The sequence below is a fragment of the Bos taurus genome, chromosome 10 (assembly GCF_002263795.3).
Source record: "Bos taurus isolate L1 Dominette 01449 registration number 42190680 breed Hereford chromosome 10, ARS-UCD2.0, whole genome shotgun sequence".
Classification (NCBI taxonomy): domain Eukaryota; kingdom Metazoa; phylum Chordata; class Mammalia; order Artiodactyla; family Bovidae; genus Bos; species Bos taurus.
The window spans coordinates 11,798,813-12,086,397 of record NC_037337.1 but is presented as its reverse complement, the minus strand read 5'-3'; the positions used below and the strand labels follow the sequence as shown (position 1 = coordinate 12,086,397).

The following is a 287,585-nucleotide window of genomic DNA, read 5'->3' as shown; positions in this document are numbered from 1 at the left end:
TTCTGAGTTTTAAAAGACCACTCTGGCTGTGGTATAAGAGACCAGACTGTACAGCAGTGGTCTCCAACCTTTTTTTGCACCAAGGACCAGTTTCCTCAATATTTTCACAGACCAGGGAAAGGGGGATGGTTTGGGGATGATTCAAGTGCATTAAATTTATTATGCCACTGCTGATCTGACAGGAGGCAGCACTCAGGCGGTAATGTGAACAATGGGGAGTGGCTCTAAATGCAGATGAAGCTTTGCTGGCTAGCCTGCCACTCACATGCTGTGTGGCCAGTTCCTAACAGGCCATAGACCAGTACTGGTCCATGGCCCAGGGGTCCCAAACCCTTGATCCCAAAAGGATCAGTGGTTAAATCAGGGTCACTCAGGGCTATTACTAGTTCATGATGGATTGGATTCAGATGATAGCAATGTAAGTGGAAGAGTGGATGGGTAGGTATTTTTGCAAATCTAATGAAAAGCGGAGAAGGAAATGGTAACCCACTCCAGTACTCTTGCCTGGAAAATCCCATGGAGAGGAGCCTGGTGGGCTATAGTCCATGGGGTCACAAGAGTTGGACATGATTTGGTGACTAAACCACCACCAATGAAAAGTGGGATCCCCTGTTCTTCAATGGGAAAACTCAACATGAAAAGGGTGTCTGTCATCCCTATGCTAATTTATAAATTTAATATTCCAATAAAATGCCAATAAAATTTTAAATGCAATTAGGCAAATGGATTCTAAAGTTCATATGGAAAAATAAGCAAGAATGGTAAACAAGTAAAATGATAATGCACATAGTGCTTACTCTGTGTCACTCTGTGCATTTAATGCAACAACCCTGTGAAGTACGACTCTTATCAGCCCTTCTAGATGAAGAAACTTGAGCCCAGAGTAGTTAGATAGCTTTACCAAGGTCACACAACTACTAAGTAACAGCCAGGATTAACCCCAGGCAGACTGATTCTGAAGCCTCTGGACCTAACCAACAAATGAAAGAAGAATGAGGAGGGATTGCACCTTCTATTTTAAAAATACTATAAACCTTTAAATATCTAAGTCTACCAGTGCATGAATGGACAGACCAGTGGAAAAGAAGGTAAAAGTACAGAAATAAGTCCTAAACATATATGGGAATTTAGTGTTGAAAAGGGCTTCCCTTGTAGCTCATTTGGTAAAGAATCTGCCTACAGTACAGGAGACCCGGGTTCAATTCCTAGTTGGGAAGATCCCCTGGAGAAGGAAATGGCAACCCACTCTAGTATCCTTGCCTGGAAAAACTCATGAACAGAGGAGCCTGGTGGGCTGCAGTCCATGGGGTCCCAAAGAGTCGGGCATGACTGAGCGACTAACTCTTACTTACTTAGTGTTGAAAAAGGTGATATTTCAAATTAGAAAAAGAAGATTCAATAAATGGTATTGACAACTGAGTTACCATTGGTGGCGAAGGATGAGTTAGTTAGCATCACAGACTCAAGGGCATGAATTTGAGCAAACTCTGGTAGTGGAGGAAAGAGGAGCCTGGCCTGCTACACTCTGTGGGATTGTACAGTCAGACACGACTTAGCGACTGAACAACATCCATCTAGAAAATATAAAGGTATATCCATACTTTACCTAATAAATTTTAAGATGAAAAGTGAAGACTTCAAATATCATGTACAGTATTACATATTACTGAATACATAAGATACAAGTAAATATGTAGAATGTTACATTACAAAGTTTCTGAGAAATATTAGAGGTCCCTTGGGAAGTGAAGTCAGGTTCACATTGGTTCTTCTCATGGTACAGAGCTGGAGTCTTACCCAAGGGATCATCCATCACTTTACAACTGTGAAGTTCTAATCATGTGACACTGGAGCAATTGGATACCCAAAGGGGTGAGGTGAGGGGCCTCAAACTAAGTTTTGATATCTGACACAAAAATCAACCCCAAATGGATCACAGACTTAAATGTAAACCTAGAGAACTTTCAGAAAAAGCACAAGAGAGAAGATTTCAGGATCTAGGGCTATGAGTTCTTAGACTTGACTCCAAAAGCCTAAGAGGAAAAATGGGTAAGTTGGACTTCATCAAAATTAAGAATGTTTGCTCTGAAAAAACAAAACAAACATGTTAGGATGAAAGGGCAAGCTACAAACTGGGGAAAAAAATATTTGCAAGCCACATATAAAGGAATAGTATCTAGAATATATAAAGAATTCTCAAATTTCACCAGTAAAAAATCCAATTAGGAATTGGGCAAAAGACACGACCAGACATTTCAATGAAGGTATACAGATGGCAAATGAGCATATGAAAAGATACTTGACATAAAGTAGCCATTAAAGGAGTGGAAATTAAAACCACAATGAAATATCTACCTATCAGGTTGTCTAAAATAAAAAAAATAGTAACTACACAAAATGCTGATGAGAGTGCAGAGAAACTGGATGATTCATGTATTGCTAGTGGGAATGTAAAATGGTGCAGCTACTCTGGAAAACAATGTGGCAATTTCTTTAAAAACAAAACATGTAACTGGCTTATGACCCTGCAATTACACTTCTAGACATTTTTTCCAGAGATATGATAGTTTGTGTTCACACAAAAACGTGTATAGATATGTGTATAGTAACTTTATTCATGGTAGTCCCCAAATGGAAACAACTCAAATATCCTTTAGTAGGTAACTGACTACACAAAGTATGGTCTCATTTTATCCACAACTTTTTATTTTGCACAACTTTATTGAAATAAAAAGGAACATGGATACAAGAACTTGGATGTATCTCTAAAGGATTATGCTAAGCGAAAACAGTAAAAAGGTTAGGTACTGTATGATTCCATTTATACAACATTCTCAAAAGGAAAAAAAGTTACAGAAATGGAGGATTAGTAGTTGCCAAGGGAAGTGGGTGTAGCTATAAAAGGGCAAATGAGGGCTCCTGGAAGCATGGAAATGTTCTGTATCTTGACCATCAAGATCAACATTCCGGTTGTGATATTGTAATACAGTTCTACAAGATGTTACCACTGGAAGAAACTGGGTAAAGAGTACATAGGATTTTGCTGTACTATGTATTACAACGTACGAATCTACAGTTCATATGGGCTTCCCTGCCCCTCCTGCTTAACACCCTCCAGTGGTTTTCCACTGTTCTTAAAATATCAGATCCTGGATCCTATGATCTAGTCCGCCTCCCAGGATCACTAGGTTTCCTTCAGGCTTTCTGTGGTCCATCAACACTGGCATTCTTTCAGTTCCCACACCAGACCTACTCCTGTAATCCACTAGAGGGCTTTTGTAAACACTGTTCCCATCCGTACCGGGCGTCCCTCTCATTTTCTCTCCGATTTCCACTATTTAACTCATAATTACCCTTCAGACCTCAGATGAAGTCTCAGATCCTTAGGACGACCTTCCCCAACCTCTTTAAATCAAATTTTCCTGTAAGTTCTTGCCTTCTTTTCCTTCACATCCACGGCCGCACTTTTGCATTTGATTGAATGATTACTTGATTAAATAGTTCCTACAAGGAGAGGAACTGTATCTGTTCTCACTGCAAAGCTGCGAACTCCGCACCTAGAATGCTTAGTAAGGACAGTGGTTTTGAAGGATTGAATGAAAACGCCCAGCCTTGCGCGGAGGTCCCTGGGCCGCAGCGTCACTCTAGTGCCGCGCGTGGTATGCGTCACTTCCTCCCGGAAGACACTTTCTCCGGGAACCACTCAGATTCCTGTCACTTCTCAGAATCCCTCTGTGGTGGCCATGGCTCTGCCACCCTTCTTCACCCCGGGTCGCCCCGGCCCGCCGCCCCCGCAGCCGCCGCCTCCCGCTCCCTTCGGCTGTCCGCCACCGCCACTACCCTCCCCGGCCTTCCCGCCGCCTCTTCCCCAGCGGCCTGGCTCCTTTCCGGGGGCCTCCGCCCCCTTCCTCCAGCCTCCGCTGGCTCTGCAGCCCCGGGCCCCTGGGGAAGTCTCCCGCGGGGGCGGTGGAGGTGGCGGCGGCGGCTCCTTCTACCCGGTGCCGCCACCGCCGCTGCCTCCGCCGCCGCCCCAGTGCCGGCCCTTCCTAGGGAACGACGCCGGTGAGCGCCCGCGGCCGCCGCCTCCAGGCCCGGGGCCGCCCTGGAGCCCGCGCTGGCCTGAGGCACCGCCGCCGTCCGACGCGCTCGGGGACGCGGCCCTGCAGCGCCTGCGCGACCGGCAGTGGCTAGAGGCGGTGTTCGGAACCCCGCGGCGGGCCGGCGGCTCGGTGCCCTCGCGCGCGCCCGCCGGGCCCAGCCTGGGAGAGGTGCGCGCCCGGTTACGGGGGGCACTGCGCCTGTTGCGGCGGCTGCGCGACTTGGGCCAGGCCCTGCGCGAGGCCGAGGCCGACGGCGCGGCCTGGGCGCAGCTGCATGCGCAGGCACAGCCGCTGCGCGCCGAGCTGGCCGAGCGACTAGAGCTGTTGACCCAGGCCGCCTACGTGGGCGAGGCGCGGCGCAGGCTGGAGAGGGTCCGGCGCCGCCGGCTGCGGCTTCGCGAGAGGGTCCGGGAACGCGAGGCCGAGCGGGAGGCGGAGGCCGCGCGGGCAGCAGAGCGCGAGCAGGAGATTGACCGCTGGAGGGTCCAGTGCGTGCAGGAGGTGGAGGAGAAGAAGCGGGTAAGAGCAGCGGACGCTCGCGGGGGCCGGGATAGTGGTGGTTGACACCTGAAGGAGCGTGAGGCTTTGCACTGTCATTTCCCAGCTTTAAGCCTCTTTTTCCTAATCCGTAAAATAAAAAGATAGTTTGCCTTTCCTACCACATATCTCCATTCTGGTTGCGTGTTAATGGTGTATAGTGTACACAGTACAAATGCTTTAGGTGCGCTGCAAAGTCTCATGAATACCAAGTATAGGATTACGCAATGATCGTACGGGGATGACAGATCTGTTTCTTGCTCCATCCTTCTGTCCACTTAGTAACATTCAAGACGAACAAGCGTCTGGGCCTTGCGTCTTGTATTGCTCTAGGTGATTTCAAAAATAACAAAATAAAAAGAACTTTGGGCCGTTTCTCCAGGAACATATATACCCTAATTGGCTGATGGGCCAATAGTGATGATTGCCCCAGATTCCTTTGTTTACAAGTTCAACTGTATTCTCAAGTTCAACAATGGTATTTTTGAGCACTTACTATATACTAGACACTATGCTGCCTACAGTCCTTACTTGCAAATGCCAGATCTTGTAACAACCCTGAGAGGTAGGCAGTATTACCATAATTTTGCAGATTGGGTAATTGAGGCATAGAGAGATTAACTTGCCAGCGATCACACAACTGATTTGGGGGCAGTTTCACTCCAAAGCCTACTGACCTCAAGTTCTTAAGTAGAGGGCAAGGGTGAAACTGGAAATTGGTCAGATATTATAACTAAGGCATCCTCATTACTTTTGAGTCTTCAAGGGACTTCCCCTTTCCCTCCGCTCTCCACAACCAGCTAGTATTTCCTGCCTCCTCCTAGCTGCCACAGCCCTGAGTCTGATCCACCTCCCCTGTGAAGTGTACTGATGGCAAGCTTTGTCTTCACACCTCCAGGAACATATCAGTGCTTTAAAGGAGAGGCAGTGCCTTAATCTAAGGGAATTTGAGCCAGTTCAACAGACATTTAATGAGGACCTACTGGGGCTGCCCCACTACTCGGTACTGGAGATAGAGATGAATAGGACACAGAGCTTATCCTTGAGGGGCTTAGAAGACTATGGGGGATCGTGTCTGTATAGCATGGTGTGTGTTAGGATTTCAGCTGGAGGTTGGGGGAAAGTATCAAGGAAGGCGTCCCAGATGATCCAGTGACATCTCAGCTGAGTCTTGTAGGAAATGTTTAAGCTAAGTCAAAGCAACATGTACAGTTCCAGGAACACAAGAGTGAAACAGCATGGTGTGTCTGTAATGGTGAAATTATAGTGCTCATGTGACAGATGGGAAAGAGAGCGTTAGTCAAAAGGATCCTCCCTACCACCCACTGCAAGGGTACTAGAGAGGGAGTCCTGTGAGTAGTGACTTGAGGAACCAGGGTTATTTAGTCTACATGTGAACCAGTTTAAGAAGAGTAAGAGTGGATTTTCAGATATTGGAAAGGCTGTCCTATCAAAGACTTTAGGGCAGTAGGGCACAGGCTGTGCTTAGATGAGAACACCATGGAGTCTGGGCCTTTCCAACCCCGTTCCTTATCCTCCTGCTAGTCTGAATCTTTGCATCTAGGAGTCTGCATTTTTAACCATCGAGCCTCAGCTTGACAAGGTAAGTTGGATGCACATGTTCCTTGAACCACACTTGAGAAACTCTGAGGAAGAAACAAAGACAAGGGCCCATGTGGACGCTGCGGAGAAGATAATCCCTGGGCAGGAGCAGTGTAGAGGGGAGTTGTGCTCGGCCCAGGAAACTGGGATGTCGATCCAGTGGAGTCTTTCTTAACCCTGGGACCGCCCGATCCTCTGAGATCTCAAGCCCAGGCAGCTTTCCTCTGTTGTAAGGTTGTTCCTCTTTAGGTTCCATACTAGGTCTCATGGCTTCTCTTTTTCTTTCTCCTTCAGGAGCAGGAACTTAAAGCTGCTGCTGATGGTGTCTTATCTGAAGTGAGGAAAAAACAAGCAGACACCAAAAGAATGGTGGATATTCTTCGGGCCTTGGAGAAACTGAGGAAGCTTAGGAAAGAGGCTGCGGCGAGGAAAGGTAAGCATGAAGTTGCATTTCTTCTTTTTCTTTACCTTGGCACCTCCCCCTCCCCAAAGCGTTTGATGGAAAAAAATGCTTGATACTTCATTATTTTCACCCACTAGGCTAACTTAAGCTTATCAACAGTACCTCAGAACTTTTGAAGCAGGAAGCCTCAGATGTTTAGCCCTGCTGCTGCTACTGCTAAGTCACTTCAGTCGTGTCCGACTCCGTGTGACCCCATAGACGGCAGCCCACCAGGCTCCCCTGTCCGTGGGATTCTCCAGGCAAGAACACTGGAGTGGGTTGCCATTTCCTTCTCCAATGCATGAAAGTGAAAAGTGAAAGTGAAGTCGCTCAGTCGTGTCCGACTCTTAGAGACCCCATGGACTGCAGCCCACCAGGCTTCTCCATCCATGGGTTTCTCCAGGCAAGAGCACTGGAGTGGGGTGCCAGTGCCTGGGTATCCAAAATTGAAAAGGATGTGGAAACCCACTGCCGTATGTTCCTCTTGACTCATCATTCCCAGCCCAGGCATTCCTGGCCACACTTTTCTGACTGAGGTTGTCATGGCTGGTCAACTTTGCCCATATACCAAGGCGAAAGCTACTCTGTCTTTACTTGGTGTTTCAGAAGGTGTCAGAACTTATCATGCTCCTTCAAATACATTTCAAACCTGAAACATTGCTGTTTGAAAACATATGAATGGTTAGACGGGGCAGGGAGTGCATTGCAGATTGCATGGGTGTCCCTGACTCACCTGCAAGCCACTTTTGGACTTAGAAAACCTTAGTAGTCTCCTCTGGACTCTAGAGGGAGCATTGGTTTTCTAGAAGTTCTCCAGTTTGTTTTCCGTTTGCTTGCCTATATCTTTGCTCTTGCCAGTCTGCTTGTCTGGAGGGCCCTCAATTCCATCTTTCCCATTTAAGCTCTCACTGTCCTTCAGAAGTAAATACAGATGCAGCATCATCCATCCTTCCCTGATCTTTGCTGAGGCGATCTGCTGCTCCTTTTCATTTGCACCTGGCTGGGACAACACACTGCCTTATTTAGTAGGCCATTGTCATTCACCAGGGATATTTGCACAAATTAGCAAGTACCACAGTAGCAAAAGATTTGTCCTGTGTGGTTTAAAAATATGATTGAAAACTACAACTCAGACCCTTAATAAAATTTCTCCGGGACATGTGCATTCTGCCCACACATTCATTAGTTAAGTGATAAGCTTCTGCATGCTGGCCTCCAGACTGGCTGATTCAGATTCAGGTCTCAGAATCAGATGACCCCATTCAAGAGTCAGAGTGGAGTTTGCATCTTCTGTGTCTTCCTCTTTCTTTTCCTGACAAAAATGTCTTCCATGAGGTATGTTCAGTAAACTTTGATCAAGTGAATTCACCAGCATAATTTCTCACTGTTAGCCTTCCTCACTTTCCAAAAGAAGAGAGAAATTTTAGGAGAAATTATGATCTAAAATAAGCAGACTCTTTGGAATTAATTGCCTTGAGTATACGGAGAAGGCAATGGCACCCCACTCCAGTTACTTTTGCCTGGAAAATCCCATGGACCGAGGGAGCCTGGTAGGCTACAGTCCATGAGGTCGATAGCAGTCGGACACGACTGAGCGACTTCACTTTCACTTTTCACTTTCATGCATTGGAGAAGGAAATGGCAACCCACTCCAGTGTTCTTGCCTGGAGGATCCCAGGGACGGGGGAGCCTGGTGGGCTGCCATCTATAGGGTCGCACAGAGTCTGACACGACTGAAGCGACTTAGCAGCAGCAGCAGCCTTGAGTATAAAACAAGTTCAGTTCAGTTCAGTCGCTCAGTCGTGTCTGACTCTGCGACCCCGTGAATTGCAGCACGCCAGGCCTGCCATAAAACAAGTTAGTGTCTAGTAACTGGTTTTGTTGGATACTTTGAAAGAAGAAGTGCAACTTTCTAACTCCTCTCTTTAAGGCATGTGCTTCTCCAATTATGTACTGAGAAAACAAAGCTGGTTATGTAAGCAGGGGCAAGTTGTAAAGAGTCTTATGGACTAGGACTAGATATCGCACCTATGCTTAAAACTGAGTGGAACCACTGAAAGACTTTTACTAGAGAGTGAAATGATGACAAAGATTAGTGCTGGCAAAGTAGAGGGAGGTTTGGGGCTTCTAGGAGGGAGGAGAAAAGAGAGACTGATAGGCTACTGTTGTCTGGGCATGGATAATATGGGAGTGTGAAATAAGGGTCAGATGGTGAGTTGGAGAAAAATATATGGATTTAAGCGATGTGAGTAGTGTGCGTGAAGTACGTATATACACGTAAGTAAATAACTTGAGGAGCTCATGTGGGAGCTGAAGGAAAAAATGACTTTCAGGTTCTAGCTTGATCTCTTAAATGAATGATGGTACCATTCTAAATGACCAGGAAAATAGGAGCAGGAACAGGCTCAGGGCTGATGAGTTTGGTTTAAGACCTGTTGAGTTTGAGGTGCCCTTGGGGCATTCTGGATAAGAGTTTATCAGCATGTAGCCATAAATTGGAATGACCTTAAGCAGATTGTGTGGTATGAGATGAGAGACAAACACAAAATCCTAGGAAATGTCAAAATCAAGCTGGGTAAGGAGGAGACTACAAGAGAGATCAAGAGAGATAGGAGGAAAGTGTAGACCTCCTGGGGCTTCCCAGGTGGTACTAGTGGTAAAGAATCTGCCTGCCAAGGCAGGAGATGTAAGAGACACAGGTTCGATCCCTGGGTCAGGAAGACTCTCTGGAGGAGGGCATTCACTCCAGTATCCTTGCCTGGAGAATCCCTTGGACAGAGGAGCCTGGCTACAGTCCATAGGGTCGCAAAGAGTCAGACACAACTGAAGCGACTTGGCATGCGCCCATGTAGACTCCCTACTTTCTTCTGAAAAGCTGCAAATGCTGAAAGAGATTGTGTGATAATGGGTAGGTTACTTGAAATTCTCTGTGCCTTGATTTTTCCTCACCTGTACCAAGGAAATAGTGATAGTACCTATCCTTGGAGTGTTGCAATGATTAAATTAGTAAACATGCATAAAGTGTTTAAAACCATCCTGGCAAATGTTTAAGTGTTTCTTCCTATTGTTATTACCATCACCATCAAGTAATATGAAGATTAAGGACCATCCCTAACAGATCATTAGTGACCTGTGTGCGGTGCATTTCAGTGGGGTGGTATGAGTAGAAGACAGACTAGCCAAGATCAGAGAGGAAATAGGAAATCAAAAAAGCAAACAGTGACTCCAGCTCACTAAAAGTTTGCCTGTGAAGGGAAGCAGGAGGGATAGTTGATGGCTTGAGGTCCTATAGGAAGTAGGGAGATTCAGATCCCGGATGGAGGCATTCACATCAGTGGAGAAGGAGCCATTTTCCACTGGAATGAAAATGAAGAGGGCAAGGATGAGTAGTAAGGCAAATGAGCAAAGTCAGGGGAAAAAATGTTAAGGAATTTCCTTCCTGATGGCCTCTTTTTCTCTAGGGAAAAGGCTAGATGGGTTGCTTAGAGTAGAGAAGGAAGGCTTTAGGAAAGCAGTTGCAGGTTTGAAATACTTGCTATGAGGAACGAATGGGAGCCAACCAGAGATGCATGGGAATCTGGCTGCAGAGAGGTGCTGTTGTGGGCAGAGCTGACGAGCATGCACACTGGCACCAGGTCACACAGTCATGGGAGTGCATTTGGCAGGTGAGCACAGAGCACAGGGCTGTTGGCGCTTTGCTTTGTGGGTGACCACACATTTTGGAGAAATCTGATAGACTGGAGGGGTGTTTTTGTTTGTTTGGGTTTTGTTTTGTCTGTTTTTAATTTTTTTTGGCTGCACTGCATGGCATGCAGGATCTTAGTTCCCCAACCAGGGATTAAACCCATGTCCCCTGCAGTGGAAATGGAGAGTCTTAACCACTGGACCACCAAGGAATTCCCAGATCGGAGGTTTTAGTGAAACTGATGGAGTCTCAGGTAAAAAGCCAGAGAAGAGAATAATTGGATTTAAGACTTCAGGGGTGGAATCTTTTTTCTAATTATGCCAAGGTCCAAAAAGAGTGAGTGAGGCCCTGAGGCATGGGTGGCCTCAAGGGAAATAAAGGGGAATAAAGGAGAAGGCATTGGTATCTGGGAGCTGCCCGAACTAGAGAAGTAATGGTAGACAGTGGAAGGATCTCATCTAACCCAGATCATGTCAGTGCAGGGGGTCTGGAAGAGGGTTGGTGGGGAGTGCCGTTTCAGAGGGAACGTGTCTGGGTAGTGAGAAGTGATCCATGAAAGGCTGAGGAATGTGAGTGTGGGTGGTGTGGCCCAGCAAACTGAGATGGGAGCAGGCCACACCTTCTCATGGGTCTGGAGGCACTTTGGGGCTGATGGATTAGCTGTATATTTTTGCTGTACTGGCAGATTTTAGTTTTTGTAGCAGAGATTGTATGATCCACAAGCCTAAAATATTCAGTGTCTGGCCCTTTATAGAAAAAGTTTGTCAATCCTTGGTCTAGGTAAAGAAATGAGACAAAACCATAAACTCATTACAGAGCAACAAAATGACAGTTTAAATTTCTCAGTACATAAGAATTTTATGTGTATTTGGAAAATAATTATCAACTTAGTAGAAGATGGATTTGAGTTGTAGAGTTTCCGTAGGTGGGAGTGAGTGGATGAAAACTTGCTCAAGCAAAGAAATCCTAACAAAATGATCCGTTAGCCTTGGAGATGAAGATAGGAGAGCAAATTCCACAGCCATTTAGTTGCAGTAGTTGAGGGAGAAAAGAATCAGACCTCCAAATCAGGGTGACCAGCCATCCCCAGGACACTGGGTTTCCAGTGCTAAAACTGGGCAAATGGAATAGTTGGTCATGCTGCTCTCATTAACAACTTGTGAGGTTATTGCAGTTGGTTAAGTGTATTTCTTTCTCACTGCTCAAGTGTGTACTCTCAGAAGTTCAGACTCAATCAGAGGGAGAATTATTTATTAATTGGGTCTAGGTGTCTGTGCTGTTTTTACTGTGAAGAAATAAAAGTTCCTCCCTTTAGTAAAGGAACTGTCCAGCTGAAGGGTCAAAAATGTTATAAATAAACAAAATCAAAGGTTAAGTGGTGTGATACAGAAAGAGGAGTTAGTGAAACTCAGGGTAGGCTCAAATTAATTGAAGACTCAGAAAGGTCAAATTGAGCCTCGAAGATTGGTTGGATTTTGTAAACTCTAACCAAACTCATACTGGAAGTAGGACTTTGAGTCTGCTCCTTAGAACATGGATTTGGGGATAAGAAGAGGTTGTATCTAAACACCATTTGGATCTCGTTGCCCAGGGGTCTGTCCTCCAGCCTCAGCAGATGAGACTTTTGAGCATCACCTTCAGCGACTGAGAAAACTCATTAAAAAGCGCTCTGAACTCTATGAAGCTGAAGAGAGAGCCCTCCAAGTTATGTTAGAAGGAGAACAAGAGGAAGAGAGAAAAAGAGAATTAGAAAAGAAACAAAGGAAAGAAAAAGAGAAGTTTTTACTTCAGAAGCATGAAATCGAGTCCAAGTTATTTGGGGATCCAGGTAAGTTCCTCTGTAGCCAGTAGAGAAAAGACAAATACTAGATTGACAGCTCTTTTGCTCATGGATGATCTCCACCTAAGCTAAGAGGTGTCGAAGACAAGTGACACCTTTAGGATTTGAATTCTAAACTATATCCTGGAAATCAGGGCTGAAGAGGAGACACACTTGATCACATTGTATAATCATAGACTAAGTCGGTTTGCCTTGGGAAATACGCTCTGCACAGTAAGCATGACGTGGCATGGTGCCTTTTCTTTTTCAGACGAGTTCCCGCTGGCCCATCTCTTGCAGCCTTTCCGGCAGTATTACCTCCAAGCTGAGCACTCCCTGCCAGCACTCATCCAGATAAGGTCAGAGGGGCATTGTCCACGTCTTCTTTCCCTTAGGTAGCAACAGGCAGTGCTTATGTTGTTGGGGTCTATTACTATGTCTTTTTTTTTTTTTTAGTTCTTATGAATTTATGTAATGTTTCCAAGTTTGAAGGATGCCCCTTACATCTTGTTTAGTCCTCATCAACTCTTGAGAAGTACATGTCCCTATTTGAACAGGTGAAGACACTGAAACTCAGGTTGTGACTTGCCCTCTGTGTTATCCCATGCTATAGCTGTTATGTTGATTTAAAACATTGACTTCCTTTTCCTAATTCTCTTCTGCGGCTACATAGGCCAAGGAAAAGAAACCCTCCCTGTGTACTTACTTACCTGTGGAGACTGTTTAAGACCCAGACTGACTTGTGAGTTCAAAGCCAAGAGAGCTAGGAACAAGGAGTCTCACCTTAATCTGCAGTTACTAATGAGCTGGGTAAAGTTTTAGCTCTGAGCCTCACTTTCGTTACCTGCCAGATGCAAATGGAGGCTTAGACTGTGGCCTTCAAATGTGAACAGCAGTACCCTCCCAGATGCAGTCTTTTGAGAACTCAGTTTGTATAACAGAATGAATGGATGGATGGGTTCCACAGGCAGCTTAAATCTGTTAGTGACTAGAAGCGCCTCGTTCTTTCTAGACTCCTCAAAGCATCTCCTTGGATCTAAGGGTCTTCAAAGCCCACTTTGAAAAACTGCCGAATCAAGTGATCTTTGAGGATCCTTCCAAAGATCCAACAGTGCTGTTCAGCAGTGTGCTGGGAAAAGTGTATTTCTGGCTAATATACAAGTTTTAGCCTTTACATATATTACAGTTGATTCTCATTATTCATAGGAGCTGTATTCTATAAAGCTGCAAATGCAGAGTTAGAGAATGTTGAACTCCTGCTCCTAAAGGAAAAATAGAATTAGATTCCTGTGAGCCTCTGGCCATAACATTTCATCAACCAATCATTATATAAATTTTTTCTTTTTTAAAAGACACCTTATTTAATATACATTTTTGATCCATTAACACTGAACTCATTAACATATAACTCATGCCTGAAGGTAGCTTATCTAACATACATATATTCTCCATAAGGCATATCGCGGCCTTCTCATGCTAGCTTTAGCACTCCAGCACTATACTTGGGAGTGATTTTAAACAACAAAATGCCAATAAAAGGCACAAAAATGTGAAGAATGTTGCACTAAATAGACTACAAAAAGGACACTTGTTTACGGCAGGGGAGCTGAAAACAAGAAGGCAAAGTGTCACCGTGTCCCACTGCAGTTGGGAACATGCCCTTTGGTGACTCAGGCTTTTCACTGCTCTGTGCGTGTCAGCAGGTAACCATGGAAGCACCACAAGTAATGATTTGGGAGGTTACACATAAATTTTAGCAAGTAGGCAAATTTGGAAATACAGAATCTGTTAATAGTGAGGATCGACGCTATATTCACTATTTGGTTATCCATAAAATACAAGTTCTTTGGAGTTTTTTTCCCCTATTTGTATGTACATTAAGAAGTAGTCTTTTGCGTAATTTCTATAAATGAAGTTCTTTAGTAGATTCATCAGTCATTTGAGAGCAGAGTCCTGAAATAGAATACTTAGTTGCTAGCATCTTGCTTGGAATAAAACAGAAATAAACAGTTGTTCTACAATGTTCTTATTAAGGCATGATTGGGATCAGTACCTGGTGCCATCTGATCATCCCAAAGGCAGCTCCATTCCTCAAGGATGGGTCCTTCCCCCGCTCCCCAGCAACGACATCTGGGCAACCGCTGTTAAGCTGCATTAGTAAAAGACGTTGCAGGAGTGTCATCCAGCCAAGGCTCCTTCCAGCTCTGAGTATCAGCGATGCTGCCGTCTTGTACAGTAGACCAAACTCTGTGTGGCATTGCCCTGCCCAGAGGGTACACTTTCCTTCCGTCCTCTGTCTCAGCCAGAGGTGCCTCTTAAATCGGGAGATGAATACGATTCTTCAAGAAAAGACCCAGGTGGACTGAGGTTATCATGACAGGCACTGGCCTTGGTTCACCGAATTTGCCTCTGTGTTGAGGGGCTTCGTCCAGAGTGACTCGCAAGTTTACTCGTACCTTTCTTGCGTGCTAATGGGTAAGTACACTATACACGCATATCCTCGACACAGGTGTCTCTGGGTAGGTTAGCAGTCCTTCCCCCAGTACTGCTTGGTAAGGCAAGCCTGATGCAAAATCTCCTTACCTTTCTTACCCAAAGACCCCCCTAACTTCCAGGAAGAAAAGTCAGCAAGGCTTTATCTTCAGTTTTGTGAATTCTACTTTTGGTGCAGCTGGAGAGGCTAGGCTGCCAGAAAAGCTGGTGGCCTCACTGCTAGTCATGTAGAGAACTTGGAAAGCCTGCAGAGTACTTGTATCCAAACTGGACTGTGTTTTAATGGAAGCTGGCTGCATGTCCCCCGTGTTAGAAGGATCCTAATGAAAGCACCTGCTTTTTAAGTTCCTAAAGGTCTGGTTGTTCAGAATCCCCAACAATAAAAATTAATTTCCTTATGGGATTGGGACCCTGATCAACTTCACTCAGTCACCCACCCTGTGGGAACCAGGATAGTGGAAATTGTGGAATTTTCTTAGGAACTTAAGCTTCCAAAAATATACATGTAGTTGAAGTGGGGGGCAGGGGGGAAGTGTATTGAAATAATAAAATTTATTTTTTATATTCATTAATAAATGCTGTTGTGCCTGGAGATGATCAATCATATAACATTGTCCGGTTTTTTTCTTTGGTTTGGTTTTCCTTTTTTGTCATTGTGTTATTTCCAAAAAGCTAAATAAATAATATTTTTATTTTTTAGTTTGAGCCTTTGCCCTCAATTTGTTGCCTCCCAAATCACTGCACACTCTTTCTCACGGCTGTAACACACACACAGTATAAAGTTCACATTTAGTAACTAGGCATTTGCTCCAGGAAGGCAGACCTCAAGCACTAGACTTTGTATGTGGAATCCAGCCCTGGATAAGCAGGAAAGGACACCTCAGCTTTGGAAGTGATTTCATGTAATTGGAAGCACTTGGGTACAAGATACTAACTAACATATTGGTCCCTTTTTTGTTTCATTCGCACTGTTGAGTTTCTATATTATGCATTACAGAGTTAACAGATAGGGTGTGAGTGCCACCACTCCTCCAAAGTGTGTCTAAGCTCATAAGCCTCAGAATCTGACATGGTCAGGCTCACATAACCCCACAGGTCTGTGTGCCCTTTTCTTATAAATCTCCACCATTTTCTGGTGAGCTGCAGGACAAGTAGAAATAAAAGATGAATTGTACAATATATATTTGGTTCCAGAGAGCCTTGCTTTGAAGATACCTGCATTGATGGGCTTAGGGAGTGTGGAGCAGGGACTCAGGAAAACTCAGGCAGTGGAACCCAGGGAAAAGAAGACAGAGTCTCAGGTGGAAAAAACAATTCCCTCTTTCCTCTCATTCGGCTTCTGCGAAGTTTTAATAAAGTGAGCATTATTTTTGTTATTTGCTTGGTTTTTTGTTTTGTTAAGTTTTTCCTAGTTTATTGCCCTGTGTCGTGGTGGTGGCAGCAGCCACTGGTACGTCATGAGTTCAGAAGGAAGACTTACAGTAGTGTCTTTCACAAACTGTACTTCGGACAATATGGACAGTATCTCTGTAATCTTATCCCAGGTCTTCTTTTCTTTCTTTTTTTTTTCAATTGTGGAAAATTTAAAACATTGAAAGGTAGAATGGTATAATTTTTTTCATCATCTGGCTTCAAAAAATGGTCAACTCCTGGCCAATCTTGTTTTATCTGTACCCCTACCAATCACACTGGATTATTTTGAAGCAAATCTCAGGTGCCATATTACTTCATAAGTGTTTCAGTATATAGCTCTAAGACATTAACCATAGTGCTATTATTGCACCTAAAGAAATAAATAACTCCTTAGTATCATCAAATATCCAGTCAGTGTTCAAATGATCTCAGAAATGTGTGTTTTACATTTTGTTCCAAATCAAGATCTGCATGCAATCTATGCATCAGTGTTAGCTGATGTGTCTCTTAAGTTTCTCACACCCTGTAGGTCTTCTTCCTATGTACTGTTACACTTTCACTCTTTCGCTCCCTTGCAACTTATTACTTGAGGGAAATCAGATCATCTTTTTTTCTAAAGAGTTCCCAGTCTGGATTTAGCTAACTGCATCATTGTGATTACATATTCCTCTGTTCCTGTATTTCTTATAATTTAATGATTAGACAGAACTGTACCATAGCCATCTATGGCTGTTGGGCACTTGAAATTGAGTTTGAACTGAAACTGAGTTTGACTTGAGATGTACAATTACACATGTGGCTCATAAAGTTCTGTTGGACCACGCTAGAGGTTTGATCACAGTAAGATCAGGATTTTCTGGCGCAAGTATGTCGTAGACCTGGTACTAAATACAGGAGGACTAATCGGTTGTCTCCTTTTGTGATTTTAGCAGCCATTGTTATTCAAGACTCACTTATTTGGATTTGCAAAAGACTTGACAGTTTAATTGTGCCCTTCTTTACTTCAGCTGGGATATTAAAAGGAGAAGCATCACCTCATCAACTATTTGATTACACAGGACCAGGATTTGTATAGGAAAGGCAAAAAATAAACACATGATTTTATTTACTAGTATTCAAAATAATGAGTTGCATCCTCTAAAAGTTACTAGTAAATTTTGTTTTTAAGTGTCATTATGAATTCAGATCTAAATGGGTTTTTCTTTCAACCCATTGTTACTATTTTTTATTGATCGCTTCTTGTTTGGCCAGTGGGAGCCTCTTTAACTCCGATCCTGAGTTCCCACTCTATCCCAGTATCCTGTTCCAAGTTTACCTCATAGGTGTAGCCTATACTGGGCTTCCCAGGTGGTGATAGTGGTGAAGAAGCTGCCTGCCAATGAAAGAGACATAAGAGATGTGGGTTTGATCCCTTGATTGGGAAGATCTGGAGGAGGAGTGGCAGCCCACTCCAGTATTCTTGCCTGGAGAATCCCATGGACAGAGGAGCCTGGTGGGCTACAGTCCAGTCCATAGTGTTGCAGAGAGCCGGACACGACAAGCAACTTGCCACACAGCGCAATTTAGCATGCAGCATATAGCCTATATTCTCTATGTATTGAACATATATAAATGAAAATAGAGAATTAAAATCCTTCAAAGACTAACCAGAAATGTGTTAATTCATCATGTCCTATATACAAGAAATTTATCTCGACAAATTAACAGGAGACACTAGATTTGTGAGAAACTCTTAATAAGAGCATTTAAGAAATTAGATAAGTACAGGGAAGATTGGGAAATAAAAGAGATTAGTTGTATGTTAAATACTAAGAGTGTTCAGTGGGAGTGTCTGAGTTTATGACGTCAAAGAATTTGCTATAGCCAACCAATTTAATCACTCTAAAGCCATTCATGCTCCTATGTCCACGTGATTTTTGTGCAAGGATTATTGAGAAGCTTAGCTGGGATTATACCATCTGTTGTAGCAATTTACTTCCATAAATTTTGTCCTCAGAGACGCTATCTTGGGAATTACAAGGTAAGTGCAAAGTATGTCTTATTCCATTCAAATAAGAATAATATATAGAAAGAGTGTGAATGCTGTGAAGTATTAGCTGTGACATAATTTTGGGAGTAGAGATTACATGAAGCATTTCCAACTAAATTTTTTTTTAAAAATTACTTATAACCAGCTATTCCCACATAATTAACTGTTTACTTTTGGGTGTACCCATTAGTAGTTTCTGATTTGCCACACCTGACTGTCCATGAAGAATTTGTTTCCAATGAAGGTTCCATTTTCCTTTTGGAATAAGCTGGGTTTTTCTTAGTCTCTGAAGCAAAGATTGAAGTCTTGGAGGCAACTGGACTTAGAATGGATAACTATGAAGAGCAGCAGACACTTTTCAACTTCATTAACTTATTCTTTTCAGAAGCTGGTTACCAGGATTTGAATGGTGTTCTTGGGGAATTATTATTTACCATTTTCCAGGTACAGTGTTAAATGCTGGAGACATAAAAAGGGGGCAAACAGATAGGATTCCTGCCTTCCTGCAGTTAGTCTAGAGTAGTCAGTTTTAATTGTGATATGCACTACAAAGACACAGTATTAAGTCACAAATTTATATTTTTCATTGTTCAAATTTTTTTAAGTGCCTGTTGAGGCTCAGATAATTTGCTAAGTACAGGGGCTATAATGGTGAGCAAAATACCAAATACTCCCGAACGGGTACAGGCTTTAAAGGAGATAGATAATCATCCAACAATCAAAAAGTGGGCCGAGTGCTGTGAAGGAGAGCTATGGTTTCCCCCTCTTTCCACCCCCCCCCCCCCACCAAACTGAGTGTTCTGTATTGCTTTTAGGTGAAATAAGTCAAAATATCTATGCGTCACATAGTAAGTGTAAGAATTATCATTCAGTTTATATATGTATTTACCAGGTTACAAAGTCAAATGTATTTCATTCCATGGGTCACAGTAGGTAAAAAACCTGGAAAGCCACTGTACTAGTGGGACCAATTCAAGTTTGGGGGTTAGGGAAAGCTTTTTGGGGACATGATGTTCCAGTAGAGCTCTGAAGAATTAACTGGTGGGAAGAGACAAAGAGGAACACTGCAGGTATCTGGAATAGTGTATGTAAAGACCCTTTGTGGGGCTGAGAGGGCAATGCAGACGGCAAGTGAGGGAGTAGGGGCCAGACACCTGAAAAGGAATTCCTTGTCAGGAGTCTGATTTTATTCTGAGAGTAGGGGGGAACTATTGGAGGCTTTTAAACATCAGAATGGCTTGAAATGATCAATTTCATCCCAGTTGTATGTAACAGAATGATAAGGCATGAGAAGATACATGGACACCAGTTGTCCAAGTGAGAGACGAAGGGGGCTCGGATTCCAATGGCAGCAGTGGAGGTAGCATGAAATGGCTAGATTCCAGAGATTTAGGAGAGAAAATCTGGTGGGAATTTGAGATGGGTGGCAGTGAAGGGGAAGAAAGTGTTGGGGATGAGTCCCAAGCTTTTGTGTGTATCTTAGACATTCCTTGAGATAAGGAATCCTGGAGGAAGAGGAGCAGTTTGGGGGAGGGGAACGTCAGAGTTTACCTTGGTTATGTTGAGTTTGAGGCACCCTTGAGACATTATGGAGGAGAGGCCTTGTAGGCAGTTGCATTTATAAGTTTGATCTTGCTGCTGCTGCTGCTAAGTCGATTCAGTCGTGTCCAACTCTGTGTGACCCCATAGACGGCAGCCCACCAGGCCCCGCTGTCCCTGGGATTCTCCAGGCAAGAACACTGGAGTGGGGTGCCATTTCCTCCTCCAATGCATGAAAGTGAAAAGTGAAAGTGAAGTCGCTCAGTCATGTCCGACTCTTAGCGACTCCATGGACTGCAGCCTACCAGGCTCCTCCGTCCATGGGATTTTCCAGGCAAGAGTACTGGAGTGGGGTGCCATTGCCTTTTCCAAAGTTTGATCTTAGAAGGGCCTAATTGGAGAATTTCATGTGTGAGTACTGGCACATAGATTATTGAAGCTGTGTGCAAGGGTGAAGTCATTTTGAGAGTATAGTGGAGACCTATACTACTAATATCATTGCTGGGGCTCCATGTAGATCAATTATTACAATCCCTATCACCCAGCCCCTAGCCCCAGGCTCAGAAACAGCCACGTGGGCACAGACCCATGAACTGATGTTAGAAAGGTCCTGGGTTATGCAGTTTGTCAGAGCATGCATAGATTGGCTTTCCTATTATCCCCCTTTCCCCACCCTCACTCCACCTCTTCAGATCTCTTCAGGGCTTTCTCCACTGCTTACTGAATGGTGTTAGTACTCAGTTCAAGTTCAGCACCCTCCCCATCTCCACCTCAGTGCACCCCTTCAGTCTTACTGCAGACTGCTTCTCAACACAAACCATATACTTGACTCAAGCAGCTTGTCTCACTCTGCCCTGCCTCTGTTCCCTGGCTTAAGCTATTTACTCCCTGGAGTTATGTTCTCTCTCTACCTCACCTTCTCCCTGCTCCACAGGCTTTTCTCCCACCCTCCAGGGTCCAGATCAAGTCCTATCTTCCTGAAGTTTCCCCAATCCCCATAAGGACTGGAATACTCCCCTTCCTCTGAAGAATGTCATCACTTAATGATCTGTGCCTCTTATTTTGTATTTAGCAGAGTGACTGTCATTTTAGAATATGGTCTAACTAGATCATGTCTTACACTATAGTCCTGGCTGCTCTTAAAATGTGCTTCCAGAATCCTCAAACTCTTAAAGAACTTCAGAAGCAGGTATAATGCTGAGAATATCATTACTATACAGATGTTGGAGTGGAGGGAAGGAAGCAGGAGGGGGGCTCTATATTTGCTCATTGGGTGCGCAGTTCACACTTCTGTCTCAACGAACTGTGGCCCTTCCCCATAGCTAAAAATTCTAATGATGGCCAAAAATGTAAACAACAAACCTGAGACTGCCAAAGCTTCCTCACTTTCATGTGTTCCCTACAACTCCTTATATCTCAAAGGTCCCCTGTAGGAAGGGTTGATGGGGTAGATTACTTAGTGATCACACTGGAAGCTGTCTGATCCTATAGTATGAAGACTCACTCCCAATATGCTGGGAGACTGTTTCCCAACATGGGCTGGAGAAGCCTTTGAGCCTTCTGTACAGTAAGACAATGACAAGAGAGGGCAGACAGCAGAAACGAGGGAATTAAAGGATTTGCCCATCTGGCCTCCTTTGACCTCTATGCCCTCAGATTATCCACTCTTCCTCTTCACAGGATGTTCTCCTATGTGTGTGGGGGTGACCCCAGTGACCCGGAACAGCAGGACTTCGAAACCATCCTGATAGGGATGATGTATTGAGCCAGAGGTACTCCCTGGTAAACCCTGATTGTAAAATTCCTGTGGTCAGGAGTCTAGATTTAAGTGTATATTATAGGCAGTCATGAAATTGAATTCTGTATGAATGAATTTTGCTTTTTTTTTAATGCAACTGCATTTAATGTGGTCCATAATATGTAAAAAAGCAAGTCCCTGTCTGTTGTATTAGTAAACTGATACTGCACTTGATCTTAACCAAATGGCTCAGTGGCTATGTGTGAATTTTTAATTTTTAGATTTCAGCTTAGCAGATATTGTTGACTAATATTAATTGACTTTCTCATCAACAGTGCCTGAGAGTTCCAGATGTACCACAACATCATCAACACTTGATATTGTTAGGCTTTTTAAAATTTTAGCTCTTCCTCTGTGTGTGTGTGTAGTGATATCTCATTGTTTCATTTTGGAGTTCCCTGAGGGCTAATGAGGTTAAACAACATCATGTTTATTGGCTATTTTGATGTCCTCTTTTGTGATGTACCTGTTAAAAATCTTGCCCACTTTGGGATCTTTTTCTTATTGATTTGTAGAAACTTTTTGCATATTTTGGATATGAGTCCTTTGTCAGATATGTGTACTACAAATATCTTCTTCCTCTATGTGATTTGCTTTTTCACTCTCTTAACAGAATGCTGTGATGAGTGGAAGTTCTTAACTTTAATGTAACCCAATTTATCAGTATTTCCTTTGTGGTTAGTCTTTTTTGTAACATTTTACAAAATGTTTGCCTTTTCTAAGGTCATAAATGTATTCTCCTGTTTTATCTTCAAGTTTTTTTCTTAACCTTTCACATTTAGGTTTACAGCCTACCTGAAACTGATTTTTGTTTATGAGGTAGAGGTCAAGATTTTTTTTGGAGAATATCCAATTGATCCAGAACCATTTCTTAAAAAGACCTTCATTTTCCTACTGCTCTGCAGGGCCAATTTTGTCATAAATCACGGATCTGTATATGTGTGGATCTGCTTCTAAACTATCTTTTCTATTCTGTTGGTCTCTTTGTAAACTCTCAATATCACACTGTATTAATTGCTCTACAACATAACATACTCTTCCTTTGGATTTTCTACATATAAATATGTCATCTTTAAATAGTTTTCTATTTCTAGAAGTAGTTTTCTTTATTTCCAATCCTAATACTTCCCCCCCGCCCCCCTCTCTTTTTGCACAGGCTAGTACCTCCAGGGCAGTGTTGAGCAGAAGAGATGAAGGGGACATCTTTATTTCATTTCCAATATTGGGGAAATCTTTTACTATTTCACCGTTAAGTGGGATGTTTGTTTTAGATGTTTTACAGACACTCTTTGTTAAGTTAATGAAATTCCCTTCTATTCTTAAGTTGCCAAATAGAGTTTGTTTATTGTTTCTTAAAATCATGAATGGATATTGATTTTATCAAGTGCTTTTTCTGCATCATGATTATACACTTTAAAATTTTTATTCTATTGATATTTATTTTTATTTCCACTGAATAAGAGGTCTCTCATTCCTGAAATTAAACTCAACCTGGAAGTGTTGTATTTTTTCTATCCACAATTATTTTTGGTAAGATTATTGCATTTATGTTCATGAAATATCTGCCTCTCATTTTCTTGTCAGGTTTGGTTTTAAGGCAATGCTGAAATCAAAACAAGTTAGGACATATTCCTTTTTTTCCCCTTCTTTTTCAGAAGAGTTTGTGTAATTTGAGAGCTCTTTCTTCACCACTGGGGTGAATACTCTTGATGAAACTCTTTAGAATTAGTGTTGTAGACCACATTTTGGGAAACAGTGGTCTAGAGATCAAGACTTAAACATGAAAATATCAGTTGCTGTCAGTTTGAAGGCTCTTGGTTTTATTCATTTTTCCTCCCTTATGCAGCACAAGTCACTTCACCATTCCCTTCCTGGCTGTGTGGGACTCGGCCAAGTCACCACACAGGAGAGCAGTGAGCCATCTGAGGCCTGGGCCTGGTCCTCAGGGACTTGTTCTTTCCAACCCTGCTCAGCCATCTCCATACTCCTCTGACAGAATGAATGCCCTGGATGATGTTCCCTTCAAGGTGCCCAAGGGCTTTGTGATAGACACAGAGCCCCTTCCTGGGCCAGATCTCAGTATTCCAGACTGCAGGGAACTTTTGCTGGGTTCTATGGTAAGTGCCTCTCTCTGTCTGTCTTCTCATCCTTTGGTCTGTGGGTCTGATGCTGAGCCTCATGAGGCCCCCTGTTCCTTGATTTTAAATGGCAGCCACTCCTGTTCTCATATATTCTAGGAAGTGTGAAAATAACCCAAGAGGAAAAGATATTCCATGAAGAAGTCTAGAGACTTGGACATGGGGCTATTTAGTGCATCTTATGTTTAGAATAACCAGAAGGTTGCCTGTATGGAGTTACTGAGAGTCCTTGCAAGGATACTCCAATTCCAATTCCTCTCTTCTCTATCAGCCTACTGCCAAGTCTAAAATTCCACTGTTAGAATCCCTCCACTTGGCTAAGATGCTATCTTGAGATTACAATGCAGACAGTTACACAGGACACATCAGAATGGATTACTATTCCACAGACCCAGAGTACACCTATCCATGGGGCACCTATGAAGCACCCCTTGCCCCATGGCTCACACACTGGGGTATGCCCTCATGTATACGGTGAGATCACATACCCTCAGGATAAACATGATTATTTAACTTCCAAGTGAGTCAAATTTATTTGAAGATTTAGGAGGAAACCTATTGCATTTGTATTATAACACAGATATATAATGAGGTAGAAGGCAAAATCCACATGAATTTTAACAAATGAAAGAGAAGGATTGCAAACAGCTGTGGAGCTGCTGGTGGATCTCTTGGGACTGAGTCCTTGGGCTCTTGTGTGTTCATTCAGCACTGTCTGTGGGCCACTTGGTAGGAAAATTTGAGGATCTAGTTCAGCTCTCACTCACTTTGCACATGAGGAACCTGAGGCTCAGAAAAGGGAAATGATCTGTCCAAAGATAGTGGCAATGATGGGACTAATTCCCAGGTCCTGGGCTTCCCTGGGGTCCAGTGGTTAAGAATCTGCCTTGCAATGCAAGGGAAACTGGTTGGATCCCTGGTCCAGGAAGAGCCCATATGCCATGGGGCAACTAAGCCTGAGATCCACAATTACTGAGCGCATGTGCAGCAACTACTGAAGTGTGTGCACCTGAGAGCCTGTGCTCCACAGCAAGAGAAGCCACCGCAGTGAGCAGCCTGCACACCACAACTAGAGAGTAGCCCCACTTGCTGCCACTAGAGAAACCCTGCTCATAGCAACGGAGACCCAGCATGGCCAAAAATAAATGTATTAATTTTAAAAATTACATCTTGATTGCAGATCATTTCATGATAGCTCAGAGAAGGATTGGAAAGTGAGAGACATCAGACGCATAATGTTCAAGGGCAAAAAAATACAGGGTTATGGGAAGTTAGGTGCAGAGAAACCAGTCCAGGAAGGAGAGGCCTGGAGAGGGTCAGGTAGAGAGGCTTGAGTAGCTTGGAAGCATAGGAGCAGGAGACTTCATCTGCAGCCCCTGCAGGTGCACTTAAGTTCCTCAGGACCCAGAAGTGAAATAAGCTTTGTAAAGCCCCAAGTACAGTGTTCAGGGGCCCCCTCTTGGTGCGGCAGGAGCTCTTGCTTTCCCCAGAGAACCTGTGCTGTGGGCCCTCACTCTAGCTCCAGATCTGCTCAGAGGCCCGATACTGCAGAGTCACGGCCGAGATGCTTCTCTGCGCTGGGTGAGCCTCTCCAAGACATTCCTAGCTTCTAGCATTCCTGCCCAGGCGGGAGCAGGCTGCGGGAGTGTGGGAGACCTGCCTGGCTCCTGCCTGGTCTCGCTCTTGCCTTCCCTTGCGGCCTAAGCCTACTTGCAGAGGGCTTAGGGTCTGGTGGTGTGCAAACTGCCAAGGCCTCCAGCAACGAGAGCTCTGTCAGAGGGCAGGGAAGAGCCACTGGATGGATTCCCAAGCTGTGGCTTGGCCACCCAGCCTCAGCGCCGCATGGAGAGAATCAGGCTCCCAGGGCCCCTGGGTTGGGGATGCAGCTCCACACCCAGAGTGTTCCTCGTGCGGGCCAAGAAAGTGCCTGGCAGACTTAGGTTCCCTGGAGCTCTCCTCCAGAGCAGAGACGTGTGGACATGGTTCGGGCCTTCCCCTGTGTGTTTGGGCTTCCTCCCACAGCCTCAGTGCAGGGGAACCAGCCCCTGAGCAGAGAGCTCCAGGAAGCGCTTTTCGCCCAGGCCTGGAAGCCCAGTTCACAGCACACGGGCAAGCGAGCCTCCTTTGGGGAAGAAGAGGCAGCCCACCGGCGTGCGTTTGCAAGACTTTTTTTGGAAGGGCCAAGTGAGCTTCTCCAACTGGGAAAAGGAAATTGCTTAACTAAGCTCCAGTGGAGGTAGACAGACTAGCATAACTATTCCCTCTCTGCTAAGCTGGGAGGAGGCTATTCTGAAAGTTACTTCTCCTAGAAGCAGGAATAGGTACCCTTCTGCCGAGTCTATGTCTTGTGTCCCAGCCCACATGTTGGCCCTGGCCCTGCCTCCTGTTCTCAGGGTGGGCACTCCACACCCACTCATCTCCCTTGAGCCTATTTCCCATCCTGAGTCTCCATTTATTTTACTGCTGTGGCCAGCTATCAAATAGAGAAGCATGGGACTCCACGTATGATTTATAGCCTTTCCTGGTCAGTCTTCCAAGTTTACTGGGCTTTATTCCCAGTGTTTGGAACTTGAAACACATTTTCCCATAGCAACAATGTTATAGATAGTGGTTAGATTACCAGATGAATCTGTAGCGGCCTGAAAAAGAAAAAAAAATACCTTCCATTCATGGAGCACCTGCTATGTACCAGGGCCAGGCTACGTGCGCTTCATAGGTTCACTCTTCTCTCTCATTCTTATGACTCTTGTAGCAGGTGGGTGTTCCCTCTCCAAGGCACAGGAAATCAAAGTTCCCACCCATGTGACCAACAGGGCCGTGTGGCTGTGAGTGGCACAGCCAGGATTCCAACATGAGCATCAGTCCCTAAAGCCCACGTCCACATCCTGCACCTACTGCTTTCCTGAGGAGCCTCAGCAAGTCTGTGTTTTGTTGTTTCATCATAGTTTTCCTTTAATTAGAGTTGATTTCCTTTTTGTCAGTTAAATTTTTTAGAAAGAATATATATATGTGTGTGTGTGTGTGTGTGTGTGTGTGTGTGTGTGTGTGTGTGTGTATAGAGCAAGGGTCAACAAACATTTTCTGTAAAGGGCCAGATAGTAAAAAGTAGCAATCACTCCACACTATTATTGTAGGGAGAAAGGGCCATAGACATTACATAAAGGAGTGAGTGAGTACGGCTGTGTTCCAATAACACTTTATTTAAAAAACAAGGTTTGAGGTCAGTTTGACTCCCAGGCAGTTTGCCTGTCTTAAGAGAGTAAAAAGCCTTCCATTGACACTTCCTTATCTGTCCTGTCCCCACCTGCCCTGGTAACTTCTGTTACTTGTATTTTAAAATGTATTCTTCTATAGATTCTTATATGTGTACATACAAGCAAATACAGCTATTTCCTCCTTTTTCACACCAAAGGTAGCATTTTCTATACATTATTCTTCTGGATTTTTTTCACTTAACATATTTGAAGACTTTCCATATCAATACACAGAATGCTTCTTCAGTTTGTTTTTCACTGCATGGTATTGTATTATATGGATATATTGTACTTTACTGAATGAATCCCCTCTTGATGGACACTTAGGCTCTTCCCAGTCTTTTGCCATTACAAGCAATGCCGCAGGGAAAGACTATATGAATTAAATCATATTGCCAAATTGCTCTCCATAAGGGTTATACTGTTTAACATCCAACCAGCACCCTACAAGGGCTTCCCAGGTGGCACTGCTAGTGGTTAAGAACCCACCTGCCAATGCAGGAGACGTAAGAGATGCAGGTTCGATCCCTGGGTCAGGAAGATCCCCTGGAGATCTTGCATGGCAACCTACTCCAGTGTTCTTGCCTGGAGGATCCCATCGACAGAGGAGCCTGGTGGGCTGTGGCCCAGAGGGTCAGAAAGAGTTGGACACAACTGAAGTGACTTTAGCATGCACAGCACTCTACAAATGGGCTTATACCTTAGCTGCAATTCTCAACAAAGGAGTCATCAGATGTTGCATCTTTGCTGAGGGATAGGCAAATGGTATCTCAGTATAGTTTTATTTTCCTTTCTCTTATTGTGAGTGAGACTGAGCAGCTTTTCATGTGTTTAAGAGCCATCTGTAGTTCCTTTTCTGTGGACTGTTCATATCTTTTCGTTTGTTTCCCTGTTGGGCTGTCGGTCCTTTCTTACCTATTTCTAGGCACTCCTGTGTCTGTGCTATCAGTGCTGTTTTCCCGCTGGTTTGTTATTTGCCTTTGACCTTGCTTGTGGGGTGTATTTGCCATGCAGATTTTCACTTGTGCATGTGTGTACTTTCACAGCTTCTCAGTTTCAATTCAGAGTGAGCAATGTTTTCCCTACTTGAGATTATAAAGGATTTCTCTCCTCTTTTCTGCTAGTACTTTTATAAGTTTCATTTCGAATAACTGAATCTTTGATCCTTTTGGAATTTCCCCTTGTGTATGATGCGAGAATGGATCCAACTTTATTTTCTTTCCACTAACATCATTTATTGACCAGTCCCTCTTTTTTCCCATTGCTTGAGATGCCACCTTATTATCTACTAAAGTCCCACAGATAACGTCCATTTCTGGACCTTCTGTTCTCTACCTTTAGGCTCTCTGTGCAGTATCTTACTTCAATTATTGAGGTTTTATAATATATATTAGCAGCTGGTAGAGCCAGTCCCCTTTATTTCTCTTTTTGTCCCCAAAGGTTTTTAGGCTATTCTTTTTTTTTGGTGTGCATTGGCGGGGGGGGGGGGGGGGCGCTGTACTGGGTCTTCGTTGCTGTACAGGTTTTTCTCTAGTTGCCGTGGCAGGCTTCTCATTGCAGCGGTTTCTCTTGTTGCAGAGCACAGGCTCTAGGGTGTGTAAGCTTCAGTACTTGCGGCCTGTGGGCTCAGTAGTTGTGGTGCACAGGCTTCGTTGCTCCATGGCACGTGGGATCTTCCTGGACCAGGAATCGAACCTGTGTCTCCTGCATTGGCAGGTGGATTCTTTACCACTGAGTCACCATGGAAGCCCTTGGCTATTATTTGTTTATTTTTCATATGAACTTTAGAATCATCTTGCTTAGGTTCCACAAATCACAAGTGCTTGTATTTTTATTGGGTCTTTGGATCCTTTTATCCCCTAAGTTCCACTGTCTGTTTCATTATCTCTCAGTCTCTTTCCCTCCATGACGGTCTCCTCAGCTCTGAAGTGGTCCTTTTACCTCCTCTCTCCTTCCCAACCCACACATTTTGCTCCAGTCTCTTTTTCTAATCATTTATTCTGTACACTCTTACAAATATCCCCTTGGAACCAGAACTGCCCTGGGCCCCAAGAACAGAGAGAAATAAGATACACTCCCTGACCTCAGTCGGGGAACCACACTTAGAACAGCTAAGTTCTGTTCCTCTCCCCAACTTAGGGTCATGTCAGGAGTTGGGTGAGGGGAGAGGCAGTTCCTGTCTGCCTTTCTGCCTCCCACATCCGCCCCCCACCCCCACTCCCCCAGGCTTACCTGGCCATCACAGAGCACTGAAGTTGCCTTTTAAGAATATTTATATTTTTTAATGGAGTTTTATATTTCCAGTTCTTAATTTTAATAGTAGTTAACGGGAATATTTTATTTTTGCTTCACATAAACGCTTAATTTAAATTATTTATGTGGGCTCCACATTTAGTTTTTAGGTGGCTTGATCAGTCAGATGGACAGGAATCCCAGCTCATCTACTCACCACTGATCTGACCTTGAGCAAACTAAATTTCCTGAGCCTCCTTTTGAAAATATGGAATTGGGAATAACATTAGGACCAACTAAGTAGAGTTCAGGAAAAAAAAAAAAAAAAAGAAGATTTTTCCATTTCCTGGGCCCCCAAGTAAGCTGGAAGGCAGCACATGGGATGGGGCAAGTACTACTTCACGCAAAGGTTTGTGTGTCTGGGCCAGCCTCCAAGGTCAGCTGCTCAGTGGCAAATGGTGCTGAGCTCAAGTGAAAGCTTCTTGGTGAAGGAAAAGTTTTGCTGAAATTAAAAAAAAATTTTTTTTGGCAGCACTGGGTCTTTGTTGGGTCGTGTGTGGGCTCTCTGTTTGCTGCATGCATGGGCTCTCTAGTGGTGCAGGCTCTGCAGTCTGTGGGCTCAGTAGTTGTGGGTGCCCTGGCTTCTCGAGTTGTGGTGAAGAGGCTGAGTTGCCCCCACTGGCACGTGGGATCCTACTTCTCCCACCAGGGATCTAACCCTCATCCCCTGCACTGGAAGGCAGATTCTCAATCTCGACCGCCAGAGAAGTCCCCTGGAGAAATTGTTTAGGCCACTGTTGTTCAATTATATGCTGAGTGGCAAAGGGACTTAGACTTTCATTCTATTAACCTATTCCTCACGTTGTCCTGTCTACAGAGTTTGCTATTAAATTGTTATTGACAGCCATCCACTCCAATGCTAGCTAAAACCGAGGGTGAGGGCGGCCTGCGATGAATGGCTGGGGCTTAGAATCAGAAGCTGTCTAGGCCTGGAGAGTCTGGCTGAACAGGTTCCCTGGGGGGCAGGAGGTAGGAGTGTGCTCTCAGACCCTGGTTTGCCTGGTAGAGCCTCCCCTGGTCTTGTCTCCGCAGCACGACTTCAGCCTGGAGAGGAGGACACTCTTCTGGGTGGAGGCTGTCATACGGGGACCCTGCCCAGTCCAATGCGATGCTCCGGGGGCAGCTTCCGCCCCTCCTGCCTGGCTCTTGCTGGCCAGCCCCGAGCAAGGGCTGGAACCCGTGCCTGCCGCAGTTGAACATCCGGAGGCCGGATCCCAGGAGCAACCTGAGGAGGAGGAGGAGGAAGAGGAGGACCAGGATGAGGAAGCAGCCTCGTCTGCCGCGGAGGAAGAGCCGGAGCCAAGCCCCCAGCCCAGCTCCGCGGCGAGCCCCCGCCTGGGCCAACAGCGGTGCTCGCTGGACGTGCTGCGCGGCGTGAGGTCGGAGCTGGCTGGAGCCGGGCGGCGGCTCTCCGAGGGCAGGCTCGCCTCCCACCCCCGCAGCCTCCTTCACCGCCTCCGCCACCGAGCTCTGAGCCTCTGCCCCGGCCCCGCGCCGCCCCTGGGCCCGGCGCCTCCACCCCTCAGTGCTCCCACGCAGAACCCGCCGTCCCCTGTCTCCGAGGCCTCTCTCCCTAGCACCCGCACGCCACCCTTGGGCCCCAAGCCGTCGCCCCCAGCACCCTCAAGCTGCCCCCGCGGCCTTCCACGGCCGGCGCCATGCCCCCGCTGCGGAGCCACAAGCCCACAGTTGCGGTAAGGAAACTGTCCCCTTGGCCAAGGCCACAGCTTAGCAGCGAGACCCCCACATCTGGGTCCCCTGCCTGGTTGGACACTCCTCCCTACCAGCTCTCACCTGGCCCTGTACCATGCTGTCCTTCCTGCAGCCCTGTGCCTAGAGTATTCCCTGCTTCGAGGTCCCCTTCCTTGTTTCTTGCTGTGTCTCCTTCTTTGCTTCTATTAGGGCACCTGTTAGGATAATTGTAATTACCCAGTATGCGTCTCTTCCAATGGAATATGACTTCTCTTAGGGCAGTGATTGGATTGCATTTGTTTCCAGAGCACCCAGAGCACACTTGGCCCCCAGGGGGAGCTCAGTGAATGTCTGTTGAATCAATGAATGTGGCTCAGATCTAGGGCTTCCCACTGTTCAAGGATTGGGTGAGTTCAATCAAGGAATATTCACAGCGCAGTTACTTCTTGCAAGAGACTGGATTGGAAGAGACAAAGTCAAAAGCATGAGACGAGGAGATTGGCAAGGAAGAGTGAGATACGGCAACACTGCCCGGTGGGAGGGGTCAGGTCCTGAGGGGGAGGTGAAGGCTGCTGCAGGCTGGGGTGGCTTCAGGACAAAGGATGTGCACCAAGAACTGGGAGCAGATGTGAACGCACAGTGAAACCAGTAAAGCTGGAGCTTCTGGCTTAGCTCCTCCCAAGGCTTTGAGCAAGTGTGCTCAGTTGCTCAGTCGTCCTTCTTTGGGACCCCCCTGGACTGTAGCCCGGGGCCTCCCAGGTGGCGCTAGTGGTAAAGAAAACGCCTGAGATGTAAGAGACATGGGTTCTATCCCTGGTTCCGGATGATCCCCTGGAAGAAGGTATAGCAACCTGCTCCAGTATTCTTGCCTGGAGAATCCCATGGACAGAGGAGCCTGGCGGGCTACAGTTCATAGGGTTGCAAAGAGTTGGACACCTCTTAGCATGCATGCGTGCACGGACTGTAGCCTGCCAATCTCCTCTGTCCGTGGGTTTAATCCCGACAGGAATATTGGAGTGGGTTGCCATTTCCTCCTCCAGGGGCTCTTCCTGACCCAAGGATCAAACCTGAGTCTCCTGCGGCTCCTCAATTGGCAGGAGCATTCTTCACCACTGAGCCTGGAAGCCCTTCCAAGGATTTGTGCACAGTTTTACGCATATGTTTATGTTCCTGTGTCTTTTTCCTTTAAGTAGTCTACATTGTATAAGTGTCAGACTCCATACAATCTAGGTCTGGAACAGATGTGTTAGGTTAGATTAGTAGCAGGAAGTGACATTTAGGCACAGCTTTCTGCCCCTGAGCAACTCCACAGTCAGGCCAGGAGATGCAACAGAATAAGGCCAAGGTGAAAGTAAGTCCAAAAGACAGACTCAAAGTCTGGCTTTTCCCACTCAGTGCTGTGTGAACTTAGGCAAGTCACTGAACCTCTCTGAGCCATCCCTTCTCTACCTGTAAAGCAACCCTGCACACAGTTATTTACAGCAAACAGAGAAGAGGTTATATAAACAGTACAGGCCACAGCCACATCACGGGCTAGCTGCTGATGCTAGGAGGGCTCTTCCCTGATCCCAATTAAATTTAGCAACAACCCTGTAGCGGAGTGGGGGAGAGATGGGGGCAGATGGGACGCATATTCTGTAGAGGAGGAAACTGAGGCAGAGAGCACCTAAGAATCTTTTTCAAGGTCACAAGCATAGACTCAAATCCTAAGACTTGCATGGTTTTCACTCTAGGAGTAAAGAGTAGATCCTAAGGTGAGGCCATGGCAGGGAAACCGCTGAGAAGATGAGGACGTGTAGGGAATTCACATGTCACAGGCAGTCTGCTCCTGGAGCCAGGACAGCACCTAGGCTTTCCTGCTGGAGGAGGGGACAGGGTTAGCAGTTGGATGCTTCTTCATGGGGAACAGGCTAGGGATGATGCCAGCCAAACCTATTGAAATGCCTTCAAGCCACCCTCCTTAGTCCAGGGTCTCTGTGGGTTTCCCCAGCACCACAGCTGTACCCAGTTCCTATCCTGCGCCTTGCCTAACCAAGCCCTAGTCCAGCCAGACTCAAGAAGGAAGTTCTGGCTAGGAAGCTCAGTCCTGCTCCCGTGCTCCCTAAGCTATGGGGTCGAGAACCCTGCGTTGATTCTGAGTAGGGTACAGGTCCCAAAACTGTGTTGTTTGTCAGGTCATTTGCCAGCTTCTCTGAACCTTGACTTCAGTAGCTATAAAATATAGAATGAGCCTATTGTATTTCTCTCACAGGCTTGTTCTAAGCAATAAATATTATCATCTACTGGCAGTTTCTGTATGCCAAACCCTTTTGCTAGTCACTTTTCTCACCTCATCTTATTTAAGCCTTGTAACAACCCTGTGAGGTATCTGGTATGATTGCATCCATTTTACACATGAATAATCTGGCTTCCCTGGTGGCTTAGTGGTAAAGAATCCACTTGCAATGCAGGAGACTCAGGTTCAATCCCTGGGTTGGGAAGATCCCTTAGAGAAGTAAATGGCAACCCGCTCCAGTACTCTTGCCTGGGAAATCACATGGACAGAGGAGCCTGGTGGGCTACAGTCTATGGGGTCTCAAAGAGTTGGACACAACCAAGCGACTAAACAACAAACTGAGTAAACAGTAGAAAGCTGGGATTTGAACCCAGGTCTGCAGGGCTCCAAGATCCTCACAATATTAACCCCTGTGCTCTGTAGCGAAGGCACCTTTAAAAATGTCTTGCCCAGCCAGGTGTCACCTCCAGGGTAACTGACACTTGCAGCTTGCCTTTGTTTCAGTCCCTCAGCCCGTACACCTGCCTGCCACCTCCTGGACGGGTGCCCCAGCCTTGTGCTGCCCACAGATCGCACCCTGATTCTGCTGACTTGCTGTCTGCCCTGAGCCAGGAGGAGCAAGACCTCATTGGGCCGGTGGTTGCCCTGGGGTACCCTCTGCACAGGGCCATCGTGGCTCTGCAGAAGACGGGGCGGCAGAGCCTGAGCCAGGTGAGTGGGGGACCCAGAGCTGGGGGGCTGTGGAACTGGAGTCGGGTCAGTGGCCCCATTGTTTTTATCTTCAACTTGAAGTTATTTTGTGTTTTTCTTCGGAGGCAGAATTTCAGCTTTGATTTAATTATTGGGGGTTGTGATCAAGTTTCTAGATCCTAAGGCTACCATCTCCATGAGAGTTTAGCAAGACCCTCCATGCCTACTTGGGGAGTCTCAATATTCTACTCCTGTCCAAATCTCTGCCCCAAAAGTAGGACTGAAGCTTTGGGCAGTCACAAATCTTTCCAGAGGTGCCCAATAGCACTTTCTGCAACAGGAGAGATGTTTTATTCTTGTGTTGTCCAATATAGTAAACACTAGCTATATGTGGTTACTTGAATGTGGCTAGTATGACTGAAAATTGTTATTAATGATAATGAAATGAAATTAAAAATTAAATAGCCACATACAGCTACCATATTGGATGGCACAGCTCTGACCACTTCCCTCAACAGTTAATCCACACCATATCCATCGCTCTCTCTTTCCATCTACCCATCCATCAATCTAGTCCTAAGTATTTGCCGGACGCTTCCTTGGTGTTTGGATGCAGCTAGGAGCTATGGGGAAACCAGTGTTGTGGGTTGGGTTTCCAGGAAGCAGACTCCAGTGGGGTTTGGCATATGGAGATTTATTAAGGAGACCCTTGGGAACAACTTCTAGGGAAGGGAAAGGACAGAAGCAGGGATGAGTAGAGGGAGAGGTTGAACTTTATAGACCCAGTGACAGCCAACCCCATAGCTCTGAAGCATATATGGCCCTTTGGAATTGTCCTAATTGGGGATGAGATGGTCAGGCCTTCATACCTCTGCCTCAATGAGTCACCAGAGGTAGAAAGAGGGTGACTTGAGAGAAGTGATCTCTGCAGCTAAGGCAGCCCCTGAAGGGACAGATAGCTGATGGTTTCTACCACCGCTACCACCATCTGCAATAAGACCTTCAAGGACGGTGTATCTGGAAGGGGTATCTCAGAGTCTACCACACCAGGTTCCATTTTTAAGGACTCCACTCCTATTGGAAGAAGAGGGGACACCAGTAATAACAAGGGTAGGTAGCACCCCAAGCTGCTCTTGCTTTGGGAGCAAGTCTTGATGCCCCCCATTCAAGCTAAGAATATGAGAACACCTGCAGGAGAGTGAGAACCCTGAATTGCCAAAAGAGAGGTGTGGTGAGAAGATGCCTGGGAGCAGAAGGAACAGGAATGATTTGGGGGTGTTTCAGTTATCTATTGCCATGTGACAGTCACCCCAACAGTGGTTTAATACTGCAACCATGTGTTTGCTCATGAGTCTCTGGGTTGGCAGTGTGGGTGGAGTCAGCAAGGAAGTTCTTTTGCAGGTCTCACCTCCGGTCTCTCGTGTGGCTACAGTTTGGTGACCCAGCTAGAGCTGAATAGTCTAGGATGACCTTGATCACAATCCCGTGGTTGGTGAAACTTGTCAACTGGACCACAGGTCTCCAGCAAGCTAGCCCACTTGTTCCCAAGAGTACAGGAGTGGAAGATGCAAAGTCTCTTGAGGCTGAAATTATAGTCACTTCTGCCTTATACTGTTGGCCAAAGCATGTCATAGACCAGGTCAGATTAAAAGGGTAGAAAAATAGACTCTACCTCTTGATGGGAAAAGCTGCAAAGAGTATATGACTGTTCTTAATCTACCATGGGGAGGTTTCAGTAATTGAGAAAGGCTTCATGAAGGTATAAAGCCTTGAGCTGGACTTTAAGGATGGATAAGACCTGAATTTGAAGAAAAGAGAAGGATGATCTTCCAGGCAGGAGGAACAGTATCAGCTGAGAGGTAGTGGCAGGAAGGACTTGGGAGGCCCTGATCCAACAGTCTCACTGAATATATGACGTGGGCGGTGGGAGAAAGAGGGAAAGGGAATAGAGGGAAGATTAAAGGTGCCTTGAAGGCTGGCCTGAGAGTTTTCTCAAAGACCCCACAGCAGAAAGGAGGCATAAAAGGACTGTGAGCAGGGGCAAGAGGTGGGCATTGAATATCATCGTCTGAACCCCTTCCCCCAGCTGAATGTTGCATCCCATTTTGCATTGTTTTCTACACACCAGGGTTATTTGTGGTGGGAAAGCTGAGCCACAGGTATTGAATGGCACATATTTCTTTCTACTGTCTCTGTCCCACCATCATCAGAGGACTCGGAGACCCTCTCCCTAGACACTGATGGTGGCCATATGTTGAGTCCCTGAGGTCTGGAGCTGCCTGCTCCTGGGTGAGGGAGTGACAGAGGGAGAGTGGCTCAAATAGGAGCCAGATCAGGATGTGCTGCTGCAGGTTGAGGAGGTGGGAAGGCACTGGGTCCTCTTTCCCACCCACTCCTGCTTCCGCTCTACTCGGTTCATCAGTCCTAGAGGAAAGCTTTCAACGTGGTGAGCCCCACATATGGTGGCTAACATGATGGAGGAGATGGCAGGGGTGCTGCTGCTATTTACCGAGCAATTTTGTGCCAGTCCCTCAATCTGAGAGTATTCATTTAGGTCTTCTCATTTCTGCAAGGTTGCTTTTACTGTTCCCACTTTGCAGATGAGGAAACTGAGGTCAGGGAGGTTCACATAATTAGTCAGTGGTGGCAGCAGGGTGGATGCCAGGCTGGTGTGGTTCTGAATTTTGTTACACTGTGCTTTTCTCTCATTTTCTGTGTGAAAATCTTTCCGGGCAGCACCGTAGGTTGATCTGAGATTTAAGAGTAGATTTAAAGTTGCCTCCACATTCAGCTGCTGCTGAAAAGCCAGGACCTTGGCCAAGAAGCGTCCAGAAGCGCTGTGAGGGGCCAGGCCCATGGTGGGGACTCTGACATGCCTCCCCAACTCCTCCAGACCCTGTGACAAGGCTGAGATCTCAGGTCATCACTGTGGGGATCTGAAGATTAGCTGGGGGCAGCACAGCGCATTGGCCTCCCTTTGGGCTGGAAGAATCTCACTGCATCAGGAACGCTGTGTTTCCAGACACAGACGGACCACTTGCCTGGTGGGCCTTCTCCCAGTGAGCAGTCAGAGGCCAGGCTCTAAGGTGTGGGCCCGAGGGCCACTGGATGACTTTATCTTCATCTCCCCGACCACGTTAGTGTTCCTCTCTGTTCTGTGAAGTTCCACCATTAACTGAACATCTTTTTTGGGTTCACAGCCCTTCTCCCCATGAAAGACAAATACTACAGTAAATCATCTTTAGTCAGAGATGAACAGCAGATGGTCTAGGAGGGTGGACATCAGGTGATGGAGACAGGGCACTTGGAAAAACCAGGGAGAGAGGAAGAAATACAAACCCTAAGCTTTGTCCATCACTCCTTCCTTCCTGCCCCAGGATCAACGTGCCCACTGACTGCCTGCAGGACAGGCATGGGTGGCACTTTCAAGGGTCCGTTGGCCAGACCCAGGCTTACCCTTAGACTCTAGACACATCATGGCCCCTCTCTGAGCCTCATTTTCCCCGTTCACAGAATGGAGGAGAATATGTTTATGACCAGTGACTGCTGGGGGTCCCATCCTGGGGTCTGAAGATGACATCCTCACCCACCCTGAAGCCTGAGCTAGGCCTAGTTACTGACCAAGCAGCAGAATCCTTACAAATGCAGATTCTCAGAACCTACTCTGCAGGATCAGTAGATCTGGAGTGGGCCCAGGGGCCTATCATTTTAAAAGATCTGCAGATGGCTCTGATATGCAGCCTGGCTTGGGTCTACTGGGTTGGGCTGAGTCAGAGACCCTTAACCTTGGCTGCATGCAAGAATCACCTGGAGAGCTGTAAAAATGCCAGTGCCGGGCTTCCCCCTACCAGTCATGTCAGGGCCTTTGGACATGACCATCATCAGCTGGGTGTGGGCAGTGATACTGAGACACCAGTGTTTTGTGGCTATTGTTTTGTTAACTTTTTATTTTGTATTGGAGTATAGCTGATTATCAATGTTATGACAGTTTCAGGTGGATAGCAAAGGGACTCAGTCGTACATATACATGTATCCATTCTCCCACCTAATCCCCGCCCATCCAGGCTGCCACCTAACATTGAGCAGAATTCCATGTGCTATACAGTAGGTTTTTTTTTTTTTTTTTAGTGGTCTGTCTGTTTTATTGACAGCTGGATGCTCAAGCCTTGACTGCGTACTTCCGGAGGGGGTACAGCCGCTCCTTCCGCTGCTGCTTCTTGGTCTTCAGGTTCTCTTAATGCTTGTTGAGTCGGCGGCGCATGGCACGTGTTTTCTTGGGCCGCAGATCCAGGGGCTTGTACTTCTTGCCCTTATAGAATTTCCTGAGGTTCTCTTTCTGAGTCTGGTTAATGACAGTCAGTACACGGGCGATAGATTTACGAACCACTCGGATCTTGGAGAGTTTGGAAGCCGCGCCTCCTGTCACTTTAGCCACGCACAGCTGGGACAGCTCCACCTTCAGGTCCTCCAGCTGTTTCAGCAGCTCCTCCTTCTTCTTGCCGCGAAGTTCTTGAGCCTTAATCTTGGCCGTGGCTGTATAGTCTGCCTCCGCTGTCTTCTCGGAGGGAAAGAGTATACAGTAGGTTTTTGTTGGTTATCCATTTAAAATATATCAGTATGACCATCCCCAAACTCCCTAACTTCCTCCATGCTTCTGCCCCTTTAGAAATCAGAAGTTCATACTCTAAGACTGTGAGTCTGTTTTGTGAGTAAGTTCATTTGTTATCATCTTTTTTTTTAGATTTCACATATAAGGGATGTCATAGGATGTTTTTCCTTTTCTCTCTAACTCACTTCACTGTATGACAATCTCTAGTTCCATCCATGGTGGTGCAAATGGCATTATTTCATTCTTTTTAATGGCTGAGTAATATTCTAGTGTATATATGTACCACATCTTTTTTTATCCATTCCTCTGTCAATGGACATTTAGGTTGCTTTCATGTCGGCTATTGTAAACAGTGCTGCAATGAACATTGGAGGGCATGTATCCTTTTGGACCACTTTTTTCTCTGGATATATGCCCAAGAATGGGATTGCAGGATCATATGGTAGCTCTAATTTTAGTTTTTTAAGGAATCTCCATACTGTTCTCCATAGTGTCTCTACCAATTTACATTCCCACCAACAATGTAGGAGGGTTACCTCCTCCACACCCTCTCCAGAATTTATTGTTGAGGCACCGCAGTTTTAAAGCTCCCAGGTAGCTACAGTCGGCACTGAGGCTGAGAACTTTTGCTATAGATGAACAGACCTTCAGAAACTCTGTCTACTTGCAAGCCAGCTCAAAGTTCCTCCTCTAGCAGCGGGACCCATGGACAAGGCACTGGCCAAAAGACAGGTGATCTGGGCCCTAGTCCTGGGACCCCGGTCCACCCTGCCTGGACCTCAGTTCCCTCAACTATGCCAGGAGAGCTGAGTTGGTTGGTTTTCAGAATGTGCCCAGAGCAAGGTTCCTGGGGTGAGGGCCCCTGCTCTGGGCTCCCTCTACCTCTTGCCCCCAGTTCTCCCAGAGTAACAGCAACCTGCCCCTGTTACTGTTGAAGCCCCCTGGTGCTTGGGCAGTTCACAGGCTAGAACAGTCTGAAAGCCATTAGTCTATGTGGTCTGTTTTCTGCTCCGTTCCGAAGGTCTGCAGAAATCCGACTTGCTTCTCCTCCACTCATACCCGTCCTTTAATCGTCTGGAGCCTTCATTTGGCACCAATTCCCTGTAAATCCTGCTTTGATTTGCCTGGCACTCGTGTTTTCCTGTATCTGGTTTATCTCCCCCAAGGAGCTGTGAGCTCCCGGAAGGTAGTTCTTAATTTAGTTTATAAACACAGCTTACATTTATTGAGCTCCTTCTGCCTGCCTGCCATGCTGGAGGCTGGGACATAGTGATGTCCTCCTGTGGGACAGAAACTTGGTGGATGAGAAAGCTGAGGAAGATAGTAGGCAGTTACAGAGCTGTAGGTGCAGGAAGCCTTGGGTGCTGTGGAGACACCTGGTGGAGACGGAGGTGGGAATGGGGGTAGGGAGAGCCTGCCCAGGGCAGAGGAGTGAGGCTGGCCTTGGCCTTGGAGCTGGATGGGCAGGAGTCTGAGGGTGCTGAGGGAAGCAGCCAAGGCTGCTGACAGAGCGAGTAGGTCTTTGAACGTGGGGTTGGAAGGCAGAACTTTATCCTGAGGGCAAAAGCAGCCCCTGGTGAATAAGCAGGGAGTGGCTGGAAGAGGTGCACGGCCCTGTGGGCGCTTGGCTGTCCCCTCTCCTTCCAGCTTTGGTGCAACGTTGCTCTGGGGTGGGGCCCGTGGAGTCCTGGATCGCAAAGATATTATGTGTCTGGAGGCGGGGTGGGGGTGCATGAGGTGGGTGGAAAAGGAGGCACCCTCACACAGGTGGGTGCTCACCAAGGAGGGTGAGCAGGCTGGGTGGATGGTGGGTAGACACCGTGTTTGAAGCCTGGCCTGTTCCCCACTTAGGTTCTGGGAACACCTTGACCCACCCCGGCAGCTCTCTTCCTGGACTCCAGCCCCCACCTTGGACAGTTGGTGAGGCTTTGCTGTCCACCTGTCCCCAGGGAGGCCTCTGACCCTCTCTGCTGGCTCATGGATCTCTGGGGCCATGCTGTGTATGGTTGGTTGCCCAGTCAGCCTGGCCCTGAGCTCAGTCCTCCTGAGGCCCTTGGGTGCTTCCTCCACCACACCTGCTGTCCTGGGCATTGCTCTTACTGTCCTTCCCTCTGTGCCCCTTCCTGCCCAGTTTCTCAGCTACCTTAGCGCCTGTGACCGGCTGCTGCGACAGGGCTACGAGGAGGGGCTGGTGGATGAGGCCATGGAGATGTTCCAGTTCTCCGAGAGCCAGGTCAGTGGGGCTCCTGCCCGGGCACCAGCGAAGGGTGGGTGGGGTGCCCATGCAGGCCTGGTGTGCAGGGGCCGACCAGCACCAGAGACAGCCTGGGGGCCTCAGGAGATAGCCTGCTTGCTGAGCCCCAGGGAGAAGGAGACAGCCTAGGGAGCTGAGACATGGAGAAGGCAAGAGGACCCAAGGGGAAGCGGTGGGGAGGAAACAGGGAGTAGAGCTTTGGGCCAAGCCGCTTCAGTCATGTCTGACTCTGTGTGACCCCATGGACTGCAGCCCGCCAGGCTCCTGTGTGCATGGGATTCTCCAGGCAAGAACACTAGAGTAGATTGCCATGCACTCCTCCAGGGGATCTTCCCAACCCAGGGATTGAACCTGCATGTCTTACATCTCTTGCATTGGCAAGGCGGGTTCTTTACCACTAACACCACCTGGGCAGAGCTTTATAGCTTGAATCAACACAGCAAATATTTACTGGCTCCTCTTTGTCGGACACCCAGACAGGAGCCAGGCAGGTAGCATGATAATGCTTGAACTCTCTTCAGGGAGTTTGCCACTTACCTGGAAACCCAGAAGGCTTGAGGCTGTGGCCCCAGTTAGGGGGACATCCTGAGCGCCCAGTGAATGTGACCTGTCCAGAGCAGAGCAGACTTCCCGGAGGCTGTGGGAGGGATGGTGCGGTGGGAGGGAAGCCGAGGGGTCGGGGGAGAGGCAGGGGAGTTTTGAGCAGTGGGGTCAGAGGAGGCAGGCAGAGGCTGTGCTGTGTGAGGGTTTGGGCCCTGGACAGAGACCCTGTGCTGTGCATCCTCTGGGCACCAGTGTGCAGCCTTCTCTTCCTGCCCCAGTGTGGGGCACGAGCACAGGGAGTCAGGAGGGAGTGGGAGAGGGGAAGTAAAGCCAAGACAGAGAGGGCCAGCAGCCAGGCTGGGGTCTCCTTCCTTGGCACAGGAAGTGAGGTTTGAGCCCATGTCACCTCATGTCATTGAGATAAAGGAGAACCATAGGTGCTGGCCAGGACCAGGCTCACCTGGCCTGTGGGGTCACGGCTTCTGGGGGTATGTAGAATGGGTACTTGGGAGGGGACTGCCCAGCCTCCCAGAGCCCCCCATGCCCTCTCTGCCTCCTCTTCCTCAGGCAGGGGAGTTCCTGCGCCTCTCGGAGCAGTTCAGCGACATGGGCTTCCAGCAGGACCGCATCAAGGAAGTGCTACTGGTCCATGGCAACCGCCGCGAGCAAGCCCTGGAGGAGCTGGTGGCCTGTGCCCAGTGACCCCCAGGGCACCTAGCAGTGTCTGTGCATCCTGGTCCTGCCCCAGACCTGGCAATCCCTCTTGACTGTATCATGAAGACTACATGGAAATAACAAAGCAGTGCATGCTTATTGTAAAAATGCACACGATGCCAAGAGTGGGAGTAAATACTGTAGAGGAGGCAAAACTGTACCTCTGAGAACTTCATAGGGGCTCTTTAACAAAAAGACAGATTAACAAGAGAAAACCAAAATGTATTAATGCAGATGGCATGCATCGTGCCCAAGAAACTTCAATGAAAAGTAACTCAAGACAGCAGTTTAGAACTCTGGCTGGGGAAGATCCCCTGGAGAAGGGAAAGGCTACCCACTCTAGTATTCTGGCCTGGAGAATTCATGGACTGTATAGTCCATGGGGTTGCAAAGAGTTGGACATGATTAAGTGACTTTCACTTTATATAGCATTTTCAACAAATAATTTGTAGAGAATTGACAGGACAAAGGAAAACAGTTTCAGGCTTCCAAGGACTGCAAACTGTAGGGAGGTAAATATATGAAGGGAACGAATGGAGTAAGATTTCTTTGCAGGTTCCCTGGTGCACTGCTGGGCTGATAAGAATCTGCCTCCAGAAAAGAATGTATATCCTGCCTCAAGGCAGAAAAGCAGGGAAGGGAAGAGAGAACTTTTCTTGCATCTTCTGCTTAATTGCCTTCAGCTCAGTTATGTCAAGAGTTTCCCAGATGGCTCAGTGGTAAAGAATCCATCTGACAATGCAGGAGACGTAGGAGACACAGGTTCAACCCCTGGCTTGGGAAGACCCCCTGGAAAAGGAAATGGCAACCTGCTCCAGGATTCTTATCTGGGGAATTCCTGTGGACAGTGGAGACTGGTGGGCTACAGTCTGTGGGGCCACAAACAGTTGGATGCAACTGAGCAGAATTATGTCAAAGAGGCATATTTTGGGATGACATTCCAGTTTCCTTCAATATCAGAGGAAGCAGCTTGAAGAGGTGAAAGTGGTTCCTTGTGAGGACGGCCGGATGGGGTGCACAGGCAATGAACTGCGTGTTTTCATATAACCCTTGTAAAATGATCTACATTTGATTCTTTAAACTATGGGCATTAGTAACTTTAAGATAATTAAAACAAATAAATATTGTGTAGTTCTTTGGGTCCTGGTTTCTGGTCTTGGTGTGGAAAGGATATCTAACTGTGGGTGAGAGGACCTAATTCTGATTTTGGTTCTGCTGATGACTGGCTCAAGGCCTGTTTGGGCTTAAGTTTCCCCAGGGAAAGTGGAGTGACTGGACCTGACTGCTATCCATGAGAGTACCCTGGGAAATTTGTTAAAATGTCCAAAGCCCCACTCCTGGATAATCTGATTCAGAAAGTCCAGCTTGGCAGCCCGCAGAAATCTGTTTTGTTTTTCTAAGAAGCTCTCTGGAGATTCTTTCATTTTCCTTTCTATTTTTTAAATCGCTGTTTTGGTTATATTGTTGACCCTCTTCATTCATTTCCCCCTCTCCCATCCCCCACCTCTGGCAACCACTATCTGTCCCTTTTATCTGTGAGCTTGTTTTTGTTTAGTAGTCCACATATGAGAAAGATCATACAGTATTTGTCTTTCTGTGTCTGATTTATTCCACTTAGCATAATGCCCTCAAGGCCCATCCGTGTTGTCACAAACGGCAAGATCTCATTCTTCCTTTGGAGAAGGCGATGGCACCCCACTCTAGTACTCTTGCCTGGAAAATCCCATGGACAGAGGAGCCTGGTAGGCTGCAGTCCATGGGGTCGCTAAGAGTCGGACACGACTGAGCGACTTCACTTTCCCTTTTCACTTTCATGCATTGGAGAAGGAAATGGCACCCCACTCCAGTGTTCTTGCCTGGAGAATCCCAGGGACAGGGGAGCCTGGTGGGCTGCAGTCCATGGCGTTGCGAAGAGTCGGACATGACTGAGCGACTTCACTTTCCCTTTTCACTTTCATGCATTGGAGAAGGAAATGGCAACCCACTCTAGTGTTCTTGCCCGGAGAATCCCAGGGATGGGGGAGCCTGGTGGGCTGCCGTCTATGGGGTCACACAGAGTCAGACACGACTCAAGTGACTTAGCAGCAGCAGCAGCGTTCTTCCTCATGACTGAATAATATTCCATTGTATACACACCAGAGTCTCTCTATCCATGCACCCGTCAATAGGCATTTAGGCTGTTGCCATTGTCTTGGTGGTTTCTAATAATATGGCAGTGAACCTTTGGGGTGCAGATACCTTTTCAAGTCAGTGCTTTTGTTTTCCTCAGATAATATCCAGCAGTCGGATTGCTGGCTCATATGGTAGCTCTATTTTTAATTTTTGGAGGAGCCTCCACACCATCTTCCTGTTTTCCATCATGGCTGCACCAACTTCCATTCTCACAATGTGCGTGAGGGCTCCCTTTTCTCCATATGCTCACAAACACCTGTGATTTCTTGTCATTTTGATACTAGTCATTCTGATAGGTGTTTGATGGCATCTCATTGTGGTTTTGATTTACATTTCCCTAATAATTAATGATGTTTTCATGTGCATATTGGCCTTCTGTATGTCTTCTTTGGGAAAAACTCTATTTAGATCTTCCCATTTTAAAATCATATTGTGTGGGTATTTTTTTTTTTTTTTTTGCTGCTGACTTGTATGAGTTCTTTTTCTAAAAATTATTTTTAATTTTTTCTTATTTTTTGGCCATACCATGGAGCATGCAAGATCTTAAATCCCCTAGTCAGGGATCCAACCGTACCCTCTGTGGTGGAAGCTCAGAATCTTAACCACTGGACCACAAGGGAAGTCCCTGAATGAATTCTTTATCTATTTTGGATATTAGCTCCTTATCAGATATATGATTTGCAAATATTTTCTCTCATTATGTAGGTTGCCTTTTCACTCTGTTGATGGTTTCCTTTGCTGTACAGAGCTTTTTATAATAGTTTGATGTAGTCCCACTTGCTTATTTTTGCTTTTGTTGCATTTGCTTTGGGTGTTAGATTTAAAAAATCCTCACCCAGACCGACGTCAAGGAGCTTACTGCCTATGTTTTATTCTGGGAGTTTCATGGTTTCATATCCAACATTCAAGTCTTTAATTCCCTTGAGTTAATTTTTGTATGTGGTGTGAGGTAGTTGTGGGGTTTTATTCTTTTGCATACAGCTGCCCAGTTTTCACGGAGAAGGCGATGGCACCCCACTCCAGTACTCTTGCCTGGAAAATCCCATGGGCGGAGGAGCCTGGTGGGCTGCAGTCCATGGCGTCGAGAAGAGTTGGACATGACTGAGCGACTTCACTTTCACTTTTCACTTTCATGCATTGGAGAAGGAAATGGCAACCTACTCTAGTGTTCTTGCCTGGAGAATCCCAGGGATGGGGGAGCCTGTTGGGTTGCCGTCTAATGGGGTCACACTGAGTTGGACACGACTGAAGCAACTTAGCAGCAACAGCAGCAGCCCAGTTTTCACAGCACCATTCATTGAAGAGCTGTTGTTGTTCAGTCGCTCAGTCATGTCTGACTTTTTGCGACCCTATGGACTGAAGCACACCAGGCTTCCCTGTCTATCACCAACTCCTGGAACTTGCTCAAACTCATGTACATTGAGTAGGTGATGCCATCCAACCATCTTGTCCTCTGTTGTTCCCTTATCCTCCTGCCCTCAATCTTTCCCAGCATCAGGGAGTCAGTTCTTTGCATCAGGTGGCCAAAGTATTGGAGCTTCAGCTTCAGCATCAGTCCTTCCAATGAATATTCAGGACTGATTTCCTTTAGGATTGACTGGTTGGATCTCCTTGCAGTCCAAGGGACTTTCAAGAGTCTTCTCCAACACCACAGTTCAAAAGCATCAATTCTTCAGTGCTCAGCCTTCTTTATGGTCCAACTCTTACATCCTTACATGACTACTGGAAAAACCATAGCTTTGACTAGACGGACCTTTGTTGGCAAAGAAATGTCTCTGCTTTTTAATATGCTGTTTAGGTTTGTTATAGCTTTTCTTGCAAGGAGCAAGCATCTTTTAATTTCATGGCTGCAGTCACCATCTGTAGTGATTTTGAAGCCCAAGAAAGTAAAGTTTGTCACTGTTTCCATTGTTTCCCCATCTGTTTGCCATGAAGGGAGGGGACCAGATGCCATGATCTTCATTTTTTGAATGTTCAATTTTAAGCCAGCTTTCCACTCTTCTCTTTCACCTACATCAACAGGCTCTTAGTTCCTTTTCGCTTTCTGCTATAAGAGTGGTATCATACGGGTGTCATTGAAGAAACTGACTGTCTTTTCCTCATTGTATATTCTTGGTTCCTTGATTGTAAAGTAATTGACCACATATATGTGTGGGTTTATTTCCCGGCTCTCTAGTGTGTTCCACTGATCTGTGTGTCTGTTTTTATGCCAGTATCTTGGGGGATTTTTAGTCAATGTAATGGGCCCATGGCCAGTTCTGGCTTCTGCTTTCACAGTCTGTGACCCTATGTCAGTTTTCCCTGACTTGGGGATTGGGACCAGAGTTGTCTTCAGTCATCCCAGGCCTAGCTTCTGGAGGTCCCCAGGAACTGAGGGGACAAATTGCTGGGGCTGCCCATGACAGGCAAGTAGAGGTCAGAGGACAGGACGCTGATGCCTCTGTCCTTCCCAGTTGCCCTGAGCACTGACCTGGAGCAATTAGTGCAGAACTCTCTCAGCCCCCTCCACCCAACAAACAGGGCTGGACCTGGGGCTGAGGCCTGTGAAAAGACAAATAAAATCTTGTTTGAACATGCAATGAGGACCTTAGCAGGCCTACACAGGCCTAAACAGAACCCGGGTCTTCTGAGGTCCATCCAGTCCCTGAGTACTTTCCACTCAGCCTCAAGGACTGCCAACTTGAAATTACATTAAAAATATTCTTTGCCCTTAAAATTTTGCTTTAAATAACTTGCAGGCAATATAAAACTATTTGAGAAATCTGTGAGATGGCATAAGTTAGTAAAAAAAAAAAAGTATAACTGCACTTGGAAAAGACGGGAAAATTAAAATTCAATTCTAAGATGCAATGTTACATCCAAAGTTATTTCTGTTTTGATTAAGGTAATCTGGCCTTAGTCTGTTGCTTTATTCAGTCCCCTTGATTAGAGGCGACCAGTTGGCCAGCCCCTTCCCACATTGCAGTGCCTTCCCCTGTGTTACTCCCCCATCCTTCTCCCATCTGCCCCAAACCTTCCCATCCCTAGAAACTATGGTTTGATTACAAATGAAACGTCAATGGGCACATTGTTAGTTTACATTATGTTTTAGGAGGTAGAATAGTGTCATAGTTAAAGGCATGGGCTCTGAAGTCAAATTTGGGCTGAAACTGCAGCCCTGTTACTAACTAGCTGTGTGACCTTTTGAAAGTCTTAACTTCTCTGTGCCTCAGTTCCTTACCCATAAAATATGGATACTAAAACTTGCCAATTAGAACGATTAAACAGGAGAATGCACAGGAAGCTTGTGACATGGTATCTAGTAGCTATTTACTTATTTATTCATATTTATGCCCTACTTTGTTCTATAATCACTACTACCTTTATTCTGTCATCCTTCCCATTATTGTTATGGTTAAAAAATCTCCAGCATTTATAATCAAACTCAGAAAACCTGGGAGAACTTCTCCCCCAGTGACTTAGCCTCTTGGTCAGCAGGATTTAAGAAGGTGGCCAGAGCAGAGGATTGTGGGAGAGAAACAATCTCTACAACTAATAGAAAGGGTCGTTGGTGGCCCCTTGAAACAAAAGCAGATGGCACATTCAGCCATCTTAAGCCAGAGTCTAGACAACATGACCCTTGGAGAGGAAGCTAGGCGATGGTGGAGTCCCCCGAGGGGACCATTCTGACCCAAAGATGCAGAATGAAAGCTCTCCCTGCGGCTTTGTTTCTACTTCTGTCTCCACATACTCTGTCTCTTCTGTGTCCCCACCATGTTCCCTCAGAGACCCCGTGCCAGCAGTTTGAAGAACCTGACTGATGGGGAGGGTGTGGTGCGGGGTGGGGAGGCCCTCAGAAACTATTTCAGGCTGAAACCCCAAGTACTTTGTGTGTTCCCTTCCCCGGGAGACATGTGCCCTCTAACTAGCTGACCCTTCCACCTCCTTCTCATAAGGACCTTTGTAATTATGTCGGGCCTACCTAGAAATCCAGGCTAATCTCCCACCTCAGAATCCGTAATCACATCTGCAAAGTCTCTTGCACCATGTAAGGTGGTTAACTCCAAGGATTAGAACATGGACACCTTTGGGGGACCATTATTCAGTCCCACACAGGGGGCAGTGATTAACCCCAAATAATAAGTGACTACTGGTGGAATTTCAGGCAGTCACATAAGGGGGTTTTGTTATGGTTTGCATTACACTTTACACAAAGAGCATTTCTATTTTGGAACAGAATGACAGTGAGGCAGGCCCTACCCAGGGGTCAGGGTCTCAGGTGAGGCCAGGCCCTCAGCAGGCTCAGGCCCACACAGCTGGCTCTGCTGCCCTCTCGCCTCTAACAGGAGCGTCTGGGGCTCTAGCTTCAACTTGAGTCCGCCTTCTACAGCTGACAGTATTCTCCTGGTACCCAGAGCAGTGCCAGCTGAGAGGCTGCCAGAGGCTCCTCTTGGCCCTGACCCTTCCCCTCAGGGGCAGTGGAGGAGGACACGCCCTCTGGGCACAGGTGGCCTCTGGGGATCCCTGGAGGACTCAGGAGTGTCCTCTTCCCTGGGCCCTCCTCCCCTCTGGGCCCCTTCCTTCCCGCTTCCTCCCTGCCTCTGCCCCCATCTGACCCCTCACTGCCCTGTTCTCCTGTCTTATCTAGTGGTTAGACAGGTGATTGTCAGCCCCTGCAGAGAAATACTCTTTGCCTTTTATAAGAGGATTTAGAGCCAGAGCAATGCTTCCCTCGTGAATAGTGGCTCATAAATGATAAGCTTTAGGCCAAGTAAGAGCCGGCTGAGGGATGGGGTGGCTCTCCCAGTTTTCACCTTATTTGACCATCCATTCTGTCTCTTTTAAGACTCACTTAGAGGAGGATTTGGGTCTTCTGAGGGTGCTGGAAAGAGTCTTTCCTAATAAGAACTGGGGGAGGCTTCCAGAGCCCCTTCCTCAGGACAGGGTCGCCTGGCACACACCTCCCCCACCTTCCCACACCAAGGGTGAGGGCTTTGTTCTCAGACATGTTGAGTTCAGACGAACACTTAGACAATCGGGAATCTCCTAGAAAGGCCTCCCTACCTCCCCCACCCTCAACCCTCTCTCTTCCTCTCTACTTGTTTATTTTTAGTTGCACTGGGTCTTAGTTGTGGCATATGGAATCTAGTTCCCTAATGAGGGATCAAACCCAGGCCCTCTGCATTGAGAACACAGAGTCTTAACCACCAGGGAGTCTCTCTCTCTTATAGTTGCCCCACCTCACTGTCCTGGAGTTGGGGTGGGGGGCGGGGTGGGGGGTGGCGTTGGGAAATGAAGCCCCATCCTAGGCATTCTCTGGAACAGTTGTGGAGCATGCGTGCCTTCCTGCTTGGGACAAGGTAACCCTGAGTGAGGTAAGAACTGATGGCTCAGCTTGACTCAAAGGCAGGGGCCACCCAAACACTGAGTTCTTTCGTAAGCACCCACTTAGCTGTGTGCTGGTCTTCCTAGAGGGCCCTACCTGTATTCCAGGGGCCACAGCCTAGTTGATGAGCCCAAACTACCGTTAAACAACCATTCACTTAACAGTTCTACCCGACAAAGCTTTACTTCATGCCAGCTAGGAGCCAGGACCTGCTGGCTCACGAGTGTGGGGAGTTGGGAAGGAAAATGAGCCATGGCCCATCCTGGGGTGGGAGGGTTCTGGGTGCCAGGCTGGTGGTGTGGGTCAGTGTGGCAGCTGGCTGTGAGTGGTCAATGTCTGTGCTGCTGCTGGTGGCAGGGCAGGAGGAAGGACAGGCAGGCTTTGGCCCAAGCAGGGCCTCTGGAGATGGTACGTGTCCAGCTCTTCCTGCCCAGCTGGGTCCTCGCCAGCACCCCTGCTGGCCCCACGCCCGGCCCAGCGATGGGGCACCCACCCCCACCCCCACCTCCCTGCCTCCTGGCGGGTCGCTCTGCCTCCTGCCCATTCTCCTCCTGAACCTGCCCTTATAAGGCCACCCACTCAGGAGACGTGTGTTCTGTGTCCTCTGGGAAGTTGCCCACACAACGTCATCTGCTGTTTTATTGCTAGAGACTGTTAACCTATGATTTTATTTATTTATTTATTTTTTGTCTTTAAGAAAATGTTTCCAGGCTGAATGGAGACATTAACTGGGTGAGGGTGGAAGGAGGGAAGCCAGGAGACCCAGGACAGGCCAGCCCCAGGGCAAGGCTTAATCACAGACTCTGAGAGCCTCAGCAGCCAGGCAATTTCACGAATCTCAGCTGGCCCTCTCAGCTGGTACAGGGAGGACATGGGGGTGGTGGGGAGGGCGTCAGAGGCTGCCGAGGCTGGTGCAGCGAGGGCAGCCTCCGGGCAGAGGTGAGCCCCACCTGCAGGAGCTCCCGCCAGGCTGAGGGAGGAGCCTCAGGCTGGCAAGAGGCATCTTCCAGGAGGGGGCACAACTGAACTGGGTCTTGCAGGGTAGGTAGGAGTTCTTCATGTGGGGAAGGAGAGGAAGGGTGTTCCAGGCTGCTCTCACCCAAGCAGGAGACAACCTGGGGTGGGAAGGGAGAGGCGAGGGCCCCAGTGTGCCTGGAAGGTCGTGGCTGGGCCCTGAGGGGTTCCCACTTAACGCTGCAGCTAGGGAGCTGCGGAGTCGACACAGTGGTGCCAGCGAGTGGGGATAGAAGGGAGACTGGAGTGATCACTGCTGCTTTCAGGCCACCCAGCTGGCAGCCCTTCCCCCTTCTCCTTCTTCTTTTTTAAATAACGTACCTTTTAAAAATATTTATCTATTTGGCTGCAGCAGGTCTTCGTTGTAGCACAGAGGATCCTCGATCTTCATTGCAGCATTCAGGATCTTTAGTTGCAGCACGTGGGATCTAGTTCCCTGGCCAGGGATCGAACCTGGGCACCCCCACAATGGGAACGTAGAGTCTTAGCCACTGAAACAGCAGAGAGGTCCTCCCCTACCCAACCCCACTGCTGCTGCCGCCTTATTCTTAACTGACACCCAGTGATCTTGGAGGAATTACCTCCCCCAGCTGTGGGTCATCTTGTTGTCAAAGTGCCCTGTCCTTCCCTGACCAGGCAGATGGGCACATGTCACCCGCACTGGGCCTGGCGGACTCTGGCTGTGTCACCTTGGAACCTTGGGCGCCCTCATTCTGTCCTTTCTCAGCCAGTGCTCTGACCTTCCCTGGGAGCCTGGAGCTACTCAATGTCCTTCCACTAGAAGCCTGCTGTCCTTAATTTAGCTAAAGGTGGGTTCTCTGTCAGAACCCAAGGCATCCTGCTGATGCAATGAGAGAACGTGAGTAAAGGCAGCCCCAAATGGGGCGGAGAAAGGCCTAGGAGTGTAAAGCAGGCTGAGGGAAACATGGGCCAAGGTGTGGGCTGTCTCCATCAGGCATGCCCTGCGGTCTTGTAACTGTGGACAGGTGCCCCCATCATGCCTTGTGAAGCCCTGGAGGGGGGCGGGCATGGACCGAACCTGCTTTGTCTCTCTGCCCCCATGCCTGACACAGCTTGTGATTAGAGGAGGTGCTCCAAGTATTTGCTGAATGAAGAAGGAGGAAGGAAGGGAAGGAGGGAAATGATGAAAATTAGCCCTCTAGGGAGGGTCTATGCAGCTGGCTTCAAGGAAGTGTCACCGATTTGCCAGATGAACACCTCACCAGAAGGTGTTAGGGAAGCTCTGGGTACTTGGGATGACACTCTTAGCACAGTGGTCTCGGGGGACAAAGGCAGCCAGCCCCCATTCCCTCGTGCCCAGCCCCTCAGAGCCTGGAGGGACCATGTGGCTGGCACCAGAGTGAGTAAGCCATCCCGGTGGCTGCTAGGAGGGTCCCATGGAAGGGACAGAGGCTCAAGCTGGCTCACGACCCCTGTGATGGGCTCCCATGGGGACTGCATGGCCCCTTTTGGATGGCAGCAGGGCTGGATAGAAACAAGAGAGGGTCAGTGTCCCTGAGCAGGCCAGAAGAAGTGACCACACTGTGGTGGATCACGCTGAGCTCTGAGGAGAGGGGTGGGCGCTGCTGGTCAAGGAGGTGACCAGCCCTGACTCTGTGATGAGGAGCTTTCTTCTGTCTATCCCAGTGCCAGGTGATGTGGGGGCAGGTGGCCAAGGAGATGGCTGAGCAATACTTGTCTCAGGGTTCAAGGTAGGTCACTGCTGCTGAAGCTAAATGTTTTGAGCTCCCCAGGGGAGCAGAGCTTTCAGTACAGGGGCTGAGGCCCTAGGATCATAGGGATGACATCACCTCAGCATCTGGTGAGAGAACTCATATGCCTGCCTTACCACCCCACCAGCTCTACGACCCTAAGATGCTGTAGGGTCCAGGGGTTACACTCTGGAGATAATGGCCAGCTGGGAGGACTGGTGGGAGAGGCTTTCAGGGTTCCCAGCCACACCATGTAGTCATTGCCTTCTCCATCAGAAGCCAGTCTGACTGCTACTGACCAGATAACCCCCTGCCCTCGCCTGAGGGTGGAAAGTTTTCTGGGGTTTACTGACACTTGCTGTGGGCCTGGTACTGACTTTGGCTCCTTCTGTGTACTATTTTGCTCACGTCCCAACAGTCTTTATTGACTCATACCACCTGAGGCTCAGAGAGGCTAAGAGCTGCCCAGGGTCCCCTGGTCAGAAAGTGTTAAAATTGAGTTAGAATTCAGAAAGTCTGAGTTAGAAGCTGGAGCACCAGGCTCCCCTCATCATGGGCCTGCACACTCCTCCCCTCACCTGACCATACAGCAAACATGTGCTCCAGACTGGGGCTATGTCTTCAGTGACGGATGCAAAGTGGGGCTCAGAGAGGTGGTCATTGGGCCCAAACGTCACACAGCACATGGGTGGCAGGGCCGGGCCTGGAATGAAGGTCTCCGGCGCTCCTCTGGACCCCTTGGTTAAACCTGGTAAAAGTCAGATCTGACCAGGACAGTGGAGAGCTAGGCCCTACCTAGAGGCCAGGGTTGCAGACTTGCCTGGTCCCTCACTTGGGAAGGGGTGGCAAAAGCTGTGCTCCCTGGAGCTCATGCTCTTGGTTCTGTTTTCATTCCCAGCCACTCCACTGAGAGCTTCTAAAGGTCACTTTTTTCCCCTCAAATTCAAGTGGTTTGGGAAGCAAGTCCCTAGCTTCCGGTCACTGAGGCACCACCCATTCTGGTAAGATGTTTCTCTGGTTCCCATCACTGTAATCAGACCAAGATAGTGAGATGGGCACTTTCCAGTCCAGGTGTATCTTGGAGATATTGCAGGTTCTGTTCCAGGGCACTACAATAAAGCAAATATCACACTAAAGCGAGTTACATGAATTTTTTGGTTCCCAGTGTAAAAGTTATGTTTACGTTTATTCTATACTCTATAAAGGGCTTCCTGGGTGGCACTAACGGTAAAAAATCCCCTGCAACACAGGAGCCGCAGGTTCAATCCTTAGGTCAGGAAGATCCCCTGGAGGAAGGCATGGCAACCCACTCCAGTATTTTTTTTTTAAATTAGTTAATTTATTTTATTTATTTCTAAATTGAAGGATAATTGCTTTACAGAATTTTGTTTTCTGTCAAACCTCAACATGTATCAGCCATATGTTCCTTCCCTCTTGAACCTCCCTCCCATCTCCCTCCCCATCCCACCCCTCCAGGTTGATACAGAGCCCCTGTTTGAGTTCCTTGAGACACACAGCAAATTCCCATTGGCTATCTATTTTACATATGGTAGTGTAAGCTTCCATGTTACTCTCTCCACACATATCACCCTCCCTTCCCCTCTCCCTGTGTGCCTAAGTCCGTTCTCCATGTCTGTTTCTCCATTGCTGCCCTGCAAATAACTTCTTCAGTACCATATTTCTAGATTCCATATATATGCTTTAGTATATGATATTTATCGTTCTCTTTCTGACTTACTTCACTCTGTATAATAGGCTCTAGGTTCATCCACCTCATTAGAACTGACTCAAAGACATTCCATTTTATGGCTGAGTTAAATTCCATTGTGCACAGGTACCACAACTTCTCTATCCATTCATCTGTCAATGGACATCTAGGTTGCTTCCGTGTTCTAGCTATTGTAAATAGTGCTGCAATGAACATTGGGATACATGTGTCTTTTTCAATTTTGGTTTTCTCAGGGTATATGCCTAGGAGTGGGATTGCTGGGTCATATGGTGGTTTTATTCCTAGCTTTTTTTAAAGGAATCTCCATACCATCTTCCATAGTGGCTGTATCAATTTACATTCCCACCAACAGTGCAAGAGTATTCCCTTTTCTCCACACCCTCTCTAGCATTTATTATTTGTAGACTCTTTGATGATGGTCATTCTGATGGTGTGAGGTTTTGATTTGCATTTCTCTAACAATGAGCAATGTTGAGCATCTTTTCCTGTGTTTGTTAGCCATCTGTATGTCTTCTTTGGAGAAATGTCTGTTTAGATATTTTTCCCACTTTTTGATTGGGTGGTTTGTTTTTCTGGCATTGAGTTGTATGAGCTGCTTGTATGTTTTGGAAATTAATCCTTTGTCAGTTGTTTCATTTGCTATTATTTTCTCCCATTCTGAGGGTTGTCTTTTCATCTTGTTTATGGTTTTCTTTCCTGTGCAAAAGCTTTTAAGTTTAATTAGGTCCCGCTTGTTTACTTTTGTTTTTATTTCCATTACTCTAGGAGGTGGGTCATAGAGGATCTTGTTTTGATTTATGTCATTGAGCATTCTATGTTCTCCTCTTAGAACTTTTATAGTTTCTGGACTTACATTTAGGTCTTTAATCCATTTTGAGTTTATCTTTGTGTATAGTGTTAGGAAGTGTTCTAATTTCATTCTTTTACATGTAGCTGTCCAGTTTTCCCAACACCACGTATTGAAGAAGCTGTCTTTTCCCCATTGTATATTCTTGCCTCCTTTGTCAAAAATAAGATATGAATAGGTGTGTGGGTTTATCTGTGGACATTCTATCTTGTTCCATTGGTCTATATTTCTGTTTTTGTGCAGTACCATACTGTCTTGATGACTGTAGCTTTGTAGTATAATCTGAAGTCAGGAAGGTTGATTCCTTCAGCTCCATTCTTCTTTCTCAAGACTCCTTTAGCTATTTAGGGTCTTTTGTTTTTCCATATGAATTGTGAAATTTTTTGTTCTAGTTCTATGAAAAATGCCATTGGTAATTTGATAGGGATCACATTGAATCTGTAGATTGCATTTGGAAGTATAGTCATTTTCACAATATTGATTCTTCCTACCCAGGAACATGTAATATCTCTCCATCTGTTTATGTCATCTTTGAGTTCTTTCATCAGTGTCTTATAATTTTCTGTATATTTCTTTTGTCTCCTTAGGTAGGCTTATTCCTATATATTTTATTCTTTTTTTTGCAGTGGTGAATGGGATTTATTCCTTAATTATCTTTCCTTATTTTTCATTGTTAGTATATAGGAATGCAAGTGATTTCTGTGTATTGATTTTGTATCATGTAATTTTGCTAAATTCACCGATTAGCTCTAGTAATTTTCTGATGGTATCTTTAGGGTTTTCTATACATATTATCCGGAGAAGGCAATGGCACCCCACTCTGGTACTCTTGCCTGGAAAATCCCATAGATGGAGGAGCCCGGTAGGCTGTAGTCCATGGGGTCGCTAAGAGTTGGACACGACTGAGTGACTTCCCTTTCACTTTTCACTTTCATGCATTGGAGAAGGAAATGGCACCCCACTCCAGTGTTCTTGCCTGGAAAATCCCAGGGACAGGGGAGCCTGGTGGGCTTCTGTCTATGGGGTCGCACAGAGTCGGACACGACTGAAGCAACTTAGCAGCAGTAGCAACAGCATACATATTATCATGTCATCTGCAAACAGTGAGAGCTTTTCTTCTTCTTTTCTGATCTGGATTCCTTTTATTTCTTTTTCTTCTCTGATTGCTGTAGCTAGGACTTCCAAAACTATGTTGAATAATAGTGATGAGCCCACTCCAGTATTCTTGTCTGGAAAATCCCATAGACAGAGGAGGCTGGTGGGCTACTATTGATAGGGTCACAGAGTTGGACATGATTGAGCGACTAAGCAAGCACACATACACTATAAAGTGTGCATTAGTGTAATATCTTAAAAACAGTATCAGTTCAGTTCAGTCTCTCAATCATGTCTGACCCTTTGCAACCCCATGGACTGTAGCACACCAGGCCTCCCTGTCCATCACCAACTCCCAGAGCTTACTCAAACTCATATCTGTTGAGTCAGTGATGCCATCCAACCATCTCATCCTCTGTCGTCCCCTTCTCCTCCCACCTTCAATCTTTCCCAATATCAGGGTCTTTTCTAGTGAGTCAGTTCTTTGCATCAGGTGGCCAAAGTATTGGAGTTTCAGCTTCAGCATCAGTTCCTTCCAATGAATATTCAGGACTGATCTCCTTTAGAATGGACTGGTTGGATCTCCTTGCAGTCCAAGGGACTCTCAAGAATCTTTTCCAACACCACAGTTCAAAAGCATCAGTTCTTCAGTGCTCAGCTTTCTTTATAGTCCAACTCTCACATTCATACATGACTATTGGAAGAACCATAGCTTTGACTAGATGGACCTTTGTTGGCAAAGTAATGTCTCTCCTTTTTAATATGCTGTCTAGGTGATCATAGCTTTCCTTCCAAGGAGCAAGTGTCTTTTAATTTCATGGCTACACTGACCATCTACAGTGATTTTGGAGCCCAGAAAAATAAAGTCTCTCACTATTTCCATTGTTTCTCATCTATTTGCCATGAAGTAATGGTAGACCAGATGCCATGATCTTCGTTTTTTGAATGTTGAGTTTTAAGACAGCTTTTTCACTCTTCTCTTTCACTTTCATCAAGAGGCTCTTTAGTTCTTCTTCACTTTCTGCCATAAGGGTGGTGTCATTTGCATATCTGAGGTTATTAATATTTCTCTCGGCAATCTTGATTCCAGCTGTGCTTTATCCAGCCCAGCATTTTGCATGATGTACTCTGCATATAAGTTAAATAAGCAGGGTGACAATATACAGCCTTGATGTACTCCTTTTCCTATTTGGAACCAGTCTGTTGTTCCCTGTCCAGTTCTAACTGTTGCTTCTTGACCTGCATATAGATTTCTCAGGAGGCAGGTCAGGTGGTTTGGTATTCCCATCTCTTGAAGAATTTTCCACAGTTTGTTGTGACCCATACAGTCAAAGGCTTTGGTATATTCAATAAAGCAGGAATTTTAAATAAATAAATAAAGCAGAATAAAAGTAAAGGCAAAGGAGAAAAGGAAAGATATACCCATTTGAATGCAGAGTTCCAAAGAATAGCAAGGAGAAATAAGAAAGCCTTCCTCAGTGATCAATGCAAAGAAATAGAAGAAAACAATAGAATGGGAAAGACTAGAGATCTCTTCAAGAAAATTAGAGATACCAAGGGAACATTTCAGGCAAAGATGGGCACAATAAATGACAGAAATGGTATGGACCTAACAGAAGCAGAAGATATTAAGAAGAGGTGGCAAGACTATGCAGAAGATGTATACAAAACAGATCTTCACGACCCAGATAATCATGATGGTGTGATCACTCACCTAGAGCCAGACATTCTGAAATGTGAAGTCAAGTGGGCCTTAGGAAGCATCACTATGAGCAAAGCTAGTGGAGGTGATGGAATTCCACTTGAGCTTTTTCAAATCCTAAAAGATGATGCTGTGAAAGTGCTGCGCTCAATATGCCAGCAAATTTGGGAAGCTCAGCAGTGGCCACAGGACTGGAAAAGGTCAGTTTTCATCCCAATTCCAAAGAAAGGTAATGCCAAAGAATGTTCAAACTACTGCACAATTGCACTCATCTGACACGCTAGTAAAGAGTGCTCAAAATTCTCCAAGGCAGGCTTCAACAGTACATGAGACATAAACTTCCAGATGTTCAAGCTGAATTTAGAAAAGGCAGAGGAACCAGAGACCAAATTGCCAACATCTGTTGGATCACTGAAAAAAAAAATAAAGTATAGCGTCCTTAATTTTAAAAGATTTTGTTGCTGAAAAATGCTAACCATCTTCTAAGCCTTCGGCGAGTCATAATCTTTTTTTCTGGGGTGGTAGGGGCCTTGCCTCATGTTTATGGCTGCTGATTGATCAGGGTGGTGGTGGCTGAATGTTAGGGAGGCTGGGAAAATTTCTTAAAATAATGCAACAATGAAGTTTGCCACATTGGTTGACTTCCTTTTATGAATGATTTGCCTGCTGTATGCAGAGCTCTTTGACAGCATTTCACCCACAATAGAAGATCTTTCAAAACTGGAGTCAGTCTTCTCAAACCCTGCCATTGCTTTACCAACTAAGTTTATATAACAGTCTAAATATTTTCTTGTCATTTCAACAATTTATTAAGTTCACCGTCTTTTATGGGTGCAGCTCAAGGAGCCCCCAAATAATTACAACAGTAACATCTGATCACCATAACAAATAAAGTAACAATGAAAATGTTTGAAATACTCCAAGATTACCAAACAGACAAAGTGAGCAAGTGCTTGTTGGAAAAATTGTGCCAGGGCTTCCCTGGTGGTCCAGTGGTTGAGAATCTGCCTTGCAATGCAGGGGACACTGGCTCGATCCCTGGTCCAGGCCTGGTCCCACATGCCTCTAAGCCCACGTACCACAGCTCCTGAGCCATTGCTCTAGAGCCTACAAGCTGCAACTCCTGATTCTGAGTGCTGCGACTACTCATGCCTGTGCACCTAGAGCCTGTGCTCCGCAACAGAAGGAGCCACTGCAACTAGAAGCCGATGCACCGCAACTAGAGAGAGCCTGGGCGCAGCAACAAAGACCCATTGCAGCCAAAACAGAAGTCAATAAACTCAATTAAAAAAAATAAAAATGGCAGCAACACTTGCTCAGTGCAGGGTTGCCACAGACCTTCAATTTGTAAAAAAAAAAAAAAAAAAATGCAACATTGGCAAAGCACGATAAAGCAAAGCACAATAGCACGAGGTAAGCCTGTATCCTTTGCTGTTGCAAACCAAGGCGCTTGATGACCAACGCCCAGAGAGACGAGTGCCAGAGGGGACAGGGCATGTATCTTGGCAGGAAAGAGATGGCAAGTCAAATCAGGTCACTAGAGGAGACTTGAGTGAAGAGGCTGTTTACCAAGGACAGAGGTTACTGCTATGGGGCTGGTGCAGGGCTAGCGCCAGTGGGGCTCTCGCCATTCCCAGGCCTGCAGGGGGAGGGGAGAGGTGGCCACCACAGCCACGAGACTGACAGGGCTGCAAGGGACGGGCCAGCTGACAGGAGCTGTGACTCTGGTCAGTGGAGGAAAGAAGTAGGTGCAAGGCAGCTGGGCAGGGAGGGAGCCGGCAATGAAGTCCCCGGACTCCTGCTCCCCTCTGCCCCTCACCTTCTGCTGCTGTCCCCATTGGAGTCAGAGTCAAGGCAGCCAATAATACAACACAAAGGGCACCCTCCCAGGGCAAGAGACAGGAGAGGGGAGAGTGGCTCTGAAGGGCAGGTGGGGCAGCTGAGGGGCTTGCTCTTGGAATTGGAGAAGCATGGCATCCATTTTCCGTATTCATCACCCCAAACACCTGCTGTGGCTCCCTCTTCCTACAGAATGAGACCCACAATCTCAGCCTGGCGTTCAAGGCTCTTCGCACCCAGACTCCAACCTCCCTCCCTCCTGGGAGAGATACAGGTGCTTCACAGGATCTACTTGCGCAACAACTCTGGGTACAATGAGCCTCATTATCCTCGACATTTTATGGACAGATGGAGTTTGCACCGATGACACAGCTGGCAGCAGCGGAGCTGGAATGTGAAGCCAGGTCCACTGGTGCTGCAGCCGACGCGTACCCACGCTGCCACGCAGCCTCCTCACCGAGGGGCACATGCCTGGGCCACAGGACTGTGTTCATCCCACCCTGGCCTGCCTCACAGAAGGGGTCTCAGTGGAGAAGGGGAGGGAGGAGAAAGGAACACGGATGGTGAGCATAACCTGTGCTGGCTTCTAGGTCCTCATTCCACTCTCATAAGCACCCTTCAGGGAAGGAATTATCCTCCCTGTTTAGAGTTGAGACATCTTAATATCAGAAAGGTTAAGGAACTTTACCGTGGTCAGAAAGCGGAGCTGGGCCTTGACCTTGAAACCAGCTGCCTGCTCCGGGCAGAGCTGGCCCTCTGCAGAGCCTCAGCCTCTTGTCTCCACTCCAGGCCAATGCTCACTCCCTCTTTGAGCCCCTGAAGTTTCCTCTGCTAATCAGGACTATGGAGCTAGGACTATCCACAGAAGGCCCCAGTTAGAATGAAAATATGTTACTTGAGAGAAAAAGCATAGTGGGCCAGTGTCATAAGGCCACCCTTAGAGTTGTCAAAATCATGTGTGTGTGCGTGTAATGTGAAGGGCCCAGGTGCTCAGATACCACCAGTACAGACCAAGCCCTTCGTCTCTATCTGCTATAGAGCTATCTGCTATAATAAAGCAGAGTGCTAAAATAATGTGACACAAGAGGGTTATATTTCCTGGAAAAGTGAGGATGGAGGTCTGGAATCAGGGAGGGCAGACCGGATGGGTCATTTTGGAGACCTCCCTCATGGGTGTCCTGGCAGGCAACACAAGAGATGCAGCATGGTGTGACGGGAAGAAGATTCTAGAGATGTGGGTCAGAGTGGCCCACTGCATTGCTGTGTGTCTCCACACAAGCTATGTGCCCTGCCTTTGCCAACTTCCCTTTCATCTCTGTTCTAAGACCCTGCAACCTGACAGAAAGACCTCTTTACCTTTTGTTAATCGCTAAGATGCCAGAGAGAGAATCCCCATTCCAGCCGGGGCAGAATCTTGAAGTTTGCAGGGACATTGCTGGGAAGAGATCCAGGAGAACCCCTCCAAGGGGGTCCTGCATCCCACGCCCACAATGAGCCTGCTCAGACATAGCCTATCTGCCCGCAGCTGTGTCTCCCACCAGCACAGTTAACTTGCCACTGTTCCTGGGAAGTGACAGCAACTTGAAACAAAGCAATTAGGATGAAAAAGAGGTCCAGCTGCTTGGGGCCAAAGGAAAATAAACAGACCAGCCCTGTGTGTATTCCACCGCCAAGAGGAGCAATTTTTCACGGGATGATTAGCACTTTAATTCCCGTCACCTCCCCTCCACGAGCCTCTGGGCTGCTGCCGTTTTCAGATCCCACTCTTCCCACGGTGTACTGTGCACCCCACAGCACATCACCTCATCATGAAGGTCTCCCCTAGTCACCTGCCCACGCTACCCCCTGCCAGAAATGATACCCCTCTCCTCTGAAATCTGACAGCCTCTCTCTGTGGGGTTTCCTTTTGATTGATTGATCATGTGATGGATTCATTTATTCTTTTGATATCCATTGAGCACCATTCATTCATTCAATATCAATATTTATTAAGCCCTTACTGTGTTCTGTTCACTGTCCTGGTGATACAGCGGTGAACAAACAGACACGAATCTCTGTCCTCATGGAGCTCAGCTTCAGTAGATGAAGGATGAAATCGGGAGGAAATGGGACAGGGGATTAGGAACGGACTTGGCTTTCACTCAAGAGAGATGAGACACACCCAAGGGTCTAAGCAGAGAAGCAACAGTTTATGGCTGTTGCTCATCAGGACAGCATGCCTGGAGAATCCCAGAGACAGAGGAGCTTAGTGGGCTGCCGTCTATGGGGTCGCACAGAGTCGGACACGACTGAAGCGACTTAGCAGCAGCAGCAGCAGCAGCATCAGGACAGCTCTGCCCATGTGAGCACGCTGGAGTGGCCAGCAGGGAAGCAGGCCCTGGATGGAGTGTGGGAAGGGCTGGTGTTTCCTCCTGCCTCTGTCAGGCAGGCTATGTAAGCAAACCAGAAAAATTCCCAGGGAGAGGAACACTTAGGGTGCAGGGCATCCACCATCAGGGTCAAGGAGAAAGTTTACAAAAGACAGGAGAGAGCTCCAGGGAATGGGACTGCAGGACTCTCATGGAGGTTCAGGGAAATGTACCTTACTGCATTAAGCTCTCTCTGTGTGTGTGTGTGTGTGTGTGTGTGTGTGTGTGTATGTAGATCTCTCTTGAAGGACAAAACTTCTTAGAGTGTCCCTCTGGGCAGGCACAGAGAGATTTCAAACTCAGCCTTCTGGGCTCAGTAACTCCTAATATCTCTGTAACTTGCCTTCCTCCACCTGTCTGCTCCCCCAGGCACCTACATGCAGTTTGGATGCCAGGGCATGAGAGGTTGAGAATCCCAAATCCTGGTCACAGGTCCTTGCCCTTCCACTCTACTGACTTTGTGACTTTGTGTGAAAGCCAAAGTTCTTTCAGGATCCCCTACCCCATCTGCTCCCAGACTTCTGCTTTCTGCATACCACACGTGGTAACCATCTTTGCCAAGGGTGGCAGGCTGTAGGAAGAAATGATGGAGCCAGAAGAGGAGGTGGGCTGGATTATTAAAACCACCCCCACACTGCCGCAGTATCTGTCAATGTGTCGATGCCCGCCTCCGGGTCTTCATCAGTCATTAACATCCTTTCGTTAATTAATTAATTAACACCCTTTCGAAGGGGGCCATTCACCTCCCAGGTAGATCCTAAGGCAAGAGAACCCAGGACAGTTAATTTTCTTATCTCAGGAGTTAGAAAGGGCTGAGTCCAGGGGGGCAGATGAACCCCCAGAGAAGAGGTGCAGCAAGAAGGGTAACAGGCAGGGGAGTGTAATTGAGACTGGCAGAACCACTCTGTCCATCCCAGTATGTCCCCGGAACAGGGCGGGGGATGCAGCGACAGAAAACAGCACATGGCCCTGGGTTCAAAGCCAGGATCTGCTACTTCCTACTCAGGCCTCTTCTAGTCACTGTGACCTTTAGGTGTTTGGGTTTGTTTGGTTTGTTTTTTTCTAACTTTATCTTTAAGAAGGGAGTGCGGATGTTGCCCAGCTGCCTACCACTTAAAATTCTTGCAAAGCTTAAATAAGTCTACTGTGGGAAAACTCTCTGTGAATACTGTGTTATTATTACACACAAAAGGCATCTCAGTAAGGGCTGCTCTGGACCAACGGACAACTGAACCCTGGAGCCAGCAGGCCAGGCGGGTTCATGTGGTCAGCTGCAGAAGCTGATGAAGGTCTGTGGGCTGAGAGAGCCGAGGAGCTGGTGGGCCTGGAGACCGGAAGTGTGTTCAGCATCGATCAGAAGGAGTGAGCAAGGAGGAGAGTGTTCTGCGCTTTAAGAAAAATTATCCATAACTTGGAAATAGGCAAAAGGAGGACTGTGTGTCCTTGCAGTGTCGTTCTGGGGCAGGGTTGAAGCACTCAGAGTTATTTCATTCTCCTTGGGTTGGGAAGATCCTCTGGAGGAGGGCATGGCAATCCACTCCAGTATTCTTGCCCGGAGCATCCCAAGGACAGAGGAGCCTGGTAGGCGACGTATGGTCCATAGGGTCGCAGAGAGTCGGACATGACTGAAGTGACTTGGCAAGGGACTGTACCTTTGTTCTACAATTTACTGTTTTTAAAAACTTATTTGGCTGCATCAGGTCTTAGTTGTGTCACATGGGATTTTTTGTTGCGGTGCAAGTTTAGTTGCTCTGCAGCATGTGGGACCCTAGTTCCCTGACCAGGGATCAAACCTGTGTCCCTAGCATTGCAAGGCAGATTCTTAACCACTGGGCCACTGGAAAAGTCCCAACAATTTACTATTGATTAGGGTCCTGACTTTGTAGAGTTACATGCTAACTTGTAGCTGCATATACAAGTCTGTATGTGCATGTATGTGAATATGAAAAGGAATTTAGCCCAGTAGAGAACCACAAAATTTATGGTATTATTCCCTATAAGGTATTAACCAGCTTCACCTCTACCTTAGCAAACTTATTTCCGTGTATCTTTTCCAACAAAATATACAGACCTTTTGCCTCTCAAGTGGGCCACTGAACCAGCCTTACTATTTTTTGATTTCCTTATTAATGAGTTAGATACATCTTTGACATGTGAATACACTTTCATAGAACAAAAAAGTGAGGGGCTCTGTGGCATGGGCCAGCCACTTGGTCACTGAACCTCACATATCTCATCAGTGGGAGAAGGTATCCAACTCTCAGGCTGAGGCAGGGCTAGAATGGGAAGACAGATGAGAAAGTACTCTGCACATCATTCACAGGATATAAAAGTCAGGATTTATTATTGTGACTCATCAGATTAGACTAATGCAGGCCTGAAAGGTCCCACGCTTCTAGGTCCGCATTCTCCAGGGCTTGGAACATAGTTCAGGGGAAAGGCAGCAAGGGGCAACCCAGACACTAGGTTCCATGCCCAGGAGGTGTCCGGCTGATGCCATACTCGCCATTTGTGACAAGGCCAGGATTTCCCACAGGCCTTGCATCTTGGAGGATGGAGACCATTTAGGACCACTCAAAGAAGTCTGCCCAGGGGCATGGAGCAGCTGGATGAATGAGTTGGGCATCTGACCAGAGACCAGCATAGGGGTATGCTAAAGGAGAGATAAGAGTCCTAACACCAGAGGTCAGCACCAGATCCCTAACTAGTGGTTGATATAGCCTGGGGTCTTTTAGGACCTCGTGTTTTTCTTTTTTAAAAAAATTTTTATTGAAATATTTACAACATGGTGTTAATTTCTGGTGTACAGCAAAGTGACTCATATATATATGTCTCTCTCTCTCTATATATATTTTTTTTCTTATTCTTTTCCATTATGGTTTATCACAGGATATTGGATATAATTCTCTGTGCTATACATAAGTATGACCTTGTTGCTTATCCATTTTGTATGTAACAGTTTGTATCTACTAAACCCAGACTTTCAATCCTTCCCTCCCAAACCCTCCTCCTCCTTGGCAACCCCAAGCCTGTTCTCTATGTCTGTGAGCCTGCTTCTGTTTCATAGATATGTTCATTTGTAGGACCTCATCATTTGATTCTGCAGGTAGGAAAGTGCCCCAGCTCAGCTGACAGCACCATAAGATCTCTGTTCTTGCTATCTGCATATGTGCACAGCTGCACGAATGTGCACATACACACACAGACAATGATGTCAGCCAGGGGTCCAATGAGCAATGCAGGCAGTCAAGGTTGGGAACAGCCAACCCTGCACAGAGGAGGTAGGTACAGAGGCAACAGAGAGACAGAAAGGCATTCCAGGTTCAGTGAAGGCAGCAATGGAGGCTGTTTGTTTATTTACTAAGTCCTATCTGACTCTTTTGCAACCCTATGGACTGTAGCTCACCAGGCTCCTCTGTCCATGGGATTTCCCAAGCAAGAATACTGAAGTGGGTTGCCATTTCCTTCTCCAGGGAATCTTCCTGACCCAGGGATTGAACCCATGTCTTCTGCTTTGGCAGGCGGATTCTTTACCAGCAGAGCCGCCATCAGACCTGCTCTAAATTGGGCTCATACTTTGAGTAACCTGAAGTCATGAAAATTAACAGTCCACTGCCCCTGGGGTGATGACAGAAAAGGCAGTGGGTAAGAGACCTCCAACTGGGTTCTCTCCTGTGGGCCCACATCCCATTAAACGGTGCGGGGAATCCCGTTCTCCCTCACAGGTCTCACGCCATGTGCAGCTCAGTTTCTCTCTCCACAGGCCAGGCCAGCCTCGAAGCCTCCCCAGAGGCCTCCATCTACAGCTGCTCTGCCTCAAAGGCAGGGCTCACAGACTCTTCCCATCTGCCCAGCTTTCCCTGTCTCTCCTCTTCTGAATCTCCCCCTTCAGCAGCTAATTATCCTGTCCGTCTTAATACAGTTTATTTACTACCCTCCTGCCTGGAATAACATATTTTCCCTCTCCCTATTTTCCCTTTGTCCTGATTGCTTCAGTACTTTGATTATATTGCAGGGTTTGTTTCTTGTTATTTGTTTTTCTAAGTTGCCTTCAGCCCTCTGTGGATCAAGACAAGTGCATGTAAACCCTTTGTTGTTCTGGGCTAGACTCTAAGCTTTTGAAACCCTGTCTGGTAACTACAATCACATTAGGCCCAGTGCTGTGCTGAGTACACAGTAGGTGCCTAATTCTTACTTGACTGGCAGTTTCATTAACATCACTTAACCCACTCCCAGCCAGTCCTCAATTACTGGCCCTTTCACACACAAGCCTGGATTATTGAAATCCTATCCCTCATCCCTTCCACTGACATTGTGACCCACCAGCTCTCAAGAGAGCCCAAGTAATTTGAGGGTTGAGATCCCGAGTCGATGCTTCCTGAGATTCTTGGATACCTTCACACAACCAGAAGTCACAAGACCCTGGACATCTCAACCAGGGCCTGAAGTTCCCGCAGCTCCTAAGGTCACTCTCGTAGACTCAGCCATAGCTCACAGAAGACTCTGGGCATCTAGTCCGGAAGTCCAGCCTAAGGATCACAGTTCTGGTGTTGTCGAGGCCACAGGCCCCTGGGCACCGGGAGGCAGCCTCAGGAGAAAGGTCTGCAAGGAACCGGGCCGTGGGAAGCCGGCCTTCTCCCTAAGCAGCCGCCAGGAGCCGCCCTCGATGGCATAGAGCAGGGTGAACACGCGGTTGACTGTATAGACGGTGTCGCCGCGCACCACGGCAGTGAAGAGCGCGCCTTTGCTGTTGACGAACTGGCCGGGCAGCGCTGTCCACTGGCCCGTGGCTAGGTTGAGGCAGTCGATGGCACAGTGCAGGAAGTCATCCTTAGGTCCGTTACGCACCACGTAGAGGCTGTCGCGGTGGGCCACCATGCAGTGGCCATAGCTCTGCGGGCGCCGCAGCTCGGCCACGGGAAGCCACTCATCAGCCCGCACAGCGTACTCCACTACGGCCGTCGTGTCTGCCGGCTGCCACAGACACACGAAGAGGCGGCCGCGGGCGTGTGCGCAGGGTACGCCGGCAGCTGGCTGCGGCAAGTCGGCCATGAAGCTCCAGCAGCCCGAGGCCGGGTCGTAGCGCTCCACTGAGCTCATAGCTGTCCTCTGGAACTCCCCCCCGATGGCGTAGAGGTGGCCCTCGAAGCCGGCCAGCGCCGTGTCGTAGCGCGGCTGGTGGGGGCTGGGGAACTCGCGCCACGTTCCGCCGTCGGGGTCGTAGCAGAAGCCCAGGTCCACCACCTCCTTGTTGGGGCCCCGCACACCGCCCACAATGTAGAGCTTGTTGCCCAGCGTGGCCACGCCGGCCAGGAGCGTGCTGGCCTCCAGGGGCAGCGCGGCCAGCGTGCGCCAGGTGTCCTCCTCCTCATCCAGGTAGCACATGGTGCGCGAAGGGTCCTCCAGGAAGCCGGGCGCCGGCGCATGTGTGCTCACGGCCACGTAGCTGCTGGGCCGCAGCTCCGCCACGTAGGTGCGGGCCTCGGGCAGCGCCAGCTCGGCCGCCAGCTCGCGGGCGCCGTCGCGGATGAAGAGCGCGGCGCTGTGGAAGACGTCGTGCAGGCCGAAGGCTGCGGCCGCGTCGCACAGCAGCGCGCAGTTCTCCGACGTGAGGCTGTGCTCTAGGAAGCGCGCCAGCGCCGGCGCCTGCAGGAAGGCGGCGCACTCCACGGCCTGCAGCAGCTCGTCGGCAGCCGCCAGCGCTGGACGCTCTCCGCGCAGCACCCGCAGCGTGGTGTGGAAGCCGTCCGGGCTCAGCGCGCCCAGGTGCACCTCTGCAGCGCGCGCCTCCCGCATGCCCGAGCGAAAGAGGCCGCGGAAGAAGCCGCAGTGCTCCACTAGCAGGGCCCGGTCTGCCTGGAAGAGTTGGCTGCCCACCCACACCTGCACCAGGGTCTCTGGGCCCTGCGGCATGGCGGGCTCGAGGGGCAGAGGCCACCTCCGGGGGCCTGGACGCAGCGGCCACCCACAGTGGGGCTCCCCCGCAGCGACAGAAACTTCCCCCGGGGGATATAAATATCTCCCTGGCTAAAGATAGTAGGGCTCATGTGATGTGGTGGCCAGCGGGCTGGATGGCCGAGGGCCCGGAGGGCATCTGGACACCTGCCGGGTCACTCACTTCCGTGTGATAAATAATAATAATAATAGTGACCATATAGTGTGCACCTACGGGCCTTAGGGCACCGTGAGGACAGTTTACAAAGATATCCCATTTAACCTGCACTAAATCAGCTGTAACCCCTAGTGCAGATACCCTAACTCTGACCCTCTGCTTCCTCAAAATGGGGCCAATAATTAACAACTATTGCATGGTATTTGGACAATATCTAAAGTGTTCAGAATGAAGGTCAGAGAATTTATATGGCTTTTCAAGGTCATTCAGCTGGGAAAGTGCCAGGACGAGGTTAATACCTGGCCCACGGCTTGGTTGGTGGGGCAGGGGTATTTGGGCACCAGACAGACAGACAGAGGTAGAGTCTGTCCAGGACCAGGCTGGGGTCCAGGGCAGATTCTCCTTTGCCTTGGGCCTCTGCCCCTGAATCCAGCTAGTCCAGTCTCTTTTTGAGCCTTGATTTCCTACTCTGTAAAATGGATGGGTAACGGGTGAACGTTCAGTAAGTCCCTTGAGTGTGGAAGTAGTCTCTGGGGATGGGAATGGGAAGCTGATGTCTATTCCCTACTGGGTACTCCCTACTCATCCATTGCTGTATAGCTCAGATCTTGGGGAAAAAAAAGTGGCGCTGCTTAGGGGACTCTATGTCTGTGGATGGGAAGGGGACAGGCTTCTCCTGTTTAAGTGAAGCCTTAAACTGCACTGCAGGCCTTTTTGTGAGTACTTTAACTTCTATAATCCTTACAACAATCTGATGAGTAGATACTGTTATTTTCCCTCAGTTGATAGATGTTATCCATTTATTGCTTATAGCATGCATGAGTCAAATATTATTAAACTCATAGATGAGGAGATAGAGTCACCAAGAGGTTTGCTCACCTGGCCTAGGTGACGTGGCCAGAGAGCAGCACAGCTAGGACTGGAGTGCACCCAGTGTGACCCCAGAGCCTACACCCCTAACCGCTGTACTCTCTGTCCTCTCTGTGCTACAAATGCTGGGCAGTCACTTTGTGCCAGGAGGTCACAGTTGGAAGGAATTTCGGTCTCCTATGATTCAACCCCTTCATTTATAGTGTGAAAGTGAAAGTGTTAGTTGCTGAGTGGTGTCCGACCCTTTGCAACAACAGCCTGGACTATAGCCCATCAAACTCCTCTGTTCATGGAATTCTCCAGGCAAGAATACTGGAGTGGGTTGCCATTTCCTTCTGAAAGGGATTTTCCTGACCCAGGGATCTAACTCGGGTCTCCTGCATTGCAGGCAGATTCTTTACCACCTGAGCCACCAGGGAAACCTCAGAAAGGGAATTGCCCAGGGTTGCGTAGCTGGTAGCAGAGAGCCCCAGGCCTCCTGCTATCCATCTTACCTGGAACTTTCCTGGGTTACCAGCTAAGACTCTGGGTTCTAAAATGTCAGCCAAAGGGAGCTTAGTGGTTAACTTCTCTGCTACTTTGTGCTACAAGTGGGTTAACTGAGGCCCAGCCCTGTGTAGGATGTATATTCCCCTGATACATCTGATGTATTTTCAGCTGCAGGTCTTCAGGAAGATGGAGTGGCTCATAGTGATAAAGCTGTAGTTGGGAGGGGAGCTGGGGAGCTTCCCTCCCCCCAAGACACACGCATGCATAGATCCTCACGTATCAATCTGTAGATCCAACACGAGTGTGCCTTTCTTGCCAGGGAACTCTCAGCCAGTTCATCCCATCAAAGCAGGGCTGGGGTGTGGGGACCACTTGTGTGAGCCTGGGAAGCCTGAAGCCTGGAGGCAGCAGCCAGAAATAGCCAAGACTCTCTGCCCCAGAGACCTGACAGGAAGAGGAGGAGGAGATAGAAGGGGTGGGCCAGAGTCCCCATGGATACCATACCAGGCCCTTTGTCAGCTTTTCTCCTTCCCCGGGGCTAGATGTTGGCTATAGGCATGACAGTCCCCCTCTTAAAGGAAAGTGGGCTCTGCAGTGCCCAGGCCTGACTCTGACCTTGCTGGTGGCCTCAAGGACAGGGAGAATGTCTCTGTTCCCATTTCATGGATGAGGAAAGGGAGGCCTAGAGATGGAATGGGACTTTCCTTGGTTATGATTGAAGATGTGGGATGGATTGAAGCCTGTCCACTTGACTCCAGGCCCCGGCCCAACTGCCCCTCCTCACCTGCAGTAGCCTTGTCTTTGGGAAGGGTAACTGCTGCCTCCTGCCAGGCTCAAACAAAGGATCACAGTTCCCTCCCCAAATGGCTGATTCCTGGCACCTAGTAACTGGCAGACAGGCGGAACCCCACTTGTACCTCTCCGGAGAGCACAAGCCCCTCCAGGCTGAAGTTTGCCCACAAGCCCAGTTTTTCCACAAGTCCAGCCCCAGTCCAGTGAGTTGGCATTAGCACACACACCCAACCCCCACCCTTACAGCCAAGAGGGGAAGTGAGGAGGAGGTCACCCAAGGTGGGGGGTCTTGATTCTGAGACTAGATCCAGGATCTGCACTCTGGCTCTGTGCCCGAGGCCCCAGTGGGGTGTTTTCTGCAGCTGGTGGGAGTTTCCTCCACCCAGACAAATGTCCCTTTGGGACTTGGAGAGGACAAGGAACTGTCATGGCTGTGGACAGCCCACGGAATTCCCAGGCCCTGCACGACCCCACACCAACCTCCCTCTCTACTTTGTGAGGTTGGGGGTGGGAGCAAGGAATGGGGCTCCGTGTCAGACTCTGAGCTTTTCCAGAGCACACCCTGCCTTGTTTATCTCTTTCTCTGCAGTGACTGGGCCCTAACTTGAGGAGGAGTCCCCAGTCTGGTGGAAGAGACACAACCCCTGACCCAGGAGATCCTGCAGGCTGGTGGAGGACTGGGCTCAGCTCCTGTGCTGGGCAATTCCTTTTGATCCTCCACTATAAATGAAGGGGTTGAACCATATGAGACTGAAGTCGTTTCCAGTTGTATCCTCATGGCCTTCCTGCCTGATGAGTGACTCCTGGCCTTTCCCACCCATAGTGATGTTTCTGCACACAGGGTAGTGATGTGCTTGCCTGTACCTGAAGAAGAGCACTGTACTAGGAGTCAGGATTCCTACTGGGTTTTGCTGCTGGTATTATCTCTGACTTGCAAAAGCTACCCAAGTTGTCCAGGCCTCAGTTCTTTGTCTGTAAAGTGGAGCTTGTATCTGACTTATAAGGTTTTGTTCAGTTTTCACATTTGACTTTATAATTGAAAAATCACAGAAGAGGTTATCATATTGTGCCTCCAGGGACTGCAGTGACATCTCAAAGGGAGCCAAAAATGTTAGCTTTATATATGGAATGGCTTCTGGGGCAGGGGGGGCGGGGTGGTGAGTAGCAAGGGCAAGACTTAGTCCTACCTGTCCAGACCTGTCTAGATGGGACTCATGCACTCTGGAGACATCTACTGAGCATCTCTTGAGCCCATTGCTGGGCGAGGAGCCAAATCCTCTGCATTTTGAGTGCCCGAGGGCCCCTTATAAGAGCCTCAAAGGTGATAAGGAGGGGTTGGATACTAGTTCTAGTAGAATCACCTCTCTCTTGACCTAAAGTGCCCAAACTTCTGGTCATTATACAGTTTTGACTTCTTGGTAGTTGGGTAAGAAGTGTGAGCTATTTGTGTTCTGGGTCAGTTCAGGAAGCTATCATTTGCTGTTTGGGGCTATGGGCCAAGCTCTGGGTGGAACATTCTCATGTTATCTCATCTAATACTTAATATTATCCCTGTTTTAAAGATGAGGTGTTTCTGTAATTCTTCCAGTATGAAATGGGTGTGATAACCATCTCTTAGGATGATAATAAGGAACAGATGGATAAAAACAGAAAGTGTATTGTGAATAATTATAGGAGATTATTAACATATTGGCTTAGTCTAATAGATATTTAATTATATTGCAGCTCTGGGAATTCTAAATGAGTTTTGGGGTCTTTGAAAAATAGACCAAGAAGGCCATCTGAAAATCAATGGTGGTGTACGAGACAGCAAAAGAGACACTGATGTATAGAACAGTCTTATGGACTCTGTGGGAGAGGGAGAGGGTGGGAAGATTTGGGAGAATGGCAATGAAACATGTAAAATATCATGTAGGAAACGAGTTGCCAGTCCAGGTTCGATGCACGATGCTGGATGCTTGGGGCTGGTGCACTGGGACGGCCCAGAGGGATGGTATGGGGAGGGAGGAGGGAGGAGGGTTCGGGATGGGGAACACATGTATACCTGTGGTGGATTCATTTTGATATTTGGCAAAACTAATACAATTATGTAAAGTTTAAAAATAAAATAAAATTGGAAGAATAAAAAAAAAAAAAAAAAAGAAAATCAATGGTAATTTCTCATTGATTTCCAAACACGTGTATTTCAAATCCTTTAACTCAAAGAGTCCTTTTAGTTCAACACTGTTCATAGATTTTTACAAAATCCCCAAGATTGTGCTCGCTTCGGCAGCACATATACTAAAATTGGAACAAAATCCCCAAGATAATTACTTAATTGGTTAATAATTTGGTGATGGTATTTGCATATACAAATAGTGAATATTCCTATTCAATAAATTCTACCCTCCAGGGAATGACATACGTGGAAAATGTTGAAATTTTTATATTTCAACCTGATAGGTTGGATCCAGTACTTCGTATTTCCTGTGTCAAATTTCCATAATTACTTGACTGTATTTTTGGTTGTTTTGTTTTGTTTGGTTGTTTTGTTTTGGCCACGAGATGTCACACTCTAGTTCCTCAATCAGGGATCGAACATGTGCCTCCAGAAGTGGAAGTGCAGAGTCTTGGCCACTGGACCACCAGGGAAGTCCCTTGACTGTATTTTTGGATAGATTTTGGAACTGCTGGTAGTGTTTGAGAAAATACTGATGTGTGAGAAAAAACATGCAGAGAGTAATGTTCTTAAAAAAAAAAAAAAGATAATGAACTGAGGCCCAGCTTATTCCATGGTTTGACAGTAAATGATGATTCCAAGGGCCTTTCTGGTCCAAGTGGGCACTTCTGGGTACTGGACAAGCAGCCCACAGACGAAGAGGCTGAGGATGGAGAATGGGAGTGGTTGCAGCTGTGAGGTGGGCAACTGTTTTCCTCCTAAACCTCATAGGAGGGGCAGACTTAGCAGTCATAGCTGAGGGCCTGAGCAACCAGCTGGCAACCAGTTCAAATAATCTCTGAACTAGAAGGGGATTAAGGATCATCTCATCCCATCTTGCAAATCATTGTGGTATCTTCTTACAACAGCAGTCCCCAATATTTTTGGCATCAGGGACCAGTTTTGTGGAAGACAATTTTTTTCCACAGACCCGGGGGTGGGGATGGTTTTAGGATGATTCAAATGTACTACATTTATTGTGCAGTTTATTTCTATTATGATTACATCAGCTCCACGTCAGATCATCAGGCATTAGATCCCAGAGGTTGGGGACCCCTGCCTTATAACACCTTGAAATCTCACCCCCATTTGCCTTTAGTGTCAGGAGGTTCATTTCCTCCAAAGACAGTAGTCCCTTCTAACTATGGACAGCTCAGGTGGTTAGAGTTCACAAAATCACTGAGCTGGAACCTGCCACCTTGAAGCTCTCATTACTAGTTGGTCTGAGTCTTAAAGATAAGGAAAGTAATTCCTCCAAAATCCCATACATAGAGAAGTAGCAGAGCCAAAGTTTATTCCCTGTTGTGCCTCTGGGGGTCCACAGCTTGCCCTCTCTCCAGCAGTCCTCCCGTGAGACCGAGTCTCCCCATAGCCCCACCCAGAACAAGTCTGTCCTCCCTGGACTCGGGCCAGCCCAGGGATGTGGCCAGAACTTGCCTCCCACTTTTTCTCCTTCTACAACTCAAAGGCCACTAGCTGTGTGAGCGATTCTGGCCTGTGGGTGTAATCTAAACAAATTCCTCCCAACACCTTAGAGTCTTCATAACACAGCTGCTTTACCATGATCTCCCAGAAACAATTAGGCTGAGTTGTTTATGTCCTGTCCTGGAAAATAATTTTCTCTCTTGGTTGAGAAGTTATTACCATCAGGCTCTGACTCCAGTCCCTCCATCTGCTGACCTGGACTTTCCTGGTTTCTTTTGTGCGTAGGTGGGTAGATTAGCTGTGGGAGGATAGGGGGGTTAGGGTGGGGGTTGGAGGGGGACAGATTGCAGTGAGAAGTCTCTTGAGACGCCCACATCTTTCCCCACTCTGGTCTGGGGTGTATTTCAAAAGAGAGATCCCACAGGGTTCTAGAAAGTACTTAGACCTGGAACCCAGGGTGGATTTTTGTCACTCTCCCTTGGGCCTAAACCACTCATGGAATTTTGGATTCATTTCTGCCTTCCTTTAGCATTATAGATGGGAATGTGTGTGTGTGTGTGTGTGTGTGTGTGTGTGAGTGTGACTGTGAGTCACTTAGGTCGTGTCTGACTCTTTGCAACCCTATGGACTGTAGCCCATCAGGCTCCTCTGTCCTTGAGACTCTCCAGGCAAGACTACTGGAGTGGGTTGCCATGCACTCCTCCAGGGAATCTTCCCAACCCAGGGATCTAACTGCTGAGACTCCGGCATTGCGGGCGGATTCTTTACCACTAAGCTACCAGAGAAGCCCATAGATGGGGTCACCAAAGCCCAAAGAAGTGAGATGACTTGCCTAAGGTCACCCATTTAAGATCTAGCACTAGATCCTAAATGTCCAGATTCCTCATGTTGGTCCTTTGCCCTTTCTCCAGCAGGTCCAGATTTCCCCCTGGGTTTCAAGGGCAATGACAGGTGATCCCTGCCAGGTTCATTCATCAGTCCCAGAATCGTAAGCAAGAGGGAGTGCCAAGTTTTAGAACCAATAAATGCCCCTTTTGCATGCTAGGCCACTCATAAGCTCCCATCAGGAAGAAAACCGTAATCCCGGTTGGGTTAGGTCTCTTGAAGCTGGGCCCAGGTTGGCCATGAAATCTTAGTAAGGAGATCTTCCCTCGCCCCCTTCCCAGAAGCCAGGGTCCTTTATGGGTTCTGCAGGTCCCACATCGAAGGGGAGGGTAATGTGGTTGGGGAAGTTGAGCGCAAAGGCTGGGGGGGCTTGCGATCCAGAGAAAGCACATGGCTTGGAGTTGAACCCGGTAGGCTTCCTGGAGGAGGAGGCGGGGCCGATGGGTTAGACAAAGGGAGGGGTGGATCTTCTTGCTGATGGGAAAGGACTAACTGGAGATTCAGACCAGGCTGGAAACATCCTTCCCCCCAGTCCCTATACCCCGTTCTTCCCTCTCTCTGGTCCTTGCCCTTTCCCGTCGGGTCCTGGGGGGCGCTGCGGGCGGTGACGGCTCCTAACCTTCGAGGCCCAGCGCAGCCGTGGGGCGCGCGGCAGGCGGGGAGCTGGGTGAGCGCGCCCCGCAGGGGTCTCCTCGGCCCTTACAAGGAGTCGGCGGCGCTCGGGGCGGCCCCGCCCGCCGGCAGCCCCCGCCCTGGCCCCTCCTCCCCGCCGGGTCTGGCTGGGCCGCGGGAACGCCGCCCGCTGGGCGCCGGGCCCGGGAAGCGGACGCCGACGCCGCCGGGCCCGCGAGTGCCAGGGGGCCCGCCACTCGCTCCCGAGGCCCCGACGGGCTGGCACGCTGCTCGGGGCCCTGAGGCGGGACCCGCGTCTCTCTCCGCAGCGTCGCCATGGCCTCGGTGTTCGGGAAGCCCCGCGCGGGCGGCGGGCAGCAGAGTGCGCCCCTCGAGGTCAACTTGGCCATTCTGGGGCGCCGCGGGGCGGGCAAGTCCGGTGAGTGGGGTGCGGGCGGAAGGGAAGGGGTTCTGCGGGTACGGGAGACACGGGGAGCGGTGGAGAGAAGCGGGAGCTCGGGGTGTGCAGGCAGGCTCTCCCACTGTCTTTAGGGGCTTTCTGCGCCCAGGTGAGCTGGCTGAGACACCGTGATTTTCCTCTTTGCCTCAGTTTCTCTGTTGCTTGGTTCTCCCTCTTGTTTTGTTTCCAGCTCCTCCGTGTCTCAGCTGTCTTGGGTTCCTGGCCTGTCTGTCCCTCTGTGTCTCCCCACTGACTGTGTCCTCCTTGTCTGTGATCCCAGCTGTCTCCTCTCGTGTCTCCGGTCCCCTGCTGGTCTCCTCCGTGCCCTGTACCACCCTGTATCTCCTCCTCCCGGCCAGCAGACAGCCTCAAAGGGATCTGTGAGGCACTGATTCCCAGCCCCGTGCCCCTATTAGCTTAGTCGCAGGGGTGAAGGGGCCCCAGACTCCTGAAGGGAGGTGATACTGACTTTGGGGATTTCCCAGGGGGAGAGTGCCACTCCCCACTCCCCACCTCAGTGCCCTAGAATTCTGGAACAAAGTGTGAATTCTTTTCAAATGTATTTGTTTCAAGCCAGACCCTTCTCCTGACTTTCTGGAAACACGCTGGACTGTAATCTCAGGTGCCTTGGACTGAGCCTGCCGGGGTCCAGCCCTGGTTGGATCCAGGGATTCCCTCGGGAGGATGGCGTTGATGAACAAAGCTCTTGGATTTCTACTTAGGCCATTTCTAGCAACACTGAACAGCCTTCATCACTTCTGGTAGCTATCACCCAGCTGGAGCTCAGGTGGTAGGGGTGTCACCGTAGGCAAAGATCCAGAAAAAGGATCTTTGCCTTAGCCACTCTCAGTCCCAGGCAGCTGAAGGTGGGAGGGCAAGGGGGCTCTTCCACTGTCTGTTTTCCAGTTACAGTCATTAGTGAATGGCCATCATGGACTCCGCTATGAGTTTCCTTCTTTGAGAGTCACCGGGGGCCTCCTTTCCACTTTTAAAGCCAGTCCCCTGACTCAGAGTGGGGATTCTGAATCATGCTGTCCTACAGAAAAGACTTCCCCTCGTCCCTTAGAAAATCAAACTGTTATCTGCAGCTCAGTCACTGGTACATTAGCCAGTGACTACATGAATGAAGGAATTTAAATGTTAAAATATGTGTTCCCTGGATAATTAGTTTGCAAACTGACACTGTTAGGAATCCTGGGATAGAATTTTAAGGATTTTCTTTAAAATATTGTGCTTCTTTTTAAGAGTCCAGTATAGTAGTGGGCTGGTTCTTGGCTTTACGTGGCTAAAGTGAAATAGCTCAGTCGTGTCCGACTCTTTGCAACCCCATGGACTGTAGCCTACCAGGCTCCTCCCTCCATGGGATTTTCCAGGCAAGAATACTGAAGTGGGTTGCCATTTCCTTCTCCAGGAGATCTTCTCGACCCAGGGTTTGAACCCGGGTCTCCCGCATTGTAGGCAGACGCTTTACCATCTGAGCCACCAGGGAAGTCCAGGTGGCTAAAGTTCTGAACAAAATCAGTCTTGTGAATGCATTCCACCTGGAACCACTTCCCTGGGTTTTAAGTTCTGTGAGACTTGCATGATGAGTGTGGAGGCCTTAGAGGCGAGACTTGAGGACTAAGGACTAGAGTGTGTTTACTTGGGACTCAGAGGGTTCCTCCCAGAGATTACCCACTGATCAGTTCAACTTGTACTCTCTCTTTGGCTTATAGCCAAGACTGGGATAAATGCCCCCATACTTCAGAATCTCTGTGCCTCATCTCTGAAGGGGATGTCTCTCTTCAGTTTCAGTCTCACTAGGCTGACCCTATGGTAACTGGTTGCATGAGTCCAGACCCCTTAATTAGGGTCTTCATAAACACAAACACCCCTTAGACTTGCCTCTCATTTCTTTTCTTGCTGTCTCCCCCCCAAAAAATGCAACTGGGAAGGACATATTCCCCATATTTCTGGTTTCATCTGAGCCTCTCAAACCAGCTCCCCAGCCACATTCCCCAAGAGAGCAAAGGGGTTACAGCACCTAGAAAAGTCTTCTCTAAAATGAGAGGAGCAGCCTCCAGTGTCCAGCAGCCAGACACAATGGGGATACTAAGCCAACTTCTTTCTACTTCTTGCAGCCCTGACCGTGAAGTTTCTGACCAGGAGGTTTATCAGCGAATATGACCCCAACTTAGGTAAGGACCCACCCACTCCTCCCCGTTCCTCTGGCTGTGTCCCATTGGACTCTCCCCTGCACACCCACATACACTGTGGTAGGTCCAGGCCTGACCAGAACCACGCATCTGGGGGCCAAGGGGAGGAGCCATCAGCATAACCCAGGCCATGGGCAAAATATTTTAGGTTCCAGCAATGTACCCTTCTACAGCACACCCCAGATGGCTTAGGGGTTAACCCAATTAAGAGAACTGAGAGAAGTTGATTTGCCCTAAAATATTAGGTATGATGAGACTTGAAAAAAAAAAAAAATCAAACATTGCAGAACATCCACCTCCATGAAGTGTTATTCTTCCAGATCGTCATTCAGTGTACTTTTCCAGAAAAGCTGGACATTTGGAAAATTCCCTAGTGATACTGGGTTCTAAACCAGTTTTTTAACCACACAAGAAAACTAGTCTTGTTTGCTGGCTCTCTCATGGTATATTGGGAAAAGGGATGCCCTGGTGTCAATCAGAACCGAGTTTGAATCCTGGCTCTGTCACTTACTGGCTGTGCACCTTTGAAGCAGTCACCTAACCTCTCTGAACTTTTGTTTCCTTATCTGTAAAATGGGCATAAAAATAGCTATCTCAGAGAATTACTGTGAGGATTAAAGAAATAACATATGTAAAAGATCTAGCCTAAGGCTTGACCCACAGGAGACACTAAATGCATATTTTCTTCTCCTTCCTTCTTCCTTCTCAGATGGCTTCCCATCTGTGGTGGCTGAGATTCGCCCAAGTTAATCAAATCAGTGTTTCTGAAAATTAATTTTAGCAGCAGAATGCTTTCCTCAAGTAACTGCTTAATGGAGCCCCAATATCTAAATAAATACAGAATTTTATTAGTATAAACATAATTTAAAGCTCACATTTATAGCATTTCTTATGGTCAACTTTCCACGGAGAAAAATGGGATGTCTGGATGCTCTCTGCTTTTTGGAAATGGGGACTGCAGTCTTAGATTATTTTCCCCATTCATGAGAATTGAATAAGCTTTTGTGGAACCCCCAAAGGCCCTCTGAGGAAATCCAAGGCTCTGGGAGGACCCTTGGGGTCCCACAGTGAAGCAGCACCCACAGCAGGCCTTTGATGGAATGTCCCTGTGACACCAAAAGGAAAGAGCTCTTTAGCCCCTAGGTGTCCATCAGCCCCTCAGTCCAGGCTGGGATATTTAATCCCAGTGTCAGACCAGGAAGGGGACGTCATGGCTATTTGGTCCAATGGCTTTTAGAATTTATTCCTTAATCAGCAGAATCTCTTCTTCCAAGGAGGTCTTACACAAAGCCCTAGGGTGTCAAACAGAGAAAGCAAAACAGGTCCCTGGCTAAGTCAGGAGTGCAGGGCAGGCAACTCGCTGACAGTCCCTAAGGGGTGGCGGGGGGTGGTGTTGGGAGAGGCCAGACTTGAAGTTGGTCACTGAGGCGAGTGGGAGGGAGAAAAGTCACACAGCAGGGATGTCTGGGAAGGAAAAATGGAGATCCCCAAGGACAGTGCCTCAGAAGACAGATTCTGGCTGCCTCAATATAAGTATGGGGCATACTTATAACTATTAGCTGTTTATCTGAAATTCAAATTTAACTGGTCATCTTGTATTTTATTTGACAACCCACCTCCAGTGTCTCTCCTTCCTGTCCCCCAATTCATACACTTCAGGCAGGGTACCACCAGGGGCGCCTAGTACAGTGATAGTTTGAGCCTCCTGATTGAGCAATTTTGGAGTTCTGAGCGAGTGGAGGAATTTGAAGTCAGACGGCTGAGGGGGCGGCAGCTGCGCAGTGGTTAGTCACCTCAGCCTTTGGTCTCTTACCCCGCCCTCAGAGCTTCTGAGCTGGAGAGACAGCCGGACGCTCTCCTGTCAGCCATTGGGAGGCCAGCGCTGCTCTTTGGGGCGCCTGTCCACTGTCTAAACATTCCAACCACTATCCCATGGCTAGTTCCAGCAACAGCGGGGACTCTCTGACCAGATCCTCTTCTGTGCAGAAAGGTCTGAGCATCTAAGGGAGAGGTAACCATGTGGAGATGTAAAACCACCCTTTCATCCTCTGGAGAAGGAAATGGCAACCCACTCCAGTACTCTTGCCTGGAGAATCCCATGGAGGGAGGAGCGTGGTAGGGATCGAAAAGTCGGACACGACTGAGCAACGTCACTTCACGTTACTTCACTTCTAAGAGCTTGAGCCCAAAGAAGCCTTTTGGGGGTGGAGACCTCCAGCTTGGAGTGCAGTGTAGGCACAACATGCTGCTGCTGCTAAGTCGCTTCAGTCGTGTCCGACTCTGTGCGACCCCATAGACGGCAGCCCATCAGGCTCCCCCGTCCCTGGGATTCTCCAGGCAAGAACACTGGAGTGGGTTGCCATTTCCTTCTCCAATGCATGGAAGTGAAAAGTGAAAGTGAAGTCGCTCAGTCATGTCTGACTCTTAACAACCCTATGGACTGCAGCCTACCAGGCTCCTCTGTCCGTGGGATTCTTCAGGCAAGAATACTGGAGTGGGTTGTCATTCCCTTCTCCAGGGGATCTTCCTGACCCAGGAATCAAACTAGGTCTCCCGCTTTGCAGGCAGATTCTTTACCATTTGAGCCACCAGAGAAGTCCAGACCTCCTATTATTATCCCCATTTTACAGGTAAAGAAACTGAGGCAGAGAGGGCTCAGTGTTTTGCCTAAGATCATGGAGAATTTCAGGTGTGAAGGAAGATAAGACACCGCTCCAGTTGTCCTCCATTAAGGGTAGCCTTATGCTATTGAGGACTTCCCAGGTGGCTCAGTATGTAAAGAGATATGGGTTTGATTCCTGGGTTGGGAAGATCCCCTGGAGGAGGACATGGCAACCCACTCCAGTATCCTTGCCTAGAGAATCCCCATGGACAGAGAAACCTGGCAGGCTACAGTCCAGACTGAGCATGCATGAGTGGTATGCTACCGAGGGCCTGAAGTCAGAAGCCTGTGGGATCTCTGAGCCTCAGTTTTCCCATCTGGAAGATAGGACTAATAGACTGTGCTCTGTGTGTGAGCTGTGCCTTGTTATGGGTTGGGAGCTACTGGAACCAAGAGATTCAGTGCCTATGTGCCTGTGCTGAGTACTCCAGGAAGGGATCAGGGTCTCCAGAACACCCTCTTCTCACAGAGGGACTGGGGGAATCTTAGCTGGTTCGCCTAGGGCAGAATGACAGCTTCTTACCTCTCTCCCCCCACAACCTGCTCCAATAAGGACACAGGTACCATTTCGGAAGCATCATCCTATACTTACTCTGACAACAGCTCCTTTGGTGGTGCTTTAAAAATTATTAGTGTAAATGAGAGAAAAACACTTTGGGGAAAGAAACTTCTCTCAGCATTAAAGTCCTCAGAAATTCATTTAGAACTAGGAGTTGTGCTGTGTGCTCAGTCACTTCAGTCGTGTCGGACTCTGTGACCCCTTGGACTGTAGCTCACCAGGCTCCTCTATCCATGGGATTCTCCAGGCAAGAACACTGGAGTGGATTGCTATTTCCTTCTCCAGGGGAATCTTCCCGACTTGGGGATTGAAGCCGCATCGCTTATGTGGCTTATTTTTCCTGCAGTGGCAGGCAGGTTCTTTACCACTAGTGCCACCTGGGGAGCCCTAGGAGTTATGAAGCCCCTATTTATTAAGGGACTCCAGAATGTCCTGAGGGCAGGGAATTTGTGACAGGAAGGCAGGACGTGACTACATCTCGAAAAGGAGCCCCTACCGCCCCCCCAGCCCCTGGAGTCACCTCACTTGCAAGGGAGCGAGGGAGCTGGGTGAGATGATCTCATGACCTCTGGGCCTTCTGCACTCCCCCACGTATGTTCCACAGTTGCGGTTGGATGGGCAGCTTCTGCTCTGCCCAGTCAGAGCTGGAGGACTGGCGGGTCCACTGAACAGAGGGCGTGAGAGGGTCTCACCGTGGAGCCCTGAGTTCACGTTCTTTCTGGTAGGGTGCTGCGTGCCTGTGACCGAATTCTCTCCTCTGGGTCTCAGCTCCTTGTCATCTCTCTTCAGCAGAGCTAACAGGAATCTCAGAAGGCTATCATGTTGTACGGGGCTACAGTAGACCAAGCCTGGGCTAATATTTCCCCCCAGGCTGGGCACAGCAACGGTGCCTCCTTGGGCCCAGGACTTGGGAAGCACCTAAAAGGCATGCATCAGACAACTCTGGCAGGAAAATAAAGAAAATCTGAACGAGACGTAGGCATCCACTCTTCTTGCACCAAATATAGTTAAACATTTGGGGCATATTTTCCATTAGATTTTTTTTTTTTTTTTGTCTTTGAATAAGAGCGGCTATTTATCCAAGTCCCCACAGCAGGCTGGGGATGGGAGCTGTCTGCGATTTCTGCTGGCTGCTAGTGGGCCTGGCGTGTGTCCAGGCCTGGCTTGTCTGCCAGTGACCCTCAGAGAGAAGTGTTTGTGAATTCCGCCAGAGTTGGGGGGGACTATTCTCACAGTGGATTCTGCCAGCAAGGCAGAGAGGACCCCAGTTCTGCCCAGAGGGTTCTTCTTTGGGGTCATCTGGGGGCCCAGGGCCCCCCCAGGGAAAGGTGAGGGCCAAGTGCACCCCACATGTGGGCCAGTGGCACAGGGGAAATTTGGGGGTGGGGAGAGCAATTGTCTGTGACAGTGAGGTCCTCTTTGCAGGCTCGGCCACTTGACTCTTTCTCAGGTTTGAGGTCATGAGAACTTTGGGGAAAAAAAAAAAAACAAACGAATTTGAAATCCAAATAAGATCAGTGGTTCAGCTCATAGTATGGCACCAAAGTCAGTTTCCTAGTTTTGATCCTTGTACTATGGTTATGTAAGGGGCTAACACTGCGGGGAGAGGTGGGGGATAGGGTACATAGGAACTCTGTGTACTGTTTTGCAACTTCTACATGAGTCAAAAATTATTTCAAAATAAAAAGTAAAAAAAAACATCACCTAGGAATGTGAACCTGCCCTGGAAACTTTGGAGCATCATGTCCCCAGCATCCTTTCCCAGGCATTTGTGGAGGGCCAGGTATGTGCCTAGGGGCCCATCCAGTCCTCCCACAGCCCTTTGAGATGGCATAGGGACAAGCCTTTACCACAGTGCCTGACACAGAGTTAAAACTTGAAAACTGTTAGCCAGTGTTATCATGTTATCCCTGCTGCTGCTGCTGCTGCTAAGTCACTTCAGTCGTGTCCAACTCTGTGTGACCCCATAGATGGCAGCCCACCAGGCTCCCCCGTCCCTGGGATTCTCCAGGCAAGAATACTGGAGTGGGTTGCCATTTCCTTCTCCGATGCATGAAAGTGAAAAGCGAAAGGGAAGTCGCTCAGTCATGTCCGACTCTTCGAGACCCCATGAACTGCAGCCCACCAGGCTCCTCTGTCCATGGGATTCTCTAGGCAAGAGTACTGGAGTGGGGTGCCATCACCTTCTCCGTCATGTTATCCCTATTTACTTTTAAATTTTTTTATTTGGCAGAGCCAGGTGTTAGATGTGGCATGTGGGATCTAGTTTCCTGACCAAGGGTCAAACCCAGGCCCCCTAGCCACTGGACTACCAGGGAAGTCCCATGTTATCCTTATTTTAAAATTAGAAAACAGCCTCAAAATGTTGAAAAGACTTGGCCAAGCCACACAGCTTAAAAGTAGCTGACACTGGGTTTGATTTCCATATCTCCAACCTAAAACTTTCAACTCTGCTAGATTCCTCTGCATTTATTTTGACAAAGATTATGTGTAAAACTTCCTTGGAACTTCTAAACAAGATCTGACTCCCCAGCCTCAATCAGGTTGTGTGTTTCTCCTTTCATGTCCCTTCCCCTACTGAGTGCGAGAGGATTGTCCTGACCGTCCCTGAGGGGCTTCCTGTGGGCAAGATACTGTGCTAGGAGAAGAGGGTGGAGAAGCTTGGGGATCAGGAGGAAGGGGCTAGCAGTGTAGTTCCCGAGGCCTCTGCCGCTCACTGGGCCCAGGAGCGCACACCTCCTTCTGCAGGCGTGGTGGGTGGGCCCAGCACACAGTCCCGTCCTCTGTGGCATGTTCTGTGAGTGACCTCTGATGCTCTGAGCCCTGACAGGTGCAGCAGCATCTCCTTGGTGGGAGGTTCTGCCCGTGTCCTCTATGTGGGTGAGAGCCAAGGTCTTCTCCTGTGGTCCCAGCTCAGCCAGCCCCAGAGCCAGCCCCCCAGGGGTGCACAGGGTCTAGCAGAAAGGCAAGCTGGGAGTCAAACCTTGCTCCCCCTGGAGTGGCCAGCCTGCCTCTGACTGGGCTGACCGTCTGTTACAGAGGACACCTACAGCTCCGAGGAGACCGTGGACCACCAGCCTGTCCACCTGAGGGTCATGGACACTGCAGACCTGGTAACATTACCCCCCCGTTACCCCTGAGGAGCTGAGAACCCATGCAGCCTCTGGAGGAATCCTGCTTCCAGAGTGGGAGCCTCGGATGGGAATCTGTAAACCTTTTCAGCCCCAATCTGTTGTGTGTCCCTGAGGTGCTGACCTCTCTGGGCCTGAATCCATCGATTTGCCAAATGAGAAGGGATAGGACAGGGCCTGGGGAGAACTGATGATTGCCGGTGTCAGTTCTGAGATCCTGTGCTCCGGGGTTTGGTGCCTGTGTTCACAGGTGCACACATGTGTTTACAGATGCCCCTCTGACCCCAACTCCCACTCCCCACCCAGTACATACATCTTCCTATGTTCTCACCACCCCCTACCAAGGCCCGATGCCAGTTCTTCTCAGAATCTAAAGGGGCACCATGAACCTGACCCCAAATCAGCAGTGCCCAGGCACAGCCAGGTCTCAGTAAGGGCCATGCCAGAATCTTGGCTCTATGCCCCAGAGGCCAAGGTCTCCCAGTCTGTGGTTGGGTGGTGGGAGTGAGGCTCAGAGACAATGTCTCCTTTCACATCAAGCCAAATCCACACTCAAGTGCCCCTTTGAAAAGGGCCCTGCTGGGGAACAATGTACAAAGACCCGGGGAGCAGGGAGGCGGGGAGAGGCAGCTTCAGGTGAAGTCCTTTACCCACGTCTGTTCTGCCCCTGACTGAGGCTGCCTGCTTTGTCCCAGGACACCCCCAGGAACTGTGAGCGCTACCTGAACTGGGCCCACGCCTTTCTGGTGGTGTACAGCGTTGACAGCCGCCAGAGCTTTGAGGGCAGCAGCAGCTACCTGGAGCTGCTAGCTTTGCACGCAAAGGAGACGCAACGCAGCTTCCCGGCTCTGCTGCTGGGCAACAAGCTGGACATGGCCCAGTACAGGTGAGCACGCACTTTGTCCCACAGCCTGGAGCTCACTTTCTTCATCTAGGAGGTGTCATCTTCAGGGATTATTTGGCTGCTAGGAAGAGTGATCCCCTCCAACGTAGGTGGAAGGGAGGGGGCGTGTCGTAAGGGTACAGCGTGGGCAGGTCTTCCAGGCAGTGCCGGGCAGGAAGGGAAAGGCATCCAGGCTGCACAGGGGCTGGACCCTGAAGGTCGGAAGAGAGGCCACTCCTTCCATCTTCCCAGGCCTCTGAGGTTTCTCTTGGCTTCACCCTTTCTTGCCTGAGACTATATGACCTTCTGTTTCCACACCCTGCAGCTGGCTGGTCATCCAGGGCCCAATTCCAGTTCTGGAGAGAGAGGCTCTGATAGGCAGCCTGAGTCAGGCCAGTCTGCTCTGGTTCAGCCAGCTCTCACCTACCCCAAGTGAGGTCCCCAGGCTCACTCCCACCGTTGGCTGTGCCGAGGGCAGGAGTCTCTTAGAAAGGGCTGGACTTCAATCAAAGGCCACAGACTGGGCCAGGGGGCAGATGACCACTGAGTACTGCAGTCATATTTTGTTTGGCCAGCACAGTGTTTTAAAAGACCTGGAACTGGAATGCTTTAGGGCGGGGTGTGCTCCCTCCAGCTGACCACAGGCCTCACAGTCCCCATGGCTTACCCCTCCCCACACATCCAAGTTGCCTGCCTGGCCCCTGAGGTGTTTGAGACTATGATGCCTTCACCTGATAAGTGACCCCATTGGCCCTCTCCAGCACAGATGTCCATCCCTTGTGGCCGGTCTACCTGGGAGGTGGGGCAGCCTTCCTCCCCCCTCCCTCCTCAAGGCCAGTCACCCCTGCTTCCCAGATGCCAAAGGCCCATTGACTGGTGTTAGAAAGGCGGGGATGCTTAATATAGACCAGAGCTGATGGGCAGTGGGGAAAAGAGATGTGGTCTCACGAAAGAGATTCACAGGAGGAGCCTTCAAAGGCAGGCATGCCCTCACATCCAGACAGATTCCATCTCAGGGAATGAGGGAAGTTGTGTGAACTTAAAGCCAAAAGGTAGTCTTTGTGGAGTCAAAGAGCCCCCAGAACCTAGAGGAGGAATCAGAAGACTGTATTGAGAATAAACCAGTTTTAAATATGAAGGAAAAAACTAGGCCACTATTTTGGTCCCAATATTTGCCCAAGGGATTGTCTGAAAGTGGTTTGGGAGCAAAGAGCAAAGCAGCATCAGTTCCCTAAGAAGGAGTCATGATGATTTGTCCCCATTTCCTTCTTTGGTTGAGTCCCGAGGTTGGTAGGTCAGGATTTGACAGGCACAGTCAATCTAACTTTTGCTGAGCAGTGGCCAGTGTCTCCCATGATTGTCTTGCAGCTGAAGGGTAAAATGTGGGTTAGGGCAGTGGTTCCCAAACCACTGATACCATTTTTGCTAGGCTATGCCAAAATAAGCAAAAAGGGTAATAATGTTACATGCTGGGTCAGCCATTCACACACCTGCATGGGCACGTCCTTGTTTCTGAAAGCTCATTATTCAAGCCCCACAATGACAAAGTTTCAGATTCAAGTTCATCACAGATGCATGTAATACAAAGTATTCTTTCAAAAGGAGCTCCTCAGGAAACTGAACTGACAGGACACCAGCCTTGGGTGGGGAATGGATTCTGTGCTCTGCCCTGACCCTTTTTGTCCTAGATGCCCTCCCTGTCTGATGGGCTAACCTGCTTCTAGCCCTTGCTTCTGCTAGATTACCCTTGGCTCAGAAATCTTTTCCCTCCATACTTGCCCTGGGGTCTCCTCTAACCTCACAGGCTGTGTCCTCATGGATGGTGGGTGAGGCCACTCAGCAGTGGGATTTGGCCATTGAAACTTTAATCTCCAGCCTTTAGGGATTGCCCCTACCGCATCTCTTCTGGACATCTGGTCTACCAAAGGGCCAGTATTTTTCTCTCATCTGATGTCCATGCTCTCAGGACCTTCCTGAAAGTTACAAATACTTGATCCCACCATCAAGAGAGGTGGTTACAAATACTTGATTCCACTGTTATGAGTTGTTGTTCAGTCATCCAGTTGTGTCTGACTCTTTGAGACCCCATGAACTGCAGCACGCCAGGCCTCCCTGTCCCTCACCATCTCCTGGAGTTTGCCCAAGTTCATGTTCATTGCATCGGTGATGCCGTCCAGCCATCTCATCCTCTGAAACCTTCTTCTCCTGCCCTCATTCTTTCCCACCATCAGGGACTTTTCCAGTGAGTTGTCTGTTCACAACAGATGACCAAAATACTGGAGCTTCAGCATCAATCTTTTTTTTTTTTTCTATTTTATTTTTTTTTAATTTTTTATCATCATATAGCTTTTTTAAAAAAATTTTATTTTATTTTTAAACTTTACAATATTGTATTGGTTTTGCCAAATATCGAAATGAATCCGCCACAGGTATACATGTGTTCCCCATCCTGAACCCTCCTCCCTCCTACCTCCCCAATATTCAGGGTTGATCTCCCTTAAGATTGACTGGTTTGATCTCCTTGCTGTCCACGGGACTTTCAGGAGGCTTCTCCAGCCCCACAGTTTGAAGGCATCAATTCTTTGGTGTTCTTCTTTCTTTACGGTCCAGCTCTCACAACTGTATGTGACAACTGGGAAGACCATAGCCTTGATAAAAGACCTATCGGACCTTTGTTGGCAGAGTAATATCTCTGCTTTTCAACATACTGTCTAGGTTTGTCATAGCTTTCCTGCCAAGAAGCAGTCATTTTCTGATTTCATGGCTGCAGTCACCATCCACAGTGATTTTGGAGCCCAAGAAGAGGAAATCTGTGACTACTTCACCTTTTCCCCTTCTATTTGCCATGCAGTAATGGGGGCGGATGCCATGATCTTAGTGTTTTTAATATTAATCTCAAGCCGGCTCTTTCACTGTCCTCCTTCACCCTCATCAAGAGGCTCTTTAGTTCCTCTTCGCTTTTTGCCGTTAGAGTGGTATCATCTGCATATCTGAGGCTGTTGATGTTTCCCTCTCCTATCTTGATTCTTTGGGCAGAAAACTCCCTTGATGTTTCCAGTTTTCCTGTAGAGATCTCTCATCTTTCCCCTTTTGTTGTTTTCTTCAATTGTTAAACACTGTTCATTGAAGAAGGCCTTCTTGTCCCTTCTAGCTATTCTTTGAAACTCTGAGTTTAATTGGATATACCTCTCTCCCTTGCTTTTTGCTTCTCTTCGTTCTTCCGCTATTCCTAAATCCTCCTCAAATAATCACTTTGCCTTCTTGCTTTTCTTTTTCTTTGGAATGGTTTTGTTCACTGCCTTCTGTACAATATTATGGACCTCTGTCCATAGTTCTTCAGGCACACTGTTATCTAGATCTAGTTCCTTGAATCTGTTCATTACCTCTACTGCAAATTCATATAGGATTTGATTTAAGTCATATCTGGCTGGCCTGGTGTTTTTCCCAGTTTTCTTTAGTTTAAGCCTGAAGTTTGCTATAAAAAGCTGGTGATCTGAGCCACAGTTAGCTCCAGGTCTTGTTTTTTGCTGACTGTATACAGCCTCTCCATCTTCGGCTACAAAGAATATAATTGATTTGATTTTGGTATTGACCATTTGGTGATGTTCATGTGTAAAGTCATCTCTTGTGTTGTTGAAAAAGTATTTGCTATGACTGATGCATTCTCTTGGGCAGAATTCAGTTAACCTTTGCCCTGCTTCATTTTGTTCTCCAAGGCCAAACTTGCCTGTTACTCCAGGTATATCTTGACTACCTAGTTTTGCATTCCAATCCCTGATGATGAATAGAACATATTTTTTAGGTGTTAGTTCGAGGAGGTCTTCTAGGTCTTCATAGAAATGATCAACTTCAGCTTCTTCGGCATCGGTGGTAGGGGCATAGACTTGGATTATTGTGATGTTGAATGGCTTGCCTTGAAATGAACTGAGACCATTCTGTCATTTTTGAGGTTGCACCCAAGTACTGTATTTCAGACTCTTTTGTTGATTATGAGGGCTACTCCATTTCTTTTATGGGATTCTTGCCAACAGTAGTAGATACAATGGTTATCTGAATTTGCCCATTCCCATCCATTTTAGTTTGCTGATTCCTAGGATGTAAATGTTTATTCTTACCATCTCCTGCTTGACCACGTCCAATTTTCCATGATTCATGGACCTAACTAACATTCCAGGTTCCTATATAATACTGTTCTTTGCATCATCGGATTTTACTTTCATCACCAGACACATTCACAACTGAGTCATTCACAACTGAGTGTCATATCTGCTTTGTCCCAGTCACTTCATTCATTCTGGGGATATTGGTGAGTCTTTTTCACTCTTCCCCAGTAGCATATTGGGCACTTTAAGACCTGAGGGACTCATCTTGTGGCATCATAATTTTTTGACCTTTTATACAGTTCATGAGAGGTGGTTGCAAATACTTGATCCCACCGTCATGAGCTGCTGCTGCTGCTGCTGCTAAGTCATGAGAGGTGGTTACAAATACAGGATCCCACCATCATGGGAGGTGGTTACAAATACACGATCCCACCATCATGGGAGGGGGTTACAAATACATGATCCCACCATCATGGGAGGTGGTTACAAATACATGATCCCACCATCATGGGAGGTGGTTACAAATACATGATCCCACCATCATGGGAGGTGGTTACAAATGCATGATCCCACCATCATGGGAGGTGGTTACAAATACATGATCCCACCATCATGGGAGGTGGTTACAAATACACGATCCCACCATCATGGGAGGGGGTACAGGATAAAGTGGGAATAGGTGCTGCTCCCTCTCTTGTGTTGTCACCCTTGCTGTCTCTGGCATGGCAGACAAAAGTTCCCATGAGCCATGAGAGCTCTGCCGACCACAGGCGTCCTGAGTCATGACCATAGCCCACCAGGCCTCTGTAGACACCGTGGTCTCACATCCTTCTGACCAAACCACCACCTCGCTCCAGAGCTTAATCCACACCCCAGGGCTGAGGGCGGCTCATTTCCTGACCAAGGAAATGAGCTGAGGAGACATGGGGCTGAGAGTGGCCATCTTCCTCTGGCCACTGGCAGGGTCTAGCCAGGGACTTTGGGCCAGCTTCTCCCTTCCCCTGAGCCTCGTTCTGACATTCTGGCTTAGGTGACATCAGCTGCCATTTAGTGAGCAGGGACTGTGCTCGGCCCTTGACACAAATCGTCTTTTTTAATCTGAACAACCCTGAGAGGCAGCTGTCATTCTCCCATTTTACTAATGAGTAAAACTGAGCCTCAGAGCGATGAAGATGGCTCCAGGTCATGGAGCTGGTAAGTGAGGAGCCAGGAGTAGGGCCAGGCCTGCCTGACTCGGATGCTCCTGACCCTGACTCCCCCTGCTTCCTCGCCAGGCAGGTCACCCAGGCAGAGGGCGCCGCCTTGGCGGGCAGGTTCGGGTGCCTGTTTTTCGAGGTCTCTGCCTGCCTGGACTTTGAGCATGTGCAGCACGTCTTCCATGAGGCAGTACGGGAGGCGCGGCGGGAGCTGGAGAAGAACTCCCTGGCCAGGCCGCTCTTCATCTCGGAGGAGAGAGCTGTGCATCACCAGGCCCCACTCACAGCCCGCCACGGGCTGGCCAGCTGCACCTTCAACACACTTTCTACCACCAGCCTGAAGGAGATGCCTGCTGTGGCACAGGCCAAGCTGGTCACTGTGAAGTCATCCCGGGCTCAGAGCAAGCGCAAGGCACCCACCCTGACACTATTGAAGGGCTTCAAGATCTTCTGAGGCCCCTGCTCAGGATCCCAAGCTCGGCATTGGGAGGTCTGCCAGGCAGGGGCTGGCTTTTCACCACCGGCTTTCCTTCTGATGGAATAGTAGCCCTCACCGTCCGGCAGACAGCTGACCCCTCCTCCAGCGCCAGACAGTGTCCCTGACACCCAGATCACTGTAGGAGCCGTAGGGACAGACAGGAATGCTGCTCCTGTTCCCTCCAGGCCTTAGTTTCCATGGTAACCACTGTATCCCTCACCCTGAAGGAAACACCACTGTGACAACGTGGAGACCTGGGGTCAGCCGGAAATGGAAGAAAATGGCAACATCCGTCATGGTGCCATCATCCCCTTTCCTGCTCCAGCTACAGCCAGGCCTGATGTGGCCCCTAGGGGATGGCTCTGGGTGGACAGCTTCATGAGGCCTTCATGAGGCTTGAGAGCAGCCCACCCTGAAGTCCCAGCACCTCCTGGTGGATGGGCAGGGCAGGGCAGGGGCAGGTTTTGCAGGGCTGGAGCCTGACCCTCCCCTTGTCTTCTGACCTCGCAGAACCCCCAGGCCACAAACCCCACAGTTTACTCAAGTAAAATCTAGTTGAGAAATCCTACTCAGCCTGTGAGAAGCAAAGCTGTCTGGGGAAGGGCTATTTCCAGTGCTCTGCCTCTCAGTGAAGGTGGAGGGAAAGTGCTGCAGGCTGGCCAGTGCGGGGAGCCTCCGGGGTATTTCTCCGGGAGGCAGGGCCCCTGTATTTTCCAACCTTAAATCAAGGACTCTGTCCACAGACCCTCAGGACCAGGCTTCTCAAGGTGACTGATCAAAACTGCAGAACAAAGTCATCTTCTCCAATGACAATCACCCAGGACTCCAGGGACCCCACACTGGGTGTACCAGGCATCCAGTAAGGAGAAACAGTGTTCTGCGTATTCTGTCTCTAGTCTGGGATGGCAGGACCTAGGATCTTTGGCAACGGGTCTGTGTGTTCAAAGTCCCCTTTTGGAAGATAGAACCTACAGCATTTTGGGTTCATAAATTTTGCATAAATTATTTGGGGTTGCCATCCCAGTTTGTACTGCAGCATGGTGGCTCACACACAGGATCCTTTGGGATCCCATGGTTAGTAAGAGAAAGGTCTCAGAGGCAGGGGCTTTCATAGTTTTCTAGCTCTGTTTACCGCAGGGCCCCTGGCCCAGAGGAAGTCTTTCATGGACCCTCGGCAGATCAGCAGGTAAAGGAGAGGGCTGCAGTGGAGGGAAGGGAGTGTATACATGCTAAGTCACTTTAGTCGTGCCCGACTCTGTGCGACTGTAGCTACTGTAGCCCACCAGGCTCCTCTGTCCAGGGCTTCCCTGGTGGATCAGATGGAGGGAAGGGAGGGGAAAGGAATTCTGAGCCCAGAACCCTGCCCCTTCCTTACTCAGCCCTTCCAGGAGCTTGGATTGAAAACAGGAGCTCCAGCCCAGGCTTCAGCCACATTCTACAGATGGAGAAGCCGAGGTCAGAGGGAGGCTGGGAACTCCTCAAGACCATGTGAGGAGTCTGACCAGGCTTCCTGACCCACAAGCTGGCTCTGGATTTCGCACTTTCACTCCAAGCCACTTCTGTGTGGCCCACCGCCATTTGAACAAACTATGCAATTCCAACTGCCCACATCCAGAAGCATTTTAATAAAAAGATTTTGTTCATTTTTTTCAAAACAGGGTTTTAGTTTGATTGCAGTTCACTCACTCTGTCTGCGAACACTCCGGGGGCACTGCCCTGCACCCTGACTAGCTTTCAGGTTCTTGTGGGTCTGGAAGATGGACCCGCGGCACATCACTGCATTTTGCCTCCATTTCTCCCTGGGCCAAAGTTGGCTTTTCAGAGAGCAAAGTCTCTGTTAGGCTGGTCAGGTTCTTGTCATCTTTGTTTCCACCCTCAGCCAAGTACAGGACTTCTGGAGTTTGTTTTTCCGGTGGCAGCTTCTTTTGATTTCTGGGAGGAGAGAAACACTATTGATTGTGGGTTCCCTGTATGGGGGTATCTAGTGGTTGGAGCAGTGGTTGGGGCTCCCAAGTGGGTTAGCAAGTTTGAGGCGGTAGATCCAGTACACAGTTCTGGAAACAGTCTGGGGAGAATAGGTTTTCGGCAGAGAAACATCTTAGACTTCTCCATGCACCATCTTACCAAACCCGCAGTGCCATCCGTGAACTCAGCTACTGTTGCTTCTCTTGCAAGTGACATATCTCAGAGGGGCCTGAGGAGCATGTGCCTGGGTCATGCATTTCTCTCCTGACTCCCAGTCCTGTGTTCTTTTCACCAAGCTATACTCTCATCCTGCTTAGTATAGTCCTTATACCCCATCCCTACCCTCACTCCACTCCATCCCTAGATGGAAATTCCTACCTAATCCTTCTGCCTCTAGGTGCTTATGTCTCCAAACCGGCCCACACACACCAGCCATGATTCCAGAGTCCTCAGCTCAAGTACCTTCACTGGCTCCCCACTGCCCACTTCTGGAACCTGGCATCCAAGATCCAGCCTTCCTACCAGTAACTTACCCAAACATCTTCCCTCTGAGGTGGTTCTACTCCAAGTCCCCACCCCTAGATCTCCTAGTGGAGAGACCCCGCCAGGGTTTGAGCTGACTGCCCAGACAATCTGTTTGGGTCACAGTCAGATGGGGAACATCTGACTGTCTGCTGCTCCTGAGGACAGCTGCCTTGTCTCCGAGGTGACTTTGCCGAGGCGGATGCTTCCTGACAGTCTGAGAGAGGAAAATTCACTTTCTCAGAGGCACTACCCCTCTGGGTCCTTCTAGCAGACTGATCTCACTAAAACATAAACCTTTCATGTCCCTGTACAAAGCTCTTCTCTGGCTCCCCAGTGCCCATGAGCTAGAACCTGAAAACTCCTTAGGAAGCCCCCAGGGCGTGTACACTCTGGGCCCTGCTGCCTCTTGACCTCCCTTTCCTCCCGCCCCCAGAGTCCACACTACAGCCCCCTGGGCCCTCCTGCTCCTCCCTTGAGCTTGGGGTGTGCTGTCCCTTGGTCAGCACAGCCTCCATCTCTTTTTTGCCCTCAAGTCCCTAGATCCCACCTCTGTATATCCCACAGTTATCACCTGTCATTCTCAACTACAGTTGTCTCCCTACCAAACTGTCAACTCCATAAGACCGAGGCTGAATCTATCTTGTCTAGCCCTGTGGTCCCCATTCTCGGCATAGAACCTGGCCCACAGCAGTGCTCGGCTTATTCTGTGGAATGAATGATGACTGAGCTGTAGCAGTTCATAACGACTAGTTACTGATGTGAACGAAATAACTGAGTTCTTTCTTTCTGGCTTTATATCAAAACTATGAGGAGGATTCATAGATGACATAAGATACAGCATAGGAAGAAGAGCTTGGACGTTGGCCAATCCTTCCATGGATCCTCAGTGAGCTTAATCTGTACAGTGGGACTAAGTAACTTGTGCCAGCCCTACTTTACAGGGCTGGTTTGATCAAGTGAGAGAATGTGCAGGTGCCTTCAAAATTGCAAACCATGATACAGATCTGAGGAGGGATTCTCAGTATTACTGTTTAAAAGTTACTGCTAGTTACTGCTGCTGCTGCTGCTAAGTCGCTTCAGTCGTGTCCGACTCTGTGAGACCCATAGACTGCAGCCTACCAGGCTTCTCCGTCCATGGGATTCTCCAGGCAAGAACACTGGAGTGGGTTGCCATTTCCTTCTCCAATGCATGAAAGTGTAAAGTGAAAGTGAAATCCCTTAGTCATGTCTGACTCTTAGCGACCCCATGGACTGCAGCCTACCAGGCTCCTCCATCCATGGGATTTTCTGGGCAACAGTACTGGAGTGGGGTGCCATTGCCTTCTCCCACTGCTAGTTACTAGGATATAGTAATTATTGAATGAATGAAGGAATGAGTGAACCAATTATTTGTTGAATAACTTCTAGAATCTGACACTGAGCCAGTTGCTTGGGGAAGCAAAGTTGAGTCAAATGTAGTTCCCACCCTCAAGGAGCTTTCAAAAGTTAGTCCTGGACTCATCCAGAGAGTTTAACAAAATGCCAGTGCCCAGGTCCCCTCCCCCACAGACCCTCTGCATCAGAATCTTGTGTTTAACATTCTTCCGCAGGTGATTTGTTTGTTCATCCAGGGTTAAGGAGTATTGTTGTCATAAAAATGTCAGAATTACCCAGGAGTCCCAAGTAATCTCAGGTCTCTATCCATGCCCTGCATTTGGCCTTGGAGTAGCACAAGGTTTTCCCATGTAACCACATCCCTAATTCTGCAAAAGCCCCCACTGAGCACTCCCCACAATCCTACAAGGAAAGAATCCATCACGGTTGCCATTTATAGAAGGAGAAGCCAGCCTGGAGGTACTGCGTGTCTTGCCCAGCTAGTGAGTGGCAGAACTGGAATCTGAACCCAGCCTGTATGACTCCAGAGCCAGGGATCCTGATTTCTGAGACACACCAGCCCCCGCCCTGCTTGCTGGCCAGGGAATGGTCATCGGGGATAGCTGCTAGTTTTTCTGCAGCTTTGGGTTCTCAAACAAACAAAACCCTGCAGGCTGCATTTTGTTGACCCAAAGGGTGGACAGCCAAGGTCTCTAGATGACCCCTCTTTAGATTTCCCCACCCTTCAGAGACCACCCCTAGACCAGCTCCTCACCTGTTTGCCTGGATGTTCCTTCCCAAGAGGATGAAGCTTATTATGGCCACCAAGGCTGCCAGGACGAACATGGAACAATTCCAAGGAGTTGCTGGGGAGGGACATGCAGGATGGAGCCTTGAGGACAGGCCGGGTGCCCCTCAGGCCCCTAACAGACCAACTCACAGCATCAGCTTCCCCCTGCTGTGGGCCACATATTGTAGAGAGAGACTAACCAAGCTGAAGATGAGCCAGGGAACTCCTGATCCAAAGTAGGGGATAGGGGGAGAAGAGATCTCTGCTCCAAAGAAGTTCTCATCTACCTGGGGGAGACAGCACTGCAGTGGGATAATAATAGTGGGGAAAGGAGGTGTGTAGTGAAGATAAACTTCACCATCTTCAGAGTTTTGCTAGGGGCTGGCCAAGTGCAGTACAAGGGAAAGGAAGGGAGGGAGGAAGGGAAGAAGGAAGCAAGGGAGGGAGGAAAGAAGTGAGGGAGGGAGGGAAGAAAGGGTGGCAGTTAAATTAGATTTGACAAGCTGCCTGCAGATAATATATAAAGTAGCTCATCTGAGTTTGGAGAATCAGGATCTGTCCATACCATACCCAGATGAGGCAGCATCTAGCTTCAGAGCTTTTGCATTTACTGTTCACTCTACCAGGAATGCCTTTCCCCACATAATCTGCATGGCTAATTCTGTCACCTCCTGAAAGCCTTTATTCAAACATCAGCTTCTGAGGGAGGCCTTCCTTGACCACATTACATTCCATGGCTGCACACTTCCTATTCCTTTCTTGGCTTAAATTTTCTCCTTATTACTCATTTCACCAGCACGCTATGCATTTTAGACATTTGCTGGTTTTCCTCTTTCACTAGAAGGAATGCTCTATGAGGGCAGAGATTTTTGTGTTTCCACTTCTGTAACCCCCATGCTGAGAACAGTCCGTGGTGCACAGAAGGAACTTAATAAATATTTGTGAATGACAGGATGGATGAGTAAATGAGCGACCGGACCCGAGGAAAGGAGAGCGCAGTTTAGCCAGGCCCCTCTGGGTAGTGCGACCCTCAGCCTCAGTTCTTGCCCTGGAGGAAACGTGCAGCCTGCCGTGGAGGAGAGGACCATGATGGGGGCTTCAGCCAGGAGAGCGCACCCCCACCACTCATCCCCGCCGCTTACCGTCCTCTACTCGGAAAAACCAAAGCATTTCTTCCAGCAGCTCCAGAGGCACCTCGGTCATGGGTGGGGCTCCGGTTAGCTTCTCACTGTAGTTCATGCCCCTGCTCCTGGTTGGGATATGTTTCTGACAAGGAAGTTCTCAGACCCCTTCGCTCCCAGCTGCTTTCCTGGCCTACTAAGGTTATGACCCTTGGCAAAGGCCTGAAGACTCCTGGAAACGAAGAACGGAGCATGAATGGATATCCCACCCCAACTTACTCTCCCCTCCCTGCCCAAACCCTGGGCCCAAACTCTGCCTCTCCCTGGGCCCAAAGTTACAGGACTGAAATAGCTGGAACTCCCGGAGCAGGTGGGGCCTGAGCAGAGACCATAGAAGTGGGAGCCACTCAAATCTTTATTAAAACTCATTACACGTGGGGAGGAGCACTGACGCGGGTGTGGGAAGGACTGAGCCACTGATGGGCTGTGGGACCGACTCTTGCAGGGTCTCTCCAGTCTCGCCTGCCGAGCATCCCCTCCAGCGTCTGCAGTCCACCCACTCCTTCACCAAGTTTCCTTAGCAGCGGATTTTCCTGTGCTGGCCAATCACAGTGCCTGTCTCCCCCACGTGATGAAGGCTGGGCCTATCACCGTCTCTCTCCTGGATATCAAAATACCCAGGACCCAGAGTGGAGAATGGTGAAGTGCCAGACAAAGGTAGCTGCTGGTTAAATTTGGACCATTACAGTTTAATATAGTCCTAGAGATCGGAGGAGCATGGTAGGCTGCAGTCCATGAGGTCGCTAAGAGTAGGACACGACTGAGCGACTTCACTTTCACTTTTCACTTTCATGCATTGGAGAAGGAAATGGCAACCCACTCTGGTATTCTTGCCTGGAGAATCCCAGGGACTGCGGAGCCTGGTGGGCTGCCGTCTGTGGGGTCGCACAGAGTCGGACACGACTGAAGCGACTTAGCAGCAGCAGCAGCAGAGGTCCTAACAAGTGCTATAAGGAAAGAAAAGGAAGTGTAAAACTTGATAAGAAAGAGTTAAAACTCATAATTTTCGGATGACAAGATCATCTATTAATACCTAGAAAAATAAACAATAGAACTAATAGACGCATTCACTGAAGTTGCTGTATACAAGCTCAAAATAGTATTTCTCCCATTATTAGTGAAACTGGAAAATTAAATAAAAATAAGATCATTCACAGTAGCATCCCAGCATCCCACAGTAGCACAGTAGCATATGAAGAATTTTTGGGAGGTGGGGGCTGTGCTGCAGGGCATGTAGGATCTTAGTTACCCAAACAGAGATTGAACCTGTGACCCCTGCAATGGAAGCATGGAGTTCTTAACTCCTGGACCACCAGGGAGGTCCGTTGAAGAACATTTTTTAACTCTAGAACAAGATAATAATAATAAATGATCTGAATAGAGTGGGATTTATGTTTTCAGACAGGATAAACTTACTAAGATATCAGTTATCCCCAACTAAATCTATAAATTCAATGCAATCTCAGCCAAAATTCTAACTGGATGTTTTTTGAGGACCTTGATACACTTATTCTAGTATTTATATAGACAAAGTAAACTGCAGAGTCAGACAGAACTGAGCACCTAAACATCGAAAAAAAGACTAAGAGGGGAGACTGGCCCCATCAGATGTTGAGATGTATTATAATAAAAAATGTGGTTTTGACATAAAACCAAGTCATTATACCAAGGCATGGGAACAGAGATTTCATAGAGACCTATATTCATGCAGAAACTTAATATTTCCAAGGTAAGGATAGCTCTGCTGACCAGTAGGGAAAGGAGGAATTGTTTAGTAGATGGTGTCAGGAAAACTGGCTCACTCTATGGAGAAAGGAAGACCAGTTGCACATCTAGGGGTTTCCCAGGTGGCTCCAATCCACCTGCCCATGCAGGAGATGCAGGTTCAATTCCTGCGTTGGGACAATCCCCTGGGGGTGTAAATGGCAACCCATGCTAGTATTCTTGCCTGGGAAATCCAACGACAGAGGAGCCTGGAGTCCATGGGGTCACAAGAGTTGGACACAACTAGCACACATCACGCACAGATGCACATCTAACGAACAACACACACAAAAACAGGCTCCAATATTAAAGGCCTAAATGCAAGAGGAAAAAGTGCAAAGTTAATAGAAGTAGGGTGCTGCTGCTGCTAAGTCACTTCAGTCATGTCCGACTCTGTGCGACCCCTCAGACAGCAGCCCACCAGCCTCCCCCGTCCCTGGGATTCTCCAGGCAATAACACTGGAGTGGGTTGTCATTTCCTTCTCCAATGCATGAAAGTGAAAAGTGAAAGTGAAGTCGCTCAGTCATGTCCGACCCTCAGCGACCCCATGGACTGCAGCCTTCCAGGCTCCTCCGTCCATGGGATTTTCTAGGCAAGAGTTCTGTAGTGGGGTGCCATTGCCTTCTCCGAGAAGTAGGGTAGCACTTCTTAAAACCATACAAGCTTAAGTCACTGGATAACAACAGAAAACTGTTGAATTTGATTACATCAAAATAAGATGATCTGTTCAATGAAGAATACTATCAATACAGTAGTAAACACATTTCTGATTGGGATAAGATACTTGTGATGCTTAAAACCCAGAAGAAACTGATATCTAAAATGTACAAAGAATTCTAACAACAGGAAAAAGACTAGAATCCTAATAGATAATATAAACAGGCAGTTTACAAAATAGGAAACTCAAAAGGCTAACAAGCATATGAAAATATGCTTAAACTCTTTGGAAATCAGAAGAATGACAATTAAAATGAAATGAAACACCACTTGACATCTATTAGACTGGCGTAGTTTGGAAGGTGGATAATGCCAGGTGTTGGTGTGGTTCTGGGGCTGTAGCCTTATGCACTGCCAGGGTGTGTAGACTGGGGCAGCCATCTAGAGAGCACATTAGTCAAAGTAAGTGTACACATGATCCAGCAGTTCTTCTCCTGAGTGTATTCATATCCTGAAAGTATCCCCAAGGATCATAAGGGAGCATGCAACACCATTTATGAAAATTCAAAATACATGCATACAAAACAACAATACACATTTTACAAAGACATATTTTTAAAAAGAGACATTCAACACATTAGATAATTATCTCTGGTGCGGGGATGGGCATGGGAGGGAGAGGGGAGGAAAAGGGGTCAGAAGTGGAGATCAAAGTAAAGGGTTTTGAACAAACCAATCATGAAAACATGTCATAGGGCTAAGAGGACAACAAGGCAAAGAGAGGCCAGAGGCCATCTCAGAATCCCCCCAACTCTTGATGTCCAATCCAAAATAGCCTTTGCAGGCTCAGCCAGGAACATCCAAAAACAACTGGATGGCAAGCAGCCAAACAAAAAAACAAGGTACTAATAAAAAGACTGACGTCAGAGTTTTCTCCAACTCTAAATGCTCTGAGAAAACTGAACAAACATCTACAGATTTTGAAGGAAAATATTTTGATACAAATATAATACTGAGCCAAGTTTTCCATATATGAGTCATCATTCACATGCCAAGGGCTTCCTGGGTGGCTCAGTAGTGAAGAATCTGCCTGTAATGCAGGAGATGCGGATCTGATCCCTGGGTCAGGAAGATCCCCTGGAGAAGGAAATGGCAACCCATTCCAGTATTCTTGTCTGGGAAATTCCATGGACAGAGGAGCCTGGAGGGCTACAGTCCATGGGGCACAAGAGTCGGATACAACTTAGCAACGAAACCATCACTACACTACTAATGTGCCAAGACAGAGATGGAAGTCAGGGAAAAAGAAAGATTTTTTTTTTTTAAAGAGTTTCACAGACTCAGATGCCCACTACCTACTTACGAATTTGAAGGATATATATATATATATATATACACTGAATAATGGAAAGACAAATTACAGGGATGGCCAATCGATGTGATCTTGTGTTCCAGCTCCAACTTCTCCAGAGCACTTGTTAAGGGTTGTGATCTTCTGTCTAGTCTCAGATGCAGGAATACCTGGATTAATTGGTAATATTGGCCACAGACCCTTGTTGCATATGCGGAACATGCACCCCCTCCCCCGATATACACCCACAGAGAAAAGAACACGGAGGTCGAGATGTCAACACCAGCTCCCTCTAGGGAAGTGGGCTGGGGTGTAGACCCATGGGACATCCACTTTGAACACTTCTGTACTGTATACCGGAGAAGGCAATGGCACCCCACTCCAGTACTCTTGCCTGGAAAATCCCATGGACAGAGGAACCTGGTAGGCTGTGGTCCTTGGGGTCGCTAAGAGTCGGACATGACTGAGCGACTTCACTTTCACTTTTCACTTTCATGCATTGGAGAAGGAAATGGCAACCCACTCCAATGTTCTTGCGTGGAGAATCCCAGGGTGGGGGGAGCCTGGTTTGCTGCCATCTCAGGGGTCGCACAGAGTCGGACGCGACTGAAGCGACTTAGCAGCAGCAGTACTGTATACATTTCTCCTGAGTACCTACTACCTTTGTGAAAATGATACATGTAATTACATTTTTAAATGTATATATTTTGTATGTATATTCTAAAAACACATATTTTGTATATTTGTGTGTATTTTAAATGTATGCAAATATTAGCCAAAGAAATTGAAAACACCAATTCAAATGATACATTCACTCCGATGTTCATCGTAGCATTATTTACAATAGTCAAGATATGGAAGCCACCTAAATGTCCATTGACAGATATGGATAAAGATGTGGTACACCTGTACAATGGACTCAGTCATAAAAAAGAATGAAATCTTGCCATTTGCAACAGCATGGATGACTTGGAGGTATGAGGCTAAGTGAAATAAGTCAGGCAAAGAAAGACAAATACTGTATGGTGTCACTTATATATGGAATCTAAAAAACAAACTAGTGACTATAACAGAAAAGAAAGAGACTCACAGATACATAGAGAACAAACTAGTGGTTACTAGTGGGAAGAAGGCAAGGGAGGGACAAGAGGGGGTAGGGGATTCAGAGATACAGACTACTGTGTATAAAATAAAGAAGCTACAAGGATATATTGTACAGCACAAGGAATGCAGGCAATAGTTTATAATAACTATAAACAGAGTATAACATTTCAGAACTGTGAATCGCTATGTTATATGCCTGAAACATATAATATTGAAATCAACTATACCTCAATTAAAAAAAAAGTATGTATCAATTGTATTTATACCTTTCTGGACCAAAATTCCAATTTTGGATGTTAAATTAGTGGAACTAATCAACATGTCAGTTCTTTCCAATGTGATCTAAAGATACAGGCAGCCCAAATCAAAATCCCAGCAAGTTATTTTATGGATATTGACAAACTGAATTTCAAGTTTATAAGGAGAAGCAAAAGGCCCAGGATACTCAACACAGGATTGAAGGAGAAGAACAAAGTTAGAGCACTGATGCTACCCAACTTCCAGACTCACTTTAAAACTCCAGTAATCAAGACAGTGTGGTACTGGAACTAATCAAAAAATGTACACATCTGCATGTGGACTGATGCCCACAGTGGAATGTATGTTTTTAAACATGCATAGTATTGTTATAATAAAAATATAGCAACACATGAAACAAAATGATAAGATGGATACACGTTGGCCCTCTCTATGTTAATGCTACAGAAACAAAGGCCACATTCCCCTCAAAGCACTTATCCAGTTTTTTCTACAGAGTATAGCAGTAATATCTCTGAATTTTTAAAAAATTATTAGCTAAATGTCATGATTTATTTGCATTTCACTTTTCTGTTATTGTCTTTTTCCTGCTTCTGGTTCCCATCCAAGATATCGTATTGCATTTAGTCGTCATGTGCTCTTAGGCCCCTCCAGGAGATTCCTGCTTTATTTATATTTTTATCTTTCTTTTTTATTTTTCTTTTGAACTTTTAATTTTGTATTGGCGTATAGCTGATTAACAATGTTGTGACGGTTTCAGGTGAACAGAGAAGGAACTCAGCCATACATATACATGTATCCACTCTCCCCCAAACATCCAGGCTGCCACATAACATTGAGCAGAGTTCCCTGTGCTATACAGTAGGGCTTTGTTGGTTATCCATTTAAACATAGCAGTGTGTACAGCGTCCATCCCAAACTCCCTAACGATCCCTCCCCTGGGCAACCATAAGTTCTGTTTTCTCAGTCTGTGAGTCTGTTTGTTTTGTAAGTAAGTTCATTTGTATCATTTCTTTTTAGATTCCACAGATAAGGGATATCACAGGGTATTTCTCCTTCTCTGTCTGACTTACTTCACTCAGTATGAGATGCCTGCATTTTAATCAGAGCTTAACCACCTGCCCCTGGACATGATTCCTGCCAAACACCTGGCACCCGCCACCCCATTCCCGCGGCAGGCTGAAGACACTCACCCTGGGTCCCGGGTTCCGAGGACTCGTCTGGTCTGCTGGCGGGAGCAGCACTGATTTCTCTCTTCCTCCTCCTCCTTTCAGGGGACACTGGTTGGTCTCTGCACCGGAGCTTCCCGCATAGCTGTCACCTGGGGGGCAGTGCGGCAGAGCCTGTGGCAGCCAGGCCCATTTGGGAGCTCTGCATTTAGCACACGCCCATGCCTGGAGCCTCCTTTGTCACTCCGGGGTGACTGACCTCTTGAATGAGTGGCCGCTGATGGCAAACAGGCTCCATCTGACTTTCACAGTCAGCAAGAACCAGGAGCCCGACACTTTCCTTCTTATCTGTTGGCCTCAGGTAACAGGAAAACATCCAAACCCTCCTGCCAGCCCAGAGGAACGGGCTGGGGAGGACCCTCTGTCCGGAGCGCCATCATTGCAGGGGGATGTGTGCTATGCCCACGCTGGGGCTCTATTTCCTGGTGTTAGCAATATTTAACCACCGAGCAGGGAGCCAAGGCTGGCCTTTTACAGCCTCTGCTTTCTCACAGCGAGGGTCATGGCCTCATGTGATATCCTCACAGGAAGCTATAAAATAAGACCTTTGGAGGGCTGGGGGTGGGGAGGCAAGACACGTGAGGCTGTGTGGGTGACCCAGAGAGGAGGAAGCAGGTCAGCGCTGTGTAGCAAGGGCTTGGTGGGGAGGTAGGAGCGAGGTGTCCCCCAGCCAAGCCAGACACATTCAATTCTGATCATCAGTGGGCTTTTCTACCTACCAGCTCCTTGCATCTCCAAAAATCCTTAGAGCTGGCTTAGCAAAGAGTAGGGTTCCCATTTCCCACATGACAAAAGAGGTTGAAAGAAGTCACATGACAGGTGCAAGCTCCTCTACGAGTTAATACTGGCCAGCGGTGTGGACAACAGAGAAAAGGAGGTGCAATGGGGACCTAGGGCCTGAATGGAACTCCAGCTCCTCCTCATTCCGTCACTCATTCATTCAATAAATATTACTCGAACACCTACTGTGGACACAAGGTAAGCAAGACAGGCAAGGTATCTAGTCTCCTGAAGCTCATACTCTAGGGGACAGACAGCCCACAAAAAAGTAAGTAAAACAAATAATTTCAACTAGTGACAATTTCTGTGAATAATTTCAACAGCAAAATGATGCAGAAATAGATGGGGGCTGTGATTACTGAATTACGTTACTAAAAACTGAATGATGAAGAATTAACTATGCAAAGACTTGGGGCAGCAGGTGCAAAGGTGCTGAAGAAATAATGAAGTTCACGAGTCTGAGAAATGCACAACAAAGGGCAATGCAGCTGAAGCACAGAGGTGGTGGGAGGTGGCACAGTAGTTACAGGGTAGGCAGAAGCAGCTCATGCCACAAAACAGGATAAGGGATATGGATGTAGAGCGAAATCACTGGAGGGTGACATCCTTGGACTGACATTTATCCAGGATCAATTGGCCTGCTGGGTGGACAGTGGTTTGTCAGGGAGCAAGAGAGGCGATGGTAGCCTGTTGCATTCATCCAGGCAAGAGACAGTGGTGGTTTGGACCAGGTTAATGCAGCGGAGATGGTGAGAAGTGCTCAGGTTCAGGATGTATTTTGGAGAGAAAGGCAGCTCATAGATTTCAAAAAAAGGACCGCAATTCTAACTTTCTTAAGCACAAAAGGAATTTAAAAGGAATTCATTGGCTCGTATAATTGGGAAGAGCAGAGTGGAGTCGACCTTAGGGATAGCTGGAATCAGGAGCCTGAAGATCCTTCGCTCTTTCTCTCTCTTGGTCTCTCCCTGTTCTCTCTGGATATCACGTTCTTTCCTACAGGCAGGCCATCTCCTGGCAGCTGGACCAGACTGTGGGAAATCCAGGCTCACACTGTCACAGCCAGAGGGGGAAGGAATCTCTTTTCTTAACTCCAGTTTGACAATTCCTGGGACGGGACCCTAATTATCCAGGTCTGGGTCACAAACCCACATTTTGGATCAGTTATTGTGGTCAGGGGTGAAGTACTATGAATGCTGGCTCAAATCTCATGCCCACTGAGTAGCCAAGAGAGAAAGGCTGTGAGCTGGATGGGCATGTCAGTGTGGGTCCCTAAAGTGACCCTTGACCACAGTCATCTGAATCTGCCCTGGGGGCTGTCCCTGAGATTGTGTCCCCTTCAAGATGTGCCTTCCCCAGCCAAGGCTTTCCACTCTCCTGCCTGTGTCTCTTTACTTCCTCCTCTCATTCAATTCTTTCTGCTATAACTTATCCAATAACTATTATTCCATGTCTGCCCTGTGCCAGGATTTATGCTACTAATAAACAATCACAGGCATTGCCCCTGACCTCATGGAGACTACAGTCTTGTGGTCACACCAGGGATCATGCAATTGATAGCTGTGTGATAAGTGCCATGAAGTACACACAGAGATGTGAGTTCATTACCAAGCCCTCCCTTCTGCATAGCGTCAAATGTACCTCTGGACAAATCAATCTTACCTTGAACTCTCTTGACCTCTCCAGTCCCTAGTCTCCCTGCCTGGAAGATGGTGGGCAATTAGTGGTGGAAGGCAATTGAAAGGGCTTTGGACTTTCCCCTGCTACTCTATCTGCCACCTCATAATCTGTCTAGTCTCAGCTTAAACATTATCTTGTCAGGGAAGCTTTCCATATCAGTTAAGAATTGTGATTGGTTCCGGGTAGCAAAGACCCAATTTCAATGGTTTAAATACATAAGGGCTTATTTTTTCATATAGAATTTGAGAAGTAGCCAATTACTAATTTAACTGCTCAAAAGCTCAAAGAAATCAGTGCTTAGATTTCTGAGATTTCCCTCATGGCTAATGCAGCTCTTGCTATGATGTTCAAGTTCCAAGGAGAAAAAGAAAAAGGGGAAAAAGAAAAAAAAAGTGGCTATCAAGTATCATGGACAAATAATCTGACAAAGAGTAAATCCGGACAACACAGAGAATTACAGATGATGATGGCATTCCCACAGCAGGCTAACCAGGGAACTTTATTGCCAGGGGAACCTCACAGGTCATGCCCAGTGGGATAACGGTCATGGACCAGTGATGGCTGCACAGACTGTAACGGAGCCTTCTAACCGTCTCTAGAATACATTGTTACCTTCTTCCTTTTCATAAAAGAACCCTCTGAATTTCAGAGTCATATGGCCACCCAGCTAGAGACCACATTTCCCAGATCCCTTGCAGTTTGGGGTGCTCCTTTGATTCGGTTTTGGACAAGAGGTGAAAGACAGTAGTGTAGTACTTTTGAATTACTCTTTTTCTGCAACCTTCTAATTGATGTGTAACCTATACACAGGAAGGCAAACACATATTAAGCTGTGGTTTAGTGGGTTTTCATGTGTGAACCTACCCACGTGTGGGAACTTACATCCTCCAGATCAGAATATTGTCAGAAGCTAGAAGCCTTCTTGTGTCTACTTCTGGTTCCTGACCCCAGCCCTTCGAAGGCAACCACTACCCTGACTTTTAATATGTTAGCTTGCCTGTTTTTATATTTTCCATAAATGGAATTAATCAATATGTAATCTTTTGTGTCTGGCTTCTTTTGCTTAACATTATATTGTGGTATTCATCCATGTTGTGTGTGGTTGTGGTTCATTGATTCTTATTTTCAGAATATGCCATTGTGTGACTATGCCACACTATTTTTAATTTATGGATTTTGTTTTTATAAGAGAAATTTCAACCCATCCACTTCCTTTCTCTGTCTGGAACATGAGTATGATGGTGGAAAGAACATCTAAAGGCAGGAGTCATTAAATTACAACCCATGGACCAAGTCTAACCTGCTTTTGTAAATACAGTTTCATTGGAACACGGCCATTCCCCTTTGCTTATGTAATGCCTATGGCTGCTTTGGGGCTTTGAGGGGGCTCAGTGGTAAAGAATCCCCCTGTAATGCAGGAGACTTAGGTTTGATCTGTGGGTTGGGAAGATCCCTTGGGGAAGGAAATGGCAACCCCCTCCAGTATTCTTGCCTGGAAAATCCCATGGACAGAGGAGCCTGGTGGGCTACAGTCCATGGGGTCACAAAAGAGTTGGACACAACCTTAGTGACTAAACAACGATATGGATGCTTTTGCATCACATTAGCAGAATTGGGCAGTTGTGACAAAGATTGCACAGCCTGCAAAGCCTAAAATATTTACCATTTGGATCTTTACAGGAAATGTTTGTGGACCCAGACAACAAGTCAGAAGGACCTGGGTCCCTGGATGACCTCATGGAAAAGAGCAGCCTATCTGCCCTGGATCAGTTGCCCACCTCTGGAGTGTTATGTGTGAGAGAGGCACACTTTGGTACGATTTGAGGTGCTGTGTTTGAGATTTCTTTGTTACAGAATCTTAGTCTATACTGTAACTAATACATACATTATTTATGCTCAGTAACTGTTTAATTAGTGAATGCAATGGCATCAGAAGAACTCAGTACTAGTCCAGTTCACTTTTACTAGGACCAGGCATATGTCCTTGGACCTTGGACTTCTTTTTCTTATCAAACCATATAAACTTCAAAGAGGAGTAAAAAGGAAAGGTTAGACATTATTACCATGACAAAACCCAGACCCTTTAAACTCAGGAGGTTTTTTACCTGGGGCTAACCAGTTAGCTTTTCCACTTAATAAATAAACAGGTAAAACCCAATATGAAGAGGGGAACCCTTTGCCTAAGAATGAGGGTAGTGAAGGTAGGGTAACACCAACTGAGCTGTCCAGGGTCCTGATCCCTCAGTTCAGGGCACTTCAATATTCGCCCAGGATTAAAGTGTCAGGTAGGGTCCTCCCCTGAGCTCCAGGGACTTAGGGGTAAGCATCTTTCTGCTTCTCAACCTCCTTCCTCCTTCCTCCCCACATAAAGATGTGATGCTTGCCAAGGCTGACAGCAAAGGCTTCAAGGTGGTGGAGACTGCTCTATATTTTCAGAGCAGACTGTTCTGTTCTTTGGGGTGAGCCGAAGAATTGATGCTTTTGAACTGTGGTGTTGGAGAAGACGCTTGAGAGTCCCTTGGAATGCAAGGAGATCCAACCAGTCCATTCTGAAGGACATCAGCCCTGGGATTTCTTTGGAAGGAATGATGCTGAAGCTGAAACTCCAGTACTTTGGCCACCTCATGCGAAGAGCTGACTCATTGAAAAAGACTCTGATGCTGGGAGGGATTGGGGGCAGGAGGAGAAGGGGACGACAGAGATGAGATGGCTGGATGGCATCACTGACTCGATGGATGTGAGTCTGAGTGAACTCTGAGAGTTGGTGATGGACAGGGAGGCCTGGCATTCTGCAATTCATGGGGTTGCAAAGAGTCAGACACGACTGAGCGACTGATCTGATCTGATCTGATCTGATTCATTATCAGCTGAAGCCAAACGAGATGGTCATGCCCTTGACTAGCTGTTTGTTCTTTCCTTCATTTTCACAAATATCGCTTACACTCAGAAGCCAATTTAGTCATTAAAACAATACTTTTTCCAAGTCCCCCAAAGCAGCACATTCTCTTCTCAGTACACCTCACAGAAAATGAAATGAAATCCAGAGGGAAATGACAACACACACGATCATGCAGTAGGGATACATGTACAAAGATGTTCACTGCAGCATCGTTTAAAGAGGTTTTTAAAAATCTAAATGTCCAAGAACAAGGGAGAGGTTAAATTATGGTACAATTGGAACCAATATTTCTTCTAAGGGCCAATTTTTATATTAAACTCAGAGGAGGGAAACATGTAGTAGATTTAGTGAGGAGATTTTCTGAAAAGACACTGCAATTAAATGTCCAAAACTATCGGTGTTTAATCACTGACCTGATGCCTCCATCTGCAATAGGGTGATTGAGAAAAAAGATCAGTATCCAAACGGAAGCCACCATTACACTGAAATAAAATCATCTCAGTGATTAAATGCTTTTTCAACAGACATAGGTTTTGCTGAAAGTATTTCAGGAACATTTGCAAAGTATTGGAAGTTTGGGCAGAAACTGGTGTGAAACAATGGCACAAAGTTTATGCTTTCTCCAAGAAAGGACATTCTGTAGCCAGCACTTTTACCTTAGCTATAACACTGGAAACTTTCTATGTCATTGACCCTTAATTCTATGTCATTGACCCCTTGCTCCTGGTTATAGTATAACCAGATATCTTCTTCAGTCTCTGACTAAATCAAAGTCCAAGAGTAGAATAAAGCCAAAGTCTCTCAGCCTTTCATTTTAATCATATGAGGTACTTGAAGTTTAATCATTCCCCTGCACAGAACACTGAGTAGTTTTATCCTGAAGAAAGGATAAAATAATCTGTTCGAGAAATGTCTAACAACTTGGTCAATAAGCATTGTGTGTTACTTTGTCTGAATTTTGTGGTTCTCACCTTCACAAGCAGGTAAGCATTCTTTCAGGAAACTAAGTAGAATATAGTTGAGAACTCTTGAGACTGCTTAGTTAGGACTATAGTTAAAGTTTTATCACCATCTTGCTGTCAGGGGAAAGGCCTCTGGTAGTCCCAGTTTGGAGAAGGCAATGGCAGCCCACTCCAGTACTCTTGCCTGGAGAATCCCATGGATGGAGGAGCCTGGTAGGCTGCAGTCTATGGGGTTGCTAAGAGTCGGACGCAACTGAGTGACTTCATTTTCACTTTCATGCACTGGAGAAGAAAATGGCAATCCACTCCAGTGTTCTTGCCTGGAGAATCCCAGGGACGGGGGAGCCTGGTGGGCTGCCGTCTATGGGGTCGCACAGAGCCGGACATGACTGCAGTGACTTAGCAGCAGCAGTCTCAGTTTAGAGGTGTACTTTCGGTGAGTAATTAGATAATCATTGTGAAACTAGATTTAAAACCAAAACCAAAACCATGTTCAATTAGAAAGTCACTAAGACTCTTGACTGATGTCAATTGTGTGGATAACTGACGAGGGTTTCCAGAATAAGTCTTAATCCCCCTAAGTTTATCAGAAAAATTTCTAATTTTTTTAATCAGAAAATTTAATTTATTTCCAGAAGGAAGTTATGAATTAAATCATTCAAAAAGAAAAAAATTCTATCCTGGACCATATTTGGGACAATTTTTCTCTTGCACAACTCCTCCTTTGGGCTCAGATAAGTTTTAAAGATCTGCCTTGGTTAAAAAAAAAAAAAGACTCTATGTCCATTAAGTTTCTTATCTAGTTGATCACGTTTTACTTTTTTGAGAAAATGGAGGCAAGTAGTCATATAAAAACATAATCATTGATGGAAATATTTGTATCCACATTAATATTATTCTTTTAAACCAGCTTCCTATCTTTGGAAGGAATTTCTTTTTATTTTTTTTTCTTGAAATGTAGTTGATTTACAATGTTGTGTTAATTTCTGCTGTATCACAAAGCGATTATATATATACATATGTTATTTTTCATATCTTTTCCATTATAGCTTATCACAGAGTACTGAATATAGTTCCTGTGCTTATGCCGTAGGACCTCATTGCTTATCCATCATGTAACACTAGTATGCAGCTGATAACCCTAAACTCCCTCTTGACTCCTCCCCCAAACCTCTACCCGGCTTGGGAATCCAAGTGTCCTTTATGTCTGTGAGGCTGTTTCTGTTTCACAGATCAGTTCATCTGGGTCATATATTAGATCCCACATATAAGTGATATTATACGATATTTGTCTCTCTCTCTCTCTGACTTACTTCACTTACTGTGAAAATCTCTAGGTCCATCCATATTGTTGCAAATGGATGCAACATCCATTCAGTTCTTTTTCATGGCTGAATAGTTTTCCATTATATATTTGTATCACATTTTCCTTATCCATTCCTCTGTTTGTTGGCAGACACTTAAATTGTTTCCACATTTTGGCTATTGTTCATAGTGCTTCTATGAACATAGGGGTTCGCATATCTTTTTGAATTCTAATTTTATCTGGGTATATAGATATGCCCAGGAGTGGGATTGCTGGATAATATGGAAACTCTATTTTTAAAATTTTGAAGAATTTCCACTGTTTCCATAATGACTGCACCAACAGTGTAGGAGGGTTGAGAGGAATTTCTAAACAAATATGGTATGGTGTTTCATTCAGTCTGGTGGTAGCTGTCTAATGCAGTTTATGAACCTGAATTACATAAATATTATTCTACATGTCATGTTTTAAATCAGGAGTGCAACAAGAGATATCTATAAATGGGCAAAGCCTCCTCGCTGAGTGGTCAACAAAATCAGAGCCATAAGATTAGAAGCAGAAAGTTAACTTTTGTCTGTAAATGGTTACAAAGCTGTAGAGTTGAGTTTCCGTTTCTTCCACCAGAAGTGCTTGATACTGACCTTCTCAGTGTGTTTGCTCTGAGAACAGAAACCAAGCACCCTCTAATTCCCCTCGCCAGGTTTGGTCATCAGTTTCCACATCTCTTTTGCAGCCCAAGTTCCTCAATGTTTCTGGCCTGCCTAGTAGTGGCAGCCTGTATGACATGTAAGTTTGTGACTCTGTAAGTCATTTTCCCAAAAGGTTTTGTAGCATCATTTCCGTATATAAAATGCAGTGCTTGTTTCTTATCCATGGGAAGCTTTAAAACTCATAAAAAGACATTAATCTCTAAATATGACCCTCCTGACTGGATTTACATGTGTGGATCTTCCAATCATACTTTGGTGAGAAGGAGAACCAATTCTAATTGAACTTACGACGGGAAAGCAAGGGCCTTCCAGACGTCTCTTCTGGATGGTGCTGCAGAGAAGGACACTTTGTACATCCTAGTCTCTAATACAGTGTGATGGTGGGGCACGTATTCTGAGGCAACCAGTCCCTGGCTTCTGAAAACTGGATGATCTGAAGTATACAATATTATTTCTTTCACGAATTTTGATGGGTCAAAATAGGAATAGGATTTATCTGGAAAGTAATTAAAATGTTCTAAAATTGACTGAAATAAAACACAAACTTATAGAAGGATTCACAAAACTAATAATCAGGGAGATTTAGGGTAATAGTTCCTTTAACTATGTATGTTAAGGGAGAGCATTCCTGGACTTCCTGGTTAGTCCAGTCGTTGACTGTGCTCCTAATGCAGGGAGCACAGATTCCAGCTCTGTTCAGAGAATTAAGATCCTGCATGGTGCAATCTGAAAAACAAATGAGTATATCTTTCAGTTTGAACAGTTAAAGCCTGCTAAACTGAAGGTTAGAGATGCAATAAAAATGCCCTTAATCGTCATATGTATAGCAGAGTACAGAACAGCAACATTCCAAGACAATGCCATCCACATTCCATCACTGGTTTCATTCAGTCCTACATGATGAATTCTCTGTAGGCAACTATGGGATCAGCTGTCCAAATTTACAGATTTATCTGCTTCTAGATTAAGGAGTTTCAGAAGTTTTGATATTTAAGTGCTCTGGTACATCCTGCCAGGCAAAGTCAACTCACACCAAAAGGCCAGAGCTCATGAGTTAATGCTCTGTAGTATTAATAGTTAAAATTGCTGGCACACCATCGTACACTGCTGGTGGGAATATAAAACAGTGCAGCTACTTTAGGAGACATCTGACAGTTCTTCTAAAAGAAGACTGTGAAACTATCATATGACCCAGCAGTTCCACTCCTAGGTCTGTACCCAAGAAAACTGAAAACATACGTTCACACCAAAATTCGCACATGAATGTTCACAGCAGTATTATTCGTAATAATTAACAAGTAGAAACAACCCAAATGTCCCCCAGCTGATGAATGAGTGAGCAATGGAATATTCACCAGCTATTAAAAGCAATGAAGTACTGATACTTACAACAGATGAACCTTTAAAACTATGTAGTGAAAGAAGCCAGTCACACAAGACTATATCTGATATGACTCCATTTACATGAAATGTCCAGAACAGGCAAATCAATTAGTGGTTGCCTAGGGGCAATGGAGGGGTTGAATAGGGGTAATGGAATAAGATTTATATAGGAAGTAACTAAAATGTTCTAAAAGTGACTGAAGTAGTTGGTGCACAACTCTGTAAATATACCAAAAGCCACCAACTTGTACACTTTAAATGAGTGAATTCAATAATATGTGAATTATATCTCAATAAAACTGTTAAAAATAATGAGTATCTGATACAGTCCTTGGGCTTCCCTTTGTGGCTCAGTGGTAACGAATCTGCCTGCCAATGCAGGAGACACAGGTTCGAACCCTGGGTCGGGAGGATCCTCTGAGAAGGAAATGGCAACCCACTGCAGTGTTCTTGCCTGGAGAATCCCATGGACAGAGGAGCCTAGTGGGCTACAGTCCATGGGTCGCAACGAGTCAGACACGACTTAGCAACTGAGCACATATGCATGATACAGTCCTTACGACCAAGGTTATAAGATTTTCCTTTGACATTTCTTGCAGAAGATCTCTGACTTATGTACAAGGGCATTTAGAGAAATGTGAAGAGAGAGCAAAACCCACATGTTGATGACAAGCCTACATATTAATAGCTCTGCTTTCACTTATTATTACAGTGTCAACTAAATACATCAGAACGAAAGAGAATGGAATTCCCTACTGGAGAGTAGGACGGAAGCAAGGGGCTTTTCCATAACTCTTACATAAAGACTTAATTGATCATCAGTCCCAGCAGGAAAGATGTATTAGACAGCGAAGGCTTTGACAGATCTCCAGGATATGACCCTCTGACTGTAAAGTGTAGAGTGGATATCACAATCACCTCCAACTGACAAAGTTATTATCATTCTAAGAGAAACCTTCTTAGAAATAAATTTATTGACAACCTTTATTCATGAACAGAAATATGCTACTATCCAACACAGGCTCTGTAATAATATAGCCACAGTGATACTTTACCTGTAGAAACTAATAGGGTAGTAGCTTGTGCTTCTCTTTTTAATTAGGCAGCTTTCTCCATATTCTGAATCCAATAAATAGAGAAGCATGCTATTGAGGTAACGGAAAACTATGGAGTGTAACTCCATATGCAACTGATTTCTAGCATCTCTCTTCTCTGTGAGTGATATCTGAGGGTAAAAGGTGAAAGAGGCTTTGGTGCTGTCTGGTAGCTGTCTAGGAAATAAAAAAGATGGGTTTGGGTGTAAAATCAGGCTAGCTATTTTATTACTTCAGATGTGGGGCCCAATTTCAGGGAAGAGCAATGTCAAAAAGAACCCAAGTGTCCAAGAACAAGAAATGGCCATTGCTTTAGTTATTTTACTAACCAGAGTTTTGCAATGCTTTAAACATTACAGCAGAAGGCAACACAACAAACAGGAATTCCAGCAGCTCAAGAAGCAAGGAATCTTTACAGTTCTGTTTGTTTGCTTACAGTCATTCATAGATTTTATATTCCCAAAAGTTTCGTGAAAGTTAATAGACTCCTTTAGGATTTCCCCAGTGGTGCGGTGGATGGGAATCCTCCTACCGATGCAGGGGACACAGGTTTGATCCTGGGTCCAGGCAGATTCCACATGCCATGGAACAACTAAGCCTGCGTGCCTAGAGTCCATGCTGTGTAACAAGAGAAGCTACCACAATCAGAGGCCTGATCAGGGCAACTAAAGTGTAGCCCCTGCTTGCTGCAACTAGAAAAAGGGCAGAAACAAAGGAACAAATTCTCCAAGCCAGGCTTCAACAGAACGTGAACCAAGAACTTCCAGATGTTCAAGCTGGATTTAGAAAAGGCCAAGGAACCAGAGATCAAATTGACAACATCTGTTGGAGCGTAGAAAAAGCAAGAGAGTTCCAGAAAAACACCTACTTCTGCTTTATTGACTATGCTAAAGCCTTTGACTGAGTGGATCACAAGAAACTGTGGAAAATTCTTAAAGAGATGGGAATACCAGACCACCTGACCTGCCTCCTGAGAAATCTGTATGCAGGTCAACAAGTAACAGTTAGAACTGGACATGGGACAACAGACTGGTTCCTAATCGGGAAAGGAGTACATCAAGGCTGTACATTGTCACCCTGCTTATTTAACTTATATACAGAGTACATCATGAGAAATGCTGGGCTGGATGAAGCACAAGCTGGAATTGGGATTGCCGGGAGAAATATCAATAACTTCAGATGTGCAGATGACAGCATCCTATGCCAGAAAGTGAAGAAGAACTAAAGAGCCTCTTGATGAAAGTGAAAGAGGAGAGTGAAAAAGTTCGCTTAAAACTCAACATTCAAAAAACGATCATGACATCTAGTCCCATCACTTCATGGCAAATAGATGGGGAAACAGTGGGAACAGTGAGAGAGTTTATTTTCGGGGGCTCCAAAATCACTGCAGATGGTGACTGCAGCCACGAAATTAAAAGATGCTTGCTCCTTAGAAGAAAAGCTATGACAAACTTAGACAGCATATTAAAAGCAGAGACATTACTTTGCCAACAAAGGTCTGTCTAGTCAAAGCCATGGTTTTCCCAGTAGTCATGTATGGATGTGAGAGCTGGACTATAAAGAAAGCTGAGCACTGAAGAATTGATGCTTTTGAACTGTGGTGTTGGAGAAGACTCTTGAGAATCCCTTGGACTGCAAGGAGATCCAACCAGTCCATCCTAAAGGAAATTAGTCCTGAATATTCATTGGAAGGACTGATGCTGAAGCTCAAACTCCAATACTTTGGCCATCTGATGCAAATAACTGACTCTTTGGAGAAGACCCTGATGCTGGGAAAGATTGAAGGCAGGAGGAGAAGGGGATGACAGAGGATGAGATGGTTGGATGGCATCACCGACTCAATGGATATGAGTTTGAGCAAACTCCAGGAGGTGGTGAGGGCCAACAAAGCCTGGTGTGCTGCAGTGCACGGGGTTTCAAAGAGTCGGACACGACTGAGTGACTGAATTGAGCAACAAAGACCCAGGGAAGCCATAAACAAACACTTTAAAAAAATAGACTCTTTTAATAGTATACATTTGGGAAGTTACACCAAAAACCTTCTAAAAGCTATGCAAAAGAAAAATACAGGCAGATTTCACTACTTCACATCAAGGACAGACCATATACTCACCACCAGGTATGTGGTTCCTATGTCAAGCTAGATTTTTAGTACTTTATTATACGTGTGTGTGCACGTGCACTCACTCAGCCTCATCCAACTCTTTGCGACCCTGTGGACCGTGGCCCACCAGGCTCCTCTCTCCATGGGATTTCCCAGGCAAAAATTGTAATGTGTTGCTACTTCCTCCTCCAGGGGATCTTTCTGGCCCAGGGATCCAACCCACATCTCCCGCATCTGCTGCATTGCAGGCAGATTCTTTACCTCTGAGCCATCAGGAAAGCCCATTTATTATACATAAGCTTACCAATATAAGCGTTTAATATAGCTCTATACATATATATTTTGAATGTGCAGCCTAAATGATAGGTACAATGTTATTTAAAGTTTAAAATTTTGGCTTTAAAAATAAAATTAGCCTAATAAACATACTTTAGCACATTTTTTACTGCATTGATTTTATTCTAACAATTTGAATCTAATGAAAAATTACATTCCATACAGACCAGAGTATGTTAAAAACATGTTTTAATAATTTTATTGAAATATAATTGATGTACCACATGATTCATTGATTTAAAATGTGTGCAAGTCAATGACTTCTAGTAAGTTCAAAAAACTGTGTCACCATTTCTGTCTCTACATATCTGTCTATTTTGGACATTTGTATACATGGAATTGTACACTTCTTTGGTCTTTTGTGATTTTTTTTGTGACTGGTTGTAAAAGGGATTGTGTAACCTTCAAGAATTTGGATGCTGTCTATTCTTTTTAATTTCTTTAGTTTATTTCAGATAACCAAAAATAACTTATTAATTACTTTAATATGTCTAAGCTCTTAAAGTTAACTAGTGATCTGGGAATTACTATTTAAACTGACATTAAATAATGAATTAATCACTGTTGATATTAAATACACACCCTAACTTTTACTGAGGTATTACAAGCAGAGCAATTCTGTGGTTTCACATGGTTTGCAGTGTTGTCTAAATTTTACATATCACACTAGTCATTATAACCGCATTCAGTTGAGATGCCATGTTTATGTCTACATAATTTTACGTTCTTGGTGTAAAGAATAATTAGTTATGTAATCTATAAGATAAGCATGAGGAACTTAGAAAATTCCAATTAATTAGGCTTATCAGAATATAAATCCAAGCCTCCCATGAATTAAAATGCTATGTTGGCATTTTACCCACATTGTGATTAAATCTGAGTCTTTAAAAAAATTGAATTCCAGCACACACAGAACCCATTAATCATAAAAATAGAACTTGATGAATTGTCACAAACTAATCACACCTGCATCATCAGTCCCAGATAAAGAAATGAAGCCTGACCAAATACCTAGAAGCCGCTCTGTGCTCCTTCCCCAGTCACCACCACCAAACCCCCTCCAAGAGCAACAACTATCTTGAGTCTTTTTTTTTTTTTGATGAGCATGCACTTGGCCAGCTTTAGTCTCCAAGCTTAGTCTTTTAAAAAAAATATTTATTTTTGGCTGCACTGGGTCTTCTTTGATGCTTGTGGGCTTTCTCTCATTGGGGTGAGTGGGGGCTACTCACAGTGGTGGTTTCTCTTATTGCTCTAGGCACAAGGGCTCAGTAGTTGTGGCACATGGGCTCAGTTGCCCCTTGGCATGTGGGAATCTTACTTCCTGGACCAGGGATTGAACCAGTGTCCCCTGCACTGGCAGGTGGATTCTTAACCACAGCCCCCTGGGAAGTTCACAACTATCTTGATTCTAACACTATGGGGTCGCAAAGAGTCGGACACGACTGAGCAACTGAACTGAACTGAAATGGCTTTAGTGTCTTGTCAGTTTCCTTGTGGCTAGGCAAGAGTAGTTTATGAAAAGACATTATATTCTCCCTTTGTTAATATTACACAGTTGTTTTGCTTGGGGGCAGGGGCTGAGAAACAAACCAAAGATTTTATGATTTGATTTATTTAAGCCTGTTTCAATATTTCTCTTGGTTTCCTAGGTTGACTGTGGGCAGCACAGAGAAACTTTCTTAGCCCTCTCTCTTATCCCTAAGCTGCGTCTCATTCCTGTAACATCTCATCTGGCTTCCCTCCCTGGGACTGTGACATTCTTCAGCTGTCGTGTGACCTCTCCAGTCTCGCTCCTCCAGGGCCCTCAGTCCTGTGGGTCCACGATGCTTCTTAAGCTCTCTCCCAAGGTGGAAAGGCACACAGATGTTGCATAGAATAGCCTCTTCAATATTTGTGGATCATCTGTAAGAGCTGAGGGCTTCCCTGGTGGCTCAGATGGTAAAGAATTTGGCTGCAATGCAGGGGACCTGGGTTCGATCCCTGGCTCGGGAAAATACCCTGGAGAAGGGAATGGCAACCCACTCCAGTATTCTTGCCTGGAGAATTCAGGCAAGGAGCCTGAGGAGCTACAGAGGAGCCTGGCCGGCTACAGTCCATGGGGTCGCACAGAGTGGGACACAACCGAGAGACTAACACTTGTAAGAGCTGGGGCGGGTGTAGGGATGTGGGGTGGTCAGCAGGTCCCGGTCCTTCCCCAGCGGGTGGCCTTGCAGACCCAACCCTGCTTTACAGAGCGGCTAGACAGATTAGGAAGTGACATCTGCTGAGAGTACGGATGGCAGTAAGAACAAAGCCGAAAGGGAGTCAGAAGCACGTTCAGGTATGGGAAATTAGTGCGCAGCGCCCCCTCGCGGACTTCTGATGCAATCACAGGCAGTAGATGGTAGGGTACCAGTCTTCGCTCTAAGGGGCTGCATCCCAAAAGGCACCACTGGGCTGCGTCCCTCGGTTCAGTTCCCCGCGCTGACAGTGGCGCGATGCTTATATGTGGCAAACCTCTCCCTGGTTACATAAGCACGGCCTCCCGGGCCACAGATTCTTGTGCAATAAAGCATTGGTCACCTTGCTAACCAGAGCTCTGACCATTTTCCACTTGTGCCTCAGCTCCATCTTTCCCAGGGCTCTGACTGTTTGTTCCTCGTTAAACTCTCAATGCCAACGGGCTAATTTTATACACAGACACACACACACACACTCCCACAGTCTGTGGCAGGTCTCCTGACTCCTCAAAAATCACGTACGCATAGGTTTAGGTGGGATGATGGGGAACAAGGGACATTTCCTTAAACTCCTGGATCACCTCTCTCAACAGCTTCTCATGGAAGCCAGTCCCACATGCTAGGTTTCTACCAAACATCTCTGCTTGCTGGTCTCATCACTTCAGTTTCAAAGCATTCAAAGCTGAAATGTTGTCATGGTTACCACCAGGCAGTTCTTCCTCTGTCAACCACACTGCTCTTGTCTTGTCACCCAGACTCAGAACTTGGAGTAATTTCATTGATTCAAATGCACACATACTCCATTCATCAGGGGAGAGAAATTTCTGGAAACTGAAGCACCAGCCAAATTAGCACTATCTCGGTTCTATAATTGGAGAAGGCAATGGCACCCCACTCCAGTACTCTTGCCTGGAAAATCCCATGGATGGAGGAGCCTGGTGGGCTGCAGTCCATGGGGTCGCTAAGAGTTGGACACGACTAAGTGACTTCACTTTCACTTTTCACTTTCATGCACTGGAGAAGGAAATGGCAACCCACTCCAGTGTTCTTGCCTGGAGAATCCCAGGGACGGGGGAGCCTGGTGGTCTGCCGTCTATGGGGTCGCACAGAGTCGGACAGGACTGAAGTGACTTAGCAGCAGGTTCTATAATAGCCCAGAGTCCTCTTGGATATGCTTTCTGAATGTCTTAATTTATTACCTAAAACTGCTTGCCATTGGGGGCTGATGTCTTCATCTTTGTGTGCTCCAGCCATGGATTTGTCTGGGCTTGGAAATAGATTTCACCCCACTCCCACCCCGATACATCCCCAGTTTACCATCAAGAGTTTCAGAAAGATTTCCATGTTAGCATCCTGGGAAAATGTCAGTTGCTATAATAACATCATGTTCAGATTTTTTTTTTAAGAAATTTGCTAAAAATGAAAAGAATGCCTGCTAGAAACTTAGATGTCAGTGGTTCAGTTCACTTCAGTTCATTTGCTCAGTTGTGTTTGACTCTTTGTGACCCCATGGACTGCAGCACGCCAGGCTTCCGTCTCCATCACCAACTCCCGGAGCTTGCTCAAATTCATGTCCATTGAGTCAGTGATGCCATCCAACCATCTCATCCTCTGTTGTCCCCTTCTCTTCCTGCCTTCAATCTTTCCATCAGGGTCTTTTCCAATGAGTCAGTTCTTTGCATCAGGTGGCCAAAGTATTGGAGTTTCAGCTTCAGCATCAGTCCTTCCAATGGATATTCAGGACTGACTTCCTTTAAGATGGACTGGTTGGATCTCCTTGCAGTCCAAGGGACTCTCAAGAGTCTTCTCCAACACTACAATTCAAAAGCATCAGTTCTTTGGCACTCAGCTTTCTTTATAGCCCAACTCTCACATCCATACATGACTGCTGGAAAAGTCATAGCTTTGACTAGACGGACCTTTGTTGGCAAACTAATGTCTCTACTTTTTAATATGCTGTCTAGGTTGGTCATAACTTTTCTTCCAAGGAGCAAGCGTCTTTTAATTTCATGGCTGCACTCACCATCTGCAGTGATTTTTGAGCCCTCAAAAATAAAGTCTGCCACTGTTTCCACTGTTTCTCCATCTATTTGCCATGAAGTGATGGGACCAGATGCCATGATCTTAATTTTTTGAATGCTGAGTTTTAAGCCAACTTTTTCACTCTCCTCTTTCACTTTCATCAAGAGGCTCTTTAGTTCTTCTTTACTTTCTGCCATAAGGGTGGTGTCATCCGCATATCTGAGGTTATTGATATTTCTCCTGGCAATCTTGATTCCAGCTTGTGCTTCATCCAGCCTGGCATTTCTCATGATGTACTCTGCATATAAGTTAAATAAGCAGGGTGACAATATACAGCCTTGATGTACTCCTTTCCCGATTAGGAACCAGTCCGTTGTTCCATGTCCAGTTCTAACTGTTGCTTGTTGACCTGCATACAGATTTCTCAGGAGGCAGGTCAGGTGGTCTGGTATTCCCATCTCTTTAAGAATTTTCCACAGTTTCTTGTGATCCACACAGTCAAAGGCTTCAGCATAGTCAATGAAACCAGATGTTTTTCTGAAATTCTCTTGCTTTTTCTATGCTCCAACAGATGTTGGCAATTTGGTCTCTGGTTCCTCTGCCTTTTCTAAATTCAGTTTGAACATCTGGAAGTTCTCTGTTCACGTACTGTTGAAGCCTAACTTGGAGAATTTTGAGCATTACTTTACTAATGTGTGAGATAAGTGCAATTGTGCAGTAGTTTGAACATTCTTTGGCATTGCCTTTATTTGGGATTGGAATGAAAACTGACCTTTTCCAGCCTGTGGCCACTGCTGAGTTTTCCAAATTTGCTGGCTTATTGAGTGCGGCACTTTAACAGCATCAACTTTTAGGATTTGAAATAGCTCAGCTGGAATTCTATAGCTTTATTGGTAGTGACACTTTCTAAGGCCCACTTGACTTTGCATTCCAGGATGTGTGGCTCTAGGTGAGTGATCATACCATTGTGGCTATCTGGGTCATTAAGAGATTTTTGGATAGTTCTTCTGTGTATTCTTGCCACCTCTTCTTAATTATCTTCTGCTTCTTTTAGGCCCATACCGTTTCTGTCCTTCATTGTGCCCATTTTTGCATGAAATATTCCCTCGGTATCTCTAATTTTCTTAAAGGGATCTCTAATCTTTCCCATTCTATTGTTTTCCTCTATTTATTTTCATTTATCAATGAGGAAGGCTTTCTTATCTCTCCTTGCTATTCTTTGGAACTCTGCACTCAGATGGGTATATCTTTCCTTTTCTCCCTTGCTTTTCGCTTTTCTTCTTTTCTCAGATATCTGTAAGGCCTCCTCAGACAACCATTTTGCCTTTTTGCATTTCTTTTTCTTGGGGATGGTTTTGATCACCATTTCCTGTACAATGTCACAAACCTCCAGCATAGTTCTTCAGGTACTCTATCTATCAAATCTAATCCTTTGAATCTATTTGTCACTTCCGTTGTATAATTATAAGGGATTTGATTTATGTCATACCTGAATGGTCTAGTAGTTTTCCTTCAGTTCAGTTCAGTCACTCAGTTGTGTCCAACTCTTTGAAACCCCGTGGACTGCAGCACGCCAGGCCTCCCTGTCCATCACCAACTTCCGGAGTTTACTCAAACTCATGTCCATTGAGTCAGTGATGCCATCCAACCATCTCATCCTCTGTTGTCCCCTTCTCTTCCTGCCTTCAATCTTTCCCAGCATCAGGGTCTTTTCAAATGAGTCAGCTCTTCGCATCAGGTGGCCAAAGTATTGGAGTTTCAGCTTCAACATCAGTCCTTCTGGTGAATATTCAGGACTGATTTCCTTTAGGATGGACTGGTTGGATCTCCTTGCAGTCCAAAGGACTGTCAAGAGTCTTCTCCAATACCACAGTTCAAAAGCATCAATTCTTTGGTGCTCAGCTTTCTTTATACTCCAACTCTCACATCCATACATGACTACTGGAAAAACCATAGCCTTGACCAGACAGACCTTTGTTGGCAAAGTAATGTCTCTGCTTTTTAATATGCTGTCTAGGTTGGTCATAACTTTCCTTCCAAGGAGTAAGCATCTTTTAATTTCATGGCTGCAGTCACCATCTGCAGTGATTTTTGAGCCCCCCAAAATAAAGTCAGCCACTGTTTCCACTGTTTCTCCATCTATTTGCCATGAAGTGATGGGACCGGATGCCATGATCTTAATTTTTTGAATGTTGAGTTTTAAGCCAACTTTTTCACTCTCCTCTTTCACTTTCATCAAGAGGCTCTTTAGTTCTTCTTCACTTTCTGCCATAGGGTGGTGTCATCTGCATATCTGAGGTTATTGATATTTCTCCCAGCAATCCTGATTCCACCTTATGCTTCATCCAGCCCAGCATTTCTTATGATGTACTCTGCATATAAGTTAAATAAGCAGGGTGACAATATACAGCCTTGATGTACTCCTTTTCCTATTTGGAACCAATCTGTTGTTCCATGTCCAGTTCTAACTGTTGCTTGTTGACCTGCATACAGATTTCTCAAGAGGCAGGTCAAGAGGCGGTAGTTTTCCCTACTTTCTTCAGTTTAACTCTGTGGAGGAAAGCCAAGGGATTGGAAAGACTCTTCAGACTGAGCAGTTGCTGTGTGATCAGCAGAGGGGGCTGTGAGCAACTCAAGGCAGCTCAGTGGGGCGGGGCTATCAGAGGTGAATTTGGGTTGCTGAAAATTGGATCATAATGCAGTCTCTCTAATTCAAGGAGAAAAATTACATAAACACAAATATGAAGAGTCACACTCTAGACAGCAGCCAGATTCTAAGGTGAAAACCCAAATGACTATTTGACTTGTATTTATAGGTCATGTTGTATGGGAAAAGACCATTAAATAATAGTAGAGGAAATTCCCTGGGGGTCCAGTGGCTAAGACTCTGTGCTCTCACTGCCCAGAATGCAGATTCAATTCCTGGTTGGAGAACTTAGATCCAGCAAGCCCTGCAGTGTGGCCAAAAAGAAAAAAAAAATCACATTCCACTTACCATGAGAGGATATTAGAAGATAACTTGACCAAAGGAATAGAAGGTTGAGATCGTATCTTCATCCCTTTCTCATAGACAATCAGATGAGCAGAATCACTGGAAATACAGTCCCTCCCTTCCTCTTTGCCTATCTCTTTCTATTCAACACACAGGTGAATTTGTCAATGTCTAAGCATACATCAGACAACTTCCCTCAGTAATTCCAAACTGTGAGAAGCAGAGGTCCCCACAGAGCATTAAAAGGATACATAGAGGTACTTCCCTGGTGGGCCTGTAGTTAAGATTCCACCCATCTACTCCAGGGGACACCAGTTCAATCCTTAGTCGGGGAAAATGTCACACGACCAAAAAGTAAAAAATAAAAATAAATAAATTAGGCCAAGATATTAAAAAAATACTATTAAAAAGGGAACATAGAGAAAAACACTAAATCCATACAGGCAGGAGCTCAAGGCTTCAGGGAGAATGTCTGACCTTGGCATTAAAGAATGGATAGTATTCAGAGAGGAAGTTGGGGAGGGGAGCATAAGCTAAGGCACTGAAGCAGGGATGTGCAGAGCTCATAATTTCGGAAAAAGGACTGGCCCAGGGTCACTGAGCCTGAGGTTGTGTGATGGGGAGAGGTGGTGACAGTAAGTCTAGGAAGGAATCTGGTCTTCACTCTACAGTCAGGTTGCATAGGCCACTCAAGGACCTCAGAAATACAGAATCTAAGCACTAAAAGCTTTTAGATTTTTCTGTGGACAGCTTCCCCTGCCCATATCCTTGAGAATCTCTTCTGTGTTATCCCTCTGTGCGGAAAGGTACCCACAAGGAATGGGAAAAAGTGGGCCTTTGAGTCACTAAAGTGACTCCAAACAAGAATTGGGGACACTGACTTCCCTAGTACTTGGGATTGCTGTGAAGGTTAGGATAACAGACTTTGGACCCACGTGGGGCTAGCCGTGAGGACCTTACATAGGTAACTCCCCTAACTTCACGTAGTCTCAGATCCTCTTCAGTAAAATGGCTGTAATATCTACCTGGTATGGGTGATATGAAGATTAACTAAACAAAGGGGATCTAGTAAATATTATTTATAATGGCTGAGAAAATGGTACAGAAATAAATACATAAATAGAGATTTCGTCATCAGAAAACATGTATGATTTGTTTCTAAAAAGAGTTGTTTGGGGAGATTGGCTAAATCGTGCAAACAAATGCAACAAAAGTCACGAGCACTTCTGAACCTGCAAATTCCTTTTCCAGCTCCAACACTGATGGGGCACGCCTCCAATCAGGCAAGCCACGCCCCAGTCGCGGAAAGGCCTCGCGGGACGAGTTTTCCTGCCCGGCCCCGCCCCTCCGGCCTGGCGCCGGCTCCCGCACCGCTACGCGCCTGCGCAGGGTAGGCCGCCCGCGGAAGAGATGAGGGTGCTGCTGCGGTGCTGCTGCGGGCACCTGCCAGTCGGGGGCGGCGCGGGCCGGAGGTCGAACCCACGCTGGCGAGCGCTGGCCAGGCTGAGCGCGTCCCCTGGCTGGGAGGACGGCCAGGGCGCTCGAGTCCGCGAGAAGCCGCCTTGGAGGGTGCTCTTTTTCGGCAATGACCAGTTCGCCCGCGAAACGCTGCGGGCGCTGCACGCCGCCAGGTACCGGGGCCGGGGATTGGGAGGCCCGGGTGTTGAGGGCGCAGCTGTGGAAACTCTGCGGCCGGCCTCGAGGATTTGGGCTTCTTGTCGGGAAAAGCAGATGAGCGGGAGGAGCGTGAGCCCAGATCCCGGCGTCTCGGGCGCCCGGAAGGTGCGCCGCCCCCTTCGGCAGTCCTTGGGCCCGCCTGGTCCCGCCCAGCCGATCTACACGCCCCCGACTCTTAACGCGCTCTGAGCTCTACATGGCACTCCATGGTGTCGAGACCTTGCTGCCTGCTTTACCTGCATCACCTGTCTTGTCCCACCACCTCCCTGCCCCCTTTGCATGGAAACCGTGGCCCAGAGAGGTTAAGAGATTGTCCAAGGTCATCAGCTGAGCAGGCTGGGACTAAGATGGGGTCCGACTTCAAAGACCTCCCCTTTCCACTCGCTCCTACTCCTACTCAATATTATTTGTACCCTCTAATCCTTTGGGCTTCTTACTAGACACAGGCATCTCTCTGCACACGCTTGCCTTACACTTTGACTACCCATCTCCTCCCTGTATACAACCGGATCCAGTTTTCTGGGACTGAAACGAAGACATAGTCCAAAAGCGAACTGCTTTTCCAATGAATAAATTTATAAACCAGAACTCTTAGTTATACATTTAATATTTATTCCGCAGGGGGATCCTACTTCCCCGGCCAGGAATCAAGCCTGGGCTTGATTCAATCAAGCCTAGGAAATTCCCTACATTTAGTATTTCTAAAATTCAACAAATTGTGATTCCTAGCGGGGAGAATTATTTGAGATCTAGCCTGTCCGGAAGGTCCATGGTATGTGGTGGCTGTCCCCACATACACTGCTTTGCCTCCTTTCCCCTAGTCTGCATGTTTTGTTTCCCCATTCCTTGTTTTCCCCATGCACCCCAGACTCAGTTCTGTCATCTCCCTCCATCACGTCTTCCCTGCAAGTACTTCCCAGCAGACCCTCACGTTGACTCCTTCACGAATGCCCTTGTATTCCCGGTCCGCACACTCCGCTCTGTAACACACCCTGACACACTCCCTTCACACGTGCTCCCTTTGGACACTGTCTGTAACGCACTCTCTGCATGCGGCTTTCCTTGTGTGGTCTCCTGCGGCTCTCACTGCATGTGTCCTGATGCTTCTGCTGGTGCTTCACTTGGCGGCCCCAGTACTCCTGCACTTTCTGTTCTGGGCCCTCCTGTCTACTTCTTTTCTCATAACTCCTTAACATTTGATGCAATACCTGCCAAGTAAATGAACAGCCCCTGGCACTGGAATACTATGCAGCAGGTGGTGCTACATACAGTGTCATGGAATGATGCCCATGGGGTGTGTGTGTATGTACATAGAAATATATATATACATACATATATATTTTTAAAATATTGTTTGAATAATGTGGTTATAGTAAAAAAAGAAAATTCAAAAAATTTAGAAGACACACAATGAAAAGTCAGTTCCTTCCTTCTCGTTCTCTTCAGTTCCCAATTCTTCTCTTCAGTTTCTTATTCTAGAAATGTTTGATGCATACATAAGCAAATGTATGCTTAACCATTTTTTTAAAAAAGACTCACATAATATCATACAGTGTTAGAGAAAAAAACAAAATACAGGACAGTATATATAATATTCCAGTTGTGTAAAATGTCTACTGTATGTGTTTCAGTGTGCACAGGAAATTTCTAGAACCGTAACAGTCCAAACAGTAGCCAGTAGCCACTTGCGGCTCTTTGAATTTAAACAATTAAAATTAAATAAATAAACCAAACTTTAGTCTCTCAGTTGCACTAGTTTTAACCTTTACCCTTGAGTGCTTCGTGAATTAATCAGAAAAATGCCTTAGAAATGTATGAAGTAGTTTAACATTCCGTCATTGTCTTAACCCTGTCATATTTTCTTCTAATCTTTCCACCTTAGGGAAAACAAAGAGGAAGAGTTAATTGAGAAGTTGGAGGTGGTCACAGTGCCCTCCCCATCACCAAAAGGACTGCCAGTGAAGCAATATGCTGTCCAGTCTCAGCTTCCAGTGTATGAGTGGCCAGATGTGGGATCTGGAGAATACGATGTTGGCGTGGTAGCATCATTTGGCCGACTTTTGAGTGAGGCTTTTATTCTTAAATTTCCCTAGTAAGTTTTATTTGTAAGGAAATACAGTGCACAGACCTTGGCCTTTGTATATTGGACCTGGTATCTAAAGTGCAGTACAGTGTGACTTGAACTCTAATTCTGCTTGGTTCAGTATTTTCTTATCAAGTACAAGATTTCATTAGTGGCCTGAATTGTTTTGTTTTGTGGCTCAAAACGACACAAGTTTATTGCCTGGTAGTTCTGTAGGTTGGGAGTCTACCTATGGCTCAGGAGGTTAAAATCAGAGTGTTAGCAGGGCTTCATTCTTTTCTGGAATCTCTAGCGGAGAATCCACTCCTTTGCCCCTTCCAGCTTCTAGAGGCCACCAACTTTCTTTGGCCCGTGGTGCCCTTCCTCTATCTTCAAAGCCAGCGATGGAAGATCAAGTCTTTTTCACTTCACATCTCTCCATTCCATTATCACTTTCTGACCTTCAGCTAGGGAAGGTTCCCTGCTTTTAAGAATTCATGTGATTAGATTGGACCCACTGGATAATCCAGGATAATCTCTCTATCTCGAGGTCTTTACCTTAACTGTATCTACAAAATGGGTAAGGTAACATATTCACAGGTTCTGGGGATTAGGACATAAACATCCTTGGAGATCCATTATTCAGCTAACACTGGAGGAGATGCTATGATTGGTTTCATGAGTCAGTAAGCACTGGCTCCAAACACCCCTGAAATCCTCTCTGTGTTCCCATATTTTTAAGATACACTGCACAGTAATTTGATCAGTTCAGTTCAGTCGCTCAGTAATGTCCAACTTTTTGCAACCCCATGGACTGCAGCACACTGGGCTTCCCTGTCCTTCACTGTCTCCCAGAGTTTGCTCAGACTCATGTCTGAGTCAGTGATGCCATCCAACCATCTCATCCTCTGTCGTCCCCTTCTCCTCCCCTCTTCAATCCTTCCTAGCATCAGGGTTTTTTTTTTCCAGTGAGTCAGTTCTTTGCAATACTTTGCATCAGGTGGCCAAGTATTGGAGCTTCAGTTTCAGCATCAGTCCTTCCAATGAATATTCAGGACTGATTTCCTTTAGGATGGACTGGTTGGATCTCCTTTCAGTCCAAGGGACTCTCAAGAGTCTTCTCCAACACCACAGTTCAAAGAAGCATCAATTCTTCAGTGCTCAGCTTTCTTTATGGTCCAGCTGTCACATACATACGTGACTGCTGGAAAAGCCATAGCTTTGACTAGACAGACCTTTGTTGGCAAGGTAATGTCTCTGCTTTTTAATATGCTGTCTAGGTTGGTCATAGCTTTTTTTCCAAGGAGTAGGCATCTTTGAATTTCATGGCTGCAGTCACCATCTGCAGTGATTTTGGAGCTCCCCAAAATAAAGTCTGTCTCTGTTTCCATTGTTTCCCCATCTATTTGCCATGAAGTGATAGGACTGGATATCCTGATCTTCGTTTTTTGAATGTTGAGTTTTAAGCCAACTTTTTCACTCTCCTCTTTCACTTTCATCAAGAGGCTCTTTAGTTCTTCTCTTTCTGCCATGAAGGTGGTGTCTTCTGCTTATCAGCTTATTGATATTTCTCCTGGCAATCTTGATTCCAGTTTGTGCTTCATCCAGCCTGGCATTTCTCATGGTGTACTCTGCATATAAGTTAAATAAGCAGGGTGACAACTATAGCCTTGTCATACTCCTTTCCCGATTTGGAACCAGTCCATTCCATTTCCAGTTCAGTTCAGTTGCTCAGTTGTGTCCATCTCAATTATGAAGTATGCAGTCATTGAGATTTCAATATTTGCACAAAGCCAAATGGCAAAAAAAGCCAAGTCAAATGCACAGCTGAAAATGAAAAACATGCCATAGTAATCTAAATTGTCTTACATGTCAGTTCTCATACTGACATTTCAAGTCACATGGGAAGATTAATTAACATTACTGGCATGAAGTGTTAAAATGTATGATGCCCTTTATCACTGTCTATGGGCTCTCACCCACCCTCATTTAAGTTCTGTATATATGCCGACAGTTCCTAAATTTGTCCCTCCAATTCAGATCTCTGTCTGAACTCGAGGCCCCTGGTACACACTGCCTTCTCTGCAGCTCTGCTGGATGTCTGAGAGGCACCTTACACTTAAGGTATCCTGAACCTTTCACCCCAAAGCCTGATCCTTCCCAAAATCTTCATTTCAGCACATGGCAACTCCAGCCTTCAAGACCCAAAACCTCGGCATTATTGTTAATTCCTTATCTCACACCACACATCCAATTCGTCGGGAAGTTCTGTCAGCTCTGCCTTTGAAATCTGCCTAGAATGACGGCCTCTCATCACTTCTGTGGCCACCACTCTTGGCTCTTGTACTGCATAACCTCCTAAGTGGTCTTCACTTCTGTCTTGGGCCCTCTCAGTCTTTGACCACCCAACACCACACGATCCTTTTAAAGTGTAAGTCAGTCATGTCACTCTGCTCAAAGTTCTCCGGTGGTTTTCCATCTTGCTCATAGTAAAAATCCAGTCCTTTTTTTTTTTTTCTTCCTGTTGGATTCATTATTGCTTATATCCCCAGTACTTAGTGCCAGGACATGAGTTGTACTTAGTAAATATTTGATGGATGAATGAGACTGGGCTGAACAGTGGAATTTAGAATATAGGAGGCTCATATATATAGGGGCTTCCCTGGTGGCTCAGTTGGTAAAGAGTCTGCCTGCAATGCAGGAGACCTGGGTTCAATCCCTGGGTTGGGAAGATCCCCTGGAGAACGGAATGGCTATCCTCTCTAGTATTCTGGCTTGGAGAATTCCATGGAGTATTCCATGTGGTTACAAAGAGTCCGACACAGCTGAGTGACGTTCACTTTCACTTTATATATATATGTGTATATATGTGCGTCTATATATATGGACAGGGAGGCCTGGCGTGCTGTGATTCATGGGGTTGCAAAGAGTCGGACACGACTGAGCGACTGAACTGAACTGAACTGATATATATATACACACACATACTCTCAAGTGCATACTCATGCTGATGGAAACATCATTAAACTAATGGCTGCTGCTGCTGCTGCTGCTAAGTTGCTTCAGTCGTGTCCGACTCTGTGCGACCCCATAGACGGCAGCCCAACAGGCTCCCCCGTCCCTGGGATTCTCCAGGCAAGAACACTGGAGTGGGTTGCCATTTCCTTCTCCAATGCATGAAAGTGAAAAGTAAAAGTGAAGTCGCTCAGTCGTGTCTGACTCTTAGCGACCCCATGGACTGCAGCCCACCAGGCTCCTCCATCCATGGGATTTTCCAGGCAAGAGTACAGGAGTGGGGTGCCATTGCCTTCTCCAAACTAATGGCAGATTAGTAAATTATTAAAATTGCTTATTTATGGGTGAAAAGCGTATTGGGATACACACCAATGGTGAATAAATCATTCAGTGGGGATCTAAGAAGCTTGTTTTAGGAACTCTATATAAAAATTTAGTAAATTGAGGGTAATTATGTAATTTGACTAAAAATATAATTTTACATTGTCCATGAGATGCACAGCTGGTTTGAGTGGTTCTTCTCATATAGTAAGAAAACACATTATATATGTTTATTTAAAAACTCCCAGATGTCACAAGCTGTTGTGGAACATCTTTGGAACAATGAATAGTTCTTGCTCTGTTATTGAGTTTCATGGGTCTCTTATGGCAAGAGAGTGTACTTAGCTCTGACTCCTGCTTTAGTTGGTTTGAGACTAGATTTAACTGTTTTTCAAATTTTCTGGCAACGTTTAATGATGAAAAATAGCATATTAGTTTAGGTAGCAGTAAACTAAGGGGCTTCCCCGGTGGCCCAGCGGTAAAGAATTCGCCTGCAGTGCAGAAGCTGCAGGTTTGATCCCTGGGTCGGGAAGATCCCCTGGAGGAGGGCACAGCAACCCACTCCAGTATTCTTATGTGGAGAATCCCATGGACAGAGGAGCCTGATGGGCTATAGTCCACGGGGTCTCACAGAGTCCGAAACACTGAAGCGATTGAGCCCACATATATGCAGCAGTAAACTAAATGGTGAAAAAGCCCACTTTCACACTAATTTCTGTCTTTTCTAACTCAGCGGCATCTTGAATGTCCATCCCAGTTGCCTTCCGAGGTGGCGTGGTCCAGCCCCTATAATCCACACCATCCTGCATGGAGACACAATTGCTGGAGTAACGATTATGCAAATTAAACCCAGAAGGTAGAGCATATTTTCTTGTCCTGAGACTTTTTGTGAGTTTTGGATGTTGATGTCATTCTGCCTGAGGGAAAGGGGAGGTGGATAAGTGGGTGCTAATCACTAATTTCTCTAACTCCAGGATGCTTTTTTCTTCTGTTTCTTCCTGGTTTGTAACATAAAACATATGTGTTTTAGAATTTACACAGTGTCTCTTTATACTTGTTAATGAAATAATGTTATTAACAGCTGGATTTCTGTAAATGACATTTATAAGTGAAAGATGGATTTTTGCATATTGGTTGTCACAATCTCAGTTTTCTGCTGACCTTGGTTTTTATGGTCAAAATTTTTTTGGAATCTGAAGTAATACGTTGTATACCAATGTGTTATATAATTGTCTTTAATATTTAATTTCTTAAATCATACCTACAATCTAAAAAACAGTTATTTTAAATTGTACCAGGAGAGTATCTTAATACTCTGCCTGTTATCACCTAATGTCTTCAGAGAAAAGAAAAATTCACAAGTTCACAAGTTCACAAGAATAAGTCAATATCTGGGATTTGCTTTAACTTCCAAAAAAAAAAAAAAAGAGGGAAGGGTCAGATGAAACAAGAGTGGTGAAACTTTGGTAGTTCTCAAATCTGAGTGATGGTGTGTATGGGGATTCCTTAGACTCTTCATTCTGTTTTTGGAATGTTTGTAACTTTTCATAATAAGCATTTTACTAAAGCTTATAGGTAAAAAAGAGTTTAACAGACTACAGAGTTACATATTTAAAACAAAATATATTTCTAATAGAAGTTGATAGCCAATATTTGCAGAGCTTGATATAAAATTCAAGACTTGTGGCAATGCAAATACATTTGCACCCACTTGTAATCACTATTGATTATAATTCAGGCAAAACTCCTGTCCTTTGAGGAAGGAGATATTGAAAGGAATGATTATAAATTCCTTAATTATACTTCCTTGGAAAATAAATTCTTTGCTTTGTGCTTTCATTATGTAAATAGAGACTTTCTCATACTATTTATTACTAATGGTAGAATTATTTGTGGTTTTAATTAAATCCCTGATGTGCAACTTTATACTTTTTTCCTTTGGGAAAAAATAAAATCTAAATATAGGCCAGATTTGCTCTCCCTTCTTTCTTTCTTTTTTAATTTTATGGATTTTAATAGTTTACTAAAATGACTGTATTAGAATTTAATTTTGTTAAGCTCAAATATTGACTCCATATATGGCCTATATGACCAGAAAATGGTACTTAAGAGTAAAGCAGATGAAAACACAGAAAATGGTGAAAAGTTAATAGGCTTAAACTCTCTAGTTAATAATAAACTCAAGTGATATTAGTAACATGCTAATGTTGCTCACCCTTCTTTCAAACTCACATTTCTCACTTGCCGATGGCTAACAGTCATATTCATGGCCATGGTTAAACTACTTCCCTGGCAGTCCAGTGGTTAGGGTTCTGCGCTTCCACCACAGGGGGCCCAGGTTCAGTCCCTGGTCAGGGAACTAAGATCCCACAAGTCATACATGTGGCCTAAAAAATAAACAAAAACTATCCTTGTGGTATGTAAACACTCATGTAGATAGACATATTGATCTTAAGAAATAGTCAGTGATCATGTTACTATTTGCTTTTAATTTTCTTGGTAGGTTTGATGTAGGTCCAATCCTCAAACAGGAGACGGTTCCTGTGCCACCCAAGAGCACCTCAAAGGAATTGGAAGCAGTGCTGTCAAGACTGGGTGCCAACATGGTACACAATATCCCCCTGCTTGTTTCCAAAGTGTTTATGATGAAAAGAACACTTTTATGATATATAATTTTAGACTCATTTAAAAAAAATGATTTTTATCCCTGGCTTCCTAAAAATCAGCTTAGAAGTCTTTGAACATTTACACAAAGGAGGTACTTAATCAAGGCTTTTGAATGAAATATGTGATTTTATATGATCTACCGCATTCCATGGAGAGGCTTTTAGACTATTCTTCCAGTTTCACTCTTAGTCTCAGGGACATACCATTCATCCCTGTCAAACTGGACCAGGAGCATTTCCTAAGTGAGTCACAGCTTTCCTCCCACTTTTGTACCTATGTTCCAGTCGTCTGCATCCATGTATTTTGGAATTCTGCTGACCCCCTTGCTGTAAATGAACTCTGGGACTTTTTCATTCAATCTGTCTGAGTAACTGCTTAATGACCCAATTAGTGATTTTCATCTGAACTAAACTTTCTGTAGAGGAAAACGTTCTCCCCTGGTTTATAGATGGTGCTTTCCATTCTAGGCACTCCCCTCGGAAATGCTGTTATGGTAGTGTCTGTCATTTATGGAGCACTGGCTTGTGTGCCAAGGACTGTATTAGATACTGTTGTTGTATACTATTATAGATGCTCTTATGTCCTTTTTTTTTTTTTACCTTTCCAACAAACCTTTTTCAACTGTTTTATAGATGATGACCTTGAAGGTCACAGACACGTGAAACAGTTTTTCCACAGAGACACAGCTAGTAGGCAGTGGAACTGGGATTTGATCCAGAACTCTGTGACTCCAGAGTACACTCTGTTTAAATCTCCACAGCTTTCCTTCATATAGAGTGGGAGTGTGGTTAGCTGAGCTCAGGCTGTTCTAATGGCCAGTCAGGGCTCAGCATTCTCAGAAAGGAAATCGGTGGCCTGTAGCCTGCAGAGAAGCAAGAGCTCCACTGAGACCCCACCAAGTAGATGGCTCGTCACGGCTTAAGCCGATTTATTGCCTGACCCCAATTTCATGGTACTGAGTTGTAATGTATTTCTGTTTTTGTTCTTTTCATCTTGAATATATTTCTCTCTCTTTTTTTTAAAGCTTATTTCAGTTTTGAAAAATTTGCCTGAAAGTTTGAATAATGGAAGACAGCAGCCAGCCGAGGGGGTGACACATGGTAAGTGCAGATGGCCCAGACTCTTACATCTTTCCTGAGGTTTTGCTTGTTGTGATTGGCATCTGAGCCCTCTGACTTCCTCACTGTACATTTCCCTTAATTTGACTAAGATCGAGTGACCACTGGCAGGTCTGTTTCCAGAGAATGATCGGTAAGGGATCTTTCTCCCTCTTCATATGTAGCCTTCAGTTCAGTTCAGTCTCTCAGTGTCCGACTCTTTGCGACCCCATGGACTGCAGCACGCCAGGCCTCCCTGTCCATCACCAACTCCCAGAGTTGACCCAAACTCATGTCCATTGAGTCGGTGATGCCATCCAGCCATCTCATCGTCTGTTGTCCCCTTCTCCTCCTGCCCCCAATCCCTCCCAGCATCAGAGTCTTTTCCAATGAGTCAACTCTTCGCATGAGGCGGCCAAAGTATTGGAGTTTCAGCTATAGTATCAGTCCTTCCAATGAACACCCAGGACTGATCTCCTTTAGGATGGACTGGTTGGATCTCCTTGCAGTCCAAGGGACTCTCAAGAGTCTTCTCCAACACCACAGTTCAAAAGCATCAGTTCTTCAGTGCTCAGCTTTCTTCATAGTCCAACTCTCACATCCATACACGACCACTGGAAAAACCATAGCCTTGACTAGATGGACCTTTGTTGGCAAAGTAATGTCTCTGCTTTTGAATATGCTATCTAGGTTGGTCATAACTTTCCTTCCAAGGAGTAAGCGTCTTTTAATTTCATGGCTGCAGTCACCATTTGCAGTGATTTTGGAGCCCCCCAAAATAAAGTCTGACACTGTTTCCACTGTTTCCGCATCTATTTGCCATGAAGTGATGGGACCAGATGCCATGATCTTAGTTTTCTGAATGTTGAGCTTTAAGCCAACTTTTTCACTCTCCTCTTTCACTCTCATCAAGAGGCTTTTTAGTTCCTCTTCACTTTCTGCCATTAGGGCAGTGTCATCTGCATATCTGAGGTTATTGATATTTCTCCCGGCAATCTTGATTCCAGCTTGTGCTTCTTCCAGCCCAGCGTTTCTCATGATGTACTTTGCATAGAAGTTAAATAAGCAGGGTGACAATATACAGCCCTGACGTACTCCTTTTCCTATTTGGAACCAGTCTGTTGTTCCATGTCCAGTTGTAACTGTTGCTTCCTGACCTGCATATAGGTTTCTCAAGAGGCAGGTCATGTGGTCTGGTATTCCTGTTTCTTTCAGAATTTTCCACAGTTTCTTGTGATCCACACAGTCAAAGGCTTTGGTATAGTCAATAAAGCAGAAATAGATGTTTTTCTGGAACTCTCTTGCTTTTTCGATGATCCAGCAGATGTTGGCAATTTGATCTCTGGTTCCTCTACCTTTTTTAAAACCAGCTTGAACATCTGGAAGTTTATAGTTCACGTATTGCTGAAGCCTGGCTTGGAGAATTTTAGGCATTACTTTACTAGCGTGTGAGATGAGTGCAATTGTGTAGTAGTTTGAGCATTCTTTGGCATTGCCTTTCTTTGGGATTGGAATGAAAACTGACCTTTTCCAGTCCTGTGGCCACTGCTGAGTTTTCCAAATTTGCTGGCATATTGAGTACAGCACTTTCATAGCATTATCTTTCAGGATTTGAAATAGCTCAACTGGAATTCCATCACCTTCACTAGCTTTGTTCGTAGTGATGCTTTCTAAGGCCCACTTGACTTCACATTCCAGGATGTCTGGCTCTAGATCATACCATTGTGATTATCTGGGTTGTGAAGATCTTTTTTGTACAGTTCTTCTGTGTATTCTTGCCACCTCTTCTTAATATCTTCTGCTTCTGTTAGGTCCATACCATTTCTGTCCTTTATCGAGCCCATCTTTGCATGAAGTGTTCCCTTGGTATCTCTAATTTTCTTGAAGAGATCTCTAGTCTTTCCCACTCTGTTGTTTTCCTCTATTTCTTTGCATTGATCGCTGAGGAAGGCTTTCTTATCTCTTCTTGCTGTTCTTTGGAACTCTGCATTCAGATGCTTATATCTTTCCTTTCTCCTTTGCTTTTCACTTCTCTTCTTTTCACAGCTATTTGTAAGGGCTCCCCATACAGCCATTTTGCTTTTTTGCATTTCTTTTCCATGGGGATGATCTTGATCCCTGTCTCCTGTACAATGTCATGAACCTCAGTCCATAGTTCATCAGGCACTCTATCAGATCTAGTCCCTTAAATCTATTTTTCACTTCCACTGTATAATCATAAGGGATTTGATTTAGATCATACTTGAATGGTCTAGTGGTTTTCCCTACTTTCTTCAATTTCAGTCTGAATTTGGCAATAAGGATTTCAGGATCTGAGCCACAGTCAGCTCCCGGTCTTGTTTTTGCTGACTGTATAGGGCTTCTCCATCTTTGGCTGCAAAGAATATAATCAGTCTGATTTCACTGTTGACCATCTGCTGATGTCCATGTGTAGAGTCTTCTCTTGTGTTGTTGGAAGAGGGTGTTTGCTATGACCAGTGTGTTCTCTTGGCAAAACTCCATTAGCCTTTGTCCTGCTTCATTCCATACTCCAAGGCCAAATTTGCCTGTTACCCCAGGTGTTTCTTGACTTTCTACTTTTGCATTCCAGTCCCCTATAATGAAAAGGACATGTTTTTTGGGTGTTAGTTCTAAAAGGTCTTGTAGATCTTCATAGAACCGTTCAACTTCAGCTTCTTCAGCGTTACTGGTTGCCTTATGAAAGATTAAAACAATTTCTTCTATTCTTTTTATTGAAAAGTACTAAACACAAAGGTAAGTTGAAAGACAGTGAATACCTGTTTAACCCAGAGTCAACAATTACTAATGTTTGTTCACCTTGTAAAGTCTCTGTCTCTCGTCATATTTTCTTTATATATATGTGTATATGTTTATATAGTATATATATTTTAATTTCTGCTATACCATTTGGGGTCTTCCCAGGTGGCACTGGTGGTAAAGAACCTGCCTGCCAAAGTAGGAGAAGTGAAAAAACATGGGTTCGATCCCTGGGTTGGGAAGATCCCCTGGAGGAGGGTATGGCAACCCACTCCAGTATTCTTGCCTGAAGAGCCCCATGGACAGAGGAGCCTGGTTGGCTGTGGTCCATAGGGTCACGAAGAGTTGGACATGACTGAAGCGACTTAGCACATACCATTTGGAAGTATGCATTATAACTTTTCATCCCTCAATATTTTAACATACATCTCCTAGGAAAAGTGAACATAGCCAATCCATATTTAAATTTTTCTGTCTAAAAACATTTTATAGCTGTATTTTTTTCAGACTAGGATCCAGTTACGGTGAGTTGTGTGTCTCTTTAGTTTCTTTAGAGTAATTCCTCCACTGCTTTTTTTCTATGTCATTAACTTTTTGAAGAGACCAGGCCAGTTGTCTGTTTCCTTTCAGGATTTAGTTCAGTGTTTAGTTTTTCTAGCCCTGAAAGTTCCTGTAAATCAGAAGTTCTCAACACTTGATTAGATTCAGGCTTAAAGTTATGGAAAGAGAATTTCATAGATGATACTGTGTTCCAGTGATATTTGTTTCAGTTTGTTTTTAACCTTGTGTTGCTTTTTATTTTAACTTGTGATTTAATTTTATTTCTTGAATATGTGAGACATTTTCATGACTCAGAATTTAAAACTGTTTGGAGGATGTACTTGGGGAAGTCTCTGGAATTGAACATGACTGAGCACATACATGCACGTGGGGAAGTCTCTGCCTCTGTCGCTGCAGTTGTAGCGTGTCGAATACTAGGTTGCATCAAAGCTAGTGAAGCTAAGTTTGATCACTTGGTTGAGATGGTGACCACCAGATCTTTCTACTGTAAAGCCATGTTTCTCCCTTTGCAAATGACAGGTAATCTGTGGGGTAATACTTTGATAACCGTGCAGATATCTGGTTTCCTAGAGGCTCAGCAGTAAAGAATCTGCCTACAGTGCAGGAGATGCAGAGACACGGGTTCGATCCCTGGGTCAGGAAGATCCCCTGGAGGAGAAAATGGTAAACCACTCCTGTATTCTTGCCTGGAAAATTCTGTGGACAGAGGAGCTTGGCAGGCTGCAGTACATGGGGTTGCAACAAGTTGAACGTGAATGAGCAACTAAACAGCAACAACCTTTCACAATTTCAGCAGGGACTGATGCGCCTTCCTTCAATGAATTATTTCAATGAAAACCAAAATGGTTATTTTCCAGTTCCTTTTATATTTAATGGTTGGCATTATTCTGTAAAGAGCTTTTCCTCATTAATTGGGGGTGAATTTTAATTCATCCTAGAAGGGCAGAATAATTTCTTAATTCTTTGTGTAATTATCAATTTTTAAAATAGGGAGTTGGCACCATAATCACCTTCAGTTATGATGGCAAGTGAATTTTTGTATCATTTGATTTATGGATTTTTATTTATTGTGTTTTATAGTTAATCACATTCCTAATGCTTTGTGCTGCTCAAGCTGTCCCAAATTTGGCCAATGGTAGCCTCGTAAAGTTGGCTCCTGCATCCTTTTGATAACTCCCCACCCTCAAAATAGTTTTTGAGTGCTTCCTTGTTTTTTCACAAGATGCCCCAGGCTCACCTTATAAATTCTGTGCCCCATGTTGGAATCAGCCATCTCTCCCTTGTTCATTTTAGCTGGGGAGCAGTATTTAGAAGCCATCTGATACCATGATGTGTTCCAAAATGAGGTATCAGAAAAGGCTAGGTGTTATATATTTTTTAAGATATTTGAGTTGATACTGTTTCTAATTCAAATTTTAAAGTACAGGATTTTTCTTGTATTTTCTCTTACACACAAAAAAACTTTTAAAATCAATTCTGTACCATTTTTTATTTGCTGTGCATAAAATAATTTCAAAATTGCAACAACAATATTACTGTGAAAAATTTAAGTACTAAGTAAGAGTTAAGATCTACAATTTTTTTTTTTTTCCGTCCTTAAAATATATCCTTCTAAAGTATATAGTCAGAGTACTGGGTTCAAAACTTACTGGAGATAATTATTTTTTCCATGTGGCTTTGTTATCTAGGTTGATATTAGATTATTTAGTTAAGTTTCTTTGTTTCAGTTTGGTTTTATTTTTCAGGGTTGCCTTTTTCCTTTTTACAACTAAATCTTAGTTTTGAATATTTGAAACATTTACATGATTCAGAGTTAAAAGCACTTGGAAAGGTTACACAGAGAAGTCTTCCATCCCATTCCTATCTCCTTGGATCCTGTTTCTCTCCCTCTAGAACTGTTAGTTTCTGATTTAGCCTGTTAGTTGTTTCCTTTATAAAAATAAGCAAAAACACATACTTTAAAACTGATTTTTTTTCTTTTTTATTCCACAAAGGATGGCTTAAAATATACACTCTTCTGATTCTTTCTTTTTTTCACTTTATAGTGTATGCTGGTGATCATCTATCAATAAGAAGTTTTCGTGTTTTTTATGGCAGTATAGTTCTCATTTGTTTGGAAAAATTATAGTGTAATCAACAGGCCCCCTTATTGGTGGACATTTGGATTATTTTTAATCATTTACTATTTCCAGTAATGCTACTATGAATAACTTTATGCATAGTTACCTCCTAATCTAAGAGATAAGAAATTGTGTCTTGGAGTAGTTTTAATTCACATTACTCCTTGAGTAAGGTTGAGGAACTTTTCGTGTTTAAGGACTATTTGCATTTTTTTTTTTTTCTGAGAAGAGTCTATTATATCTTTTGCCATTTTTCAATCCAATTTTTGGTTTCTTTTGTCTCAGTTTTTAGGAGTACTTTGTGTAATAGATAGAAATAAATCTATATAATAGATACAAAGTACTCCTAAATATAATTTAAATATAAGTAACACATATATATATAATACTTATATGTAAATACTTATATTTATTAAATAGATACATCTCTCATTCAATATATGTAAATATAAAATACTATGATATAAATTGCAAATACCTTGTTTGTCATTTGTCTCCTGGCTTTATTTGTGGCATTTCTTTTTGTCTTACAAAAGTTTTTTATGTAGTCACATTTATCATTCTTTAATTGCTTCTGGACTTTGAATCATAAAAGAACTTTTTCTGTTCCTACGTTATAAAGAAATTTACCCATGCTTTCTTCTGTGCTTAGTCACTCGGTTGGGTCCAACTCTTTGCCACCCCATGGACTGTAGCCTGCCAGGTTCATCTGTCCATGGGGATTCTCCAGATAAGAATACTGGAGTGGGTTGCCATGCTTTCCTCCAGGGAATCTTCCCAACCCAGGGAATGTTTTCTTCTAGTACTTTTATTTATTATGTATATACGTGTATGTATATATATATACACATATGTATGTGTATATATGTGGAAAATGTAAAACATACAGAAGTTGAGAAAATAATATGATGAATTTTCTATCATTCAGATCATTCTCTCTGTCATTCTGTATCAATAATTACCAATTTATGGTCATTGACCTGATACTCATTCTTGCCATTGGTTTTCTCTCACAGCCCCTAAGATTTCTGCTGCTACCAGCTGTATAAAATGGGAGGAACAAACTTCAGAGCAGATATTCAGACTTTATCGTGCTGTTGGAAATATAGTAAGTTGGAAGTCAAATTGCAGTTTTACCTAATTGTGTGTGTATATGTGTGTGTGTGTTGTAATTCACTTTTAAAGTATTTTTATTTAGGAATAAATCTCATAAACACAACCTAAGGATCCTGAAATTCATTTTTTCATTTAATTAAGTATTTTATTTTTGACTGCATGGGCTTCTCATCGCAGTGGCTTCTCTCGTTGTAGAGCTTGGGCTCTAGGTGCACGGACTAAAGTAGTTGAAGCATGTGAGCTTGGTAGTTGCGGCTTGCAGGCTCAGCTGCTCCTCAGCGTGTGGGATCTTCTTGGACCGGGGACGGAACCTGTGTCCCCTGCATTGGCAGGCAGATTTTTAATCACTGGACTACCAGGGAGGTCCCTGAAATTAATTTCTAAATGAACTTTTTCTTCATCTCAAACTGAAACTCTATAACCATTAAATAACAACTCCCCATTCTACCCATCCCGCCATCCCTGGTAATCACTATTCCACTTTCTGTTTGTGAATATGCCTATCATGCTGCTGCTGCTGCTGCTAAGTCGCTTCAGTCATGTCCATAGTCGTGTCCGTGCTGTCTTTGTGACCCCATAGATGGCAGCCCACCAGGCTCCCCCATCCCTGGGATTCTCCAGGCAAGAACAGTGGAGTGGGTTGCCATTTCCTTCTCCAGTGCATGAAAGTGAAAAGTGAAAGTGAAGTCGCTCAGTCGTGTCCAACTCTTCGCAACCCCATGGACTGCAGCCTACCAGGCTCCTCCATCCATGGGATTTTCCAGGCAAGAGTACTGGAGTGGGGTGCCATTGCGTTCTCCGATGCCTATCATAGGCACCTCATATAAGTAGAATCATACAATATGTGTCCGTTTGTGCCTGGCTTATCTCACTTAGCATAATGTTTTCATTATGTTGTTTCATTCATGTTGTACCATGTATCAAAATGTCATTCTTTTTAGGGCTGAATAACATTCCATTGTATATATATGTAGCACATTTTGTTTATCCATTCGTCTCTTGATGGCCATTTGTTTCCACGTTTTAGCTAATGTGAATAATGCAGGTATGAATGTGGATGTACAAATATCTGTTTGAGTCCCTATTTTAATTCTTTTGTATATCCGACATTCATTTTTTAATAGAATCTTTTTTAACTTTTTTATTTTTTAGTTTATTTTTTGGCTTCACTGAGTCTTTGTTGCTGTGCATGGGCTTTCTTACTTGAGGCGAACAGGGTCTCCTCTCTAGTTGAGGCTTCTCATTGTGGTGGCTTCTCTTGTTGCATGGCACAGGCTCTAGGGCACGTGGGCTTCAGGAGTTGCTACATTCAGGCTCAGTAGTCCCAGGTCCTGGGCTCTGGAGAGTGGGCTCCATAGTTACGGGGCATGGGGCTAGTTGCCCTGGAGCGTGTGGGATCTTCCTGGACCAGGGATTGAACCTGTGTCTCCTGCATTGGCAAGCAGATTCTCAACCACTGGACCACCAGGGAAGTCCCAAGTTTGGGGTTTTTAATGGACTACTTTTGTTGGTTAAAATGGAGAACTCCTTTGAATATCTGTAACATGCCCAGTTCTTCAGTGAGGATTACAACCTTATGTTATGGGTATTATCCCATTTTAAGTTGACAAATTGAGGCTTAAAGTAGATGCTCAATGAATGGCTATTGAATGTTGCTGACGGTCACATTGTTAGTGAGAGTCAGGTTTTGAACTGAAGTCAGATCTGCCTGACTTCAAACCCTGTACTTTTCCCGCTGTAATAGAATGGCATTAGGGAAAGGAACATTGACTTTAGAACCAGACAGAGCTGGATTCCAGCTTCTCTCTGCTACTTCCTAGCTTTGTAGACTTGAGAAAGTTATTTAACTTCTGAGATTGAGTTAGTTCATTTGAAAATTAGAATGACATATTGTATATAAAGCATCTAGTACAGTATCTGATACCTACTATTATTCATTCATTAAAAAAAAAATTTATTGAAATCCTATTATGTGCCAGGCATTGTTCTAGGTGTTAGAGGTGATGTGGGAAAGCAAAAACAAATAAGCAAATAAATAAGGATAATATCAGATAGTGTGATAAGCTCTTCAGTGAAAATTAATGGAAGATAATGTGATAGATTCACTGGTGGCTATTTTAGATTGGATATCTGTTTGGGGAAGGCCACTCTGAACTGACATTTAAGCTGAGGTCTGAAAAACAATAAGGAGAAAGTCATGCCCAGATCAGGAAAAGAGCGTTCCAGGCAGAGGGAGCAGCTAATACAAAACTCAAGTAAGCTAAATCAGATAAAGATTTACCAAAAAAGAAAACTACAGATCAATAGCCCTTATTAACATAGAGGCAAAAATCCTTAATAGAATTAACCAACTGAGTCAAACAACATATAGAAAAGGATTATACACCTTGGTTACGTGCAATGTAGCCCAGGAATACAAGGTCGGTTCAGCATAGAAAAATCAACGTAATACACCGTATTAATAGAGTAAAGGACAAAAACCGCATAACTGTCTGCGTAGATATAGAAAAGGCATTTGAAAAATCCAATGTCTTTTCATGATAAAAATATTCAACAGACTAAGAATAAATAGGAACTTCCTCAAACTGGTAAAGAATATCTACCAAAAAAAAAAAAACAACCCAAAGTCAACATCATATTTAATGGCAGAAGATTGAAATTGTTCCCTCTAAGATCAGGAACAAGATAAAGATCTCCACTCTCACTGCTTTTTAAAAAATTTTTGTTTTTAATTGGAGGATAATTGCTTTACAGTGTTGTGTTGATTTCTGCCTTACAACAACTCACCACTTGTATTCAATATTGTACTGGAGGTTATAGCCAGAGTAATTAGACAAGAAAAAAAAGGAACAATGTAAAACTATGTCTATAATATTATATATAGAAAATTATAAAGACTCTGCCCTCCAACGGAGAAGGCAATGGCAACCCACTCCAGTACTTTTGCCTGGAAAGTCCCATGGACGGAGGAGCCTGGTAGGCTGCAGTCCATGGGGTTGCTGGGAGTCGGACACCTGAGTGTGACTTCACTTTTCACTTTCATGCATTGGAGAAGGAAATGGCAACCCACTCCAGTGTTCTTGCCTGGAGAATCCCAGGGACGGGGGAGCCTGGTGGGCTGCTGTCTATGGGGTTGCACAGAGTCGGACACGACCGAAGTGACTTAGCAGCAGCAGCAGCAGCAAACAACCCCCCTCCAAAACAAATAGAGCTAATAAACAGCAAGGAATTCCTAAGTAAATGGAAAGACCTCTGTGTTTGCGAATAAGAAGATTTAATATTGTTAAGATGGCACTGTTGCCCAAATTGATCTACAAACTCAACACATTTCCTATAGAAATCCTACTTGACTTCTTTGCAAAAATGGACAAGTTTATCCTAAAACTCATATGGAATCCCAAGAGGTCCAGAATAGACAGAAAATCTTGAAAAAGAACAAAATTGAAGGACTAATAGTTCCTGATTTTACAACTTACTACAAAGCTACAAAAATCAAGGCAATGTGATACTGAAAAAGATAGACATAAAGCTCAATTGGATAGAATTGAGAGTCTAGAAATAAACCCATACATATATGGTCACATGATTTGTGATAAGGATTCCAAGACAATTTGATGGAGAAAGAATAGTCTTTTTACCACATGGTGCTTGGACAACTGGATATTCAGAATAAAATGGATTTGGATCCCTACCTCACACTACATATAAAAATGAGCTCAGTATGGATCAGAAACCTAAATGTAAGAGCTAAAACTATGAAAACTCTTAGAAGAAGATATATTAGTATATCTTCATGACCTTGAAGTATGCAGTGGTTCTTAGATATAATGCCTGAAGAATAAGCAACAAACTAAAAACAGAGAAATTGGATTTCAAAATTTAAAAGAACACTAACAAGAAAATGAAAAGACAACCTACATAATAAAAGAAAATATGTGCAAATCATATATCTGATGAGAGTCTAGTAACCAGTATATATAAAGAACAAAGAACTCTCATAGCAAAAAGGTTAAGATTATTAGCAAAGATCTAATAACATGATAAGAAAATCAGCAAAGGATTTACATAGACATTTATCCTAAGAAAATATATAATTGGCCACTAAGCATATAAAGAGATAGTCAATGTCATTAGTCATTAGGGAAATGCAAATCAAAACTATACTGAGACACCACTTCACACTTACTAGAATTGCTGTAATTTAAAAAAAACAAACAAACATAATCAGGGTTGATGAGGACGTGGAGAAATTTGGAACCCTCATTCATTGTTGGTGGAAACGTAAAATGGGGCAGCTGCTTTAGAGAACAGTTTGACAGCTCCCCCAAAAGTTAAAACAGTTAAACACTACATAATAATGCTTATCTTCTGCAATTGACCTTTCCTCCCTATAACAGAAGGAATGCTTATCTTGCAACCAGAAAGTGAAATTTGATTCCTAGAGCTGCTGTGTATTAATGAAGAACAAGATTCTTAACTTCTCTGAGCTTCTGCATTTTACCTGTAAAATGAGATTAATGAGCAGGTCCACAGCTGTCAAGATGAAAGGAGATAAACTGTCAATTTAAATCCATGCCAACGTATGATTTTGACAGTAATGATAGTGAACACAGAAATGACTGTATTCTTACTATCCCTTTCCTTTCTGTAGTGCTCTGATGCTAAGGTGAAGATGAGCTTTACCTCCCCAAGAACAAGTACTGTATATTCTAATTCTGTACTTATATTGTATTTGTAGCCCTCTGTAAATATAAACGATTTTCAGTCAGTAAACGTGTGTCAGAAGTCTTTATAGAGTTCTTTGAAAGAGAAAAGGTTACACACATGAAAATCATTTCATGACTTACTGGAAGCTGGTGAAAGAAGAATCAGTCAGCAAATTATAGAAGAGGATATTATACCAAAATATGACATAGATAAAGTTGTGAATACTTTTCTTCAAATGTGTTTAATTCTCTGATTTAACCATTCACATCTTTGAAACAACCTATCTTATTCTGAAAGTTAAATGTCCTGTTGAGGTGGCCATGAAAAGAGCCCTGAGCTGAGAATGAGAAAATGTAGATTCTGGTCCTTGGCTCTGCCATTAACCAACTGTGTCTAAACGGGGGGAAACGGGTGCATTTCTCTGGGCCCCACTTTCCTTATCTATGAAATAGAGGACTGAACTGCAGTCTGCAAATTAGTTTATTTACTTCAGAAATTAGAAAGAACTTATTTTCCTGGTGTATGTTAATTTCTGTTAGCCTATTTAAATCAAAGTCTAATAAAAGTAGCATCTCACTGTGGGGAAAGGCAAGATGGATTATCCAATATATAGTGTTGGGATGGCTGGTTAGCCAAAAGAAAGGGAGCCTTCAAGTCTCATCTTTTAAAATCAGAATAAAATCTAAATGGATCAAAATGAAACCAAAAAGAACTGGGAAAAAGCATAGTTGGATAATTTTGTAATATTTGATAAATGTGGATAGGCCTTTTTAAGCATGATATGTACCAATGAAGTCATGAGAGAAAAGGCTAATAAATACAACTTAATAAAATAAAAAACTTATGCATGGGAAAAATTACCCAATATTAACAGTCAACAAACTAGAAAAATATTCATAATACATCTGAGAACTAAAGAGCTAATTTCCTAAAAATATAAAAGTGTTTCATGAATTAATGAGATGAACAACTCAGTTTTTTTTTTAATGAGCAAAGGGCATAAACAGGCCTAAGAAATAAAATGTGCAAGTGCACGTAGATATGCACTACTCCTTAGGCTCATTAATCATAAACAGAAGTAGACTGTCATTTTTTTCTCTTATGAAGATTGTTTAACAGTAAAATGTTGATGTTTTTTAAGTGGTCCACTTAAAAAAACAGCTATTGGGACTTCCCTGGTGGTCCAGTGGGAGCCCTGGGCTCAAACCCTGCTTGGGGAACTAGCTCCCACATGCCGCAACTAAGAGTTCATATGCTACAACTACAGACCCAGTGCAGCCAAATGAATAAATCTATTAAACAACAACAACAGACTATTCTCCAGAAATATAAAAGTCCTCAAAGATATATATGCCAGGCTACTTATCACATTTGAAGTTTTTTTGTAATTTTGTAATATGTTATGAAATGTCTATCATAAAGGCATTGGTTGCATAAATTATGGTACATTTTATAAAATGGAATATTGTCCAGCAGATAAAAGAGTGAAATAGATAAGTGTGTACTGATGAAAATTTGTCCAGTTTATGGTTAAGTAGAAAAAAAAAATCCTTGTCAAACACTATGTTTTAGATTTTTGTGATAATTATATGTGTAGAAAAAATACAAGGACATACACATCAGGCTACTAACGGTGGTTACCTCTCGGGATGGGAGGTAACCTCTGGGCCTCACTTTCCTTGTCTATGAATGTGAGGACTGAACTGCAGTCAGTCCTTGAAAAACCCGATGAGACTGAACTGCTCATCATTTATGTTACTTAGTGCCATTTGCAGCCTGGATTTAGTGAAAAAAATTTTTTTTCCTGTGATAAAAGTTTTATAAGCAAAAATTTACCACCAGTTTTGCCAGCACTGCATTTTCACTGTTTTTCTTTTGTCTTGTAGGATGACTGGATTGGTGTTCGATCAGTGATGCTTAAGAAAATTATTCATTTTCTAATTTTTTAACATTAATGGTTGTAATGCTTGCATTTTTATAATGAGCATGATTTTTAACTAGAAATATTAATAAAGATATACACTGATTAAAAATGGTGTTTAATTTTAAGATCTTGTAAATCCCTAGGGCTGATGCAGAGGGTCATGTTATGTTCTGTTTCATAAGGTTTAGAGACTGAGTTCCCAGTTCCACTGTAATTGGGAGAGAAGTCAGGCCAGATTAACACAAAATAATAATTGAAAAGTGTTGGGGATTGAGTGTTTTTTTTAATTCTTCTTTCATTTTATTTGCAGATTCCGTTGCAGACACTCTGGATGGATAATACCATTAAACTTCTGGATTTGGTAGAAGTTGATAATTCAATCCTCAGTGGTACTTACTTTTGAATAGCTGTCATGGAAAATGTTTTCAGTATAGTCCATTTGAAAATGTGTCTCTTTTACCATGAGTCACATTTACTAAAAATAAGGATTCTTTCAGTTTGTTTCAGCTCAGTAATTGTAATACTTTACATTCATTTGTAATGTTATTCTTTGCAGTGTCCATTCACATGTATTTCCTCTCTTAACCATTGTAAGAAACTGAGAAGTAGATACCAGTGTTACTATCCCACATTAAGCTCTGTGATTTCCTCTCTTAAGGTTTTCAGGGAATGCAGAATGATTAGGTTAATTTCATTCTGATGAATATCATAATGAAAATCTCTGGGCAGCTCGGTGAGAATCTTAGGCCAGGGTGGAGCATTTCATGATCTGGTCCATTCAGAGGCCCGTTCGTGTCCTCCCATCCTGGTAGACTGAAGGAATGTGAGCCACAGAGGGAGCTGGTGTAGTTCAGAGGGTGTCAGAGTTACCCAGGGATCTAGGAATTGGGATTTGTTTGGTCATGGATAGAGGGCCCAGCTTAGATCCTAAGTTTCCTTGTATATCTCTCCACTGCAAACTAGTTATTTCACCCAAATGGTCAAAACTTCTAGGTTCAACATTTTAGGTTGATCTCCGGGACACTGAGTAAAGGACTAATAGCTGCTTATGTGTATGGAAAGGTTCCCATTGGGTTCAAGATACACACAGAGCACCATGATTCTCTTGTAAGCTTTGGGTTACAGTCAGGGCATCAGCAGATATGTGCTCTCCAGTATTAGTACTGTCTTGCAGAATGTTTCCTTTGATTTTTAAGAAGCACTATGAAGTTGTCTAATTATTTATTCTCTCTCTCATATCCCTGTTTTCCTCCTTCTCTTTCTTTAGATTCAAAATTAACAGGACAAGCTGTTATTCCAGGATCAGTAATATACCACAAACAGTCACAAATACTGCTGGTTTGTTGCAAGGTACACTTTTCCTTTAGTTTCACGTTATTACGCTTCTTTTGAGTTTATAGTTTATATCATTTGTCATTTTTGGTTAGGTCATCACTTAACTAACCGACTGTCCATCAGATTGTGATGAAGTTTTACCAAGGTGTTACTATTGCTCAGACAATGAAAAATGATTCAGTAACTGTGTTGTTGTTCAGTTGCTAAGTCATGTCCAACTCTTTTGCGACCCCATGGACTAGAGCCTGCCAGGCTCCTCTGTCCATGGGATTTCCCAGGCAAGAATACTGGAGTGGGGTGCCATTTCCTTCTCCAGGGGATCTTCCCAACCCAGGGATGGAACAGCATCTCCTGCATTGGCAGGTGGATTCTTTACCACTGAGCCACCAGGAAAGCCCATCATTTATGTTATTAGTGCCATTTGCAGCCTGGATGTTGAAAGATTTGTTTGTTTGTTTTTTGTGTGTGTGTTAAAAGTTTTATAAGTCAAAATTTACCACCAGTTTTGCCAGCACTGCATTTTCACTGTTTGCTTTTGCCCTTTAGGATGACTGGATTGGTGTTCGATCAGTGATGCTCAAGAAAACACTAACAGCTACTGACTTCTACAATGGATATTTGCACCCCTGGTACCAGAAAAATTCCCAAGCTCAACCAAGCCAATGCAGATTTCAGACTCTCAGACTTCCACCAAAGAAGAAGCAGAAAAAAAAAATTGTTGCTATGCAATAGTGCACCAAGTACTTTGGAAGAAGATGGACAAGAACCTACTATATACTTGTAATTTGTTAGAAGCCTTATTTACAAGGAATTATCTTGACTTTCAAAGAATTTGATGCCGTTGAAAGGGAAGATTATTGTCAAAAAGGTGAATTACCTCACTTTGCATTTTCCGTCTAACAGTTAAAAATAGCTTTTTCTGTTTGAATAAAAAGAGAAGTTTTAAATTAAATTTTTATTTATAATATCAGACTCATCAGACTGTATCTTTACCTGACAGTGAGTACAACTAACTGGTATGTGTATATACTGAAGAGAGTTTCTTTTAAAAAAGTGCATCTATTAAATTTTTAAAATCATATGTCCCCTCTGACCATGTTAGCATTTCAGCAGTATTCAGTCTACATTTCGGATTTTTAACAGGGAGTAAAGTCAGATCTTTACATTTATCTACCATCTAGTTCCTACCAACTCATTAACATTCATAATATGTTATAATCTCTGTAAATTCACATTTTACACCTAGATTTCCTTAAAGTAGGAATATAGTAACATTCTTCAACATGCTTGTGCAGTAAAAGTTGTTGATCAGCTGGCCTGTACAGACTCATCTTCTCTGTGTCCAGGAGAGTCAGGCACTTCTCTGGAGGAAGGGAGGTGAGGTGGCCAGCTGTTGAATTTTTTTAAGCCTTTATATTATCAGCTTTTCCTGCCTAGATTATATCAGTTAAAATTCTTCTGCAGTCATTAATTCAGCAACACTTATTGATAGCATGATCAGATAATTGGTCATCTCTATTAGGACATGTTTATAACTAAAAGGATACCCGGATGACAGGTATCAACAGGACTCTCCAAAGCAAACCAGGTTGTGTAAACATTGTAGTTTTTAAAGAGTTTTTCAAAAACGTGAACCATTTTTAAAGTTTTTATTGAATTTGTTATAGTATTGCTTCTGTGTTACGTTTTGGTTTTTTTGGCCACGAGGCATGTGGGATCTTAGCTCTCCAATCAGGGATTGAACCCATGCTTCCTGCATTGGAAGGTGAAGTCCTAACCACTAGACTGACAGAGAAGTCCTTAAACATCCTCTTTATTGAACACTTGCAGTGTAAGCTAGATTTTATGCTGATTACTGGAGACTAAGAGATTAAATATATGTTTAATCTATTGGGGACACAAGCATAAGCAAATAGAATACTGTTTAAATGCCATAATGGAGATATTGTGGAAGCACTAAGTCTCCCCTCAAGGGAGTCGGTGGAGGCAAAGCTGAATCTGAGCTTCCGAATGATGAGTTCATTACGCAGACAAAGACCTGGAAGAACATTCTACTGTGTGCAGAGGAACAGAGACATAAAGAGAACACTATCTTACAGGGGGTTTGGGAACGTTCTTAAGCTGAGTGATGGGAACACGATTGCCTTTTATTATCATTCTTTATAAATTTGCTATGCACACTCTTAAGTGTATGAGCTAGTTATAGTTACATATGTGTGTATATAGCTGGCTGGGAGAGAGCTAATGGTGGATCATGGAAGAGAAACAAACGGCATGTTAAACAAATGGCAGGAAGAAAGTGTTTTAAAGGAACTGGAAGAATTGATACAAGTGGAGTAGAGTGATGGAGATGAGACTGGAGAAACCAGATCATGGAGGACTTGAAGACCATGAGAATCTGGACCTTTGTCTTGTATGCAATAGACAGTCAAGGAAGTGACACAACTACAGGCTTGCATTTTGGTAAGTTAACTGGTGGTGGCGTGAAAGGTAGGTTGGAGGTAAAACCTGGTGCAGGAAGATGTGTTAGGAGGTTACAAACATGATCTACACTATGGCAGCAGTTAATGGCGGTGGGTGAAAGGGTTTAAAAGATTTTTGCTGTAGAAGTAAGAACTCGGGTTATCAGTTGGGTGTTTTATAGAGTTTTGGCTTCACCCGGGCTTCCTTTGTGGCTCAGCTGGTAAAGAATCTATCTGCCTGCAATGTGGACGATCTGGGTTCGATCCCTGGGTTGGGAAGATCCTCTGGAGAAGGGAAAGGCTACCCACTCCAGTATTCTGGCCTGGAGAATTCCATGGACTGTATAGTCCATGGGATCACAAAGAGTCACACATGACTAAGTGACTTTCATTTAATATCTGTTAATCCCATACTCAAAATAGTTTGAGAATCAGTGACTATGAAAGAGCATTTTTGTTGTTTTTCAGTTAACATGTATTGAGAACTTACTTCTCCCTCTAGACACTAAGCTCATGTTACGGAATTCAGTGAGAAAGAGAATCACTGTCCTTTGGGGGCTTATGGGCAAGCATTATTGGTGATTTTTGCAGCAGATCTCAAGAGGTACCCACTCAGACACTGCCGTGGGGAGTGGGGAGCCTTACTGAGGGCACAGACTTATTCTTATAAGTTCTAATCTCTTACTACATGGTGGTGAGTGGTCTCAGGTCCACCATTCTGCATTCTGGGTGAAGCCTGTCTGCTTGTTTTGCGTATTACCATTCCCCTTGCTGGTAATCTTTTGTGCCAGACCATCTCTAGCCCATGAGGCAAGGCCCACCCCAGTCCAGTGAGTTCATCTGCATAAACAGTACAACCTAACGCCAAGTAGTGTGCTGTGGGTGAGGCCACATGAGCTGGACAGGAAAACTGGCCATTGTGATTGACATGGTTGCCATATTTAGGACAATTTTGTTGTTCAGCCAACTCTTTGCAACCCCATGGACTGCAGCACGCCAGGCTCCCCTGTCCTTCACTATCTCCCAGAGACTTAGGACAATATGGAATACCTTTTACACATGAAATCTTAAGGCATGAGTTCAGGGCCCATCTCACTGAGGGCAGTTTCCCATCCAGGGACCTCAAGCCCATCATGGGACTGGAGGACAAACCCCAGGTTTAGAATGCCAGCTCTATGTTGACAGCCCATTCTTTGAAAAATTAAATGGTGCACATCCCAAGTAGCCTTCAGGAAAGGAGATGACCCATTCTTTCAACCTCCGATAGAGACCGCAGCCCAGTATGATTGAGCAGTTTCTCATCTGAAGCAGAATCACTTGGAATACTTGTTTAAAATGGAGATTCCTGGGCCTTACTCCAGAGCTTGAATCAGAATCTCTGGATATGGGACTCTGCATTTTATTACAACTTGACAAATAATTTGTATGCTAGAGCAGTCGCAGCTGTAACTAGCTTAAGAGGTACACATGGAGCCACATGCAGGGCCTTAGGTCTGGGGTCCTCCCAGAATGGGTGGAACACAGCCTATTCTGCATTCTGGACGAAAGGGTGAATTTGCAAACACATTGCCTCCTTATGCAAGATACTTCTTTGATTCTTGTCATTGCTGAAAACACATCAGACTCAACAGAATTCAGTTACTTGTTGGTAGATGGGTGTCCCAGGACAAATGTTGAAAAGTTTAAATTCTGGGAATGTCCTGGTGGTCCAGTGGTTAGGACTCCATGCTTCCATTCCAGGGGGCATGGGTTTGATCCCTGGTTGGACCACATACTTCTCAATGGTCCAAAAAACAAAAATTTAATTCTGATTTCTCAGTTTAAAAACATGGGTAATACCTACGTTGCAGAATACAAATATATATAGAATATGCCCAGGGAAGCACATAGCACATAGTAGGGAATAAAAGGTAGTTATTTTTGTCACTGCAGTCTAACACTGCTAGGATGCCTCCTTGGGCCTGCAACAATATTTTCTCCTCTGGATGGCAGCAACAGCTTGCTGAGATGCTTTTAGACTAACAGAAGGAAAAGAATTTTAGAGTGGGAAAGGCTCTATGTTTTAGTACTCAAAATTCAGTTTGGAAATGATGAAATGGTGATCCAGCAAGCTAGCTAGTGACAATATTAGAAACTGAAGCCTACAGTAGCTTCTATTAAAAAAAAGATTTTATTCTTGGCTTGATTTGAGGAATGAAAGAAATGTTTCTGAGCACAAAATTGAACTCTTGAGAAAGGCTGCTGAAAGAATGCTTATTGCTTTTAAACTGTTTTAAAGGTGATACAACATATTTCCAGTTTTTCTTTATCAAGCAATTTCAAGACAAAGAGATACGATTTTGAAATTCAACCAAGGTGGCATGAGTCCTGCCACTGACCTTAAGCCTAGAATGATTACTCATCCTTTCTGAATCTGTTCCCTTATCTACGAAATGAAAAATGTACCTACTGTGCAAGGATTTGCATGAGGAATAAAAATAGTCTATGTAATGCATCTAGCACAGTGCTTGGAACACTGCAGGTTCACAGTACCGTTCTTATCAGCCCACACTTACTGATTGCTAGTCTCCTTTCTAAGGACCCAACCTGAGCTTTCTCATTTTATCTTTACAATAACCCTATGAGGTGGATAGTGTTATTGATCCTCCTTTTTCCATACTGTTAGATAGCTAATAAGCGGTAGAGCTAGAATTCATACTTGAGTAGTCTGACACCAGACTGTGGGACTGACCACTTTACTTCCCTGCCTCTATTACAAATGTTTTCTATCTGTGATCAAGGAATTAATGTACTAGGCCTTGGAGCTCAGAAATTAAGAAGTAGGAGCACATGTTAAATTGGCTGTCATATGCAGGCACTAGGCTAGACATTTCAAAAAGATTTTCCCATTTTAGTTACTATTTTTTTTTTTCAAATTTTTTTCAATTTAGTTACTATTTAATCACTGTCTTTATCACCTCTAAAAATTCATGAAATTTTCTAGAACCCTACAGATAGAAGCTGCTTTATTTTGAATTATAATAGTGCAGCTCTTGTTTCCCAGGATTTTTTAACTGCAGCTCTCCTTCCAGAAGGTAGGTTATCACATGGTTATTTATGGAAGAAACACTAATGAGATGCTAGGTTGACAGATGATACAAGATATGTGGTACCTTTGCTTCAGTTCAGTTCAGTTCAGTTGCTCAGTAGTGTACGACTCTTTGCGACCCAATGGACTGCAGCATGCCAGGCCTCCCTGTCCATCACCAACTCCCATAGCCTACTCAACTCATGTCCGTCGTGTTGGTGATGCCATCCAACCATCTCATCCTCTGTTGTCCCCTTCTCTTCCCGCCTTCAGTCTTCCTCAGCATCAGGGTCTTTTCAAATGAGTCAGTTCTTCGCATCAGGTGGCCAAAATATTGGAGTTTCAGCTTCTGCATCAGTCCTTCCAATGAACACCCAGGACTGATTTCCTTTAGGATAGACTGGTTGGATCTCCTTGCAGTCCAAGGGACTCTCAAAAATCTTCTCCAACACCACAGTTCAAAAACATCAATTCTTCAGCACTCAGCTTTCTTTACAGTTCAACTCTCACATCCATACATGACCATTGGAAAAACCATAGCTTTGACTAGATGGACCTTTGTCAGCAAAGTAATGTCTCTGCTTTTTAACATGCTGTCTAGGTTGGTCATTGGTTTTTTTCCAAGGAGCAAGCGTCTTGTAATTTCATGGCTGCAGTCACCATCTGCAGTGATTTTGGAGCCCCCCAAAATAAGGTCTCACTGTTTCCATTGTTTCCCCATCTATTTGCCATGAAGTGATGGGACCGGATGCCATGATCTTAGTTTTCTGAATGTTGAGCTTTAAGCCAACTTTTTCACTCTCCTCTTTCACTTTCATCAAGAGGCTCTTTAGTTCTTCACTTTCTGCCATGAGGGTGGTGTCATCTGCATATCTGAAGTTATTGATATTTCTTGCGGCAATCTTGATTCCAGCTTGTGCTTCTTCCAGCCTAGCGTTTCTCATGATGTACTCTGCATAGAAGTTAAATAAGCAGGGTGACAATATACAGCCTTGATGTACTCCTTTTCCTATTTGGAACCAGTCTGTTTTTCCATGTCCAGTTCTAACTGTTGCTTCTTGACCTGCATACAGATTTCTCAGGAGGCAGATAAGGTGGTCTGGTATTCCCGTCTCTAATAATTTTCCAATTTGTTGTGATCCACACAGTCAAAGGCTTTGGTGTAGTAATGACCAAACACTAACTTGTCTGAGAAGTTGAAATACTGTTTCCATAAAGAGCAGTTTTGTGTGCAGCCTACTTTTTTAAAAGTTTGATTGAAGGGAAGTAATGGTGGGGGGGTTATCAGAGAAGAGCAGCTTTGAGGAAAGGCTATTGTGAAGATTCCATAATATGGCTCTCATAATTACATGGAATCTAAAATCTTAGAATTGGAAAGAACTTGGAGATCATTTAGGGCTTCCCTGGTGGCTCAGAGGTTAAAGTGTCTGCCTGGAATGCAGGAGACCCGGGTTCGATCCCTGGGTTGGGAAGATCCCCTGGAGAAGGAAATGGCAACCCACACCAGTACTCTTGCTTGGAGAATCCCATGGAGGGAGGAGCCTGGTGGGCTACAGTCCATGGGGTCGCAAAGAGTTGGACACAACTGAGCGACTTCACTTAGAGATGATTTATTCTAACTTTGGACTCATTCTACAGAGAAGAAAACAGCACCCAGAGAGAGGAAGTGTCTTTCCCAAAGATAGAACTCGGGTTTCTTAACTCCCCTACTCTGTGGCCAATCCCTGTAATCCAGTATAAAATATGTATGTCACAGACTGGATCTGGCAATGAGGAAACAGTATTCTTTTTCAAACTTGGTTCTCAGCATAATTTGATATGTAACGCTGCAGTCAGTTGTACCCTGAAAAACTTGAAAGGATGGTATTCCAAGAATTGGTATTGTTTTGCTCCTCTTTTACTTTTTCACACATGCTTCCCAGGGGCAAAATAAGGGAAATTCAGTCTGGTGGGTAAAGTGGGGTGGGGCAGGTTTGAGACCCCGTGAGAAAGTCAGACCCCGCTGTAGTCCATACAGCTTGTATTTTAACTTGAAGGCAACGAGGAGCTATTGAAGGATTTAGAGCAGCATTTAAAGCATGAATATAGTTGCTTTTAAGTATTTTTTTTTAATCACAATAACATATGGATTGTTGTGTGAATTCAGATGCTACGTCTAAAGCCAAGTTCTCCTTGTATTTCCAGTCTCCCCTCAGAGGTAACCACCACTCTGGTGTGTATACATGCATATGAGATATAGCTAGGATTATTTTGCACATGTTTTAAAACAAATATTATCCTGTCGAAAAAATCAATTTGAGGAAAAGAGCTTGGCTTTGGGCAGTTTTGAGAAGCAGCTGGCCACCTGTTTACTTTGCTTGGTGTTCACAGAGTATTTTGTGAACATTCCAGTTTGTAAGTGAGATTCTCACACAGGGACTGGTGCTGTGGGAACCATCTGGCAGACCCCAACCATGACAGCTGCAAACCCTCCAGCCACACCCACCAGGCCTGCTTGCCCCTTGGCTCGCCCTGGCTCCAGAGTTTGCTTCCTGCACTTGTGCGATTGTAGGGCAGCTGGAATCCACAGATATTAACTGTTCCTTGTTCACAGATTAGGGAAAGGACAATGTGCTTGCCATGTGTTATGGAACAACTGAAGGTCCAAATATGACCATGAGTTCCTTTTCTAAGGGAAACAAAAGATTTATGATTTGGGGTTTGATCTTTTAACAAAAGTATAAATATAACAAAATGTATCTATTTAATAAAATGGCTTTCCTTTATCAACAGTCAAATTAAAAGTTATTATTACCAAAGTAACCAGAATATCCTTATTACCAGAATAAGGATTTTTAATACATTGGAGCAAATCCATAATTCATGTCTCTTTAGTGTAGATACTCAAGTGAGGTCTGGGAGTGTGGGATATAAGCAATACAGCTTTAGGAATACAAGCAGATAGATTTATTTATTCACTAATTAATTCATTCAATACACATTTAGTGCTTATTATGAACCAGGTCATAATAATTAATGCACTGGTTAAATCACTGTTTGATTTTCTAAATTAAAACTCCCAACCCATTGCAGGAGACAGATAAACAATGTAATGAGTACCTATAATGGGTTTTACATACAACCAGTGATTTGCCAGTTATTCTATTCATTAAACTTCTCTAAATTTTTAAGAAAAACATCCAAGGTTAAAATTCTTCCATAAAAACATTCAGAACCTATGTGGTGCAAAAAACAGAAGACCACTTTCTGTTGTTGTATACTCAGTCGAGTCTGACTCTTTGTGACCCCATGGACTGTAGCCCACCAGGCTTCTCTGTCCATGGAATTTTCCAGTCAAGAATATTGGAGTGCGTTGCCATTTCCTTCTCCAGGGGATCTTCCCATCCCAGGAATGGTCTCTTGTGTCTTCTGCATTGGCAGGCAGATTTTTTAACCACTGTGCCACTTGGAAAGCCCACTTTCTGTTACTGATTTGCAATTCTGAACAGGTGATTTGGCAGGGGTTTAGGGGGGTGGATATGTTACTGTGTTCTTGGGAAATGTATCTGGGATTTGTCCCAATCCTAGACTGGGATCCAAGGCTCCTAAGCAGGAAGGCAGAGCTCATTACTTAGGATGCAGTTTACTCTGATTCTTTCCTGCCCCTAATCCCCAAAAAACATTTGCCAGGATAAAGGCAAAGGCCTTTAATCAGGTACAAGTTTTCCCTGAAACAGATTAGGTAGAGGTTTTTTTTCAGCAGGATCTTACTGCGAGACTACTAAAAAGCTTCAAACAAGGAGCTTTATATGTTATTCAGCATTTTCATACCTCCAAATATTTTAATGAAAAGGAGAGTCATGTACTTTGCAAAATCTTACATAAGTGATTATAAATATATTCAGTTCAGTCGCTCAGTTGTGTCTGACTCTTTGTGACTCCATGGACTGCAGCACGCCAGGCCTCCCTGTCCATCACCAACTCCCAAGAGTTTACTCAAATTCATGTCCATCACATGGGTGATGCTGTCCAACCATCTCATCCTCTGTTGTCCCCTTCTCCCGCCTTCAGTCTTTCCCAGTATCAGGGTCTTTTCAAATGAGTTAGTTCTTTGCATCAGGTGGCCAAAGTATTAGAGTTTCAGCTTCAGCATCAGTCTTTCCAATGAACATTCAGGACTGATTTCCTTTACTATGGATTGGTTGTATCTCCTTGCAGTTCAAGTAACTCTCAAGAGTCTTGTCCAGCACCACAGTTCAAAAGCATCAATTCTCTGGCTCTCAGCTTTCTTTATGGTCCAACTCTCACATCCATACATGACTACTGGGATGGATCTTTGTTGGTGAAGTAATGTCTCTGGTTTTTAATATGCTGTCTAGGTTGGGCATAACTTTTCTTCCAAGGAGCAAGCATTTTTTAATTTCATGGTTGCAGTCACCATCTGCAGTGATTTTGGAGCCCCCAAAAGTAAGGTCTCTCACTGTTTCCATTGTTTCCCCATCTATTTGCCAGGAAGTGATGGGACTGGAAGCCATGATCTTAGTTTTCTGACTGTTGAGTCTTAAGCCAACTTTTTCACTCTCCTCTTTCACTTTCATTAAGAGGCTCTTTAGTTCTTCTTCACTTTCTGCCATAAGGGTGGTGTCATCTGCATATCTGAGGTTATTGATATTTCTCCTGGCAATCTTGATTCCAGCTTCTGCTTCATCCAGCCTGGCATTTCACATGATGTACTCTGCATATAAGTTAAATAAGCAGGGTGACAATATACAGCCTTGACCTACTCCTTTCCTGATTTGGAACCAGTCTGTTGTTCCATGTTCAGTTCTAACTGTTGCTTCTTGACCTGCATACAGACTTCTCAAGAAATCTGTAGGTAAGATTTCTGTAGGTAAGGTGGTCTACTATTCCCATCTCTTTAAGAATTTTCTTGTTTGTTGTGATCCACACATTCAAAGGCTTTGGCATAGTCAATAAATCAGAAGTAGATGTTTTTGTGGAATTCTCTCGCTTTTCCCATGATCCAGCAGTTGTTGGCAATTTGATCTCTGGTTCCTTTGCCTTTTCTAAATCTAGCTTGAACATCTGGAATTTCACCGTTCACGTACTGTTGAACCGTGTTAATAATGTTAATAAATATATGAACATTCTCTATTCCTATAAGGGAAAGTGATGAAGGAGCTGGCCGGTCAGCGGGAGCTGACCTCAGCACAAGTCTGGAAAGGGAGGTGGAGGTGTTATGGTGGAGGATTATGGGGGGCATTTGTGGCCGTGCCAAAGGAAAGAAAAATCTTGTCAAGAAAAGACAGCATACAAAGACTTGTTCATCAAAGCCTGTAACCCAAAGGAGTTCCCTCAAAGCTTTATGCCGAGAACTGCAGGCGAGGCAGGTCCCAAGGGTCAGGCGCCCCTTTCTTCTAGTCCCACAACCTTTCCCTCGGTGCTCACGTCATATGAGTGACCTAGAACTGACCCTTGAGTCTCTCTGGGCCTCCTCCCGGCGCCCCCGCCCCCGCCAGAGCGGATGCCAACTCTGCAGCCGGCAGGATGTACGGAGAAAGCCGGAGTCTCTCTCACTCTGTGGTCCAACCCGCCCCGTCGCCATGGTGACCGCCGGAGTCACGCAGCTCCACCCCTTCCTCGCGGCGTGGCCCCACCCCTCCGAACCCGGAAGCTCGCGGCTCGCGCCCGCTGCGCGAACAATTCCGGAGGAGGGAGGGCGGCGGTCCGGTCTCGCTCGGTCGCGCGCCCCGCCCCTCGGAGGCCGGCCCTCCAGCGCGCCCCCACGGCTAGCGGCGCTTACGGATTCTGAGCGCTCAGGCCTCCAGCCCCAACCCGGGCCCCAGCAGCCTCCGAGGCCGGCCCCCTTTCTGGAGGGAAGAGCCGCCTTGGGAGGAGGGACAGGGACCTGGGGGCGGCCACGGCAGGTGAGGGGTGGGAGGGGTCCTGGGAATCCTGGGATGTGGATGTATGATGTGTTTGTGGCCGCAGGTGAGAGTGGTTTGTAGTGATCACGGCTGCCTCTGTCGGTGTGACTTTGTGAGTGTGGCCCTGAGTGGGTCGGCTCATGTGACCATGCACGTGATTGTACGTCCCTGTGTGTGTGTCTAAGGTCGTGTCTTGAGTTCATGGGGGTGATCGGTGTGCCTGTGACCCTGCCTTTGTGTGGCTGTCACCAGTGGGACTGGAAGAAGGTGGAGATCTGTGTGTTTCGCCTCGGGTGGGGGGTCGGGTACTTGACCTGGACATACTCCTGTAATCCCATATTGGGGCTACACTGCTGCAGCCCAGGAACGCATTTTTCCTGTAAACTTTGAAGAACTCTGAGCAAACTAGTTATTTTGGAGATTGCACCTCAGCCTGAAAGTGATAAATGCCTTTGTCATTGCTGAGCACGGGCCAGGTGTGAGGAAAGTGGCAGGGCTAAGCTGTCTCACTTTCCTCTTCTCCTTGTCCTCGGGAGTCCTAAATTCTGCATTTATGCTGCTTCTTTGTCTCCACCTACAATGTTCCAGCTCCTTTTGGCACCGAGCTTCAAGAGACTGAGGGGTAATTGAATAGCTGTGTGCAAATTTCCAAAAGCTTTAATACTAAGACAGGGTACAAGATGAGATGTGACCGTAAAAATGTCAAGTAGTCAGCTTTTCCTCCCATGAGGTTTAGAAGATAATAGAGTAAGTTTCTGAAGATAAGGATAAATCTTCCCCCCAGGAAACCTAAAAAAAGAATAGCTCTGTACTGGTGTGGTGAGGTATGGAGACTTGCATTAGAAAGCCAAGGGCATCCTCCAGAGACCCTTAGGTTCTAATATTTTGCTATTGCTTGTGTCAGTAAGAATCATAGATTGTCTGTATGTAGAGCATATGATTGAGGAAAAGGATCAGAAAATCTCTGACTAGTTGAACTGGTTAGATGACTTAAACATTTGTAAAGGCGATTTCATTGGCTGTGAATTGGCAGGGTCTGTTGAAATCCTGAGGGATAAGTGGACTGTAAAGTGGCTGGTTTTGGTGAAACCTTGATGGAGAAGTGCATGTAATTCTTGCACACTCAAAACTGGCAGTTTTATCCTGGAGCAGCACAAGGGCCAGAGAGGACTGGGTGTCTAGAGCACTCTCTGAGAAGGGGGTTTCCCTAAGCAAGACGAAGGGAAAATTCCTGCCACCCATTTCCCAGCAGCATGAACAGGTGCTTTTGTTTTTGTGAAGAATTGTGAGAGATCAAATCAGCGTTGAGCTCCTGGTCCACATTCTTTCTTATTTAATACTGATCAGTTGGATCACAGTCTCAGTGAACCTTTTTTTTTTTTTTTGCCATATGCAGAATGTTCCCCTTGTGACTTGGAAAAGTATTCCCTTGTAGTGGATGAAAGAAAGCTAGGAGAACAAAATTCCTTTTCATACCACTCACAGCCGCTTTCCCTTTGCAGCAGTTTTTTCCCCTCTTAAATGTCAGTTGGTCATATGCAACATTTGGTATCTATCTTACGTTTCATGTACTGCCAAACTAGCACAAGTGTTCACATCACTTGCTTCTATAAAAATGTAGTCACCGTTCAGTGGGATCTCCAACCAGTGAGATTAGTTATAAAATAAATGTTATAATATTGAGTGGTTGTGGATAATACTGAAGACTGTGGTAAGGAACCTCGTTCTACTTACTCCTGAGGGAAGAAGTGAATGACAGTGAGTGTGTGAGCCTGTGTACAATGTGTGTGTGTATATTTGTATGATAGTTTGGATGTTGCAACTGATTCCAAACTATGAATCATTTATTTTATCCCAAGTTTGGTGAATATAGAAGCAAAATTTCTGACTTTAGTCAGACAAAGTGTTTTGAGTAGGTGTTTTGTTCTGATCTGTTGAGTAGGGATTTTTTTCTAAACATGTTTTTGATATTTCCTCCTGTAGAATAGTGATTGTTTATAGTAATGGTATACTAGAAAATGTCTTGATTAGGCAATAGTTAGATGACATAGGAATAGTTCAAGTCTGTCCAGGTAGAAAGTTTTCCAGAATTAACTATACTTACCAGTTGCTTTCAGTTAAAAGCAGTGACCAGCTTAGAGAAGGGCTATAGTTCAAATGGCTTCAGTTTTTTAACATGTTAATATTTGTTAAGAGAAAATGGATATGCAAAGAATGATTTTCTTTATTTCAGTATGAATAAGAACTACATCCATGCACATTGATTGTCTGTATAATACTGGCTGATGATTTTCTTCATATTTTAGAACCACTGAAGATTTCAATAAACTTTTCTAAGAACCATCCCAGCCTTGAAAGAAAAGGCCAGTTATTACAGTGTTAAGGTTGTAAACCTAGTTTAATATTGGATGTCTACATTTACCATCTCCTTGGGGTTCAGTTTAGTAGCCCCCAAGGCTAGAGGTAACAGTTGAGATTGCTGAGTGCCCTTTTTTTTTGAGGGAGCAGATGTGGAGGGCCAAAGAGGAAGATTCATTGGCTTAAGAATCCCTGGCACCTGACCAGCCCAGAAAAGCCCCTCTAAGTTTCTCAGTTCACAGTCAAGCCTAAGACTTAAGTCCTAGGGTCTCAAACTCATCCTAGCCCTGCTAGGAAAGTCCAGGCTTGTGCTGCAGTAGAGGACATGATGCAAAGGAGCATTTGAGTCCTTCCAAACCAATGGGTAGAATTTCGTCATTTGGCAATAAGAATCTGCAACAAGGAACTATAATTTTCAAGTTCCTGTTATGAAACAACATAGATTTTTAAGCAAACAGGGGCAGCTTTAAGTTGAGGATGCCCGGCCAATGTAACACTAATAGGTACCCAGGTTAAAAGGGATTCTAGGATTGACTAGTTCGGCCTGCTTAGGATGCAGTCATTTCATTTAGTCGACAGATAATGCCTGCTGTGTACGAAGCACTATGCTGCACTTTAGGGAGAGAGTAGTGAAACAATCCTAGATGAGAAAACAAGCCCCCAAAGGGTCAGTGACTTTTCCCAGGTCATAGAACTATAACAGCTGGAAATCATTAATCTCACAATAGAAGACCACCTGTTTTTTAAAGGCCACATGTTTTATTTTTTTGCAAGTTATTGTGCCTTCAGGAATGTTCTGGTACTTTATCATGGATCTTCAGCGTGCATTATATCACTTTTACCACATCCATATGAACAGCAAGTTTTTCCTGTATTTTGCATTAAAATCTATGTGTGTTTCTGAAGCTGTCTTCTCCTAGAGTTAGATTTATGGCATTTTATGAATTTATGAGGAAGCAGACTTAGCAGCAGCAGCAGGCTTACATGAACTCCTTTTTCTAGTGTGGACTGTTCCCTAGAATTCTGTCAGACAGGAACATCTTTATTAACATAGATTCTTAAGGTTTTGTTGAAAGACAGGCTATTCTACTGCATTTGGAGTCATGTAACTAGGACAGGCAGTCAGGGGTCAGAAAAGACTGTCCTGTGGTCCTGGTTTTGCAATAGCCATGGGATCTTGGGTAAGTCATTAACATTTTCTAGACCAGATTCCTCTTTTGGAGGAACTAAGGGGGTTGGAATAATTCTCTCTCAGGGTACTTCTTGCTTGCTCCATGATTATAGGATTTCACCAATTGTTTTCTGTTGACAAGGTAAAACAGCCCATTTCCTCGGTTTTACCTTTTAAAGTATTGTTGGTAGAACCAGACCAGATTCTACATTTAGTTCTGATGTAAACATGAATTCTTGACGTGAAACATCACATGCTTTTATTTCAGGGTTAACCTCCATTTCAGCTAACCATGGGAGAGATTAAAGTCTCTCCTGATTATAACTGGTTTAGAAGTACAGTCCCCCTTAAAAAGGTATGTATGGTTTTACTACACCTCTTATTTGCAAAATCTTGTATTGTTTTTCATGTGTGATTTAGACATTATGTCTTAGTAGTGTTTGAGAGTAAAGGTTATTGCCAAATATCACGACTGGATTGCAGAACATAATGTTCAACCCCTTCCCTGTCAAGTATAATCAACTTTTGAGACTCATTCAAGAGTAAAAGTCAGAATAACTGTACTCATTATTTTGCAGTTGTTTTTACATATTCAAGCAAGCAGGAATACGTGTACGCCTCTGTATAGTTTGGTGGAAAGTGTAAGCAACAGCACCTGTACAGTAAGTGCAGTTAGATTCTGTTAGAAACCATTTTCCTGTTCTTCAAGATTGAAGATTTACATTATAGATCCTCTGTTTGCCATAATCTGTACTCATTCTGTCATAGTCATCTTTTAGAAACTTTATTTGCCTGGGTTGTCCAAAAACCCTAAACACTTACGTTGAAGTCTGTTGACTGTGAGTCTCAAATTAATCCCAAATGCTTGGGATCACACTGACAAAAGTTGTGTCAGAATAAAATCTTTGCTGATCCCCTTGCAGAAGTATTAGAGTACTATGATCTGAAGATCATCTATGTTGCTGTTAAAATTATTTTGTCAGGGTAGATAGCTGTGGAAGTAGCATGCAAGTTTGAATTAATAACAGAGTTACTCTTCCTATAGAAATTTGAGGTACAGTTTCTACATAGAGACAGAATACCTTCCACTATTGTAGGAAGTCCCCAAATACAGTTTAACAAAGTGGGTAGTGGTGTGCCCATTTTACAGATGAGAAAACCAAGGTTCATGGAGGTTAACATGTTAAAGTCACATAGTCTAGTAGAGTTTGGGTTAAAATCAAATTATCTGGCTTCAAAGCAGCTTGGCAAAGGGAACCTGCCTTTCTTCTTGCTACCCCAGGAACTACTGTCTGTGCTAGAAGAATTGCCACTGGAGTCCCTCTGCCTTGTCCCATCCCCTCAAGTAATTAACATGGGCTCCTCTTGATGAACTCACTCAGCAAGCTAATCACTAGACCCAAAGCAACACAAACTTACCGAAATATACTTGGAAGTAGTTGTAGGAAGTAGTTTCACTGATATAGTGTTATCCTTTGGTCAGTTTGGTCCATAAGTGATGAAGAGTTTGCTTGAAATTTCATAGTGCTAGATTTTAATTTTAGAAATCTGAATGTCATATCTCATGTTTTATTATTAGAAGGTTGGAATTTACTGGATGCACTATCAATGGTCACTAAGATTTTTCACTACAATCACAGCAAAAAGAAACATGAAAAGCAAAAATGTGAGTGGCAGAATCCAAAGGGCAAAAACATAATCATGAGATATACCGTCACTTGTGGAAGTCCGGAAAGTATTGGATAGGGCCCTCTAGACTTTGCCCTGCCCTGTTCATCTGCTAAGTGACTCCGGTTAGCATGCTGCCACCCACATTGGCACCATAGGCCCCACAGCACTGCCAACTTGGAGCTCTCAGAAGATGGAACTTGGGGCTTCCCTGGTGGTCCAGTGGTTAAGACTCCGTGCTCCTAATGCAGGGGAAAATAAGATCCAGCATGCCACATGGCATGGCCAAAGAAGAAAAAAATAGAACCTTGAACCTTTTAATATAAAAGTAGGATAAGTATTGATTTGCATTGGCGTAAGTTCAAGCAGTTAATGTACTTTTCCAAATAGCACCAAAAAGTCAGCCAAAGAGAACGAAAATCACCTATCATGCAGTGCATACTGTATCGAACATTTTTGCCACTATTGAACACTCAGTATCTGCCAGACTCTGTGCTGAACATCTGATTTGTCTCAGCTCATGTAATGCTCATCTTTTTCCCTTACTGGGTCAAAAGCCACTAAATGAGGAAGGTTTCTGATGACCTTCCTCCTTCTCATCCCCCTTTCCCCCAAAATCCAGTTTCTCCCTGAGCCCATTCCCCACACCTGACCGAATGGTTTGAAATACTCTCTGGGGACAGTGACACCTATACCTGCCTCATCCCTCCTCTCTAGCAGAGGTCTCTGTCTCAGAGGCTTGGGCTAGATCAGGCTCCTGAAGCATCTCACTCATGGTCCCATCTCTACCCAGCTTCTCCCCAGAGCCCGGAGTCTTTTCTATCTCTCGTCTCCCCTTTCACACACTAACCCTGCTGATCCCAGCCAGCCCTCTGGGCCAGCACTGGAGAATGACTCTGCAAATTGTCCTCCTCCTACATGCGCGCGTGCACACACGCAGCCAGAAATATGGGGGAGAGTTAAGATGCCATGTGCAGAGTTTACTGTTTAATGGTGAACAAAATAAACTTCAAATAATCATGACTGGAGAGGAAAATTCCAAGCTGAGAGAAAAAGAAGCTCTCGGGAAAAGTATAAAGCAGTTCCATGGACTGTGTCAGTTCTGAAGAAGGAAAAGGAGACAAAGCTGTTTATTATATGTACTGGTCTGGTGTGATCCCCACGTTAGTGTGTAAACCACCAAGACAGTGGTATTAAAATTGTCAGCGAAGTTACGGTGTCGAAATAACTATTAACATGTAAAATCAAATCCATGAGATTTTTCATTTTCTTCTTATAACTTTCCCTCCAGATTATTGTGGACGATGATGATAGTAAGATCTGGTCGCTCTACGATGCAGGCCCCAGAAATATCAGGTGTCCTCTCATATTTCTCCCTCCCGTCAGCGGAACTGCGGATGTATTTTTCCGGCAGATTTTGGCTTTGACTGGATGGGGTTACCGGGTTATAGCTGTAAGTATTGTTGATTTAGGATAACAGTGCAGGTCCACCTTTTCTGATTTTGTGTGTGTGTGTGTGTTTCTGTTTCTGAGTATAGTAATAGGCATGTTTCTTATTGTAAAATACTGTTTTTCATTTTTAAAATGTGAAAGGGAGTTTTTTGATGAAGGTGGTATGGTTTGAAAACAAACAGAGGCGCAGAGGAGACAAACCTTTATCGAAGCTTTCTCTACCCTCAGCTTGAACGTGCATTTCCTGAATAAGTCTGACCGGTAGGAAGCGTTGTTGTTGTTTATAGATGAGGCTGAGGTCTGGACATTTTAGAGATGGCTGAGGGTCACACAGCCAGTAGGCAGCAGAGGGAGAACCCAGCTCAATCTTCTGACCCCATTTCCTCCCTTCTTTTATTCCATCACTGCTTGTGAGCAGCAAAGGGGACCGAAAGCTTGCTTTACTGTGAGTCTTTGACAGGTGAGGTGAGGTTCATTAATTAGCTCATATCCTTCATATTTGGTTAAAAAGTATGTTGTTTCTAATTGTTATCACTGCTGCTGCTGCTGCTGCTGCGTCGCTTCAGTTGTGTCCGACTCTGTGCGACCCCAGAGATGGCAGCCCAACAGGCTCCCCAGTCCCTGGGGTTCTCCAGGCAAGAACGCTGGAGTGGGTTGCCATTGCCTTCTCCAATGCATGAAAGTGAAAAATGAAAGTGAAGTCGCTCAGTCGTGTCCAACTCTTGGCACCCCCATGGACTGCAGCCTACCAGGCTCCTCTGTCCATGGGATTTTCCAAGCAAGAGTACTGGAGTGGGGTGCCATTGCCTTCTCCGTGTTATTGCTGAGTTTGGTCTAAATCTAGTTTTGCATTGGTCATTCTTTAATCTCCCTCTCTGGGAGGAGGGCGTAGGCGGGAAGGCGCCGTTGCTCACCATAGAGTGTTCGGCACGCCTTGACTAGGTCAGGATGGTGGACTTCGGTTTCCTAACTTCCCCGAAGCAGTGGCCCTGGCTTTGGAGCTGGCGGTTGTTTTCTGGGACCTAGAATGTTAACATGTAAATGGTACTCCTCACGGGAGTACTGCTGTTAGTATACATTTTATTTACTGCCTAGAGGAGAGAAAATGTGGACCAGGGCTCTTCTCTTAGAAGGAAACTGAAAATTCCACTGGGGCTACCACCAACTGGGGTCACAGGAGACAAATGCAGTTCCTCTTCCTCTTGACAGCCCTGCTTTTTCTTGGAAAAACTCGTTACTTTCGGCCGCCTACTTTCCCCCCAGGTCTTGTCTTCTCCAGGTAAATCTCTCCGGAGTCTTTAACCATTCCTCATATGGTGTGTTGGAAGCCCTGCCATGCAATCCTCCCTTGTTCTGGGTTTTCAGTAATCCCTCTCTGCACAGCATTCCAGGAGAGGAGGATGGTGGCCGCCCTCCTCCTAGTCCTTTGCAGCTGAAGTGGTGACACTTTCTGTCTAGGTGATCGCTGTTGGTCAGCCAGGGAAGGGGAAACTGAGCAGCCCCCCAGCTGTCTGTCTCACTTTTGAGCGTTCTTCAAAGCAGACAGCATGTTTTTGGTTCTAAACTGACAGGGCACACAGCCTTGCCTTTTGCCTGGATATTTCTTCTTGCCCTCAAGCTTCCTGATGTGGGCATTCCCTATTTCTTAGCTAGATAAAGAATCAAGGAAAAAGACAGCAGTGTCTTCAAAATCACTTTGTCCTTAAGATTTGATCAAAGTGCCAGGAGATTTCTGAAATTTTACTAGACATCTGTTAGTATCCAGCAGTTAAAAATGCATGGGTCCTTTTTTCATTTACATTTTTATTGAAATAATTATAGATTCACATGCAGTTGTAAGAAATAATAGATACCCCTTATATACTTTGCCCATTTTCTCCCAATAGTAACGTTTTATAAAACTGTAGTAGAATATCACAGCCAACATTGATGTTAATATAATCCACCAACCTTGTTCACATTTCCAGTTTTACTCATACTCATTTTGTCAAGAGATTTTTCTGCATCTGTTGAGGTGATCATGCGGTTTTTCTTCAATTTGTTAATATGAGGTATCACACTGATTGATTTGTGAATATAGAAAAATCCTTGAACCCCTGAGATAAACCCCACTTGATCATGGTAGATGATCTTTTACTATATTGTTGGATTCAGTAGTATTTTGAGGATTTTTGCATCTATGTTTATCTGTGATATTGGCCTGTAATTTTCTTATTTTGTGAAATCTTTGTCTGGTTTTGGTATCAGGGTGATGGGGGCCTCATAGAATGAGTTTGAGAGTGTTCCTTCCTCTGCAATTTTTTGGAATAGTTTTAAAAGGATAGGTGTTAACTCTCCTCTAAATGCTTGATAGAATCACCTGTGAAGCCATCTGATCCTGGACTATTGTTTGTTAGAAGTTTCTAAATCATAGTTTCAATCTCTTGTAATAGGTCTATTCATGTTTTCTATTTCTTCGTGGTGTGTGTTCCTACTGATTTCTCCTTTAAGCAATTGCCTGTATATTGAGGTGCTCTTACATCGGGTGCATATTTATTTACAATTGTTATATCTTCTTGGATTAACTCCTCGATCATTATGTAGTGTCCTTCTTTGTCTCTTGTAACAGTCTTTATTTTCAAGTCTATTTTGTCTGATAAGAGTATCGCTCCTCCAGATTTCTTTGATTTCCATTTGCTTGGAATACCTTTTTCCATCCTTTTAGTTGCAGTCTGTATGTGTCCCTAGATGTGGGTGTATCTCTTATAGACAGCGTTCAGTTCAGTTCAGTCGCTCAGTTGTGTCCGACTCTTTGCGACCCCATGAATCGCAGCGCGCCGGGCCTCCCTGTCCATCACCATCTCCTGGAGTTCACTCAGACTCACGTCCATCGAGTCAGTGATGCCATCCAGCCATCTCATCCTCTGTCGTCCCCTTCTCCTCCTGCCCCCAATCCCTGCCAGCATCAGAGTCTTTTCCAATGAGTCAGCTCTTTGCATGAGGTGGCCAAAGTACTGGAGTTTCAGCTTCAGCATCATTCCCTCCAAAGAAATCCCAGGGCTGATCTCCTTCAGAATGGACTGGTTGGATCTCCTTGCAGTCCAAGGGACTCTCAAATATATGGGTATTTATTATTATTAACTTGTTTATTTTGGGCTGTGCTGGGTCTTCATTGCTGCATGGGCTTTTCTGTAGTTGCAGCAAGCAGCGGGTACTCTCTAGTGTGGTTCATGGGCTGCTGATTGTGGTGGTAGCCCTAGATCTTGTTTTTTGATCCATTCAGCTAGTCTGTGTCTTTTGGGTGGAGCATTGATCTATTTACATTTAAGGTAATTATCAATATGTATGTTCTTAATTGCTGTTTTGTTAATTGTTTTGGATTTGGTTTTATAGGTCATTTTTTCCTCTCCCTCTTTTTTTCTCTTCTAACCACTCCAGTATTCTTGCCTGGAGAATTCCATAGACAGAGATGTCTGGGGCTACAGTCACAAAGAGTCGGACATGACCAAGTGGCTAACATACTTTCACTTGCAATTTGATGACTATCTTTAGTGTTTTGTTTGGATCAATTTTTCTTTTCTATGTGTATCTATTGCAGATTTTTGGTTTGCAGTTACCCTGAGGTTTTGATATAGCGTGCTGTCTCTGTCTCTCTCTCTCTGTCTCTCTCTCTCTCTCTGTCTCTCTCTTTCTATACACACACACACACACACACCCACACGATTGTTCTAAGTGCTGGTCTCTTAATTTCAAATGTATTTCTAATGTCTTGCATTCGTACTCTCCTTTTCTCATGATTGCTGGGTTTGATATCATATTTGTGTGTGGATGATTTCCTACCTTTTACTGTATATTTGCCTTTACTAGTGAGCTTTCTCATTTGTAATTTTCTTGTTTCTAGATGCGGCCTTTCTTTTTTGTCTAGAGAAATTCTTTTAGCATTCATGTAAAGCTGGTTTGGTGGTGCTGAATTGAACCTTGCTGAGTAGAGTATTCTTGGTCGTAGGTTTTGCCTGTCATCACTTGAAATATATTGTGCCACTCCCTTTGGGCCTGGAGTAGCATCATTACTCCGAATTCTTTTTCAGGTAGAGTGCCTGTCTCCACTTCATTTGTTCTTCTCGGGTTTTATCTTGGAACACATTTCTTTGCATATCATTTTGTCTAGTTTTCTGTGTTTGTGGCCTCTGTTCCTCAGGTGTCTCATTATGGTTTCTTCTTTGGGTATAGGCTTTTTTTTTGGTAGGCTTAAGCCTTTTTTGTTATGGTTGTTCAGCAATTAGTTGTGATTTTGGTGTTTTCATGAGAGGAGGGTAAGCTCAAGTCCTTCTACTCCACCATCTTGTCTCCAGCTTTTTTTTTTCCCCTATGCTTATAGTCTCTCTTGCTCAGAGTGTCAGATGCAGAGGCCTTCCACCTGGCACTTTAGGCCAGACACCTCAGCTCTGGGACACTCCTTAGGGCACAGACATTTTTAAATTAAAGGATTCATAAAAATGTCATCTCCTTTCTTTTAGGCTATCATCTGACTCAAACTCTCAAATTTTTGCTAGGAAGAGTCTGTTCTCCATCCTGCCTCAGAAAAGTGGAATCGTATCCACGAATGGAATTTTAATAGTAAAACTAACATATTACATCATATCTGAAATTATCCCATAATTTACATGGTGGTATCTATCCCAATGATTTGTCATTAGCCAAATAAATCTAAGTGCTTAAAACAGCAAGCCTTTAAGATGAATCTTACGTGTATTAAAGGGCACCCTTAGGTGACAAACCTGAGTCCCCTAGAAAGGAATTAGTGACTTGTGTTTCTTTTTCTTCATTATTGTCAACGTTAAGGGGTTACCTGGGGTCAAGCACCTGAAATGTTTAATCACAAACAAAAGTACTACAAGAAGTCAGATAGAATGACTAAGTCAGTAAACGTAGAGGAACAATTTTATTGAATACTCCCTTAAAGAAATGCTACCAAAAAGAGAGGAAACTCTCCTTAGAAGGATTTCTAGTTCTGAGCCATAATTCAGAATGAAATTGGTTTAAGGGGAAAACAAAATTTTCTTACTTGAATAGGTTCTGCTCTGTTCACCCTTGAACCTCAGAGTTTCTAAGCTATTTGGAAAGGAAATTGATGTGAATTGAAATTGTTGTATACGTAGTATCACTAGAGTGTGGTTTTTATTTTTATTTTTTTAATTGTTCTGTTAGATAAAATTGGAATTTTGAAGTCTAGGATAAGATGAGAGCTTATTTTCCTATGTTTTGAAAAAGGAGCAGAGATTGAGCAAATGAGAAACACTGTTGTGAGAGCCCTAAATTTTTCAGATACATATGAGTTGTATTTTACTTTTACAATTTTTAAAATAAATTTAAAACTTGTTATATTCTAGTTGCAGTATCCAGTTTATTGGGACCACCTTGAATTCTGTGATGGATTCAGAAAACTTTTAGACCATTTACAATTGGATAAAGTGAGTACCTTGAAACTAGTTACTCACATGTGATTTTAATGCAACATTTACGTCATTGTCTGGTGTTGTCTTTTTTTTTTAATAACAGCTCTTTAGAGCTAGAATTCACATACCATACAGTTTACCCTTTTAAAGTGTATAATTCACTGTTTTTTAATATATTCAGAGATATGTGCAACCATCACAACAGTCAATTTTCGAACATTTTTTCCACCCCAAAAAGAAACCCCATACTTAGCAGTCACCACCCTTCTTCCTCCCTGGAGCCCTGTCTGTGGATTTGCCTGTTATGGATATTTTATATAAATACAAAAATGTAATTTGTGGTCTTTTGTGACTGGCTTTTTTCACTTCGCACGAGATTTTCAAGGTTCATCGATGTTGCAAATTCTATCAATAACTCATTCCTTTTAATTGTTAAATAAAATCCCATTGTATGGATGAAACACATTTTATTTACCCATTCATCACTTGATTTGTTTCCACTGGTTAGTTATTATGAGTGATGTTGCTATGAACATTCTTACACAAATTTCGTTTTCAGTTCTCTTGAGTACATGTCTAGGAGTGGAAATACTGAATTACTGAATTAAAATTTCTGTTTTCTTAAACAGAAACTGTAAAGTAGATTCATTTTCTAATATAATCTGTGAATAATATTTTTTAACTAATATAACATATACACCATTGTATTTTTTCTTGACAGGGTATAGACATTGCATTTAAATACAGTATTTCCTAAACTTCTAACTGCTGTAAATATTTCAGTCTAATGACTGGTGATAACATTATATTCTGTGGTTGGTGATAATTAAAACAGTTTTTTGATACTTCAAGATTAGTCATTGTTTTTAGGATCCTTGTGTTTGTTTCTAATTAGGTTCATCTCTTTGGGGCTTCTTTGGGAGGCTTTTTGGCCCAAAAGTTTGCTGAATACACTCACAAATCTCCCCGAGTCCATTCCCTCATCCTTTGCAATTCCTTCAGTGACACCTCTATCTTCAACCAAACATGGACCGCAAGCAGGTAAGAATGTAAACATGTGACCAACAGTTTTGTTATTTTTAGTGGAATTGAAAATGTTGATGTTTGGTTTTTTTGAAGCATTAGAGAGGGAGGGGCCATATATACTTTTGTCTTCTGAAACCATCCTGGCTTTTAGCATTAGAAACAGTCATCCTTGCAAAGGAAAAGAATTGAGAGAATTCTAACTTCAGTGTTTCCCATTACTTTAAATCATCGTCTGGCTTTATTATAGTTCACATGCCTTTACGGTTTCCCTTCAGTGCATATCTCACTGATACTGTATTCTGCTTGCTCCACTTAGTATTTTGTGTACAGAGTCCTGTGTAATGACTGTTACAGTTTTTTTAAGGCCTTCGGCTTCTCTCAATTTTTCATCAGGTTCTACTGTAAATCTTTGTGTGTAAATTACTTTGTTCCTCTCTTTCTGGGTTATTTCCTTGAGATAGGTTCCCCGAAATGGAGAGACTGTTTAGTTCGCTGGCACTTTTACAACATTAGTCTGCTTTTTAGAAAGATGGAGAGGGCATAATGCTTTGCAAGGCAACCAGTGGGGTACCTGCTTTATTGGAGCCATCCCTTCGTTGATTTTATTGTTTGAATTAGTTTTATAGATGTCTAATGGTACCTTAAAACTGACTTCACTATATTTCTTTCATTGCTAACAAGGCTAGGCTCTACCCCCCAAAAGTAGCCTATTGACTTAACTTACCTGAGTGATCAGATTGGTTTTCACAAAATGTTCTAGGTAAACATTGTTTTCATGGTTTTCACAACTATTTACTATTGCATTCTGATTTTTTTAAAAATGTTTCCTGATGTTTTCTCACTTATTTACTCAGCATTTGTGCAGCAATTTCTTGTATGCATTAGACAGATACTTCATGTCCAGATGATGCACCAAAAGTCATTCTTTTTGATGATTTTTTCATGTTGTTTTGATTGTCAGAAGTCAAGACTTCCCTACTTAGTGCTCTTGCATATCAGTAATTTTTTATCAAATGTCTGAATACTTACTATGTGTCACACAGAGGCTTCAGGGATGAACAGAGCCAAGAGGATGACCCCCCGCCCCTCACTCAAACACAGAAAGCACCCAAGCAGCATCCCCTTTAGAAGTTAAGAAGCTGTTGGGATGGGTTGGAGTAGAGAACTTAGATCATTGAAGGTGACTGAAAGATGGCTAACTGGTCCTTATAAGGGACGTTTACTGAGAATGTATATCAGAAGGTGGTCTGTACCTTTTATAAGTCATTTTCAGCATAGGTTTAAAAAAATTCATGTTTACCCTATATAAGGGCTCCCAATGTAATTAATGGAGTAAACTCTAACTAAAGATCACATATAGAAATACATGAAGATTGAATTGCCTTGAATTAGCCCAAGAATCCCCTAGTAGCAATAGTAGGTATAATAACTGTGATTTTACTATTTTGAAATCTATCCTTTAATGTTAATCAAAAGGTGATATAAACCTTAAGATTGATATGGTAAGTGTTCAGTTTTCCACAAGTAGCTTAAGCCATTGAAAATAAGGCCAACTAGAAAATAAAATCTTGGAATTATCAGAATGTTTATCTCAATAAAGGCATTTTGAAATATTGCTTATAATTATTCCCAATCCTCAAAGGTTTGATCATATGAAACCATAACTCTTTGGGAACTTGAGAAAGCATTTATAAAAACTGGATGCTTCAAAACTAGCTATTTGAAGGAAGAGACTAGGTTTTTTAAATCTCTAAATCCCAAATGCCTAGCTATACAGAGCTTCAATATTGAATGAATACTTGCCACTCATGTATTGTCTTGTAAGTTTAAATGTCAGTTTTTTGTTTGTTTGTTTTTTACAGCTTTTGGCTGATGCCATCATTTATGCTTAAAAAAATAGTTCTTGGGAACTTTTCCTCTGGCCCAGTGGACCCTATGATGGCTGATGCCATTGATTTCATGGTAGACAGGGTAAGGATCATGACCTTGGGGAGGGGACACCTTGACCTGGGAATTTTCATGTCTTCTTGGTTCCTGAGAAATACGTGTCTCATTCAGTGTGTATTAGAGGTGTTTGTTAAGTATTTTTCCATATTAACTTTAATACATTCTAAATGGATATTACGGCTGCTGAATAATTTATCAGAATCATTTGGGGAAATTTAAAAAACACAGACTCTAAGGGCTCACACTAGGCCTTGAACTGGAATCCCTGGCCGAGGGCTCTGGGAATCTGTTTTTACCTCACTCCTCCACTTCTGCCTCCCCAGGTCAGTGTGATGGAGCAGGTTTGTAGATGTGCAGGTAGAAACTACTGGATAGATGATTTTTTCTGAGGCCTCTTCCAGCTCTAAGATCACTGAAATGTTTCTCTGTCTTCATTAAACTTCTGGAATGGGCTTGCTGCCCACAGGCACCTGGTTGAAGAGGCAGCTCAGGTTGAGGGTTGTGGAAGGCCAGGTGCCCAGAACAGAAAAGTATCACCACTTCCAGGGCCCAGTTATGGTCTCAAATACATTTTGTCTCCTCAGTGGTTAACTTACTGGCCCCACCACACATAATGCCACCTTTATAAATAGAATATTATCTGTGGATATAATGTAAATGTGAAAAAAATTTTTTTGAAAAATCTTTACCTGTGTTTTTTCCTGCAGCTGGAAAGTTTGGGTCAGAGTGAACTGGCTTCAAGACTTACCCTGAATTGTCAAAATTCTTATGTGGAACCTCATAAAATTCGGGATATCCCTGTAACCATTATGGATGTAAGTTTTCTTTAAGTAAAACAGATGCTTTACCTTTTTTATATGTATATGTCAAGATCCACCTTACAAATCATTTTACGATTTTTCAGTGTTGCTTCAAACACTGCATTGAATTTGTTTTTACCACCTGCCCCCCACACAGCTTTCTCAATTTCAAAAAAAATCTTTTATTGCTTATCCTGTATTTTTCCTGGAAGGAATGACACCATTGAAATAAAAATAAATTTAAACAAACATGGTAGTCCTTACCCATTTTGGTTTGCTTTGCTGTTCTTTTTAAGCTGTTACAAATCTGGGCAGCAAAACGAAGGTGCCAGAATCCCATAAAGTCCAGTTAACACAAAAGCTTGCTTCTTACATGTTTTTTTGATTATAGTAAAATACACATAAAAAAATTCACATAACAAAATTTAAACTACTTTTAAGTGTACAGTTCAGTACCATTAAGTATATTTATAGTGTGGTCCAGCTGCCACTGTTAGCCATCTCCAGAACTTTCCATCATCCCAAACTGAAACTCTGTACCCATTAAACAATAACTCTTCCTTCACCATTACCCCTAGAGACCCTAGTAACTTTTGTCCTGCTTTTTGTCTCTATGAATTTACCTGTTCTAGGTACCTCATGTAAGTGGAATCATATAAATATCCTTATGTATCTGGCTTGTTTCACTTAGCATATTTCTAAGCTTTATCCATGTTAAAGCACATGTTAAAAATATCCAGTTATCCTCCAATTAAAAATAAATTTAAAATTTTAAAAATCATTCCCTTTTACGGTTGGATAATATTGCGTTGTATGTATATACCGCAGTTTGTTTATCCTTTCATCTGTGGATAGACATTTGAGTTGTTTCCACCTTTTGGCTACTGTGAATAATGCTGCTGTAAATGTTTGTGTGCAAATACACATTCAAGGTTCTATTTTCAGTTCTTTTGGGTGGTGCATACCTAGAAATGGAATTGCTGAATCATTTGATAATTCTGTTTAACTCCTAGAGGGACTGCCTTACTGTCTTCCACAGGGGCCATACCATTTTACATTCCCATTAGCAGTGCATAAGGTCTCCAATTTCTCCATATCGTCGCCAATATCCTTGTTATTTTCTTTATTTTTTTCTAATAGTGGCCACCCTAATGGATGTGAAGTGGTATTTCACTGTGGCTTTGACTTTTTATTTTAATCATATAACTGTTCTGTCTCACAATAGATTTATTCCTAAATGCAAGTAATATGGTATTTAAATTAAAAACTGATTTTTATCAGGTTATTATGAACATGTACAATAACTTACTATTTTCTATTGTAATTGCTACATTCCAACATTTACCATGACACAGAGTAAGCTTGTCAATACTCTCAAAGAAATATATGGTCCTCACAGTGCATTTGCTCTGCCTGCACTTTTAAAGTTATGGTCACCACTTAAGTACATGGTCACTTAAAATGTCTAGAAGTTTTAGCAAGGTGGAGACGCACCTGTCTTTATTTTCATGTTTTTTTTTTTTTTGTCTTTTATATTATTTGAATAATTTTTGCATGAGTTTGAACATAAATTTGTGTGAGTATTATGATTCTTGAGTCATATATTGCAAACTTCCAACAGTGGCTCCCCCAGGAAAGGGCCTGGACTTTTTATCTAATATTCTTAATTTTTTAGATAATTATTTTCACAGAGTATATCACACATATAACTGCTTTTACATTAATACTAAGTTCTTTTGGGGTTTCATGATCTTTTTGAAATTGGTGTTTTCAGTGATTGCTTGCTATTAATGTTCTGTTAATTTAATTAACTATCTTTGAGGACAAATGAAATTCATGGTATAGTTTTTTTCCCCTAAACAATGCAAAAGACATTTGGCAGTAAAATCTGTGTGTTTTACTTTGAAGTTAGAGTCACTAGGGATGAGCAGAAGGTGGTGGCCCAGACTTCAGAAAGGTTCAACCATGTCTCCTGTAAGGAGTGCTTGGGGGGACACTTTGCTTAATGTGAAAAGAACACATTGAAATAACAGTTTTGTCCTCATATTCTTCTAAAGGTGTTTGACCAGAGTGCACTTTCAACTGAAGCTAAAGAAGAAATGTACAAACTGTATCCTAATGCCCGGAGGGCTCACCTTAAAACAGGAGGCAATTTCCCATACCTGTGCAGAAGTGCAGAGGTGAATCTCTATGTACAGGTAGGCCCTTGGATGGAACCCAGAGTCTATCGTTTGAAACATAAAGCTTTTTGGTGGTGGAGAGAGAGAACTATAAAATTCTCTGTAGGAATGAAGAACTAACTTGATAAAGGTGGTCTCCATGAGTAATTTATAGAATTCAAGCATAGTAGAGACACCTGGGTGCCTGTCTGCCCACTCTCCCTTCTCTATGAACCACAGGCCTGAACTCACACACTGAGGAGCCATTTGGTACCATGGAACCTTGGCTCCCAGATTCAAGGAATTCAGTCAGGACACCAGACTTAAATGGAGTCAGTCTGAGTCCCATGAAGTGACTTCTTGGTCGAATTTTAATGCATTAAAACGTACACACAATCTAACACACACCACCTCTTCAAACACCTGCCTAAACTGATATTAGAACAGTGTGAGAAACAGCTGCTTTGCAGTTTGGCAAATAGTGTCATGACTTAAAAAACCAATCATGTTCTTTGATCCTGTCTGATTCCCAGAGACAGTCATTATGATATTAGAACAGCAGAGGATGGGAAGGACCTGATTCATAGCAGCAGAGGAGAAGGGTAAACACCTGCTTGAGAAGCAGCGTGCTGCAATTTAAAATGTTAGTAAGAAAATGTAGTTGCCCAGAAAGACTGGTTACATAAAGATTTTTGACTTTTTGTTTTCTAATTTTCCTCTAGTTAGTATATATTACTCTAGTTTTTTAGTGTTTGTATGTTTATTTTTATTGAGGTATAATTGGTTTTTTGGGCTTCCCTGGTGGCTCAGACGGTAAAGCATCTGCCTGCAATGCAGGAGACCCAGGTTCAATCCCTGGGTCTTGACGATTCCCTAGAAAAGGGAATAGCAACCCACTCCAGTATTATTCCCTGGAGAATTACATGGACAGAAGAGCCTGGCAGGCTATCGTCCACAGAGTCTCAGTCAGACACAACTGAGCAACTAACACATACGTAGTTGGTTTATAATGTTAGTTTCACGTGTTCTACGTAGTGATTCAACATTTTTAGATTAGAGATTATGTTCCATTTAAAGTTATTGTAAGATATTGGCTATATACCCTGTGATGTACAGTATCTCCTTGTGGCCTATTTTATACGTGGTAGTTTTTACCTCTTAACCCCATACCCCCATCTTGCTCCTTCCCTGAGTACTCTATAATTTAGAAGTAGAAATTATTAATATGCGACAGTGATGTTTAAAATAATCATTCTGCATTTCTGCAGATACATTTGCTTCAATTCCATGGAACCAAATACGCAGCTATTGACCCATCGATGGTCAGTGCCGAGGAACTCGAGGTGCAGAAAGGCAGCCTTGGCATCAGTCAGGAGGAGCAGTAGCTGTTAGTGACGAATGGTCCAGCGTGTTTGTACAATCAGTGACGTCAGTGCCCGCCAGTCGGCCTCTCTTCGGTTGGTCAGGTTCACCGGTTATCACTGTGTTTGGAACTAGGACTGATGGTCATCTTCGTGACAGGCAGCAGCTCTTCTAAGCCAGTGTAACTATTTCCTCTTCAGTTTTTTTAGCTTTTGAACTTAAGTACTTTTGGAGACTCCCATTTTAAGAACTGTGAAAATTTTGCTACCGAAAGTATTTACCCACTATGTTCTTAATTATTAATTTCTTAGTTTGGGGGTTTTGTAGATTTTTTTCCTTTTCTTTCTGTCTTCCTTTCTTCCAGTTATTTGCTGTAAATGCTGCATAGCCACGTTATGTATAGCACATTTGTTTTTTTATGCTCTCTTGGTTATAACAGTTATTAGAGTGCCAAGGCCGTCACCCACTGTTTGCTCTCCTGCAAATCAACTACTTCTAATTTCCAGTTAAGCCAGTTGTTTTTAATTTTGGCTGTTGTCTTTCTACCCATACAGTCTTTGGAATAAAAATTCAATTTCAATGAGTTGAATTTTATGATTTTATGATTTTTTTGGCTTTTATGATTATCGCAGCTGCCAAATGGGCTGCCTACACATAGGACTCTGAGAAGCAGAGCATGGTGTTTGCCAAACCTGTGTGACTTTTGGTAAGTGACTTAATCTCTCTAAAGCACACTTGGCTCATTGTTAGATTACAAAAACAGTCATTTACTGAGCGGCTGCGCTGGCAAGGTACTTTTCATACCTGCTTTTCACCACCTCAATGGAAAAATTTAAACACACATAGAGAAAATAGTATAATGAACTAAATCCCCATCAGCTTCAAAAATTATCACCTCATTGATGGTGTTGCATCATCTCTTACTCCACCCTCACTTTTTCTACACATACTCGTATCACTGGGTTATTTTAAGGCAATTTCTGATATCTTATTTCATCTGTAAATATTTTTCTATGTACCTCCAAGAGATAATGCCATTATCACACTTTAAAAAATTCAGCAATAATTCTTTCATACTAATATCCAGTCAGTGTTCCTATTTGTGATTCTCTCATAAATTATCTTTTTACAGTTGACGTGTTCTACTTAGCTTCCAAAGTTCACACTTTGGAAGGACCAGAACCGACCAAAAAGATCCTCCATGACAAAAGATATTAAGAAGAAATCACAACCAGATGGGTAGGAGGGGCACAGTTACAATATAGCCAAGTCCCATACCCCCAGGTTGGAGACCCACATACAGGAGAATTATAATTGCAGAGGTTCTCCCAAAGAGGGTTCCGAGCCCCAAGTCAGGCTCCCCAGCCCAAAGGTCCTGCACTGGCAAGATGAGCCCCCAGAGCATTTGGCTTTGAAAAGCAAGCAGGGCTTACTTTCAGGAGTCCCAGAGAGCTGGGGAGGTAGACACTCCTCTCTCAAAGGGTGCACACAAAACATCACATGTTCTGGGTTTCAGGGCAGGAGCAGTAATTTGATAGGAGCCTGGGTCAGACCTACCTGCGTTTTAAAGTTTCCTGGAGAGTCAGGAGGCAACTGCAGCTCACGCTAAGGGTATAGACACTGCTGGCAGCCAATCTTGGGAGCTCATTCTACCATGTGGACACTGGCGCTGGCAAGTGCCATCATGGAATCCTCCCTCTAGCCTGGCTCTGGCTCAACAGCCTGCATGCATCACTGCTGGGATGCCTCAGGCCAAGAGTTGAAAAATATACTAGAAGAAATCAACAGTAGAGTTAATGCTACAGAGGAATGGATCAATGAGCTGGAAGATGAAGAAGTGGAAATCACTGAAGCCAAACAGAAAAATAATGAAAAGACAAAGAGACCTCTGCAGCAACATCGAGTTCACTAATATTCACATTATAGAGGTTCAAGAAGGAGAAAAGAGAGCCGAGAACATACTTGAAGGCATAAAAGCTGAAAAAGTCCCTAACCTAGGAAATGAAACAACCAACCAATCTAGAAATTGCAGAGTCCTTACAGGATTAACCCAAAGAGAAACACACTAAGACACATTGTAGTCAAAATGGCAGAAATTAGAATATTAACCCATTACTGACTGGAGGATTTTTGCAGAAACTTATACCGGGGGCTATAATATGTCTCTGGTCCATAATGTGTTAAAAGCAGCAAGTGAAAAATAAAAGGAAGTCCTATAAAGCTATCAGCTAACTTTTCAGCAGAAACTCCACAGGCCAGAAGAGAGTGGCATAATATACTTAAAAGTGATGAAAAGGGAAAACCTACCACAACCAAGAATACTCTACCCAGCAATGCTGTCATTTAGATTTGATGGAGAGATAAAAGCCTTACAGAAAAATAAAAGCAAAAAGAGTTTATACCACCAAACCACCTTTACAAGAAGTGTTAAAGGAACTTCTCTAAGCAAAAAAGAAAAGACCACAACAAGAAACACAAAAATTATGAAAGGAAAAATCTCATCAGTAAAGGCAAATGGTAGAAGTAGGAACTCATCCTCACAGAAAGCTAGTAGGAAGGTTAAATCACAAAAGTAGTAAAATCATCTACATCCACAATAAAGCTGTAAAGGGATACACATAAAAATTAGATATAAACATGATATCAAAAACAATAAATGAGAGGAGAGTACAAATGCAGAGTTGTTAAAAGGCACCGAAATTAAGAGATCAGCAACTTAAAACAGGGCTTTCCTGGTGGCTCAGGTTATAAAGAATCTGATCCCCTGGAGAAGGGAATGGCTACCCACTCTAGTATTCTTGCCTGGAGAATTCCATAGACAGGGAAGCCTGGCGAGCCCAGTCCCTGGGGTTGCAAAGAGTCAGATACATCTGAGTGACTAACCCTTTCACCTTATAACAATCATATATATGTGTGTGTGTATATGTGTGTGTATATACATACATACATATATATATGTGTGTGTATATATATGTATAATAATTGCTATATAAAATCCTCATGGTAGTCACATATGAAATCTATAATAGGGCTTCCCTGGTAGCTCAGTGGTAAGGAATCCACCTGCCAATGCAGGAGACACAGGTTTGATCCCTGATCTGGGAAGATCCCACATGCCATGGAGCAGCTAAGCTGGTGTGCCACAACTACTGAGCCTGTGCTCTAGAGCCCAGGAGCTGCAACTGCTGAGCCCACATGCTGCACCTCCTGAAGCCTGCATGCCCTAGAGCCAGTGCGCGCAACAAGAGAAGCCACTGAATGAGAAGCCTGCAGCCCTAACTAGAGAGTAGCCCCTGCTCCCTGCAGCTCAGGAAAAGCCAAAGACCCAACACAGCCAAAAATACATATTTTAAAAAAAATCTATAATAGATACACAAGAAAAAGGAATTCAGAACATAACACTAGTCACCAAATCACAAGAGGACAAAAGAAAGGAACAAGAAAGAACTATATAAACAACCCAGAACAGTTACCAAAATGGCATAAGAACATGTGTATCGGTAATTACTTGAAATGTAAATGGACTTAATACTCCAATCAAAAGGCAGAGTAGCTGAATGGATTAAAAAAAAAAAAGACCCATATATATGCTGCCTATAAGAGACTTACTTCAGACCCAACAACACACACAGACAGAAAGTGAGGGGATGGAAAAAGATATTCCTGCAAATGAAAATCAAAAGAAAGCCAAGGTAGCAATAGTCATATCAGACAAAATAGACTAAAATAAAGACTCTTACAAGAAATAAAGAAGGACATTACATAATGATCAAGGAATCAATTCAAGAAAAAGATATAACAATGCACCCAATATAGGAGCACCTAAATACATAAAACAAATATAAATGGACATAAAGGGAGAAATTGATAGTAACAGAATAATAATAGGAGACCTTACCACACTTAGATCAATGGATAGAACATCCAGAGAATCAATTAGGAAACATTGGTTGACATGTTAGGCAAAATGAACTTAGTAGGTATATGTACAGAATATCCCATACAAAAACAGAATACACATTCTTTTCAAGTGTAAATGGAACATTCTTGAGGGTAGATCATGTGCTAGACCAGAAAACAATCCTTGGTAAACCTAAGGATACTGAAATCATATCAAGCATCTTCTCTGACTACAATGCTATGACACTAGAAATCAAGGAAAAAAAAAACTTGCCAAAAAAGAAAATGTGGAGGCTAAACAAAATGCTACTAAACAATCAATAGATCACAGAATAAATCAAAGAGGAAATAAAATACCTAGAGACAAAATGAAAGCACAACTATCCAGAAGTCTATGGGATGGAGCAAAAGCAACTCTTAAGTTGACAGCAATACAAGCTTACCTCAGGAAATAAGGGAAATCTCAGCCTGACTTTACACCTAAAGGAACAGCAAACAAAACCCAAAGTCAATCGAAGGAAAGGAATTGTAAAGATCAGAGCAGAAATAAATGAAATAGAGACCAAAAAATCAATGAAATTAAGACCTGGTTCTTTGAAAGGGATAATATTGATAAACGTGTGTGTGTGTGTGTGTGTGTGTGTGTGTGTATGTGTGTGCTCAGTTGTGTCCAACTCTTTGCAACCCTATGGACTGTAGCCCACCAGGCTCCTTTGTTCATGGAGCTTTCCAGGCAAGAATACTGCAGTGGGTTGCCATTTTCTACTCCTGAGGATCTTCCCAACCCAGGGATCCAACTCAATCTCTTGTGTCTCTTGCATTGGCAGGTGGGGTCTTTACCACTGTGCCACCTGGGAAGCCCTGATAAACTTTTACCCAAACTAATCTAGAAAAAAAGAGACAAGACCCACAGCAATAAAATCAGAAATGAAAAGGAGAAGTTGCAACAGATACCACAGACATACAAATGATCATACAAATAACTGAATGCTAATAAAATGAACAACCTGGAAAAAATGGACAAATTTCTAGAAATATACAATGTCCCAAGACTGAACCAAGAATAAACAGAAAATATGAACAGATAAATTATCCATAATGAAATTCAATCAGGAATTTTTTAAAAACCCCAACAAATAAATTCCAGGATCAGGTGGCTTCACAGGAGAATTCTACCAAAGATTTTGAGAAGAGTTAACACCTATCCTTCTGAAACTATTCCAAAAAAATCACAGAGGGAGGAACACTTCCAAACTCATCCTGTGACCCAACCTCACCCTGATATCAAAACCAGACAAAGATGCCACACACAAAAAAGGAAAATTATAGGACAGTATCACTGGTGAATATAAATACGAAAATCCTCAACAAAATATTAGCAAACCAATTCCAATGATACATATAAAGAATCATACAACATGATCAAGTGGGATTTATCCCAGGGCTGCAAAAATTTTTCACTACTCACAAATCAACGTGAGACAGCACATTAACAAATTGAAGACTAAAAACCATAGGTCATCTCAATAGATTCAGAAAAAGTTTTTGATAAAAATGCAATATCCATCTATGATTTAAAAAAACTCTCCAGAAAGTGGGTAGAGAGGGAAACGTACCTCAACATAATAAAGGCCATATATGACAAGCCCACTACTAATATCATGCTCAACAGTGAGAAGCTGAAAGTATTTCCTCTAAGATCAGGAATAACACAGGCATGCCCACTCTCATCACTTTTATTCAATATAGAATTCGAAGTCCTAGCCATAGCAGTCAGACTAGAAAAGAAAATAACAATAATCCAAATCGGAAAGGAAGAAGTAAAACTGACACTGTTTGTAGAAAACATGATACTATACATTGAAAATCCTAAAGATGCCACCAGGAAACTACCAGGGCTCATCAATGAATTTGCTAAATTTGAGGATGCAAAATTAATATTCAGAAATCTGTTGCATTTCTATACAGTAAGAACAAACTATTAGAAAGGATATTAAGGAAACAATATCATTTACCATCACATCAAACAGAGTAAATAGGAATAAACCTACCTAAGAGGGTAAAGGAACTATACTCATAAAACTATAAGATATGGATGAAAGAACCTGAAGATGACACAAACAGATGGAAAGACAGACTATATTCATGTATTAGAAGAATTAATACTGTTAAAATGACCAAACTCTGCAAGCAATCTACAGATTCAATGCAAACCCTATCAAAATACCAGGGCATTTTTCATGGAACTAGAATGATTTTAAAATCTATATGGAAACACAAAAAGACCCCCAAAAGCCAAAACAATCTTGACAAAGAAGAACAGAGCTCATACAGCTCAATATCAAAAAACACAATTGAAAAATGGGCAGAAGACCTGAATAGACATTTTTCTAAAGAAGACATGCAGATGACCAACAAGCACATGAAAAGATGCTCAACATAATGATTAGAGAAATGCAAATCAAAACTACAATGAGATATCACCTTGCTGCTGCTGCTGCTAAGTCACTTCAGTCATGTCCGACTCTGTGCAACCCCATAGATGGCAAACCACCAGGCTCCCCCAACCCTGGAATTCTCCAGACAAGAATACTGGAGTGGGTTGCCATTTCCTTCTCCAATGCATGAAAGTGAAAAGTGAAACTGAAGTTGCTCAGCCGTGTCCGACTCTTAGCAACCCCGTGGACTGTAGCCTACCAGGCTCCTCCGTCCATGGGATTTTCTAGGCAAGAGTACTGGAGTAGGGTGCCATTGCCTTCTCCGGAGATATTGCTTTACACCTGTTATAATAGCTATCATCAAAAAGTCTACAAATAATAAATGTTGGAAAGGATGTGGAGAAAAGGGAACCCCAGTATACTGTTGGGGGGAATGTAAATTGTTCAGCCACTATGGAAAACAGTATGGAGTTTCCTTAAAAAACTAAAAATAAAGCTGCTATGTGATCCAGCAATTCCACTCCTAGGTGTGTATACAAAAAAGTTGAAAACTCTAATTTGAAGACACATGAACCCCAATGTGTCCCCCAAATTCTCCAAGCCAGGCTTCAGCAATATGTGAACTGTGAACTTCCAGATGTTCAAGCTGGTTTTAGAAAAGGCAGAGGAGGCAAATTGCCAACATTCTCTGCATCACTGAAAAAGCAAGAGAGTTCCAGAAAAACATCTATTTCTGCTTTATTGACTATGCCAAAGCCTTTGGCTGTGTGGCATCACAATAAACTGTGGAAAATTCAAAAAGAGGTGGGAATACCAGACCACTTGACCTGCCTCTTGAGAAACCGGTATGCAGGTCAGGAAGCAACAGTTAGAACTGGACATGGAACAACAGACTGGTTCCAAATAGGAAAAGGAGTATGTCAAGGCTGTATATTGTCACCCTGCTTATTTAACTTATATGGAGAGTACATCATGAGAAACGCTGGGCTGGAAGAAGCACAAGCTGGAATCAAGATTGCTGGGAGAAATATCAATAATCTCAGATATGTAGATGACACCACCCTTATGGCAAAAAGTGAAGAACTAAAGGGCCTCTTGATGAAAGTGAAAGAGGAGAGTGAAAAAGTTGGCTTAAAGCTCAACATTCAGAAAACTAAGATCATGGCATCCGGTCCCATCACTTCATGGCAAATAGATGGGGAAACAGTGGAAACAGTGGCTGACTTTATTTTGGGGGGCTCCAAAATCACTGCAGATGGTGATTGCAGCCATGAAATTAAAAGACGCTTACTCCTTGGAAGGAAAGTTAAGACCAATCTAGACAGCATATTAAAAAAGCAGAGACATTACTTTGCCAACAAAGGTCTGTCTAGTCAAGGCTATGGTTTTTCCAGTAGTCATGTATGGATGTGAGAGTTGGACTATAAAGAAAGCTGAGTGCAGAAGAATTGATGCTTTTGAACTGTGGTGTTGGAGAAGACTTTGAGAGTCCCTTGGACTGCAAGGAGATCCAAACAGTCCATCCTAAAGGAGATCAGTCCTGAGTGTTCATTGGAAGGACTGATGTTGAAGCTGAAACTCCAATATTTTGGCCACCTGATGCGAAGAGCTGACTCATTTGAAAAGACCCTGATGCTGGGAAAGGTTGAAGGCAGGAGGAGAAGGGGACAACAGAGGATGAGATGGTTAGATGGCATCACCAATTCAATGGACATGAGTTTGGGTAAACTCCGGGAATTGGTGATGGACAGGGAGGCCTGGCGTGTTGTGGTTCATGGGGTCGCAAAGAGTCAGACGCGACTGAGCGACTGAACTGAACTGAACCCCAGTGTTCACAGCAGCACTATTTACAATAGCCAGAACATGGAAGTAACTCAAGTGCCCATTAACAGATGAGTAGTTTAAGAAGTCGGGGTATATAAATGTATATACTATGGAACATTATTCAGCCATAAAAAAGAATGAAATATTGCCACCTGCAGCAACATAATGAAACTCCAATACTTTGGCCACCTCATGTGAAGAGTTGACTCATTGGAAAAGACTGATTCTGGGAGGGATTGGGGGCAGGAGGAGAAGGGGACAACAGAGGATGAGATGGCTGGATGGCATCACCAACTCGATGGACGTGAGTTTGGGTAAACTCCGGGAGTTGGTGATGGACAGGGAGGCCTGGCATGTGGCGATTCATGGGGTTGCAAAGAGTCAGACACGTCTAAGTGACTGAACTGAATATCACTTAAATGGGGAATCTGAAAAACAGTACAAATGAACTTGTTTACAAAACAGAAATAGACTCACAGACATAGAAAATAAACCTGTAGTTACCAGAGGGGTGAAGGTGCAAGGGAAGGGCAAATTAAGATTATGGCATTAATAGATATAAGTGAAAGTTGCTCAGTCATGTCTGACTTTTGTGACTCCATGGACTATACAGTTCATAGAATTCTCCAGGCCAGAATACTGAAGTGGGTAGCCTTTTCCTTCTCCAGGGGATCTTCCCAACCCAGGTATTGAACCCAGGTCTCCTGCATTGTGGGCAGATTCTTTACTAACTGAGCCATAAAGGAAGCCTAAGAATACTGGAGTGGGTAGCCTATCCCTTCTCCAGGGGATCTTCCTGACCCAAGAATCTAACCAGGATCTCCTGCATTGCAGGCAGATTCTTTACCAATTGAGCTTTCAGGGAAGCCCTAACAGATATAAACTACTATACATAAAATAGATAAGCAACAAAGATTTACTGTATACAGTATCTAATTTAGTATCTAATAAACACCTAATTTATTTAGTATCTAATATTTATTTATTATTTATCTATTATTTATTTAGTGTCTAATAAATACCTATAATAGCATATAATCAGAAAAAAACTGAATAAAAAGATGTATACTTTAGGCTAAGACCATGCTATAAATCAACTATGATTCAATAAAAATTATTGATATAACTATTTTCATAGGTTTAGAAAAACATTAAAAAATTTTTTTAAAATTGTTTACAGATTGATTGAAAGTGAAAAGTGAATTTGCTCAGTCGTGTCTGACTCTTTGTAACCCCATGGACTGTAGCCCACTAGCTTCCTCTGTCCATGGGATTTCCCAGGGAAGAATACTGGAGTGGGTTGCCATTTCCTTCTCCAAAGGATTTTCCTGACCCAGGGATTGAACCTGGGTCTCCGGCATTGCGGGCAGACGCTTCACCCTCTGAGCCACCAGGGAATCCCACAGATTGATTGAGTAGGCAACAAATCACTCATGGGAACTCTATAAATCATTCTTGTTAATCTTTTCTAAAGGAAAAGAACCAACCCACAACAAATCGTTTGAAAATTTCCCATTGATCTCCCAAACAAATGAAAGTATTGAATTCGAGAGATCAACATTTAAACTTTATTTAAGGGCTTGCTTTTTTGTCTCAAAAAAATAAAAATTCATCCAGGTAAGTGATCCAAGTCCTATGAAATGCCTTTCTCATATGGAATAGATGGTGGAGGAGTGTTCTCTATCTCAACACAGCATGTGTGATGACAGGTGCCACAGGGGAGGGAGGCTGTGTGCTGTGCAGAGGGCCGAATCCCACTGCAAACTGTGGGGCCTCGGGCAAAACACACCTCTCAGATCATCAGCCTGATGAGTTGGTTTCAAAACCTCTTTTTCTTTCTTTTTGTATGTTTTAGTTTCAGTTATTTTAAAAAATAGACTAGTTTTTTAAAAACAGTTTTTAAAAAACTGAACAGATAGTACAGAGTTTCCATACACCCTTCTCAGGGCATAGTTTCCGCTGTGCTCACTTGGCATTCGTGTTAGTATGTTTGCAAGTTTCTCTGTAGGATAAATTCATAGATGTGGGATTGCTTAGTCAAAGGGTAAATGTATTTGTAATTTTGGTGAAAAATGACAAACTGCCTTTCAGAGGACTGTACCACTGTGAACTCCCACCAGCCATGTGTGAGAACTGGAACCCCTTTCAGCTGTAGCAGTTCTTATTCTATCTCCTTCCCAGGACTCAGGTCCAGTGGGTACCTTTGTGGGAAGTTTTTCTAAGATATGGGCGTAGACAGAAACAGCTTTCAGGCAGCACTTTCAGGCAACCCAAGCACAGATCCTCTTCACATGTGGAATTTCCAGAGTCATATTTCCCCAGAACCATGCTTTCCATCTGGTGTGGCTGAGCTATGCAATGACCTTTGCAGTCAAGGCACCTAAATGGCTTCAGACCAGCCCCATATGGTTGCTATTTGCCACAGGTGCTCTTTAAATTTAAAATTAAATCAAAAGCTCAGTTCTTCATTCCACTAGCCACATTTCAAGTGGCAACCATATTGGACAGCGCAGATCTGAAACATTCCCTCCATGGAAGAAAGTTCTATTATATAGTGCTGGTCCAGAGAGGTGACCTTTTGTATGGCCCCAAATGGGAACGATGACAACCAAATGCAAGGTATAATCTTGGACCAGATCTTGGTCCAGTAAAATGACATGAAAGGCCCAAATGACAAAAATTGAATAAGGTGTGAAGGTGAGTTACTAATATCCTTTCAGTGTTAATTTCCCAGTTGGTTAATATTTGGGGAAGCTGAGTGAAGAGATTTGGAAATTCTCTGTACTATATCTGCAACATTTTTATAAGTCTGAAATGATTTCAAATCTAAGAGTTGACAACTTTTAAAAATTCTTTTAAAAAAAGAGGGGAAAATGAGACTCTGTGCCTCTGGGAACCATCAAAATATACAAGCCATGCATGGAAACAGCTGTGTAGTAAGCACATCTTTCATAAAAGCCAGGGACTGAATTAAGGGCAGTCCTTTCATAAGGGATGGATGGAGACTTTCATCAGATAGGGGAGACAGATGGTGAATTTGACTCCAGACCTCTTGATTAGCTGCTTATCCACCCTGAGCCCAGCGTCTTCTCGAAAAGACATCCCTTGCATCTCAGGGGGCTGTTGCAAGGCTCCAATGAGATGCAGGAGATGAAATTGAGCTAAGAGCGGCCAAGGACTATACCTGTGGGAAGAGACTACCTACAAAACCTCAGACTGGCCTGTGAACCAATCCTGTGAAAAAGATGACAGACATTTGCCTGCTGGTCCTGCATGACTGTGGGTTTAAGTAGAAGCAGCTGGAGGTTTCTTAACAGTGATTATCTTTAGCCCTTAGGGAGTGGTCTTCCCCTGTTCAGCGGCCCTCACTCTGCGATCGCATGTTCCTTCCAGTTACATGGCTGTGCACCTAGGGTCCTCATTTGTTTTCTTCCTGAAGCTTTCTGCAGAAGACAAGAATCCTATTGCCCCTGCCTCTTGTTGCCTAACTGCTGCCTCACAAGGCTGGTTTGATGTTTTAATTGTCTGCCAGAGCTTGTGTTAAAAGAAGATACAACAATAATATTTAAGAATATGTTGGAAAAAGAACCAAGTCATCTCTAATTCTTCCCCTCTGAAATGACTGGTTTCCCACGTTGCATGGGGCAGCTGGTGAAGACCCACCATGCAGGGGACTTTCCCTTTGGCCCTCGACAGTATGCTATGAACGCTTTTCCTGTTGCCATGCTCCTCCATTACTATGGATGAATGCCTAGTACCCCATCCTGTGGTTGCCCTGTATATATATAAAATGCACCAGGCCAACAGACATTACAGAGTTGAAGCCTTTTCATCATGAGCTGATTTTGTTATTAATGAGGGATCATTACTAGAACCTGTTTTGCTGCTTGTCTGATGGTTCCACATGGTGCCTTGAATCCCAAACCCCCAAAAAAACTTTTGGGATTGACAGACTCAAATAGGTTGTGATGCCCTTAGAAATTTTATTTGATCAGATCTTAGTAGTTCAGCTCATCTTAAACCAGTTTTGGCCCGTAGGTCTTAATGTTTGTGAAAAACACCCCTGTAGGCTGTTCTCGCCTTACCCCAAACTGGGCGAGGGGTGGGGGTGGGGTGGGACATGGGATCAAAGCAGTATAGACAGCTGGATAGGAAGAGATTGTAGCTTCAGTGACCTTGGGGCTGTGAAGGTCACAGGGACCATCTGGGCCACCCTCTTTGCACAGACGGGGAGCCTGGGGCCCAGAGGGACTGTCAGTTGCCTGAGGCTCTGCCTGGGTTCCAGGAGGAGGAAGGGCTACGACCAGCAATCTGGAAGGTTCAGAGCCAGTGCTATGGCACTGTGGTCTGAGCAGCCTTGGAGGGCCTTGCTGCATTCCAGCAGGGCCTTGCTGGGGCCCAGAGCTGCCCTGAGCAGGAAGCAGGCAAGAAGGAGACACTTACCAGCCAGGTCCCTCCTGCCAATGGCCACGAGGCCCTTGAATAGTGCCCTGGTGGGGTTCTCACCACACCGTGTGGCCAGATGAGTAGCATGCGGTGCTCATGTTCCCCATAGCTCCTGGTTCCTGAGGACCAGGGAGGGAGGGAGAGAGAGAAAAGGTGCCCACCCTGTCTGCTTTACCAGAGCCAGGTCTGAGCCCACCCTAACTTCCACCAGAACACCAGGCCCTTCTCCAGATTTCTGCAGAGCTTAGCCCAGAGATAGGGAGGGGAGGAGCAGCAGCCTCAGATGCTATGGGGGTGGGGTTTTGGGTCTGAGACATGAGGACCTCCCCAGCCCCAGACTTTCTCCTGATCATCCATCGTGTATCCTATTGGTGTCACTGGGAAAAGGGAAAGAACTAGCATTCACGGTGGCACCAAGATGCACTGTAGAGTGCGTCTCTCTGCTCACAACCACCTCTGCTCCGCACGCTGTTCTTCACCCTGCGCCCGTGGTTCTCAGCCATTGGTGCTCACTGGAAACACCTGGAGCCCTCAGCAAACACTCACACCTGGGCTCCTCTCCATTGCTGAGATTCCTTTGTACTTGGGAATGGGTGCGCCTAGGCACTGAGTGGTGCTAAGGCTTCCTAGGTGATTCCAGTGTTTGGAAAATAAGTGCCTACTCTCTTCAGTGCCTGTGGTAGCATTAACTTGTTATTAAACTGTGACCAGGTCAGCGCTCCCAGGTGGGGACAGAGGCTTTGGCACAGCCCTGGGGGCACAGTCATCATGTCCAAGTCAGTCATCCACTGCATCCCTGATGTTCTGGTGTCTGTGGGCCCCCAGCAGGCACCTCCTCCTGGTGTTGCCAGTGATATGCCTGTGGTATGTTTCATTGACCCATTTATTCACTAGCCCTTGTCACCAGCCTTGTAATTCATCAGTGCTCTTTAATTGTCTAAGAAATCTGCATCTGTAACAGAGTTTACTTTTGGACTCCCGCTTCCCTGATAGCTCAGTTGGTAAAGAATCCGCCTGCAATGCAGGAGACACTGGTTCAATTCCTGGGTCAGGAAGATCCGCTGGAGAAAGGATGGGCTACCCACTGCAGTATTCTTGGGCTTCCCCTGTGGCTCAGCTGGTAAAGAATCCACCTGCAATGCGGGAGACCTGGGTTCGATCCCTGGGCTGGGAAGATCCCCTGGAGAAGGAAAAGGTTACCCACTCCAGTATTCTGGCCTGGAGAATTCCATGGACTATACGGTCCATGGCGTTGCAAAGAGCTGGACGCACCTTTCATTTTCACTTTTGGACTCGCTACTCTATCCACTACCCGATTTACACATGTGTATGTCAGGAATCTCTGTGTTAAATTTTTAGCTTTCTAAGTTGAGTTAGACCCTTTTTGCCTTTTTTCCCAGAGTATGTATTTATATATTCCCTGTCTCTTCTTTCAGATGAACTGTAGAATTCCCAGGTGGCGCTAGTGGTAAATAACCCGCCCCAATGCGGGAGAACTAAGAGATGTGGGTTCAGCCCCAGGTTTGGGAAGATTTCCCCTGGAGAAGGAAATGGACCCACTCCAGTATTCTTGCCTGGAGAATCCCATGGGCAGAGGAGCCTGGCAGGCTGCTCTCTGTGGGGTCACAGAGTTGGACACGACTGAAGTGACTTAGCACACACACATGTAGAATCCTTTAGTCAAATTTCAAAAACTTCCTATCTTAATTTGATTAAAATTGAATGAGGGACTTCTCTGGTGGTCCAGTGGCTAAGACTCCATGCTCCTCTTGCAGGGGGGCCAGGCTTTGTCCCTGGTTGGGGAGCTAGATCCCACATGCCACAATTAAGACCCAGTACAGCCAAATAAATAAATATTAATAATACCAAGTAAAATAAAATTGGATCAAAGCTTTAGTTGGGGGAAAATTGATATCTACATGACACTTTTTTTAGCTGGAAACACAGGAATGTTGTACCACTTACCAAGTCTTCTTTCAAATAATTTGTATTGTCTTACTCATGTCAAATAATTTGTATTATCTTACTCATGTCAAATAATTTGTCTTACTCATGTCACTCATATTTTAGAAACACACTACTGTAAGTGGTATATTTTTAAAAATACCTCTATATATTTGTCCACTTCTTGATGGTATGGAGGAATGCTATGGTGTTTATATATTTAATCATATTTAGCCCTTTCATTGAATTATTTTTTTCTAAGAGTTTTTCTGTTGACTCTTCTGGACTTCCTATGTATATAATTATAGCATCTGAAATTAATAAATCTCTCTTCCTTTTCAATATTTACTCTCTTAATTTCTATTTCTGTTTCATACCTCAATACCAGGGCCAAAATTTCCAAACAGATGTTAAATAATAGTGGCAACAACAGTTCCTTTCCTTTTTACAGGAAGTAAAGGAAGTGCCTTTAGCTTTGTAGGTGAACGATGGGTATCAGCTCAAGCTGACTCCTGAGGCATGTGAAGTTCACAGGTCAGTTGTGGAGGGAGGGGCAGAGGGCTCAGCCCGTGCAAAGGCCTGGGGAGGGAAGGAGCACACGGCATGTTGGAAATAGCATGTGACTTGGTGAAGATTTTCCCCTAGAAGCACAGGAAACTGAACACACCCCATGTGCCCCCACCCCTCCTCCTGGGCTGCTCTGGGGCACCGAGGTAAGGTGGTACCTGTCCACTGTTGCTCTATGGCGTGGATGTGGGCCTTGGTGAACTCCCAGCAGCACGCCAGCTTCTTCCACTTGTGGGGCCACAGGTACTGGGAAGCCAGTTGCCACAGCACTGAGCAGAGAGGCTGCATTTCCCGCTGATGACCCTACTTAATAGTCAAACTCTTCCCAGAGGGGTTACAGATGTCCCTACACAAGAGGCGGTCCTGGGGCGCACATCCCAGAAGTACAGCAGCCATTTTGGGGAAATCCCTGCTGGGCTCTCACTTGTTCCATGAGCCTGGACCCAGAATTGGCATCATCACAGACCTGGGGCCTAGGCTTCATTACTCTGGTTTTTGCCTCTATGCCTAGCTTTGAGTGCTGGAACCTGAGCTGCTTATATATTTTTCCATCCAGAATTCCTTTCCTTACCTTCCTGTCTCTCAATCTCATTGCCATAGTCAAAAGACCACCTGTGTGCCACCTCTTCCAGGAAGCCTTCCCAATTTTTCTCTTTGTGTTCTTATAGGAGGAGTGTCAGTAGAACACCTCAGCAATTGTGGCTAAAACTAGGCAAGCCAAGAATCAGGCACTAACTAAACTTGCTGAATGCCAACAAGTAGAGAAGGGCGGGTTACAGAATTCTTTCCATGCAAAGCAGGTGATAAAATAAGAGGCTGCCAAAATTATGTAGTAGCAAAAGTTAAACCCACAAAAGCTAGACTGAAGCCAAAAAAAGCCCCTTGAAAAATGTGGATACTTAGATCTGGCTGCTAAAAAGCTCAGGTGAGTCCTGGCATCTGCAGCTTTGAACCTCACATCCTGGTTAACAGTATCTGGGAGGTGATGACCTGGGAGCTTTTCTCCCACATGGGGTGGTAAGAATTGTTTCTATAGAACAGTGTTCTCAGCTGCATCTTAAATTGGAATCATCTGAGACCTTTAAGAACCACAGAAGCTAGGCCTTTACCTCAAGATTCTAGTTGAACTGGTTTAGGGGCAGAAAGGAGGGATTTGTGATTCTAACTGCACCACTGCCTTAGTGTTGAGAACTTTTAAAGCCTGAGGTGGATTAAGATTAGGCATAGAGATGAATCAGTTCATTTAATCATTTGTATTAACATTTGGGAGTAATCTGTTGTATGTAAAAAAGTTGTAATGTTTACGAGATGTGAAAGAGAAAAATCTTCTGATTCCTATGGAAATTTGTTATTGATTGATTGGTTTTGGGACAGTTATTTTTTTGAGAAGTGCAAGAGAATTTTACTGTTTGTATACAATATCGGAGGGCTCCCCAGGTGGCTCAGCAGTTAAGAGTCTGCCTACCAGTGCAGGAGACGCAGGTTTGATCCCTGGGTCAGGAAGATCCCCTGGAGAAGGAAATGGCAACCCACTCCAGTATTCTTGCCTGGGAAATCCCATGGACAGAGGAGCCTGGCAGGCCACAGTCCATGGGGTCACAAAGAAGGGGACACAACTTATTGACTAAACAACAACAATGATACAATATCAGAATGTCTACGACATTTAAGATTCACTTTATAGGTTTAATTTACTGGATTTAATGGAATAATTTAAGAATTTAGGAAGCATTTGAAGTGCTTAAAAAGAGAACCTATTATATTAAATGTATTAATTCAGTTTAATATGTTTAAGGTAGTTTAATTAAGTTTAAACACAGGACCAAACTTTAAACAAAAGGCTTTCTTGAGGGACTTCCCTAGCTGTCCAGTAGTTAAGACCCCATACTTCCAATACAGGGAGTGTGGGCTTGATCCCTGGTCAGGGAGCTAGATCCCACATGCTGTGTGATGCAGCCATTTAAAAAAATGTCTTTCTCAAAAGTGACTGTTAAAATTTATTAGTTGTATAAATACAATAATAAGAATGTAAAAATAAATTTAAAAGTTTAAGGAAAACTAAGATTTAAATTTTGTAAAAAAAAATAGTATTAATTTCAAAACTGAAATAAATGCAAACTTTTATTTTCTGTATATAAAAACAACCACCAAAGGTAAACAAAAAACTCTCCACCCACCCCCATTTGTTGATGCTGGAACTGCAAATGCCTGACCTTACATTTGCTACTACTCTTTCCCAACTCCAGAGCAGAGATCCATAACGAATCCCAGCACACTTGGCCTCTGGGCTCAGAAAGTTGCTTGAATAGAACACCCCAACCCACAGTTCCAATCCCCTGGAGCTGACAGTGAGCTGGAACCAAACTGTCATTTCTTTATTCAGGCGTGTATGCATTCATCCATCAACGAGGAGCTAGAGCAGCGTCTACCAGTATCTCCACACTGGTATGGACCTCAGTCAGCCTTATTTCAGGTGGTTTGGGTGCTCACCCATCTCTTTATAATCTCAAAGAACCCTAAGGCAGCAATTATCATTCCCTTGGAAACCAAGGGGTTCCTGAATTGGTCAGGGCTGAAGTTCAAAGCCAGCTCCACCTGAAGCAGGGCTACACATTTCCAACACAGAGACACCAAGCACGGGGTCTCAGGACCTTCTCCCATCTGTAGAAGTGATCGGCTTTTATGATCCTGTCCACCAGGCTGCTGTGGTTGCTGCGGGCAGCCACTGACGGCAGTTTCTCCTTGTTGCAGGTGCGAAAGGAGACGGGAAGCCAGAGTCTGTACTCGAGGGTGTGTGGTGGTCTCTAGCTCTGACAACAAACCTTCCTGTCCAAAGCAAAGGGTTTCCAGCAGTCTACACTGGAGGACAGAAACGTTTTCTGGGAGAAACTCCAGGTATGGACAGTCATAGTAGACTAAGGCAACAATAATAATTCTAGCGACCACCCCTTGTGTTCCTTTAGAATAGGAGGCCTTAGAGCTTAAAAACTCAGCCTATGGTTCATGTTGATGTATGGCAGAAACCAACACAATATTGTAAAGCAATTATCCTTCAATTAAAAATAAATAAATTAAAAAAAAAAACAACACCCAGCCTACATAACTCTTCAAGGTTGTCTGTGAGATCATGTTACCAGCCCCATTTCTCAGATGAAACTGAGAGAGGCCTGGGACCTGAAAGACTTTGCTGCAACGCTTGCACCTGGACATACCACTCCTCAAGCAACAAAATACAAAGAAATTACATGAGACTAAAAATAACTACATGCAGGGACAGTTGGGGCAAATTCTGGACCCCAAAGATCAAAAGAGAACAAAAAGCCCAGCTACCACTTTTGAGGAGTGTGGAGCTAAAACAGAGGGTTAGGAGCGAAAGCAGGGTACTGCACATGCCCCCTGCACACAGCACCTGCTAAGCGGTGAGCCAAATACCTAAGCTACCCTCCAGCCCGACCTCTGGACACACCCCTGCCCTCAACCTGTATAAATGGAACAAACTTGCCCCACCTCACTTACCCCTGCTGTAGCAAGGGCCCCAATATAGCCTTGTCTGAATTTCTTGTCTGGCCTCTAATCAATTTCTATCCACTGGGAAAGGCCAATAGCCTTTGTTGGTAACAAAACCAGAACCCAGAGAAGGGGCCTGGGCCCCTATGTCATATTTGCTTCCTCCCCTCAGTCTCCCAGCCCTTGGCTCTAGGCCTGTGACACAAAGCTGGCCTCAACCACCTCCGGGGACCTTGGAAAGATGGGAAGCTCTTCTTTGAGCTTGGCCAGCTGTCTTGGGGCCCAGCTCAAAGCAGGAAGCCCTGCCCAGGTCTAGCCTCTGGGCTTGTTCCCTGCCCCCACCTCTTTCCCACACCATCCCAAGGGCTGGGCCATGTGTGCAAGGGCCTTTGCCCTCGTGAGCCCGTGATCTCCTCAGCCTCATACCAAGTCTTCAGGTCTTCTTGAACCTCTGGCCACCTGAGGAGTTGGCCACCCCAGAGGCACCATGACCCCAGAAGCTTCTGCAACCTTGTTTCACATGTAGGGACTTGTGGGGTGATGATGAACTGTCCCTCTAGTCTTCTCCCCCTCTCCCCAGCAGACAATTCAAGGAGCTCAAAGTCCGATGGAGCCCATGAAACAGAAGACAACTGTATCACAGACAAGGACCAAAAGAGGGGTGCCCCAAGTGCTGAGAGCCCTCAGAGGAGGCAGGGGAGGGTGATGGCGGGGCAGGAAGACTGCCTGGAGGAGGTGGCCTTTGAGCTGATATGTAACAGTGATATGAACACTCTGGAAGCAGGAGGCAATTGCCCAAGGTGAAGTTGTGAAAGCTGGAAAGGGAGGCTGGTTGTGAGCTGCTGCTGCTAAGTCGCTTCGGTCGTGTCTGACTCTGTGTGACCCCATAGACAGCAGCCCACCAGGCTCCCCCGTCCCTGGGATTCTCCAGGCAAGAACACTGGAGTGGGTTGCCATTTCCTTCTCCAATGCATGAAAGTGGAAAGTTAAAGTGAAGTCGCTCAGTCGTGTCTGACTCTTAGCGACCCCATGGACTGCAGCCCACCAGGCTCCTCCATCCATGGGATTTTCCAGGCAAGAGTACTGGAGTGGGGTGCCATTGCCTTCTCCACCTTATCTCTTAGGTTTAAGTTAACCCCAGTGATGAGGAGCATCTCTGCTATGTCCCACCAGGCAAGTTGGAGGGGTGTCTGCTTCCTCTGGAGAAGAAGCCAAGGGAACAAAGAGCAGAAAAGAATGTAGAAAAGAATGTAGGCATGGTGTGTAGCTTAAAGCTGGGACAGGACCAAGGTGGAGGGGGGGTCCACTCCCAACTGGGTCTTAACAGAATTTCTCTCTAAGAAGTTATAAGGAAGGATAAACTGGGTTTAATCATAAACATACTACTCAGGAGAGAAAACTTAGTTAAAAAAAAAATAGAACAACAACAAAAAAAATACCACTCACTAGCCCACCCACGAGTGAAGTGACTTAGCAGCAGCAGCAGCAGTAGCAGCCCACCCAGGTCAACCTCTGTTACAGTCTTAGCACATTTCTTCTAGTCTTTTGTTTAATGCAGTTATTTTTAGTTTTATGGCTTTACATATTTGAGATCATTCCATATTACATTTTGTATCTGTATAACTTTCTGTATAATACAAACTCAATACACACCATTTTTCATAGCTCCATAAAAGCCAATCTATGTCTGTACCATAATTTTATGCAGGAGACCCAGGTTCGATTCCTGGATTGGGAAGATCCCTGGGAGAAGGAAATGGCAACCCACTCTAGTATTCTTGCCTGGAGGATCCCATGGACAGAGGAATCTGGCAGTCCATAGTCCATGGGGTCACAAAAGTCGGACAGAACCTAGCAACAAAACCACTACCACCATAATTTACCCAATCACTTCTTTCTTATTAAGTATTTGGGCCCTTTTTGAAATGAAAACTGATACAGTGTTACAATGAATATCTTGGTGCATGAGCTCAGTATATTTCTTGAGGCTCAATTTTCAACTGTGCAAATACTGTTTTAAAGATACATGTTATATTCTGTCAAATTGCTTTCCACTACTAGTGGTTGTGGATGGTGGCCCTGAGGATTGTGTGATTAGAGGGTAGATTGTGGGGATGGGGGTTTTAAAACGATTCTGACCGATCACAACTTCAGGACTCAGAGGCCTTTTGTTATCCAAGACGAACCCAGTCACTGCTGCCCTGGTAATTTCCCCTAAGTGGGGGAAAACAAAAATCCATGAAAGGAAAAGGCTAAAAGTAGGAAGATGTTTACTTTAGTGTTCTATATATCATGACAAAAACTTGGGAATACCCAAATGCTCAACATAGAGGAATGGTTAATAAAATGTTGCTACCTTCAACAAATATTCAAACAGCTTTTTACAAGCTAAGAAAGCAATTCCTCAACTCTGGGCCTGGCTGGTAGACCACAGCCAAACTCAGCCAGCCTGGGAGGGTGCCCAGAGATGCCATGGGGCCCGGATGGTTTCTGTAGCCACTTACATTGTCAACAGTGTCCAGATCAAAGTGGCGTCCATAAGGACCTGCCGCAGGCCAGTGACGTGCCTCAGCGAGGTGCACAGGAGTGGCGCCCTGCTGCAGGGGGAGACACAGACCAATTGATGGGTCCCTCCCAGGACTGCCCAGCTGCAGGCTGGTGCTAGAAGATGGGAGTTAGGAGGAGTGCAGACAGTGCTTCTGAGTTTGGCCTCTCTCGCTTCTCGGGCAACATGAGTGGCCTAAAGAATTTACAGCCCAAAGCCTGAATTCCTGGGGCCCACTGCTGATCTCAGGGTGGGAGGGAGCCTGAAAGACCTTGATGTGCCAAGCATTTACCACGCAACTTTGGGCAAGTCACCCTGCTTCTCTGCTACTCTTCATCCGGCAAGTGACACCTGCTGCAACGAGCAGCAAGGTCCTTTCTAGGAACGCCACCTTAAAATTCTCTGATAACTCATTTACTTTCTAGGAACCTAGCAAACATACAGGAATGGTATTATTATTTAGTACTTTCATCTCACAAATGAGAACACTTAGTGAGTTCATAAAACTAACATGACTCAGCCAAGGACACGTAACTAATAGAGACCTTGTGTTATTGGACTTTCTACCCCCAGCGTCTAGGTAGGTGCCTAACAACTGTTTATGTATGTAATCAATGAATGAGAGAGCCATCCAGGACCAGAACATAGGTCTCACTCCAAGCCCAACAGGCACCCAAGGCCTCACTCAGGTTTGGAGGATTCCATCCCCAGTGGCTCCCTGTGAACACTGACTCCATGACAAAGTGGGGACACTGCCACAGCACCCTGCTGTCTAGGTGTACAGTGATGCACATATAGTGGGACAGGACAAAACCAGAAAAATCAGTGGTATAGATCGATACTATTAATAACTGTGGAAAACACCCTCACATAATGAGCAATCAAAGGTTATAGAACAGAACACACACACACACAACAAAAATACTCACGACTACCATTACTAGTTTTGGCCAGGAAAAAAGCAGTTTATGGATATCAGAAGATTTAACCTATATGATTATTTGTAGGCAATGTGATTGTATATTTAGATGTGTTAAAATAGCTACTATACCTCAAGCAAAAAAAAAAAAAAAAACCTTTAGCAAAATTAATGAAAAGTCATACAGAAGATAAAAATACCAGAATCAATAACATTCCTATGTTGAATCCCTACAAGAAATGACATGTTTTAAAAAGATAGTCTATTCACAATGACAGTCAAAATATATAAAGTACCTAAGAAGAGTATAATTGGAAATGACTATTACAAAGTCAAACGAAAAGCCATAAGACACCACTGAAAGATATAAAACAGGACATAAAGGAAATGGCAAGACATGTTCCTAGTGAAAAAATAAAATATCGCAAAGATGACCATTTTAGCTTATATTATTTACAGACTTAGTGTAATCCCAAACCCAAACTGCAAATAAATGCCAAAAAGTATTCTAAAATGGGCTTCCCAGGTGGCGCTAGTGGTAAAGAACCCGCCTACCAATGAGGAGATGTAAGAGACGTGGGTTTGATCTCTGGGTCAGGAAGATCCCCTGGAGGAAGGCATGGCAACCTACTCCAGTATTCTTGCCTGGAGAATCCCATGTACAGAGGAGCCTGGCGGGCTATGGTCCATAGGGTTGCAAAAGAGTCGGACACGACTGAAGCGACTTAGCACATCACAGCATTCTAAAACGCATCTAGAAAAAAATTAAAAAACCCAGAAAAACTGCCACAGAATTTCAACAGACCATTGCTAAATAACTGTGAAATTAAAATAAGGTCAAAAGAAGGTCTGCTGTGTGAGTGAATGGGAAGACATGGGAAACTGGCTCAAAGAACTATTCAGATGATCTGGGAAACCTAGTGGAGCTATAATGGTGGCTTTCCAGGAAGCAGCAGACCACAGAGATAAAGTAACCAAGGAGGCTGTTTACGGCCTTCATCCTCCTAGAAACAGGTGCGAGGGCTTGTGGTCGAAAAAGGGAGTGGCAAGAGATCAGTATTGCTTTTCATTGTCTTACACATTATTTATAAAAACCAAAAGAACCAAAAAGAACAAAAGGATCTAGTGAGATGCCTTCTTCCCACCATTATCCCACCATATCCATCTGCTCGGTTCTCCCTACTCCCATAGTAACATCTTATAAAGCCACTGTACAATACACTAACCAGAATACTCACATTGATAATACCCGTCTTACTCAGATCTCCCCAGTTTCACTCCCAGTCATTTGTATACATGTGTATTTTATGCAATTTTTTCATTAATGGATACACATGTAGGTTCATGTATCCGTTACATAGTCAAGATACAGCAGCATTCCATCACCACATGGGTCGCCTGTGTTCTCCTTTTCTAACCACACCCTCCTCCCTCCTCTGCCCCTGTCCCACCCTCAGCAATCACTAATCTGTTCTCCATGTCTGTTTTGAGCAGCAAGTCATGGGAGACTCTTCAGTGTGCCCCGCTTTCATCCACACCCCACACTTACGGGATCAGCCACGTTACTACTGCCTCCTGCCTGGATTACCATGTCCTTGGAGCCACCGAGGGCTGCATAGTGGAGGCAGCTCTGCTTTTTTCTAGAAGGAAACAGGCATCAGTGCAGCATCCCCAGGACCCCTCACAGTGGGGTTTACAATGCACTCTGGGATTCATTATTCCATTCACAACTCACAACCCCCCATCCCGGGACTATTATCCCCATTAAACCCAAAGGAGGGAGAAATCAGTGACTTGCCCAGGCCTGGCGACTAGTAAAAGGACCACGCTATGGTCTCAGGATTTTCCTCGCCTCCAGTCACAGACTCTGGAACAAAAGCCAAAAGCCTTCACAATTCCTGAGCCAGTGCAGAGAAAAGACTCTGAGAAGATGGTTTTCAAAGAGGGGGACTGACAAGATCTGCAGTACAAGGCAAACCCCACCCAGCATGTACTATCCAGCTGGAGCTGGTGTCAGCGGATCCACAGAGGAGATTGGCAGGGCCAGAGCGAGGGCTTTCATGGGCCTTCATCTCGGAAGTTCCCGCTAAGTGACCAGCTGTCCCAGGTTGCCCTGGACTGAAGGCTCCCTAGAATGTGAGACTCTCTGTTTTAAAATCGGGACAGTATGAGGCAAACCAGGATGAGTTGGTCACCCTGCCAAAGTCTTGTCTGAGCGAGTGCACAAGGTGGGTGGGAACCCATCCATCTCCTGGTGGGAAATGCAAGCCCTTTGGGTTGGCTGCTCCTCTGAGACTCTGCTACATGACCTTGCGAGGCGGGGTAGGGGGGTGGGGGCCTGGGGAGTGGGGGAGGTGGGGGGCTGGGCGGGAATGTTGGGACGAATCACGCACGAGGCCCAGGGAGGTGGGCACCTCTAACCACCAATGACCACCAGCTGGACTTGACCTCCCAAGCCTCTTAAACTCCTGTGCTGTTACTGCTGGGGAGGCGCCATGGCATGTAGCATCCTTGCTCCTCCCAGTGCCTACTGCTGGGCACAGAGAGAGGGCCTTGCTAATGGATGACCATAATTGGGTGCCTGGGGGCAGCCAGGTTCCTTCTCAGGGTTGTCCTGCTCCCTCCGACACCCCAGGGATAGTAGTCTCCAAACTTGCCAGGGGCGTTTTGCAAATTAAATGTTTTGTGGCTTATAAAAGCATTATTGGCCCCCCAAAAAGGGAATTCCTTGGTGGTCCAATACGTGAAAGACTGCTTTCACTGCCAGGGCTGTGCTTCAGTTTCTAGTTGGAGAACTAGGATCCGGCGGACCACGTGGCATGGCCAAAATAATACTAATACTAATAATAAAGCATTATTTACATTTGAGGGCAGTTAGAAGGCGATGGCACCCCACTCCAGTACTTTTGCCTGGAAAATCCCACGGACGGAGGAGCCTGATAGGCTGCAGTCCGTGGGGTCGCTCAGAGTCGGACACGACTGAGTGACTTTTCTTTCACTTTTCACCTGCATGCATTGGAGAAGGAAATGGCAACCCACTCCAGTGCTCTTGCCTGGAGAATCCCAGGGACAGGGGAGCCTGGTGGGCTGCCGTCTCTGGGGTCGCACAGAGTCGGACACGACTGAAGCGACTTAGCAGCAGTAGCAGCAGCATGGTCACTATTGTTATTAAATTTACATTTGCCATTTTGCTATTTGTTTTCAGAATGTCTCCTCTCTTTTTATTCTGTTTCCCCGAGACTGCCTTCTTTTGTGTCAAATATTTTTTAGCATATCCTTTTCATTTCTCCGTTTTTCCTATTATTTATATTATTCACTATTAATGTTATTTTTGCCGCATTATTGAAATTTAGAACGAAAGGGAATTCTAGACCCTCAGATGCTCAACCATCCAAGAAAGATTATGTCACTGATCAAACAATAAAAAGCAAAACAAAAGAAAAAAACCAACTTTCTACTTAAAGAAAGGTCACAATGCTCCCCCTGCCCCCGACCCTTCTCAAGGACACAGAATTTCTAATGGCCAACTCACAGAGCACAATGGGAGGGGAGAAAAGAGGCCTGTCAATGGCACCCCACTCCAGTACTCTTGCCTGGCAAATCCCATGGACAGAGGAGCCTGGTAGGCTGCAGTCCATGGGGTCACAAAGAGTCAGACACGACTGAGTGACTTTTCTTTCACTTTTCACCTGCATGCATCAGAGAGGGAAATGGCAACCCACTCCAGTGTTCTTGCCTGGAGAATCCCAGGGACGGGGGAGCCTGGTGGGCCGCCGTCTATGGGGTTGCGCAGTCGGACAGGACTGAAGCGACTTAGCAGCAGCAGCAGCAGTTGGGAGAAGGCAATGGCACCCCACTCCAGTACTCTTGCCTGGAAAATCCCATGGACAGAGAACCCTGGTAGGCTGCAGTCCATGGGGTTGCAAAGAGTCGGATACGACTGAGTGACTTCACTTTCACTTTCCAGAGTCACACCCAGGCCTCAGCTTTGATTGCTGGGGTGGGCAGGCACAGCTGGAGACACACCCCCACCCCACCCACACTGGGCAAGGCAAACCTGTCAGGCCTCGAGCTCTGGAATCAGAGAAATAGGCTTCTCAGACTCAGCTTTGCTCCTTACTAGTGGCACCCCACTCCAGTACTCTTGCCTGGAAAATCCAATGGACGGAGGAGCCTGGTAGGCTGCAGTCCATGGGGTCGCTAAGAGTCGGACACGACTGAGCGACTTCACTTTCACTTTTCACTTTCCTGCATTGGAGAAGGAAATGGCAACCCACTCCAGTGTTCTTGCCTGGAGAATCCCAGGGACGGGGAAGTCTGGTGGGCTGCCGTCTATGGGGTCGCACAGAGTCGGACACGACTGAAGCGACTTAGCAGCAGTAGCAGCAGCAGCTTGTGCCCTGGGAAAGTCAGTGAACTTTTCTCATCTGTAAAATGGGGGAAATTTTTCTGAGATAATATTCAATCATTATAAAAAGGCTTTGTGAACTATCAACTATCCAACAATAAGACTCTAATGGGTACTGAGCTCCTATTAAGTTCCAGGCACTACACTAGGTATTTAGCCCTCACGGCAACGTAAAAAAGTAAGTATATATTATGGGCTTCCCTGGTGGCTCAAAGAATCTGCCTGCAACGCAGGGGACATAAGTTCGATCCCCGGGTCAGGAAGATCCCCTGGAGAAGGGAATGACTACCCACTCCAGTATTCTTGCCTGGAGAATTGCATGGACAGAGGAGCCTGGCAGGCTACAGCCCATAGGGTTGCAAGGAGTCAGACACAATGAGCAATTAACACACACACACAAGTATATATCATCTTCTATTTATAGCTTGGAAAAGAGGCTCAGAGAGGTTGAGTAACCTGCCCAAGGTCACAGAGTTCAGCAGGAGAGAAGCCAAGTCCAGGACCTGAGCCTGCTGCCTCATAGCTTTGCTCACGCCACGTTCAGGAATTATTGTGGCTGCTACAGTCACAGCCGACACAGTCACAGCTCGGCAGCTGAGGACACACGCTTGTCCTGAGGGGGCGCAGCTCCCTGGGTGAGGGTGTCCCCGCCCCTAGGGGGAGCTGCACGCAGGGGAGGTGGATCCCTTCGGCAGCTGGGTTAAGGGCGGTCAGACCTTCCTGAAACAGAGGAGTGGTGGGAGGGCGGCGGGAGGCCAAGGCAGAGCTCACCACTCTTGCTGGGGCTGCCGGGCTCTTTGAGCTCTCGCCTCTCTGCTTCAGCCGACAATGGCCTGGTTATCCATGGTGTCCTGAGCCCCACGCCCGATTCTCACCTGGAGGGGCATTTGGTGCACTCAGTCCCTCCCCCACGGCTCTGCTCGTGTCTCCTCACCCTCCTGTCTCTGTTCCCCCCTGCTCCACCCTGGTCATGTGACCTCTCGCTCCTTTAAACACACAGGGTGATAAGGACTTCTCCATAATCCCTGATGCCCAGTTTTTCTCTGAGCCTGGAGCTTTGTGCTGCCACTCATCTTTTCCAGGCGGGCTGTTAGTCTGAGAACATGTCCTTGTTCTTGGTTCCAAGGCCCCCGCCGGGAGAAATCAGACAGCACCATGGGCTGTGGCTCCTGAAAGGCAGGGGACAAGTCAACGTCACACATCTCTGCCTCTGCCAGGTGGTGACTCACCGCATTCTGCTCCTTCAGGTCCAGCCTGACGGCCACGAGTCACTGCAGCACAGCCAGGTGGGCGGCCAGGTGAAGGGCTGTGTTGCCCTACTGTAAGGAGAGGGGCTCCCGAAGGGTTGGTGGGATCACAGACACTGGCAGGTCCTGGGGACCCATTGGAGCGGAGGTCCAGAGAGGGGTGACACTTCCAGGGTGACGGAGCAGGTCTGTGACAAGGTATAGCTCTGCTGGACCAATGCCAGCCTGCTCGGAGAGCTGTGCCCCAAACTACCAAAAACCAGGGGCATTTTCAAGGACCAGGTTCTCATCTCTTTTTTCACAGTTTAAGATAGACACATTACTTTAAAAAACAACAACAACAAATCCCTATTTTCCATTCTCCAGGTTAAAGCTGGCCCCAACTCAGTGAGCCCAGATCTATGCCTTTCCTCTAATCAGGCCATAGCCCCAGAGACTCTCCTTGTACTCAGGCTGCGCCTGGCGGCCGCATGGCCCAACCTCTCACCTCCTACATCTGTTCTAGATGTTAGCTTCTTACTGAATAGCACAGCCCACCCTGACCATGCGATTGAAAATTGCACCTTCCTCCTGATCCCCTTATCCTGCTCCACTGTTCCTTTCCCCCCATAGCGCTGACCACCTAACACCCTCTACCAGCTACTTGTATACTATATTTATTGTTTATTGTCTGAACCTCTTGGCTGGAACAGAAGTGCCACAAAGGCAAGGATTTCTGTCTTATTTTATTCTCTAAAGTTTTCCCAAGTTCCTAGATTAGGGCCTGGGGCACACGGGAGATATTTGTTCTGTAGATGTTTGTTCAATAGTAAATAACGGACACGCAGAACCTGACCTGTGTCTCCTGGAACTTGAGAGCAGCCTCACCCTTGAGAAGTCTCAAGGTGACAGTGACAGAGCCGTGGCAGATGACTCCACTGGGCGGCCAAAGGGCACAGTGTCCCTTGTGTTGGAAGTGGCCTCACTGAGGGCAGACTGCTGGGGGTCATCCTTAGAGAGATCTTGCTTCAGGAGGGTAAGAGGCCCCAGGGAAGAGGAGGCAGCCCGGGACATGGTATGTCCCTACAGGGGAGCCGCAGAGGGAGCCAGGGCAAAGACCCTGGAGTCACAGACAAAAGCATCCCAAAGGGAAGACTCAGCTTCAGCCATTCATCATGTCCAGGAGGCGGTGGGAACAATTGAGCTGAACCACTTAAGGGGGCCTTTTGGCTCAAGGGCTCCCCTCTGCCCTGGCCTCAGTACCTTCCCCAGGAAGGAATTCAATTTAGAAACTTTTCTGGTGGTCCAATGGTTAAGAACCTGCCTTCTTCCAATACAGAGGACTCGATTCCTGGTTGAAGAACTAAGATCCCACATGCCATGGGGCCATTAAGCCCAAGTGGCATAACTACCGAGCCCACACACTCTGGAGCCCATGCACCACAACCAGAGAAGCCCATGCACTGCAACGAAGACCCAAATCAGCCAACAGGAAAAAAAAGACACACAAAAACAGACATTCAGTTTAGGCACAGATCTTTTAAGGACCCAGTGAAGATGTGAACATGGACTTAAAGTAGTTAAGCCATCCCCCACCCCCATGATAGATCCACACATACACAAACTATCTTACGGGGTCAAAGATGAAACATTTACATTTCCTTTATGATCGTCATCAGATTATACTAATATGTAAAACTAATTTTAGAAAATCCCCTGACCACTTGGTTCTACTCCTTTCCCACTTGCTGCCGCAGGCGAGGACCAGGCTGTGGGTGATGTAGCCGCAGTGTGAAGCCTCTGTGTTCAAAGAGGCAGGAAGGAAGTGGGTGAACTGTGGGGGCCCGGTATGTGCCCTGTGGAGACAGGCCAGGGCTTCCCTCTTCCTTCTGGATTATAAATATCTACTTCCTGTCCTTTGAAGCTACAGGTGGCAGGGAACCCCTAACAGGGCCTCACCCTCTGCCCAGGCAGGGCAGGGAGCTGGGCGGAAGGAGGCCATGGCCTTGGGCCTGAACTCTCCCCTCCCGCTGGGGGGATGTCCAGCCTCTCCTCCTCTATGGGGCCCTGTTAGCATCTCCTTGCTGTTTCCCAGGGAATTAGTCACTGTCTCTGGGCTCCCAAAACCTCTCTGCCACAGCACCTGCAGTGTGACTTGCGTTGTCATCCGTTCTAACAGGTCTGTCCTGCTATGCAGGCTGGGGGTGGGGGTCGGGGGTTGTAGCAGGAGTCAGACCTCCAGGGGCTCAAAGTCTTGAAAAGCTGACTGTGCCCTCTCCCCCAATGAAATTCAAAATGAGAGCACTCCTCAGCGGAAAATATTAATACAACACTTAACGTGCATGCATGCTCAGTCGTATCTGACTCTTAGTGATCCCCATGGACTGTAGCCCACCAGGCTCCTCTGTCTAGGCAAGAACACTGGAGTGGGTCGCCATGCCCTCCTCCAGGGGATCTTCTCGGCACAGGGATTGAACCCATGTCTCTTATGTCTCCTGCATTGGCAGGTGGGTTCTTTACCACTAGCGCCACCTGGGAAGCCCTACCCTTAACAGGGCATGCAATTTTAAAAGCTGCTTTCTAGAATTTCTGATTGCAAGATTCTGTGTAAATTCATCAAAGCTGAATTTTTCTTGCTTTCTGGTTTTGGTGTTCCTGCTCTCCTGGGGCCCTGAAAACATCTTATTTTTTTTTTTGGCTTCCTGGGTAGATGTGTCCTGGCAAGAGTTGTCCTTTACTGTTCTCTGTATTCCACCTTCCTGGCTCAGGGCCTAGCCCAGAGCACAGCCCATATTTCTGAAATGAAGTACATCTGCCTGACCTGAATCTTGGAATCTGACTTGGCCTTTTTATCCTAGAAAGATGAGTGTGGGCAGACAAATCTGATGCAGATCCCCAGGGCTCAGGGCCCCAGGAGGCAGAATGGTGAGAGGGAGAAGCACAGGGGCAGGCATCAGGATGCTGGTTGCAAATCCCAGCTTGACTCTAGTTTTGCTGTGTGACCTTGGTTAAAGTATCCCCCTCTCTGGGCCTCATCAGTAAAATGAGAAGGTTGAACAGGCCCTTCAAGGACATCTTCCAGCTCTAAGATCCTGTGGTCCATTGGTCTGTGAGCTTTGTCACTGGCTTATAAACAGGACTCCTTGTATCCTGGCCAAGCATATTTATCAGAAAATTAACAATGGAATTCCTCCCTTTGTTGGAAGCACTGTTTAGAATTTGCGGCAATGTATTTGCCTATTGATTCACAATGGTCCATTGATACAAGTCATCTGCAGAGTGGTCACCTTAGGTCCCCACCCCTCATCGCTTCTCAGGTTGGTAAAATTCTGCTTGTAAGCTCTGCTACTGCTACTGCTGCTAAGTCACTTCAGTCGTGTCCGACTCTTAGCGACCCCATGGACTGCAGCCTACCAGGCTCCTCTGTCCATGGATTTTCCGGGCAAGAGTACTGGAGTGGGGTGCCATTGCCTTCTCCGTTGTAAGCTCTACCCTGAATAAACTCCTCCCTCCTCAGTGCTCTTATCCCTCTTTTGCCATAATCATAGTAGATTACTAAAACAACAAAGAAAGCAAATAACCAGCAGATGTGTGGCTACCATGCCCCTCACTCTTCCCCATTCCCTGCAGCGACAGACATCCCCAGTGAATCACAGCCCTGCTCAAACCCACCTCAGGCATCAACACCAACCAATCAGATTGCCATCCTGGATCCCCACATTTGGTCACAGTTCTGTACTAGGATTGTGTTGTTGAATTCCTTGAGTAAGAAACTGTGTCTTGGGCATCTGTGCTCTTCACCCATAGCACAGGGTTCAAAAAGTGCCGGCCAGATGAAAACCAGACACACGCTGGTCTTTGGACCATCAGGCCCTGCAGCACACTAGCGTCAGAAGTAGACACAGGTGAGCTGCCAGTGACCACCCTGCTCAGGAGCCCAGAGCCTGGCCCTCCCCTGGGACCCATGGTCACAGTTCCTTGTCTTTGACACTGTGGCCACAGCCAGAGCCCACGGACAGGTCCAGAGCATCCAGCTGCCTGTGCTCCGCATTGCAGCTCAGTGAAACGCAGCTCTTCCTAGCTGGCCAGGGAGAAGAAAGTGAACCTTTCTTGCCCTGCCCTCCTGGTCTCAGTTTCCCCAGCCATTCTGGGCTTGCAGTGCCCCAGACACTCTCCCTTCCCCTTGCCCTACACATCCTGCCTGCAAAGCCCAGATCCAACTTCCCAGCAACACCCCACTTGGGAGGGCCCCTCCCCCACTGAAATCTTCCTATGGCTCCTTGCTGACAGTTCAGTGAAGGACCCGTTTCTGAGGCTGGGGCCTGAGATTTTCACAAAAGCCCCCAAGAACCTCTCAGGGTTTCACTCCCAAGATTTCAATCCACCTGCCCTTTTCTACCAAAAGGCCCTTTTCTACCTCAAAAACTCTAGCAATGGTCTCTCCTGCATTTAGAATGTCCCTTACTTTCTAATCTTACTGACACGATCTGGTACATCCATCAAATGCCACATCCTCCAGGAAGCAGAAAGCAGAGGCTCCCTTCTCTGATATGTCTAGTCCTTGTCAGAGTCTCTCTGAGGAAACTGACCATTTCCGCTGGTGTCCTGCTCACCTAAAGCCCCTTCTAGACAAGCAGCTCCCTGAGGCAGGGTCCAGTCTGCACTACCCATGGCTCAAAAGATGCACTCAAGGAATGTACAGGAGGGGGCCTGCCGAAGGAATCCCAGGTCCAGGGGAAGGACACACAGCCTTGCGGCCACTCTTGCCCTGTCGCACGGTCAGGTGCCAGCTCTCCGGGTCCTCCATTATGAAAGGCAGCGCTAGCACGTGGCCTTTTGCGGCTTCGAATTGCAGTAAGGTCAGGCCAGCCTGAAACAAGCCCAGAGGGTCTCTGTAGTCTGCGAAGGGAGGCCCTGCTCATACACTGGCTATCTCCCAAACAATGAATATTTGTGATCGGAACAGCTTTCCAAAGGAAACCACGCTGAAAATGGGGATGAGCCACTGGGACAACCACAGCACCCACTTAGCCTCACAGGGGCTGGTGCGGGGCAGGATGCCAGAGTTCACATTCCAGGTCCTGCATTTATCAGCTATGTTGTCTTGGGCATGTTACCTGTACCTCTCCGAACTCCTAGTAGGTCAAATTAGGATAATACAGGCTTATTGTGTTTCACTTTATTGAAGGTCTCTTAGCCCTGGAAGTAATATTTAAGTGAGGGATGAGGGAGGTTTGCAGATCCTATGTTTATAGCCCAGAGCTTCTACCCTGGTCTTGCATTACCACTAGATTGTCTGAAGCATGTTTTGAAATAGATTGCAACCATCAGTGGGTCATACAAATCAATACTACAGTCTTGTACATCTTGACAGTGATTTGGGTCACAGGGAAGTAGCGTTTGTTAAATCTCAGTGTGTATTTCATTGTATACAAAGAATTTCAACTCTAGTTAATAATATGCTGATGTATTTAGAGGGAGGTACCCTGATGTCTGCAATTTATTTTGAAATGCATCCAAAATGTATTAAAAAAAAAACTCAGCAATAATAAATTATCCCAATTAAAAAATAATTTGCACACCAAATAACATATAGGAATGACAAGTAAGCACATGAAAAAATATCTGAAGTTGTTAGTCTTCATTGAAATTAAAACCACAAAGAGTTTCTAACAGTAGAATATGAAACGGAAAAATATTAACATTCCAGTGGAGAAAGCTGGCACCATTTTAACCAAGTGCTCAAGCTTGATATTATGATTTACAAAAAAATATATATATTTGATCTTCATTCTGGTTCCTGGCACAGAGCTCCAAAAACCCTAGGAATTTCCTAAATGGCCAGAGTGATAAAAAATGTCTTTTATGATGTTAATGAGGTGACCTGAAGCCCCTATCGGAGAAGGCAATGGCACCCCACTCCAGTACTCTTGCCTGGAAAATCCAATGGAAGGAGGAACCTGGTAGGCTGCAGTCCATGGGGTCGCTAGGAGTCGGACACGACTGAGCGATTTCACTTTCACTTTTCACTTTCATGCACTGGAGAAGGAAATGGCAACCCACTCCAGTGTTCTTGCCTGGAGAATCCCAGGGACGAGGGAGACTGGTGGTCTGCCGTCTCTGGGGTCGCACAGAGTCGGACATGACTGAAGCGACTTAGCAGCAGCAGCAGAAGCCCCTATGTAACCTAAGGATGGAAGCTGGCTGCCCAGGGGACCGATGGTGATTAGAGGTGGAACTTCCAGTTCCACCTCCCCACCTCTGGGGAGAGGGGAGGGGAAGGAGGTTGTCAGTGACCAAGGGCTGAGAATTTAATCTATTGAGTCTATATAATGAAGCTTCCATAAAAACCCAAAAGGACAGGGCTTGGAGAATTTCCAGGTGGGTGAACCAGGTCACATCCATGGGCCAGGTCCCAAACTCCATGGGGACAGAAGCACCTGCTTTTGGGACCTTGCCCTATGCATCACTTCATCTGGCCATTTATGATTCATATCTTTAATATCCTTTGTAATAAACCAGTTATAAAGTAAGTCAATGGTTACCTGAGTTCTGAGAACTGCTCTAGCAAATTAATTGAACCTAGAGAGGAGGTCCAGAGAAGGCCCTAGCACCCCAATCCAGTACTCTTGCCTGGAAAATCCCATGGACGGAGGAGCCTGGTAGGCTGCTGTCCATCGGGTTACTAGGAGTCGGACACGACTGAAGCAACTTAGCAGCAGCAGAGAGGAGGTGAAGGGAACTTCTGATTTATAGGCTATCATATAGCCAGGCAACCATCTGCACTTGTGATTGCTATCTAAAGTGGGGGCAGTCCTAGGACTTCCTTGGAAGTCCAGTGGTTAAGACATCATCTTCCAATGCAGTGGGTACGGGGCGCGGGGACGCAGGTTCAATCCCTGGTTGGGGAACCAGGACCCTGCATGCTGCACAGTGCAGTCAAAATAAATAAACAAATAAAGTGGGGGCAGTCCTGTAGGACTGAGCCCTTAACCTGCAGAATCTGACACTATTTCCAGGTAGTGTCAGAACAGAACTAAATTTGTGAACTCCCAGTCAATGTCCACAGGGAATTGAGTTAACTGCTGGGTGAAAAAACACACATCAGAATTGGTGTTAGAACTGGCTCAAGAGAACATCACCAGTAACAAATCACAATGGTATCAAATGCTTTCTGATAGGAGGTGATGAGAAGGACATTTGACCTCTGTCTGTGGTCTTCTTCCCCAAATTCCATAAACCCAATTTAATCATGAGAAAAACATTCGACAAAGCCAAATTGAAAGATATTCTACAAAATGCTTGACCAGTACTTGTCAAAAGTGGCAAGGTCATGAAAAACAAGACATTCTGAGAAACTGTCACAAGATTAAGCAACATGATTGTGCTACTCTTCTCATCAAGAGGAGGAATTTGGTATTTTCCTCCCCCTGAAATAAGGCTGACCCTGTGATGGACTTTAACCAGTAGAACAGGGCGGAAGTAATATCTCAAGAAACCTTGGGACTTCCACTCTTGCTTTTTTGATATCCTATTAGTGGGCGAAGAGGGAGGGAGGTGGTCAGAGAAGGAAGTTTCTGTGAATATCAGCTACCACCTGGAGACATACCATTCCTGACATTCCTCCTCCCTGCAGAGGCCCCAGACATGTGAGACTGTGTTCTCATAAGTGAGCCTAGGCAAGGCCAGAGGAAAAAAATATAAAAATATATGTTATAAAAAATAATAAATCACTGTTACTTTAAGCCATTACATTTTAGGATGATTTGTTCCCCAAAATAGATAAGTAATATGGAGTGGATCTGCTTAACTAGAAGATCCCACTATTCAGAACCCTGCTTTCCTCTTATACCTAAGACCTCAACTCCTTCATTCTAGAACACTGTGGCTCATTCTGTGTTGATAGCAAATATTATCTTGACAGCTACTGGATTTCCCAGAAACACTGAGATTCTCTCTAAGGCTAAGCCAGGACTAGACTTGAATCTGTATATCTTCTGAGGGTCCTTCTCTCACCCCTACACTATTGGCTCAGATCCTGTGGCGGATAACCTAGGGACATCCTTCAGATGGGAGCTGTCTGCAGGCTGTCAGACATGTCCACTATGGCCAACAAAATCCTGACAGCTGGACTTCCCTGGGGGTCCAGTGGCTAAGAATCCATCTGGCAGCCACCTGGGAAGCCCGAAATGGTAAATATTGTTTGGTAAATATAAAGAGACCCTTCTCTTCATCTAAATATTTTATTTTGCTGCTGCTGCTGCTGCTAAGTTACTTCAGTCGTGTCCAACTCTGTGACCCCATAGATGGCAGCCCACTAGGCTCTTCTGTCCCTGGGATTCTCCAGGCAAGAATACTGGAGTGGGTTGCCATTTCCTTCTCCATATTTTATTTTAAAGATAGTCATTTAAGGCAATAATAATAATTAAAAAATCCTGCATCTATACACACTGTGAGGTGTGTAGCATGCATGTTATATATAAGGAAATGCATTGTGAGGCCTTCCCTGGTGGCTCAGTGGTAAAGAGACTGCCTGCCAGTGCAGGAGACACGGGTGGGATCTTCCCGACCCAACAGGGAAGATCCCTGCTATCATCCATTTATTCATTCATCTCGGATTTGGAACCTACAACATTCCAGGCATTATAATTCATCGTGGGGAAATAAAGTGAGAAAAGCATCACATTTGCCCACAAAGCTATAATCCTGGGGGTGACAGGGAGTGACTAAGGCCAGAAGAGAATTTAGAAAAGGAAAGGATTAACTTCTAATTGATGAAATAATAATACTACTTAATTTCTGAACTATTATTCTATGCAAGGACCTGTTCTCAAGGTTTTACTCATTATATCTCTTTCAAATTTCGTGACAGTCTTGGAAGATAGGTGCAATTGTCTCCATAATATAGATAAGGAAATGGAGTAACTCGCCTGAAGTGTCACAGTCAGTGAGGGGATTCTATCTAACCTGGATAGTCAGACTCTAAAACTGACGAGTCAATCCTAAAGGAAGTCAACCCTGAATATTCATTGGAAGGACTGATACTGAAGCTGAAGCTCCAATACTTTGGCCACCCGATGCAAAGAGCTGACTCATTAGAAAAGACCTTGATGCTGGGAAAGATTGAAGGCAGGAGGAGAAGGGGACGACAGAGGACACCAAAAAAAAAAAAAAAGAAAGAAAGAAAATACCGGCCAAATGACCAAAAAATATGCCAAAAAAACCTCCATTCATAATTTTTCTCTGACCTTTGATTCTCAGATCTTTTCAGTTGTAGCATAATCCCTGACATCTAATTCCCCAAAGCATGTTATCTGTAATGTTCTCAAGGCAGTTACACTTCTGTTCAGACACGGGTCTCTGTTTCATGTGCTCAGAGTGTTGATGGCAGTGAGGAGCCTTTGGCCCACGAGGGGAAGATGCTCCCCGAGATGAGCTGCTTCTCTATGCTCGTGCAGATGCTTACTGGGCCTCAGCCTGACAGTTGTTTTGTTGTGAAAGAAAGCCAACCAAAGGGCATTCATTCCCAGACTAGCATTACCAGAGATTATGTCTACAGGGAAGCTTTCGTTAGGGAATTAATTATCTTTCTAGCTTTCTATAGAATAGTAATCTCCATTCAAATATGTAAAGCTATTTTTAAGCTTTTTTAATTTGAACTTTTATATATTTTTAGAAATACATTCTATTTTTCATCTTCCTTTCTAGGCTTCAAAATGTTTGAGGAATAGATATTCACCTTTTTTTTTTTTGGTCTTTTCCCATAATACCATAAAGAGTGGAAGGGCAAAAGTAGATTATAAACGTGCATTGAATAAAAGGTTCTCTCCTCCACGATTTCCCAAAAACATAAGTATACTCAATAAGAGGCTGCTATAACTTGGTCAGAGATTCCTCTATATCTGAGAGGAATACTCTTACTTCAACAAAAAAAGATTTTTTTCTTAGGCTACCCAAAGGTGAAAATAATAAAATGGAGGAGGAAGTATTTTTGTTCTATATTTTTCCTATTGTCATAGATGTTGTGGAAATTAACATTTTAGTTTTATCCAGAAACTAGAAATTCAAAAATTAACAAGGAGATCAGCCCTGGGATTTCTTTGGAAGGAATGATGCTAAAGCTGAAACTCCAGTACTTTGGCCACCTCACGTGAAGAGTTGACTCATTGGAAAAGACTCTGATGCTGGGAGGGATTGGGGGCAGGAGGAAAAGGGGACGACAGAGGATGAGATGGCTGGATGGCATCACTGACTCGATGGACGTGAGTCTGAGTGAACTCTGGGAGTTGGTGATGGACAGGGAGGCCTGGCGTGCTGTGATTCATGGGGTCACAAAGAGTTGGACAAGACTGAGTGACTGAACTGAACTGAACAATGTGAAAAGTTTATTAGGCAATTTAAAAGTTGTAAAGACAACTTTGTCTTACTGACACAGTTTGGTGAAAAGATTGGTGCCTTCTCTTATAATTCCTCTCAGGAATGAGGCTGCTATTGCCCATCTGGGGATTCCAAGTACAGCCTCTGGGTGGAGGAAATCTGAGCTTACAGTACGAAGTGATATGTGATCAGGGCTTGCTTTCCTTGCCTCTTCACAGCGCCTAACTTATTGAAACAAGTCATTAGATCTCAGCTGATAACAATGAGGTGAAATTTCCAATCTGCCAGACAATTAAAAGAGAAAACAAACTACATGAACTCAGAAGTCAGTCCACCCTTAAAAATTTTGCAGTGTATCCATCCATGCTCTGGTTATAGAAAAATGAAATCAAATATAAAGAGAAGGAATGAACTTGGTTGTTTTTTGCTTTTACTTTTTGCTATTTAAATCCTAAAACCAGTGAGAATAATAGAGCACAGTCAAGTCAAATCTTATAGAAAGTATATTTTTATTCAAGCTCATAGGACCTTATCAGTTCAGTTCAGTTGCTCAGTCGTGTCCGACTATTTGCGACCCATGGACTGCAGCACTCCAGGTCTCCCTGTGCATTGCCAACTCCTGGAGTTCACTCAAACTCATGTCCATTGAGTCAGTGATGCCATCCAACCATCTCATCCTCTGTTGTCCCCTTTTCCTCCTGCCTTCAACCTTTCCCAGCATCAGGGTCTTTTCCAATGAGTCGGTTCTTCACATCAGGTGGCCAAAGTATTAGAGTTTCAGCTTCAGCATCAGTCCTTCCAATGAATATTCAGGACTGATCTCCTTTAGGATGGACTGGTTGGATCTCCTTGCAGTCCAAGGGACTCTCAAGAGTCTTCTCCAACACCACAGTTCAAAAGCATCAATTCTTCGGCGCTCAGCTATCTTTATAGTCCAACTCTCACATCCATACATGACTACTGGAAAAACCATAGCCTTGACAAGACAGACCCTTGTTGGCAAAGTAATGTCTCTGTTTTTTAATATTCTGTCTAGGTTGTTCATAACTTTTCTTCCAAGGAGCAAGCGTCTTAATGTCATGGCTGCAGTCACCATCTGCAGTGATTTTGGAGCCTCCCAAAATAAAGTCTATCATTGTTTCCACTGTTTCCCCATCTATTTCCCATGAAGTGATGGGACCAGATGCCATGATCTTAGTTTCCTGAATGTTGAGTTTTAAGCCAACTTTTTCACTCTCACTTTCATCAAGAGGTTCTTTAGTTCTTCTTATAGGACCTTATAATGACTAATTCATGTGACCCTGAGAGAGACCCAGAGGACGTGGCTAAGCAGACCCAAACTCACCAAGAAACGCAGGAGAAACGTTTCAAGTCACTAAATTTAGGGGTGATTTTCTCTGCAGTCATAGGTAATTAATGCAATCGTGACTATTAAATTAATGGACATACAAATCACACACAAATCCATAGCATACTTTGTTGATAAATGTTTAAAGAATCTTCCTGCAATGCGGGAGACCCAGATTTGATCCATGGTTTGGGAAGATCGCCTGGAGAAGGGAATGACAACCCATTCCAGTATTCTTGCCTGGAAAATTCCATGGACAGAGGAGCCTGGGGCCTGGCGGACTACAGTCCATGGGTTGCAAAGAGTCAGACTTGACTGAGCACCTAACACACACATGTGATACATGAAACACTTACAATGGTGTATTAGGCTACAAGGGAAATCTCAACAAATGTAAGCAGCAGAAATCCAATAGCTCATTTTCTCTGATTAGGAAACACATTCATATTTAAGAGGAAACCAAGACTCTCCAATTGCTTGGAAATGTTAACTTTTTTGTGTGTATCATTCACACTAAAATGGTGCATAAAATGTGCATATATTGTTTAAATAATGAAGTGAACATTCAAGTAAATGCCACGCAGGTCAAGAAACAGAACCAGAGGTGAACGTTATCCTGATGTTTGGATAACCATGCTTTCACTTTTTGTTATTTTACCACTTAAATGTATATAATGAAATGAGTACTCTTGTATCTTTCTCCCTAGCTTAGTACTACATCTAAGATCAGATTCCTCCCATGCAGACAAGAGACAAAGGTTCAGTGTGTGTGATTTGTGAAGCTTGTGCTCTCAGAAGTAAGGCAGTCAAGGAAGCCAGGACAGGGCAGCTCCAAGCTCCAAGCAAAGATGTTGTCTCAGAGGCAGCCTGCGCCCTGCACAACCCTGGAGCCTGGAAAACACGACTGTGCTGGGCCCACATGTCATAAGCAGTCTTTGGCCAGGGTCTACTGGGGGAGGGGGACCTTCAGGTCAAGGGCAATTTTCCAGGGGCTTCTCTGGTGGCTCAGTGGTAAAGAACCTGCCTGCCAATGCAGGAGACACGGGTTCAATCTCTAATCTGGGAAGATCCCACATGCCACGGGGCAACTAAGACCATGCACCACAGCTATTGAGCCTGTGCTCTAGAGCCCAGGAGCTGCAAATACTGAGCCCACATTTGGCAACTGCTGAAGCCCATGTGCCCTAGATACAGCCTGTGCTCTGCAACAAGAGAAGCCATCAAAATGAGAAGCCTGAGCACTGCAAGTAGAAAGTAGCCCCTATTCACACAACTAGAGAAAAGCCTGTACAGCAATGAAGATGCAGCACAGCCATAAATAAATACATAATTTTTTTTTTTTAAAGAGGGGGAAATTTTCCAGAGCAGAGGCCAGTGGGTGCCCTGGCCTGGAAAGGAAAATCTGGGGAGCTTCCACTACATATTATGTTTGAGATTCACCTCACTGTATAGCTGCAGTTCATATGATATCTATGCCAAATAATGTCCTATTGTGTGAATATATCATATGCTGTCAATCTCAGACACATCAGACATGAAAAGAGTATATCTAAGGCATATGCCTAGGAGTAGAATTTTGGGATTGTAGAGTATGTGCATCTTCTATTTTATTATATTATAAAAATTGTTTTCCAATTTACACCACCATCAGCACTGTTTGGTAGCTCCTATCACTCCATTTGTAATTTTGGACTTTTTATTTTGGCCATTCTGGTACCTTTGTAATGATATTTCACTGAGGTTTATAATGTATTTTCCTTGTTATTAATGATGCCGTGAGAGTTGGACTGTGAAGAAGGCTGAGTGCCGAAGAATTGATGCTTTTGAACTGTGGTGTTGGAGAAGACTCTTGAGAGTCCCTTGGACTGCAAGGAGATCCAACCAGTCCATTCTGAAGGAGATTAGTCCTGGGTGTTCTTTGGAAGGAATGATGCTAAAGCTGAAACTCCAGTACTTTGGCCACCTCATGTGAAGAGTTGACTCATTGGAAAAGACTCTGATGCTGGGAGGGATTGGGGGCAGGAGGAGAAGGGGACGACAGAGGATGAGATGGCTGGATGGCATCGCTGACTCGATGGACGTGAGTCTCAGTGAACTCCGGGAGTTGGTGATGGACAGGGAGGCCTGGGGTTCTGCGATTCATGGGGTCGAAAAGAATCGGACATGACTAATCGACTGATCTGATCTGATCTGATCTGATGCCTTTCCATATATTTATTGGCAGTTTGGAAATTCTCTTTTTATAAAATTTTTGTTCAAGTCTTTTGCCTAGGTTTGCCACGTGATGTCTTTTCTTACTGATTTGTAAATGTCCTATCCACTGTTACTGTTAGTTATATGTGTTGCAAAAATATTTTCCCATTCTGTAATCTGTCTTTTCAGTCTCTTTATGGTGACTTTTAATGAATAGAAGTTGTATTTATTGGAATCTAATTTATTAAGCTTTTATTTTATGGTTAAGCTTTTTATGTCCTGATTTTTTTCCTAACCTGAAATATTATTCCACATTATTTTATAAAAGCTTTATAGTTTTGCCTTCGCTCTTGGGTTTTAGCCCACCTATAATTTATTTTGTGTATGGTGTGATATAGTCAATTTTGTATTTTTACCATGTAAATAACCAGTTGTCTCCAGTTGAACTGTTATCAAAAAAAATTCATCCTTTCCTAGGATGATGGTGCCTTCCTCCAGAGAGGATTTGTATTTGCCGGGCACCTAGTCAGTCCAGGACTACTTTAGACAAGTTCACAGCATAACACTTTTTTGGACAAACCAGGAAATGTGAATCGGGGTTACAAACTCGCAATCTCTACCAGCTCATGGTTTTAACTTCCTGGGGGCAGGGTTTTTGTTTTCTTTACTCCCTCTGCACTGTTCGGCATCAAAGGACTTTATTTTCCCTGTGTCTCTTGGGGATGAGGATTAGATAGTGAGAGTAGGTTTTCTTCTGGTTCATTCTTAACCTGAGGAAATAACCCTTTGGGATCCTAGACTTAGTGGGGAAGGCTTCCTCTTATGCTCTCCAGTTTTGCACAACTAAACCTTTAATTTCTAAACTCAAGGGCCGTCAGAGGACTTAAACAGTAACAACCAAGTTTCCTTAATTGGCAGATGTCTTTTGAGGCAAAAGCAACATCAGTGTTCTACTTTCCCTCCAAATTCCCTTTTCATTCAGATTTTGGCCTGATAAATCCCAACTATCTTATCATTTTTATGTTTTTCAGACTTGAAATCTTTGAACAACATTTTTTAGTTGCTTTCATCTGGAGAGTTAGTCTAAACAGTCTAGTCTGCAACGTTACTCAAAATATGACTTCTTTTAAGTTTTCAGACTATCAAACAATCATTGGAACAGGGAGGGAATCCCTTAAATGAAATAACTAAAATTGTTTTGGTAAATAATTAAAGCAAACCAATGAAAGCCTCTTGATGAAAGTAAAGGAGGAGAGTGAAAAAGTTGGCTTAAAGCTCAACATTCAGAAAACTAACATCATGGCATCTGGTCCCATCACTTCATGGCAAATAGATGGAGAAACAGTGTCAGACTTTATTTTTTTGGGCTCCAAAATCACTGCAGATGGTGACTGCAGCCATGAAATTAAAAGACGCTTACTCCTTGGAAGGAAAGTTATGACCAACCTGGATAGCATGTTCAAAAGCACAGACATTACTTTGCCAACAAAGGTCTGTCTAGTCAAGGCTATGGTTTTTCCTGTGGTCATGTATGGATGTGAGAGTTGGACTGTGAAGAAAGCTGAGTGCTGAAGAATTGATGCTTTTGAACTGTGGTATTGGAGAAGACTCTTGAGAGTCCCTTGGACTGCAAGGAGATCCAACCAGTCCATTCTGAAGGAGATTAGTCCTGGGTGTTCTTTGGAAGGAATGATGCTAAAGCTGAAACTCCAGTACTTTGGCCACCTCATGTGAAGAGTTGACTCATTGGAAAAGACTCTGATGCTGGGAGGGATTGGGGGCAGGAGGAAAAGGGGACAACAGAGGATGAGGTGGCTGGATGGCATCACCGACTCAATGGATGTGAGTTTGAGTGAACTCTGGGAGTTGGTGAAGGACAGGGAGGCCTGGCGTGCTGCAATTCATGGGGTTGCAAGAGTTGGACATGACTCCGACTGAACTGAACTGAATGAATGTAAAAAAGAGTATAGGAGCCTGTATTTTAGAGGGAAAGCTATAACAGCAAGTTTTTTTTATTATGAAAAGAAATTACATTATTTACAATTTAATAAAAAGAACACAATTCCTAAGCAAAATGGGATTTAAAATGATAAAGATAAACAAATGAAAGTATGATAAGAAATATAAGTGAGCGAAAAGCTGACTGTTTGGGGAAGGAGGAGAGGTAGGAGAGACAAATTTAACTAACTGGGAAAATAACATGGAATGAAATTAAAGATCACGGAGATATGACACCGATAAATATTTGCAGTTGTAGAAAGATACTAGGCACCAGTAGTTTCCATAATCCACTTTCCAGAGTCCCAGGGAGGGAGGATACAGGAGAAGAAATCATATCAGTTAGGGGGCCAAAGGGGCCTCCCAGGTGGCGCTAGTGGTAAAAACCCCGCCTGCCAATGCAGGAGATCTAAGAGACTCCGGTTAGATCCCTGAGTCGGGAAGATCCCCTGGAGGAGGGCATAGCAACCTACTCCAGTATTCTTGCCTGGAGAATCCCATGGACAGAGAAACCTGGTGGACTACAGGCCCTGGGTTGCAAAGAGTCAGACACAACTGAAGTGACTTAGCATGCACACACGTAGGGCATCCAAACCTCTCTCCATCTGTGTCATTCACAGCAGACGATACCTGCTGCTGCTGCTGCTGCCAAGTCGCTTCAGTCCTGTCCGACTCTGCGCGACCCCATAGATGGCAGCCCACCAGGCTCCCCCGTCCCTGGGATTCTCCAGGCAAGAACACTGGAGTGGGTTGCCATTTCCTTCTCCAGTGCATGAAAGTGAAAAGTGAAAGTGAAGTCGCTCAGTCGTGTCCGACTCCTAGCGATCCCATGGACTGCAGCCAACCAGGCTCCTCCATCCATGGGATTTTCCAGGCAAGAGTACTGGAGTGGGGTGCCATTGTTAAACTTGATAAAAACTACCACACAGAAAATATACAAATTGTTACCAGTTTCAAGGATTCTCTAGAAGAACTCACAAGATTCACACATAGTTGTACTTGTGGCTATGGTTTGTTAGAGTGGGAGGCTACAAAGCACAGTCAGCATTGGGAATAAGCATATGGGGTGAAGTGCAGAAAAAACCAGGCACAAGCTTCCTAGAGTCCTTGCCAGTGGAGTCACACAGATGTGCTTAATTTCTCCAGCAATGAGTTGTGAGGGCACCTGTGAAAGGTGGTCCACATGGATGCTCATTAGGGTTGTAGTGCCCAAAGTTTTTGTTGGAGTTGGTCACATAAGCAGCATCTGCCTGGCACATAACAAAATTTCAGAATTTTAGAAAGAAAACAGGAAGTCATATATTTTTAAAATTTATTTTTTATTGAAAGATAATTGCTTTACAAAATGTTGCTGTTTTTTGTCAAGCCTCAACAGAAGAGTTTGACATGAATCAGCCATAGGTATGGTGGCTCAGACAGTAAAAGCATCTCTCTACAATGCGGGAGACCTGGGTTCAATCCCTGTGTCCGGAAGATCCCTTTGAGAAGGAAATGGCAACCCACTCCAGTACTCTTGCCTGGAAAATCCCATGGACGGAGGAGCCTGGTAGGCTACAGTCCATGGGGTTGCTAAGAGTCAGACACAACTGAGTGACTTTACTTTATACATATATATACATACATATGTCTCCTCCCTTCTGAAACTCCTTTCCATCTCCCTCCCCATCCCACCCCTCTAGATTGATACAGAGCACCTGTTCAAGTTTCCTGAGCCATATAGCAAATTTCCGTTGGCTATCTATTTTACATATGGTAATGTAAGTTTCCATGTTACTCTTTCCATATATCTCACCCTCTCCCCACCTCTCCCCATGTCCATAAGTCTATTCTCTATGTCTGTTTCTCCATTGCTGCCCTGTAAATAAATTTGTTCAGTACCATTTTTCTACAATCTGTATATATGCGTTAGAATACAGTATTTCTCTTTCTGACTCACTTCACTCTGTATAATAGGTTCTAGGTTCATCCACCTCATTAGAACTGACTCAAATGCATTCCTTTTTATGGTTGAGTAATATTCCATTGTGTATATGTACCACAATTTCTTTATCCATTCATCTGTCAATGGACATCTAGGTTGCTTCCATGTTCTAGCTATTGTAAATAGTGCTGCAGTGAACAATGGGATACATGTGTCTCTTTCAGTTTTGGTTTCCTTGGGGTATGTGCCTCGGAGTGGGATTGCTGGGTCATATGGTTTTATTCCTAGTTTTTAAAGCAATCTCCGTAGCGGCTGTATCAATTTGCATTCCCACCAACAGTACGAGTATTCCCTTTCTCCACACCCTTTCCAGCATTTATTGTTTGCAGACTTTTTGATGAGGGCCATTCTGACCAGTGTGAGGTCATATTTCATTGTAGTTTTGATTTGCATTCCTCTAATAATGAGCTATGTTGAGCATCTTTTCATGTGTTTGTTAGCCATCTGTATATCTTCTTTGGAGAAATGTCTGTTTAGGTCTTTTCCCCACTTTTTCATTGGATTGTTTTTCTGGCATTGAGTTGTATAAGCTGCTTGGAAATTAATTTTGGAAATTAATCCTTTGTCAGTTGTTTCATTTGCTATTCTTTTCTCCCATTCTGAGGGTTGTCTTTTCACCTTGTTTATAGTTTCCTTTGCTGTGCAAAAGCTTTTAAGTTTAATCAGGTCCCACTTGTTTACTTCAGTTTTTATTTCTGTTACTCTAGGAGGTGGGTCATAGAGGATCTTGCTTTGATTTATGTCATCAAGTGTTTTGCTTGTGTTTTCCTCTACAAGTTTTATAAGTTTCTGGTCTTACATTTAGGTCTTTAATCCATTTTGAGTTTATCCTTGTGTGTGGTGTTAGGAAGTGTTCTAATTTCATTCTTTCACATGTAGCTGTCCAGTTTTCCCAGCACCATTTATTGAAGAGCTTGCCTTTGCCCCATTGTATATTCTTGCCTCCTTTGTCAAAAATAAGGAACCATAGGTGCATGCATTTATTTCTGGGCTTTCTATCTTGTTCCATTGATCTATATTTCTGTTTTTGTGCCAGTACCATACTGTCTTAATGACTGTAGCTTTGTAGTATAACCTGAAGTCAGGAAGGTTGATTCTTCCAGCTCCATTCTTCTTTCTCAAGACTGCTTTGGCTATTTGGGGTCTATTGTGTTTCCATATAAATTGTGAAATTTTTTGTTCTAGTTCTGTGAAAAATGCTATTGGTAATTTGATAGGGATTGCATTGAATCTGTAGATTGCATTTGGTAGTATAGTCATTTTCACAATATTTATTCTTCCTACCCAGGAACATGTAATATCTCTCCATCTATTTATGTTGTCTTTGATTTCTTTCATTACTGTCTTATAATTTTCTGTGTACAGTTCTTTCATCTCCTTAGGTAAGTTTATTCCTAGATATTTAAGTATTTTTGTTGCAATGGTGAATGGGATTGATTCCTTAATTTCTCTTTCTGATTTTTTCATTGTTAGTATATAGAAATGCAAGTGATTTCTGTGTATTGATTTTGTATTCTGCAACTTTGCTAAATTCACTGATTAGCTCTAGTAACTTTCTGATACTCTCTTTAGGGTTTTCTATGTACAGTATCATGTCATCTGCAAACAGTGAGAGCTTTACTTCTTCTTTTCTGATCTGGATTCCTTTATTTTTCTTCTCTGACTGCTATAGCTAGGACTTCCAGAACTATGTTGGATAATAGTGGTGAAAGTGGACACCCTTTTCTTGTTCCTGATCTTATGGGGAATACTTTCAGTTTTTCACCATTGAGAATAATGTTTACTGTAGGCTTATCATATATGGCCTTTACTATGTTGAGGTAGGTTCCTTCTTTGCCCATTTTTTGAATAATTTTAATCATAAATGGGTGTTGAATTTTGTCAAAGGCTTTTTCTGTATCTATTGAGATGGCCATATGGTTTTTATCTTTCAATTTGTTAATATGGTGTATCACATTGGTTGATTTCCACATATTGAAGAATCCTTGCATCCCTGGAATAAACCCAACTTAATCATGGTGTATGAGCTTTTTGATGTGTTGCTGAATTCTGTTCACTAAAATTTTGTTGAGGATTTTTGCATCTATGTTCATCAGTGAGGCCTGGCATGCTGCGATTCATGGGGTCGCAAAGAGTTGGACACAACTGAGCGACTGATCTGATCTGATCTGATCATCAGTGATATTGGCCTGTAGTTTTTTTGTGTGTGTATTGTCTTTGTCTGATTTTGGTATCAGGGTGATGGTGGCCTTGTAGAATGAATTTGGAAGTGTTCCTTTCTCTGCAGTTTTTGGAAAGAGTTTTAGAAGGATAAGCATTAGCTCCTCTCTAAATGTTTGATAGAATTCTGTGAAGCCATCTGGTCCTGGGCTTTTGTTTTTTGGGAGATTTTTGATCATAGCTTCAATTTCGTGCTTGTAGTTGGGTTGCTCATAATTTCTATTTCTTCCTGGTTCAGTCTTGGAAGATTGAATTTTTCTAAGAAACTGACCATTTCTTCCAGGTTATCTATTTTATTGCCATATAGTTGTTCATAATTGTTTCATAATCCTTTGTACTTCTGCATTGTCTGTTGTAACCTCTCCTTTTTCATTTCTAATTTTGTTGATTTGATTCTTCTCTCTTTTTTCTTGATGAGTCTGGCTAAGGATTTGTCAATTTTGTTTATCTCCTCAAAGGACCAGCTTTTAGTTTTATTAATCTTTACTATTGTTTCATTCATTTCTTTTTCATTTGTTTCTGCTTGGATCTTTATGATTTCTTTCCTTCTACCAATTTTTTGTTTGTTTGTTTGTTTGTTTTTTTAATGTGTGTTCCGAGCCCGGAGCACACACTCCGCACTCTCAGCACTAACCGCCGGGGAGAAGGGCTGTTTGTTTGGTTTTTTTGTTGTTGTTGTTCTTCTTCTTTTTCCAGTTGGTTTAGGTATAAAGTTAGGTTGTCTATTTGATGTTTTTCTTGTTTCTTGAGGTAGGATTGTACTGCTATAAACTTCCCTCTTAGGACTGCTTTTTGTGCATCCCATGGGTTTTGAGTTGTCATGTTTTCATTGTCATTTGTTTTTAGAAACATGTTGTTTAATCTCCATGTGTTTGTGTTTCTTACAGTTTTTTTTTTTTCCTTGTAACTGATATCTAGTTTCATAGCGTTGTGGTCAGAGAAGATGCTTGATATGATTTCAATTTTCTTAAATTTACTGAGGTTTGATTTGTGAACCAAGATGTGGTCTATCCTGGAGAATGTTCCATGTGCACTTGAGAAGAAGGTGTATTCTTCTGCATTTGGATGGAATGTCCTGAAGATATCAATGAGATCCATCTTATCTAATGTATCATTTAAGATTTGTGTTTCCTTATTAATTTTCTGTTTTGATGATCTGTCCATTTGTGTGAATGGGGTGTTAAAGTCACCTACTATTATTGTGTTACTTTTAACTTCTCCTTTATGTCTGTTAGTGTTTGTCTTATGTATTGAGATGCTCCTATGTTGGGTGCATAGATATTTACAATTGTTAGGTCTTCCTCTTGGATTGATCCCTTGATCATTATGTAGTGTCCTTCCTTATATCTTCTAATCTTCTTTAAGGTCTATTTTGTCTGATATGAAGTTTGCTACTCCAGCTTTCTTTTGCTTCCCATTTGCATGGAATATATTTTTCCATCCTCTCACTTTCAGTCTATATGTGTCTTGAGGTCTGAAGTGGGTTTCTTGTAGACAGCATATATATGGGTTTTGTTTTTGTATCCATTCAGCCAGTCTATGTCTTTTTGTTGGAATATTTACTCCATTTCATTTAAAGTAATTATTGATATTTATGTTCCTATTGCCATTTTATAATTGTTTGGGGTTGATTTTGTAGATCTTTTTTCTTCTGTTGTATTTCTTGACTATATAAGTCCATTTAACATTTGTTATAAAGCTGGTTTGGTGGTTCTGAATTCTCTTAACTTTTGCTTGTCTGAAAAGCTTTTGATTTCTCCATCAATTTTGAGATCCTTGCCAGTTACAGTAATCTTGGTTGTAGATTTTCCCTTTCAGTACTTTAAATATATATTGCCATTTCCTTCTGACCTGCAGAGTTTCTGCTGAAAGATCATCTGTTAAGCACATGGGGTTTCCCTTGTATGTTACTTGTTGCTTCTCCCTTGCTGCTTTTAATATTCTTTCTTTGTGTTTAGTCTTTGTTAGTTTGATTAGTATGTGTCTTGGCATGTTTCTCCTTGGGTTTATCCTGTATGGGACTCTTTGTGCCTCTTGGACATGATTGGCTTTTTCTTTTCCACGTTGGGGAAATTTTCAACTATAATCTCTTTAAAAATTTTCTCATATCCTTCCTTTTTCTCTTCTTCTTCTGGGACCCCTATAATTCAAATGTTGGTGCATTTGATATGGTCAAATATCAAAGTCTCAGAGGTCTCTGAGACTTTCCTCAGCTCTTTTCATTCTTTTTACTTTATTCTGCTCTTCAGAAATTATTTCCAACATTTTATCTTCCAGCTCACTAATTCGTTATTCTGCTTCAGATATTCTGCTTTTGATTCCTTCTAGAGTATTTTTAATCTCAGTAATTGTGTTGTTTTGTCTGTGTATGCTTATTCTTTAATTCTTCTAGGTCTTTGTTAATTGATTCTTGCATTTCCTCCATTTTGTTTTCAAGGTTTTTGATCATCTTTACTATCATTATTCTGAATTCTTTTTCAGGTAATTTTCCTATTTCCTCTTTATTTATTTGGACTTCTGTGTTTCTAGTTTGTTTCTTCATTTGTGCAGTATTTCTCTGCCTTTTAAAAAGGTTTTCTTTTCCCAGGCTTCAAGGAAAATTGATTTCTTTCCTTGAAGAAGGTTGAATTCTTTCTTCCTTTTGGTTTCTGCCCTCCTAAGGTTGGTCCAGTGGTTTGTGTGAGCTTCCTATAGGGTGAGATTTGTGCTGAGTTTTTGTTTGTTTGTTTGTTTTTCCTCTGATGGGCGAGGCTGAGTAAGGTGGTACTCCTGTCTGCTGATGATTGGGTTTGTATTTTTGTTTTGTTTGCTGTTTAGATGAAATGTCCTGCACAGGGTGCTACTGGTGGCTGGGTTATGCTGGGTCTTATATTCAAGTTTTTCCTTTGTGTGAGTTCTCACTATTTGATACTCCCTAGGGCTGGAAGAAGCACAAGCTGGAACCAAGATTGCCAGGAGAAATATCAATAACCTCGGATATGCAGATGACACCACCCTTATGGCAGAAAGTGAAGAAGAACTAAAGAGCCTCTTGATGAAAATGAAAGATGAGAGTGAAAAAGTTGGCTTAAAGCTCAACATTCAGAAAACTAAGATCTTGGCATCTGGTTCCATCACTTCATGGGAAATAGATGGGGAAACAGTGGAAACAGTGTCAGACTTTATTTTTCTGGGTTCCAAAATCACTGCAGATGGTGATTGCAGCCATGAAATTAAAAGACGCTTACTCGTTGGAAGGAAAGTTATGACCAACCTAGATAGCATATTGAAAAGCAGAGACATTACTTTGCCAACAAAGGTCCACCTAGTCAAGGCTATGGTTTTTCCTGTGGTCATGTGTGGATGTGAGAGTTGGACTGTGAAGAAGGCGGAGCGCCAAAGAATTGATGCTTTGAACCGTGGTGTTGGAGAAGATTCTTGAGAGTCCCTTGGACTGCAAGGAGATCCAACCAGTCCATTCTAAAGGAGATCAATCCTGGGTGTTCACTGGAAGGACTGATGCTAAAGCTGAAACTTTTGGCCACCTCATGCGAAGAGTTGACTCATTGGAAAAGACCCCGATGCTGGGAGGGATTGGGGGCAGGAGGAAAAGGGGACGACAGAGGATGAGATGGCTGGATGGCATCACTGACTCGATGGACATGAGTTTGAGTAAACTCTGGGAGTGGTGATGGACAGGGAGGCCTGGCGTGCTGTGATTCATGGGATCGCAAAGAGTTGGACATGACTGAGCGACTGAACTGGAACTGGAGGGTTAGTTCTCTGGCAGTCTAGGGTATTGGAGTCAGTGCTCCCATTCCAAAGGCTCAGGGCTTGATCTCTGGCCAGAAGTGAAGATTCCACAAGTGGCTTGCTATGGCATTAAGGGAAAGTAAAGCAAATGAGAAACCAAAGATGAACCACAGACAAATGGCAGTTACAAAATCAGGCAAATAATAATTAAAATAATGGAATGTATACATATACCCCCATGAGCAAAGTGAAAACAGTCCAACAAAAATAAAGTACAGTAGATTGCGCCAGTGAACAAAGGAAATAAAAAATTATATTTATCAGTTATGGGCAAAACTAACTTAAGCACAAACTGGAAAACAAAATTAAAACAAGTGAGGAACAAAGTAATGAAAACAAAACTAACAAATATGTTCAGAGGAAAGGAAAGAAAGAATAGATATGCAAAGTTAAAGAGAGGTAGATGAAGAAGATTTATATACGTTAAAGATTAACTGCAAGGGGAAAAGAAGAGTAGGAAAGGTAAAGGAATAAATGTAGGGAAAATATAATAGGTTTTAAAAATTAAAATTATAAAAAAGAGAAAAGAGAAAAAACCAGAAGAAAAAAGAAAAAAGGGGGGGGGGAGGAAAACTCCACAGAACTGCAAAAGCCCAATGTCGAGGCAGAGGTTTGTGACAACAGTAGAAGTGTGACTGAATATACATATATACATATACACCCATAAGCAAAATCAAAACATTCCAACAAAAATTAAGTACTATAGATTGACCTGGGGAACAAAGGAAACCAAAAATTATATCTACCAGAACAAAACTAATTAAAGCACAAACTGAAAAACAAAACTAAAGCAAAGTGCCAATTGGGGAATGAAGCAATGAAAATGAAACTAACAAATATGTTGAGAGGCAAGGAGGGAAAGAAAAGAAAGAAAGAATAGATATGCAGAGTTAAATAGAGGTAGATGAAGATTTATATACATTAAAGATTAACTGCAAAGGGAAAACAACGGTAGGAAAAGCAAACAAAGGAATAAATGTAAAAAAAATAATAGGCTTAAAAAATTAAAAATTAAAATTAAGAAAAGAGAAAAGGAAAAAAAGAGGAAAACTCCACAGAACTGCAAAAGCTTAACTCAGGGGCAGAAGTTTATGACAACAATGAAAAAATGTGACCGAGGGGGGAAAAAAATAAAGCTTAACTGGATTTCTTAGTGCCAATAAAATTGACAACTACAACAGAGGGGGGAAGAAAAAGAAAAAAAAAATCCAAAAGAATCTACAGAACAAGTCCAAATATAAGAATAATAAATGTTTGTCTTGAGTCACTTCTGTCAGAGTACTTTCCCGCACTGGGAGTCACAGTCCACCTTACCTCCCTAGGATGCCCTCCAACACTGTGCTGATCTCTGGACCCGCTGTGGGGACAGCTCAGGTTCTAATCTGGTCCTACTCCTGTGTGTTCTTGCCTCCAATGTCCACAGCTGTCAGAGCTAGTGCATTTTCTTTTGTGGGAGCTCTCAATGACCTTTTATATTTTCCATAGACACAGAGTCTGCTTAGTTGATCGTGTGGTTTTAATCTGCAGCTTGTACAACTGGTGAGAAGGTTTTGGGTCTTCTTCCTTAGCTATACTGCCCCTGGGTTTCAGGGGTGGTTTTATTTCCACCTCTACATGTGGGTCATCCACTGGGGTTTAGCTCCTGAGGCTGCCCTAGAGGGCTTGGGTTTGCCCCTGTAAGGGCCAGGTGTGGAGATGGTGCAACTGCTTGGGTCACAGGGGTTCTGGCAGTACCAGGTACTCAGGAGGGTTGGCAGCTAGGGTAGTAGCAAATATAGTGCTCTAGAAGGGTATGACAACCAGTATTGGCCAATACGCTCCAGTATTCTTGCCTGGGGAACCCCCACTCTGAGACAGAAGCCTGCAGGCCACAGTCTACAGAGTCGCAGAGTCAGACAAGGCCTGCAGTGACTCTGCGCCCAGAGACATGAGATTTTTTATTTTTTTGCCTGTGGCAGTTTTGCCCCTGTGAGAGTTAAGCATTAAGGTGGTGCAACTGCTTGGCTTGTGGGGACCCTGGCGGCGCCAAGTGTGCAGGGACACGGACTGCCTCTGCCGCAGGAGTTATGGCCCTATCAGAGGCTTTTTTCGAGCCTCTTGTAGCTGGTGATCAGAAAGCCTCTTTGGCCAGTCTTTCTTCGTAGCCCCACCCGTTTAGGCACTTACAGGGCTCCCTTGCCTGGGGTCCGTCTCAGGTGTTCAGTGTGTCAGGCACGTGGAGGGACCCCCCTGACTGGGGTCCTACTCTGTAGATCGGCGTGTCAGGCACTGAAAGGGGCACCTTAGGTGGAGTCCTAGTCTGTAGTTCAGTGGTCAGGTGTTTGATGGGCCAGCCTCTCTATTGTTGATGCTGGCATGTGGAGAGAGAGAGGCTATGGTGTTGGCTCCACCCCTTACGTGTGACTCAGCAGTATCTCCTTGCTTCCATGGCTGCCTGGTTTTCCTCCACTGCCATTTCCCAAGACGATTTCCTCCCTCACATCCCCTTGATCTGTCCCGCTGCGTTCAACAGCAGCCCTCACCCAGGAATTGCTCCACAATTCCTAAACTCCAACTCCCAGCCACTGCCCCTTCCAGGAGACCCACATCCCCCTGCCCCACCTCACCCCGGTGAATGTATGGCTGCTGCAAGGACTGTCTGATTCTCATTCCATTTAGGCTGCCACAGATGAGCTGTTTCACTCTCAGCCTTAAATGTTTCTCCTTTGACTCAGACAATTGCCCCATGTGGGGATTGGACCCCTGCTTCAGTTCCCCACCCGCCCAGGGCAGGTCCGGTCCTACTAACACTCCTGTTTTTCCCCCTAGTTGCTTTTTTCTACCGAGTTTTGCGTGGTTCTATATATTCTTTTCCATGGGTCAGGTTCTCCTGTCTGCTCTCAGCTGGTGTTCTGCATGCACTTCTGTGTCTGAAAGTGTATTCCTGATGTATCCATGGAGAAAGATGTACTCCACATCCACCTACTCCTTTGCCATCTTGTTCTCTCCCATGTCTCTGCTTTAAAACATCGAGCCTAGATATCTTAAAGACAAGATCTTTTGGATCTCTTCAGGTAATGCATGCATGGGAACATGATGATCCACAATTTCCCAAAATATACTGAAGGAACTCTGAAGTAAAATAATCTATACTTTGATTCTGCCGGGTGCAAAACGGCTTTCCTGGTCTCCTCAGGAAGCCATATTTTTGCACAGTCTAAAAATATTATACCACCCTTATCACTTAGAGAATGATGGAAACCCTCCCAAAGTCCAAGTTTCCAGAAACCAGCCAAGGGCCAGCTATGCAAGCAGGTCTGTGTAATAATAGCAGGCTCAGGCCTGTTTTGTTAGCTCTTTTCTACACACAACTTTTCTAAGATGAAAGAGAAGCATCATTCTAAACTGATATTGTATATACATAAAATATAAAAGAATAATCCGATAAACTATTAAAACGAATAAAAGTTTACAAGTATGGCTTAAAATAAAAGCAATATAAGTCAACAACATTTTTATGTACCAGAAGCTCTACAAAAACAAGCCAAATAAAGGTCCTGTTTGCAATAACATGCATACAGCCTGGGAATAGTCTTAACAAGGTACATAGTGATGTTATGAAGAAAAAAATGCATATTATATTAAAAATATAAAGTAAGACTTGGAAAAGTGACCAGTTAATTTTCCTAGTTATATTCCTAGTTAGAAAGACTGAATATGAAAAGAACTAATTTATAGGTTTAATCAAAATGTCTACTGCTCTGAATTACTTCTTTAAAAGAACAGTAATTTTTGCCCACATTGACAAAATGATCGTAAAGTTCACTTGGAGAATAAAAAAGGAAGAAAGTACTGAACAAAAATTAGTTGTGAGAGGATCAATTCTATTCTATTTTAATCATATAAAGATATGGTAATTAAAACAATGTGATGTATGACAAAGAAAACCCTCAATTAATGAAAACCCCCAAAATAGATCTTACTATATACACGACAAAGAATGCATCTCAAATCAATGAGGAAGAGAAAGATTAATCAAAATAGAATGTAGGATAACTGTTTAACAATTTGGAACACACTAATCTAAGCCCTAATTAGTCTTTAGAGAAAACCAAGCATGTCTTATCTTTTTATTATCTCCAATGGCCATCATATGACCAAATTAAAACCCAAGGTATGTGTCTGGCTTTGTAAAGTATTTACAGTTACAGTTTATATGCAGCTCTCTATGTAAAAAAAAAAAAAAGTTAAAATAAGAGAGTAGACAGTCCTGGGGAAAAAATCTCCAAGGGTTAATAATCTCTATTATTCGTGTCTGACTCTTTGTGACCCATGGACTGTAGCTCCCCAGGATCCTCTGTCCGTGGAATTCTCCAGACAAGAATACTGGAGTGTGTTGCCATGCCCTCCTCCAAGGGATCTTCCCAACCCAGGGTCGATCCTGTGTCTTATGTCTCCTGTATTGGCAGGTGGGTTCTTTACCACTAGCGCCACCTGGGAAGCCCCGTGTAATACTGCACAGCAGACTAAACTGGAAGGACATATTTCAGATTAGAAACAGGAGTCATATTAAAGTGATATGATTATGGAAAATTATTAATTTTAAATTAAAAAATTATAATTAATTAAAGCTAGATTTTCCTCACTACTTCCAAATGAGTTCTTTTAAATGACACAAAAATTTAACTTCAAAACTCTTAACAAAATCTGACAGATCTGATTTATTTACATTTCTCCTCTAGAGGGAGCAGAAGTACTTGAAATACATTCTCTCCAAACCCATCTAGCTCGCTGTAGTCAAGGGTCTTGGAATTGCAAGCAACTTAGTCGCCCAGTCATGTCCAACTCTTTGCGACCCCACGGACCATAGCCCGCCAGTCTTCACTGTCCATGGGATTCTCCAGGCAAGAATACTGGAGTGGGTTGCCATGCTCTCCTCCAGGGGATCTTCCCAACCCAGGTATCAAACCCAGGTCTCCCGCATTGCAGGCGGATTCTTTACAGTCTAAGCCATCAGGGAAGCTCAAGCACTTTCCCTTATTGACTACATAGCCAAATAGCCCCAGTTGATCTATTGCTTATAGGAAGAGTGTATAAATGCTTACTGTTTCTCTTTAGCTACCAATTGTCAAAGTAAAAAGTCAATTTACAAGCCATCTCAATGGTGACTTATGAGTTCTTTCTATCTTGATCTTTATATAGACACATGAATTTTTATAATTCAGTTTGATTCAAATCTACTAAATATTTTCCTTTTTTTTTTTTTTTTTGTTCAAATTGTTTCAACTTTGGGCAGTGGCTGGATTCCCTATTTTTTTAACTTAGATTTACAGATAATGTTCCCGCCTCTGGACACCATCCCATGCCTTAATTTATGCTTAATAATTTTTTGCTAATGTTCTTTTCTATCATCAATTTAGGTGAAATCTTTATTATACATATTTCCATGTGTTTTTGTCTAATATAAACAACTTCTTGCCTTTTAATTTTCAACTTAATTCATGACCATAAAAAGTATTTATCCCTGGCCTACCAAATAAGTAGTTTGTTGTTCGCTTTTTTTTTTTTTTCCAGTTTTTAAACTTTTATTGTTTTTATCCCTCCCACTGTCATTGTCTTCACAGAGGGTAGTCAGGAGCCAGGGAATGATAGGTCTTCTATGCAAAGTGGAAGAATTTAGACTTTAATCTGAAGGCAGTGGGGAAACAGTGACTAGTTATAAACAGGGGAGCATCATGATCACGTCTCCTTTTTGCAAGGATCACTCAGGCCATAATATAAATAACTGAACAGAGGTGAACAGAGCTAGAGGCTGGAAAACCTGTGGGAAGACTCCTAACCTACAGTCATTCAAGCTAGTTACATAGTTTTTTTTATTTCCCAGTGCAGATAAAAGTTATGTCTATACTATTTTATACTCTATTAAATGTGAAATAGTATTATGTCTAAAAAAGTGTACATACCTTTATTTAAAACTACATTACTGCTAAAAAAAAAAAGTGCTAGCCATCACCTGAGCCTTCAGCAAGTCATACTGTTTTGCTGTTAGAGGATCTCTACCTGATGTTGATGGCTCATGACTGATCATGGCAGTGGTTGCTGAGGTTGGGTTGGCTGTGGCATTTTTTAAAATAAGACAACAGTGAAGTTTGCCATACTGATGGACTCTTCTTTTCACAAATGACTTCTCTGTAGTATGCAGGGCTGATAGCATTTTATTCACCGTAGAATTTCTTTCGAAACTGGAATCAATTCTCTCAGACTCTGCTGCAACTTTATTAACTAAAGTTAGGCAATATTCTACATCCTTTGTTATCATTTCAACTATCTTCACACCATCTTTACCAAGAGCAGATTACATCTCAAGAAACCATTTTCTTTGTTCATTCATAAGAAGCAACTCCTTATCCATTCAGGTGTTTTGGTTTTTTTTTTTTTTTAACCTTTTTATTTTATATTGGGAATAGTGGTAGCTCAGAGAGTAAAAATCCACCTGAAATGCGGGAGACCTGGGTTTGATCCCTGGATTGGGAAGATTCCCTAGAGAAGGGAATGGCAACCCACTCCAGTATTCTTGCCTGGAGAATCCCATGGACAGAGGAGCCTGGGGGGCTGCAGTCCATGGGGTCACAAAGAGTTGGACATGACTGACCGCTTAAGCACAGCAGCACATAGTTGATTAACAATATTGTGTTAGTTTCAGGTGTATAGCAAAGTGATTCAGCTATACATATACATGCATCTATTCTTTTTCAAATTCTTTTCCCATTTAGTCTGTTACAAAGTATTGAGCAGTGTTCCCCGTGCTATACACTAGGTCCTTGTTGGTTATTATCATGAGATTGCAGCAGTTCAGTCACATCTTCAGGCTCCACTTCCAATTCTAGTTCTCTTGCTATTTCTCCACATCTGTAGTCACTTCCTCCACTGAAGCTTTCCTCAAAATCATCCATGAGGGTTGGAATCAATTTCTTCCAAACTTCTATTAAGGTTGATAATTTGACCTCTTCCCATGAATCACGAATGTTCTTAAAATAAACCATGTTGCAAACAGATGTGCTGCTTTGATGATTTATTGTTCCATTTATAGAGCACAGGCATAGTACACAATTATTATGGATTCTTAAGAATTCTTATGGAAATTCTTAAGAAAAATCCCTAGTATTTCTGGAACGATAAATGAGCACTAACTTCAACCAAAAGTCACCAGTGGCATGAATTCAGGCATGAATTCCTAAAAATACAGCCTGTCCTTTGAAGCTTTGAAACCAGGCATTGACTTCTCTCCATCTGTGAATGTCCTGGATGGCATCTTCCTTCAATAGAAGGCTATTTTGTCTACACTGAAAATCACTGTTTAGTGTAGCCACCTTCATTAATGATCTTAGCTAGATCTTCTATCAGATCTTAGCTGCTGCTGCTGCTAAGTCGCTTCAGTCGTGTCCGACTCTGTGCAACCCCATAGACAGCAGCCCACTAGGCTCCTGCGTCCATGGGATTTCCCAGGCAAGAGTACGGGAGTGGGGTGCCATTGCTTTCTCCGAGACCTTAGCTAGATCTGCTTTATTTTGTACTTTTATGTTATAGAGATGCTTCTTTCCTTAAATCTCCTGAATCAACCCCTGTTAGCTTCAGACTTTTCTTCTGCAGTTTCCTCACCTCTCTCAACCTTCACAGAATGGAAGAGAATTAGGGCCTTTTTCTGGACTAGGCTTTGGCTTAAGAGAATGTTGTGGCTGCTTTGATTTTCTATTTTAGGCAGTAAAATGTCTCCATATCAGCAAATAATGCTGTTTGGCTTTTTATTGTTCATGTGTTTACTGAAGTAGCACTTTTAACTTCCTTAAGAAGTTTTCCTTTTCCTTCACAACTTGGCTGTTTGGCTCAAGAGACCTAGCTTTAGCCTATCTCAGCTTTTGACATGTCTTCCTCACTAAGCTTTGTTTAAACTGAGAATTGCAGCTCTTCCTTTCACTTGAACACTTACAGGCCATGACAGGCCATTGCTATTAACTGGCCTAACATCAATAATGCTGTGTCTCAGAATGGGAGGCCCGAGGAGAAGGAGAGAGATAAGGTATCAGCCTGTCAGTAGAGCAGTCCAAACATATACATTTGATCCACTTAGTTCACTGTCTTATATGGGAGCAGTTCGGACCAACCCCAAACAATGACAACAGTAACAGCAAAGATCAGTGATCACAGATCACCATAACAAATAAAATAACAACAAAAAAGCTTGAAATACTATGAGCATCACCAAAATGTGGTACAGATCAAATGCCGTGGGGAAAACAGTGCCAGTAGACTTGCTTGATTCAGGGTTGCCATAAAACTTTGATTTGTTAAAAAAAAACAAACAAAAAACCCCCAAAAACAAAAACCACAGTATATGTGAATCACAATAAAATGTAGTTTTTACTGAAACATGCCTGCCTTTATAAATGCCAAGCTCCATGGCAGATTGTCTTAATTTGGATCTAAAAGGCCACAATTTCCCAGTTAACGTACTTTCCAACTCCTGGAAGTAATTATGCACTGTTTCTATTTGAAATTGCCCACATCCCTTCTTCCTTTTCTCTTGGACAACCTCCTTCTCCTCTCCATCAATTCTGCCAAAAGAGCTCTTAGCAGGGTCACCAATGGAGTACCTTCTGCAAAAGTCAGTGACCACTTCTCTGCATCCATCAGGTTAAACCCTCAGCAGCACCGGCTCAGCCCATTGCTCCACTCTGTTCATTCAACACATATTTATCAAGCGCTTGGTAAGAATCGGCCTGCAATGCAGGAGACCCTGGTTCGATTTCTGGGTCGGGAAGATCCGCTAGAGAAGGGATAGGCTACCCACTCCAGTATTATTGGGCTTCTCTGGTGGCTCAGATGGTAAAGAATCCACTTGCAATGTGGGAGACCTGGGTTCGATCCTTGGGTTGGGAAGACCCCCTGGAGAAAGGAAAGGCAATCCACCCCAGTATTCTGGCCTGGAGAATTCCATGGACTGTATAATACATGGAGTCGAAAAGAGTCAGACAAGACTGAGCGACTTTCACTTTCACTACTCTCTGGCAGGCACTGTTCTAGTTCCTGGGATGATACATCACTGAATTAAAGTGACCAAGATCCCTTCCTTCTAGGAACTGAAATTCTTTCAGAGGGAGATAGTCAACAAGCAAATGACAAAAAATAACAAAATCACATGATGTGTTACAAGGCAGTAGGGCTATGGAGAAGAGAAACCACAGAACTCAGCCATGGCCTGTGGAATTCCCCTTTGACACACAGATATCATCATAACAAAACACACCCTATGTAACAAAAAATTTAATAATATCAAATCAAATTGTAGGATATATCTATATATGCCCACATGATAAAATTAACCACATTTTTATCTGCTGTCTTTCTTAAGTCAATACTCTTCCCCCTCCTACTTCTCTTGGATTTGATATGATACTGGAGAGAATAAAAAGTAGAAACTCAGGGGCAGGGGTGGTGGGGATTTACAAGGTCTTAATTTGTTTTAGTTGCAAAATATTCCATTGAACAGATACATCTAACATATTTATATGTCTCTTTTCCTTGACATTTAGGCTGCTGCTGCTGCTGCTAAGTCACTTCAGTCGTGTCCGACTCTGTGCAACCCCATAGACAGCAGCACACCAGGCTCCCCCGTCCCTGGGATTCTCTAGGCAAGAACACTGGAGTAGGTTGCCATTTCCTTCTCCAGACATTTAGGCTAGTTCCTAAGAAAAACATACAAATAATAATGAAAGGAACTTCCTTAGACATAGAACTTCAAGCATTTATCCTTTCAGTTTGGTCATATGAAGAGGAGTATATCTCTGACCTTTCTTATAGAATTGATAGAAAAAGTAATGAGGTAATGTGTACTAAGCCTTTAACAGTTTAGGGAATATAATAAGCCCTTGGGCCTCCCTGGTGGCTAAGTGCCATAGAATTGATGGTTTTGAACTGTGGTGTTAGAGAAGACTCTTCAGAGTCCCTTGGACAGCAAGGAGATCAAACCAGTCAATGCTAAAGGAAATCAGTCCTGAATATTCATTGGAAGGACTGATGCTGAAGCTGAAGCTTCAATACTTTGCCCACCTGATGTGAAGAACTGACATATTGTAAAAGACCCTGATGCTGAGAAGGATTGAAGGCAGGAGGAGAAGGGGACGACAGGATGAGATGGTTGGATGGCATCACCAACTCGATGGACATGAGTTTGAGCAAGCTCTGGGAGTTGGTGATGGACAGGGAAGCCTGGAGTGCTGCAGTCCATGGGGTTGCAAAGAGTTGGACATGATTGAGCGACTGAACTGAACTGAATACATATTTCAGTATAAGGTATTCATTATACTTTAAAAAATTTATTGGACTATAGTTGCTTTACAATATTGTATTAGTTTCTACTGTACAGCAGACTGGATCAGCTATATGTATACATATATTCCCTCTTTTTGGATTTCCTTCCCATTTAAGTCACCACAGAGCACTGAGTAGAGTTCTCTGTGCTGTACAATAGGTTCTTTTACTAATCTCTTTTATACGTAGTATCAAGAGTGTATATGTGTCAACCCCTATCTCTCAATTCATCCCACTTCCCTTTTCCCCTTGGTATCCATACATTTGTTCTCTACATCCATATCTCTATTTCTGCTTTGTAAATAAGATCATCTATATCAGTTTTTTCAGATTCCACATGTGTGCGTCTATGTACAATATTTGTTTTTCTCTTTCTGACTTAAACTTCACTCTGTCTGACAGTCTCTAGGTCCATCCACATCTCCACAAATGACCCAATTTCATTCCTTTTTATGGCTGAGTAATATAGCTGGTTTTAGAAAAGGCAGAGGAACCAGAGATCAAATTGCCAACATCTGCTGGATCATGGAAAAAGCAAGAGAGTTCCAGAAAAACATCTATTTCTGCTTTATTGACTATACCAAAGCCCTTGACTGTGTGGATCACAAGAAACTGTGGAAAACTCTGAAAGAGATGGGAATACCAGACCTCCTGACCTGCTTCTTGAGAAATCTATATGCAGGTCAGGAAGCAACAGTTAGAACTGGACATGGAACAACAGACTGGTTCCAAATAGGAAAAGGAGTACGTCAAGGCTGTATATTGTCACCCTGCTTATTTAACTTCTATGCAGAGTACATCATGAGACACGCTGGGCTGGATGAAGCACAAGCTGGAATCAAGATTGCCGGGAGAAATATCAATAGCCTCCGATATGCAGATGACACCACCCTTATGGCAGAAAGTGAAGAGGAACTCAAAAGCCTCTTGATGAGAGTGAAAGAGGAGAATGAAAAAGTTGGCTTAAAGCTCAACATTCAGAAAACTAAGATCATGGCATCTGGTCCCATCACTTCATGGCAAATAGATGGGGAAACAGTGGAAACAGTGTCAGACTTTATTTTTTTGGGCTCCAAAATCACAGCAGATGGTGATTGCAGCCATGAAATTAAAAGATGCTTACTCCTTGGAAGGAAAGTTATGACCAACCTAGATAGCATATTCAAAAGCAGAGACATTACTTTGCCAACAAAGGTCGGTAGTCAAGGCTATTGTGTTTCCAGTGGTCATGTATGGATGTGAGAGTTGGACTGAGAAGAAAGCTGAGTGCTGAAGAATTGATGCTTTTGAACTGTGGTGTTGGAGAAGACTCTTGAGAGTCCCTTGGACTGCAAGGAGATCCAACCAGTCCATTCTAAAGGAGATCAGTCCTGGGTGTTCTTTGGAAGGAATGATGCTAAAGGTGAAACTCCAGTACTTTGGCCACCTCATGCGAAGAGTTGACTCATTGGAAAAGACTGATGCTGGCAGGGATTGGGGGCAGAGGATGAGATGGCTGGATGGCATCACTGACTCGATGGGACGTGAGTTTGAGTGAACTCCGGGAGTTGGTGATGGACAGGGAGGCCTGGGGTTCTGCGATTCATGGGGTCACAAACAGTCTGACACGACTGAGCGACTGAACTGAACTCAATATTCCATTGTACATATGTACCACATCTTCTTTACCCATTCCTCTGTTGAAAATTTGGAGAAGGCAATGGCACCCCACTCCAGTACTCTTGCCTGGAAAATCCCATGGACGGAGGAGCCTGGAAGGCTGCAGTCCATGGCGTCTCGAAGAGTCGGACATGACTGAGCGACTTCACTTTCACTTTTCACTTTGATGCATTGGAGAAGGAAATGGCAACCCATTCTGGTGTTCTTGCCTGGAGAATCCCAGGGACGGGGGAGCCTGGTGGGCTGCCGTCTGTGGGGTCGCACAGAATCGGACACGACTGAAGCGACTCAGCAGCAGCAGCAGCAGCAGCTGTTGCACATTTAGGTTTCTTCCATGTCCTGGCTACTGTAAATAGCACTGCAATAAAAACTGAGGTGCTTGTGTCTTTTTGAATTATGGTTTTCTCTGGGTTTATGCTCAGCATCATTATACTTTTAAGTTTTTTAAGAATAAGTATAGAAAAATTTACATATAATATCACAAGTAGGGGGAAAAGATGTACGTAGCAGAAAAATTGAAAGAAACACACATCAGAATGTTAAGAGTGGACATTTTTAATGGATTCACTCATGGATGACTTTTTTCTTCTATTTTTCCAAAATTTCTATAATGAGTTGATACCTTATATAAACAAGTTGAATAACCATAGCCTTACTTTTGTGTTATATGTGCTTTTCTACCTTATAGTTGGTTCTGTTCTTAGACACAAAGCTTTCTGGTAAAAGAAAATGTTCATGATTATATTAGATTCTTTGTCCTCTATCAATCTTAAAAAGGAAATTAGAATCACAGGTAACTTGACTTCCTAACATTATTGAAGTGACTCATTTAATCTAACCCCTTGTGCTAATAAACAGTTGTGGATTTCCCTTTCTCATATTTCCTGTCTGAGGACAAGAGAACTGTTGTATTCTCACCTCCATTTGTAAAGCACTTTTTATTGACTCTGGTTTCAAAGACTTATCAAGTTGTTTCTCAATCCTGTGAGGATGTAATAAGTCCCACCAAGCCCTGGTTACACACACAGGCCTACTGAATGTAAATATAGCCAGGCATTAATTTGGCATATTAACTTATGCTTGTTTGATTTTTTTGCCCAGTACTTCCTGATACTTCAGACCATCCATCCCCTAGTTTTAGCAGTAGCTAGGGAGTTCTATGGAGAAGGCGATGGCACCCCACTCCAGTACTCTTGCCTGGAAAATCCCATGGATGGAGGAGCCTGGTAGGCTGCAGTCGCTAAGAGTCAGACACGACTGAGCGACTTCACTTTCACTTTTCACTTTCATGCACTGGAGAAGGAAATGGCAACCCACTCCAGTGTTCTTGCCTGGAGAATCCCAGGGATGGGGGAGCCTGGTGGGCTGCCGTCTATGGGGTCGCACAGAGTCGGACACGACTGAAGCGACTTAGCAGCAGCAGCAGCAGCAGCAGGGAGTTCTATGCTGACTGCCTCAGAGAAAGGACAGTCTTAGGAGAACACAGGCATAAATTCTTAGCTTATGACTTTTAAAAGTCAAGACCTAGATGAGAGGAGATAAGGAAGAGCAGAGTTTCACCACTTCTCCCCTAGTAGTTTCATGGGATATGAATGAGGGAAGGTGAAGTTTAGGAGAACTGGGGAAGTTTAGATGTTAACACGGGGTTTCCTGGATAAGGTTGCTCTGTACCTCTCAGAGATTTGAGGGATCTGAGAGCATAGGAAACCCATGCTTCACTTCTTGGGTAAAAACAGGGCAAGCAGCAGGAAACGAGTGTTCTCTAAGCCTTATGTGGTATGGAAAAAGTGAGAATATTTCCCAGGAGCACAAAAGTCATGATGACAGAAAAGGAAGGTTTGATTAGTCTTCAGGTTTCACCCTTTAATCTGTCAACCTCAAGCTGCTGTAAGTTTTAGTTCTAGAATTTCCATTTTGTTCTTTTTTTGTTTTTATAGTTTCCATTTCTCTATTGAGATTCTCCACCTGCCCCCTCACAATTTTCCTTAATGTTGTGAATCAGTCTTGAAGTTAGTTTCTGTTCACTTAATTTTTTTTTTTTTTGATCCTTTAGTTGACTTTTTGCTACGTGTTTATGACTTCCTGGTAATGGTAGTGTCAGAATTGAGCTAGCAATGACACTAGCTGACAGACACCAAGAGTCTATTGTCAAAGCAGTCACTTTAAGTGGGGCAGGGCTCCATGTCATTAGAAATGCTGCCTAATGTGTGATGATTTCCAATTTTCAAATAAGGACAATCTTCTTGATCAGTTTTAAGAAACTGATAAGACCTTCCCATTCATTAAGGAACAGAATGGAAAGAGAATTGAAAACATTAGCATTTAACCCCCTGCCTTCCACCAAGTAGAAGAGTCCTCCAATAATTAATTTTTTTCTAAATAAAAAGCAGCTTCCTTGCATTTCCTGATATAAAGGTAATACATAGAAAAATTCACCAAGACAGAAAGGCATAAAGAAAAAAGTACTACCCAGAGAAATTACCATTAATATTTTGCTGAACATCCTTCTAGATGCTGCTCTGTACAAATACTTACGCATATAATTTTATATGAATGGAATGATTTACATGCTTTTAACTCCACATTATCAGTAAATACAGATACACCTCATCCTTTCTAATGATTTTTTATTGTGTTGCATAGGTGTATCAAAATCTATTAGACCAGTTCTCAATGGTAGGACATTGAGTGCATATCCTTGCACTTGGGGAAGGGAGGAGGCCTGGGAGGGGGATGGATCTGCCTAGGGAACTGGCCGAGTCGGGGGTGGGGGGTGGGTTGTGTTGGACAGGGATGGGAAGCCATCCTGTGGGAGTAAAGGAAAGATTGCCTATGACCCTCCTTACAGAATGTAATTATCCATGCGGGCTTCCCTGGTGGCTCAGAAGGTAAAGAATCCGTCTGCAATGCAGGAGACCTGGGTTGGGAAGATTCCCCTGGAGGAGGACACGGCAACCCACTCCAGTATTCCTGCCTGGAGAATTCCCACTGACAGAGGAGCCTGGCGGGCTACAGTCCATGGGGTGGCAAAGAGTTGGACAGGATTGAGCAACTAAATACAGCACAGCACATGTTGGCTGTCAAACTGATGTTTGTTTTTAACATCAGCTCTTTTTCATGACTGAATAAATGACAGTAGGCAGTAAGAAACTACCAAACCAAATTTGTCATCTCCAGTCTCTGAAACTGTCATCAACCAATAAACTCTACCAGGCATGGGTCGTGGGAATTATTTTATATATATATATATATATATATATATATATATATAGCTGAACAACATTTCTCTTTTGCAGCTGAGCTTGGGTAGAGAACAATGTGGTTTTAAGCTGTACCCACAAACACAATTGTACACAATTACAAAGAACTTAAAAAAAATGGTTGCTTAAACAAGTGGTTATCCGTTACCGTGTTGACATAGAAAAAGGAGAAATGCTGGGAACCGAATCAAAGCGACGGTGCAACAGACAGCTTGGCGTACGCTCATGGCTCGGTTGCTCGAATGCGCGGGCTTGCTTTTCACTTCCTCCTAATTTTGGCCCCGCCTTCCTGATGTGTCTTCCTGAGAATGTTAAAAACAAACAAACAAACAAACACATTGGTCTTACTGTAAGCCGTCTTTAGTGTCTGTTGCTCCCCTTTTCACGTCTCACGGTACTGGGTCCTCCCAACTTCTCTATTGCTTGCTGAGTCGCTTTGCTCTCCCTGGCGTTGCCTTCCGTGAACGCTGTGCGGACACAGTACCCCACACTGTGCCCCGCACTCCCACCAGGCCCTCGGCCAGGGCTAAAGGACTACCGTCCCGGCGGTGGTCAGCCAGCCTGTGGGCATCGAGCAGCCGCCTGAGCTAGGGACCAGGGCCGCTGCTCTCACCGGCCACCCACGCCCCTCGCCTGGCCGGTCTCCGCCCCCGCGCGCCCGGAGAGACTCGTAGCGTGACGCGTCCACCTCCCGGCAACTCGTCGGCTCTCGCCCCTGGACCGCCGCCACCCCGGGAGACGCGGAGGAGGCGCCGGCGGGTCCCCCGAGGCGCCCGGGGCACCGTAGGATGCGACAGCCGCGCGGCCTCTCCGGGAGCCGCAGGAGACCCGGGCCGAGGCCGCCCTCGGTGAGCGCCGGGGACCGGCAGGGGGCTCTGGATTTGGATCCCTCCCCTTCGCTCAGAGTCTCGTAGCACTTGGGCTCTCAGACCCCACCTCCCGCCAGGTGCGCGCCGGCGGGAGAAAAGGACGCGTCTCTCCTCCCGGCACCCCACCATGGGCAATACTTCCAACGACTCCCAGTCCGAGAACCGCGAAGAGCCACTGTGGCTCCCCTCTGGAGAAAGCCCGGCCATCAGCTCCGTGATGTTCACGGCCGGGGTGCTGGGGAACCTCATTGCGCTGGCGCTCCTGGTGCGCCGCTGGCGGGGGGACTCAGGGCGTAGCGAGGGCCGCGGAAACTCCATCTCGCTGTTCCACGTGTTGGTGACAGAGCTGGTTCTCACCGACCTGCTTGGGACCTGCCTCATCAGCCCCGTGGTGCTGGCTTCGTATGCGCAGAACCGGACTCTGGTGGCCCTGGGGCCGGAGAGGCGCGTGTGCACCTACTTTGCCTTTTCCATGACCTTCTTCAGCCTGGCCACGATGCTCATGCTCTTCGCCATGGCCCTGGAGCGCTACCTAGCCATCGGACACCCCTACTTCTACCAGCGCCGAGTCACCCGCCGCAGTGGGCTGGCTGTGCTGCCCACTATCTACATAGTCTCCCTGCTCTTTTGCTCCCTGCCGCTGCTGGATCATTGGAAGTATGCCCAGTACAACCCGGGGACGTGGTGCTTCATCGGACACAAGCAGACCACGTACCTGCGGCTTTACGCCACTCTGCTGCTGTTGCTCATCATCGCCGTGCTGGCCTGCAACTTCAGTGTCATCGTCAACCTCATCCACATGCACCGCCGGGGCAGGAGAAGCCGCTGCGGACCCTCCTTGGGCAGCAGCCACAGGAGAGCGGAAAGGGTATCCATGGCGGAGGAGACGGACCATCTTATTCTCCTGGCTATCATGACCATCACCTTCGCCGTCTGCTCCTTGCCTTTCACGGTAAGGCACCCACTTGGTTTCTACAGCCGAGCTCGGTGCAGCCTTCTTAAACGCTTTCCTCTTACTCCCACCCTTTCCACCACCACACAGATTTTCACAACTTGTAAAAATATGACCTAATTTGTAAAGGTCTATTGCCTTCCCCTCTCAAGTCTCACCTTTACTCCACTTCCTGCTTCCCTAACCCCAGCAAATGGGCATCTCTATGCTAGTGTTTCAACCCACTCCAATGTTCTTGCCTGGAGAATCCCAGGGACGGTGGAGCCTGATGGGCTGCCGTCTATGGGGTCGCACAGAGTCGGACACGACTGAAGTGACTTAGCAGCAGCAGCAGCAGCATGCTAGTGTTTCTCATACGGTGACACAGCACCCTGAAAGGGAGTCTTGGTCCTCCACTAAGCCAGCCCAGACCCCATCTTAGAGCCAGTTCCAGTCTACAAGGCTAGAATGGCTTCCTATCTGAGGAAGAAGCAGTTCCCATCTACCTTTGGATAGTTGTCAGTTACAATCTGACTTCCCTGAACTGTAGTTCACCTCCAGGCCAGTCCTCCAGGCCACCCCAATCAGCTGGTGCCAGTTCTCTAGGCTCTGCCTTCTGTTCCTCTCAAAGCAAAATGTGATGCCCAACCAGTAGCATTCCAGCTGCCATTAAGAATGGTCCCAGGTGAGAAGGGTCCACATTGCAGAAATCCAGAACATTCATTGTCTTGTTCAACAAAATCTAGTTTACAGGATTCCCAAATTACATGTATATTGGAAGTATAACTCTTGGTTGCCATTAAAATTCATAATATGTTCATGATAATAAGTAGAGGAAAGACTGGTTGCTTGGAGAAACCCCTTGCCTAGGTTCTGGGCTGGGTGCTGCCCTGGTTGGAGGCAATACCAGCAGTTAGTTCCATGATGCTGTAAGTTTGAACCTCCTAAGATGTAACATGGGTAGCGGAGCCTGGGATGTATCTGAGCAAGTGCTGACCTCTTACAGAGAAATGAGAACTCTGAGTTTTAGCATCTCCACTTCCTAATCTTCAGAAGCACAGGATTGCTCCTACAGGGAATAAACAGTTGACTCTTAACCTGCCACAGTCTTGGTGAAAAGAAAGAGATGATGCCTGTCACAAAACAGATATTTGAACTGTACCTTAAACGGGAAGTATCAAGTCATCTCTTAATAAGGACATTTACATGCACCATTAACTAATTTTATTTTATCTATGGATTATTGGTACTTGTAACTTTCATTTATACAGTGCTTTAAACGTTATGAAATGCTACACTGTCCAGAATTAATTTATTTCTTGGAAGGCTTATCTGACAATTCAAAAGTCAAGGCTACAGAATGGTGCTTTACATTCTGCTATTTCAGAATGCTTGGCATGGGTCTCTGGGGGTGCTTTCCCCCATGTCCTTTTATTCTACTTGGTGTACATGAAAATTGTGCTCAGAAACGGCCTACACCCAGTCACAGAAGGACAAATACTGTATGATGCCACTTAGAGAAGGTACCTGAAGTAGTCAAACTCATAGAAACAGAAAATTGAACAGTGCACGCCAGGGGCTGGGGGAGGGGTAGGAGGAGTTGTTTTGCAGATGTAGTTTCAGCCATGTAGGATTGGGCTGAGAGGTTCTGGGGAATCTTTTGCACAACAATGTGCATTGGGTAACAGTATTTAATTATACACTTAGAAACTGTTGAGAGGGTGAATTTTATGTTATATGCTTTTTTGCCACAATGAAAAAGTAATTAATTAATAATAGAAAAAGAAATGGCCTACACCAATCTCCCACCCAAGGCAGGAATCATTTCCACACATCCTAACCAGGGCTCTGGTGGACAAGGCAAAGGCCTCTGGTTGCCTCCAGAAATTCTCCTGTTTTTCTAAGAGAGCATGCACAGCCCAACAGAAATACCCTGTGAGCCACAAATGCCAGCCACAGAAGGAATCTCCAGTTTTCTCAGTTCAGTTCAGTTGATCAGTTGTGTCTAACTCTGCGACCCCGTGGACTGCAGCACGCCAGGCCTCCTTGTCCATCAGCAACTCCCGGAGTTTACTCAAACTCATGTCCATGAGTTGGTGACGCCATTCAACCATCTCATCCTCTGTTGTCCCCTTCTCCCCCCACCTTCAATTTTTCCCAATATCAGGGTCTTTTCTAGTGAGTCAGTTCTTTGCATCAGGTGGCCAAAGTATTGGAGTTTCAGCTTCAGCGTCAGTCCTTCCAATGAATATTCAGGACTGATTTCCTTTAGGATGGACTGGTTGAATCTCCTTACAGTCCAAGGGACCCTCAAGAGTCTTCTCCAACACCACAGTTCAAAAGCATCAATTCTTCAGCGCTCAGCTTTATTTATAGTCAAACTCTCACATCCATACATGACCACTGGAAAAACCATAGCTTTGACTAGACGGACCTTTGTTGGTAATGTCTCTGCTTTTTAATATGCTGTCTGGGTTGGTCATAGCTCTTCTTCCAAGGGGCAAATGTCTTTTAATTTCATGGCTGCAATCACCATCTGCAGTGATTTTGGAGCCCCCCCAAATAAAGTCTGTCACTGTTTCTACTGTTTCCCCATCTATTTGCCATGAAGTGATGGGACCAGATGCCATGATCTTATTTTTCTGACTGTTGAGTTTTAAGCCAACTTTTTCACTCTCCTCTTTCACTTTCATCAAGAGTCTCTTTAGTTCTTCTTCACTTTCTGCCATAAGGGTGGTGTCATCTGCATATCTGAGGTTATTGATATTTCTCCCGGCAATCTTGATTCCAGCTTGTGCTTCATCCAGTCCAGCGTTTCTCCAATTTTCTAGTAGCCACATAACAAAAAGCTTAAAAAAAAGATGAAATTAATTATTAACTAAAATATTTTATTTAACCCAACATATCCAAATATCATCAGTGAAAAATGGAATCAATGTAAAATAATTATTAATGAACTATTCTAACTAATTTCCTGTGTTCCAGAAAATGCTAGCAATCTGCCCTCTCTCTGCCTCTTTCTTCCTTGAGATAACAGAACTGCTTTCTGGGCCCTCAAAGTGGGCCACAGGTCTTCCCTGGTGGGCTACAATCCATGGGGCCACAAAGAGTTGGACATGACTGAGCAACTAACTCAACACACAAGAAGTGGGCCACACCATTGGCCCGACAAGGAGAACTCATAGCTGTGTACCCAGTGGGACTCCAGCCTGCTCAGCAACCCAGGAATGAGGAAAGAGGGGTAGGACATTGAGGAAACCTGAACTGCTGATGTCAACCATTGTCCCAAAGTATGGGCAAGTTACAATTACTGCTTCCTCCAAGAATGCCAGCCTAGGACTTCCGAAGCTTGGGAAGTGAAACTCAGAATGTAAAATGCTCAGTACGCTGTAATGAAGTTCAGGTCATTATTACCACCATCAAAATTGCTAACATTTTTGAGTGCTAATTTTTACATATATTAACCCATTACCTTCACAACAATCGGTCATAGAGGTAGCATTTTTATTCCCATTTTACAAATGAGGCAAATAACTTACCCTGGGTCCCAAGCTAGTGAATACTGGAGCCAGCATTCAAAGGCAGGCAGTTTAAACACAGAACCTATGCTTTTAACCACAATACCATCAGAAAGAAAATACTTATTTGGGGGTAACATATGAGAAGATTGTGTGCTTGTGATTAGTTAATCGGTCATGTCTGATTCTGTAAATCCAATGTCTTGGATTACAGCCCACGAGGCTACTCTGTCCATAGGATTTTTCAGGCAAGAATGCTGTAATGGGTTGCCATTTCCTCCTCCAGGGGATCTTCCCAACCCTGGGATTGAACCTGTATCTTCTGTGTCTTCTGGGTTGCAGATGGATTTTTTGCCCACTAAGCTATCAGGGAAGCCCATGAAAAGATCAACCCAAGATTTATAAGAGAGTTGTGAAGATGTTATAAATATTTGCACCACTTTGTCTCTTAATCTCAACTTTTAGCTGTAAAAATACAGTGGCAAAGACCTTTTTCTCCACAGCAGATCAAGGGGCCTGAGCTGGGACCGAGGGTGCAGTTTCTTTTTGCTTCTGCACAGACCTATGCATTAAAAGGCTGAGTCTGAGATTTTAGAAGATTCGCTAGTGTAAATACTGGTCTAAATTAAGAAATAATCTGATTACTCCTCACATAAAGTTTTGTTGTTAAACACTTCTTAATTGATCTTTTAAAAAAGCATTATTTTGGCTATCCAATATAAAATCATGCATAGGACCGATAACATATTCCATATGGTTTTTGCATTAAAGGAATATTGTATAAATTAATAAACTCCTCATATTAATCACATGTTATTATCATTTCACAGAGATAGAGGGAAACTTTCTTTCTTCCTGAAATGAGACAGGACACAGGAAACACATCAGACGTCCATTCTTGACTCAGATACTGTTTGTCTCTAAATTTCCAACCTATATTTAGCCACTTTCTCACTACTTTCCTAATAAATGTTAATAGCCTCTGGTCATTTTAAACTGTTTTCCTCATGTCATTAGGATAAAGTACTTATGCATTTTATTCAGTTCTAAAATTTCAAGAGTGAACCATTGACTCATTCTAAAAATTTCTTCATCTTTAGAATTCTTTAGGGCTCTAATTTTTAGGTAAATCTGATTAGTGGAAATCTGATCTTTCAAATACAGAACAAACGCAAGTAAACAGTACTGGAATTTCCCTCATTCATTCCTGGTACTCTTTATGTAAAATTTAACATGAAGGGGGTTGTAAAACTGATTTGACATTTGTTGATTACATACTTGCACAATATCAGAATTCTAGTAGTAATGAAAGAGAAATTCAGAAATCTCTATGCATAACCATGATAAACTTTGCCTGGTGATATTTTGAGTTAATATGCACGCAAAACTGCTGCTAAGTCACTTCAGTCGTGTTCGACTCTGTGTGACCCCATAGACGGCAGCCCACCAGGCTCCCCCGTCCCTGGGATTCTCCAGGCAAGAACACTGGAGTGGGTTGCCATTTCCTTCTCCAATGCATGAAAGTGAAAAGTGAAAGTGAAGTCGCTCAGTCGTGTCTGACTCTTAGCGACTGCAGCCTACCAGGCTCCTCCGTCCATGGGATTTTCCAGGCAAGAGTACTGGAGTTGGGTGCCATTGCCTTCTCCCGCACGCAATCCTAGAAGGCCCTTTATCATTCAAACATCATCAGTGATGTATTTGGGGATTTTTAAAAACTTTTTACTTTATGTTGGAGATGATTAACAATGTTGTGATGGTGTCAGGTGTATAGTGAAATGATGCAGCCATACTTGTACATGTATCCATTCTCCTGTTTGGGGATTGTTAAAGAATTGTAATACACCTTACCTTTTAAGAGAAAGTTTTTCTACATGAATATTTTCACTTGACACCTTTTCCTTCTGCATATGATATGAAATGGTGGTTGTGAACACTGATATGATCACACTGAATTTTAAAAAGGTAGACAGCAAGAACTACAGGCCATTTCCCTAAAGAGAAGTGATGTGTTATGTCTGCCCTCTTGGGCAAGGTGATTGTCACTGCCTGCCATTTGGCTGTGGAAAGCGTGGAGGAAAGAAAAGCCCCAAAGAAAGCCAAGAGCTTCTTAGATAGCCATGGTTTTTAAATCTATAAACAGGAGCAGTAATACCCATAAATCTTTGTGACACATTTGGAAAGAAATCTCCTACAAACCCATAATCAGTCAGTGGTGAATGTCATGTAACACTTCACATCATAGGGTATTTATGCAGATGGTGCTGGAGTGTGTAGTGGCTAAGAAGACAGTCTGGTCCTGCTTCTGTGGCTGCAAGGCTTCCCTGCTTACCCATGGTATGATTTGGGTCAATGTAACTAATCTTCTAAGCCTTGATCTCTTTCTTACAAAAATGGGACTAATAACACTTTTACAGATTTGTAGAAGGATTAAATACAACAAGACACAAATTGTTTAGCACCAGACCTGACACAAAAGTATTCAGTAAATATTAGCTACTTTTCCCATAAGATTCCATTTTCAAAAGAAATCATTGTATATTAATAATCAGGAACTGAACTCTGGAAACTCCAAGTCATGTTTAATTGGCCAGGCCTCAGTAGGTCTTTTGTTGTTAAGTGTGATGGATGAATACTTGTAAACTATTTCAGGTACTGGGTAAGGGTCTAAAGCAGTGGGCCTCAACTTTGCACTGTGTTAGTATCACCTGTGTATGCATTCATGCTCAGTGGCGTCTGATTCTTTGCCATCCTATGGACTGTAGCCCTCCAGGTTCATCCGTCCATGGGATTTTCCAGGCAAGAATACTGGAGTGGGTTGCCATTTCCTACTCCAGGGGATCTTCCTGACCCAGGATTGATCCCGTATCTCTTATGTCTCCTGCACTGACAGGCAAATTCTTTACCACTGAGCAACCAGGGAAGCCCTAGAGTTTCCTGGGGCACATTAAAAGCCCTGACACCCAGCTTATAGCCCAGACTAATAAAATCAGAGTCTCTGAGGGAGGGAGAAAGCCATCAGAATATTTTTATTTCTTTATTATTTTTTTCCATCAGAGTATTTTTAATGATCCTCAGGTGGTTTCAATGAGCAGCCAAATAAGGTTTTTATTTGCTCTAAAATTCTGAACGTGCTATGTAGTTGCATTAAAGGTAGGGAAATAGCTAAAACAAACAGCGCCAGGTCAGTGCCAAGATGAAGTTTTACGTGGAGGCTGAGGGGATTCAGTGGAAGACAAATCCAAAGGACACTAACTTTCATTGGTGCGGCTTTGTAGGTATCACAAGATCTCTGTTCTTAGCAAAGCCCTGTAGAGAGTCTGTCCTAAGGAATTAAAACTCACTTGACTGGTTTACATTTGTCCTTGATATTTTTCTCATAGCAAATTTATTAGTAGCATGTACAAAAACATGTATACAGTCTACCAGCCTCTGAAACTGAATTCCAGAATATAAATGAAACATTATTAATTAATTGACCTAGATCCATTGTGTAAGCCTGTAATGAAAATCCAGGATTGGCTGAAGGGAGAGGGGAATGAGGAGTTAGTGTTTAATGGGTACAGAGGTGGCTCAGTGGATAAAAAAATCTACCTGCAATGTGGGAGATGCAGGTCTGATCTCTGGGCTGGGAAGATCCCCTGGAGGAGGAAATAGCAACCTGCTCCAGTATTCTTGCCTGGAAAATTCCGTGGACAGAGGAGCCTGGCGGGCTACAGTCCATGGGGTCGAAAAGAGTCAGACACAACCTAGACAAGCATGCACATATTGGCCACCTCCTAAAATGCAAATTTTAAGCATTTCTAAAAATTACTCAGTATAGTGGATGAAAAGGAAATAAAGTACAGAATTGCTTCATCCTCTGAAACCATTTTTTACTTCTCATTGGTCAGTCACACTCTAAAGAGACCAGAAACTATGGTCTGATCTTGCCACTGAAAACCTGACTCATCTGCACATGTGACCTGTGACACTGGAATGCTGAGCCCTCTCTATGTGGCTCATTAGACAATCCAGTGTTATAGTTTTTGGGTGAGATTAGGTCATAAACCCAGCTACAAACTTTTTCTATGACACAACACTCAGTTGTATGTGTGTGTAGTGACTAATATATTTTAATCTATCAGGTTTATGTACAATATCATCCTGAATTCCAAAACTCCAAAATGGCTCTTTGAGTGAGTGAAAGTCGCTCAGTTGTGTCCTACTCTTTGCAGCCCCATAGACTGTAGCCCACCAGGCTTCCCTGTCCATGGAATTCTTCAGGCAAGAATATGGGAATGGGTTGCCATTTCCTTCTCCAGGAGATCTTCCTGACTCAGGGGTCAAACCCAGGTCTCCTGCATTGTAGACAGATTCTTTACCATCTGAGCCACCAGGGAAGCCCTCTCTTTCTCTCTCTCTCTCTCTCTCTACACACACACACACACACACACACACACACACACACACTGAATTGTAGCCGGATTCAAGACCTTATAGTCAATTCTGTGCCATAATTAGATGCACAATTTTAAGAGTCACAATTTAAAGAGCAATATTTAAATTGCTCTTTAAATATACCATAGAAGTACTGTAAATTTCTCATCTAAAATAATTTAGCTGACAAGACAAGTATTGCTCCCTTGCATATCTCCACCTAACTTTTTTCTTCTTTCTATATTCAGGGACATCCACCTTCAGTTTTTTTTTTTTTTCCCTTTGCTCATCTGCCAAGTCTCTTCTCCATTCCCTTAAGCCAAGATTCTCTGGCATAAACACCTACGGCTGCCAAACCTTCCCGATATTGTCCTAACATAAGCAACCCGAAGATGACTACTCTTTCCCTCCCTGCAATTTGCTTTGTATATGCAGTTGCCAGATGCCTGCAGAATTAAGTACTAGGGGGATAGGAGAGAAACTATTCCTTCTTCTGGTGAGGGAGAGTGGAGGAAAGAAGGAATAGGTCTCTAACTCACCCTCTGCAGTTGGTAAGAAAGGCCCTGGAGCTCTATAAAGAACTGGCTTCAAACGACTGGGTATGATTTACATGTTTCACTCTTTTCTGTAAGCTATGTGGAAGTGTTTGATCTTTATCGGGTATGTGCTGTTCCATTCTCTGCAATCTGATCCAAAAGTTGTGTGTTCCCTAAATACCTAAGGAATCAGATGAGAGCTGGTATACCACTTTGAGAACATTGGCCAAGGTGTAATGATGTGTCAGCTTTCCAGTGTTTAACACTTTTCTGAAGACCTTTGGCCTACATAGGCGACCTGGATGTCGCAAACAGTGAGCACTGCTTGGTGTCAAGGGACTTGGAATTTGTGTCCTGTTGTTGTTCAGTAGCTTAGTCATGTCCGACTCTTTGTGACCCCATGGACTGCAGCATGCCAGGCTTCCCTGTCCTTTATCATCTCCCTGTGTTTGCTCAAACTCACGTCCATTGAGTTGATGATGCCATCCAACCATCTCATCCTCTGTCACCCGCTTCTCCTCCTGCCGTTAATCTTTCCCAGCATCAGGGTCTTTTCTAATGAGTCGGCTCTTCCCATCAGATGGCCAAATTACTGGAGCTTCAGCTTCAGTCCTTTCAATAGATATTTAGGGTTGAGTTCCTTTAGGATTGACTGGCTTGATCTCCTTGCAGTCCAAGGGACTCTCTAGGGTCTTCTGAAACACTACAGTTCAAGAGCATCAATTCTTCGGCACTCAGCCTTCTTTATGGTCCAACTCTCACATCCATACATGACCACTGGAAAAACCATAGCTTTGACTAGACGTACCTTTGTCAACCTTTGTGTCCTGAGTTGTCCACTAACCAGTCCTGGGAACTTGGACAAATCCCTTGCTGTCTCTGCCCTATGGTGTCCTCACTGGTAAAATGAAGATAATAAGGATTATCATTGTGGGGCACGTTTTAAGGGAGCACTGTTTTCGGTAGCTGACATGGATGACTTCCTGTCATCTTCCCAACAATCCCAAGAATAGGTATTGTTATCATTGTCATTCATTTTAGAGATGTAGAAAGGGAGACACAAAAAGGTTAGTTTTCTTACCTGTGGTCCCAGAGCTATTTTTGGAGGCAGGATTCAAACCCAGGCAGCCCAGTGGCCAGAACATAAGCTCTGTTGTGTGCCCTCTGTCACTGAATTATCATAATTCAGTATTTGAAAGTCAGTGCCACACATTGTTATTCCCTCACTTCCCCGTCTATCAAAAGGAGACAATACTTCTGTTTCAAAGTGTCCCTAAGGCATAAACTTGTGTGAGAGGGGTGAGATTTTGCAACTTCCCTCTCAGCACCACAGCCACCACACAAAACACATTTTGCTTTTCAGCCTTAAGAAATTGCACATGGTCGAAGCCTATCTACTGCTACAATATAAAACTGACGTCTTTCCCCCCTTTTGCTTCTTACAGATTTTTGCATATATGAATGAAAACTCTTCCCGGAAAGAAAAGTGGGACCTCCAAGCTCTTAGATTTTTATCAATTAACTCAATAATTGACCCTTGGGTCTTTGCCATCCTGAGACCTCCTGTTCTGAGACTAATGCGTTCAGTCCTCTGCTGTCGGGTTTCATTAAGAACACAAGAAGCAACACAAACTTCCTGTTCTACACAGTCAAATGCCAGTAAACAGATTGACCTTTGAGGATGGTAGTTAAGAAGTGCTAGTTAACCACCATCTGGAAGATCATTTTGAAATGGTTCCTTAGAGAAATGGAAAAAAATTTATAAAGACAATGACGTTACCCTAATGAAACAGAGCAAACAAACATTTCAGGAGTGGTTTGGGCTATAGATGTGCTGACAAGGCACTTCTTGCAAGGTGTCGGAAGGATCTATAAAACCTACCCTCAAGGAACACGTTCATGGTCTTCGGAGGAACAACCAAGTGTATTTATGATCCCGTGTCTTTGGATTTAAGCGTCCTTGTTGAATGAGGAAGCATGTAGTTTTGTAATTTGTTTAAAACCCTAAATAGTTACTGTGTTTTCCATTTTAATCTTCTAGGCTAGTACCATTATAAACATAACAGTGTACAGTCTAACCAGATAAAAACTTACGTGTTCTTTAGGAAGTGGATTTGGGCAAGCAACCAAGCCTGGTGTCTTGTGACTGCTTATCAAACCCTTTCTTTGGACAATGAGTTTGAAAATCATAAGTACTTTGTACTGTATGTTTGTATATGTGGGAGCATGCTCTTGTCACGATAGTATTACTCACAGAAGAGTAGGCTCAGTTGGTCAATGTCAGCTTTTTTCACCATCCATGAGAAGATGTGTGTCAGAGTGTCAGGTTATTTATTTTATAACATCTGTCAAGCTAATGGTAACGAAAAGGACTTTAGGAATTTTCCTCTCAGCGATAAATAGTAGACTATTAAGAGAAGTAATTCTCATTAATATTTTACTTTTTATTTCCAGGGAAGGGTGTATGTGGCTACGTCTGAGGCAAATATTAGAATTAAAAACTGAAAAATCTGGTCAGTTCTTCAGCTACACTGAACTCTTTTAATGCTGATGTCGAGGCTGTGACTGACACAGTTTGTAGGATGATGGTGTTGTAGCAAAATTCATGTCTGTATGTTTATCTGGGAAACATGGCTTGACTCATGCTCTATAGGAAATCATACAGTGAGTCATACCATAATATATTTCTAAATCTAAATGTTTGGCATTGTATAAATTCAGCATCAAAATATTTCAGTGAATTTGCACTGTTTAATTAAATCTTAGTTATAGTATAAACTCATCTGAAATGTTACAAAAATAAGCTATAAAACAAAAGATTTGAAAATGGAATAGTATGTGATGAATTCCCCCCAAATAGCAATTTATAGTTTGTGTGGATATACTAATTTTAAAAATTAGATAAAAGTGGAGTTTAAAATTTTAATTTAGCAGATTTTTAAAGTGTGGTTGCATTGCAAATTAGAGTTTGAGATATTCAGTACAATACTTGATATTAGAGGAAATTTTTCCCCTTATAGCATGATATTCAATATAGTGGACACTTTATTTATTTTATTTTATATTTTGCAGTGAGTGTTATTACAACATAGCTGTAATAAAAACCAAAAAAGAATATTAGTTTTTTCAAAGTCTCATTGAATTGCTTACACAAAACTATTTCCTATAAGTAGTTATCAGACTAGATGATCACTTAAGAGTGATTCCAAACCAATTTAGAAATTAGTGTATTATGACAGAATCTATATCAAATTATCCCTTATTTTAAAAAGAATAAGTGAATGGTTTGCTTTTGTACTAATTTAAACAAACCAGGCTAAGTTTAACTTAGCTAAAATCTGGATGTGTAAATAAAGCTTCCCTGTCCACCAAGATAAGAAATTGTTCTAAAGAAGACTAATTAGGCTCATGGGTAATTCCTGAACATAAAATGCTAAAGTTACTCTGGATCTGGAAGATTAATTTCTTTTATCAGATGACTTTTCTTCCTCCAAATAAAAATGTTACCTACAATCATTCACCCTACCTCATCATCCCCCCAAATTTTTGAATAATGCCTGAGAAATTTAAAAAGAAAAAAAAAAGGACAAACTTGGATATAATATCACTAGTGAAAATAAAATTATTCACTCTGTGGTCCCAAAATATGAGTTTAAGCCATTTAAGAACCAAGATTTCCAGAGCTTTGTTTCCTAGTATATTCCTGTTCCTTGCACTGTGTTAAATGACTAAATCCTAAAATTTATTTGCACTGATATTTACATAGAAGGAATTGAAAGGTAAAATCCTATGTAATAGTAAATTACTTACTATTAATGGAAATTTCAAGGTAATAGAAAAATTACTTATATTGGATATGTAAATATTTCTTTTTTAAAAATCATATCAGACGTACCTGTTTAAGTTTGTTGACTCATTTTCAAGTTAAATAAAAAACACAGAACTTAGTCTGGTATATCAGAAAACTGAATTATAATAAAGGAAGACCTAGATTTATTCTTTGTCCCTGACAGTCAGTGGAATGAAAAGAGAGGAAAACTATTGTGGATATTCAACTCAGTATGCCACAACTGAGACCTGGCCCAGCTAAATAAATAAATAACTGTCTTTAAAAAAAAGCCAGGATAAATGCGCATGCATAGCTGATTCCCTTTGCTATACAGCAGAAACTAACACGATACTGTAAAGCAGCTCCACCTAACTTTAGGTGTCCAGAAACAGGATGGGCTGAAGCAGTTCTGTTCTGAGTTGAATTGTTACTGGGTGGCTCACTGTGGGGCTTCTCAGGTGGCCCTGGTGATAAAGAACCTGCCTGCCAATGCAGGAGATGGGGATTCCATCCCCTGGGTCAGGAAGATCCCTGGAGGAGGGCATGGCAACCCACTCTAGTATTCTTGCCTGGAGAATCCCATGGACAGAGGAGCCTGGCGGGCTACAATCCCTGGTGTCACAAAGAGTCGTACACGTCTGAGACAACTTGGCACGCACGCTTCACTGTGGCCCTGGATCATCTTTTCCAAGAGAAAACTGAGAAATTCTGGTACTAAATTGTGTCCTTGAATTTCCTAAGATCCTAATAAGGCCTGTGATTTCTCAGAAACCATAGAAAGCCTCTGAAAGACCTGACTCTCAAAGTGGTCTGGACCCACAACAACCCAGAGCCAGAAAGAGCACCGACCCCTAACCGCCATACTGGCGGAGACTACAAGTCCTGGGCAGGTGGAGGGCAAATCCGAGCCTCATCACTACATTCTCAGTGTGATTCAGTTCAGCTCTTGGTGCCCTGGCCTGCTCTCAGCAGTGCACTTTCAGAGACAGATTGCCCTCATGCTAATGTAATGTCAGCTCTGCTTTGAACCAAGGAAAAATGAACATCTTCAAGTTCAGAACTTGATGACTTTGAAAGGCAGGGGAAGACAGTTAGTTCACATTTAAGCAGAGGTTTGTTTACTTCCCTTGGTTTAGTTGCTCAGTCATTCCTGACTCTTTGGGACCCCAAGGACTGTAGCCTGCCAGGCTCCTCTGTCCATGGGATTCTCGAGGCAAGAATACTGGAGTGGGTTGCCATTTCCTTCTCCATTACTTCCCTTAGTCAAATCTAATATTTTAAGCCAAAAATAATGGTTTTCTGAATTTGAGAAGCGCCCCTACTTGAATTATTCACAGAGAAACAGTCTTTGTAGACATTTATTATATGTGGACTTGCCATGCCTGCTCAGGATGGCCATCTTCTGCCTTTATCAGACATGACTCTGCTGGAATTCCTCTTTGATTGCACTTTTAAAACATATCTATAATCATTATACTAACAGCATTATCATTGACTTTCTTTTTAAATTTACAAAGCGTTTGATCACCTGAAATACACATTATGGAAATAAATGTCATTTTAGCAATTCACAGAAGCTACAGTCTTGTGTATACATGGAACAAGGCCATGTATTGGGCATTAATTTTTATTTCAGAATAATTACTTTTTTCCTGGTAACTTTTGTGACTTTTATTTGTAAGTAAATTTTATTGAATTATATTTTTGTATTTCCTATAAAAGGTATGTACTATTAAAAATTGATTTGGGTGGTTTAACTCTGTGATCCGGGTGTTTCATTTTTCTTTTAAATATGCCAAATCAAACAGATCAAATGATCATTCCAGCAGAAACAGCTGGCACATTCAAAAGAGTAACTGAGGACTATTGACTGAAGGAAATATTTACAGAGGGAAGGGCAGGGTTAAAGGAATCAACAAAGATGGTGGAGGAGCCCTTGGAAGCTGTTACCACTCCCGGGGCTGAAGGGACAAGGGAGGAGTCATGACAGCTGTGTCCCACCCAACAGAAGCTGTCCTTAAGCAGGGAAGCACAGCTGCCAGGGAACCACCTGGAGGGAGGGAGGGAGAGAAGCAGCAAGGGACCTCCGTGGAAGATCTTCCTGCTCTTCGGCCTGTTCCTCTCACTGGCCAAACCCAAGTGTAACCCAGACAGTAAAAATCATGAGGGCCACAGTGCAGGGGGAGAGTAGGCTTAGGGGCAGATGGGGAATATCCAGTGTAAGGAGATTAAAAATACATTCTTTTAAAAATTGCACCAACAGTTCTGTGGTAACCAAAATGGGAAAGAAATCCAAAAAAGACGGGATATTTGGGGACTTCCCTGGTGCTGCAGGGACTAAGACTGCGCTCCCAATGCAGAAATAGATCCCACATGCCGCAACTAAGAGTTCACACTCTGCCACGAAAAGACCCCTTGTGCTGCAACTGAGACCTGGACCAGCTAAATAAATAAATAACCGTCTTTAAAAAAAGCCAGGATAAATGCACATGCATAGCTGATTCTCTTTGCTGTACAGCAGAAACTAACACGATACTGTAAAGCAACTCTACTCCAATAAAAATTACTAAAAAATAAAATAAAATTACACCAACACAAAACTGAAACCACAACACGGGGAGCCCTTCTTCCTGCCTTCTACTCCAAACAGATATCCTCCAGCAAGCCTGGGGAATAGGCATCAGCCCCAAGTGTATGGAGAGGGGCAAAATCCTGTAGATTCCCCCACCAAAATACTTGTCCTAGGCCTGCTCCCTTGAGGCTCAGCATTTACATTTATCCAAGCCTGAAGGAGGTTTATATGATTGGAGGAGAGAAAGGAGATCAGGCTGAAACATTGTTCTGCTTTCCCCAGCCACAGCAGTACAGCCTAATAGCTCTTCTTAAGCAGAACAAACGGTAATAGTCACACATACTGGTTTAGAAAGGAACCGAAGCTTACTTTTAAGAAAGCCCAGAGGTGGAGGGGTGAGAAAAATCTAGAAAAATACCAGTAGTTAGTGCTAAAGGTAGGCCATATCCCCAAACCTAACATAAGCTGGGATGTGTCTACACAGCTGTTATAGAGAAAGAGTATATATAACAATTCAGCAAGTCTGCATAGTTTAAAATGCTGGTAAAAATATATATATAAAAAAAGCAAATTTCAATAAAATGGAAAAAAATCTGGACAAAGCATGGCTCCCAAGGCCATCTGTCCACGTTGCCCTTTCTGTTATCACAGGATTTGTCTTTATTCTGTCTTTACTCTCCTCCCTCCATCCCCTTCTGGAGCATGCTTTTCCTAGCAGACTGTTCCCTTTCCCCCTTCCACTGGGTCCTGTCATCTTTGATGCACACATTCAACCTTTCCCCTTTCAGCAAACTTTAGATTTATCTGGGCATATTAGACAGGTATGACTGCTGGTGGTCTTCTCAGACAAGTAGCTCAACCTCTCTGATTCTCAGTTTCCTCGTCTATTAAATAAAGATAATAAAATTATTGTTGTTGCTTAGTTGCAAAGTCGTATGTGACTCTTTTGTGATCACATGAACTGTAGTCTGTCAGCCCATGGGATTTTCCTTGGCAAGAATACTGGAGTGGATTGTCCTTCTCCAGGGGATCTTCCCGACCCAGGGGTCAAACCCTAGTTTTCTGAGCATCTCCTGCATTGCAGGAGGATACTTTTTTTTTTTTTTACCACTAAGCCACTGGGGAAGCCCAATTAAGTTATCCATCTCTGTAGTTATTGTAATTATTTTGAGGATTAAATGAGTAAGTGCAACCAGGACATTCAGCACAGTGCAATAAGGTTAGGGATTAGCATTTTCTCAGATGCTTGGTTGAATGTCCCCTCTGACCTCTTCACACACATCTGACTTAGATTGCTCATTCTTGGCTGGTCATGGTATCTGTTTATTAACTCTGGGCAGCTGTCAAGAATGAAGACAATAATATGTATGCAGGATGAGTTTGTATTTCCGAGAATGCAGTAGCAGCTGGTACACATGAGGAAAGTGTGAGCATAAAAGAGACCAAGAGAGACAGAAAGACAGCAGGACACAAACCATGGCCCCTGCCTCTCAGTGCAGCCAGGGAGGAGGCGAGAGGGGACAGCACCTGACCCGCTACTCAAACAAGGTGTGCGCGGTGCTGGGGGACTCAACGAGGTCACAAACCGGAAACAGAGCAGATCTCATTGACACATCACGTTCTCAAGATCCCCAGATCCAGCCCTGGGCCACAGCTGACCTTTCATGTTCCTGAAGCCGGCGCCCAAGACTTCTCTAGGCCAAACATTCCTGCTTTCTTCAACTCTCCCTTACGTGACAGCTCATCATTTTGGCGCCCTTCTCCTAATATCCAAGTTACCAATGTCCCTCTTGATGTGTTGGGTCAGAACCAAATACCAAGAAATAATTCTAAACCAGCATTACCAGCACTGAGTGCTGATATGTCAGTTGCCGGCTTGATCCGGACATTATCTTTCCATTAATGCAAACTGAGACCACAAAGCTTTGTGAGCAACTGGGTCATAGCTTTATACCCTTCAACAAATGGAAGAAGTACTGGCTTTCTACTTTACAGAGAGGAAAAGTGGGTGTGCAGGAGGGAAGTGAGCTGCTCACTAAGGACATCCTTGTTAGACACCCTTATGATTGTGATTATGGTGCTGATCTTGCTGCCTGAAACCACAGAGTCCTTGGTTTCTTGTTAGTCACTGGCCTATGGTTCTTGGGTTGGCTCTGTAGACTAGGGATGGAGAGCTTTGAACTTACTGGTTGAGCTTTGTCTTTTGCGTTAACAATGCGGCCCTTGAAATGATGTGGAACTTAACTGCCAGTGCTCCCCAAAGAATTTTTTCCTTGAAAATGGAACTCACACTTTTAGTTCTCAAAAGCTATTTTTGCTAGAATTAACTGGTCAATACTCATCTCAGTTCTAAGATTCAGTCCTCATGCTCATCTCAGTGCCTGATATGTCATGATAAAGTAAACATTTAAAAATTCAAAAGCTGCACAATTAAACCTTTAAAGACATAGTTGAGATTATCTTTCAGCTCTTAAAAAACTTAACATGTCCACATTGTAAAGAGCTCAGAGGAAAAGCCGAAAAGCCCTAGATTTTGAAAACCCAACATTAACCTTTTATGCTTTTAAAAATAAATGTCCTCGTGTTACTTGTAAAATGAAAGACACAATAACCAAAACACGCCAGGCTGAGTACTGTGGTGTACTACTCTTTGACCCATAAAAATGAATCCTTCTGGTGTGAGTAGGCGTTCTGAAAAAAGGAGAGCTTAACTATAAACTAGAGATCCTCATTCTATTTACTACCTATTATGGCGACTGGGGAGTCAGAGGCCCATTTCTGACAGGAAACACTCAGATGTTCACATCTTCCTGTGAAATACCAGTTTGGAAAACTGAGGAAGGTGGGGAGAGTCAGATTTCCGTCTTCCTTCTACAAATTTCTTCTGTGTTCTCGATTAAGTTATAGGGAACCACAGTGGCTGCTAAGAAAGTGAGGAAACACAATTATCTTGTGTTATCAGTATTAAAGCCTTTTAAAAAGAATGTCCTGCCTTTAGTTTATCTAAACATTGAGCCTGTTAAAATATTACTATTTAAAATGCTCTATAGGGGACTTCCCTGGTTGTCCAGTAGTTAAGACTTGGCTTTCCAATGCAGGGGGTGCAGGTTCAATGCCCACTCTGGGAGCTACGATCCCACATGCTTCATGGCCAAAAAAACAAACATAAAACAGAAGCAGTATTGTAAAAAATTCAATAAAGACTTTAAAAATGATCCACACAAAAAAAGACCCTTAAAAAAATACTTTGCAATAGGAATTTTGGATTAAGACACAAATAACATGAGGAAAAAACCTGATTACTATTTTTTAAACCAACAGCCTGAAAGGTTAGTAAGAGTGGTGATGCTGGGATTGGAATGCAGATGTCTGATCAATGAGCTCTTCTCTCTGTAGGATGCAGCTCCCTCCTCCCGAGGCCCCTTTCCCACCTCTCTGGCCTGCTAACTCCAACCAAGCAGCCCATGTACTGTGCCTGGCGCACACCAGAGGCTCCCATTTCAGGGTCATTGCCCTGGCTGTTGTCTCCATCTGGAATAGATGCTCTTCCCCCAGACAGCCATGACTCCCTTCTCTTCCTCACCTTCAGAATTCTAACCCAGGGCTAGCTTCTCAGTGAGGCCTTTACTGACCCCCTTCCTAAAGTCCCTCCTACCCCGCCTTATACTCCCCATTCCCTTTACCCTCCTCGATCACTTTCTGGTGTAAATGACCTCAAACATACCTAAAGTTAGCATATTTATAACGTTCATGGGCTGTTTTTGCACTAGAATGTGAGTTCCAGAAGGGAGAGATTGTTGTCTATTTTGTTTTGAGGCCTAATGTTACGGTATCTTATGGAGGCCAAATATCCCATATATTTGTAATGGCATCTTACAGATTTCAGGGCCTACTTCTATTTTAAAAATTTACTCTGCATCACCTCCAAAACCTAATCTCAGATAACTCAGAGGAAAAAGGTCATGTGTACTATACTTTCAGTGTTTCTGTGAGCTTACAGTTGTTTCAACATTTAAAAAATTAAAACAGCAGCCACACTCCCTGCAAGAGGAAGAAAACAAAACAAAAAAATGTCCTATTTGTTGTATACAGAGAGACATTAACAAGGCAAACTAAAATCAGAATCTAATTTCTATCACTTTGATTCATTTTTCCTCATATATTCTATTTTTGAGCTGTGAGTAATTATCAATGAAAACCAAAACGAAGACTAATGATACTGAATGTTAGTGGCAGCTGTCTTACAGGCTGAAGACTGATGTGGTCCGTAAAGCTGCTCTTTCCAAGAACTGTTATCTTAACCTTTTCAACCTGCACACCAACAAGTCAGACTAAACACTAATATAATGCTAATGGTTTGATGTAAAGAATGTATATAATTATCATCCTGTTCCCATTAGGAAAAAAGAAGCCAAATATATATGCAGTTGTGAACTGTTGTTATTTAAATTTATATGAGCTATTTGGAAGGAAAATGAAATTATTTCAGCATCACCTAATGACAATTTTAAGTGTCATAGAAGAAAGTGACTCTGCCCCAAAGAAGATACGGTTCATCCATCAGAGGTCCAGCTTCATACTGTGATTATCTGACTTTGTGTGTTTTCCCAGCTTCCTAAGGATCACAAGTTTATCCTTATATATAGGGTAGCCCTCCATACTTCTTATTTCTTGATTCAACCTGCACAAATGCAATAAGGTTTGGAATTGCACAAATGGATATTAATTATTCTTAAAGATGAATTTCCACAAGACCGTCTCCTCGTGGGAAATCTGTCTGTTCAATTTTCCTGTCAATAGCAAATCTCCATTCAAAAGTATAGAAGGACTGTGTTTACTCTTGGACTATGTAGTGGGATACCCAGGTGAGGGAAGAGGTTGTCAGGAAATTAGTGAGGAGTGCTGTCTCCTTCTGCTTAGCAGTCACATCCTTGCCTACCCACCCTCCACGCTGCTGCCAGCACGTTGCCCTTGGAGACTGAATTACACAGTGGTTGGTATAAAGTTTGTGCTTTGACGTGAGACAGACCACATTTCAAACCCCGCCTTTGCCTCTTACAGTGTAACCTTGAGCAAGTTACTAAAAGACTTTCTAAGTCTCTTTTCTCACTCTCTCATGAGGTACTTGCCACCTCACAGATGTTCTGAAAGAATCAAATAATAGGTCACGTAAAATACTTAAGATAACGTCTAACACAGGGTACACGCTTTAAAAAAATGCTGGTGATTATTATCATTACTGACTTTTAAAATAATCATTTTATTAAGATCCCATATTAATAGAATATTGAGTTCCAACCCTCTGCTGTTCAAAGCTTTCTGATCATAAGAGGCGCGCCCACATGCAGACCGCCAGCGCCACCAATACCAACACCAACCCAGCGTCCTCTTATCTGTGCCCACTCGTGACTTTGACAGATGTTACCAACAAGGTTGAGGTTCACTGGGGACCCTGAAGAGTCCAGTGAAGTCAGAGGTGATGTAGCCGATTGGAACTACATCTGTGTTCACAGCAGAGAATCACCAAAGAAGTAGTGACTTGGGCACCTGCCCCACCTGTTTCCGTAACACTCAGATTTGGAGGCATTGGCGCAGGCCTTTCCCCAGACAGTCTCATTTCATTCAGGTTTCTGCTCGAATGTCACTTCCACAGCAAAGTCTTTCTGGACTTAAATAAAATAACTTTCTAATGTATTTCTCTCACTCTTCCTCCTCCCCACAGTCTATTCATTTTTCTTTACAAGTCTATTCACCCTTCTCATTAACTAGCATTACTGTGTGTGTTTGTGTGTGTGTGTGTGTGTTTATTTTCTTTCTCTTCAAGTAGGAAAAAAACTCCATGATGGAAATTTTTTTGTCTTTTTTATCATTAAAATAATATCTCACATAGCAGGGGGTTCAATAAATACTTCTTCAGTGAATGAATGAATCTGTCAGCTAGCAGTTTAGGCACAAAGAACCCTAATTTTTAATTGAGGCCGAAGGTCTTTGGAAAAATAAAATATTCCCATGCTTGCTACACAGAGAGTTTCAAAGAAGAGAAGACAACTTTAGCACAATTCATGCAAAAAGACCAAACAAAGCCCCAAACCCCTAAAAGTAACCTTCACTACATAGTTCTTATACACATTTGTAAAAGCATATCTTTTGTATTATTTCTTTTCTGTTTATTTTCATGGCTGGTATTTCTCTTCTCATGAAATACATTTCCATGAATAGAACCCTACTCTACAACGTAACGGTAGGACCTAGGAGTCCAATTTGTGACTACAGTCCAGAACCAATTCGTTCCTAAGTCACCAGTTTCCTTACATCATTGGCTCCCTGTCATCCTGAAGGTGAGATCCAAGCTCCTTAACGGATGAACAAGGATGGACAGGGTCTGCTGCTTCTCTTATCTCACACAACCCCTGACTCCTGTCTAGGGCTGAGGTACTTCCAGCTTCTCCTCTCCCTACCTTGGCTGACCTGTCCCCTCCATCAGCAGCGCTGCTGTCTTCCTGTCCTGAAGTCTCTGAGGAAGGGATTCTTGACCTCTTCTTCCTATCATGACACTAATGAAAATCAAACTAATTCAACATAATGGTCAATAACTAACCAAGCCAGTAATAATTAAACGAACCCAGTAATAACTAAAACTAACCCATCCTCTGCTTTTTCTCTAAAACTATAATATACCTCTGAAGGCATGCCTTGTAATATTTTCTTTTAATTTACCAAAAGAAATCCATCACATTCCATCAATTGTAGTTTTATTGTTGTTGTTTAGTTGCTGAGTCATGTCTGACTCTTTTGCATGGGATTTCCCAGGCAAGAATACTGGGAATGGGTTGGGTTGCCATTTCTTTCTCAAGGAATCTTCCCGACCCAGGGATCGAACCTCTGTCTCCTGCATTGGCAGGTGGATTCTTTACTACTGAGTCACCAGGGAAGCCCCAACTGTAGTTTGCAAGATCCCAGTTAGGGTAATATACATCTCACTGCTGCCTGTGGAATCGTATCATGATCCAAAACCAAATCTGTAAAAGAAGCTGAATACGGATAGAAAAACATACCCGAGACTAGTTGTTTGTTCCCCTGCAAATAATCTTACAAACAGTACCCAAGTTTGAGGAGAAAAAACAAAAAACACTTAACCCCAATTCAGTCTCACAGATAAATCTCTGAGAATCCAAACTCAGCAATAACTTTAAATAAGGAACCCTCAAAATTACATGGCAACCTACTCCAGTATTCTTGCCTGGAAAATCCCATGGACGGAGGAGCCTGGTAGGCTATAGTCTATGGGGTCGCAAAGAGTCGGACCCGACTGAGCGACTTCATTTTCACTTTCACTTTCAAAATTACATACTCCAGGAAGATCTTCAGAGTATGTCCTGAAAGTGAAACTCACTAAGTCATGTCTGACTGTTTGTGACCCCACAGACTAGACAGTCCATGGAATTCTCCAGGCCAGAATACTGGAGTGGGTAGCCTTTCCCTTCTCCAGAATCTTCCCAACCCAGGGATCAAACCCAGGTCTCCTGCATTGCAGGCGGATTCTTTACCAGCTGAGTCACGAGGGAAGCCCCAAAATACTAGGGTGGGCAACCTGTCCCTTCTCCAGTGGATCTTCCCGACCCAGGAATTGAACCGGGGTCTCCTGCATTGGCAAATTATTTTATATGAAGTTTTCTCAAGGCATAACATAAAACTGATATCTGATAAACATTTGCATTCCTTATGCCAAAGAACAATAATACCCCAGGGGTTAAAGCTAGAAGCTATGGTTTGAATTTCTTAAATGAGTTCAATCTCAGAATAGTGACATAAATAATGAACTAGGCCAGATACCATATACGAAAGGTTTTTAGTGGGCTTCCACTTTAAATCTTTATCTAAAAGTTTTGTTTTGTACTCAGACTGTTTTGAGAGAAGAATTGTTAACTAAGAATCAGGATCAACACGGACATTTAACTTTGGCTAAAAAAAAAAAAGAGAGAGAGAGAAAAATTAGGAACTGCATTCATAAGAAAGTAACTTGTTTTCTTCATGAAGAGATCATTATGATTGTATATCTTGTTTCCAAACATCAGTAAATAAGACGTGTTCACTGAGAGGTTTCTTCTCTGGAAATGCAAATGTTGGTTAAGAGGATTCTTTTTTAGACTTTTCTTTGGAAAGTCCTGTGGAAATCAAACATACTCATAGGAATATTTTTTTTTTTTTAATCCACTGTATTTCCAAAAAGGATTTTAGGATTCTGGAAAATATAACGGATAATGTCCAATGTTGGAACACAAAAAATATTTTTCAAATGAAACCTTAATAGACTTTTATTAAAAATTTTTAAAATTTGGCCCAGATGATGTGGTATATGTAAGATACTTTTCGATGACCTAGCAAGCCCATATTGTGGTGGCTTTTTATTGTCAATGTAGTTAAGCTACAAGTGTTTTCCATGGTTCCCTTCTCTTCACGACTCTGTTGTCAGGCTGGTCACAAGAAAATTTTTTGCCAAATATGAAAGGCAGAAGTGATGCAGCAGCCAAGTTTAAGCTCGGAATGTTGCTGTTGGGTCAGACACCATTACAGGTCACACAATTGCTGAGGATTTGCCGGTTCACTTTGTTGGCATGGAAAAGCAGTGGCTGGACCCACTGTGCCTCCAACAAAGGGCTGGATTTCCTTATTCAGTTTGTTCAAATCCTGGGCCAAGCTCAGGTGCTGCTCCAGAGCACACAGGTCTTCTGCATGTCATGCACATCACTGAGAAGATGGTAGGAGCCCCATAAAAGGTATTGTTGTTTAGTCCCTAAGTCATGTTTGACTCTTTTATGACCTCATAGACTGTAGCCTGCCAAGCTCCTCTGTCCACAGTTTTTTCCAGGCAATGATACTGGAGTCGATTGCCATTGCCTTGTCCGGGAGATTTCCCAACCCAGGGATCAAACCGGCGACTCCTGTCATGTCTCCTGCATAGCAGGTGGGTTCTTCACCTTGGAGCCACTGGGGAAACCCCTCACAAAAGGTATTATATCTACTCTAGATTCCTACACTGATAAAAGAGATCCTTTAAAATAATAATACTCCAATTAAGATTTATTTGGCTTCTGACTTCCTTTGGGAATATTTTTAACTTCATACCATAATCAGAGTATGTAAGGGTGAGCCAATCAACTTTCCCAAGAGGGCTGTCTTTTGAACCGAAGAAAACAAGTGGTAGACAGATGGAGGCTCGTTCTAGAGAGATCTTTACAGAACTGATAGTGTAAGAGAGGTTGCTAATCTCCGTGGTTTGGACAGGCTATCACCAGAACAGTACATGTTGTTTCATTATTCAAAATAGAGGAAAATATATATATAACTACAAAGCTAGTTGACTAGAACAAGAATGAAGTACTATCACTACCCTATTCTATTGGCTTGGAAGCCTGACCAATGTAGTTAGACAAGAAACAGAAATAAGAAATATGAGAATTAAAAAGGAAGACACATTGTTTGTAGCTAATGATTACCTATATGGGAAATCCAACAGGCATTTTAGGCAAATTATTAGAATAATTATTTTAAAGTTCAGCAATTTTCCTGGGAAAAAAAAATGATTAGTCTGGAAAAGCCTATAGTGTTCCTATAGGCTTTGACAATAGACAAAGAGAAATGACAAAGAGAAAATAGAGTTTAAAAATTAAATATATAATATTAAATAAATTATATATAATTTTAAAAAATGAACAACAAAACTCAGAATAAATCTATTAAAAGATGTGAAAGACTTTTATGGAGATAATTATCATACTTAATTGAGAGACATAAAAGACTCACTAAATGTAAAGATATATTATGAGTGGGAAGACTCAAAGTACAGATGTCAAGTCCCACCACATTTATCTATAAATTTCATGCAATTCCAATCAGTCCTTTTTTGTGGTATTTGTGGGTGTGTACCAAAGGAACATTTCATGCAAAGATGGGCTCGATAAAGGACAGAAATGGTATGGACATAACAGAAGCAGAAGATATTAAAAAGAGATGGCAAGAATACACAGAACTGTACAAAACAGATCTTCACGACCCAGATAATCACGGTGGTGTGATCACTCACCTAGAGCCAGACATCCTGGAATGTGAAGTCAAGTGGGCCTTAGAAAGCATCACTACGAACAAAGCTAGTGGAAGTGATGGAATTCCAGTTGAGCTATTCCAAATCCTGAAAGATGATGCTGTGAAAGTGCTGCACTCAATATGCCAGCAAATTTGGAAAACTCAGCAGTGGCCACAGGACTGGAAAAGGTCAGTTTTCATTCCAATCCCAAAGAAAGGCAATGCCAAAGAATGTTCAAACTACCACACAATTGTACTCATCTCACACGCTAGTAAAGTAATGCTCAAAATTCTCCAAGCCAGGCTTCAGCAGTACGTGAAGCATGAACTTCCTGATGTTCAAGCTGGCTTTAGAAAAGGCTGAGGAACCAGAGATCAAATTGCCAACATCCACTGGATCATGGAAAAAGCAAGAGAGTTCCAGAAAAGCATCTATTTCTGCTTTATTGACTATGCCAAAGCCTTTGACTATGTGGATCACAAGAAACTGTGGAAAATTCTGAAAGAGATGGGAATACCAGACCACCTGATCTTCCTCTTGAGAAATTTGTATGCAGGTCAGGAAGCAACAGTTAGAACTGGACATGGAACAACAGACTGGTTCCAAATAGGAAAAGGAGTTCGTCAAGGCTGTATATTGTCACCCTGTTTATTTAACTTATATGCAGAGTACATCATGAGAAACGCTGGACTGGAAGAAGCACAAGCTGGAATCAAGATTGCTGGGAGAAATATCAATAACCTCAGATATGCAGATGACACCACCCTTATGGCAGAAAGTGAAGAAGAACTAAAGAGCCTCTTGATGAAAGTGAAAGTGGAGAGTGAAAAAGTTGGCTTAAAGCTCAACATTCAGAAAATGAAGATCATGGCATCCAGTCCCATCACTTCATGGCAAAGATGGAGAAACAGTGGAAACAGTGTCAGACTTTATTTTTCTGGGCTCCAAAATCACTACAGATGGTGACTACAGCCATGAAATTAAAAGACACTTACTCCTTGGAAGGAAAGTTATGACCAACCTAGATAGCATATTGAAAAGCAGAGACATTACTTTGCCAACAAAGGTCTGTCTAGTCAAGGCTATGGTTTTTCCTGTGGTCATGTATGGATGTAAGAGTTGGACTGTGAAGAAGGCTGAGCGCCGAAGAATTGATGCTTTTGAACTGTGGTGTTGGAGAAGACTCTTGAGAGTCCCTTGGACTGCAAGGAGATCCAACCAGTCCATTCTGAAGGAGATCAGTCCTGGGTGTTCTTTGTAAGGAATGATGCTAAAGCTGAAACTCCAGTACTTTGGCTACCTCATGCGAAGAATTGACTCATTGGAAAAGACTCTGACGCTGGGAGGGATTGGGGGCAAGAGGAGAAGGGGATGACAGAGGATGAGATGGCTGGATGGCATCACCGACTCGATGGACGTGAGTCTCAGTGAACTCCGGGAGTTGGTGATAGACAGGGAGGCCTGGCATGCTGCAATTCATGAGGTCGCAAAGAGTCAAACACGACTGAGCAACTGATCTGATCTGAGAACAATAAAACCATTCTAATATTCATGTCGAAGAGTAGAGAGCCAGAATAGTCAAGTGTATTTGTTTTCTATCATTGCTGTAACAAATTACCACAGACGTAGTCTCAAGACAACACACATTTATTGCTTACTGTTCTGGAGATCAGAAGTTCACGAGACGTAAAAAGTTAAGATCTAGGTGTCAGTGGGGCTGTGTTCCCTCTGGAGGCTCTAGGCAAGAACCCATCTCTTGCCTTTTCCAGTTTCTAGAAGCTGCCAGTATTCCTTGGCTCCTGGCCGTGTCACTCTGCTCTGACCCATCCTTCCCCCATCATATCTTCTTCTCTGCCTCTGACCCTCCTGCCTTCCTCTGGAAGTACCCTTGTGATTACACTGGGTCCACCTAGATAATATACGATGATTTCTTCATTCAAGATTGTTAACTGAATCAGCTCTGCAATGTCCCTTTTGCCATAAAAGGGTTCTAAGGATTGAGATATGGACCCTTGGGGGGAGACTCCTCTTATTATTTTAATCTTTGCAACACTGTTACACTACTTAAAGATTTAAAACTCAACAAAGTAGAAATCTGATCTTCCAGCATAAATAAAGAGCTATGACAATTCATTTTTAAAATGGGCAAAGGACTTTGATAGACATTTCTCCAAAGAAGATATTAAAATGCCAACAAGAATAAGATGCTCAACATGATTAGCCATTAAGGAAATACAACTCAAAACCATAATGAGATACCACTGACACTCCTTAGAATGGCAATCAAAGTAATTTTAAAACATGGAAAATAGCAAGTATTGGTGAGGATGTGGAGAAATTAGCTCCCTCTTACATTGCTGGTAGGAATGTAAATTGGTGTAGCTGCTGTGGAAGACATTTCAGAAGTCCCACTAAAAGCTACACAAAGAATTTCTATTAGATCAGATCAGATCAGTCGTTCAGTCGTGTCCGACTCTTTGCAACCCCATGAATTGCAGCACGCCAGACCCAGCAATTCTACTCCTAGAAATATACCCCAAAATTTGAAAACAGACACTCAAACAGATAATTGTAGGGAAGTGTTCATAATAGCACTATTTACAATAGCCAAAATGTGAAAACAATCCAAATGTTAATCTGATGAATGAATAAGCATAATGTGGTATATCCATACAAATCAATATTATCCAGCCATAAAAAGGAATGAAGTACTGATACTTGTTGTAACATGGATGAACCTTGAGAACATGCTAAGTGAAAGATGCCAATCACAAAAGGGCGCATAGTATATAGTTCCAGTCACATGGAATATACAGAATGGGCAAATTCATAAATACAGAAAGCACATTAGTGGTTCCCAGGGCCTGGGTCAGGGGAGATCAGGGAGTCACTGCTTAATGAGTATAGGGTCTCTTTTATAATCATAAAAAATACACTGGAACTAGATAATGATGATTGTTCATCACTGTAAATGTAGTAAATCTCACTGATGGTGAATGGTATGCTATGTGTATTTTACCACAATTAAAAAAACCCACAAATGATAAATGTACACATAGACATGACAAGATGGTCAACACCGAAATCAGATTGATTCTATTCTTTGCAGCCAAAGATGGAGAAGCTCTATACAGTCAGCAAAAACAAGACCAGGAGCTGACTGTGGCTCACATCATGAACTCCTTATTGTCAAATTCAGACTTAAAGTGAAGAAAGTGGGGAAAACCACTAGACCATTCAGTTTAGTTCAGCTGAGTCGCTCAGTTGTGTCCAGCTCTTTGTGATTCCATGAACTGCAGCATGCCAGGCTTCCCTGTCCATCACCAACTCCCAGGGTCCACCCAAACCCATGTCCATTGAGTCGATGCCATCAAACCATCTCATCCTCTGTTGTCACCTTCTCCTTCTGCCCTCAATCTTTCCCAGCATCAGGATCTTTTCAGCTTCAACATCAGTCCTTCCAATGAACACCCAGGACTGATCTCCTTTAGGATGGACTGGTTGGATCTCCTTGCAGTCCAAGGAACTCTCAACAGTCTTCTCCAACACCACAGTTCAAAAGCATCAATTCTTCTGTGCTCAGCCTTCTTAATAGTCCAACTCTCACATCCACACATGACCACTGGAAAAACCATAGCCTTGACTAGACAGACCTTTGTTGACAAAGTAATGTCTCTGATTTTTAATATGCTGTCTAGGTTGGTCATAACTTTCCTTCCAAGGAGTAAGTGTCTTTTAATGTCATGGCTGCAATCACCATCTGCAGTGATTTTGGAGCCCCCAAAAATTAAGTCTGACACTGTTTCCACTGTTTCCCCATCTATTTGCCATGAAGTGATAGGACTGGATGTGTGATCATAGTTTTCTGAATGTTCATCTTTAAGCCAACTTTTTCACTCTCCTCTTTCACTTTCATCAAGAGGCTCTTTAGTTCCTCTTCACTTTCTGCCATAAGGGTGGTGTCATCTGCATATCGGAGGTTATTGATATTTCTCCTGGCAATCTTGATTCCAGCTTGTGCTTCTTCCAGCCCAGCGTTTCTCATGATGTACTCTGCATAGAAGTTAAATAAGCAGGGTGACAATATACAGCCTTGACGTACTCCTTTTCCTATTTGGAACCAGTCCGTTGTTCCATGTCCAGTTCTAACTGTTGCTTCCTGACCTGCATACAGGTTTCTCAAGAGGCAGGTCAGGTGATCTGGTATTCCCATCTCTTTCAGAATTTTCCACAGTTTCTTGTGATCCACACAGTCAAAGGCTTTGGCATAGTCAATAAAGCAGAAAGAGATGTTTTTTCTGGAACTCTCTTGCTTTTTCCATGATCCAGCGGATGTTGGCAATTTGATCTCTGGTTCCTCTGCCTTTTCTAAAACCAGCTTTGAACATCAGGAAGTTCACGGTTCACATATTGCTGAAGCCTGGCTTGGAGAATTTTGAGCATTACTTTACTAGCATGTGAGAAGAGTGTAATTGTGCAGTAGTCTGAGCATTCTTTGGCATTGCCTTTCTTTGGGATTGGAATGAACACTGACCTTTTCCAGTCCTGTGGCCACTGCTGAGTTTTCCAAATTTGCTGGCATATTGAGTGCAGCACTTTCACAGCATCATCTTTCAGGATTTGGAATAGCTCAACTGGAATTCCATCACCTCCACTAGCTTTGTTTGTAGTGATGCTTCCTAAGGCCCACCTGACTTCACATTCCAGGATGTCTGGCTCTAGGTGAGTGATCACACCATCGTGATTATCTGGGTCATGAAGATCTCATTTGTACAGTTCTTCTGTGTATTCTTGCCATCTCTTCTTAATATCTTCTCCTTCTATTAGGTCCATACCATTTCTGTCCTTTATTGAGCCCGTCTTTGCATGAAATGTTCCCCTGGTATCTCTAATTTTCTTGAAGAGATCTCTAGTCTTTCCCATTCTATTGTTTTCCCCTATTTGTTTGCATTGATCACTGAGGAAGGCTTTCTTATCTCTCCTTGTTATTCTTTGGAACTCTGCATTCAAATGGGTATATCTTTCCTTTTCTCCTTTGCTTTTCACATCTCTTCTTCTCACAACTATTTGTTTGTTTGTTTGTTTTAATTTTTTAAGTATAAATTTATTTATTTTAATTGGAGGTTAATTACTTTACAATATTGTATTGGTTTTGACATACAACAACATGAATCTGCCACAGGTATACACGTGTTCCTGATCCCAAACCCCTCTCACAGCTATTTGTAAGGCCTCCTCAGGCAGCCATTTTGCTTTTTTGCATTTCTTTTTCTTGGGGATGGTCTTGATCCCTGTCTCCTGTACAGTGTCACGAACCCCATCCATAGTTCATCAGGCACTCTATCAGATCTAGTCCCTTAAATCTATTTCTCACTTCCACTCTATAATCATAAGGGATTTGATTTAGGTATTCACTATGAACAAAGCTAGTGGAGGTGATTGGATTCCAGTTGAGCTATTTCAAATCCTGAAAGATGATGCTGTGAAAGTGCTGCACTCAATATGCCAGCAAATTTGGAAAACTCAGCAGTGGCCACAGGACTGGAAAAGGTCAGTGTTCATTCCAATCCCAAAGAAAGGCAATGCCAAAGAATGCTCAAACTACTGCACAATTGCAGTCATCTCACACGCTAGTAAAGTAATGCTCAAAATTTTCCAAGCCAGGCTTCAGCAATACATGAACTGTGAACTTCCAGATGTTCAAAGCTGGTTTTAGAAAAGGCAGAGGAACCAGAGATCAAATTGCCAACATCCGCTGGATCATGGAAAAAGCAAGAGAGTTCCAGAAAAAACATCTCTTTCTGCTTTATTGACTATGCCAAAGCCTTTGACTGTGTGGATCACAAGAAACTGTGGAAAATTCTGAAAGAGATGGGAATACCAGACCACCTGACCTGCCTCTTGAGAAACCTGTATGCAGGTCAGGAAGCAACAGTTAGAACTGGACATGGAACAACGGACTGGTTCCAAATAGGAAAAGGAGTACGTCAAGGCTGTATATTGTCACCCTGCTTATTTAACTTCTATGCAGAGTACATCATGAGAAACGCTGGGCTGGAAGAAGCACAAGCTGGAATCAAGATTGCCAGGAGAAATATCAATAACCACCAATATGCAATGACACCACCCTTATGGCAGAAAGTGAAGAAGAACTAAAGAGCCTCTTGATGAAAGTGAAAGAGGAGAGTGAAAAAGTTGGCTTAAAGATGAACATTCAGAAAACTAAGATCATGGCATCCAGTCCCATCACTTCATGGCAAATAGATGGGGAAACAGTGGAAACAGTGTCAGACTTAATTTTGGGGGGCTCCAAAATCACTGCAGATGGTGATTGCAGCCATGACATTAAAAGACACTTACTCCTTGGAAGGAAAGTTATGACCAACCTAGACAGCATATTAAAAATCAGAGACATTACTTTGTCAACAAAGGTCTGTCTAGTCAAGGCTATGGTTTTTCCAGTGGTCATGTGATAGTTGGACTATAAGGAAAGCTAAGCACCAAAGAACTGATGCTTTTGAACTGTGGTGTTGGAGAAGACTGTTGAGAGTTCCTTGGACTGCAAGGAGATCCAACCAGTCCATCCTAAAGGAGATCAGTCCTGGGTGTTCATTGGAAGGAATGATGTTGAAGCTGAAGCTCCAATACTTTGGCCACCTAATCAAACAGCTGACTCATTTGAAAAGATCCTGATGCTGGGAAAGATTGAGGCAGGAGGAGAAGGGGACAACAGAGGATGAGATGCCATCCATCTCTGGCATCACTGACTCAATGGACATGAGTTTGTGTAAGTTCTGGGAGTTGGTGATGGATAGGGAGGCCTGGCATGCTGCAGTTCATGGGGTCTCAAAGAGATGCGACTGAGCGACTGAACTGACCTGAAGTCATTAAAATGTAATTGTTGTTGTTGTCGCAGTTGCTAAGTTGTGTCCGACTCTTTGTGACCCCATGGAGTGTAGTGCGCCAGGCTCCTCTGTCCTCCACTATTTCCCATAGTTTTCTCAAAATCATGTTTGTTGAGTCAGTGATGCTATCTAACCAGCTCATCCTCTGCCACCCACTCCTTCTTTTGCCTTCAATCTTTCCCAGCATCAGAGTCTTTTCCAATGAGTCAGCTCTTCACATTAGGTGACCAAAGTATTGGAGCTTCAGCTTCAACATCAGTCCTTCCAGTGAATACTCAGGGTTTAGGACTGACTGGTTTGATCTCCTTGCAGTTCAAGGGACTCTCTTATGTCTTCTCCAGCACCACAATTTGAAAGCAACAATTTTTTGGCACTCAGCCTTCTTTGTGGTCCAGTTCTCACATCCATACATGACTACTGGAAAAACCATAGCTTTGACTATACGTACTTTTGTCAGCAAAGTGATGTCTCTTCTTTTTAACATGCTGTCTAGGTTTGTCATAGCTTTCTTTCCAGGGAGCAAATGTCTTTTAATTTGATGGCTGCAGTCACTATCTGCAATGATTTTGGAGCCCAAGAAAATAAAATCTGCCACTGCTTTCATTTTTTCACCATCTATTTGCCATGAAGTAATAGGACCAAATGTCATGATCTTAGTTTTATGAATGTTGAGTCATCCGTACACAATTAAAGGCTCCATAAATAATGTCAAAAGACAAGTCACAAACTCTAAAAGACTTTTGCCACTCATACAGCCCCAAAATCATAATATCAAGAATATTAAAGAGAACTTGTTTAGCTCTACAAAAAATGCAAGTAACACAATGGAAAAATGAGCAAGGACACAGTGAGGCAATTTATAGAAGAGAGAACCTAAATGGCTGAAAAATGTGAAAATAGTTTGGTTCATCAGTAATTGGCTTCCCTGGTAGCTCAGCTGGTAAAGAATCTACCTGCAATGCAGGAGACCCTGGTTCAATTCCTGAGTTGGGAAGATCCGCTGGAGAAGGCGTAGGCTACCCACTCCAGTGTTCTTGGGCTTCCCTGATGACTCAGCTGGTAAAGAACCTGCCTGCAGTGTGGGAGACCCGGGTTTGATCCCTGGTTTGGGAAAATCTCCTGGAGAAGGGAACAGCTACCCACTCCAGTATTCTGGCCTGGAGAATTCCATAGACTGTATAGTCCATGGGGTTGCAAAGAGTTAGACACAACTGAATGACTTTCACTTTCATCAGTAATGAGGAAAGTACAAATGAAAACATATTTTGCACCCTATCAAGTAATACTTTAATGCTTTAGAAGTCTGATAATACTTGGTATTAGTGACTATGTAAAGAAATGGAATCTCTAACACATGACTAGTAATGCACATTGGAGCAACTTTGGAGGCCAGTATGGCAATAGCTGAGAAAGGTAAAAATCTATACATGGTATGTACCGACCAGCAATTCCACTTATAGAAATACACCATAGAAAACATTGTTTTGGTACAAGGAGTTGTGTACATATATGCTCACAGTAGCATTCTTTGTTATTGCCAGAAGGAGGTGGGGAGGAAAAAGATTTAAATAAATGGATAAATTGTAGAATAGCTCCTCATCTATTATAATGAACAGATAAACTGGATCTAAATTCTTCCCTATGAATAGTTCTCAGAAACAATGTTGAGTGAAAAAAGACAAATTTCAGGCACTTTCTGATGGTGTTTGTCTCTGGAGATGGAAGTGGGGAAGTAGGATGACACAAAAGAACATTGTCTCTAGTTTTTAATGTCTTAAAAAATCTGAAGCAAATAAAATACACGGTTAATATGTGTTCTTTCTGAATAGTGTGCACCAATGTCTTTGTTCGGAGAAGGCAATGGCACCCCACTCCAGTACTCTTGCCTGGAAACTCCCATGGACGGAGGAGCCTGGTAGGCTGCAGTCCATGGGGTCACTGAGGGTTGGACGTCACTGAGCGACTTCACTTTCACTTTTCACTTTCATGCATTGGAGAAGGAAATGGCAACCCACTCCAGTGTTCTTGCCTGGAGAATCCCAGGGATGGGGAAGCCTGGTGGGCTGCCTTCTATGGGGTCGCACAGAGTCGGACACGACTGAAGTGACTTAGCAGCAATGTCTTTGTTATATTGCTCTCCATGCTTTCTGTGAGCCTGAAACTTTTCAGCATAAAATAACTAATAACTTTTAATGTGGAGAAATAGAGTAAGAAGCTGCTTTGCAAAAACTCAGTACATAGATGTGTAAATTTTCCTTTGGTGAGAAAATTGACCAAATAAGTTTGTCTGTGTGTCTGTGTGTTTGTGAGTGTGTGTGTGTGTGAGAGAGAGATGCTCTAAGCAGTGCAAGCAGCCAGGTTGTGTTTCTTTGCAGGAGAGACCTCATAATGACAACTTCAGTGACACTTTCTAGTCAGAGATCAGAGCTCCCTGGACAGTGTCACACCCCTGTGGACACTTGTCCATTTGCCCAGGACAGTGTGTGCTGCTATTGACTCAAGGCACTTCCTGTCATTCTCCCAGAGAAGGCAGCCAAGCAACAAATCCAGCACAAAAACTATCACCCATTCCTGGCTCTCTCAGTATTTTTCATAGACCCCAATTTCATCTATTTGCTTATTGACTTAAGTCTGATATGGGACATAATGCCATCAGTTTGACCAGATGTAGTTTTTTAGATTACTTTAGCCATCATGATTACAACTGGGAATACGAGTGATCTCCAGCCCATTTACTTTTGAGGCTAATCCTGACACCAGGTTTTCTGAAGGATAACAACTGGAAAATGTTACCACCACTTATTTAACAGAGGATCAGCTGCTGATTTTCTGGGCTTTATATTCTGAGTTGCCATTCAGATAAGCTATACAGAAACGACAACTTCTTGACAAAAAGGCTTAGAAGTTCAGCGGCCCACAGTTGAGATCAGTTTATTGCCGCGTTGTGTCCAGATTGCTGGCCTGCTCAGCAGGCAGGAATGCTTGATTTACATGCTACTTTTTGGAACTAATAAACACTTCTTCCTAATGCAAGGCTAGTTGGCAGAAGCCCTGACTTAGTGTTCTTGGCTTTCTGAACCTTACCACAGGAGTTAAAGTAGTGAATTCTGTTCCAAAGAATCACCACAAATTTATAAATATGTGTCAGTAAATGTGACATTAAAATAGAATTTCTATTTGATCGTATTGGTGACTGTTATTTGCACAGCAGTCTGCCTACGATGCAGGAGACCTGGGTTCGATCCCTGGGTCGGGAAGATCCCCTGGAGAAGGAAATGGCAACCCACTGCAGTACTCTTGCCTGGAAAATCCCATGGACAGAAGAGCCTGGCAGGCTACAGTCCATGGGGTCGCAAAGAGTCGGACATGACTGAGCAACTTCACTTTCACTTTTCACTTTCTTTCTGAAATAAGGAGAATGCACTTACTCCTGAAGGAGGGGACAAGATAAAATTTATAATCTTTTCCCTTCATTCTCATAATCCAAATTTTTCTAACCTTCACTGTGACAATGTAAACTTCTTGGTGACAGGAACTTGGTGCTACTTATTTCGTCCAGTGCCTGGCACCTAGCTGATATCTGTAGAGAATAGTGTAGATATCAGATCACCACATGGATCATGTTTGCCTTATCTAACCAGGACACAAGAAGCATATTCTACCCTCTGGTCTTAAAGATGGAATAAGGAAACAATAACAAACAAGAACTAAAAATACTAGGATTCAAATAATTCTCAATCAAGAGAACAAATGAGGAATCACAAATACAACAGTTGTGATTCCAGAAGAAAAAAAAAAACATTTCACACTAAAATCTGTTATGATAAATTGCTAAGTAATTCATCTATATCTAAAGGACAATTCTTTATATTGAAGAACAAGGACCAGAATATTCATTTTTCTGTGTATGCCTACACATACTTACAAACAGGAAACTTTTACTTTCATTTAAACCCTAAAATTTCTAATTTTTAGAGTAGAAAACTAAGATCATGGCATCCATCCCATCAGTTCAGTTCAGTTCAGGTCAGTCACTCAGTCGTGTCCGACTCTTTGTGATCCCATGAATCACAGCACACCAGGCCTCCTGTCTATCACCAACTCCTGGAGTTCACTCAAACTCATGTCCATCGAGTCGGTGATGCCATCCAGCCATTGCATCCTCTGTCATTCCCTTCTCCTTCTGCCCCCAATCCTTCCCAGCATCAGGGTCTTTTCCAATGAGTAAACTCTTCGCATGAGGTGGCCAAAGTATTGGAGTTTCAGCTTTAGTATCAGTCCTTCCAATGAACACCTAGGACTGATCTCTTTTAGAATGGACTGGTTGGATCTCCTTGCAGTCCAAGGGACTCTGGTACATATACACAATGGAGTATTACTCAGCCATTAAAAATAATACATTTGAATCAGTTCTAATGAGGTGGATGAAACTGGAGCCTATTATACAGAGTGAAGTAAGCCAGAAAGAAAAACACCAATACAGTATACTAATGCATATATATGGAATTTAGAAAGATGGTAACAATAACCCTGTATATGAGACAGCAAAAGAGACACTGATGTATAGAACAGTCTTTTGGACTCTGTGGGAGAGGGAGAGGGTGGGATGATTTGGGAGAATGGCATTGAAACATGTATAATATCATACATGAAACGAGTCGCCAGTCCAGGTTCGATGTACGATACTAGATGCTTGGGGCTGGTGCACTGGATGACCCAGAGGGATGGTATGGGGAGGGAGGAGGGAGGAGGGCTCAGGATGGGGAACACATGTATACCTGTGGCAGATTCATTTTGATATATGGCAAAACCAATATAATATTGTAAAGTTAAAAAAAAAAAAAAAGAGTCTTCTCTAACACCACAGTTCAAAAGCATCAATTCTTCGGTGCTCAGCTTTCTTCACAGTCCAACTCTCACATCCATACATGACCACTGGAAAAACCATAGCCTTGACTAGACGGACCTTTGTTGGCAAAGTAATGTCTCTGCTTTTGAATATGCTATCTAGATTGGTCATAACTTTCCTTCCAAGGAGTAAGCATCTTTTGATTTCATGGCTGCAATCACCATCTGCTGTGATTTTGGAGCCCAAAAAAATAAAGTCTGACACTGTTTCCACTGTTTCCCCATCTATTTCCCATGAAATGATGGGACCAGATGCCATGATCTTCGTTTTCTGAATGTTGAGCTTTAAGCCAACTTTTTCACTCTCCACTTTCACTTTCATCAAGAGGCTTTTTAGTTCCTCTTCACTTTCTGCCATAAGGGTGGTGTCATCTGCATATCTGAGGTTACTGATATTTCTCCCGGCAGTCTTGATTCCAGCTTGTGCTTCTTCCAGCCCAGCGTTTCTCGAGATGTACTCTGCATAGAAGTTAAATAAGCAGAGTGACAATATACAGCCTTGACGAACTCCTTTTCCTATTTGGAACCAGTCTGTTGTTCCATGTCCAGTTCTAACTGTTGCTTCCTGACCTGCATACAGGTTTCTCAAGGGGCAGGTCAGGTGATCTGGTATTCCCATCTCTTTCAGAATTTTCCACAGTTTCTTGTGATCCACACAGTCAAAGGCTTTGGCATAGTCAATAAAGCAGAAATAGATGTTTTTTCTGGAACTCTCTTGCTTTTTCCATGATCCAGCAGATGTTGGCAATTTGATCTCTGGTTCCTCTGCCTTTTCTAAAACCAGCTTTGAACATCTGGAAGTTCACAGTTCACGTATTGCTGAAGCCTGGCTTGGAGACTTTTGAGCATTACTTTACTAGCGTGTGACATGAGTGCAATTGTGTGGCAGTTTGAGCATTCTTTGGCATTGCCTTTCTTTGGGATTGGAATGAAAACTGACCTTTTCCAGTCCTGTGGCCACTGCTGAGTTTTCCAAATTTGCTCACATATTAAGTGCAACACTTTCACAGCATCATCTTTCAGGATTTGAAATAGCTCAACTGGAATTCCATCACCTCCACTAGCTTTGTTCGTAGTGATGCTTTCTAAGGCCCATTTGATTTCACATTCCAGGATGTCTGGCTCTAGGTCAGTGATCACACCATCGTGATTATCTGGGTCATGAAGATCTTTTTTGTACAGTTCTTCTGTGTATTTCTTGCCACCTCTTCTTAATATCTTCTGCTTCTGTTAGGTCTATACCATTTCTGTCCTTTATCAAGCCCATCTTTGCATGAAATGTTCCCTTGGTATCTCTAATTTTCATGAATTTTCCCATTTTGTTGTTTTCCTCTATTTCTTTGCATTGATCACTGAGGAAGGCTTTCTTATCTTTCCTTGCTATTCTTTAGAACTCTGCATTCAGATGCTTATATCTTTCCTTTTCTCCTTTGCTTTTCACTTCTCTTCTTTTCACAGCTATTTGTAAGGCCTCCTCAGACAGCCATTTTGCTTTTTTGCATTTCTTTTCCATGGGGATGGTCTTGATCCCTGTCTCCTGTACAATGTCATGAACCTCATTCCATAGCTCATCAGGCATTCTGTCTATCAGATCTAGTCCCGTAAATCTGTTTCTCACTTCCACTGTATAATCATAAGGGATTTGATTTAGGTCATACCTGAATGGTCTAGTGGTTTTCCCTACTTTCTTCAATTTAAGTCTGAATTTGGCAATAAAGGAGTTCATGATATGAGCCACAGTCAGCTCCCAGTCTTGTTTTTGCTGACTGTATAGAGCTTCTCCATCTTTGGCTGCAAAGAATATAATCAATCTGATTTCGGTGTTGACCATCTGGTGATGTCCATGTATAGAGTCTTCTCTTGTGTTGTTGGAAGAGGGTTTTGCTATGACCAGTGTGTTCTCTTGGCAAAACTCTATTAGCCTTTGCCCTGCTTCATTCTGTACTCCAAGGCCAAATTTGCCTGTTACTCCAGGTGTTTCTTGACTTCTTACTTTTGCATTCCAGTCTCCTATGATTTAAAGGACATCTTTTTAGGGTGTTAGTTCTAAAAGATCTTGTAGGTCTTCATAGAACCGTTCACTTCAGCTTCTTCAGCATTACTGGTTGGGGCATAGGCTTGGATTACCATGATATTGAATAGGTTGCCTTGGAAACGAACAGAGGTCATTCTGTCATGCATTTTGAGATTGCATCCAAATACTGCATTTCGGACTCTTTTGTTGACCATTATGGCTACTCCATTTCTTCTAAGGGATTCCTGCCCACAGTAGTAGATATAATGGTCATCTGAGTTAAATTGACCCATTCCAGTCCATTTTAGTTCGCTGATTCCCAGAATGTTGACATTCACTCTTGCCATCTCCTGTTTGACCACTGCCAATTTGCTTTGATTCATGGACCTGACATTCCAGGTTCCTATGCAATATTGCTCT

General features: G+C 44.0%; 9 protein-coding genes, 1 long non-coding RNA gene, 1 other non-coding gene and 1 pseudogene across 14 annotated transcripts; 7 read left to right on the top strand and 5 right to left on the bottom strand.

Annotated features, from left to right (window-relative positions):
* The first annotated feature begins 3,721 nt into the window (after positions 1–3,721).
* Positions 3,722–15,376, top strand: PDCD7 (programmed cell death 7). Its single transcript, NM_001205449.1, has 5 exons — positions 3,722–4,619; positions 6,534–6,672; positions 11,958–12,194; positions 12,457–12,544; positions 14,220–15,376. The coding sequence occupies exons 1-5, from the start codon at positions 3,744–3,746 to the stop codon at positions 14,341–14,343; spliced, it is 1,464 nt and encodes a 487-aa protein (NP_001192378.1). The 5' UTR covers positions 3,722–3,743; the 3' UTR covers positions 14,344–15,376.
* Positions 15,377–23,276: 7,900 nt separating this feature from the next.
* Positions 23,277–43,059, top strand: UBAP1L (ubiquitin associated protein 1 like). Its single transcript, XM_059890759.1, has 6 exons — positions 23,277–23,574; positions 30,174–30,695; positions 30,770–30,835; positions 33,613–33,819; positions 40,539–40,640; positions 41,772–43,059. Exons 1-6 carry the CDS (start codon positions 23,455–23,457, stop codon positions 41,904–41,906), a joined length of 1,152 nt encoding a protein of 383 aa, XP_059746742.1. The 5' UTR covers positions 23,277–23,454; the 3' UTR covers positions 41,907–43,059.
* LOC101906923 (large ribosomal subunit protein uL29-like) lies at positions 37,908–38,386 on the bottom strand (annotated as a pseudogene).
* A 21,058-nt stretch (positions 43,060–64,117) lies between the features above and the next one.
* Positions 64,118–67,805, bottom strand: KBTBD13 (kelch repeat and BTB domain containing 13). Its single transcript, XM_005211407.5, has one exon. The coding sequence runs from the start codon at positions 67,712–67,714 to the stop codon at positions 66,338–66,340; it is 1,377 nt and encodes a 458-aa protein (XP_005211464.2). The 5' UTR covers positions 67,715–67,805; the 3' UTR covers positions 64,118–66,337.
* Positions 67,806–75,452: 7,647 nt separating this feature from the next.
* Positions 75,453–92,505, top strand: RASL12 (RAS like family 12). The gene is made up of 5 exons (NM_001076933.1): positions 75,453–75,622; positions 77,764–77,820; positions 84,099–84,172; positions 84,886–85,076; positions 90,451–92,505. Exons 1-5 carry the CDS (start codon positions 75,520–75,522, stop codon positions 90,824–90,826), a joined length of 801 nt encoding a protein of 266 aa, NP_001070401.1. The 5' UTR covers positions 75,453–75,519; the 3' UTR covers positions 90,827–92,505.
* Positions 92,456–103,508, bottom strand: SLC51B (solute carrier family 51 subunit beta). Of its 3 annotated transcripts, none has more exons than XM_005211280.5 (5): positions 102,993–103,508; positions 97,485–97,611; positions 96,626–96,836; positions 95,469–95,559; positions 92,456–92,782 (listed from the first exon to the last, which is right to left on the bottom strand). In XM_005211280.5, the coding sequence occupies exons 3-5, from the start codon at positions 96,720–96,722 to the stop codon at positions 92,578–92,580; spliced, it is 393 nt and encodes a 130-aa protein (XP_005211337.1). In that variant the 5' UTR covers positions 96,723–96,836; positions 97,485–97,611; positions 102,993–103,508; the 3' UTR covers positions 92,456–92,577. The 3 variants fall into 3 exon arrangements, with proteins under 3 accessions (XP_005211337.1, XP_005211336.1, NP_001071335.1); XM_005211279.5 differs by having other exon boundaries at positions 97,499–97,611; NM_001077867.2 differs by lacking the exon at positions 97,485–97,611 and having other exon boundaries at positions 102,993–103,044.
* Positions 103,509–124,911: 21,403 nt separating this feature from the next.
* On the top strand, positions 124,912–149,834 carry MTFMT (mitochondrial methionyl-tRNA formyltransferase). Its single transcript, NM_001166523.3, has 9 exons — positions 124,912–125,143; positions 127,072–127,281; positions 131,321–131,443; positions 133,091–133,193; positions 134,279–134,354; positions 140,806–140,897; positions 147,847–147,925; positions 148,804–148,886; positions 149,418–149,834. Exons 1-9 carry the CDS (start codon positions 124,923–124,925, stop codon positions 149,601–149,603), a joined length of 1,173 nt encoding a protein of 390 aa, NP_001159995.1. The 5' UTR covers positions 124,912–124,922; the 3' UTR covers positions 149,604–149,834.
* A 5,966-nt stretch (positions 149,835–155,800) lies between these two features.
* On the top strand, positions 155,801–155,872 carry TRNAS-GGA (transfer RNA serine (anticodon GGA)). Its single transcript has one exon. It is a non-coding gene; the product is annotated as a tRNA-Ser (tRNA).
* Positions 155,873–159,967: 4,095 nt separating this feature from the next.
* SPG21 (SPG21 abhydrolase domain containing, maspardin) lies at positions 159,968–180,273 on the top strand. Of its 2 annotated transcripts, NM_205772.1 has the most exons (9): positions 160,210–160,306; positions 164,104–164,190; positions 166,795–166,956; positions 172,325–172,405; positions 173,286–173,431; positions 175,279–175,387; positions 176,071–176,178; positions 178,221–178,361; positions 179,591–180,264. In NM_205772.1, exons 2-9 carry the CDS (start codon positions 164,128–164,130, stop codon positions 179,705–179,707), a joined length of 927 nt encoding a protein of 308 aa, NP_991341.1. In that variant the 5' UTR covers positions 160,210–160,306; positions 164,104–164,127; the 3' UTR covers positions 179,708–180,264. The 2 variants fall into 2 exon arrangements, with proteins under 2 accessions (XP_015328493.1, NP_991341.1); XM_015473007.1 differs by lacking the exon at positions 164,104–164,190 and having other exon boundaries at positions 159,968–160,306; positions 179,591–180,273.
* Positions 180,274–191,957: 11,684 nt separating this feature from the next.
* ANKDD1A (ankyrin repeat and death domain containing 1A) lies at positions 191,958–215,706 on the bottom strand. Its single transcript, XM_059890727.1, is given in 10 exon segments — positions 191,958–192,355; positions 192,358–192,411; positions 194,962–195,166; positions 197,455–197,541; positions 199,414–199,577; positions 200,751–200,907; positions 203,324–203,414; positions 206,639–206,835; positions 207,160–207,498; positions 211,371–215,706. Coding segments are annotated over 10 exon segments (1,740 nt in total). The 5' UTR covers positions 211,605–215,706; the 3' UTR covers positions 191,958–192,143.
* An 11,806-nt stretch (positions 215,707–227,512) lies between these two features.
* Positions 227,513–248,254, bottom strand: LOC132346327 (uncharacterized). Its single transcript, XR_009496118.1, has 2 exons — positions 248,168–248,254; positions 227,513–246,885 (listed from the first exon to the last, which is right to left on the bottom strand). It is a non-coding gene; the product is annotated as an uncharacterized lncRNA (long non-coding RNA).
* On the top strand, positions 247,575–259,968 carry PTGER2 (prostaglandin E receptor 2). Its single transcript, NM_174588.2, is given in 2 exon segments — positions 247,575–248,404; positions 258,299–259,968. Coding segments are annotated over 2 exon segments (1,059 nt in total). The 5' UTR covers positions 247,575–247,579; the 3' UTR covers positions 258,533–259,968.
* Positions 259,969–287,585: the final 27,617 nt, after the last annotated feature.

Coding starts and splice junctions, on each gene's coding strand:
- PDCD7 (NM_001205449.1), top strand. CDS start 3,744: ATGGCTCTGCCACCCTTCTTCACCCCGGGTCGCCCCGGCCCGCCGCCC. Junction 12,195..12,456: donor CAAGTTATTTGGGGATCCAG/GTAAGTTCCTCT, acceptor TTTCTTTTTCAG/ACGAGTTCCCGCTGGCCCAT. Junction 12,545..14,219: donor CCAGCACTCATCCAGATAAG/GTCAGAGGGGCA, acceptor GTTCTTATTAAG/GCATGATTGGGATCAGTACC.
- UBAP1L (XM_059890759.1), top strand. CDS start 23,455: ATGAATGCCCTGGATGATGTTCCCTTCAAGGTGCCCAAGGGCTTTGTG. Junction 23,575..30,173: donor AACTTTTGCTGGGTTCTATG/GTAAGTGCCTCT, acceptor TTGTCTCCGCAG/CACGACTTCAGCCTGGAGAG. Junction 40,641..41,771: donor TCCAGTTCTCCGAGAGCCAG/GTCAGTGGGGCT, acceptor CCTCTTCCTCAG/GCAGGGGAGTTCCTGCGCCT.
- KBTBD13 (XM_005211407.5), bottom strand. CDS start 67,714: ATGCCGCAGGGCCCAGAGACCCTGGTGCAGGTGTGGGTGGGCAGCCAA.
- RASL12 (NM_001076933.1), top strand. CDS start 75,520: ATGGCCTCGGTGTTCGGGAAGCCCCGCGCGGGCGGCGGGCAGCAGAGT. Junction 75,623..77,763: donor CCGCGGGGCGGGCAAGTCCG/GTGAGTGGGGTG, acceptor TACTTCTTGCAG/CCCTGACCGTGAAGTTTCTG. Junction 84,173..84,885: donor TCATGGACACTGCAGACCTG/GTAACATTACCC, acceptor GCTTTGTCCCAG/GACACCCCCAGGAACTGTGA.
- SLC51B (XM_005211280.5), bottom strand. CDS start 96,722: ATGAACTACAGTGAGAAGCTAACCGGAGCCCCACCCATGACCGAGGTG. Junction 95,560..96,625: donor GTTTTTCCGAGTAGAGGACG/GTAAGCGGCGGG, acceptor GTCCCTCCCCAG/CAACTCCTTGGAATTGTTCC. Junction 92,783..95,468: donor AGGAACATCCAGGCAAACAG/GTGAGGAGCTGG, acceptor CTCTCCTCCCAG/AAATCAAAAGAAGCTGCCAC.
- MTFMT (NM_001166523.3), top strand. CDS start 124,923: ATGAGGGTGCTGCTGCGGTGCTGCTGCGGGCACCTGCCAGTCGGGGGC. Junction 125,144..127,071: donor CGGGCGCTGCACGCCGCCAG/GTACCGGGGCCG, acceptor TTTCCACCTTAG/GGAAAACAAAGAGGAAGAGT. Junction 148,887..149,417: donor TACTGCTGGTTTGTTGCAAG/GTACACTTTTCC, acceptor TTTGCCCTTTAG/GATGACTGGATTGGTGTTCG.
- SPG21 (XM_015473007.1), top strand. CDS start 159,983: ATGGTGACCGCCGGAGTCACGCAGCTCCACCCCTTCCTCGCGGCGTGG. Junction 175,388..176,070: donor TTGATTTCATGGTAGACAGG/GTAAGGATCATG, acceptor TTTTTCCTGCAG/CTGGAAAGTTTGGGTCAGAG. Junction 178,362..179,590: donor AGGTGAATCTCTATGTACAG/GTAGGCCCTTGG, acceptor GCATTTCTGCAG/ATACATTTGCTTCAATTCCA.